The 288,358-nt window shown below is 41.4% G+C and overlaps 4 protein-coding genes, 1 non-coding gene and 1 pseudogene across 5 annotated transcripts; 4 read left to right on the forward strand and 2 right to left on the reverse strand.

Moving 5' to 3' along the window:
• Positions 1 to 83,024: 83,024 nt before the first annotated feature.
• Positions 83,025 to 109,737, reverse strand: LOC126210618 (V-type proton ATPase subunit D 1). Its single transcript, XM_049939911.1, has 6 exons — positions 109,590 to 109,737; positions 109,257 to 109,374; positions 109,020 to 109,167; positions 107,568 to 107,783; positions 88,770 to 88,848; positions 83,025 to 83,956 (listed from the first exon to the last, which is right to left on the reverse strand). The coding sequence occupies exons 1-6, from the start codon at positions 109,628 to 109,630 to the stop codon at positions 83,806 to 83,808; spliced, it is 753 nt and encodes a 250-aa protein (XP_049795868.1). The 5' UTR covers positions 109,631 to 109,737; the 3' UTR covers positions 83,025 to 83,805.
• A 2-nt stretch (positions 109,738 to 109,739) lies between these two features.
• Positions 109,740 to 127,687, forward strand: LOC126210617 (proteasome subunit alpha type-3). The gene is made up of 6 exons (XM_049939910.1): positions 109,740 to 109,877; positions 110,214 to 110,296; positions 110,373 to 110,496; positions 111,651 to 111,899; positions 114,314 to 114,426; positions 127,416 to 127,687. The coding sequence occupies exons 1-6, from the start codon at positions 109,857 to 109,859 to the stop codon at positions 127,591 to 127,593; spliced, it is 768 nt and encodes a 255-aa protein (XP_049795867.1). The 5' UTR covers positions 109,740 to 109,856; the 3' UTR covers positions 127,594 to 127,687.
• An 8,042-nt stretch (positions 127,688 to 135,729) lies between these two features.
• On the forward strand, positions 135,730 to 204,215 carry LOC126210616 (Golgi resident protein GCP60-like). The gene is made up of 9 exons (XM_049939909.1): positions 135,730 to 136,269; positions 153,824 to 153,965; positions 157,816 to 157,956; positions 165,624 to 165,728; positions 185,816 to 185,903; positions 188,146 to 188,362; positions 190,423 to 190,547; positions 196,332 to 196,515; positions 203,352 to 204,215. Exons 1-9 carry the CDS (start codon positions 136,086 to 136,088, stop codon positions 203,594 to 203,596), a joined length of 1,431 nt encoding a protein of 476 aa, XP_049795866.1. The 5' UTR covers positions 135,730 to 136,085; the 3' UTR covers positions 203,597 to 204,215.
• A 23,257-nt stretch (positions 204,216 to 227,472) lies between these two features.
• Positions 227,473 to 229,780, forward strand: LOC126209809 (uncharacterized; annotated as a pseudogene).
• Positions 229,781 to 250,118: 20,338 nt separating this feature from the next.
• On the reverse strand, positions 250,119 to 250,273 carry LOC126210755 (5.8S ribosomal RNA). Its single transcript, XR_007540737.1, has one exon. It is a non-coding gene; the product is annotated as a 5.8S ribosomal RNA (ribosomal RNA).
• Positions 250,274 to 261,244: 10,971 nt separating this feature from the next.
• LOC126210615 (uncharacterized) lies at positions 261,245 to 269,679 on the forward strand. The gene is made up of 2 exons (XM_049939908.1): positions 261,245 to 261,802; positions 266,416 to 269,679. The coding sequence occupies exon 2, from the start codon at positions 266,418 to 266,420 to the stop codon at positions 268,407 to 268,409; it is 1,992 nt and encodes a 663-aa protein (XP_049795865.1). The 5' UTR covers positions 261,245 to 261,802; positions 266,416 to 266,417; the 3' UTR covers positions 268,410 to 269,679.
• The last annotated feature ends 18,679 nt before the right edge of the window (positions 269,680 to 288,358 follow it).

Raw genomic sequence — 288,358 nt, forward strand, 5'->3', positions numbered from 1 at the left:
GAAAAGGGGATGATTATTGTATCTATTTTTAAGAAGAGTAAAAAAGGCGCTCAGTGAGAACTACCGAGAAATAGCGCTACTGTGCCACGACGAGGATTTTATGAAAAAATAGTTCCACATACCATGAGGCACAAGGTAGAACCACAATTAAAAGAAGAACAGCGAGTATTTCGATCTGGAAGGTCAACTATAGATGCCATATTTACAGGCAGACAGGTTATTGAAAAGAAATGGGAATTTGGGGAAAATATCGTACATGCATTCATAGATATAAAATGAGGGTCATCACACTGTTAGAAAGGAACAAGGGTGGCAGTATGCCAAGGTCTGGATAGATTGGAACTGTCAAAAGAAATGTAACTCAGAATGTAGGACATGGACAAGGGAACATTTAAGGAGAATAGAAGCAACAGAGATGCAGTTTCTACGAGGAATCGTCGTTAAGACGAGAAAGAATAGGATGGGGAATGAAATAATACGAAACACCCTGCAGATCACACCCTAAAAGAGACTGTGTAGAGTAATGGGCTTAAATATTTGGCCACGTTAAAATGAGTGGGACAAGAAAGACTTTCAAGAAGAGCCCCAGAATGGGCAGAATCTTGAAGGAGACCAACTGGAAGACCACGAACAAGATGGAGAGAACACGTGAAGGATGGTGTCAAGCTAAGTAGACTGCAGTGCGAGGAAAGCTTAACGACAGGCCGTGGGAGGAAAGAGAAACTTGGACAGGCCCTATGGCTAAAATGGTTCAAATGGCTCTGAGCACTATGGGACTTAACAGCTATGGTCATCAGTCCCCTAGAACTTAGAACTACTTAAACCTAACTAACCTAAGGACATCACACAACACCCAGCCATCACGAGGCAGAGAAAATCCCTGACCCCGCCGGGAATCGAACCCGGGAACCCGGGCGTGGGAAGCGAGAACGCTACCGCACAACCACGAGATGCGGGCGCCACACATTTTAGTTTTTGTACTGAAAGATATCGCAGTGTAATCATAAAATCAAGAAGTATTTATAATGAGTTAGATAATAAAAAAGAAAGACGTTCGATTTTGCTGATGCGCTTTGTTTGTGGAGAAACGAAACTGTCCCATTCACCGGGTGGGGTGAACCTGAATATAAATTTTCGTGATGTGGGTGACAAATTTTCCGTTACCACTTCTCACAAATTAAAATAAAAGCATGAAAAATAAATATTTATAACAGATTCTTCCTCCTTGCGGTGCATTTAACTGCATAGTCGCATTACGTTTTTATTAGCCTTCAAGAGCCAAAAAAGAAGTTTTCGCTCAAAGACATATTGATCGGCTTCGAAAGCAGTCAGCCCGGAGCTATTGATCCAATACGAAAGCTGAAACTGCAGTCAATACGAAAACTGGAAGCACTGGAGTCCGTTTTAAATTACGTGATAACTGCCACTTCACGGGCTGGAGCTGGTTTCGTCCAACGAGAGCGCTCAGCGTCACGCCCGAAACGTTCGCCGTTGCCGAACTGCCACCAGAAATGGTCAGCTGGCGCTCACTGTATTCCGTTACCATCGCTGTGAATGTGGCTTCTCACGTCTGATGACATCCGAAAGAACAAGGGCAGACCCAGGATCCGGGATGTAAGCACATCAGAAAAGAATGCCAGGAAAGGAATTGAGTTTAAAGGACAATCGCGACAATACTTTGAGAGGGAGGCAGAAAATCCTTCCTCCTTACCGGTTTCCACAGCACTCGCGGTTAAGGTTAGCGAACCGACCGCACTTCGTGTTAGTAAAGAGAAATACGCGAACGAAAGAAGCGAAGTGGGGTCCTCTTGTCTTCATACGCCGGGCAAGTAAAGTGTGCAGAAACGCGTAAGAAATCTGGATGCTTTCGCACAAGACGCGATCCGGGGTCACATACGCAATTATCATCATAAAAGAGATTGGCCTACATCAAATAAGCTTCGAACAACATTGTGTGAGAGCGAACTTTCTGAAGGTAGTAGATCGTCGTTACGACTGGTTCTGCAGAGTTTCGGCGCTAAATGCAAAAATATTTCAGGCTGTTAAAACGTTGATGGAACGAGAAGACATAGCCACACGCCGATGCAGATTTTTGCGTGAAATGAAAAATATTGGTTTCGGAGACATTGTTTGGGTCGATGAAACGTGGGTGAAAGTTTGGAATGACGACAAAGGAGAAGCTAAGGCACTCCCCACTGAAGAAAGTGGTGGAAGTATTGTTTTTCGTACTGGTACCTACCACGGCTTTATTCCCAGCAGTCAACTGCTATTCAGATCCAAGAAAACAGCAGAGTACCACGAGGAACGTAATCATGAAACATGTTTATACTGGTTCGAAAACATGTTTGTACCAAATTTAGAAAATTCGTCAATAATTATTATCGACAATGCCTCATACCATCCAGTTTTAAAGGATAACACTCAAACCCTGTCCTCTCGAAAAGAAGACATTATTCAGTGGTTACGACAACATAGAGTTACTGCGGATGATTAATTGAAGAAAGCAGAATTAATAGAACTCGTGTCACTTCACAAGCCACAGTTTCCTACCTATCTTATAGACGAGGTAGCTTATAAATATGGACATAGATTCATAAGACCTTATTACTACTACTTTAACGCTACTAAAGTTACTAGGGCGCAAGTGAAAGGATATGTTGCTCGCGAAAATAAAATAATTACTGTGAGTGATATTGAGTAATTGACTATTCAGGGCCTGGAAAATGTCACCGAAATGGACTGGAGGATTGCTGTGATCCATACGAAGAGTGGAATAATGTTCATCTTGAAGATAATGTTACGGAAGTTCTTATTACTTCCAGCTGCTCATCCTCTTTGGAAAGTTCCAGGTACTCCGACGTGAGTGGTAGCCACCCTCTTCTGAAGAGCGCAGCTGCCTTGTACCTAGGAATCGGTGAAGGTATGTGCACAAAAAAGTTTCCTTACTTTTAAACAGAGTACATTATTTCTATGTGGCGTGCCCGTGTGGCCTATAACGTGTAACGTGTCATCTCCTGAAGCCAATATGAGGACAGTTCCATGTAACCAATGAAAGCGAGAAATTACAGTTTGCTTTTGGAACTGATTTCTCCCTTGAGTATGCTCGCAGATGTTACCTTTAATCGCTGTGAACAAAGCGAGCGTGATGAATAACTCTGCCCCGAGTTGTTGACCGCCATTTCATCGGATACATTGGGTATCGGGAGGTCGTGGTTATGTTAGCAATTCAGTCACTCAGCTGCAGCCAGAGCATCTCGATTTCCCATCATACCTCAAAACGGCCACTGCCAACATTGCTTCGCATTACGCGTAAGAAAAGGGGCCCTCACACGTTCAATAATACTGTCAATCCGTCATTGTACTGACCGCCTGAGGGCACGAATTGGCGTATTGTCAACACCAAAAATATTGACGAGCAGTACTGAAGGCACCAAAAAACATTCTCAATGGGTACTGAGCAAGTGGGTCGAGCAGTCGACAGTCTGATGTTATTCGCCACTCAGGTGTTGACAGAGCTTCAGGAACTAGCCACACAGCGCTGATGTGCACGCTTCATGTTATAACTTCATCTTTGAGCATACCATCTCTCAGATTCAATTTTTGTAGTAGTCTTTTTACAGAAAACTGCTTTAAAAGGAAAATGCAGTTGTGATATTTATCCCTTTACAGTAATCAAAAGAGCATTCTCTACGGCATTGTTTTCTTCTTTAATGTGGAAACACAGTAATCCTCGACATGTACTGTACATGCAATGGCTACGAAATACTTATCATCATCACATTATTTACGTTAATTACCTGAAAGTGTCATTGCAATACATATATAATTACTTCACACGTTTCAACAACATTTTTGCTAGTTGTGTTTGATGATTACTACAGTATTAAATTTCAACGATTCGAATGACCTGCCTTTTGCCAGAAATCTCATTTAGACGTAATCTCGTCGACTGCGATTGCCGCTCCCGTTGACGAATTTTGCTTTTCTGTTTTATGTCATATCGATATTAATAATTTGTCGTAGAATAAAGGACTCATACGAAAATGGTTTGATTACTTTTGTTTCCGTGGCTAAGATGTTAGTCAGTAAATTAACATACGATAAGTAGCTTCCTTTTCCATCATTCTGGGACGTACTGCCCATTTTCGTTTTTTACTATTGTTTACCAGCTACAGCTAAAATACTTGTGGCACAATTTCTTTTGTGTGTTCAATATTTGAACATTGTAAAATGATGCAAGTAACAAAATTCAGAATGCCACCATCGCTTTAGCAGAGCATTATATTCAGGTTGTGCAACATAATTTGCCGAAACCAGTAATCTGAATAAAGGCCATACTAAAGAGATCGTGGCAGTTTAAAGTTTGTTACTTTATCTTCATATCGATATAGATCGCAGCAGAATGGAATAATGTCAAGTATATATAACCCTGCAAAATCGCGTTGCCCACTGACAATGTTATTGATGGTGTGATGTTAGCTGTAATATTTGAAAGGTATGAAAAACTAATATTATCAATAAATATTGAAGTGTACAGGCCAGTTAACAGCACTCGTGTGTCATCTGTAACAGAGCTGCAGCCGATGTGGCAACACTGTCGTTGCAAGTGGCGCACGTCAAGTATCAAGTAATTTTAACCCGGCTGTAGGGCTGCTAACACAAACTTTAATTCCAGACAAAAGCACCCTAAGCAACACCAAAATTGGCTTCCCTCCGTGAGGGAAATGTTCCTGACTGCAATGGAACATCGATTTTTTTCTCAGTACCACAGTCGATACAAACGTAATTAGATGACTGTATTCCCACCACCAAAATTAGACTAATGCCGGGGAGGAGAAGCACGCGGCATTCAAGAACAGAGCACGCAACAGTTCAGTATTCCACCAAATCGTTCTACGAAAGAATGTATTCCTGCGCATGCAAGAGAGGGCGTTTTCAGTGGGTGAAGGGGCGCCTCTCTGTACGTGTGGCCACCGAAGGACGGCGACGACGAGAACTAAGCTCATACTGATTACGTGATAGGTGAGGACTCAGGCTGCTACATACACATGGCAAGTATCAACAAGTACACGATTTAAAACTTCGCATAGTAAAAAGCGCTCTGAAAAGTAACGCGTCCGAATTTTTAATAGGAAAAAAAAACTGTAACGGTATTAACATTCAACGTCCTTATTCTTCACGTCTACGCAGGGTACGATGGGGCTTTCTGAATCATGGAACTTTTTGGATAGAAAGAAGAAAATATTCTGTAACACCTACTTTCGACCCATTTTGTATCTGTATCGATATTTCTATCTCAGTTTTTAGTGTTGCTTATGTAGACTGTTGTATATATCATGGAAATTCTTCGACTGTGTTTACATATTTCAGTTATGTGAACTTTTGAACAATGTTGTCTAAACTGTGCTTAGGGATTTAAATAACTATTGGAATGATTGTTATAAAATGTACTGTAAATGACTTGGTTCATAGTTAGGGAACGTAGGGTTGAATGTAAAAGACGTGGACAAGCCCCGGAAGTAGCCTGGCGGAATGGAAAAGGTGTGGCTGGCGCGCCAAGTGGCAACTCGTCTATTGTGAAGGGTAGGGAGTGTGGGCTGAGCAGTGGTGTGGCTAACACCTCGCTAGCAGTAGCAGATCATTGTGGCTCATGTTCTCGGGAGTTTTGAGTCCAGAAGAGCTTAAGAGCAGTATTTATTGGCCTCGGATGCTGCATTTGGTGATACTACTATCGTGGCATGGTTTTTGGCCCTATAAAAATATAAATCCGACACCAACAAGATCTGTAGCAGGGCGAGGCCAACAGTACTGCTATGGCTGTATCGCCGCCAGGTTAACAGCCACTGAAAATTACGTCACCAGCACCACCAGCCTTCCACTAAACTGGTTATATTTGGCACTCTGTAAACAGACCAGGTATTTGTGAAATTTGGTTGATTTTAATAATAATCGTGGTGTTGCTAAAAACTCTTATCTTACATCCGTGATTATCCGAAATCACAAACCGAGAGAGGAATCCTATCCTAGTGAATTTAATTCCGAGCATCCTAATTTATAATGGAAGGACTTATTCGGCAGGTGTAAAAATAGTTGTAATTGTCTTTTAATGTGTGGAGTTATAGTACTTAAAGTTCAGCTATATAGTTTGAGAAATACCCCACTTCAAGTGCAATTTTTAATTAATCTGCAGTCATTTTTTAAATAATTTTCATTACTTGAAAAGCTGCCTGAAAATAGTAAAGCTGATCTGAAATGAGAAAGATTATTAATTGTTGCATTTATGCACTTTAATCAGAATTACAGAGTTTTATCAGTGTTCATTTCATGACAAAGTGTTTGAACTTAATGTTGTGTTGGCATTTGCACAGCTAACTGTATTTTGAGTAGGTCAAGAGACTGCTTATCAAAGCACATTTGTTGTTTGAAGAGTTGTTGTGCTTTACTTAATTAATAATTATTGATAAGAATACTTGCCATTTCTCATACATACTTGTGTAGTTTTGTTAGTGAGCACAGTTCTTCAAGCCACGAAAGTTTACGGGCACTCGTGTATTAGGCTTAGTTAATGAAACAAAAGGAAGATTCCTTCAGAGCTGGTGTAGTTAGATAGAATGGTTCAAAGGCTTCAAACCGAGTTTAAGAAAGAGATATTTACCGTGTTAGCTATTCTAATGCAAGTGGTTAATGCACAGGCATAGAGATCCTGTACTAAGCAATGGTGTTACAGAATATGCTCATTAACAGACCCCCTGATTTAAATCCGAATCATTTCATGCTCGTCCCTGTTTAGTATTGCTACTAGTTTCATCAGTATTGGTGACTGATTCCATAAACTGCTACATTTAGTTCCTTTAAGGTACGTATTGTTGAGAGGCACATGTTACTGTTTGCTATATCATTGGCCATTTGTTTGCCAGACTTCCAAGTTAGTACTACATTTATCTGCGAGGTTAGGTTACTGTGTTGTAGTGTGAACAGATACAAAGGAAACATTTAGTGTGCGTGCCAAGGAGGCTTAGGTTAGCCTTAGCACTGCCTTCTGCTTTATCATTTTGCTTGACACAAGAATGCCCAATTAGGCTGGTGAACGGTTTTAATATGTAATGTTACGACTTGCTTTTGTGCTGGGAGAACGTCTGTTGCTGATCCACCTGTTTACTGTTGGTTATACTCTGCTGGAGTGTTTCGGGAACGAATCCCAGTTTGATTGTTCTGTTCCCATTAGGCTATCTCACGGGTCAAATTTCTCAAAAATTCCTCGCAGAGCTACAACGTTAGCATCGATTGCCAGTTAAACTGGTCGGTGTTACCATTTCAATCCTACCGCTCAGCCCGTGTGCGCAGATCCGGCGCTATTACGTCACAGGATCGTTGGTTGCCAGAAAAGTACCCCACAAGCGTCAAAGAGCTTTTTTCCAAATATTTTTAATCCAGACAGCAATCATCCAGAAGGAAATAGAAGAGGTAAGACAGAATCGCTTATAACAAGCCGCCATGAATTATTAAGTCTGCTTAGAATAAGCTATACTGTTGATATACATGAATACTAGTTATAAATCCCCACGCTACCAGTTGTATAGGATCCACCACATTGGTAACATAACAACTGTTATAAATCTGAGCATCTGCTTACATTAGCAAAAAGTAATCAGGGAATGCGGCTATGTGACTCATTCTTCGTGCGTCTTTCTGAATCGGAAAGTAATACGAATTATTTCTTCCTTATTAAAGTATTCATTTAGCCTAATAATACATAATAATCCCTCAGCTCCATTGCAAAATTTGTTTTTGGTAAAATATTCGACGTCGCAAGGAGACACAGAGCTAATGCAGGAATTGCTGTAAAGGTTTTAAGTTCACGAGAATTTTCCCCTTCAATCCGAACAAAATACCATCACACAAATTCCACTCTTCGTCCACATTCCCGAATGATGAGCTCTCTTCTGTTACTACAGAACCAGAAGTAAACCTCAGCTGTGCAACTCCTCCTAATACTCCAAGAGATACGGAAAGACAGAGATGATGATGATTATGATGATGATGACGACCACCACCACCACCACCACCACCGCCACCACCACCGACAGGAAATCCTAAGAAATTTTGGTCTTATGTCAAAGCGGTAGGTGGATCAAAACAAAATGTCCAGACTCGGCTGCTACGAGTGTGAATCCTGAATCCTTCTTGGACATGCTGACAAAGTTTTATGAATTTACTTGTAAAAGTATATACAGTGGAAATTAAAATGTCCTGTGGTGCCTCCCATGCTCCAAGTGGCCCGTTTGACGTCCTACCCCCCTTAAAGAGTAGAGTGTATTATACGTGATAAATTTAGTAGAATTTAATATATCGCTCTTTGAATTTTGTTTCGAGCTTCCAGTGCTGGTCTGTTAGGTTCACTGAAATGCCTTGTACATTAGGGTTTGAGGTACCAGCTACATAATACAGGGTTACTCATTAGTACGCTCAGCGTTTCAGGAGACAACTGAGCAGAAACTGCAAGACACACGTAAAACAGAGCATCTCTGCTAGTCTAACTCACATTACGGACACCCTTTGTGACGCTGCGAAACACTTCTCATATACGTCTCAAAGCGTCATGGTCGAAATCAGCGACTGCATTAAATGTCCTTCCTTTAACTCTTCCACGTAAAGTGACAGCGGACGCAGGAACACGTGTTCTTTGACGTAACCCAATAACTTCTGTTTGCTGGAGGATCTTTGAACATATTCTCACTTCGAATATAGTAAACTTTCTTCAGACTGAGAAGCTTATGTCCACGAACCAGCACGGTTTTGGAAAGCATCGCGCGTACGAAACACAGCTTGCCCTTTTCTCAGATAATATACTGCGAAATATGCATGAAGGGCAACAGGCAGATTCCATGTTCGTACAATTCCGGAAATCATTTGACACGGTGCCCCATAGCAGGCTGTTGACGAAGGTACGAGCATACGGAATAAGTTCACTGGTATGTGAGTGGCTCGGAGACTTCTTAAAAAATGGAATCCAGTATGCTGGCCTCGAAGGGACGTGTCCTTCAGAGAAAAGGGTATCTTCAGGAGTGCCCCAGGGAAGTTGTGGTAGGACCGCTGTTGTTCTCTATATAGGCCTACGTAAATGATTTGGCGGACACGGTGGACAACAATCTGCGGTTGTTTGCTGATGATGCCATTGTGTACTGTAAGGTTCGAAGTTGTGTGTAGAAAGATACAAAACGACTTAGACCAAATTTCCAGATGGTGTGATAAATGGCACCTAGCCCTAAATGCGGAAAAATATGAGTTAATGCGGTTGAGTAGGAAGAACAAACCTGTAATGTTCGGATGTTATTGTTGTTGTTGTGGTCTTCAGTCCTGAGACTGGATACAGTATTTCTAGTGTCCTGCTTCACACTGTGAAGTCGTTTAGATATCTGGGCATTACGTTTTCATAGCGATGTGAGGTGGAACACGCATGTGAGAACTGTGGCAAGGAAGGCAAATCGTCGACTTCAATTTATTGGGAGAATTTTAGGAAAGAGTGGTTCACCTGTAAAGGAGTCTGCATACAGGGCTCATTTTTATTGCATATTCGTGTAGTACGTAAAGAAATATGAATGTTTTAGTTGTACCACTTTTTTCGCTTTCTGATAGATGGCGCTGTAATACTCACAAACATATGGCTCACAATTTTAGACGAACAGTTGGTAACAGGTAGGTTTTTTAAATTAAAATACAGAACATAGGAACGTGTGAACATTTTATTTCGATTGTTCCAGTGTGATACATGTACCTTTGTGAACGTATCATTTCTGAGAACGCATTCTGTTACAGCATGATTACCTCTAAATAAAACACATTAATGCAATAAATGCTCACAATGATGTCCGTCAACCTCAATGCATTTGGCAATACGTTTAACAACATTCCTCTCAACAGCGAGTAGTTCGCCTTCCACAATGTTCGCACATGCATTGACAATGCGCTGACGCATGTTGTCAGGCGTTGTCGGTGGATCACGATAGCAAATATCCTTCAACTTTCCCCACAGAAAGAAATCCGGGGACGTCAGACCCGGTGAACGTGCGGGCCATGGTATGGTGCTTCGACGACCAATCCACCTATCATCAAATATGCTATTCGATACCGCTTCAACCGCTCGCGAGCTATGTGCCGGACATTCATCATGTTGGAAGTACAGCCCCATTCTGTCATACAGTGAGACATCTTGTAGTAACATCGGTAGAACATTACGTAGGAAATCAGCATACATTGCACCATTTAGATTGCCATCGATAAAATTGGGGCCAATTATCCTTCCTCCCATAATGCCGCACCATACATTAACCCGCCAACGCCGCTGATGTTCCACTTGTTGCAGCCATCGTGGATTTTCCGTTGCCCAATAGTGCATATTATGCCGGTTTACATTACCGCTGTTGGTGAATGACGCTTCGTCGCTAAATAGAACGCGTGCAAAAAATCTGTCATTGTCCCGTAATTTCTCTTGTGCCCAGTGGCAGAACGGTATACGACGTTCGAAGTCGGCGCCATGCAATTACTGGTGCATAGAAATATGGTACGGGTGCAGTCAATGTTGATGTAGCATTCTCAACACCGACCTTTTTGAGATTCCCGATTCTCGCGCAATTTGTCTGCTGATGATGTGCGAATTAGCCGCGACAGCAGCTAAAACACCTACTTGGGCATCATCATTTGTTGCAGGTCGTGGTTGACGTTTCACATGGGCTGAACACTTCCTGTTTGCTTAAATAACGTAACTATCCGGCGAACGGTCCGGACACTTGGATGATGTCGTCCAGGATACCGAGCAGCATACATAGCACACGCCCGTTGGGCATTTTGATCACAATAGCCATATATCAACACGATATCGACCTTTTCCGCAGTTGGTAAACGGTCCATTTTTACACGGGTAATGTATCACGAAGCAAATACCGTCCGCACTGGCGGGATGTTACGTGATACCACATACTTATACGTTTGTGACTATTACAGCGCCATCTATCATAAAGCAAAGATAGTGGTTCAACTAAAACATTCATATCTCTTTAAGTACTACACGAATATGTAATAAAAAATCGGGGTTCCTATTTTTAAAAAAAGCAGTTAATATCCGTTTGACCTATGGCAGCGCCATCTGGTTTCCCTCTTCAAGCTAGACGAGTTTCGTTGTTTGTAGTTTTTTTCGTTTGATGCTTATTTCGTGAGATCAATGGACCACCCTGTACACACATTAAATAAGGTTGGTGACAGGCCCTGCCTGAGTACCTTGTTGACAATGATTTCTTCAGCTGTATTATTATTACCAACTTTTATTCTAATTTTTATGTCCTTGTATGGGCTTTTTATTGCCTCAATAACATGCCTAAGATATCCTAAACAAATGTAGCGTATTGCGCATAAATAGGGAGGGAAACCCACCATTGTGTGACAAGATGACTGATGAGCAATCGGTGGAAGCAGTAGGCATGCGGAGCGAGTGCATTTAGCTAGTCACAAGGAGAGGAGGGTGTCAGCCTAAGATTCACTGGACGACATCAACAAGTGTAGCCCGCCCTGAAAGTCGGTAGCTCAGCGGACTCCTTCAACGTGAACAAACAAGGGCAGCCCGCGACGCTGGGATCACAGATCTACTTCAGACTTTGTACAACTTTAGTAGGCCATCACAGGAACATAATATGCGAGGACTAAGGTACACTACTGTGACAATTTCGAGAAAATCTCAAGAAGTATTACGCCTCTATTGTGAAAGGGATGTAACAGTGCGTTAGGGACTCAGTGCCAGAATTCGTGGCGGTGAAGCGGTTAGCATCCGAGCTTCCAAGACGAATGTGTATGAGGCTTGTTCTGCTCCCTCTCACAATTTTCAACCTATATTTTTTTCATCACTGGTCATATTTAATTTATATGACATTTGAGAGGTAACATAATTTAAAATAACTACACGTATTTGCATGAAGTTTTAGTGAATTCATGTTATTTAACTACTTACTATTTTTAATTAAATTTAATTATTAGAACAGACCTTTGTAACTATCGACAAGTAAATTAAGAAACGCGTAGAGTTTTCCTGAAAGTATATGCCTGTCGTGATTGATCGACTGAGAGGAGTTATGGGACCAAACAGCCAGGTCATCAGTCCCGCGAACTCAAAGAGAGAGGGTCTGCTAAAAGTGGATGGATCAAGTCAGGGGAGTCAAACTATATTAAAAAATGAACATTAAACACACACAGTAAAAGTCATAAAAGGTGAGACCAAATCTAAAAACTGGAAAAAAGGGGACGGTCATGGGGTCACAGACCGAGAAGTCTGGAAAAGAATTCCCAACCACAACCAACCTGCACCTGCTCCAAGACTGAAGTCGAACCTTATATCTGGAAATAAAAACCACATTCAAGGAAGAAACTGAGGACCAATTCAACCATCTGTGGATCATCTGATAATATTAAATCTAAGGAATCGGGATGGCTATACTTAACACGAAGGGCCGAAAGAAGGGTACATTCCACCAATACGTTGGATGTTGTCAGTCTGGCTCCACAACCACATTGTGGGGGTGGGTCATTGCGTAGGAGGAATCAATGGATGAGCGTAAATGGTATAAAACAGTGGTCTCCTTTCGAGAGGAACAGAAGGAAGAGCGCCAAACTGCAGTAGACTCCTTAATTGAGCGGAGTTTATTACTATGAGCAGTAGCACTCCAGATTGCATTCCACTTTTGGGCAAAGAGAAATTAGACGTAGATCTGCATATCCGCAGCTAGAATCATGAAACGAAATGGGGGGGGGGGGTAAGTATCTGATTCTCTAGCCAAACGGTCAGCCAGTTCATTCCCTGGGATGCCCACATGACTTGGGACCCAGAGAAAGACAACTGAACAGGTGGCACCCTCAAGGGCAGATAGAAGATCATGGATAGCGGAGACCAAAGGGCGACGAGAGTAGCATCAATCGATTGTCTGCAAGCTGCTCATTGAGTCTGAACAAATTAAAACACTGTGGAGGGAGAGCTGAGAAACAAAAAGGAAGGCACTGTGAATGGCCAGAAGCTCTGATGTGAACACATTACATGATCCCGGCAATAAATGGTGTTCAAAGCCAGTAGGAGATGTGAAAGCGTATCCCACGTTATTGATTGTCTGAGAACCATCAGTGTAAACGATGGTGGCACCCTGGAACTCTGCAAGGATGGCACATACAAGACGCTGGAAAACCATAGGAGCAACAAAGATCTTAGGACCCTGGAATACATCGGTCCTAATTCATGGTCTAGGCACCATCCAAGGGGAGGGGGGGGGGGAGGAAACACAGGGGGTGCAGTCCAGAGAGTGGAGATGGAGATCCTGACAGAGGGAAGTGAGACGCATGCCGACTGTCAATCCAACCTGTGGGCAGGTGTCGGGAGGGAGACATTCCTCGTTGGCAAAGAGCAATGGGTACACAGGATGGTCAGGGACTTGGCAAATGGCGATTGCATAAGAAACAAGGAGTTGGCTCCATCGTGTGTGTAGAGGGAAATCCCCACTTCTGTGAGGAGACTGTCAACGGGACTAGTCGAAAGGCACCAACAGCCAGACACGCCCCACAATGATGGACAGGATCAAGTAGTTTCAAAGTGAAAGGAGTTGCTGAGTCATGAACCTGACTTCCATGATCTAGCTGGACAAGACCAGAGCATGGTAAAGATGGAGAAGAGTGGAACGGTCTGCATCCCAAGATGTGTGGGCCAGGAGATGGAGAATGTTTTCTGCATACATGTAGTCTTTAGGTGGCGAATGTGAGGCAGCCATCTCAGTTTATTATCAAAAATAAAGCCCAAGAAATGGGACTGTGCTACAACATTGAGGAGGTGGTCACTTGAAAGTTTTGGATTGGGTTGTACTGTAGGTCGACGACAAAAATACGTAACTCGCGTTTTCGAGGGAGAAAACTGGAAGCCATTGGAGGTGGCCCATGCAGAGGGCTGTCGGATGGCACTTCGGGGCTGGCACTCAGCAGATGCTACCGAGTGAGAGCTGCACTAGATGCAAAAATTGTCGACAAATAACGCAGTGGTAACCAGAGGCCCAAAAGAGGTCACAAGCCCATTGATGGCAATGAGAAAGTGTGTGACACTTAGGAGTTCTGTGGGATACTGTTCTCCCGAGTCTGAGGGCTCTGAGTGAAGTGCCAACTCGAACCTGGAAGAGCCAGTGAGATAAAAAGGCACGCACAAAAATTGGAAGGGGATCATGGAAGCCCCAGTAATGGAGGGTAACTGAAATTTGATGGCGCCAAGCCATGTCATACGCCTTATGTAGGTCAAGGAAGACTGCAGCAAGGTGCTGGCAGTGACTAAAAGCATGTAGGATGGCAGATTCCAATATGATTAAATGGTCAGTTGGAGAGTATTCTGTCTGGAAGCCACACTGCTATGGGGACAAAAGGCCCCAAGATTCGAGTACCCAACATAATCTGAAGCTGGCCATCCTCTTGAGCAGTTTACAAAGTACATTCAGGCTATTTGCATGGTAGCTGTCAAGAGACATTAAGTTCTTCCTGGGGTTAAGGACAGGATAACTATATTGTCTCTCCATTGTGATGGAAAATCACGAGCCAAATGCAGTTGAAGATACTGAGGAGATTTTTCCTCTGAGGTATGTCCAAACGTCGTTTCATCTGGCTGTCAATGGAATCCGAGCCTGGGGCAGTGTCTCAGGAAGAGGTAAGAACCAGCAAGAATTCCCATTCAGTGAAGGGTGCATTATAGGGTTCAGTATGGTGTGGCCGGCCGAAGTGGCCGTGCGGTTCTAGGCGCTGCAATCTGGAACCGCGAGACCGCTAAGGTCGCAGGTTCGAATTCTGCCTCGGGCATGGATGTGTGTGATGTCCTTAGGTTAGTTAGGTTTAACTAGTTCTAAGTTCTAGGGGACTAATGACCTCAGAAGTTGATTCCCATAGTGCTCAGAGCCATTTGAACCATCAGTATGGTGTGGGATGAACCAGTCTGTTCAACTCTGTGTTTCTGCCGGAGGAAGTTAGTAGGGTTGCAAGAGGTGTGTGTCATGAGGTGTTCCATGAGCACCAATGGATCAGTGCACATAGCACCTTAGAAGTTAAGACCCTGAACACCTGACTGTTGCTGGTGGCCCAGATGGCTACAGAGCTTGGACCAAACCTCCCAAGGGAGGAAACATAGTGCTCCCAGCAAACCCTTTTTTACTCTGCTTAATAAGGTAATGAGCCTTAACATGAAGACGCTTAAGAGTGAGGTTGGTTTGTGAAGGGTGCAGCTGCAGCGGTGGACAGCGACGGTGACATCCGTGGTCCACCACAGTACCAGTCGATGACGAGAGGGACCTGTGGATAGGGGGACAGCAGTGCCAGCAGCATGAAAAATAGTAGCAGAGACGTTTTGCGCTACTACAACAATGGAATTCAAGAGGGGGTGTAAAAGCTCACAGCAGACGTATACAAAGGTGAACTGGCTCTGGAGAATGCGTAACGTGAGGGCCTGTCTGCCTGGTGGCAGCAGGGGAACGATAGAATCACTGGAAAGTGGTCACTGTCACAAAGGTCATCGTGGGATGACAAAGCCACAAGGGCAAGGGAGAAGGTCGTGAGATCAGAGAAGGTGCCATGAGCAGCACTGAAGTCAGCAGGGGAACCATCACTGAGGAGACACAAATCGAAGTCCGTGATAAGTTGGTCAATTAGGATACCCCTACCCATTGAAGTGACATTCTCCACAGTGGATGGTGTGCATTGAAGTCCCCAAGGAGGAGAAATGGGAGCCGGAGTTGTTGGATTATGGTAGACAGTGCAACATAAGGAAGTGGCCTATCTGGAGGGAGGTAGACATTGCAAATGGTGATTGCCAGATTGCACTTGAACTGCTATCGCTTCCAAGTTGGTATGTAGTGAGATCCAGTCACTAATGACGTCGGTGCGAACCAAAGTGCAGACCCCACCAGATGCTACCCCATGGCTGGCACAGTTCCAACAGAATGCCCGACAACGATGGAATGTTGGAGAAAGGGCATCGCGGAAATGCGTTTCTTGAAGAACAAGACAGAATGCAGAATAGGAGGAGACAAGCCGGTGGATTTACGGTAGGTGACGATCGTATCCGTTGCAGTTCCACTGGATGATCGTGTGGCAAGAGTCAAAGTCAGACTTAAAGAAGCCGAGAGAAGGTCATGTCACTCAGTCAGTAATCGTCACTGACAAGGATGGGCCGACATCCATAAGTAAAATGTCAGACTCAGGTTGCGAGGGGAGAGATGCCACCTCTAGGGGCAGTAGGAGTGTCTTGTCTTGGAATTTATGTTTCTTCTTGTTCTCTTTCAGAGGTGGAAGAGGCCAGGGCACAGAGGGAGTACAGGTGTCTGCAAGATCTGGAACCAAAAGAAAGCGAGCGACCTTGTGGCGCACAGATGGTGTGTCTCATGGTCGAGTGGTGGTAGGAGTCTTCTAGCCTGACAGACGCTGGGGAGAGGGGTCCAAGGAGAGAGCCCAATCACTACTGTCAGGTGCCGAAGAAGGGGGGGGGGGACTACTGCGGCCGGGGCTGGGGAGTGGCTCTCGGATAGCAGGTCATGGGAACTGCAGGGGAGAGGGAGGGGAGATGGGAGAATGGGACATGTCTGGGGTAAGGAAGAGTTATGTGGAGGAAATTAAGTAAAAGAGGCAAAAGTTGAAGATTGTGACACTGCATGGAGTCTATCATACTTCTGGCGAGCCCCAGCATAAGACCGAGCAAGCCAGTAAGCGAGGGGGTGGTGGTCAGCACAACTGACGGAACACAGGGGCTTTCCTCACGGAGTTGGTGTCTACAGTCACCACACAGACGGTCCGCCGTACAGCGAGAAGACATATGTCCAAAATGGAAGCACCAACTAGGTGGAGGGATGTACGGCTTCACGTCACATCTGTAGCACATAACCTTGACCTCCCCTGGGAGGGTATCCTCATCGAAAGCCAGAATGAAGGTGCCAGTATCGGTGCAGTTGTCTTGGCGACACATCGAACAAAATGAATGCCATGCTTCTCCAGATTAGCCCAGAGTTACTTATCAGTTTGCAGGACGAGCTCCCTATGAAAAACCTCTCCCTGGACTATATTCAGAGATTGGTGAGGAGTAATAGACACTGGGACATTGCCAAGACAATCACAGGCACGAAGAGTTGCGGATTGGGTGTCGGGAGAAGCTTTGATCAACAGTGAGCCCAACCGCATCTTACTAAGAGACTCCACTTCACCAAACTTGTCCTTGACATTTTCCACAACATTGTTTTTCTTTCTTGGTCATTTGTTAAAACAGCATTTACACCTATGCAATCACAATAATTAAATGCAAGGCTCAAGTCATTATTATTAAAGTAAATGTGGCTAAGAACTGTCCTGTAATTTATGTCACAAACGAAAATGCTAGGCTCAGAACCTGTTTTATTAGCTAATTTCCAAACAATACTTCTATTTATTCAAGATACCATAAAAGCATTTAATTACAAAAAACAATTTTCAAACACTAGACAGCACATGCTCGCTAGCTCTAGCCTGAAAGTATTGTTTTTCTTTTTAAATTTTCTTCCTACTGTCATGTGTACATGTACGTCATGGTGAAAATTCATATATGGAACCTCTAAGAAGAGAAAGTGTATCGAAGTTTTACACAACGAAGGTCTGAACAACACTGATATTGCAAAAAGAATAAAACGTGCAAGGAAGGCTGTAGGTGGAAGTAAATCTGCTGATGGTCAAAGGAAATGTGGAAAATTTGCCACGAAATGGGCACCCACACATTTCTTCGGCCTGGGAGGACAGACTAGTTGGTCGAGTAAGCCAGAAAAACAGCAATGCTGATTCTGTTGAACTGGCAAAAACGTGGCAAGAGGCAATGGGAGTTGATTCCAGCTCATCAGTTGTCAGGAAAGGAGTGTATTCAATCGGAGTGAAGGCCAGAGTGGCCAAAGAGAAGCCATTTTTAACTGCTGCAGTAATGAAACATAGGCTGACATAGGCCAGACTGCACATAAGCTGGACAAAAGAACGGTGGAGAACTGTGCTATTTTCAGAGGAAAACCGATTTACCACGATGAGTAGCAGACCACAGCTCGTCTGGCATGAACCCAGTGAAGGGGTGGATGCCGACTCCCTTGTGCAAACCATCAGCAATGGTGTGGGGAGCAATGACATACCAGGCTGCTGGAAGACTGTACTTTGTTCAGGGAACAATAAACGGTGATCAATACAGGTTGGGATTCGGCTTCCTCTGACATTCACTGTACGTTATGCTTTCCCGGATTTGTAGCGGATTTTCCGACAGGGTCCAGTTCCATGCCAGACACAAAATATGAGAGTCTGGCTCTTTTGTATTTGTGATACAATTTCCAAGGTTACTGCTATTACATACAGTTCAAATCTAACATAGATCACTCATTTTGTTATGAGTGAATAGGGCATCAGAGAACTTTCGTGGCCGGGAAATTCACCAGACCTTAATCCAGCTGAGAAGTTGTGGAATCTGGTTGGCAAAAGGGTTCAGAGGAAGAAGTCTGCAACAAAACAGGAGCTGTTGGATGTGACAAAGTATGACACTGTGAAATTGACATTAGTACCATTAGAAAATTGATCGTCTCCATGTCTGACAGAGTGAAGGCTCCTGTGAGGGCCAACTGGTTCAACAAAATACTAAGATCATTCAACGTATGACTACTGAGTAATGCTCTAATGGTACACATTATTTTAAACTATGACCACATTAAATGGAAATTTGATCAAAATATTTAATTTTGATATCATCAGATACATACAGATATGTACGTACTGTTGAGAAATTTCCTTGAATTAAAATATTGGAAGCAATCTTGTTCTTAAGTTGAGTACCGAAATTCTCAAAATTCTACAGGGACGTGTAATACTTTAGAACAGCAGTGTACATAGGTCTCGACATTTTATTGCTACACGAACACACGACATGATCATCAGTGGACTTCCCCCACTTACACATTGCCTAATATGCCACCACCCATTGGTAGTCAATAGCCGAAATATGCTCCCCAAGTCACATAGGGCACATACCGGTTCATTATTAATCGCAGCATACACGGAAGGCAACTATCATCCCACTAGCCCTTATCGCACAGATTAATTTATCGTCTCCTTGTGGTAACTCTTGCACCTGACCTTTCTTTATGCAGTCGTAACTTTTAGGACCGTGCCCACCACACTTCCTACATGCCACCTTTGATGCCATTCCATTCCGTTTTAGTAAGTATGGCCTGCTTTGCTGCAGTCTACTGCAATATAGTTGCCCTTCCCATTTCCCTCCTATCTGTCTAATATCCACTGCAACTGCTTTTATGTTATGTTCCCCATACCGAGGCTATATTTGCCTTATTACTTTGTCCAGCTGAGCAAATGCCCCAGTACTATGAGAAAATGTAGCCTTTTATCTATTTTCTGTGTTCTGCCCACCTACAATATGCCTCACGATTTGCTCATCAGTGTTTGCCAACTCAGATTCTACCATACTTCGCTTAATTCACCCTACATATTCTCATTCTCTATCTAGTACACAGTTGGCGGCAATATTGTTGATGATGATGGTTTGTCGTGTGCTCAAAATCGTGGTCATCAGCACCTGTACAAGTTCCAATCTTTCCATTTCCAGACTCGCCACTTCCCAAATGATGATGAGATGATGATCACACAAACATTCGCCCCTTGATGGCCACGCGGTTCTAGACGCTGCAGTCCGGAACCGCGCGACTGCTACGGTCGCAGGTTCGAATCCTGCCTCGGGCATGGATGTGTGTGATGTCTTTAGGTTAATTAGGTTTAAGTGGTTCTAAGTTCTAGGGGACTGATGACCTCAGATGTTAAGTCCCATAGTGCTCAGAACCATTTGAACCATTTTTTTTACACAACACCCAGTCCCCAGGCAGAGAAAATTCCTGGCCTGGCCGGGATCGAACCTGGGAGCTCGTGATCCAGAGGCAGCAATGCTAGCCAGTAGGCAACGACGTGCAGACAGCAATATAGATTGTAGATCACTTCTTGCGTGGTCCTCGGTGGGACTAATTCACAGATTCTCCACTGAAATTGCTGCCATGTAGACTTCTTTCGTAATAAATAGATTAGATATACTCTTCATTCCAATTGAACTGTAGTGAGGAGATCCTCCAGGATGTGGTACACACAAGAAAACATATTAAATATTTACAATGAAAAACAAACAAGTATGAAAAGGTACCTTCCACAGATACCAAGCAGAATGATGTTCATGGATGTGGAGTAAATCAAAAAAGTTTCATATGTTTTCATTTATGACTAGTAAACACCGAATAGAAAAATCATTTCACAACACTTATTTACAATGATTGCATTACTGCACTGTATTTATGCAGAAATTAAATTGTACTAATATTCGCATTATTTTATATTATTAGTAACACACACACACACACACAAGTTGTTTCTATTAAAATATTCATCAATGGAATAGGAGGAGTTGTCCATCAATAAATGATTTAGACGCCTCGTCAGCTGACTTTAGTGGTAGTTAAACTTTTTATGGTTGCTGACAAGTTATTCAAAACGTGTGTTCCTGAATAGTGGACACCATTTTGGACCAAAGTAAGTGACTTTAAATCTTTGTGAAGATTATTCTCATTCCTAGGTCAGATTCAATGAACAGAGCTGTTGGTTTGAAAAAGCGATATTTTAATGACAACTTTAACTAAGGAATAAATATATTGAGAAGCAGTAGTTAATATCCCTAGTTCCCCAAAATGTCCTCTGTGATGTTCTTGAATACACACTACAAATAATTCTTATTACACATTTTTGGACGTCGAGAACTTTATCTTGGCTTGATGAGTTACCCCCAAAAATAATCCCATATGAAATTATGGAATGAAAGTAAGCATAGTATGTCAGCTTTTTTATTGTTATATTCATTCTGTCTTACAACACTCGCATTGCAAACAGTTTTGTTGAGATCTGTGGTGTGCTCCGCCCATTTGAATTTATTATTAAGCTGTGATCTCGTGAATTTAACACTGTCCACTTGTTGTATCTGTTTATATTTTAGGCTTATATTGGTGGGACACCTCTTTGAAGTTCTGAACTGCATGTAGTGTGTTTTTCAATGTTTAATGACAAACACTTGGCTAGGAACCATTTATTAATGTCCATGAAATTATTAACCAATCTTTTTAAGACTACGCTTGATTTCCTGTTTATTGCAATGCTTGTATCATCTACAAAACAAAACAAACTTGGCATTTGGCTACTGATGAAAGGTCATTAATATAAACAAGAGAAAGCAAGGGCCCAGAGATGCAACCTTGTGGGACGCAACATGCAATTAGTTCCCAATTGGATGATGTCCAAAAACCTTAATTCATGTCCCTTTCCTAATGACACCCATTAATTTCTGTCAAAGATACAGAAATTGAAACATTTTGCAGCGTCTCCTGACACCGTAATGCCCATAATACTTCCTCCTGTAAGTTGACTTTCAAAAACACCGCAATTAAACTAAGTAGCCTACTTCTAGAGCACTCGTTTTCCAATGCTTGTGTTTTATTCTGAAATTCCATCGTAATGGCCAGACATTCAACTATATGGATGACTGAGTAATGACAACTTACAACTTTAAACATCTTACAATGGATTTGGCAACTTTGCGAAAAAACTGCCCCCTTCATGTTGTTAGCACGGTCTGATTGATTTCCTCAACGATTTCGCTTGCCCTACCATCCCGAATAATAATATTGGAAAGCAACTGCTTCGTCTGCTGCTGTCCACAAGTGGCAGTTGATTCAGCCTACCCAGGTACTGACTGAAGCGCCTGCAATCAACGCAGCTGGGTAGGAGTACTAGTGCGGTTGCGCACCATTTCCACCACCACCTCAACTGTCGTAATGGTAATGGCGGCAGCGAAACTCACCTCATCGGAGTCCATTGCCTTTCGCGCGGACAAATGACTGTTTTGACGCATTTGTTCGACCAACTCACGAACGGTTCCCTTTGGCTCTATCTTCAGTTCCCTTAATTCATACTCCGACTCACTTCTCAAATAAGCCAGATCCTTTACATCAAGCATTCTGAAAGAAGTGAAGAGGAAGTCCAACAGCTACAAAAGACACGTTATACGTATTTTTAATCAATCAATCGAGTTCGCTGTACAACCACAAATGTTACAGGTGGTTGGGCAACAGTGGGAAACGGCGCAGCGGTTGTCCGAGACTGGAATACTTTTGCAATTTTTTAAAAAAATTATTAAAGACCAAATTTGCTTAAATCTTCAGTGGCTGATGACCGCACTAACATTGCGCCTTAGATATGTCTGCAATTACTGTAGCAGTATAAAACATTGAAACTACTGTTAGAAGCAAATATTTAAAAAGAATGCGTAAGTTCTGAAACGAACTTCGGAAAGGAATCGACAACCTTTCAATTAAATCGATATACTTCACAATTTAATAAAACAACCATATTTCAACGGTGTTTTCTCTACGCACATAGTCAAGAACTGCTTCTCTCACACTGACTTACGAGGCCCACATAAACGTAGCAAAGGATAAGAATGCAAGTCGGCAACGAACAAAACCTTCCACACTTCCGAAAACAATCAATAGCACTAGATGTTTATGTTCATGAGTAGCTGAGCACAGCTTCACTTTTTAACCCTCAATGCAAACAGAGGGGTGAATCATCATCATCATCATCATCATCATCATCATCATCATCATCATCATTCAGTTGCCGTTTTGACGTATTGCAGTTGATACATGTTGTATCATTACTATAGGTATTTTTAGGTCTTATGTACTAAGTGAAGCGGATTTTCAACCTCTCGTAACATGCTCAGTTGGGAGTACTCAAAAATTGCATATATAATTACAAATTAATATATAATTACAAATTAATACTATTATACAGACTAATAGTCATACATGTTAAAATCACACAGGTTTATAATCATGTTAGTCTACAATCATAAAAGTATAAGGGTGTTGTTTGTATTGCTACCCCCAGATGATAATTAGACAAAATATTTGTCGGGATTTGCAAGTGGTGGGTCCTTGAGATACAGCAATACGCGAACACCGAGAAGTAAGTTTAAACAGTTTTATTAACAAAGGCTGATTATAAAACACGCACGCTAAGTGCACCCATCATCACTGTGTCCGACATCCTCATTACGGTCGTATCGAAAGGCTCCACGGTGAGCTAGCAAAAAGAGAGACATTCGCGCCCTAGTTAATACCGCCCGCTGCGAACGGCGGCCAGTCGCTTACTCCCTGCGTCGCACTGCGGCTGGACACACGTGTACTAACCAAGAAAATTGTCAGTATTCCAGATACGTCGACTGGCGAGCGCGTGTTACGTACCGTACAGCTGCGTGCAACCTGCAGACCCTTACAAAAGGTTATAGCCATTCGTTCATTTATAAACTTTTATGATTATAGACCAACATGATTATAGTGGTGGTGATTAGTGTTTAACGTCCCGTCGACAACGAGGTCATTAGAGACGGAGTGCAAGCTCGGGTTAGGGAAGGATTGGAAAGCAAATCGGCCGTGCCCTTTCAAAGGAACCATCCCGGCATTTGCCTGAAACGATTTAGGGAAATCACGGAAAACCTAAATCAGGAAGGCCGGAGACGGGATTGAACCGTCGTCCTCCCGAATGCGTGTCCAGTGTGCTAACCACTGCGCCACCTCGCTCGGTACATGATTATAAACCTGTGATTTTAACATGTATGATTATTAATCTGTATAACAGTATTAATTCGTAACTATCCGTTTAACCTGTGTATCTGCCTGTGGCATCGTACTCCCAAACGAAAAGTCCGATTTCAAGTAGGTTTTTTTTAAAAAAAAAAAAAAAAAAAAAGAAATTTGAAAGCTGGTTTAATCAGGATGGTTCTTAGCTGTGTTCCATGAGTGTCTGTTCAGCCGTTTAAATTTTATCAGCTAAATCAAGGAAAAACGTTTTCCGCCATGCTACGTGATACATAATAATAGCTACAGCAACTTACGTAGTACCAGATAGTAAATCTCAAAAATATCTAAATAAAAGCCCTCGAGAACATATGCTTATCTTTTACGGTTGACCAACAACGATGACTTTAGCGCCTTGTAGTCGCCCATTTCAGCACCTAAAAAGTGGGAAAAGGGTGATTGCGGCTCAACTGTAAATTATAAACGTACGCTCTATCAGACTCTTGTTCTTTTTCAGGTCTACAAGTTAGTGCTAAATCAAAAGATTTTGCCCCAATAGTTTAGGCTGCCTCTTGCAGGAGAACGTAATGGCAGCCCACTTTCTTTCGACTTGACTTAGAATTATCACCACTGCCTATTACTTATATTGCCTAAATTAGCTAAATATGTACTGTAACATAGTCAATGACTATATGTGTGAATTAAGAAAAACTCGTAAATCGCACAAGTGAACAAAATACCAAAGAAAAGAAAAATGTCGGAATAATTTCAGGTTGAAACTCTCAAGCACACGTGCGGTAGATACTGCATTGCTAAAATCTTGCAACTGCGGTAACGTTTATGAAAATATGTCTTGTCAGAATGCGCAGATTTCGGCGAGGCAAGATCTCGCGTTGCTATTTAGTGATTCTTCCCAGAAAGTATTTCTGTGAATGTCTACTAGAAAAATACGATGTTTAAAAAGCATGAAATAAAAGTAAATTTAAAAAAGACACAAAAAAGTAACATGTATTGCCCCTTTAAGTATAATGTAAGTCTTAATATTTTGATCCAAGCGTCGTCCCGTCGGGTGCCGCTAAGAAAAATAGAATAAGCTACATATAAAATTGATAAAATGTGAAACTTAAGTACAAGTCAGTTACCTAGGCAACGTAGGTAAATATGAAAAGAACAGATAATCGTTGAGGTTAAGTCTTAATTTACTTCGAAGAATTCGCAATATAGACAACGTCTGCCCGTTCGCGGTTTGATAAAGCTTGAATTGTACACTATCATCGTCCTCTTAAGATAGATTAATGCCTGAAACAAAGTTCGTACATAATTGTGTAAAATTATGACATAAAATAAATAGGTAACACTTATTTTTAACAATGTTTTGCTAATTAAATTTTATACAATAAGTACCTAATTATAACTTCACTAGCTATTTTGAGGTGTGAATGCGGGACACGCAGGACTACAAGAGATAACGCCAAACAGAAGGGGCTCATACCCACCAATAACGAAAGTCTGCTGTCTTAGAAAGGATAGCTGTTGTTACCTTTTTGTGTTCATATATATTAATTTACTTTGAGGTCTCCCCGGTGCGACGACGCTTGAATGAAAATACTTATATTACAGGGGCAATGCATATTTTTTTACTTCTGAGAGACTGGTGTCAGGTCTTTTGAAGCTTTTAATTTATGTTTTATTTATAAACAGCTGGTCGTGCTCCAGCGTCAGTTTATGTCAATCCACAGAAATAAAATACAATACCGGCTCTTACGCATTGAACAGTTCAGTATTAGACAACTGCATAAACAATCTCCATGAACCCACTAACACAGTTATCGTTTCGACTTTAATCCTTGTAGCCAGTGCCTTTGCCTAATACCAGCGTATTAATAACTGTTTCAACAAGTGGACCTGAACTAGTTGTTTACATAGTGCCATTTTCATTACACAATAGCATTTAGCATATATGTTATGGCCAGTCTAAAATAAAGCTAAACTATGACAGTAACAAGAAATGTATGCATCATCTATCATTTTAGCGCTAAAAAATGATGATAATATAGCCGAATGACAATACCTGTAGCAAATGTTCCATCAACACAACAGCTACATTTCACTTCATGCGTCTGCCCTCCACATAAACATTACGTGCAAGACACTGCGTTTCCCATACACACCGTGCGAGCCGCTAAGGGCGTTGTCCAGCTTCACCTCCCGTAATCAAACAGAGGCGCTCCAAACCTGCGCCCCTTTCTACAGCGTCCGTCGACAAAACGGTTGCATCCCCTCTCTACACACGCACCAATTTATCGGCCTGTCGGCCGGCCGACCAACCGATCGACCAACCAACCAGCCAACCAACTTGGTGTCAGCCTATACACTTCCCGACCGACTGCACTCTACGATTTCTGCGCCGCCCTGCGTTGAGATTTGTTTATCTGAAGTTCATTGCCCAGAATGAAATTTTCACGGAGTGTGCGCTGATATGAAACTTCCTGGCAGATTAAAACTGTGTGCCGGACCGAGAATCGAACTCAGGACATTTGCCTTTCACGGGCAAGTGCTCTACCAACTGAGCCACCTAAGCACAACTCGGGACCTATTCTCACAGCTTTAATTCCGCCGGTACCTCGTCTCCTACCTTCCAAACTTCGCAAAAGCTCTCCTGCATACCTTGCAGAACTAGCACTCCTGGAAGAAAGGACTTCTGCCAGAGGGATTATCTGAAAGATGCTCCGATTACAAATGGAAGCCGAACTGAAGGCATGCATTCTGCAGTGCATTCAGAACTTGACTCATAAGACACTCAGATCTGTTGTGGAACATGCTATTCCTTGATTTCAACTTGTGTCAAAAAACGGTGGTGGTTGGACTTAGCTTATTAACAGTGCCACAACTGTTGAATGTCAAACATGTGCGGTCTTGCACATTCCACGCTACCGTTCATTTAATGTGCAACACACACACACACTATAGGCCTCGTATTGTAATTCAGATCAGAAATCAGACCAGTGTCCTTGCTGTTTGGTCCCCTCCCCTGAATCGACCAACCATCAGAAATCAGGTTAGCAAAGTGCAAGGCAAATGACAATTACAACAATAAGCATAAAGCTGCTTGGAATGTTGTAAAGACTGAATTGGTGAGAAGTGATGACTCTAATTTTAATATCACACCAGATGAATTCAATGCATATTTTGTTAATGCCTGTAACGTAAGTTCATCTTTTGCAACTGAATCAAATAACGAATATGAACAGGTCCTAAAAGATGCTATATCTTTTCTACTACATTCTGGACACATTTCTTGTACATGTGGATGAAAGAAGTTCTGTTAAGTGATGCCATGAAATCAACTGCAAAATTTAGTAGCTCAAAAGCAGAAGACATTTATGGTTTATCTAATAAAAAAAAAAATAGGAGAATAATAGCATACCCACTCTGCTTACTTGTAAATTGGATATTTACTAGTGGTTGTTTCACAGTATGTTTACAAATGACAGTGGTCACACCACTACACAATAAAGGAGATAAATCATGTCCAAGTAATTATCAACCAATTTCTCTAATACCAATTCTATCAAAAGTAATAGAGCACTACATGGAACTCCAAACCCATAAGCATCTATCTGCCAACAACGTTATGTGTGATTCTCAATATCAGTTCAGATCTGGCTTATCAACTGTGAAAGCAGTGGAAAATAATATTTCTTTCACTTTGTCTGCATTCAAATCCAAACTTTCTGTAAATGCCATGCTTGTAGACCTGAGTAAATCTTTTGAATCTGTCAGACAAAGATTTCTATTAGAAAAGGTCTACTCTTATGGTTTTAAAGGCCTCTGGTTACATCTTATCTGAGTGAGAGAAGACTAATTGTACATATTAACAAAAACAAATGAGAGACACTTTGTGTAATAAGATGTGTTCCACAAGGTTCCATGCTTGAACCCTTGGTTTTAATAATTTAAATAAATTATTTGTCGAATATGATGCCTTGTAAGTTCATAGTATATGCAGGTAACACCAACTTTGTGTTGCAGTTGATAGAACCTTGGACACACTCAAGCAGAAAACTGCAGAACAACTCAGAATATCCAGTAATTGGTTCAGAGCAAATGAATTACAAATCAACCACTCTTAAATTGTAATCATTCTTTTCTGTCTATGCAACAATGGCGGTGGTGCCAGCAACAACTGTAGTGCCTTAGTTAAGATTCTTGGCATTTATCTTGATCCAAAATTAACTTATGAAACTCGCACTAATAATGTATGCGAAAAGTTAGCCTAAGTAAAGTGTGAAGACTAACTACTACTGAACTCTTTATTATCTATTACGCCTTTTTCACTGCCACCTCACATATGCAGTGGAGCCAGGGAGCAACTCCCCTAGAGCAAAAAAGAATTTTTATTTGGCAGAAAAAGGGCATTAGGTGGCAGAAAAGGGCATTAGGTGTGCTGCTGGAGTAAGAGACCTTGTATCGTGTAAAGAATGCTTTAAAGGGCTAAAATTATTGACAGTTGCATCACTGATTATTCTCAGCTGCTTGGTATCAAGCTTGATATCAAGGAAAACAAAGTCAGCCATAAACTGTGAGACTCTATTACAACCATTACACACATCAAAGGCAAATGATGAACACTTTATTTACTAGACTTACAAAAACAAAATAGTTACATATGCATGGCGAATCATTATTTAATATGTTAACACCTACAGAACACTGTATGTCACTGAATGTCTTCAGAATTATTACAAAAAAGTGGCTTGAGCAAAAAGCCTCCTGTACGACAGAAGAATTTTAAATACGTCATAAAAATGATGTAATCTACTAAAGTTGCTGTATTATATTACCTGAGCTTTTCCGAAAATGTTATTGTCATACTTTCGTTTTATTTTCATAATGCATTTATATGTGATGATTAACATATATCAAGCATATCTCACTCATAGTTGTTAAAATATTTTTTTTTTTTTTTTTTTTTTTTTTCAGCATATGTATTGTGTTACGCATACTGTTTCTCCTTCTGTCATTGTGCATGATGCATTTATATTTAATGATTACTGAATATGTCCACCATAAACCATACGTATTTCTTAAAAATGTTAAAAATATGACTTCTTATGTAACTATACAATGTATGTAAAATAATGACATCAATTGTATGGAAAATCCTTAAAGATGGACGAATTACATTACATTACATTACATTTTTTTTTACAATAAATCAAATCAAATTATCTGTAATTTGTAGCTGAATCAATTTATGCCACATGCACATGCTTGCAGTGTCATCCAGTTGGAAATTTTTTATTAAATTATTTTTGTTTCTACAATGTTTTCCCTATTTGATAATATTCTGTTCAAATTTGATTTTATTCTGAGCAACAGTTTGTTGTTTACAGAGTTCTGAAACTGGAATTTCAGTTACAATCACCCTGTGTATTACAGTAGGAAAAATGTGAGACTAAATCCATACATAACTTTAAGATATAAAGGGTGCAAAATCCAGTGCTCAGAGCTGCCACGTCTGGCAGCTGCAACGGCTCTAATCCAAACGGGTGTGGAGTCTAGCTCAGTTCGGATGACAGGTACAGGTACGTAATTTCAGGCTGCTTCATCTCTGTGAGAGAGTTTATCAGTCATAGTGGGCGACAAGTGGTGTGGCACGCCAGTCTCGGGCAACTTGTGACCGGATGTTTCCGGCGGCCGAGAGACACAAATGGTACGACAGACAGGACGACGGTCGAGCACCCTGCGTGTCGAGGTACGTGGTCTAGTGCGGTCCTGTCGAAAGGTGACATCGTGAGGACCTCAGAGGTACGGCACGCCCACCGGTCTGAATATGTCAGAAATGTAATACCTTGTGTCCAAATTAGTGGCTATGTGAAGCAGAGGTAATGGGGTTGTATACGAAATGGTACCCCGTACAATCACACCAGGTGACGTTCGTCCTCCACAGGTCCTCTTCACAGCAACACGTCCACCGTGGTGCTGTACGCAGAAGTGGCACTCGTCTGGAAAGATTGGTGCCACTCCGGCACTGTCATTGTAGCGCCACTGTCAGCTTGTGTGTCTTTGCTGCCACAACATTGGAAGCCGTGACAGTGCCCATTGAGGAGCTACAAATATTGTCACACCACCCTGTTCAAAAGATTGAAGCAGATGCACCTCCTCTGTTACAATATAACAGCCCCCACCATTATTACACAGACAAGCTGATGAAATTGGAATGTCCCAGAATGAAAAGTGGGTATTTCTTTTTTCATTAAATGCCATACTGCTGTGCTGTACTAATATATTTTAAATTTTATACTAATATACTGTGCTCTATATTCATATATACCAATCCATGGGCAGCATTTGAGTTGTTCTTGTATCTAGACTAGCGAACCTGCCAATGCTTCACAATTGATAAATATGTGTAGAAATTGTCTACAAGTCCTAATCTCCTTCCCCCCCCCCCCCTCTTCCGGTCTTTCTCCATCTCCTGCTTCCCCTCTCTCTGTCCATTTGCTCCCCCTTCCCCCGCTCTCCACCTCCTCTTCCATTATCTCTGACCTCAAGTCTTCTTTATTGTTACTGCAAACGAAACCTCTATTGGGAAATGAAATCACTTAAAATGAATGTGTTGGGATCATTAACACAAGAGGTACTGTACAGGAGAGACCTGTCCAGCTGCTGGGTCTGTAAGGACAGCAGCTTCAGTAACAGTATTTCTCATAGTTTTAATCTGTGAATGGGTAAGATTGTAAAGTTTCATAAGTTTCAGATTCCATGATCAATAAGCAATAAATACAACATTCCTCTGTGAAAAACATCATGAGGCTTCCTACAGCACTCTGATTCTGGTCCTGGGATGTTTCCATACAGCCAATACAGAACAAGCTTCACAATATGACAAACACTAGAGGCTACATTGCCTATGCAGAAGTTCAACTAATTATAGTGTCTGCTGGCTAAATTAGAGCAAAGTTCTCAAAACACTTAGCAACTGGTGCATACAAAATAAATAGATGATAGTAGTACACAAAACAGTTTATATGTTACTAGAAGGAACATTACTGTGGTTAAGAAACCTCACAATCAGAATAAATAACCAGCCTGCCCGTAAACATCGACAAAAATCGAAACTTCCGTGCACGTGAAAAAAATCGCTCGTCAGAATGACACTAACATCCTGGACAAATTGGCATCAGATTGCCAAAGAAACTTTTGACTGTCTCTAACTGCAAAAAGAATGTACCACATTGCAATCTTAATTTCTGTTGTAGGCTGCAGGTCAAACATTTGGGCTCACAGAGCATCCACAGAGAAGTGTACTCCTGTTGCTGACAGGCACCATTGGACTTAGCCAGTAGAGAGAGAGGCGCAAACTTTGGTCCGAAGAGGGTAAACGTGGTGAGATAAAGAAGATACTAGGCACAAGACCGACACTGTAAAGGGAAATAAAAGCGTGCATTTAAAGAAAGTTGTGAGAAATAAGGGACACGTCAGGGGCAGGGCAGAAACTGGGAGGGGAACCTACCAGTGCCTTCCTAACATAAAACAAAGATCTATAATGTCATATGTCTCCCTGACCGTGTAAATAATACATTACCTGTCAGGACATGATCCGTATCCCAATAGCTTACTGAAAATGTGCCAATGCACCGTAGACATTTGTGAATGTGGAGCAATCCACATCCCAGAAGATATAGTGTGGGTGTCTGCTAACTGACAACATGTTATAGACCAAAATTACACACATTCAACTACAACAATCTTCCAGAAGCGGCAAGAACATGAGACTCGGGCAGGAATAGCAGGAATTTCCTGAGAACCTAAAAGCCATCCCCTGGTCTATAAACCTTAAGTAGTATGACAGCACAACCCTTGCGAATCCACAGTTGTGCCTCAGACTGCCAGGGGCGAACAATCCTGACAAAATGAGTAAATCAAGTTGTGCTTTTAATATCAAGTACAGTAGCCCAATACTACATAGTGTAATGTTGAATTGTGTATTATAGTCTAGAATTAAGAATTATAAAGTACAAAATCTGTAATGTGCAGACAGCAGGTTCAGTAACAGTATTTCTCATAGTTTTAATCTGTGAATGGGTTGAATTGTAAAGTTTCAGATTCCGTGGTAGTATTCTAATCATAAGTCAATAAGTAATAAATACAACATTCCTCTTTCCTCTTAAAACTGGCTGTGATTAGGAAAGCAAAAGACATAAAACAGACTGTGACAAGGAAAGCAAAATATTATTAGCCTTTCTGCATCTGCATCTGCATCTACATCTACATTTATACTCTGAAATCACTGTAAAATTCCTGGCACAACTATTTTTGTTTGAACTTATACATAAGGAGAAAGAACATATGTGGAAGAAGCAATTTGTCCAATGGTATAAATGCCCTGATATCTAAGCTAAAACTGACTGTAAGATAGAAACAAAACTACACATTTTCCGCAGCACAGCATTTTTTTCTTGCAGTCAGTTTTAACAGAATAACTGTACAGTTATTTTAAAAAATATATAGATTACATCCGTCTGAATGTTTGAACAATATCGGTAACAATTCAAAACGAAACGGTCAAAAAGTTTTCAAGATTTTTGATAGTAAAGTTTCTCCTTCATATATTAAATGTATATTTGTATATTTTTTATATTAAAAAGCTACAGACAGCGCCTGTCCTGATCTTTGTTAGAGCATTGTGTACCAATCTGAAATGAATTAGTCAAGAACTTTTTGTGATTTTTGCTGACATTTCCCCTTTATGTATTATCTATTTTTTTATTGACCATATATATAAAAAATATGTAGTGCATATCTGTACAAAAGTTTATGAGATATTGTGAAAATATTTTAAGTAAACTGGTCAAGAAAATTCAAGGTTTTTGCTAAAAACCTTTTTTTAGCAAAAATCTTGTGAAGTTATTGACCAATCTGCTTCAAATTCTTATATGATACTCTAATAAACGTTCTGAGAGACGTAGGCTACACATCTTTCAAATATAAATGGTATACAAACATATATTTCTTTTTAAAAACCAATTGTCTTGTTTAAATTTGTTAGCAAAAAGTTTTTGATTGACTTGCTTCAATTTCTTACACGAATCTCTAATAAACTTTTGGATGGACATAGACTGTACATTAATCTGTGTCTGCCTGAACATTTATTGGAGTATCATGCAAAAATTTGAAGTTAATTGGCCAAGAATTGTTTGAGATTTTTGGTAACTATGTTAAATGTTAAGCAGAAGTAGAGATATAGATGAGAGACTAAAAGAAAATAACAAGTAAATAAATAAAATAAAAATGTCCATGTGGATACTTGTCTGGCTACAAACAAGCCCATGTTCAATTTCAAGATACATAATGCGGCTGTGTGAGCCTGTATGGCCAAGTACGCAGCATGTCTGTCCTGTCGGGTGCTAATTGCCTGGGACCACTGATTTCCTGCATGGAGCTGAGTGTGGCTCTCCTGATGCCTATGCTTTCATATTCACAAACCAGTCATGGGTCAATGCAAGCAGCAGGATTGTGGAATGGTAAAATCCAGTCTTGATATGCTACAATCATGCTACATTCAAATTTCAACACTTTATGTCCCTATAAACTGTTACTCTGTGATGCCATAGATCAAGAAACACTATGGTGAAATGGTTGATACCAGGACTGGAATGAAAATTTCACTCTGCAATGCAGTTTTGCTGTTATGAAGCGTTTTGGCAGATTAAAACTGTGTGCTGGACCGAGCTCGAACTTGAGACCTTTTCCTTTCACAGGAAAGTTCTCTACTGACTGACCTATCCAAGCACGACTCATGAATCATCCTCACAGCTTTAATTCACCTGCACCTCATCTCTTACCTTCCACCTTCACAAAACTCTCCTTAAAAACTTGCAAGGCAAGCACTTCTGGAAGACACAACATTGCAGAGACAAGGCTTAGGCACAGCCTGGGGAATGTTTCCAGAATGAAATTTGTCCTCTACAGTGGAATGTCAGATCGCTTAATCGGGCAGGTAGGTTAGAAAATTTAAAAAGGAAATGGATAGGTTAAACTTAGATATGGTGGGAATTAGTGAAGTTCGGTGGCAAGAGGAACAAGACGTTTGGTCAGGTGAATACAGGGTTATAAATACAAAAGCAAATAGGGGTAATGCAGGTGTAGGTTTAATAATGAATAAAAAAAAATAGAAGTACAGGTAAGCTACTACAAACAGCATAGTGAACACATTATTGTGGCCAAGATATACACAAAGCCCATGCCTACTACAGTAGTACAAGTTTATATGCCAACTAGCTCTGCAGATGATGAAGTAATTGATGAAATGTATGATGATATAAAAGAATTTATTCAGGTAGTGAAGGGAGACGAAAATTTAATAGTCATGGGTGACTGGAATTCGTCAGTAGGAAAAGGGAGAGGAGGGAACATAGTAGGTGAATATGGATTGGGGCTAAGAAATGAAAGAGGAAGCCATCTGGTAGAATTTTGCACAGAGCATAACTTAATCATAGCTAACACTTGGTTCAAGAATCATAAAAGAAGGTTGCATACATGGAAGAACCCTGGAGATACTGAAAGGTATCAGATAGATTATATAATGGTAAGACAGAGATTTGGGAACCAGGTTTTAAATTGTAAGACATTTCCAGGGGCAGATGTGGACTCTGACCACAATCTATTGGTTATGAACTGTAGATTAAAACTGAAGAAACTGCAAAAAGGTGGGAATTTAAGGAGATGGGACCTGGATAAACTGAAAGAACCAGAGGTTGTAGAGAGTTTCAGGGAGAGCATAAGGGAACAATTGACAGAAATGGGGGAAAGAAATACAGTAGAAGAAGAATGGGTAGCTTTGAGGGATGAAATAGTGAAGGCAGCAGAGGATCAAATAGGTAAAAAGACGAGGGCTAGTAGAAACCCTTCAGTAACAGAAGAAATATTGAATTTAATTGATGAAAGGAGAGAATATAAAAATGCAGTAAATGAAGCAGGCAAAAAGGAATACAAACGTCTCAAAAATGAGATCGACAGGAAGTGCAAAATGGCTAAGCAGGGATGGCTAGAGGACAAATGTAAGGGTGTAGAGGCTTATCTCACTAGGGGTAAAATAGATACTGCTTACAGGAAAATTAAAGAGGCCTTTGGAGAAAGGAGAACCACTTGCATGAATATCAAGAGCTTTGATGGAAACCCAGTTCTAAGCAAAGAAGGGAAAGCAGAAAGGTGGAAGGAGTATATAGAGAGTCTACACAAGTGTGACGTACTTGAGGACAATATTATGGTAATGGAAGAGGATGTAGATGAAGATGAAATGGGAGATATGATACTGCGTAAAGAGTTTGGCAGAGCACTGAACGACCCGAGTCGAAACAAGGCCCCCGGAGTAGACAACATCGCATTAGAACTACTGACAGCCTTGGGAGAGCCAGTCCTGACAAAACTCTACCATCTGGTGAGCAAGATGTACGAGACAGGCGAAATACCCTCAGACTTCAAGAAGAATATAATAATTCCAATCCCAAAGAAAGCAGGTGTTGACAGGTGTGAAAATTACTGAACTATCAGTTTAATAAGTCACAGCTGCAAAATACTTATGCGAATTCTTTACAGATGAATGGAAAAACTGATAGAAGCCAACCTCGGGGAATATCAGTTTGGATTCCGTAGAAATGTTGGAACACGTGAGGCAATACTGACCCTACGACTTATCTTAGAAGAAAGATTAAGGAAAGGCAAACCTACGTTCCTAGCATTTGTTGACTTAGAGAAAGCTTTTGACAACGTTGATTGGAATACTCTCTTTCAAATTCTGAAGGTGGCAGGGGTGAAATACAGGGAGCGAAAGGCTATTTACAATTTGTACAGAAAGCAGATGGCAGTTATAAGAGTCGAGGGGCATGAAAGGGAAGCAGTGGTTGGGAAGGGAGTGAGACAGGGTTGTAGCCTATCCCCGATGTTATTCAATCTGTATATTGAGCAAGCAATAAAGGAAACAAAAGAAAAGTTCGGAGTAGGTATTAAAATCCACGGAGAAGAAATAAAAACTTTGAGGTTCGCCGATGACATTGTAATTCTGTCAGAGACAGCAAAGGACTTGGAAGAGCAGCTGAACGGAATGGACAGTGTCTTGAAAGGACGGTATAAGATGAACATCAACAAAAGCAAAATGAGGATAATAGAATGTAGTCGAATTAAGTCGGGTGATGCTGAGGGAATTAGATTAGGAAACGAGACACTTAAAGTAGTAAAGGAGTTTTGCTATTTGGGGAGCAAAATAACTGACGATGGTCGAAGTAGAGAGGATATAAAATGTAGACTGGCAATGGCAAGGAAAGCGTTTCTGAAGAAGAAAAATTTGTTAACATCAAGTATAGATTTAAATGTGAGGAAGTCGTTTCTGAAAGTATTTGTATGGAGTGTAGCCATGTATGGAAGTGAAACATGGACGATAAATAGTTTAGACAAGAAGAGAATAGAAGCTTTCGAAATGTGGTGCTACAGAAGAATGCTGAAGATGAGATGGGTAGATCACATAACTAATTAGGAGGTATTGAATAGAATTGGGGAGAAGAGGAACTTGTGGCACAACTTGACTAGAAGAAGGGATCGGTTGGTAGGACATGTTCTGAGACATCGAGGGATCACCAATTTAGTATTGGAGGGCAGTGTGGAAGGTAAAAATCATAGAGGGAGACCAAGAGATGAATACACTAAGCAGATTCAGAAGGATGTAGGCTGCAGTAGGTACTGGGAGATGAAGAAGCTTGCACAGGATAGAGTAGCATGGAGAGCTGCATCAAACTAGTCTCAGGACTGAAGACCACAAGAACAACTACAACAACAACAGTGGAGTGTGTGCTGATATGAAACTCTCTGGCAGATTATAACTGTGTGCTGGTCCAAGACTTGAACTGAGGAACTTCACCTTTCACGCGCAAGTGCTCTTCCGACTGAGCTACCCGAGTACAACTCATGACCCATCCTCACATCTTCTTCCTTCTAAGTGTACTAGTCTTGCAAGTTTCTCATCAGAGCTTCTGCGAAATTTGGAAGGTAGTAGATGAGGTACTGGCGGAAGTAAAGCTATGAGTACAGGTCCTGAGTCGTGTTTGTTTTTGATACCAGGACTGATTAATATTTCAGTCCATAGGTCGTGACTAGGACAAATGTTTCATAGTTTCTTTTCTTCACCAGTCAATTTTACTAGAAAATGAGTTTACAAATAAATTGAAAGAAAAACAGCCCTCAGTCACTATTTTTAACAAATTAACCTGGTTTCACACTGCTAGGAGTGTCTTCTTCAGAATTTAAAACAAAGAATGGTCTATATTCTATAATGTGGTCACAGAATAATGATTAAAAATGTATGATAGGGTATAAGTAAGGAATCATTGTAAAAGACTGACAGTACTTATGTCATTTATAAAATAATAAATATGCCGAAAGAGTATTAGTCACAAAGATATTTAAGATAAAGCAAACTGTGATGCTGAGCCACTAAGGGCTGCTCGTTACTGTTAAGAACAGTGACCGAGGGCTGTTTTTCTTTCAATTGAAACTATTCACTGTCTCTGAATGTGCAGCCATGTACAAAATTTTGAGTTTACAAATGTTATTGCATTCATAAAAGTGGCCTCACTTTAACAGCATTTTCAAACTGTATGTTTTGAAAAGAACCGTTGTAAAATTTAATCACCTAAATGAGAATGTGTGAAAATGTTAGTATTAAAAATGACAATGCAATTAAAATGTTAATTAGAATTATTCTGGGTTGATTGATTGATTGACTGATTGATTGTATTTTTTTTTGCATGGAGACACCAACTGGTGTCTTTTGCAAACGTCATAGCATTTTTTTACAAGTTTAGTACAATAAATATATATATATATATATATATATATATATATATATATATATATATATATATATATATATATATATAATAATTTAGTTTAGTTTACTATTAATATTCACTTAAAGAGTATAAACATTTGTCAATCAAGAAATGTTTCAGTTTCACTTTGAATAAGTTCCCTTTGTGGCACCTTATAGAGCTCGGTAATCTGTTGTACCATATTTGACCACTAATGCATGGACTATGGTCTGTTGTTTTTAATTTTGTTCTTTGTCTGTAGTAGCAGTCTTTATTTCTTGTATTATAGGCATGCATATCAGAGCACTTTGTTTCTTTGTTTTGATGTGTCACAAAAAATATAATTAATTTGTAAAGATACAGTGAGTAGACTGTGAGGTATTTATGATGAACAAAGATTTCCCTGCATGAATCTCTATACCCTAATCCATGGATAACTCTGATTGCTCTTTTCTGTAGGGTTAATATTCTGTTCATATGTATGTCGGCAGCACAACCCCATATCTCTATCCCGTAATTAATCTGTGGAAAAATGGTTCCATAATAAATTGTTTTTAATGTCTGACGTGGAACTACTTTTGATAACTGGCTGATTGGATGTAATGAACAGCTGATTTTATTGCATAAAAATTTGATATGGTTTACCCATCTTAGATTTTCATCTAGGTGAATACCTAGAAATCTGCAGCCTTCTGTGTCCACTACTTCAATTCCACCTATGTTACTGATAGAGGTTTGGTGTGAGTTTGTAAGTTTAAATGGCAATAACTGAGATTTACTGATATTAACTTTCAAACCTTGATCTTGGAAATAAGTAGTTATTTGCTGTAGTCCCTCAGTGGCTACCAACGTTAACTCATCATTTTGTTTACCAAGAAATAACAGTGAGGTATCGTCTGCATAGGTTACCAATTGGGAGTTGAAAGGTTGCTCTATATCATTTATGTACACTAGGAAAAGGAAAGGGCCCAAAATTGAGCCTTGGGGTACACCTTGTGTGACTGTCTCATATTTGGACTGGAAATTAATGATCTGATTATTGATTTTGTAAGTCAGCATTGTACACTGCATGCGGTTAAATAAATATGTAGCCAGCAATTGCGTGGATGCAGCATTTACATTGTATGACTCAAGTTTACTTAAAAGTAACTCATGGTTTACCGAGTCAAAGGCTTTAGTAAGGTCTAGAAATATGCCAGCTGTTTGCATTCCTTGATCAAGGGCACCATACGTTTTGTGAAGAAATTCCGTAATTGCTGTGATAGTACTATGATCTTTTCGGAATCCATGTTGTGTCTCTGTTAGGAACTTATTTTTCAAGAAATAGTCACTAAGTTGTGTCAGCAGCACAACTTCAAATACTTTGCTGAAGACAGGTATTAATGATATGGGCCTGAAATTTGAAACCTCTTCCTTGGATCCTTTTTTATGCACTGGTTTAACTGTGCTCCATTTCAATACATTTGGAAATGTATGTTCTCTGATACTGCAGTTTACCAGGTGGGTGATTATTTTAACTAATTCCTTATTACATTTTTTAATCACGATACTACTCAAACCATCCCATCCAGATGAGAACTTATTCTTTAGGTTATTTATTATCCTGCCTATTTCTTCTTCACTTACTTGTTTGAATTCAAAAGGCGGCTCTTCAAAGGGGCAGAGCTTTACCTCACTACTCACAACTGTGTTATTAATTGGACTAACAGCTGCAGATATAAAGTATTTATTGAAAACATTGCAGACTTTATTAGGATCTTTAATTGTGTTTCCTTCATGTCTTATAATTAAAATTTCAGTTTCTGGCTTCGGTGTGGCTTTGCGAAATTGATTTACAATTCTCCATGAGGTCTTGGCTATATTGTCTGATTGAGCTATTTCACTGCTGTATATCTGTTTTCTTAGATTTGAAAGCTCTTTCTTAAAGATTTTCTTGGCTTCGTTGTACTTGGCCTTAAAAACCTGCAGGTTTGTTGACTTGTGTAACACATCCAGGTCCTGGATGTTTTGCCTGAGTTTTATCATATTTGCTGGAAGTATCAGTCTGTTGGTTTTTGCACTTTGGTTATGGGTGAACACTCTTTGTATTTTCTTAACAGGGCAGCATCTGTCAAAGTGTCTTAGCATAGTATCATAGAATTTGGCCCATTTGTTTTCAGATCCTTCAGTCTGGTAAACCAGATCCCAGTCCTCTATAGCTAATTTATTTCTTAAGGCAAGGATGTTACCCTCTTTTAGGATTCTTTTATTTTCGATAACTTTTGTCATTTTTGGGATGCTTGTGTTTACATACTCTACAAACTGGCATTTGTGGTCAGAGTAGTGAAAATCCATATTCCAGCACCTAACACTGTCTTTAATATGTTTACATAGTATAACGTAATCAATTCTGCTAGATGTGGACTTTGTTACCCTGGTATCACTATTTACTACATTTACGAGATTATATGAGTTAAGAGTATCTATTAACCTCATATTACACAAACTGGAAGATTTTGCCTCAATATTCAGATCACCAAGTATAGTTAGGTCCCTGGGACCACAACGTCCCACTACTCTACTAAATATGTCTATGAAGCTAACTACATCAGCCTTTGGTGGATGGTAAATCCCAATAACTTTATGTTTTCTCATAACCTCTCTACACTCTTTGGTGTGGACTTCAATGCCTGTCACTTCAATCAAGCCTTCTTTGTTGTACTGGTCTAGATAGTTTATTTTCTTGTACTCGAGATTCTCACTAATGTAAACTGCCACACCACCACCCTTATGTTGCTGTCTACAATAACTATTTGCTAAGGAGTAGCCCTCTAGTTTACAGTAAATAATTTCATCAGATTTTAATCCATGCTCAGTTGACACTACTATATGAGGTGACTGTTCACTTACAAAAACCTGTAATATATTAAGCTTATTTCTAAGGTACTGTATGTTTAGGTGCATGAGCCTTAGTGGTATTTTTAACTGGTCACTCTGATTATCTTCCTTTAAAATGCACTGAGTTGGTTCACTTACATAAGTTCTGGATCCCGGCACTAAAAGTGTTCCTGTTCTTTGGCGATCTTGCATTTCTTGATTGTTTCAGAAAGGTATTTCATTAATTTATGTACTAAAAATGTGCCTCTACTGGGATTCTGTTTGCATAAAACAGATTAATAACCTTTGTAAAGCTGTACTTTGTATCTGAACTCTTGCAGAACTGTAAATGTTAACTGAAAGTCTGTTTTCTCAGTCATTTTAATAATGGGATAAAAATGAAACTATTGTAATGGATAAATAACTAGAAGTCTAAGACTGTGCACTCGTGTTTGCATGTTTGAAGTAAGTGCCAGTCAGAGCTGATGAAGTATTGTGAAAAAAAAAAAAAAAAACAGTCTTCAGTAGTTACTGGAGTCCATGAATGAGATACTACACTTATGAATACTCAGTTTATGTTACCTGTAGCAATGCAAGTATAATAATCATATCAGCAACAAAGGAATCAGAAGTTAAGTAACAACATCATAACTAAAGACATTTCTAATAAAGCACTGTTTCTATTCTGTCAGAGAATTTCTGAATATGTAACAAAATTAATTGTAATAGGTACCTATTTTTAATTTGCCTACTATTTTGCTAATACTGTGTATTATTGTAACTTATCTTTGACCTGTCCAATATCAATTGTACATTTTGTGCTGTATGATACAACTGGACTAATAAAAAATCAAATCAAATCAAGCTATCCGCAACAGTTTATATCGGCAACTGCAAAAAGCTTTATGGGTTACTGTGAAGCCAATTACAAGTTCGTTTTAACATCAAGTTATCATAACATTTGTACTGCGCTGTTACAATGCCCAGGTATTCGTATTAGTTGCCTTCTTCAAATTATGGATCACTGGTACTGCAATCATAGGATACTACAATTTTGTAAAGTTCCTCTGAAAGCTTATCAGGCTCTGCCTGAATGTTCATTCAGCTTTTTTCAGAATACTTCATTACAGATAAATGCAGCATCTGCAAATGTTGGAGGTTTCTTGAGGTGTCTGACAGGATATTAATATAAAAGTACAATACGGACAGCAAATGCCTCGACACACTTCCCTTGAACATACCTGAACTTTCTTCTACATCTGTCAATGACTCTCCATCCAAGATAACATGCTGTGTCCTCCCTACCAACAAATCTTCAATTCAGTCTCAAATTTCAATGAAAGTAATCCATGACTGAAACTGTAACATAACTGGATATATGAAAAATCTACTCACCAGGTGGTGGCAGGACAAAACACTTATAAAAGATATGGAAACATGAAAGCTTTCAGAGCCAGTGGCACCTTCTTCTGGCAGATGGGTTGAATGGAAAGGAAGTAGAAAAGAGAATGGTGAGGTTTAGGTAATTGAGAGAGTTATGGAAAAGGCACTCGAAACCCCGGGTCAGGGGAAACTTATTGGATTGGATGAGAAGGTAAGACTGACTGTTGGTACCAGCACTAGACGAGTTTTGAAAACCTAAGGACTCAAATGCGGAAGATAGGGCGATAAATAGACCTCGGATTTTAGGTAAAAACCCATTTTGTTCCTCATTAAATAAAGGCAATAAAAGTTGTACATACACGAATTACACCAATTTATTATCGAAAAAGATAGTTCTATAGCACCTAAAAATACCTAATTTCAGATTAGTACCCAATTGTACCTAAATTTTAAATATCCAGTTACAATTTTTTTTAAGGCTAACTTTCTCTTTTGGTCTTCCAACCTGAGAATTACACAAATATTTGATCAAAAATTGTAATTCTATAGCACTTAAAATACCTAATTTCATGTTAGAACCTGACTGTATCTAATTTTTTAAAATTCAGTCAAATAAAATTTGTATGACTGAAACTACTCTTCTGGTCTCCCCAGCTACTTAGAAAACATTAATTGAATGATATCTGGTTTGTTTGCACGTGTGAATGCCAATGGTGAGTCAGACAATGTCAGTATATGCCACGGTGTTCCAGCCCGCCCTGCTCCACAGAGCATTGTTACTCACTGTGAACCGTAAAAGGGGCTGGCAGGGCACGGAGGAGCCTTGTGATCTGCCTCCTGCACCTTCCAGTCCTGTCAGAACAGCCTGTTTAGAACACCTGCACTGCCTTCATTCAGTTGGTCAGCGTGCTGCTTGGATGTGGTGAAATACACTCCTGGAAATGGAAAAAAGAACACATTGACACCGGTGTGTCAGACCCACCATACTTGCTCCGGACACTGCGAGAGGGCTGTACAAGCAATGATCACACGCACGGCACAGCGGACACACCAGGAACCGCGGTGTTGGCCGTCGAATGGCGCTAGCTGCGCAGCATTTGTGCACCGCCACCGTCAGTGTCAGCCAGTTTGCCATGGCATACGGAGCTCCATCGCAGTCTTTAACACTGGTAGCATGCCGCGACAGCGTGGACGTGAACTGTATGTGCAGTTGACGGACTTTGAGCGAGGACGTATAGTGGGCATGCGGGAGGCCGGGTGGACGTACCGCCGAATTGCTCAACACGTGGGGCGTGAGGTCTCCACAGTACATCGATGTTGTCGCCAGTGGTCGGCGGAAGGTGCACGTGCCCGTCGACCTGGGACCGGACCGCAGCGACGCACGGATGCACGCCAAGACCGTAGGATCCTACGCAGTGCCGTAGGGGACCGCACCGCCACTTCCCAGAAAATTAGGGACACTGTTGCTCCTGGGGTATCGGCGAGGACCATTCGCAACCGTCTCCATGAAGCTGGGCTACGGTCCCGCACACCGTTAGGCCATCTTCCGCTCACGCCCCAACATCGTGCAGCCCGCCTCCAGTGGTGTCACGACAGGCGTGAATGGAGGGACGAATGGAGACGTGTCGTCTTCAGCGATGAGAGTCGCTTCTGCCTTGGTGCCAATGATGGTCGTATGCGTGTTTGGCGCCTTGCAGGTGAGCGCCACAATCAGGACTGCATACGACCGAGGCACACAGGGCCAACACCCGGCATCATGGTGTGGGGCGCGATCTCCTACACTGGCCGTACACCACTGGTGATCGTCGAGGGGACACTGAATAGTGCACGGTACATCCAAACCGTCATCGAACCCATCGTTCTACCATTCCTAGACCGGCAAGGGAACTTGCTGTTCCAACAGGACAATGCATGTCCGCATGTATCCCGTGCCACCCAATGTGCTCTAGAAGGTGTAAGTCAACTACCCTGGCCAGCAAGATCTCCGGATCTGTCCCCCATTGAGCATGTTTGGGACTGGATGAAGCGTCATCTCACGCGGTCTGCACGTCCAGCACGAACGCTGGTCCAACTGAGGTGCCAGGTGGAAATGACATGGTAAGCCGTTCCACAGGACTACATCCAGCATCTCTACGATCGTCTCCATGGGAGAATAGCAGCCTGCATTGCTGCGAAAGGTGGATATACACTGTACTAGTGCCGACATTGTGCATGCTCTGTTGCCTGTGTCTATGTGCCTGTGGTTCTGTCAGTGTGATCATGTGATGTATCTGACCCCAGGAATGTGTCAATAAAGTTTCCCCTTCCTGGGACAATGAATTCACAGTGTTCTTATTTCAATTTCCGGGAGTGTATTTTACAGTGACAGTGTATTTGTAGAAAGTAAAGCATGCCAAAAGTAGCCAGCTACAAATCATCTCTGATTTGTCAGTGGTTTTCCTGATTTCTCTACAGACAGAAGAGTTATTCACTGCAATGTGTGCAACACAGATCTAAATAAAATGTTAACCTTTTATCTGCTACGCCCACTCCCGAGTTAACTAGCACCAGACACATGTGAATGCAAAAATATTGTTTATAAACCCTTAAAGTAGGTTAATTTTGCTAAGTAGATCTCGTATGTGAATTCTTCCACAAAGTATTTCTCATTTATTTTTGTTTTTAGGTATGTTCTGAACAGAGGTCACATTTAAGTTAGCATGTTGCAGGGATTAAACACCAGGCAAATTTAAAAAATAAACTTGAAACAAACATTTGTAACTAAACCAAATGCAACAAACAAAAACAAATTCATCTTGACCTGTGTCGAGCCATTGTTGCAGCAAACATACCATTCAATGCAGTTAAAAATAGCCATTTCAGAAGTTTTCTAGAGAAATACTGTCACCGCAGCATTCCATCAGATTCCACGCTGAGAAAGAACTATTTAATACTTTATATGAAAATATATTGAGCAGGATAAGAAAAGATACAGGCAATTCATATATTTGGATCTCTGTCGATGAGACAACTGACAGACAAGGTTGATACATGGCTAATTTGATTGTTGTATAGTTAGATCCTGACACTCATTCTGTTCTCATATGATCTGCGGCAAGGAGCTAAAAAAGACTAAACAGGAAACAATTGCTCACTTTGTTAATAAATCCCTCAAATTTCTTTTCCCCAACAGTCTGCAAGTACTTCATTTTCATCCAATCTCCACTGACACAGCCACATACATGATTGCTGCTGTTGAAAGTATGAGGAAGGTGTTCGGATTGGTCGCACCAATAAGCACACCCATTTAGCAGTAGTTCATTTACTAACCTTAACACATAAAAGGATCACAAAGAACTGACTTGAACATGGTGGAACAGCCAAAGATAAGTCTTAGAGTCCAAAGATGAATGCATATCGATGTTGGTGTTGATTTCATTGGTGCCACAAGTATTTTACCCAGCATTGCTCTATATCATACGTCTTGCCCATGCCATGAATCAAGTAGCTGAGACAATATGTCTCAACTTTCCACACGTAAATAAGACAGTTTCAACCATCAAAAAGGTTTTTATTAAAGCACCTATACCAGAATCCAGTTATTTCGAAAGGAACTTCCCGACATACCACTTCCACCAGAACCCATAATTACTCGCTGGTGCACGTGGCTAGAGGCCGTGAAGTATTACAGTGAGTATTTAGAAGACATTAAGGACATTGTTCTTAAATTGTAGAAGTGACAGAAAAAACCAACTTGGTCCCAGATTCTACTGAGAAACTAAAGTCAGTGCTAAAAAAAAAAAAAAAATCATAGGTGTGTGGTCCCATTGCACTTAATACCATCATTTAAATATCCTACGGTGACATTTGTTGATTTGGAATGATCATTCTCAGCATGTAAGATGCTATTAACAGACAGGAGATGCAGTTTCTCAACAGAAAATCAGGAGAAAGTGTTAGTTATTTATTGTGACTGTAATTATGGACATGGACAATAATATAATGTAGATTTTTGCCAATCTATTTGTCTTTCTTGATAGTAAAATATCAGATTTTGGTCACCTATTTTCTAATTTTTATAACCTATTTTTGTAAGTGATAGAACCTATTTGAGGAATCTAATTTAAGATCTTTAGAACTTAAAAGTCCGAGGTCTAGTGATAAGCAGGACAGAGGACATTGAAAAAACATCATGCAAGAATCAGTGAGTGAAAGATAAGTGCATTATACATGAAAAAAGTTGAGGAAGTATGGGGAAAAAATAGATAGGTCAAAAAAACAACAGACATTGAAAAATAAAGGGAGTGAAGAAAAGGGACAGAAAGGAACAGTTACTGAGACGAATTGCTGAATAACAGAAAATGTAAATTTGAGCCTGGTGGGTGTCAAGAACCATGCACATCTTGTAACACCAGTTCCCACCTGTGGGGCTCTGAGAAAATGGGGTCAGCATAGAAAATCCAGATGATGCATGTGGTGAAACAGGCATCGGGCTCATGAGTGTCATGTTGTAGAGCATGCACTGCAACAGAATACTGTGCATTGCCAGTGTAAACCCTGAGCCTACACTCATTCATCCTGACTGATAAAATGGCTTTTCTCTGCCTTGTGATGACTGGGTGTTCTGTGATGTCCTTAGGTTAGTTAGGTTTAAGTAGTTCTAAGTTCTAGGGGACTGATGACCATAAATGTTAAGTCCCATAGTGCTCAGAGCCATTTGAACAATTTGATAAAATGGCAGTAAGCATACAAAAGTATAAGGCTTAATGGTGTTTATCATATAGATGGTACATTAAGTGTCATTTCTCAGGTAGCTCTGCCTTTGATAGTAGACATTCTGCCAGTTGCAAGGCTGCTATATGCGGTGGTAGGAAGGTGCGTAGGGCAAGTCTTACAGTAGGGACAGTCACATGGCTAGAAGCCAAGCTGTAGGGTAGGGATATGGGTGCAGAAGGAACATAGGGTCTGACAAGGATATTGCGGAGTTTTGGGTGAGCCTTGAAAAGCTATTCTATGTGTGGCAGGCAAAATGTCAGACAGAATGGACCTCATTTCACGGCGTGATTTTAGGAAGTCATAGCCTTGTTCAAGTAGCTGATTAATACATTCAAGACCAGTATAATATGGAGACTCCCCTGATACGTTTAGAGCAAGTGACAAGAGTCTCTATACAACAGCTTTCTACAGATGTCCAGTCCAGTAAAACAAAACTAAAACTGCTTTTACAGTTATGAGTACAACGGTAGTAGGCATGGGGCTGCACACTCTTTTATTGAAAAGGTGATGATTTAATTCATTTAATCATGCATTAAAAGTAACTTTCTCAAGCCACCTGTAACCACAGATAGGTTGTGTTTTATGCTTTTCGTGTACTTGTGACTTGATGCACTGCAATCCTCCATATCACCTTTGTAGTCCAAAATTGTGGACTGGATAATTCCTATCTACCTGTATCAAGACCATCTCACATTTCCATGTGTTTTGAAGAATATATCTGCTTTTCTTTCAGCTGTCTGACTGTTACTGGTTTGTAGTCTCCTCCTGTTTTCTACATTTATCAATTAATTACAACTAGTAATTGAAATCCATGTGATACATGAATAAGAATTTGATGCCTATGGTTCAGAGAGTAGCAGACATTAAGGTGAGGTTCTTCTAATCTGTTGGTAAGGAAGATGGTAACAGGCAGAACTATTAATTTATTCATTTAATTTCAGTCCCTCTGAAGCCAAACACTCTACACCGGAGTAGTACTGAGTGTTAAGATACGTATTCCTAAGCTATTTTATGAAGGGATCAACAGTACCAGGATTGGATGTGAGGGCCCAGGAAATCTACTTTTTAACTAGGCTGGTGTGATAATTACATATGGTGAAGGCTGAGGTGAAAATGCTGGTGTATTGCTGTAAGGAGTCTGTGTCAGAACAAATATGTTTGCCTCAAATGCAAAGGCTGAATGGGAAGGAAAGTTTGACATGAAAAGGATGGCAACAGTCAGAATAAAAGTACTCTAGTTTGTTTGTAGGTTTAATGTGAATGGAAGTGTGCAGTTGAACCTCAGTGAGGACGTCAGCATCAAGGAAACTGCCATGAGATTTGGAATAGGATTATATGAATTTTATATTGGGAGAATGTATTTAAAATCCGAAAAATTACAACAGGTCAGCCTCAAAATGAATCCACATCTACATCTACAAACATACTCCGTGAGTCACTGTACGTCTCATGTTGGAGAGTACCTTGTACCACTACTAGTTATTTCCGCTCCTGTTCCACTCGCAAACTGAGTGAGGGAAAAGTAACCTGCTATAAGCCACCATATGAGCCCTAATTTCTTGTATCTTATCTTTGTGGACCTTAAGCCACATGTACGTTGATGGCAGTAGAATCGTTCTGCAGTCAGCTTCAAATGCAGGTTATCTAAATTTTCTCTATAGTGTTCCTCAAAAAGAATGTTGCCTTCCCTCCAGGGATTCACATTTGAGTTCCCAAAGCATCTGCATATATTTGTGTGTTGTTTGAACACACCAGTAAGAAATCTAGCAGCCTACCTCTGAATCGCTTCAGTGTCTTCCTTTAATCCTACCTGATGTGGATCCCAAACAATCGAGCAGTGCTCAAGAATTGGTTAGTTTGTCGATTTCGGGGAGGAGTGGACCAAACAGCGAGGTCATTGGTCTCATTGTATTATGGAAGGAAGGGGAAGGAAGTCAGCTGTGCCCTTTCAGAGGAACCATCCCGGCATTTTCCTGAAGTGGTTTAGAGAAATCGAGGAAAACGTAAATCAGGGTGGCCGGACACTGTCGTCAACCCGAATGCGAGTCCAGTGTGCTAACCACTGCGTCAGCTCACTCAGTAATAGGTTATAGTGTCCAAAATGTGTCTTATTTACAGATGAACCACACTTTTCCCAAAATTCTCCCAATAAACTGAAGTTGACCAGTTGTCTTCCCTACTACAGTCCTCACATGCTTGTTCCATTTCATATTGATTTGCAGCCTTACTATATTTAAACAATGTGACTGTGTCAAGCAGCACACAACTTACGCTGTACTTGAATATTACAGGTTGTTTTTCCTACTCATCTCCATTAACTTACACTTTTCTACATTTAGATTTTAGAGCCATTCATTACAACAACTAGAAATTTTGTCTAAGTCACCCTTATACTCCTACAGTCACTTGACTTCAACAACTTCCCATATACCACAGCATCATCAGAAACAACTGCAAATTGCTGCCCGTCCTGTCTGCCAGATCATTTATGTATACAGAAAATAATAGTGGTCCTGTCATGCTTCCGTGGGGCACTCCTTGACAATACCCTTATCTCTGATGAGCACTGGTCATCGATGACATACTGGGTTCTATTACTTAAAAAATATTCAAGCCACTCACATATCTGGGAATGTATTCCATATTCTCAAACCTTCATTAACATTCTGCAGTGTGGCATCAGTCAAACACTTTCCAGAAATGTAGAAATATGGAATCTGCCTGTTCCCCTTCATCCAGAGTTTGCAGTATACATGAAAAAGGGCAAGCTGAGTTTTGCTTTCCAAAACCGTGCTGATTTGTGGACACAAGTTTCTCAGTCTCTAGGAAATTTATTATATTCGAACTCAGAATAAGTTTTAGAAGTCTGCAGTAAACCAATGTTAATGATGATGTTTGGTTTGTGGGGCACTCAACCAGCCATCAGTGCTTGTACAATAGTAATAATAATAATAATAATAATAATAATAATAATGAAATGATGAGGACAACACAAGCACCCAGTCCCCATGCAGAGAAAATCCCCAACACGGAAACCAATGTTAAGAATAGCGGTCTGTAATTTTACACATCCATTCTTTTACCCTCTCCATATACAGGAGTTACGTGCACTTTTTACATTCACTGGGGGGTTTTGCACTGGACAAGAGATTGGCGGTAAATGCAAGCTAACTAAGGAGCCAACGCTATAGAGTACCCTTTGTAAAACCAAATTGGGATTCCATCTGGACCCAGCGACATGTTTGTTTTCAACTCTTTCAGTTGGTATCCTACACTAGTGATGCTTATTACTACATTGTCCATACGAGACTGTTCAATGGTCAAATGATGGCATCTTTGTATAATTCTCCTGCAAGAATGATTACTTAAACGTGAAATGGCTTTCATTTTGCTATCTTTAACTGTCATGACCGGTCAATGAGTCAGTGGACAGAAGTCTTAGATCCACTTAGCAATTTTACGTAACTGTAGGAGCAGTATTCTCTTGCATTCTCAGCCAGATCTTTAGCTATGATATGACTGCAGTAGTAGTTGTATGCTTTGTGCACAAATATTTTCACAGATGCAAGAATATCTTCTAACCTGTCCTGTCATCACTGGTGCAGTCTCTTTTGAACCAAGAGTGCAACAGCCTGTGCTTCCTCAGCATTTCCCAAATTTTATTGTTAAACCACTGTGTCTTTTCTGTCCCTAATCCTCTTACTAGGCATATAATTCTCCAAACCATGATTTACGGTCTGTTTAAAGTTTGCACATAATTTCTCTATGTCCATCTCACTGTAACTAAGTGATGACAATTTACTGTCTATGTGAGATGCTTTCACCTGCTTATCTGCTTTTTCTAACAGAAACACTCTCCTAGTCTTCTTGAATGGTTTATCAACTTTTGTAATCATAGTTACTATGATGATATCATGATCACTAATCCCTGTCTCAATCTGATGCCATCAATAAGGTCCAGCCTGTTGGTAGCTAGCCACAAGGTCTAAGATATTTCCATAGTGTGTGGGTTGCTGAACTGGCTGCTAAAGACAATTTTCAGAAAACATTTCCAAAGCACTTTTCAGGGCTCTGACTGTGCCCCCTGCAATGAATATGTAGTTCTCCCTGCCTATACTCACTAGGTTAAAGTCGTCTCTGACTAGTATTGCACGATCTAGGTGTCTATGCACTACGGACCACAGACTTTTGTTGAATGATTCTGTAACCATTACAGGGGAATAAAGTGGCCCGTAAAAACATCTGACAGTTACCTTTGCTCCCCCTAGATCTGTTATACATGTCCAGATAACTTCCCCGTCATGCTCAACTTCGACCTCAATGGAGACAACATTTTTGTCAGCTGCAACAAACACCCCATCTACCGTGGCATCTAACCTGTCTTTCTGATCCCATGTCCGTATCACAAAGATCTCATCAGTGCATTTAAACCGAGCTGTGGGCTGAAGGCTTATGGATGACAGGAAAGCTCCTTCCAACTGACCGATGATAATGTTCGAGTAGGAAGAAGACATCCTGTTTCCCATGATCTATTTGCATGTCTGCCCCTTAAAGGTAAAGTAGTTGTTCATAAGTATAAAGTTGATTAAGGTGAGCAGGAAGGTGTTACAGATTTGCAATCAGGTGGGCACTGGCTGAGGTAATGTCCCCGATGTACATGGGGGATGTCGGTATGGAGGGAGGTGGCATTAATGGTGGCAAGCGAAGTGTGTCGTGGATGTGGAACAGGCACAGATTGCAGATAATCTAAGAAATGGGTGGTATATTTAGTATAGGAGGAAGTCTTTGTATTAATGGTTGCAAGTGTCGGTCAACCACGGGAGAGATATATTCGGTGGGTGCATTGAAGCAGCAACTGTGGGACAGCCAGGGTGACTGGGTTTGCAGGCCTCAGGAAGAAGGTAAAAGATAGGCGTGTGTGGTTTAGTTGTGGTAAGGAGTTCTAATCGCAGATGTTAGTCCTTGTGAGGGGCCAAAGTTTTTAAGGAGGGACTTGGGTCAGTTTGTACCACAGGGGTGGGATGTCAATGGCAGGTGTTGTATGCAGAAGTATCAGAAAGCTGGCTTGGACACTTGCTTATATACTCACGTTGGTCAAGTACCACAGCGGTTGGTCCATTGTCTGTTGGGAGGATAATGATAGAGTCATCAGTTTGTAGGGAACAAAGCACCTGGAATTTGCAGAGGACAGGTTATCATGATGTTGTTGGAACCTGAGAAAGGGCAGTTAAACAGTACTGCATTTCTTGCTTATTACATTTTTAAGTTCTCGCGTTTTCAAGTCTCATCCGGTGCAGGCACTGACAATCAATCCTTCCTTCCTTCTCATCCCATCCAGTAAGTATCTCCTAACCTGGGGTTCTAGATAGCTTTTCTGTAACTCTTCCCATTTCCTAAACCTTGCCAGTCCTTTTCATTCATTCCTCTTCTTTTCCCTTCAACTCGTTTTCCAGAGGAAGGACCCAATGGCTCCAAAAGCTTGTGTATTTCTATCTCCCTCAGACATGTTTTCTCCTGCTGCCGCTTGATGAGTAAATATTTTATCTGTCCAATTATATTACATTTTCAGTCACAAATTTCAACTGATACCCTTTCATAAATAAGCATTGGTGTGTTACTGTCACATAGGTTTCAGATATCAAGAAATACTGAATCCACCTTGCCGCATTGAATGTGACTTTCAGGATGTTGCATCACGGAATTGCAAGTTGAATTTCATAGGAATAATGTTTTCTGAGACTCTTCTGGTTGACAAAGAGGAGGTCTTTCTGTTTGAGATACATTACATCTGAGCTCAGAATATGTTATAAGATACTAAAATAGAGAGGTTGCAAGGACATTCAACAGCAGTTTCATGGATTACCTAAGCTGTCCTTGCAGACAGGAGTAGCGTGTGCTTCCTTCCAACCACTGGGAACAGTTTTCTATTTGAGGGGCCTACACAATACTATGGTTAAAATAAGGGCTACCTCAGTTGCATATTCGACCAACGAAACAGAAAGTCGCTAAACAACATTATAACAGGTGATGCAAGTTGGATATATTCATACAACCCATAAATTAAGTGACAAATAAACTGTGTTGATGTTCCATGATGACCTGAAAGCAACAAAACTTGTTTGTTCACAAAGCACTTCTAAAAAAATGATTGCTTCTGTGTTTTCTATTTTTTATTTTATTTCGTTTTTTTGCTTGCACCTGACATGTCATGACCACTGCTTTACAGTTTCGAATAACTGTTAATCTCACATGGTATACATCACTTCATTTGTCATAAGTCATCAATGAAATAAGAAAAACAACTGAAAAATACTGCACCATACTTTATGCTGTGACTTACTATGTCAAGCTATTCATTGTGTTCCATAGACTCTTTCTACAAGGAGAACCTACAAGGGATATAGAATAACAAAGCATTTATTAAAAAAAAGATGATGTGACTTACCGAACGAAAGTGCTGGCAGGTCGATAGACACACAAACAAACACAAACATACACACGAAATTCAAGCTTTCACAACAAACGGTTGCTTCATCAGGAAAGAGGGAAGGAGAGGGAAAGACGAAAGGATGTGGGTTTTAAGGGAGAGGGTAAGGAGTCATTCCAATCCCGGGAGCGGAAAGGCTTCACACACACACACACACACACACACACACACACACACACACACACACACACACACACACACACACACACATAAACAGACACAAGCAGACATTTGTAAAGGTGAAGAGTTTGGGCAGAGATGTCCGTCGAGGCGGACTGACATCTCTGCCCAAACTCTTTGCCTTTACAAATATATATATGTGTGTGTGTGTGTGTGTGTGTGTGTGTGTGTGTGTGGTGTGTGTGTGTGTGTGTGTGTGTGTGTGTGTGTGTGTGTGTGTGTGTGTGTGTGTGTGTGTGTGTGTCTATATATATATACCTGTCCTTTTTTCCCCTAAGGTAAGTCTTTCCGCTCCTGGGCTTGGAATGACTCCTTACCCTCTCCCTTAAAACCCACATCCTTTCGTCTTTCCCTCTCCTTCCCTCTTTCCTGATCAAGCAACCATTTGTTGCGAAAGCTTGAATTTCGTGTGTATGTTTGTGTTTGTTTGTGTGACTATCGACCTGCCAGCACTTTCGTTCGGTAAGTCACATCATCTTTGTTTTTAGATACATTTTTCCCATGTGGAATGTTTCCCTCTATTATATTAAAGCATTTATTAAAGAAGATGAAAACATCACAGAAACTTAATACACCTACTACATTAACAATAAACCCCCACTACACTACTCAATGATATTCATGGTTATGGCGGCTAAAATTAATTAAGTAAATTAGAAAGAAAGTTGCTTCTTGGGGAGAGACTGCTTCCTCACTTATACTGAAAAGCAGTTCTCTAATTTCTGTTTGTACCTTCATATTAACTACATTACATAGATAACAATGAATGACAACATGCAAAATAAGCCAACACTTGCCTCTCTCTCTCTCTCTCTCTCTCTCTCTCTCTCTCTCTCTCTCTCTCACACCAACACTGCTAGAATCACTACACATAATTTTATTTGGTATGACAACCACTGCCAAACTATGGCTTGACCATCCAGTAGCATAACATGCAACTGCACACAAAATGTGCAATTTCAATGGCTGCTTCACACCCTATGTATGTATGTATTCTTTCTTCTACCACCAGCTTTTCTGAGATATGTAGATGGGAGTTATCCTGGTCACACATCATTCACTGCTGTAACACATCATGACTCAACCTCCATTAACCCAGTGTCCCCACACCCTCCACTCAACAACTTTTTTCCACCTTATCAGCCCCCCTCCCCCAGCATCACAGGCCACTTCCCAAAGGCTCCAGCACCGTGTATCACACACCTAGCATGTGCACCTGCTGCCCTCTTTCTCTCATTCCTAGCCAATAAATGTCCTGTCATCCTCTGAGCCGCTAGTCACCACCTCCAACCCCTCTTCTGCATTACACATACTACTCCCTCTACTCAGCCCACCCAACACAACCCCCACCCCATCGGTCCACCTGCTGAACTGCAATCCCCACACTGTGTGTCCAGCTGGCACCGTGCAGAGTTGAGGAGGAGGAGGAGGAGGAGGAGGAGGAGGAGGAGGAGGAGGAGGGGGAGGGGATTTGTGTTTAACATCCTGTTGACAATGAGGTTATTAGAGACGGAGCAGAAGCTCAGATTAGGGACGGCTGGGGAAGGAAATTGGCCGTGCCCTGCCAAAGAAACCATCCCAGCATTTGGCTGAACCTACTAGTATTTAGGGAAATCACGGAAAACTAACTCGGGATGGCCGGACGTGGGTTTGAACTGTCATCCTCCTGAATGCGAGTCCAGTGTGCTAACCACTGCGTCACCTCGCTTGGTGCTGGGTAGAGTTCATCTTCCATCTGAGAGCTGCCTGGTAAGGTTTAAAGTGAAACCCTTATTACTATGCTTGTGCCATAACCAAACATTACAGTTTTTCACTGCTCTTTGAAGTCACTGGATGATCACTTTTGTAAGTGAGACCAGTACCAATCCGTGTGGCATCCCTCATGTTGTGTACCACAGTTCTGAGGATAGTTTAATGCCTTTGCAACAAAGGCCTCCATCCATGCAAAACCAATTTCACTAATCCCGTAACACTTAAGTTTTTTGTTTCACAGAATCAAAGGCTTTGCCAAGGTCTAAATATGTTCCAACAGCATAATGTTTGTTTGTTCTGTCACGACTTGACTTGTGAGGTCTTGTACTGCTTTCTCTGTGCAGAACCATTTATGAAATTCAAACAATGGAGGCAGTTAACCCATTCTGCTCAGTTAAACAACTCAGTGTTATATCGTTCAGCATGTTTTGAAACAATTCTAGAATAACCAAAATTACATACGTATGTAATTATAGATGGTTTACTGATCAATGGGTGTTAATACAGCGTATTTGTCTGATTGGTTACAAAGATAACTTACGGTTAATCCTGTCAGGATAGCACAAGATTTTAATGTTTTTTTTCCCCTTTCTAGATACAGCATCACTATTTTTCTAGATATGCCATCAGTACTTTAGAAACTTGACAACTTATGTAATCTCCTTAGGGGTTTTACTTTTTTTAACTGATTTGTGCATAATTGTACACACAAATAAATCTAATGCATCCACATTTGGTCAGTTATAAGTGAATCCATTGCTTGCTGGTACTGTGAGGGGGTAAACATTGAATTTGGTGATCAATACTTTGAAAATGTCACCGTGGCTGCCAGAGAATTTTCTGGGTGCTTAATTTTATTTGGATTACCATTTTTGTTCATTTCACATTTAATAATGTTCCAAATGGTTTTTTCCATATTCTTGGAGTGTTATTTTTTTGAACATGTTGCATGTGTTTTTGTGTTTTAATAATATAATGTGTTACAGTAATTATGGTAAGAGTGTTTTAGCTCTTGACTACAGGAATTAGGTAGAGCTTCTTGTCCCTAGCACAAGGAGTTATCTTATCCTTACATCTATTCAATTTTTACTTGTTTGTTATGATAGCAAAATAAGATTTAAAATGTTATAGAAATATTTTTAAGACTAAATTTTCCATTTACAATGCCACCTTTGTAAATTTCTCGCCAATATTCTGTATGTAGTTTCTCTTAAAACACCACAATTGATCAGATCACTGTTTGTCATACAACACTTTTGTTGTGTGATCTGTACCTAAGTCATCAGTGTGTTTTATTGTTAACATTGCTTACGATTCTCTGATACAACAATTTTGTTGTAGGGTCTGTAACAAAGCGATCAGTATATTTTACTGTTAACATTTGACCACAATGGTCAAATACACCAATGAGTGAGTGTTTTACAGCTAAATCAATGGAGGTTATTGAGTCTTAAAACAAATTTCCAGTGGCTTTTGCAATATACCTTCAGTCCTCGTATAGAATTTTGCTGGGACAGATAACTCACACCTGGACAACAACAACTCTAGGTCCCCCAGTCAGCACCATCTGACAGAAAAGCGACATCAACATATTATATACTGAAACTCATGACTGCTTTATGAGGATTAAGATAATTCCTGTTGGTGGCCTGTAAACTGATGGTCCCATAAACAGGTGTGCTTACTGGTCTGCTACAGAGGTACAGAATTCAAAAAGCTGTTCAATTCAACATTCATCAACTTGAAGGACTAGAGACTTAACTTCACTTTTTGCATCTATATCCATTCCCTCTTTTTTCTTAGTTCCATCTCTTCCTTCTTTTTACTGGCATTATTCTGCATCTTTGTGCCAGCACTGTATTCTGGATCTGGCAGTGTTAGCGGTAGAGGGTTGCTGGATGCTCTTCTTCACTCCTGCGATGAAGTTTGCATACCCTGTCTGTGTGCGTCTAGTGTTAATCTTGTATGAAAATATTTTCAAAATGTTTGTGACTTGTTTAAGTGAAGCAGGTCTCAGGTACCAGCCCTGTTCTCACGTAGTCAGATGTGGGGAAACCGCCTAAAAAGAAGTAATGCCTCCAGGATGGCTGGCACACAGGCCCCCACCATTAACCTGCCAGACGGATTCATCTGGGACCGGCATGCCTCTCAAAATCCTGGAAGCAATGTGCTAATGCTCGTTGCTATCTGGCCAGGTCACTGATGTTACATCTGTGCTTTAGGATTACTTTTAAGATATGAGATATTTATCTTTTTTACTAATGGGGTTTCTGATGTTTTGAGGGAGAACACTAAATGCATTTTTTAAAAATATCCATGGCTTTATCCAAGTTGCAGTATTTTGTTTTGTTAATAGCTGTTTCAACTATAACTATATTTATTCTGCAGCTCTGTCTTGCATGAATTTGCATTAAAAAGGCCTAGTGAACACAACGGAATGGATGTTGCTTCCTTCAGGCTGGATACTTCTGACAATTAGTCACCTAATCATCCTCTCAGGAGAAGCTGCAGATGAAAACTATGGATATGCAACAGCATAAAGGATGACACATTAGTCATACCCGTATGTTAATGTCTCCCCCCCCCAATTGATTTTCCTAGTTCTGCACTGGATTTCACAGTTACACAGAAAACTTCAATCAGGAGATCATATACTATCCAAAGAGTGATATGCATTCTCAGTGATGCGTCTGATGTCATCCTAAATTGTAAACTAAGATTACAATGAAATTTGTTACCTGCACCCCCAACAACTGTTACATGATCTTTTCAAAAAATTTCTTCTCCTAAGTAAGTAAGTAATTAAGAGGTGACATTGCTGAAACCTGCACTTGACTTAAAAGTGCTCTGGTATTTCATGGTAAGCATTTTCCAAAGAGTTCTGTTTCAGTTCTGACAATCTACAATCCCCCCCCCAACTACTACACAGTAATAAGACATTTTTGGTCCTTTTAAAACCATTGGACATTAGTGACTGGAGGTAGCAGTGGCCATGTGCATGTGAGTTACACAAGTGTACATGTTTTATTTACATCTAAGGATATGTGATCGGAGGCTTTCCTGGTGTATGTATTGTTTCCAGGGCTCTCGGGTGTCCAGCTGGATGCGATCATTGAAGTCCCACGATATTTCAGCGAATAACCTTCCCGCCATCATCAGATGGTTCTGATGGAAAGGTCGGTCTGCTCATTGTCAGTGTTATTTATGTTCGAACAGTTGAAGACCGTTGCAAAGAACACCAACGCCACACATGCCTAGGCCCGCCCACCAAATTGACACTCGTAGAACACTGCTTTGAAACTGGACACAATGCGAAATACAAAGAAACCGAGATTCTGGCCCCTACCAGTTTCTACTGGGACAGCATCTTCAAGGAGGCCATTGAAATTCGCGTAACGGACTATCTCATAAACTGAAACACAGGTTTTCAACTAAGCAAAGCATGGAAACCATCAAGGAGTCACACCACAAGCAGACGCAAGACACTTCTCCGACGTCCGCAGAGGACACTCCACGGTATTCTGCATCTTCCACCACCCAGCGTGACGCCTGGGTGGGCACGGACCTGGGTCGGTGCCCACAAACGGATTGTCGGTGGCCGCAATCTAAGTGTCGGTGCTCGCAAACGGAATGTCAGCGGCCGCAATCGGACGGTTGGTGCAGGGCATCAAAGCCCGACTGACAGACATAAATAACACTGACAATGAGCAGACAGACCATTCCATCAGAACCATCTGATGATGGCAGAAAGGTTATTCACTGAAATATCGTGGGACTTCAACGATCGCATCCAGCTGGACACCCGAGAGCTCTGGAAACAACTACATCTAAGGATTTCGTCCAATAGCTGATAGTATCCTGCAGTCTTTTTTCTTCGATTTTCATGTCTGTCACTCAATGCTTTCTCTATGTGGTCAGTAGCAATTTACGCATTTCATATTGTTGCTAATCCATCCCAGATTTTCCACTGTTCAGTACGTTGTTATGATTTACCTCGACAGTATAATGGCTGTGAACTTACAAAACTTCTGTTTCTAAGACCAGTCTGGCCTTAGCACTCATTCCTGTGGCCATGTCTGAGTTATGCGCGTGTTTTGTCTACATTACAACTTAATAGATTACATTCAGCTACAAGTTTTCCAAAACTAGTAATTGCACAAATTTACTAATTTACTGATCATTTCATAAAAATAAACACTAAAGATATAACTTTAGCGTACAGGGTTGTTGTAACTTATTTCCTTGTGATAAAAACTATTATCTCCTATGTACAGTATGCCATTGTTGTTATAGCTGTGTATGCATTAAAATAGTACACATTAAGAATGAAGTTATGAAATATATTTTTTTGTGGTGGTGGTAAGGGGGGGGGGGGGTGTCAGGGCCATAGTGAGAGGGCTGACAAAGTAGCTTGTCAAGGGTGCAAGCACAGAAGGGATACAAAAACTGATCAAAAAAAGGTTAGTGTTTAAGAATTAACTGGGAGAGGTATGCGAGTTCTCCTACCAACTGCCAACTGATGCCTATGAGAAGAAGTCTTTCCCTCAGTCCACAACCGTAAATGCATGCCGTTGCCACGGGCTCAGCCAGCTGCGGCGACTGCCTAATAAAGGATAATAGCCATACTCAGCAGGTCGGCCGTTCTTGCTACTCACAAGGGAACCTCCCCATCGCACCCCCCTCAGATTTAGTTATAAATTGACACAGTGAATAGGCCTTGAAAAACTGAACACAGATCAATCGAGAAAACAGGAAGAAGTTGTGTGGAACTATGAAAAAATAAACAAAATATAAAAACTGAGTAGTCCAAGTGTAACATATCCAGCATCTAGGACTATATAACACAAAGAGCGCCGTGGTCTCGTGGTTAGAGTGAGCAACTGCGAAACGAGAGGTCCTTGGTTCGAGTCCTCCCTCGAGCAAAAATTTTACTTACTTTATTTTCGCAAAGTTACGATCTGACCATTCATTCATTGACGTGTCTCTGTTCACTGTAATAAGTTTAGTGTCTGTGTTTTGCGACCGCACCACAAAACCGTGCGATTAGTAGACGAAAGGACGTGCCTCTCCAATAGGAACCGAAAACATTTGATCGCAAATTCATAGGTCAACCGATTCCTCCACAGGAAAACACGTCTGAAATATTCTATACGACACTGGTGACGGCATGTGCGTCACATTACAGGAATATGTTGTCGACCCACCTAACTTGCACACTTGGCGAATGGGTAAAAAGATTCTTCTACCTTGCCCGACTTAGGTTTTCTTGTGGATGTGATAATCACTCCCAAAAAAGTGATGAAAACATTGAGTTTGTTGCATAAACGGCAACAAATGAATGCAACAGTTTCACAGTCGCACAGTTTTCCCTGTGCTCTGTCAAAACAAACGTTTTTAACGTTTTCAAGTTTTTCCGTGTGTGGACCGTCAAATCCTGCATGTGTCCAAGCAAATCTGAACATGTCCTGGAATTTTGGAGAGCAAAGTTGATCATGTCTGACTGCATGAACTTTGATAATTGTCTGAAAATAAAAAATTAAAACTTTTCACTCGAGGGAGGGTTAAACCAGGGACCTTCCATTCCGTAGCTGCTCACGGTAACCACGGTGATCCTCAGTGAACAGGTACCTTCTTGTGACATATCTTGCACATGGACTACTCAGTTTGTATATTTTGCTTATTTTTTTCATAGTTCCATACAACTTCTTCCTGTTTTCTCGATTGATCTGTGTTCAGTTTTTCATGGCCTATCCCTGTGCCAACTTATAACTAAATCTGAGGGGGGTGCGATGGGGAGGTTCCCTTGTCAGGACCACGTATACATCTGAACTCATTCCTGCCTGACCATTTGACTCATTTGGCTCCTGTCCTGTCATGTTGTTACTGCAAAAAACCTACGCCACTGCTTCCAGAATGATACGAATGTAAAACGGTACAAAACTTACAGGACCAACAGAGCATTTAAATGATTAGTACAACAGAGAGTATGCACATGTGCGCTATTAACATCCGTGTGTCATTTTGTCCGACTAACATCGTAAAGAAACGACTACTGCCCAGGAGACAGATCTATTGCTAACATGATTTATGTGGTAACAGTGAACTTGGTTCACACAACTGGCACCTAAGCAGCTCACTCGTGTTCGACATTAGTGCGGTAGGATCTCAAAGTTTGCTGAGTGAATGTTGAATCAAATATGTTGTTGGACCAAAGCCTCCGATTTCTGCCAACTGAGATCTTACACGAGATGCATCGGAGGAGGAAGTGAACAAAAATGTAAATGCATTCTGCTTGTTCCGTAAGCCAGTACTTTTGTTGCTCAGAAGTGTCAATTGGTGCAATCTGCTGTATAAATAAAAAATAATAATTCAAGAATAAGTCTCCTGTAGCTAATTAGTTATACCATTATTACAGGAGTTGTTAATCATTGTGCCTACAGATAGCAGGCTCAGACGTGGTCATTGGATGTCTTTATAGGCCCCCTGGCTCAGCAGCTGTTGTGGCTGAGCACCTGAAGGATAAATTGGAAAATATTTCGAGTAGATTTCCCCACCATGTTATAGTTCTGGGTGGAGATTTTAATTTGCCGGATATACACTGGGAGACTCAAATGTTCATAATGCGTGGCAGGGAGAAAGAATCCAGTGAAATTTTTTTAAGTGCTTTATCTGAAAACTACCTTGAGCAGTTAAACAGAGAACCGACTCGTGGCGATAACATATTAGACCTACTGGTAACAAACAGACCCGAACTATTTGAAACAGTTAACGCAGAACAGGGAATCAGCGATCATAAAGCGGTTACGGCATCGATGATTTCAGCCGTAAATAGAAATATTAAAAAAGGTAGGAAGATTTTTCTGTTTAGCAAGAGTGACAAAAAGCAGATTACAGAGTACCTGACGGCTCAACACAAAAGTTTTGTCTCAAGTACAGATAGTGTTGAGGATCAGTGGACAAAGTTCAAAACCATCGTACAATATGCGTTAGATGATTATGTGCCAAGCAAGATCGTAAGAGATGGAAAAGAGCCACCCTGGTACAACAACCGAGTTAGAAAACTGCTGCGGAAGCAAAGGGAACTTCACAGCAAACATAAACATAGCCAAAGCCTTGCAGACAAACAAAAATTATGCGAAGCGAAATGTAGTGTGAGGAGGGCTATGCGAGAGGCGTTCAATGAATTCGAAAGTAAAGTTCTATGTACTGACTTGGCAGAAAATCCTAAGAAATTCTGGTCTTATGTCAAAGCGGTAGGTGGATCAAAACAAAATGTCCAGACACTCTGTGACCAAGATGGTACTGAAACAGAGGATGACAGACTAAAGGCCGAAATACTAAATGTCTTTTTCCAAAGCTGTTTCACAGAGGAAGACTGCACTGTAGTTCCTTCTCTAGATTATCGCACAGTTGACAAAATGGTAGATATCAAAATAGACGACAGAGGGATAGAGAAACAATTAAAATCGCTCTAAAGAGGAAAGGCCACTGGACCTGATGGGATACCAGTTCTATTTTACACAGAGTACGCGAAGGAACTTGGCCCCCTTCTTGCAGCGGTGTACCGTAGGTCTCTAGAAGAGCGTAGCGTTCCAAAGGATTGGAAAAGGGCACAGGTCATCCCCGTTTTCAAGAAGGGACGTCGAATAGATGTGCAGAACTATAGACCTATATCTCTAACGTCGATCAGTTGTAGAATTTTGGAACACGTATTATGTTCGAGTATAATGACTTTCCTGGAGACTAGAAATCTACTCTGTAGGAATCAGCATGGGTTTCTAAAAAGACGGTCGCGTGAAACCCAGCTCGCGCTATTCGTCCACGAGACTCAGAGGGCCATAGACACGGGTTCACAGGTAGATGCCGTGTTTCTTGACTTCTGCAAGGCGTTCGATACAGTTCCCCACAGTCGTTTAATGAACAAAGTAAGAGCATATGGACTATCAGACCAATTGTGTGATTGGATTGAGGAGTTCCTAGATAACAGAACGCAGCATGTCATTCTCAATGGAGAGAAGTCTTCCGAAGTAAGAGTGATTTCAGGTGTGCCACAGGGGAGTGTCATGGGACCGTTGCTGTTCACAATATACATAAATGACCTGGTGGATGACATCGGAAGTTCACTGAGGCTTTTTCCAGATGATGCTGTGGTGTATCGAGAGGTTGTAACAATGGAAAATTGTACTGAAATGCAGGAGGATCTGCAGCGAATTGACGCATGGTGCAGGGAATGGCAATTGAATCTCAATGTAGACAAGTGTAATGTGCTGCGAATACATAGAAAGATAGATCCCTTATCATTTAGCTACAAAATAGCAGTTCAGCAACTGGAAGAAGTTAATTCCATAAATTATCTGGGAGTACACATTAGGAGTGATTTAAAATGGAATGAGCACATAAAGTTGATTGTCGGTAAAGCAGATGCCAGACTGAGATTCATTGGAAGAATCCTAAGGAAATGCAATCCAAAAACAAAGGAAGTAGGTTACAGTACGCTTGTTCGCCCACTGCTTGAATACTGCTCAGCGGTGTGGGATCCGTACCAGATAGGGTTGATAGAAGAGATAGAGAAGATCCAACGGAGAGCAGCGCGCTTCGTTACAGGATCATTTAGTAATCACAAAAGCGTTATGGAGATGATAGATAAACTCCAGTGGAAGACTCTGCAGGAGAGACGCTCAGTAGCTCAGTACGGGCTTTTGTTAAAGTTTCGAGAACATACCTTCACCGAAGAGTCCAGCAGTATATTGCTCCCTCCTACGCATATCTCACGAAGACACCATGAGGATAAAATCAGAGAGATTAGAGCCCACACAGAAGCACACCGACAATCCTTCTTTCCACGAACAATACGAGACTGGAATAGAAGGGAGGACCGATAGAGGTACTCAGGGTACCCTCCGCCACACACTGTCAGCTGGCTTGCGGAGTATGGATGTAGATGTAGACGTAGATAGCTGTACTCTGTTCATCTAACAAGGTGAGTTGAAACTTCGTGCAAGCAAATGTATACCCTGCCATTAGTCATTGGCTGCACTGCTCAAGCATTTGGTATCTGGCAGGCTCTACTTTGTGAATGAAACTCTGACTCACACTAAAGCACAAAAGCTATAAGCTCCTTTGCAACTCACTACCCCGAGTGTTTAACACTCATAGTTCTCGCATTTTTCAGTAACATTTTATATCTATTAAACATACTTACAAAATAATAAAATCTACTAAAACTGCACCGAAAAAATTGCAGATAGTTTTAAAGAAAAGGAGAGAGGTTGCAGCTTTCGCAGTTCTGTCACGACTGCTGGATCAACTTTACAGCACTGTTTAATGCAGCTCAAGACAACAGCTGGATGGGCAGCAAAAGGGAACAACACAAGAGTAAAAATTTACTGCAATGTTTTCCATAAACCAAATAGGAGTACCAGAACTAAGCTTTTGACATATCCAAAAAGGAATGTTTACAGCAAGAGTGTATTACCAGATATGACTTACAACAGGAGACTGGACTTTGAATGTGAAAACCATTTAAAAACTGATGGTGATTCAGCAAGTTACACAGATGAAAGCTGGGCATTAGCAGGAGATAGTGGAAACCAAATGGATCAGAGGCCAGGCAGAAGTGGAAGATGTGATTACAACTGTAATGAAAATAATATGGAGGTGAAGGGGACATGTAGACCAGTGAGTTAGTGGTGAATGGACCAAGCAGGTTCTTTGCTGGATCACAAAAGAAAAGACAACACGAAGAGGGTGACCTAACGGAATGGGGTAGAAGGCCAAATGTCAGCTTTGAAATCAGTAACTTGAAGTAAGTACGATTTGCAAGTTTACAGCCATTTTTCTGACAAGTCCTTGTAAATACGATCTCACTATTATTTATACGGCAATATAACTTCAAAAGTTCAATGGAAAACATTTTCTTGAGTATGAGAAGGAAATGATTAATAGTGACAAAGATTATTTTGCCCCATAAAAAAAGATAAGTGAACTGGGGTGTGCCCAGATTATTAACTGGAGATGATCTACAGAACTGCCAGTGCCATGCATATGTTTCTGCAGTTTGCATAAACCATAAAAACTCTGAGCATCAGTTAATTGCTCAAACTGTAATGTCTGAATACAAAATAACTTTTATTTGAGCATTTGGAGGGACTTGTGGCGTCTCTGGTGCAGAGCACCCTATCTTTGTGACTTTGCATCTTTGGACTGCTTTGTTCCAGTGTTAACCTTTGGCACGTAACATGTTCAGCTTCCATATTTGTTATATACAGGTGATTAATAAATGTGTATTGAATACTTAGTGTGTGTTATCTCTCAACTAATCCTACGTGACAAGCACAGTGGTGACCCCGACACCGTTGTCATCTCATCATGAGTTATTTTGTGCTTGTTTTCATCATTTACAAACTTCGTGTGCCAGCCCACATTGTTTCTGCCACAACGCATCTACCAGTGTCTTTTGGTGCAAGTGTAACGTTCCAACCATGAGTGGAAAAGTGTACGTACTTCAAATTTGGTCAAAAGTGAACAATTATTTACTACCAGCCAACTAACCTTACCCGGATCAACATGGTCACCACCTAGCGTGGCAGCACATCAGCAGCCACAACATGGACAGTGCCTACTGCCTAATCACAACATGAATGAACTTCCAGTTAAAGACATTGTGGTTTACCCTTCATGTACATCGTTGCCTTTGGAAAGGCTTGACGTGCCGACAAAATTCCGGAGCTGTGAATCGAACATTTCTATGCATGGGGTAGCACATTCTAATCTAATATAAATGGTGTCATATCAACACCCCCCCCCCCCCCCCCCCCCCCGACTATCACACCGTGGTTGCACCACAACCGCCTTCCGCTTGCCTTCATAATGGCGCTGGCCATTCCACCCATGCCGGTTACCAGGTCAGCCGCCTCTTGGCCCCACCGCGCCCTCCCCCCTCCCCCCCGCCTGCTGTTGCAATGACACTGGCTGTTACACTTGTGCCGTGTTCTTCGTTGGAGTTGTAGATTGGACACACGGTGACGGCATATACACCCGCTCACTCCGCACCGTGTGATGCATGCGGCCACCACTCCACACAGACCTTGGGCAATGCACCGTTTACAGTTACCGCACTTCCAACGTCGGAGAAGTACTGCTCTGCCCACACTCCCCATCTGCCGGTGCTGCCTCAACATGTGTTACCTGGCAGGTTCCCTGAGCTACCTGCATTACAAAAAGAAAATCCAAAACATTAGTTCGCGTTAGTGGACCACCTACTGGACATCCACAGCATTTTGGACGATGACGTCTGTTTTGTCTGCCTGGTGAGCCAGCTACACGCACATACGGATCTCATCAGTGACTTGCTTCTCTCACCTCACGTCTCGCACAAATATTTGATGGGCAAAGCACTGCTTATTGAACACCTTTCCTGCCCCCTAGTGGAGGCTGTTCATCACACTATTCACGAGGAGCATCTCGACGACCGTACCCCTTCGCAGCTTTGGCGGCACCTACATGCATTAATCGACAATCGAGCTTTACGTCACGCCACACTTTGGATGTTGTGGATGGTGAAAATGCCTTTGGATCTGCAACTTCATCTACTGTCTCACATCACTGACCCACTCGAGGTTCGGTTACATGTGGCAGATCAGGCTTACGCTATCATTCGTCATCGCCACTGCCTGTCACGAACGTCCTAATCGTCGTCCTCAGCTGGCACACCTGCGCCTATGGTTCTGCACCCTGTGGGTAGACACCAGCGCGCTCGCCTTGGCGCCTCAGCTGCCTGTCAGGAGCTGCCACCTTGCCACCTGGCAGCCTACACGATGTACTGCCAGTGGGCTCCAGACTGTCACCGACCTCACCCGAGCTGCAACACCCTCCCGTACCGCACTGCCACGCCAACTGCCCTACCCGCTGTGCTGGTTCTACGCTACTTACGGGGATTCTGCCTGCAACTGCCGCGCACCTTGTGCCTACCCAAACTAGACCGGTGGGCACGTTTAGGGGCCATGCCCCACCATGTACTTTCACGGTGCCTATCGTCTGACACTGCACCACCTGCTTCAGAAACGCGATGCTTCTATGCCACAGACATACTGACAGGAAACCATTTTCTCGCCGACACTGGTGCCGACGTTAGCATAATCCCGGCCAAGCACACTGTCGGTGCACTATCCTCTTCTACCCTCGCATTGCTCACTGCCAATCGTTCTGATATTGCGGTCCATGGCTCCATCGAGATGTCGCTTCACCTATCACTGGTTCACACCTTCCCTTGGACCTTCTACGCTGCTGATGTGGATGAACCTGTGACCGGGGTAGATTTTCTACACCATTACGAACTTTCACCAGACCTGCAGGCCATCACACTCTGACAAACGTCTGGTTCTACAGTTCTGTGCTAACAAGAGTTCAGCACTACTTTGCTCTGCACCTCCTTGGCTACACTTTCCACGTGTGCATCCCTGGTCGAGCGCATAACAACATTGCACTCTGATCTGTCGCACGTGTGCTCACAAATCGACGAACTCCACTCCCAGAACGAGGCCTTACGCACCCGTGTCACCTCTGCCTCCACCAAATTGTCACATACACGGCATACCATACGTCGCCTATCTGCAGCCCCGCAGCCCGGCGGACCATCACACATCTTCTCAGCAATCTGCTCCTGTGTGGAGCTTTCCACCGCCTGCTGTTTTTTTCACACCACCATGGACAAATCTGCAAGATGCATCTGCATGCGCCCTTCCAGATCCTTCGCACTGCTTCGCTCCTTTCATCACCAACTACAGCCGGTGCCCCGTCTACACCCCCCAGTTCACCAAGGTCAGTGAATCGATGTTGCCTGCGGATACCTTCTTGCCGACCCTCCTACTCGATTGTCAGCCATCAGTAATGGCACTTGTCATAGGATTCGCACCATCAATGGTCCGCCTGTTCATTATTAAGTCCAGGTGCCTTAATACTTCCAAACTTCTGCACGCCAAGGAGATCGTTAAGGATCTGTTGGCTTTGGGCATCCTTCACCCCTCCGATAGCAACTGGTCTTCACCTATTCACCTTGTTCCCAAAAAGGATGGCACATTATGCATGTGTGGGGACTAAAGGTCCCTAATGCTCGCACCATTATCGATAACTACCCCATTCCACATATCCAGGATTTCACGCAATTACTTCACAGTGCTACCTTTTTCTCCATTTTAGATTGTTCAGAGGCATATCATCAGATTCCTATGCATCCACCAGCTATTCCGAAGACAGCCATCATCACAGCCTTTGGCCTTTTTGAATACCATTACATGCCTTATGGATTGAAAAATGCTGTGTAGACATGGCAGCAGGTCATTGATTCCATATTGCTTCCTCTGCCATTTGCCTATTCTGACTTAGATGATATACTTATCTTTTCCTCCTCCACTGAGGAGCGTAAAGTTCTCCTCAATGCAGTCCGTTCAGCCCTCGCTGCCAACAGCGTGGTGATCAGCTACAATAAATCTCAACTGTGTTCCACATATGTTACATTACTCAGCCATTCTGTCTCTGCCGACGGCCTCAGACCGACGAGTTCTTGTGTCGAAATCGTATTTAGCCTTCCTTTCCCCAAGGATTGTGCTCAGCTCCATTGTTTTCTGGGCATGGCAAACTTTTACTGCTGCCATATTCCTCAAGCTGCCTCCGTCCTAATGGTCCTCACTGATGCTCTCTCCAGCAATAACACCACCAGAAAACGGAAGTTGGAGTGGACCAAACCGATGCTCGACACTTTTGGTAACCTTAAAACTGCCCTCGCCAAAGCTGTCACACTCGCCCGTCCTGACCCTGAGGCCCATGTCTCGATCACAACTGATGCCAATGACTCCGCTATGTGGCTGTATTACAACAGCACACCGCTCACTCCACCCAATCCCTCTGCTTCTTTTCCAAGAAAGTGACCGAGAGCCAGTGCAAGTGGTCGGCTTTCGACCGTGTGCTCCTCACCGTGTACGAGGCGATTAAACATTTCTGTGGTGGCCGGACTACATCTGTCGGCACTTTCCCCGACTCGTGCTATATCCGGGCACAGAGAACGTTGTGGTAGACTACCTTTCCCACATCTGCTTGCTAACCACACCACTGAATCTGGAGGAGCTCGCCCACCTACAAGCCGATGACGACGGCATACAGCGAATAATATCACACGACGACTCGTCGCTTTCTGTTTAACCCCATATACTACCTGGTTCGACTGTACCTGTCCTTTGTGACGGCTCTATGGGCACACTCCGCCCTCTGGTCCCTGCCACCCTTTGTCATAGAGTCTTTACTGCCCTGCACAACTTGGCTCACCGTGGGAGGCAAGCCACGGTTACAGAGTGCTTCGCCTGGCCACGTGTGAAGCACAACTGTCGTGCTTGGAGCTCTGCGCGTGTCCCGTGCCAGCACAGCAAGGTCGGCAGGCACGCTCGACCTCCATTGTGCAAGTTTGACATTCCAAGGGGGTGTTTCCGGCACGTCCGTATCGACGTCATTGGTCCCCTCTCCCCTTCCAAGGGTTACAGATACATCTTATCAATCACTGACCACGTGACCCGCTGGATCGAGGTGGTCCCACTTACTGACATCACAGCCGAGACTGTTGCCCGCTCCATCTCGACGTGGGTTGCTCGCTTTGGCTGTCTTCTGTCTCTCACAACCGACCAGGGACGCCAGTTTGAGTCCGCTCCTTTGCACACCTCTGTGAACTCTGGCGCGACGCCAAATTTCGTACCACAGCCTACCACCCGCAGGCAAACGGCCTGGCCGAGTGGTGGCGTCGCACACTCGAAGCGGCCCTAATGTGCTGTGGAGGCCTACGGTCAGAATCCTTCTGTGGAATCTGTTGGGTATTCGCTCGGCCCATAAAGCAGATCGTAATGCATCACTCACTGAGGTTCTATACAGCGAGCCTCTTCTTCTCCCCGCTGAGTTCGTCGAGGATTCACCTTCGGCCCCTTCCTCTCCTCGCACTGGTCGAGCGAGTATGCACACGTCACACACACCTCTGCACCCCTTGCCCCACCCCCTCACCACCCCACCTGTGTTTGTCCACAAGGACCTAGCTACGTGCGACTTTGTCACGCTGCGGGACGACACTGTGTGAGCAACCCCGCAGCCACATTATTCGGGCCCTCACCGCACGGTACATCGCGGTACGGCCACGTTCGTCGTACATCTCCGTGGACGGCCACAGACAGTGTCTGTTACTCACCTGAAACCTGCATCGTCACTCACCGATCTACCTCCCGATGCAGCCGACCTACCTTCAGCTGATTCGTCTCCGCCTATGCAGCCGTTGGAACCACAGCACTGCTGCACTGTCAACACTGATGCCCCCACTTGTTGCACTGGCTGCCGGGTCGGCACAAAGATTACGAATTCCTGCAATGTGGTTTCCCTCCGCCACGATCCGTAATTCTGGGCGAGGGCTCTGTGGTGTCTCTGGTTTAGAGTGCCCTATCTTCGTGACTTTGCTTCTTTGGACTGCTTTGTTCCAGTGTTAACTTTCAGCATATAACATGCTCAACTGCCATATTTGTTGTATACAAGTGATTAATAAGTGTGTATTGAATACTTAGTTGTGTTATCTCTCAACTAATCCTACGTGATAACCACAGACTCAATCTGTGGTAAGGCTGGCTGTGCTGCTACCTTTACCATCAATCTCCTGTATGAAACTTCTTGGCAGGTTAACTGGTCACATACCATTGTCCTTTTTTTGGGGTACAAATATTTTATTTATTTCTATGCAAGCAATGAGGTTTTAGCTCTGATTATTGTAACTGAAAGATGGACTTACTGCTATAATACATGGAAACTGAAACAATTTTTCTTCAATTAGTTTGTTTTAGGAAAGGAATTAATTTGTCTATTTGCTGTCTTCACACTCAGCTACACTGTATGTTTGCTGGTGGTTCCTGTACGACTGTAGTAGTTGTACAGTACAACAATGAATTCTGATTTAGCTGTCTGGGTGTATTTGTTATGAATGTACAGATGTCCATGTAAGATTCAGTAGCCTGTATTTCAGATGTCCAGAAGCATCCCAGTAATGGGACAATGGCATGTTACATTATCAATCTTTTGTTGATGTAGCCTCTTATTGTACACACATCTTACATACAAAAATTACTATTTACATTCTTTAGATCTGCTTTCTTTATATTATATGAAATTTTCCCACCATTTAAATTTTCCCTCATTCACATTTTATGATTCCAACAGGATAATAACATGACGCATGGACTTACAGTTTAAGAAATTTTAGCAGAACTGGAGAACGATGAAGTGAGAGAAGATAAAGCTGGTGACTCAGAATTGGTGATTGTTCCACACGATGCAGATGAATAACAAATAAAGAGGACATTTGATAAAAATGCACTGAACAATGATTGTATTGTACATGTAGCAGGTACTTTAGAACTTACAACAAGCAAGGATGAAGGTAATGTTACCGATTTAACTCCAGGAGCCAAGAGAATAAAAACATTAGGAAATGGAGTGGAAAGTGGTGAAGTACCCACAAAATGTACAAATGTAAGTGGTATAAATGCGAACCAATGTACACAAATACTAATGAACAAGATAAGGAAAATGAAAATGACATTGCAGAATGTCTATTAAACAATACAGCACCCCATGTGTTTGAGGAATTTTTTTCCTGGGGAATTGTTGATTATTATTACTGAAAAAAGCAAAACGTATGCTTTCAAACATAACATAAATTTTCTTCTAACCAAAGAACAACTAAAATCCTTTATTGGCATAGTACTTCTGAGTGTCTATCAAAAGCTTCCCTATGAGAGTATGTAGTGGGAACACACTTCACATGTTGGTGTTCCTTTAGTCTTCAACTGCATGCCACGAAATAAGTTTTTGGAAATAAGATGATCTATCCATCTGAATGACAACTCCAAAATAGACAGATGTGACAAGATGTACAATCTCAGGTTGTACTTTGAAATACTGAAAAAGGAATTTGGTACATTTACTCTACTTAGTTCAAAGCTCTCTCTCTTGATGAAATAGTGGTACATTATTATGGCAAACATTCAGCTAAGATATTTCTGGAGGGAAAGCCTGTCAGATTTGGACATAAAATATGGTGTCTTACAAGATTCAGTGACTTTCTTTATGGTTTTTCACCATACAATGGCAAGACTTACAATAAACAGAATCCTTTGGGTTCAAGGGTAATAAAGGAACTAATCAGCATGATTTCAGAATTAGGGTATCCAAATCACAAGTTTTTCTTTGACAACTTTTTCACCAATGTTGAGTCTGTCATCACCCTGGGAAAGAGGAAAATGAAAGCTGCTGGAATAATAAGAGATGTGAGCTAATGCATGTCCCTTTGTTGACACAAGAAAAACAGCAAAAGAAAATGAATGAGGATTCTATGACTACATGTTTGACAAAAAGAACTATATCCAGGAAACCACTTCACTGGGCCAAGTAAAACACAGAAGAGATTTGTGTACCACAATAGAAAAAAATAAATAAATAAATAAAAAATAAAACCTGACAAAACTGTGCAATAGGTGCAATGTTGGTGTGCATGACACGTGTTTTGTTTCATTTCCTACTGAACAGACAATCAATATCATTACAGTGCTTTTATTTTTTTCTCGTTTCTTACAGTTTTATGCATTGACAATATTGCTGAGCATTTTGATAGCTCATTTTTCCAATGTCACAAAAATGGAACAGTCTGCAATTTTTTTTCTAACACATTGGAATTTTATTTTAAACCACTATTTCTTTCATTTGTCACACGAGGCATATTACTATAACAAGGCTTCAAAAAGTAAACTAACAAAATTAGGCAAGTAATGGGTTAAAACTGTGTGCCAGACTGGGACATGAAAGTGGGACCTCTGTACTTCGTGGTCTGGAGCTCACCTGTCTCTCAGCTTTTTTTCTGCCAGTACCTCTTCTGCTACCTTCAAACTACTGAAAGTGCTTCCGAGCAGACACACAATTTTAACCTGCCGAGAAGTTTCAAATCAACCCACACTCTGATGCAGAGTTGGCTGTGGTTAAATCACATCTCCGCAATATCCTTTCTTCCAGGAGTGCTAGTCATGCAGGGTTGCAAGAGAACTCCTTTCGAAGGCAAGAGATGAAGTACTAGCAAACGTGAACTGTCGCCAAAATTCATAAATTGTGCTTGACTTGCTCAGTTGGTAGAGCACTTGCCCACAAATGGCAAGGGTCCCAGGTTTCTGTCCCTTCTGGTGGTGGTTGCTGTCATGGTCTTCAGTCCGAAGACTGGTTTGATGCAGCTCTCCATGCTATTCTAACCCATGCAAGTCTCTTCCTCTGAATGACTACTGCAACCTATATCCATCTCTTGGTCTCCTTCAAAAATTTTTATCCCTGATACTTCTCTCCAGTATCAAGTCAGTAATCTGTTGACGTCTCAGAATGTGTTCTATCAACCGGTACCTCCTCTTAGTCAAGCTGTGCCACAGATTACTTTTCTCCTCAGTTGTATTCAGTACCTCTTCATTAGTTATGCTATATACCCACCTAATTTTCAGCATTCTTCTGCAGAACAATTGAAAAACTATTTTTCTTCTAGTCTAAACTGTTTTTGTCAATGATTCACTTTCATACATGGCTACACGACAGCAAATACCTTCAGAAAAGATTTTCTAACACTTAAATTTACATTTGATGTTAACAAATTCTTCTTCCTCGGAAACATTTTTCTTACCATTGCCTCTCTTCATTTCATGTCCTTTCTATTTTGGCCATTATTAGTCATTTGTTTCTTAATCTAATTCCCTCAGCATCAATTGATTTAATTCAACTACATTTGACTATCCGTGTTTTGCTGTTGCTGATGTTCAGTTTATATTCTCCTTTAAAGACATCTTCCACTCCATTCTACTGCTCTTCGAAGTCCTTTGCTGTCTCTGACAGAGTACAGTGTCATCGACAAACTTCAAGGTTTTTATGTTTTCTCCCTGAACTTTAGTTCTTTCTGAACAAATTTTTCTTTTGTTTCCTTTACTGCTTGCTCAGTGAATAGATTGAATAACACTGGGGATAGGCCACAACCCTGTCTCTCTCTCTCTCTTCCCAACCATTGCTTCCCTTTCATGGCCCTTGACTCTTACAACTGCTGTCGTGTTACTGTACAAGTAGTAAACAGCCTTTTGCTCCTTAAATTTTACCCATGCTACCTTCAGAATTTCAAAGAGAGTATTCCAGTCAACATTGTGAAAAGCTTTCTCTACGTCTACAGGCACTATAAACTTAGGTTTGCCTTTCCTTAACTATTCTTCTTAAATAAGCTGTAGAGTCAGTATTGTCTTGCAAGTTCCTACATTTTTCAGGAATCCAAACTGATCTTACTCAAAGTCAGCTTCTACCAGTTCTTCCATTCTTGTTTAAAGAATTTATGTTAATATTTTGCCAACGAATTTTTAAACTGGCAGTTTGGTAATTTTCACACCTGTCACCAACTGCTTTCTTTGGAACTGGAATTATTACATTCTTCCTGAAGTCTGAGGATATTTCACTTGTTTCATACATCTTGCACACCATATGGAAAAGTTTTGTCACGAGTGCCTCTCCCACAGATACCACCACTTCTGATGGAATGTTGTCTACTCCTGGGGCCTTGTTTCGATATAGATCTTTCAGTGCTCTGTCAAATTCTTCTTGCAGTATTGTACATCTCATCTTCATCTATGTCCTCTTACCATTCTATAATACTGCCTTCAAGTTCATCTCTCTTGTGTAGCCCTTTACACACTCCTGTCTTTTAGCTTTCCCTTTTTTGCTTAGTACTGGTTTTCCATCTGAACTTTTGATATTCATTCAGCTGCTTGTCTTTTCTTCAAAGGCCTCTTTAATTTTCCTGTAGGTGGTACCTATCTTTCCCCTAGTGATATATGCTTCTAAATCTTTACATTCATTCTCTAGTGATTCCAGCTTATTCATTCTGCACTTCCTATCAATCTCATTTTTTTTAGACATTTGAATTTCCTTTTGCCTGCTTCATTTTTATATTTCCTCTTTTCATCAATTACATTCAGTACCTCCGATCACATTCATTATCCATGGATGGAATGTAACCATACTAGTGATGAAAGCTGCTACTCACCATATAGCGGAGATGCTGAGTTGCGACAGGCACAACAAAAAGATTCACACAATTATAGCTTTCGGCCATAAAAGCCTTTGTCAGCAGTAGACACTTCATAACCAATTAATCGTGGTCAGAGTCCAAATCTGCCCCTGGAAATGTCTTACAATTTAAAATCTGATTCCGAAATCTCTGTCTTTCAATCACATAATCAGTCTGAAACCTTCTGGTGTCTCCAGGTCTCTTCCTCGCATACAACCTTTCTTCTGTGGTTTTTAAACCAAATGTTAGCTATAATTAAATTATGCTCTAAGCAAAATTCTACCAAGTGACTTCCTCTGTCATTCCTTTTCCTCGGTCCATATTCGCCTACTATTTTTCCTTCTCTTTGTTTTGCCAATATTGAATTCCAGTTCCCCATCACAGTTAAAATTTGTTTCCCTTACCCAGCTGAATCACTTCTTTTATCCCAACGTGCATTTCTTTGATCTCTTCAACATCTGCGAAGCTTGTTGACATAGAAATTTGTACTCATGTGGAGGGTGTGGGCTTAACGCCTATCTTGGTTACAACAATGTGTTTACTATGCTGCTCATAGCAGCTTTGCCGCATTCCTATTTACTTTTTCATTATTGGAACTACTCTTGCATTATCCCTGGTGATGATGTATTTATAACCCTTCACTCATCTGGCCAGAAGTTATGTTACTGTACTTCACTAGTCCCCCACTATAACTTGAACCTATTTATTTTCCTTTTTAAATTTTCTAACTTTACTGCCTGGCTAAGGACTCTTAACATTACACACTCCAACCTGCAGAACACCTTTTTTCTCTCCTGATGACGAAATCTGATGGCTAATGTTACAAGGCCAGATCAGTCAGTCATCCAGACTGTCGCTCCTTCAACTACTGAAAATGCTTCTGCCCCTCCGCTCCTGTTCAGGAACCACACTTATGCTTACTTACCTGAAAATGCTAAAAAAAATCTTATAATATATATTAATATTTGTAAATCTGGTAATGAAAAAAATGATTTTCATAGTGGTACAGTGAAACAGGTCTTAGCATCATCTTATGGTCTGTTGTAGACTGTGATCTACCCTACAGCTCATTAATTTCAATACACCCTGCTATTTCAGATTTAAAACACAAATCAAATGTTATTTCTCACAAAATATAATTACATTGAATTACACACACACACACACACACACACACAGAAAGTGCTGGCAGGTCGATAGACACACAAACAAACACAAACATACACACAAAATTCAAGCTTTCGCAACCAACGGTTGCTTCATCAGGAAAGAGGCGAGGAGAGGGGAAAGACGAAAGGATGTGGGTTTTAAGGGAGAGGGCGAGCGCGCGCGCGCGCCCACACACACACACACACACACACACACACACACACACACACACACACACACACACACACATCCATCCGCACATACACAGACACAAGCAGACATTTGTAAAGGCCAAGAGTTTGGGCAGAGTTGGAAAAAATGGAGCACATTGCTTTTCCAAGGACTCACTATGTAGCATAAATCATCAAATAATACACAGTAATTTAATTGGGGTCTCCAACACTGATCAACAGCTTCTAGAAGTCTGAAAACGAAGACAAATATACATGATAAAATCTATACACTAAAGTATCCCCAAATTGAAATCAGCATCAAATAAACCATCCTTCAAAAAGAGTTCCAAGACTTACAGTATTCTTCATTTGTACGTGATGTGCATGTAGTAACTATGGTGGGCTAGAACTAACAACTGTAAACAACAGACTTGCATTTGACCATTCAGATGCGTGCAGGGAGTGTTAAGTAGTGGGAGTGTATACCTGTCCTTTTTTCCCCCTAAGGTAAGTCTTTCCGCTCCCGGGATTGGAGTGACTCCTTGCCCTCTCCCTAAAAACCCACATCCTTTCGTCTTTCCCTCTCCTTCTCTCTTTCCTGATGAGGCAGCAGTTTGTTGCGAAAGCTTGAATTTCGTGTGTATGTTTGTGTGTCTGTCGACCTGCCAGCACTTTCATTTGGTAAGTCACATCATCTTTGTTTTATATATATATATATATATATATATATATATATATATATATATATATATATATATATATATACGAAAGCGCTGGCACGTCGATAGATACACAAAATTCAAGCTTTCGCAACAAACTGTTGCCTCATCAGGAAAGAGGGAAAGATGAAAGGATGTGGGTTTTAAGGGAGAGGGTAAGAAGTCATTCCAATCCCGGGAGCGGAAAGACTTACCTTAGCGGGAAAAAAGGACGGGTATACACTCGCGCACACACACACATATCCATCCACACAGATACAGACACAAGCAGACATATTTAAAGACAAAGAGTTTGGGCAGAGATGTCAGCCGAGGCGGAAGTGAAGAGGCAAAGGTGATGTTGAATGACAGGTGAGGTATGAGTGGCGGCAACTTGAAATTAGCGGAGATTGAGGCCTGGTGGGTAACGGGAAGAGAGGATATATTGAAGAGCAAGTTCCCATCTCCGGAGTTCGGATAGGTTGGTGTTGGTGGGAAGTATCAGGATAACCCGGACGGTGTAACACTGTGCCAAGATGTGCTGGCCGTGCACCAAGGCATGTTTAGCCACAGGGTGATCCTCATTACCAACAAACACTGTCTGCCTGTGTCCATTCATGCGAATGGACAGTTTGTTGCTGGTCATTCCCACATACAATGCGTCACAGTGTAGGCAGGTCAGTTGGTAAATCACGTGGGTGCTTTCACATGTGGCTCTGCCTTTGATCGTGTACACCTTCCGGGTTACGGGACTGGTGTAGGTGGTGGTGGGAGGGTGCATGGGACAGGTTTTACACCGGGGGCGGTTACAAGGATAGGAGCCAGAGGGTAGGGAAGGTGGTTTGGGGATTTCATAGGGATGAACTAAGAGGTTACAAAGGTTAGGTGGACGGCGGAAAGACACTCTTGGTGGAGTGGGGAGGATTTCATGAAGGATGGATCTCATTTCAGGGCAGGATTTGAGGAAGTCGTATCCCTGCTGGAGAGCCACATTCAGAGTCTGATCCAGTCCCGGAAAGTATCCTGTCACAAGTGGGGCACTTTTGTGTTTCTTCTGTGGGAGGTTCTGGGTTTGAGAGGATGAGGAAGTGGCTCTGTTTATTTGCTTCTGTACCAGGTCGGGAGGGTAGTTGCGGGATGCGAAAGCTGTTGTCAGGTTGTTAGTGTAATGGTTCAGGGATTCCGGACTGGAGCAGATTCGTTTGCCATGAAGACCTAAGCTGTAGGGAAGGGACCGTTTGATGTGGAATGGGTGGCAGCTGTCGTAATGGAGGTACTGTTGCTTGTTGGTGGGTTTGATGTGGACGGACGTGTGAAGCTGGCCATTGGACAGGTGGAGGTCAACATCAAGGAAAGTGGCATGGGATTTGGAGTAGGACCAGGTGAATCTGATGGAACCAAAGGAGTTGAGGTTGGAGAGGAAATTCTGGAGTTCTTCTTCACTGTGAGTCCAGATCATGAAGATGTCATCAATAAATCTGTACCAAACTTTGGGTTGGCAGGCCTGGGTAACCAAGAAGGCTTCCTCTAAGCGACCCATGAATAGGTTGGCATACGAGGGGGCCATCCTGGTACCCATGGCTGTTCCCTTTAATTGTTGGTATGTCTGGCCTTCAAAAGTGAAGAAGTTGTGGGTCAGGATGAAGATGGCTAAGGTAATGAGGAAAGAGGTTTTAGGTAGGGTGGCAGGTGATCGGCGTGAAAGGAAGTGCTCCATCGCAGCGAGGCCCTGGACGTGCGGAATATTTGTGTATAAGGAAGTGGCATCAATGGTTACAAGGATGGTTCTGGGGGTAACGGATTGGGTAGGGATTCCAGGCGTTCGAGAAAGTGGTTGGTGTCTTTGATGAAGGATGGGAGACTGCATGTAATGGGTTTAAGGTGTTGATCTATGTAGGCAGGTTGAAGGTGTTGATCTACGTAGGCATTACATACCTGACCCACAACTTCTTCACTTTTGAAGACCAGACATACCAACAACTAAAGGGAACAGCCATGGGTACCAGGATGGCCCCTTCGTATGCCAACCTATTCATGGGTCGCTTAGAGGAAGCATTCTTGGTTACCCAGGCCTGCCAACCCAAAGTTTGGTACAGATTTATTGATGACATCTTCATGATCTGGACTCACAGTGAAGAAGAACTCCAGAATTTCCTCTCCAACCTCAACTCCTTTGGTTCCATCAGATTCACCTGGTCCTACTCCAAATCCCATGCCACTTTCCTTTATGTTGACCTCCACCTGTCCAATGGCCAGCTTCACACGTCCGTCCACATCAAACCCACCAACAAGCAACAGTACCTCCATTACGACAGCTGCCACCCATTCCACATCAAACGGTCCCTTCCCTACAGCTTACGTCTTCGTGGCAAACGAATCTGCTCCAGTCCGGAATCCCTGAAGCATTACACGAACAACCTGACAACAGCTTTCGCATCCCGCAACTACCCTCCCGACCTGGTACAGAAGCAAATAACCAGAGCCACTTCCTCGTCCTCTCAAACCCAGAACCTCCCACAGAACCACAAAAGTGCCCCACTTGTGACAGGATACTTTCCGGGACTGGATCAGACTCTGAATGTGGCTCTCCAGCAGGGATACGACTTCCTCAAATCCTGCCCTGAAATTAGATCCATCCTTCATGAAATCCTCCCCACTCCACCAAGAGTGTCTTTCCGCCGTCCACCTAACCTTTGTAACCTTTTAGCTCATCCCTATGAAATCCCCAAACCACCTTCCCTACCCTCTGGCTCCTACCCTTGTAACCGCCCCTGGTGTAAAACCTGTTCCATGCACCCTCCCACCACCACCTACACCAGTCCTGTAACCCGGAAGGTGTACACGATCAAAGGCAGAGCCACATGTGAAAGCACCCACGTGATCTACCAACTGACCTGCCTACACTCTGATGCATTCTATGTGGGAATGACCAGCAACAAACTGTCCATTCGCATGAATGGACACAGGCAGACAGTGTTTGTTGGTAATGAGGATCACCCTGTGGCTAAACATGCCTTGGTGCACGGCCAGCACATCTTGGCACAGTGTTACACCGTCCGGGTTATCCTGATACTTCCCACTAACACCAACCTATCCAAACTCCGGAGATGGGAACTTGCTCTTCAATATATCCTCTCTTCCCGTTATCCACCAGGCCTCAATCTCCGCTAATTTCAAGTTGCCGCCACTCATACCTCACCTGTCATTCAACAACATCTTTGCCTCTGCACTTCCGCCTCGACTGACATCTCTGCCCAAACTCTTTGTCTTCAAATATGTCTGCTTGTTTCTGTATATGTGTGGATGGATATGTGTGTGTGTGTGCGCGAGTGTATACCCGTCCTTTTTTCCCCCTAAGGTAAGTCTTTCCGCTCCCGGGATTGGAATGACTCTTTACCCTCTCCCTTAAAACCCACATCCTTTCTTCTTTCCCTCTCCTTCCCTCTTTCCTGATGAGGCAACAGTTTGTTGCGAAAGCTTGAATTTTGTGTGTATGTTTGTGTGTATCGACGTGCCAGTGCTTTCGTTTGGTAAGTCACATCATCTTTGTTTTAGATATATTTTTTCCCACGTGGAATGTTTCCTTCTATTATATATCCCCCAGATCATTGCTAACATTCGGTGGATTATGGAAAAAGCGAGAGAATTACAGAAAGATGTGTACCTCTGCTTTATTGACTACGCCAAAGCCTTTGACTGCGTTGATCACAACAAATTATGGAACGTACCGAAAAACATGGGTGTACCAGATCACCTCATTCATCTGATACAGAGTTTATACCTTGACCGAGAAGCCACGGTGAGAACTATGTACGGAACAATGAAATGGATAAAGATTCAGAAAGGGGTCCGGCAAGGCTGCATACTGTCACCGTACTTATTCAATTTGTATGCAGAACATGTTATGAGGAATACGAGGCTAGATGAAGGAGGAACAGGAATTAAAATAGCTGGAATAAATGTAAACAACCTCAGGTACGCGGATGATGCGATCCTGTTGGCAGAAAGTGAAGAAGAATTGACAAGACTCTTACTGAAGGTGAAAGATGAAAGTGAAAAGGCCGGTCTTATGCTGAATGTGAAGAAAACGAAAATTATGGCAACTACACCTACCAATTCATGGGATATAGCAGGGGAAACCATGGAGGTAGTGACCACATTCAGTTATCTCGGTTCACAGATCTCTGCTGATGGCGACTGCAGCCATGAAATCCGGAGACGCCTGTTGCTCGGTAGACAGGCGATGTCAAACCTTGACAAAGTTATAAGGTCCAGAGATATAACACTAGCAACAAAGATCCGTATTGTGAGGGCTACAGTCTTCCCAGTTGTGATGTATGGATGTGAGACCTGGAACATTAGAAAGGCTGAACGGCGAAGAATTGACTCCTTCGAATTGTGGTGTTGGAGGAAACTTCTTAGAGTTCCATGGACTGCAAAGAGAACCAACAGATCAATATTGGAGCAAATAAAACCAGATTTCTCCCTGGGAGGTCTAATGTTAAAACAAAAGCTGACCTACTTTGGACACACAATGCGAAGGCATGCCTCGCTGGAAAAAACATTAATGCTGGGGAAGATTGAAGGAACTAGAAGAAGAGGACGTCAGAGGATGAGATGGATCGATGGCATCACAGAAGCAATGTGTTCCAACCTGGAAGGTCTACGGGAGAAAGTGCAAGACGGGAGAAAGTGCAAGACAGGAAAAAGTGGCGTGATTTGGTTCATGGGGTCACAAAGAGTCGGAACCGACTAAACGAATATATATATAAAAACAAAGATGATGTGACTTACCATACGAAAGCGCTGGCAGGTCGATAGACACACAAACAAACACAATCATACACACAAAATTCTAGTTTTCGCAACCAACGGTTGCTTCGTCAGGAAAGAGGGAAGGAGAGGGAAAGACGAAAGGATGTGGGTTTTAAGGGAGAGGGTAAGGAGTCATTCCAATCCTGGTAGCGGAAAGACTTACCTTAGGGGGAAAAAAGACAGGTGTACACTCGCACGCGTACACACACACACACACACACACACACACACACACACACACACACACACACACACACACACACATCCAACCGCACATACACAGACACAAGCAGACATGAAATGTGTATGTTTGTTTGTCTGTGTGTCTATTGACCTGCCATCGCTTTTGTTTGGTGAGTCACATCATCTTTGTTTTTAGATATATATCCCAATGTGTGCGTGAAGAAGAACAAAACTTTTAAGATGGTGGTATGGTGTGCAACTTCTTGTTAATTTTCTAATTGATCACTCAACAGTTCCTAGCAGTGTTAGTGGTTGCTTTTGCTCATTCCACTATTTATTACGTGAACCCTTCAACTAACATGATACTTCCTGGCAGATTAAAACTGTTGCTGAACCGCGATTCGAACCCACACAGTTTTAATCTTCCAGAAAGTTCTTAAAACCAGCACATGCTATGCTGCAGAGTAGATGAATCATCCTGGAAACAACTGAAGACATAATTTAGAAAGAAATCTACTTACCATGCAGTAGCAGACACGCAAAAATACCAAATATGATAAATAAAGATAAATTTTAGAAATACATGCTTGTGTTGATTGTTGAGTCTGTCTTTTTATATACTTTGGTGTCTCCATTTCAGATTCTGTCCTGACTGACTCTTGCTTTAATTAAGAAGCCCATTTTCCAGAGGATGTAAATTTCAATTCATACAACTACTGATTTTAGCATCTATCCACTATGATGAAGCAGCCACCTTGTAAATAATGTTTTTTCTTTGGTTTTTTATTGCAGCTTTTTGTGAAACTGCTTATGCTTCTGAAATGTCTTCTATTTTGGAAACACAGAATGCAGATTTGACATTAAGATAATTTATCTTGCAACAAGCTATTTAAACTCATTATATACAGTGTTCACATTGATGGAATGTTACAATTAGACCACATTTCATATTTACAATGGACACAATGAGATGTTTGTTGAAATTTTTCCACCAAAATGAATATTTACATAAGATACAGTCTGCATACAGACTTTGGAATTGTCCTGTGTTGTAAGAGAGTAACAGCCATCTGCCAAACTGCTAGAAGTTGCACATACGCACACACAACAAAAGACTAAAATATTACATGGCAGTAGAATCCAACTTTCAAACAGAAAAATGCTCTCAGCACTGTTTAAATCTTTAAGGACTACAACTTTACACTTATACTTTAGCCACTGAAACAAAAATTTCAGTTTACATGTTATCACTTCAACAGTTCATCAATTCAGCTACAGGTTTATTTTAATACTGTTCTACAAAACTTCCTTCTAACCATTTTACCTACACTTCCACCTTCAAAGATCCCCGAGTAAAGTCAATGAACAGGTATCACTTTAATGAATGTCAGTATTGAATATATAAGTAGACATACGGAATGGATAAATGAAAGCAACCGATCAATTTTGCTGTCTGCTAACGGGACATTAAATATATTTTACATTGTTTTGTACCCATATTACTGATGTCAACATATGAAAGCCTAAAGCCTACTGACAAAGAACTTTTTCTTTTACATTAAAATGTAAGATACAGTAGCAAATATTTACACAGGTAAGAAATGCACCTAAAACCACCACATGGTACCTAACACTTAGAACAGGATATCTTCATCTCCTTCATCCAGTAGACTCGGAGTGTAGGTGACATCTTGGCCCGCCTTCAGTAACGCCTGTTTCTGTGCTTCTGCTTTAGCTTCAGCCTTGGCTCTGGCAATGCGTTTCTTGTCTTGAATCTTCTTCAACCTACAACATTAAACAGTCACTGGAACACAAGGAAAAATACTTAACATAATCCCATTAAAAATATAGACAGTGCACAGGTTTTGACTATAATTAGTACATAAATTTATTTTGAGTAATTAGTTGTCTCATTCATCCATATATCTACATTGATACTCTGTAAATCACATTTAAGTGCCTGACAGAGGGTTCATCGAACCACCTTCACAATTCTCTATTATTCCAATCTCGTATAGTGCATGGAAAGAACGAACACCTATACCTTTCCATACGAGTTATGATTTCCCTTATTTTATCGTGGTGATCGTTTCTCCCTATGTACGTCGGTATCAACAAACTATTTTTGCATTCGGAGGAGAAAGTTGGTGATTGGATTTCGTGAGAAGATTCTGTCGCAATGAAAAACACCTTTCTTTTAATGATGTCCAGCCCAAATACTGTATCAATTCTGTGACACTCTCTCCCATATTTCGCGGTAATACAAAACGTGCTGCCTTTCTTTGAACTTTTTCGATGTACTCCGTCAGTCCTAACTGGTAAGGATCCCACACCGCGCAGCAGTATTCTAAAAGAGGACGGACAAGTGTAGTGTAGGCAGTCTCCTTAGTAGGTCTGTTGCACTTTCTAAATGTCCTGCCAATAAAACGCAGTCTCTGGTTAGCCTTCCCCACATGTGCTATGTGTTCCAATTTAAGTTGTTCGTTATTGTAATACCTAGGTATTTAGTTGAATTGGTTTTTAGATTAGACTGATTTATCGTATAACGAGTTCCTTTTAGCACTCATGTGGATGACCTGACACTTTTCGTTATTTTGGGTCAACTGCCAATTTTCGCACCATTTAGATATCTTTCTAAATCGTTTTGCAATGTGTTTTGATCTTCTGATGACTTTATTAGTCGATAAACGACAGTGTCATCTGCAAACAACCTAAGACGGCTGTTCAGATTGCCTCCCAAATCGTTTATATAGATAAGGAACAGCAAAGGGCCTATAAAACTACCTTGGGGAATGCCAGAAATACTTCTGTTTTACTCGATGACTTTCTGTCAATTACTATGAACTGTGACCTCTCTGACAGGAAATCACACATCCAGTCACATAACTGAGACGATATTCCATAATGTGCATCTTCATATTTTCGCGGCACAAATAATGATTCATAAAATTTTGGGCGTGCAGCTGCATATATTTGACTACTACTTCTAATATTTCTGCTGAATACCGTCCAGCCATCTTCAGATGTGGCTGCACACCTGAAATTTATGTGGCTGCACACCTGAAATTTTATGGATCAATATTCCATAAGCACGCACTTTCACTACAAGCGGCTTGTGTGGTACAGTGTCAAAAGCCTTCTGGAAATCCAGAAATACGGAATCGATCTGAAATCCCTTGTCAATAGCACTCAACTCTTCATATGAATAAGGGGCTAGTTGTGTTTCAGAGTAACGGTGTTTGTAAACCCATGTTGACTGTGTGTCAAATAGACCGTTTCCTTCGAGGTAATTCATAATGTTCGAACACAATATATATTTCAAAATCCTAATGTATATCGACGTTAACGACATGGGCCTGTAATTTAGTGGATTACTCCTACTACCTTTCTTGAATATTGGTGTGACCTGTGCAGCTTTCCAGTTTTTGGGTACGGATCTTTCGTCGAGCGAACGGTTGTATATGATTGTTAAGTATGGAGCTAATGCATCAGCGTACTCCGAAAGGAACCTAATTGGTATACAGTCTGGACCAGAAGACTTGCTTTTATTAAGTGATTTAAGTTGCTTCACTACTCCGAGGGTATTTACTTCTACGTTACTCATGTTGGCAGCTGTTCTCGGTTCGAATTCTGGAATATTTACTTCGTCTTCTTTTGTGAAGGCATTTTGGAAGGCTGTGTTTAGTAACTCTGTTTTGGCAGTACTGTCTTCGATAGTATCTCCATTGCTATCGTGCCGAGAAGGCATTGATTGTTTCTTGCCGCTAACATACTTCACATATGACCAGAATCACTTTGGATTTTCTGCCAAGTTTCGAGACAAAGTTTTTTTTGTGGAAACTGTTATAGGAATCTCGCATTGAATGCTGCACAAAATTTCGAGTTTCTGTAAAAGATCACCAATCTTGGGATTTTGCACCTATTTAAACTTGGCATGTTTGTTTTGTTGTTTCTGCAACAGTATTCTATCCAATTTTGTGTAACAAGGAGGATCAGCTCTGTCATTTGTTAATTTATTTGGTATAAATCTCTCAATTGCTGCCGATAATATTTATTTCAATTCAAGCCACTTGTGGTCTACATTTATATTATTAATTTGGAATTTGTGGAGATTGTCTCTCAGGAAGGCGTCAAGTGAATTTTTATCTGCTTTTTTGAATAGGTATATTTTTTGCTTATTTTTGGAGGATTTGGGGGGTTACAATATTCAATCTCACTATGACAACCCTGTGTTCACTAATCCCTGTATCAGTTTTGATGCTCGTTATTAACTCAGGATTATTTGTTGCTAAGAGGTCAAGCGTGTTTTCACAACCGTTTACTATTCGTGTGGGCTCATGAACTAACTGCTCGAAATAATTTTCAGAGAATGCGTTTGGCCCGATTTCGGATGGTATTTTAGGTGTACCTCCGGAATTAAACATGTATTTTCGCCAACATATCGAGGGTAAATTAAAGTCACCACCAACTATTATCGTATGAGTCGGGTACGTGTTTGAAATCAAACTCAAATTTTCTTTGAAACTTTCAGCAACTGTATCATCTGAATTTGGAGGTCGGTAAAAGGATCCAATTATTATTTTATACCAGTTGCCAACAATGATCTCTGCCCATATTAACTCTCAGGAAGTATCTACTTCAATTTTGCGACAAGTTGAACTACTTCTAACAGCAACAAACACGCCACCGCCAACCGTGTTTAGCCTATCCTTTCGGAACACCATTAGGTTCTTTGCAAAAGTATCAGCTGAGCTTATATCCGTCTTCAGCCAACTTTCAGTGCCTATAACGATTTGAGCATCAGTGCTTTCTATTAGCGCTTGGAGCTCTGGTACTTTCCCAACACAGCTACGACAATTTACAACTGTTATACCAGTGGTTCCTGTATCTATGTTCTTCCTGTGTTCGGCCTGCAGCCTTTGTGACTGAAGCCCTTCTTGTGTTTTCCCAAGACCCTCTACCCTAAAAAACCGCCCAATCCATGCCACACAGCCCCTGCTACCCATGTAGTTGCCTCCTGCGTGTAGTGGACACCTGACCTATTCAGCGGAACCCAAAACCCAACCACCCTTTGGCGCAAGTCGAGGGCGGCCTACAAGGTTGCAGAGCCGTCTGAGCCTCTGATTCAGACCCTCCACTCGGCTCTGTACCAGAGCTCCGCAATCGGTCTTGTCGACTATGCTGCAAATGGTCAGCTCTGCTTTCATCTTGTAAGCAAGACTGGCAGCCTTTACCTTCTGTTAGCCGCTCAAAACCAGAGAGAATCTATTCTGATTCAAAGTGACACACATCATTGGTACGACGTGAGCAACCACCTGCAGTTGGCTGCACTCTGTACTCTTCATCACATCCGGGAGGACACTTTCCACATCTGGAATGACTCCAACCGGTATGCACACAGAGTGCACATTGGTTTTCTTTCTCTTCATGTCAGCCAAGTCCCTAAGGGGCCCCACAATGTGCCTAACGTTGGAGCTCCCAACTAACAATAATCCCACCCTCTGTGACTGCCCGGATCTTGCAGGCTGAGTGGTTTCCTCTGAAACAGGACAGGCCGTGAAAGAGAATCTTCAGAGAGTGGAATTGGCCACGGTGCAGAAATAACAAAAAAGAAGCTCCCATTGCAGACAGCATTCTGACTCATTCAACTCTCTGAAGGTTATACTATCTAGGGAACACGGTGAATGGAGGTACTGCTTCTGCTTAGACTGACTAACTTAACTTTGAAGCAACTCCAATACACTGAAAAAAGCTGATAGGTCCTCAGTAATAAAACAGACAATGTTTAGCTACTTCTTGCAGAGTGGTATATACACGACACTCCTGACGTCAATAAAAGAACAACAGTTAACTACATCTGAAACAACAGGCAACCCATGTACAATGAACACTGCTACTTGCCATGTAGCTATCAAGTGACTATGACCATGAAACTAGCTAATCTAACTTGTAGGAGACATGGCTATTAAGGTATGCTTCAGTTTTTGTGGAGATTATTATGCGTGTAATTGTGTAAATGACATTTCCTGTGAATTCATTGTTACTGTTCATAATAAAATATATCATTAAGAAACAGCTGGGAACTGAGTGTGACAATCCCAATAACTTTTAAGACACATCTGAAAGATGGGCAACTATATCACATACAATGCTCTTATTGCCTACATTTCACTTTAGCTGTAGTGCCTCCTAAACAAGATTCTAGAAGAGAAAAGAATGGAGAACACACATTAAAAAAAGCTTACAACTTTATTCTTAAGTCAACACCATCAGTGGCACTGATCTGAGCTACTCAAATAACTTGCCCATGTGTCCACTCTGTTATAACTTGTTATTTACCTGGGCAACAACCAATCATCCAAGTACTGTTACATTATACATGTTTTATGATGTCTATTTCTGGTATCAACACATTTTTTTTGTTCCTTAGAAATAATGCAATGTAATCAAATGTGAGATTCAGACATTTACAATGAAAATAATTATTTCTATTTGTAAATACTTGCTCCCAAACAAAATTAAGTTTTTCCAGGAATCTTTGATAATTTCAGTTTACAGACAAATGCACCGTATACAGAGAATACAATAATTTGCTTACCGATAAAACTCCTCTCTCTCCAATTCATCCAGCTCAGATATTATATAGGCAAGTGTACGTTCAATGCGTGGAATAATTACTGAAAGATTAATATTAATCATTAGTGGATTAACACATCAAAGAATACACCAAAAATAGAATAAATAAATAATGCTAGTCCCTATTTAAGTCAATGTTTTTGTCTACGATGAACAACAAAATAAGTTTTTTTATTAACCAAAGCATTCAGAGGACACGAACTACATGCAGAAATTGCTGAGAAAGTTTAATTATTTTAAAAAAAATATTTGAACATCTACATACATATTCTCCACAGCACTGCTAAGTGCATGGCAGAGGGTACTTCCAATTGTACCACTGAGCAGCACTTCTTTCTGTTCCATTTGCTAATGAGGTACAGGATGAACAATTAGATAAATTACTCTGGGTATGCTATAATTGGCCTAATTGTGTCTTTGTTGTCCCTATGTGAGCAATACATAATTTGGGGGTGGTGATATTGTTGCATATTCCTCACTTAACGCTGGTACTTCATAAGTAGACTTCTTCAGTAAAGTCAGACTATCTTCAAGTGTCTGCCTGTTCAGTGATTCATGGATCAAACAAATATGTGACCTTACGCACTGTCTTCTTTTGTATATAGTCTATATTCCACGATAGCCCTACTGGTAACAGTCCCATACAGTTGAAGATACATTGCATAAATTTTTTTTAAATCTAATTTGTAAGCTGATTGCATTTTCCCAGTATCCTACCAGTGAATCAAAGTCTGCCAAATCATTTACCTAGGATGAATCTATGTCATAATTCCATTTCATATCCCCAAAAACTGTTACACCCAGATATGTGAGTGAGTTAACTGATACCAGTTTTAACTTAGTGATATTCTACGAAGGCTGTTCAAAAAGTAAGGTGACTTTTCAAATCACATGTGCAATGTAAATTCAATTATCAATCTTTTTTTCTTTTTGTTATATTGGTACACATGTCCCAAACATATGTTCACAGTTTCAGGTGTACCGCATACCTTGTTTGCTTTTGACAGATAGTAAGGTTAGACCCGTTTCAGTGTGCTTGGTGATTTTTGATTATTATAAAAAATGGAGCAAAGAATTTATGTCAAATTGTGTGTGAAAAATGGAATCAAGTGCTCTAAAACACTTGAAATTTTGACAGAGGCATACAGTGAGTCTGCTCTAAAATAAAAAAAAAGTTTACAAGTGGAACAAGCTCTTCCAAGATGGTTGAGAAGATGCCAATAACGAACCTCCCTCTCAACGCCCCAGCACACGAACGACAGACGATAACGTCGAAGCTGTGAACAAAAATTGTTTCGGAAAATTGTCGATTTACCGTAAGAGAAGTTGCTAAGGATGCTGGCGTATTGGTCGGTTTGTGTCATGCAATTTTTCTGGACATTTTGGGCATGAGATGTGTGTCAGCGAAGTTTGTTCCAACACATCTCAATTTTGACCAGATAACCATCACATGAGCATCACTCAGTAGCTCTTGAATGATGTCAATGATTATCCTGATTTGCTCAAAAGGGTCATAAGTGGTGACGAAACATGGGTTTATGGTTATGATGTTGAAACGAAAACCCAGTCATCCCAATGGAAACTTCCCGGAGAACCAAGATAAAAAAAGCATGCCAAGTTTGATCAAATGTCAAAGTTTTGTTCACTTTTTTAATTTCTCCCCCCCCCCCCCCCCATTACCGTGGTGTAGTGTATCATAAATTTTTGCCTCAAGGTCTTACGGTCAATAAGGAGTGTGATCTTGATGTTATGCACCATTATGAGAAGCAATACACAAAAAAAAATGTCCAGAATTGTGGAAAAACAATTCATGGCTTTCGCATTACCTGCTCATTCATCATTGCTTGTTAGAGATTTTTTTGCCAAAAACAACACAACAATCATGCCACAGCCACTATATTCACCAGGTTTGGCCCCCTGCGACCTTTTCCTATTCCTGAAACTGAAGAGACCTATGAAAGAACGAAGATTTTCAACGATTAAGGAAATAAAAACTGCGTCACTGGAAGAACTCATGGCTGTACCAAAAAGTGCTTATGAGAAGTGCTTCGAGGATTGAAGAAGCATTGGCACATGTGTATTGTATCTCAGGGGGATTACTTTGAAGGGGACAACAGGAATACTGATGAATTAATAAATATTTTTTCATAAAAATATAAAGTCACCTTACTTTTTGAACACACCTCGTAGTTATAAAATAATACATTTCTCATGTTCATTCTTGATATTTAAAATAAGTTGTCAATGTTTGTGCAACTTTGAAATCTTACCAACGTTTGATTGAAAATTTTCAGATATACTTCAGTATGTATAACTGCATCTGCAAGATGTCTGAGATTACTATTAATGTTTTATGCCAGACCACAGATGTACGACATGAACAGCAAGTGCCTCAACACAGTTTTCTAGGGCAAGTCTGAAGTCACTTTCATATCTGTCAAATGATTCTCCATCCAAGATAACAAGCGGCACTCACTGTAGCAAGAAATCCTTAACCCAGTCACAAAATTCATTCGATACTCCATAAGACTGTACTTTCCATAATAAGTGTTGTTGCGGTACTGAGTGCTGTGGGACATGTTAACATGGGTCTTCAGAGGCTGCCAATGACTGCTGACTTGGCACACTTTGTAAGGATGCCAGTTGAGGGCATCAATAGGTCTAGCTATAGGATACACAGCCTACACCTGAGAAGGGGTGGGTGGATTTGGGCTCTCTCGAGGCCAAATTCCTCCGATAATGCACAGAAGTCAGATATGTTGTACACCTTCTTGGGAAATGCTCCTTTAATGCTGCAAGACAGTTCAGTAAATGGGGAGTGCATATCAGAAGACTCAGTAAAATTATTTCACTAAAATATTAAGGGAATTAGAGGTCAAGTAGATGAACTGCTAATAGATATTGACTCTGACATGATTTGTATCTCTGATCATCATTTATATAGAAAAAATATACTGATGCATTCTTTGGAGGGGTACACCTTATTTCAAGATGAGAAGTTTGTAGCAGAAGGGAGGAGTGGCCATTTATGGCAATGTAATGTTTCATTCAAAAGAGTTGATGTATCAAAACTTTGTGAGGACCAAATATTTGAAGATTGTACAGCAAGGAAGTCTAAATTTTCAAGGAAAAATTATTTAGATGTAGGCCTCTACAGATCTGCCAGTTCAGAGTCAGAGTTGGTGTTGTGCCAGGCTCAGTTCTTAAGAAAAGTGTGTGAAGTTAACTGGCATGGGAATTTCTGCATAAACTTTGTGGCTGATTCTCCAGAGGAAAGGACATTAACAATTTTATTTGAATCTTACAAAATGGTACATGCAGTATGGTTTCCAACTACAGTTCAGGTAAACAGTAGCACAATTACAGACAGTAACTTAATAGATATAGCATCACACTCCAAATCAGTAAACAAATTATTTAGAGACCACTGTAGAGATTTACAGCCAATATTGGAGGGTAAAGGCAAGAAGTCTACAATAAAGAGAAATTAAATGCCAAACAGAACATATTTCTGCTAAACCTTTATCACTTTCTCTGAGAACCTTTTTCCACTAAAAATTGCAGGTGGAGCAGCTGCTGTATTAAGTAACCATTTTGGATAACTAATGACAGTAAAATTCCGCGCAGGAGGAAATGGGAGCAGCATCATAATAGACACGACAGTCACAGCCCAGCAACAGAATTTTATTTCACAGTAGACTGTGTGCTGAAGAATGTCATCAGACAGGCTAAAATAAATCATTACTCCAAGAGAATAGATAGGTCTCGGAACAAAATTAAAACTATATGGCCAATTGCGAAAGAGGTATGTGGGCAGAATGTGGATGCTCAACATATTACACCTCTCTTGTGAGAATGAAACTGTTCAGTTAAAGCAAAATTTTATTCGTACAGGTAATTATACAGCATTCTAAAAATTTGGTGTTCCTGGATAATTATATCACATGCAGCTACACAAAATAAGATGAAACAATCAATTATTAAATCACTAAAGAGTAAAGACACCCATTGATATGATTAACTTTTAAGTAGGATAATGAAGATTAATGTAGTCAGCCCCTTACAATGTCCCCCAGGTGTGGTCAACTTCCTGAGGGATTCAAATACCTTTTAGTGAAACTGGTTTACAAATGGGAGAAAGAGGAACCAAATTTAGATAGTTACTGGACAGTTTCTTTGCTATCAGTGATTTCAAAAGCTTTTGAGAAAGCAATGTATAAGGAAGTACTGGAACATCTCAGTACATACATTTTGTAGCGAGACACAGTGTGAATGCACGAGAGGAGTATCCTCAGAAAATGGTTCAAATGGTTCTGAGCACTATGGGACTTAACATCTGAGGTCATCAGTCCCCTAGAACTTAGAACTACTTAAACCTAGCTAACCTAAGGACATCACACACATCCATGCCCGAGGTAGGATTCGAACCTGCGACTGTGGCGGTCGCACGGTTCCAGACTGAAGCACATAGAACCGCTCGGCCACTTCGGTCGGCTCAGAAAATGGTATTATTCTTTTGTGTTAGAGGCACTAACAGGCATAAACAATATGCTGAGGACATTTGATATTTGCTTTTATTTAACAGATATATCTGATTGTGTGGACTTTCAAACACTTTTGAATAAGGTGGAACATTATGGGATTAAGGAACCAGCTCAACAACAGTTCATTTCATATCTGAAGGTTGTATTCCTGTGTCCACAAACAGGGAAGATATTATCTGAAACTACTGGGGTCATGTGAATCTGTGGGATGAAATGGCAAGAGGTGGGGGTGAGGGCGCTGATCTGGGCCTATTCGTTTTCTCGATATACGTCAATGATCTGTCACTAAACATGGCAGATGATTCAAATTTATTTATTTATTTTTTCTTTTTGCAAATGATCAAAGTGTTATTGTTAAAGATGAGATATGTAATTTAAATGATGTACCCAATAGGATAGTTAGTAATAGCAGCATGTGGCTTTCAGAGACCAGATTAACGCTTACTCATAACAAAACATGACGAATACAGTTTATGATACTGAAATCTTGTAGAACCCTAGTTTTACTGTCTAAAGATCGTCAGATAGTCAGTGAAGTTGACTGTTTTAAATTCTCAGGGCTGAAGGTGGACGAGATACTTTCCCGAAAAAATCACATTCGCGATCTTATGGAGAAACTGAATGTTGCTATCTCACTGTAAGAATGATCTCCATTGTCTCTGACACTGAAATTCAAAGGTTTGTTTGTATTGTTTACATTCACTCTGTTACTCTGTACGGTGTTACACACCACTGAGGAAAAAAAATCGCAACACCGAGAAATCGTCAACGCAGAGCAATGAAATTTTGGGAACCCATTTGTCTAGCTAACATATGGAAGTGAGTAACACTGCAAGATATGTCACCGCAAATGTGGAATTTTGGTACATTAATAACCAGTGTAGCCACCAGAATGTTGAATGCAAACACGCATGTACATGTGTTGTACAAGTGCCAGATGTCAGTTTACGGGTAGGAGTTCCACGCGTATTCCACTCGGTCAGTCAATAGAGGGATGATTACGGTGGTTGTGACGGCACTGGAGCTGTATACGAAATTGAACCCCAGGTCGTAACTTCAGGTGTAAGTCCAGTTTGTCTAGTAAGGCAGACGGATGGGTTGCAGGCTCTCAACTGGCCGCCTCCTAACTAACGCACACCCGTCACTGGCACTGAGGCGGAAACAGCTTTCATCAGAAAATACAACTGACTTCTGCCTTGCCCCCCAATGAGCACTCGCTTAAGCAGTGGTTTGGGGTCAGTGGAATGCATGCCACAGGGTGTCTGGCTCGCAACTGATCTGGAAGTAATCAATGTGTAACACATCTTTGTGTCACTATGACGCCAACTTCTTCTCAAATTGCTGTTGCAGATCAGACAATGCACCAGAGCCATATGCTGAACACAGTGGTCTTCCCTCGGTAGTGCCACGTGGCCATCCGGAGCTCCGTCTTCTCGTGCCGGTATCTCCCCGTGACCATTGCTGTCAGCGATCGTGTACAGTGGCCACATTCCTGCCGAGTCTTTCTGCAATATCGCAGAAGGGACATTCGGCTGCTCGTAGCCCTATTACACGACCTCGTACAAACACAGTGAGGTGTCAATAATGGCATCTTTGTCATCTTAAAGGCATTTCTGACAAACTTCAATTCACCACGTCCACTTTCAGAGGTAACTAATGCTCATGACTGTTACAGCATGTACTTAAAGCAAACCTGATTTAAATCCTCATACTGGTGCTTCTAGTGCCACACTTACACGACTAGATGTGAAATTTGAAAAGATATCATCTTTCAGATGTAGAAATGTGCTTATCCAGCTTTGTTTACATCTCACAACTCCTTGGTGTTGCAAATTTTTTTTCCATCTGTGTATTTTAGTGCAACTTTGTGTACTCAAAAAGAATATTTTCAGCTTCTTAGTCCACAAACGGACAATGGGAGTAATCTGTGGTGTCAGTTCACAAACTTCATGTAGGCAGTTTTTGAGGTGTCTCAGAATCCAAACTCTTCCGCCCCTGTACATATGCCGCATCAGGTGATTAATTGCAGACTTTACTGATCGATTCTGAAGAAACTGCAATAGTCAACCTTTATGGAAAGATAACTTGGACATGGACAACAGTGCCTTAAGCAATAGAGAGAGACATGTGGACTATTCAGCAGGTTTCTTTTTCAATAGGCTTCTGGCAGGACTGAGAAAACTAAGTGATGAAACTCCTGTTCTTCAGATCTAAGTTGGAAGCTGTACTTGTGGCACACAACTCCTATTATGAACAAAAGTTACTCACAGTAGCCGAGAACATTTTCTGTAATGCCTTATTTGTTCTATGGCCTCTCAGTTTCTTTTCTTTTTCTTTTTCTTTTTCTGTTTTTCCTTTTTTCTTTTTCTTTTTTTTAATACTTTATCCATTCTTTTGCCTACATGCTGACTCATTCCATGACCAAGTAGCTTTGGATTGAGCAGTCCATAGAACCTGAAGCGAACGGCTGGGTCAGCTGTCAAAATACAGTGCATAAAATGAAAATGACGACTCGACAGAACACCAGGAAACTCACTATTACACAGTATTATTCTTCAGTCATTCAGTTTTTTCCTCGTATTGTGAAAAACTGATATTAAATTTTAGGAGTATGTACAATTATACGCATTCATTAATTTATAAACAAATTTGAACTGAAACCCCACCAAATAGCTGGCACTCAGTCCTTCCTTGCTGATACTCTCCATGTGGAGCAATGCGTGGAGGGGAACTTCCTTTCCCATACAACAGAATAAAATCAGTCACAAAAATGTGTGTCTGTGAAATACATGTGAGAGAGTACCTCCCATATCACCACGTATAAGGCTTTCTTCTGTTCCATTCACATATGGAGCACAACATGAATGACTGCGTAAATGCCAACTTGACATTCACAGCACTATAGACAACAGCACTCAGGTTGATGACACATTCCTCGACTTCAGAAAGGCATCTGATACAATCATGTACTGTCATTTAAGGAAAAAAAAAAAAAAAAAAAAAAAAAAAAAAAAAAAAAAAAAAAAAGGAGTTTACCAAGTATTGGGCCTCACTTTCGACTGGATTCAAGCCTTCCTTTCAAACAGAACTCAACACATCATTCTTAACCGAATAAAATTGACAAATGTAAAGGTAATTTTTGAATTACCCCAAGAAAGTTTGACAGGACTATTAGTTTTTACATTGTATACAAATGATCTAGTGGAATCCATCAGAAGCTCTTTAAGACAATTCACCTACAATATCATTGTCTATCAAAAAGAAGCAATACCAGGAGACAATATATATTTGCAAAATAATCTGAAGAGAATTGGTGAATGGCGTAGGCTCCGACGGTTGAGCCTGAACATAAATAAATGTAACATACTGTGCATACATATGAGAAGAAATCCATTAGTATACAACTAAACTATTTATGACAAATTGCTGGAAACAGTACATACCACAGAATATCTAGGAGTGACTATCCAGATCAAACTTACGTGGAACGAGCACATAAAACATATTTTAGGAAAAGCAGATGCCAGACAGATTCATAGGAAAACTCTTAAGGAAATGTAACTCATCCATGAAAGAAGTGGCTTACAAGGCACTTGTTCAACTGATTCTTGAGTACTGTTCTTCAATGTGGAATTCTTACCATGCACGGCGGATACAAGACTTAGACAAGATCCAATGAAGAGCAGCATGTTTCATCATGAGATCATTTAGTTGGCAGAAGTGTGTTACAGAGATGCTTAACAAAATCCAGTGGCTGATGTTACAAGAGAAGCATTATGCATCATGGAGAGGTTTACTATTGAAATTCTGAGAGTACTATCTAGGAAGAATCAGACAACATACACTATGTGATCAAAAGTATCTGGACACTCCCAAAAACATACACTTTTCATATTAGTTGCATTGTGCTGCCACCTATTGCCAGGTACTCCATATCAGTGACCTCAGTAGTCATTAGACATCGTGAGAGAGCAGAATGTGGCGCTCCACGGATTTCACGGACTTCGAACGTGGTCTGGTGATTGGTTGTCGCTTGTGTCATACGTCTGTACGCGAGATTTCCACACTCCCAAACATCCCTAGGTCCACTGTTCCCAATGTGACAGTTAAGTGGAAACATGAAGGGACACGTACACAGCACAAAAGTGTACAGGCTGACCATGTCTGTTGACTGACAGAGACTGCCAACAGTTGAAGAGGGTCGTAATATGTAGTAAGGCAGACATCCATCCAGACCAGCACACAGGAATTCCAAACTGCATCAGGATCCACTGCAAGTACTATAACAGGTGGGTGGGAGGTGAGAAAAGTTTGATTTCATAATCGAGCAGCTATTCATAAGCCATACATCATGCCGGTAAATGCCAAACGAAACCTTGTTTGGTGTAAGTAGTGTAAACTTTGGATGATTGAACAGTGGAAAAAACATTGTGTGGGAGTGACGAATCGTGGTACACAATGTGGAAATCCGATGGCACTATCACAGCACAGGCCTGCATTGATGTTTTAAGCACCTTCTTGCTTCCCACTGTTGAAGAGCAATTCGGGGATGGCGATTGCATCTTTCAACACGATCGAGCACCTGTGCATAATGCACGACCTGCGGTGAAGTGGTTACATGACAATAACATCCCTGTAATGGACTGGCCTGCACACAGTCCTGACCTGAATCCTACAGAACACCTTTGGGATGTTTTGGAACACCGAATTTTTGCCAGGCCTCACCGACCGACATCAATACCTCTCCTCAGTGCAGCACTCCATGAAGAATGGACTGCCATTTCCCAAGAAATCTTCCAGCACCTGATTGAATGTATGCATGCGAGAGTGGAAGCTGTCATCGAGGCTAAGGGTACGCGAACACCATATTGAATTCCAGCATTACCAACGGAGAGCGCCACAAACCTGTAAGTCATTTTCAGCCAGGTGTCTGGATCCTTTTGAGCACATAGTGTATTACTTCCTCGAAATATATATCTCACAAAATGACCACAACGAGAAAATTCAAGAAATTAGAGCTAATATGGAGGTCTACGAACAATCATTCTTCCTGTGCAACATCTGTGAACGGAATAGGGAAGTGGGGATCAGATACTGGTACCCAAAGTACCCTTCACCATACACAATTAGGTTGCTTGGTACCTTGTAATTAACCTAATCTTTTCTTTGTGATTCCAAAGGAATAATACATACCAGCATGAAGAATATATCTGGATTCTTCACTTAATGCTTGCTGTTTCAATTTTGTAAGCAGGCTTTCACAGAGTTAATTTGTGCCATCTTCACGAGTTTGCCAAGTCACGATTTTTAGTATTTCTGTGATGCTCTCCCACAGTAAGGAAGGACCTCAAGATGAGTGTTTAGCAATTAGTTGACAACGAGATGGTAGACACAGAGCACATATTCAAATTGGGGAAGCATGTGGAAGGCAGTTGCCTGTGCCCTTTCAAAGGAATCAGCCCATCGTTTGCTTTAATCAATGTAGAGAAATCACAGAAACATAACTCTAGGTGGATGGACTGATGTATTCCCAAATACAAGTCCAGTGTCTTACCACTGTGACACATTGCTCATTCTCGTGTGGAGCAGCGAACTAGTGCATTCAGGCTGTGCTTCTTTATTTACATTCAATATTTCCAGTCATTCGTAACTCATATGGTTCGATCATTCTTCAGTTATATTCTAGGATGAGTCGCACAGGTGTTTTGTAAAGCTATACCCTTTGTAGACTGACAATATTTTCACAGTACCCTACAAATGGCCCAAAGTCTGCTACCAGCTTCACCTACGATGATTGCACCTATGTTATTATTCACATAATACCAGGTACAAAAATCCTGGTAAAACCCAAAACCGACGGCAATGAGGTTTTCGGAGTAATTCTAGGTGTGTATTGAAAACGTATGCTTATGGGAAATGAAGATGGTCTATTTGTCACACTGCTCAAGAAACTCAAATCTACCAAGACAGAAGCTGAAGCAGCATACTAGGTTGAGTGGGCAGCATTCAATATCACTGCCGAGACTTAACTGAAAACTTCAGAGAAAACACCAACTCTTTGGTAGAAATGTTACTCAGTCACAGTCTCATCGGAGGATACTTCAATCATCAACAATTGACTGGGATAATTACAGTTTTGTAAATATTGGATATGAAAAGACATCCTGCAAAACAATATTAACTACTTTCTCTGGAAACTGCTTATAATTGATAGTTTGGATGCTCACTAGTTATTGAAGTATATTAGAGTTAATGGGAACAAAGGAATCTAACCTCTTTGAGGATGTGCACACTGAAATTTTTATCAGTGATGATGAAGCAGTTGTAACTACAATGATTACCAAAGCATAAAGGGCAAATAAAACAAGCAAAAGATTTCTGTTCAGTCAAGTAGATAAAGAGGCAGTAGCATCATATGTCAAGAAAGAACTTCTATTCTTCAGCTCTGGGAGTGAGCATACAGAGGAACTGCAGGTCAGGTTAAAAAAATATTATTGAGCAAGAGCTGGATTGATATGTACCCAATACAACAGTTCAAGTTGGGAGGGACCCTCCATATGGAACACACTCTTTGTAAAGAACCTTCTAAATAAACAGTGTCTTCTGAAGAACAGATGTAAAAGCTTAAGGTTACACACAAAAGGATGCTGAATTAAACCCATTTGTGTGTCACAAGGAGAATGCACAAAGCCTTCAATGATCTTATCAAAAGTCCTCTCACAAAACCAAAAGCAGTTCTGGCCATACATAAAGGCTGTCAGTGGAAACACATTTAGTGTCTGGACACTCTGGGATGACACAGGAAATGAAACTGAGGGTAGCATGCTGAATTCAGTTTTCAAATATTTCTTTACATGGGAAGATCCACAAATATACTGCCTTAGTTCAGTTCTCACAACACTACAATAATGAGTCAAACAGATATCAGTGTCTATGGCACTGAGAAACAGCTCGAATTGCTAAAATTGAAAAGGGACTGATGGACCAATGGGATCCACATCAGACTAGATAAAAGAGGAATTTTTCCATACTAGTCATAGGTGTTGACCAGTGACAGGAAACATGTCACAAATGTCATAAGCAACATGGCGAATATAACATCATTCCAGTGGCTATGTTTTCAAAGTGATTAAGCTAAAGATCAGTCTGTCACCAAAACCAGATTTTTGATTTCACATTTGTTGACTTAGCCAACTAATGACAAAACTATGAAAATACACACCAAAAGATGACGTCACAGTAGGCATTAACATTACATCACTGGTGAAAGCTGACGTCTACTATCAAATATTCCTCTTCACCAGCCAGATTCTGTGCAGAATTTGCAAATGAATTTTAACTGTATTAGCTGTCTTGTAGATGTAGTTGTAGGAAACATGCAGCAGCCCTCAGCAGTTAGGAGGCCTGAATCAGTTGCAAAGATTATCAGAAAGATGAAGGTTTTGTTGCTAGGTCGTTCACACAGTGGAGGTTTGGGCCAGCAGTTGCAGGAAGTACCTTGTCACAAGCATTGTGAAGCCTAATGCAGGGTTGGCTTATGTGACTGACAGCATAGGGGAGTTATGAAAGAATTTTACGAAAGAGGATCAGGTGGTGATTGTGGGTGGGACAGGGAATAGTATTGATATGGACAGGGAATATGATGTAGGTGGTGACTTGGTAAAGATAGCTACTCAAACTGATGGCACTACTGTGCATTTCAAGCAACTGTTTCAGCATCATGATCGGCTTCATCCAACTGCAGTGTTAGGCATATTAAAACGGGGCTGAAGAAGGCACTGATGGCAGAGGGCATGGGTCACATTGCAGTGGTGTCAGTTCAGTCTATCAGTAGATCGGGTTTCACGAGACATGGCCTGCACTTCAATAGGTTTGGGAAGGGGAGGCTGGCCCACAGTGTAGTGGGTGGTGGCAGGACCACTCATGGAAAAACTCCTTAGTAGTTGGTGTTAGAGCTGCAACTATGTGAGACTGAAGTCAGCTGATAGGTATACCTGTTTAAAGGAAGTCCCTCTAATTAAGGAATCATGTTGAGAGGTGGTCAGGTATCCAAGTAAGGAAGGAATTAGTATATTTCATCAAAATAGAAGAGGTATTAAAGACAAAGTTGGTGAACTGCTTATACATGTTGACTCTGACATTATTGGTATATCAGAGCACCACTTAAATAATTTGACAATTCAGAGGCTTCCTTTACCAGGATACAGATTAGCTGGCTGTTTTTCAAGAAGTTCCTTACAGAGTGGGGGAGTGGCCATGTACGTAAAAAACAGTATTCCATTTGAATCCACAGACGTATCATGGCACTGCACTGAACAGATATTTGATTGCTGTGCAGGGGCAGTTGAATTTAGTGAAACTAAACTTCTAATTGTTGTCATTCATAGGTACCCTGACTCTAATTTCAGATCATTTCTGCTCAAGCTAGAGAATGTTAATGGTTCATTTTATAGGAAGCACCAAAAACTAGTTATATGAGGTGACTTCAATATAGCATATGATTGTGCAAGAAGAAGGATGTTGGTAGATCTCTCAAACTCGTATGATCTGATGCAGACTGTGTTTTTTCTTTCCAACTAGGGTGCAGGTGAACAGTAGCACAGCCATAGACAGTATTTTTATTCATTCTTCATTACTAGATGAGCATTCTGTTAGAAAAAAAGGGTGAATGGCTTTTCAGACCATGATGCACAAATTGTAACACTAAAAGGCTTTTGTACTCAAACGAATGTCACATACAAAGGGCGTTCAAAAAGTTTTGCACAGTCGTCACAATTTTTTTTTTTTTATTTTTTTGCAGGAGGAGAATGAAATTTGTGAACATACTTGGAACATTTAGCTATAAGTTGGTATATAAAAGTATTTTCTTTTATTTACAGGTGAGCCATAATGGACCGTGAAGTAGATGTCAAGTTGTGACAACTGTCGATGATGGAGATCCTCTCTGATGACTCTGCCACATCGATTCACAGGAAGTTGCTCCCTGTTTATGGGGAAGACACAGTGGATCACAGCAGTATCCAGAGGTGGTTGCAGAGGTTTAAAGAAGGTAATTTCTCTCTACTGGACAATCCACGATGCGGTAGACCATTGACGGCAGCGAGTGATGTGAATAAGGAGACCATTGATCAAATCATCCAAAATGACAGATGTGTAACAACACAACAGCTTGCTGAAATGATTAGTTTGTCATTAGGTAGTGTGGTATCACTGGTACAGTCACTATGGTACAGAAAAATCTGTGCAAGTTGGGTGCCCAGATTATTGACAAGAAAAATGAAAACGGTGAGGAAGAATGTGTGTCAGCGTCTACTGAAGAGTGGAAACAGTGTTTTGACTGTGTAATTGTCCAGGATGAAACATGGTTGCTGTGTCCGAACCTGAGAGCAAAACCCAATCCATGGAGAGGTGTCATCCGGGTTCCCCTCAGAACAAGAAACCAAGACTTTCACGAACAGCAGGCTGAAAGGTGAAGGCCTCCTCCTTCTGGGATCAGTGTGGTGTCATTTTCGTTGACTTTTTGGAACCTGGCTCCACAATTAACCAGGACCATTACTGTTTGTCATTGGACAAGCTGCGGCGTGTTATCAAGACCCACACACCACAGCTTCAGGATGAGCTCATCAGACTACACCATGACAATTCCAAACCCCATACAGCCCTTACGATGCAGGAGAAAATCAGCAAAATGGGTTAGAAAATTGTTCCTCATCCTCCCTACAGTCTGGACTTGGCTCCATCCTATTTTTACCTCTTTGGTTGTCTGAAGGCCCACCTGCATGGTACAACATTTGATAGTGAGAAAGGCCTCATTTCTTGTTTCAAGCGATGGAGTAAAAGTCAATCCCCAGAATTTTACCAAAGTGCATTTACATCATGGAAAGAACCTTGGGCCAGATGTGTCACAGCTGGTGGAGGCTACAGTGAGTAGGCTCAATGTATAACTACATGTTTCAAGTATGTTCACAAAAAAATTCATTCTCCTGCTGCAAAACATAAAAAAATTAGAGACAACTGCGCAAAACTTTAACGCCATTTATATAATTACAAACTATGTAGGAAAGCTAATTAATGGCAATAGAGAGTTTATTTTAACCTTATTAAGGAACAAGAGTGGCAGGATGTCTATAGTGGTGATAACATAGATGACAAATATAATGCTTTCCTTAGCACATTCTCATGCTCTTTGAGAGTTTCTTTCCATTAGAACATTCTACATTGGGTACTGGCAGTAAAAGGCAGCCAGAGTGGCTGACTAGTGGCATAAGGATATAATGTAGAACAAAGCAGGAATTATATCACAATGTTAGAAGTAGCCACGATGAAGCTACAGCAGCCCGTTACAAAAAGTATTGTAAGGTGCTCAAAAATGTTGTTAGGAAGGCAAAGAGTATGTGGTGCACAAATAGAATAGGTATTTCACAGGATAAAGTTAAAACCATATGGTCAGTTGTGAAGGAAGTGTCGGGTCAACAGCACAAGGTCGACGATATAAAGTCAGTTCGTGCTAAAAATATTTCTGATACTGATCAATCAGATATATGTACAGTATTTAACAATCATTTTCTGAGCATTGCTGGAGAATTAAATAAAAATGTAGTTTCTACAGGGAATCATATAACTCTCTTGGCAAATGCCTTTCCAATGTTGATGTCTGAAGTACTCATCTGGAACATAGACAATGTGGAGATTGGGTCAATAATTAAATCACTGAAGACTAAGGAGTCTCTTGGATATGATGAAGTGTCTACCAGAATATTAAAGTACTGTACTGCACATGTTGGCCCTGCACTTAGTCATATTTATAATTTTTCCTTTAAGAATAGTCAGTTTCGTGGACAATTAAAGTACTCAGTAGTAAAGCTGCTCAATAAAAAAGTAGAAAGGGATAATTTTAGACCTATTTCTCTGCCAAAAGTGTTTGCTAAAGTTATTGAAAACGTTGTGTATGCAAGGATAATTGATCATTTTGTATCACAATTTGCTATCAAATGTACAGTTTGGCTTTAGAAGCTGTTTAACAACTGAAAATGATATATCATCTTTTATCTGTGAAGTACTAGATGGGTTAAACAAAAGGTTTCAAACACTAGGAATATTTTTTGATTTAACTAAGGTGCTTGTTTGTGTTGTTCACAAAATATTGCTCCAGAAGTTGGACCATTGTGGAATTCGGGGAGTAACTAACAACTGGTTCACCTCTTACTTTAACAACAGACAGTGAAAGGTCATTATTCACAGTGTTGCAAATGGCTGTGATGTGGGGTCTGAGTGAGGTACAGTCAAAGAGTCAAAAAGGGGGGGGGGGGGAGCACAGGGATCAGCGTTGAGGCCACTCCTGTTCCTTATTTATATAAATGATATTTCTGTTTGCTGATGACACGAGATTGGTAGTAAAAGATGTGCACAACACCTAGCTCTGTTTCAAATAGTGCAGTTCATGGCTTGTAGAAAATAAACTAATGCTAAATCACAAAAAGACTCAGTTTTGACAGTTTCTAACACACAGTTCAACAAAATCTGGTGTTTTAATTTCACAGAATAGTCATATGATTAGTGAAACTGAACAGTTCAAACTTTTAGGTGTTCACAGATAGTAAACCGTAGTAGAAAGCCCACATTCAAGATCTTGTTCGAAGACTTAATGCTGCCATTTTTACTATTCAAATGTTATCTGAAGTAAGTGACTGTTCGACATGAAAATTAGTCTACTTTGGTTATTTTGATTCGCTTATGTGATATGGTATTATATTTTGGGGTAACTCTTCCCATTCTAAAAGGTTATTTTTGGCTCATAAATGGGCAATAATTGGTGTAAGTTCGTGAACCTCTTGACATTAGTCTGGGTATTCTGACATTGGTCTTTCAATATGTATATTCTTTACTGTCATTTCTTTACTGATATTGTTATCAGCTTATTCCAAGTAGCAGCAGCTTTCACTCATTTAATACCCGGCAGAAATCCAATCTGCATCAGGATCGCACTTCATTAACTACTGTGCAGAAAGGTGTGCTGTATACTGCCGCATCCATTTTCAATAAGCTACCGCACAAATTCAAAAATCTTACGAGTAATCCACGTGCTTCCAAATCGTAACTGAAGAGTTTCCTCATGGGTCAATCCTTCTGGTCTGCTGAGGAAGTCCTTGAAAAATTAAGCTGATTCTTATGTTATATTGTTGATTGCGTTTACTTAAACTTGTGGCTTGACTTTTTTTGGGTTCATAAACATTTTATTTTATCTGTTATCATTTTTTTGTTGTAGTTTCATGTACTGACACATACCATGACCTTGGAGATTCGCTCCTCAATTTGGTTCTACGAAACTAGACGTGTAAATAAAATAAAATAAACTATATGAGGGGCGTTTGAAAAGTCCGTGCAAAAATAATAACTACTTATGAGTTTGGGGTAAACCTTTTTTATTTTTCGACATAGTCTCCTTTCAGACTTATACAATTTGTCCAATGGTTCAAATGGCTCTGAGCACTATGGGACTCAACATCTTAGGTCATCAGTCCCCTAGAACTTAGAACTACTTAAACCTAACTAACCTAAGGACAGCACACACACCCATGCCCGAGGCAGGATTCGAACCTGCGACCGTAGCAGTCCCGCGGTTCTGGACTGCAGCGCCAGAACCGCTAGACCACCGCGGCCGGCATTTGTCCAATGCTGTTCTAATTTGTTGATCCCTTCCGAATAATAGGAATTGTCCAGGTCTGCAAAATAGCTATTAGCTGCTGCAATCACCACCTCATTTGAATAAAATCTTAGCCCTGCCAGCCATTTCTTCACATTGGGGAACAAATATTAGTCCGAGGGAGCCAAGTCTGGAGAATAGGGGGGGGGGGGATGTGAAACGAGTTGTAATCCTATTTCGAATAATTTTGCAACCACAACTGGTGAGATGTGTGCTGGTGCATCGTCGTGATGGAAAAGGACATTTTTGCAGTCCAATCGCCGGTGTTTTTCTTGCAGCTCAGTTTTCAAACGGTCCAATAACGATGAATAACATGCACCTGTAATAGTTTTACCCTTTTCCAGCTAGTTGATGAGGCTTATCCCATGCAAATCCCAAAAGAGTCGCCATAACCTTTCTGACCAAAGGAATGGTCTTCGCCTTTTTTTGTGCAGATTCTCCATTGGTAACCCATTATTTAGATTGTTGTTTGGTCTCAGGAGTACAGTAATGTATCCATGTTTCATCCACGTGACAAAATGATGCTTAAAGTCCTGCAGATTCTTACTGAACAGCTGAAAACCATCCTTGCAACACTTCACACGATTCCATTTTTGGTCAAGCGTGAGCAATCGCAGAACCCATCTTGCGGATAGCTTTCTCAAGTCAAAATGTTTATGCAAAATATTATGTACACATTCACTGGAGATACCGACAGCACTAGCAATCTCACGCACCTTAACTCTTCCGCCATCTATCACCATATCATGGATTTCTGGAGTCGTAACCTCCACAGGGCATCCAGAACGCTCAGCATCACTTGTGCTCATATGACCACTCCAAAAATTTTGAAACCACTTATAAACTGTTATAATGGAAGGTGCAGAGTTACCAGTCTCCTGAGGCATTCTGCCTCTCATAAAATAATGTTTAAGCACCACACAAAATTCTTTTTCATCCATTTTTTGACAGTCACTCGACTTCCTCGATTCACAAGAATGCCAAATACAAAGAAGTAGACCAATATTGCTGAAACTTGGTGTGCGTTCTTTCCAAAGATGCTACTAACTAAACATGACCTCGATACATGCCGGTGGTGCTATCTCTCGGACTTTGCACGGACTTTTCAAATGCCCCTCGTAAATCTTATTGCCCAAAAAGTGAATACAGCACAGGTTATAACAGCCTACAAGGACAGCAGAACTGATCACCAAAACTATTGTACAGTATCATTGACATTCTTCTGTTCTAGAACTTTAGAATGTATTCTGAGTTCAAACACAATGAGGTAGCTCAAATAGAATTACTTCCTCCAGACCAACAGCACAGATTCCAAAAACATCATAGGAAATCCAGCTTGTGCTTCTCTTTTTGTCTCTGACAAACTATTCTTCACTGTTAATTATCTTTCACACTCTCTTCTGTACCCTCTCAGTCATTGAGGACAAATCTGTAGACAACTAAGGTGTTCATACCATTCCATTTAGCCCATACAATAGTCCCCTCACTAATATATATTGATTATGTCACTTACCATGCTCAATAGCATTAACTCTTCTATTGGTTATTTTGATGACCTCATCAAGAGTAACAAAAGATGTCTGCAGTGAAGCTAATTCAACCAACAGCTTCACTGCACTCTGGTAGTTCTTTTTGAGTTTGGCAAGTTGCTGTCCACCCCTTGCCAGACCTGCCAGTTCGTAAGTGTCTGTACCATCTTGATAACTTTCAAATACAGGTAACATAACACCTGCAACAAAATTAAGTATGGTATAACTATGTACAAGACTTATCTACTATGAAGCTTATCCTAAACAATTTTCTACCACTGATGAATTCATTATTTTCTACAGAGAGTAACAAAAAGGCATGGCTAAACCTTCAGGTAACATTCCTCACATGCCAAGAAAGAAAACATTTTATATGGCCATTGGTCCAGAAGCAGCTCAGTTTATGCAATTCTTCAACACAATTACGGACAAATTCTGCTCTGTCCTTGTTCTTCTGGGCCTTCCCCACTGGTGAGTAGTTGGGTTACACATTCCATGCAGCCATGATCAATTGCTTCAAAAGTTCTCCTGTTGAGGCATCATCACTCTGGGAATCTATCCCAATCAAAATGTTGAGTGGCATGACTATTACCATCCGCTAATCTGTTCAACAAATGAGCATCTGCCATCTCAGAATTTGAGTACACTTCCATTACACTGTACTGGAAACTAAATCAATCATGAACTCTAAAACAATTTACGGTACATGTCTGCACAGTCTGTGGTGACCACTGAACACTTGATGCTACATGCTAGATGCTGGTACAGAAATGTATTTTGTCACATGTCAGCTAAAATAATGAATTGAGTTACATGTCAACATTACCTTCATTCAACTGTGACAACAAACACAGCAAGTGAACCTTACTGTACATTCTAATTAAAAGTAACCAAGAGAGCACTTTGAACATGCCATGTAAGAAAACTTTTCATGTAATGTGGTACATTCTCTCTGTATGTGTTTTCCACGATTAATGTGATTACGAAGAAAAGTAGAAAATGAAACATAACATGGAAATAAAGTGTTCCAGGGAACATGTCCCTTTAATAATTTCTTCCTCTAAGTGTGTGAAATATTTTCTGTCTGTCTGACCACACACTTTTGTTACACCCTGGATCCAAAAGAAATATTGCAACGTCAGTTCAAACTGTATTCAAATACAAGATCTTTTTCCAATAATATCTGAAAACAAATAGGATTAAAATTAGCCATGATCATATTTTGAAACATATAATCAACTTTTGACATATTATGGCGTCACCAGGTAACCCATAATCTGGCACGTGTGCAATTTACACATTACCTCAATCCCACAACTCTTGGAAACCACATTTTCTTTCATTTATGTCATTTACACTGATGGTATTCTTTGTCTCTTCGAACAATCTGAAAATGGTCCGAACTATAGCTACAACATAAAAAAAAAATGTCCTACCTGCAACATTGTCCTTCTTTGTGCGAATCTTTACTTGAGCCCTATTTACGTTCTGCAGGACAACTTGGTTGAAATCTCCCGTAGTAAATTTTGCTTCAGCTAATGAAAAGGCAGCTTCTTTCATCACTTCTCCCATCAGCGTCTTAGTCTAAAAATAAATCCACATAAAATATCAGATCAGTACATATAATAATTACAACTTTCGTTATTATTTGTGGTATAAGCAGAACACATTACCTCAATAATTTTCCCCAGGATCTGCCGAAATCGCATCTGCAAAGCATCTGCCTTTTTCTTCAGTAAACTGTGGCCTTTCTGTGCTCCTTTTAGTCTAGCTTTCATTAACATCTGCGCTCTGTAAAATTCGAATTATTATAAGGGCCGTCTATTTGCTACCCATTTAGAAGATTTGAAACTGTTAAAGAACACTCTAATGGTAACCCAATTCTATAAAGGGACACTCCCCCCATGTGGAAACTAATTTTTCCGACACATTTTGAATGAATAGCCCAAAGTTCTTTACAGTGTAGCTACAAAATCTATTAACAAAAATTTTGTCTGTATACATACCCTCGCGAGGGAAATATTGGAATTCTATCTTTTCCAGACATTTTTGCTTCTCGACACAAACCAACTATCTTCGAAGTCAGCTGACAGCAGCAGAGAATTTAGAAGGGAAGGCATTACTTTCGATTTGTGCATATCTTCGATATTCAAAACTTTGAATCCACAGACAGTCTGTTGTTTCACGAAAAACAATTTGCCGTATCACCGTGTGTTGTGGACGACGAATTGTAGTTTTGTTATCGTTTGAGGAAAAAGAAGAACATAATTAACATGAGCTCTATAGGAACGGGTGTAAGTAGCTACATTCAAAGTAAGGAATGATTTTCTTGTGAAAGCTTTTTACAGGTACTGTACACTGAAATACTGACAATTGGTTTGCTCTCAACTAGTTCCAAATTTTTGGTGGGAATAGATATTCACTCTGCACTTATGTTAAAACGGAGTGTCAGTTCAGCGTTAATTATTTAACATTATTTCAAAAATAGTTGCTAACCATTTCTCCAGAAACTCCAATTTACAGAAGGCGTAATGCAACATTGTGTGGAAAATGTCACCAAACCACTGTGTTTACAATTATTATGTATTTTGTTTCAACCGTACACATCGTCTTTCACTATTTTGTTTCAGTATGATCTCTCAGCATCGCAGTTCTCGCCAGATGGTCGTGTTTTTCAGGTGGAATATGCACAGAAAGCAGTGGATAACAGTGGGTAAGAAACTGTTGCACGCACATTGTTTCGTCGTACCAATGTTAAAGTCAATTAATGTTTTTGAATATTTTCACAGTACTGTAATAGGCCTGAGGGGAAAAGATGGCGTTGTATTTGCCGTCGAAAAACTTGTCACTTCAAAATTGTATGAGCCAGGTGCGAACCAAAGAATATTCAATATCGACAAACATGTTGGAATGGTAAGTAAAAAATTGGTAAAATAGAAGAACTAGTATGTAATTTAGAATGAGATTTTCACTCTGCAGCGGAGTGTGCGCTGATATGAAACTTCCTGGCAGATTAAAACTGTGTGCCCGACCGAGACTCGAACTCGGGACCTTTGCCTTTCGCGGGCAAGTGCTCTACCAAGTTTGGAAGGTAGGAGACGAGGTACTGGCAGAAGTAAAGCTGTGAGGACGGGGCGTGAGTCGTGCGTGGGTAGCTCAGTTGGTAGAGCACTTGCCCGTGAAAGGCAAAGGTCCCGAGTTTGAGTCTCGGTCCGGCACACAGTTTTAGTCTGCCAGGAAGTTTCAGTATCTAATTTACTTGCCATTATATGATAAGGGTGTTGCAACTGTTGTGAGGGCTCACTTGGTAAAGCTGTCGTACCTTCAGATGCATGAAAGCTGCATTTTTACTTGTGTGTCAAATAGTTGGCTCTAATAGCCATGCCAGTGTTGAAAATATAGTTTAAAACTTGATCCCTGTTAAATTGTAATGGAAAAAACGTTATTAAGGACACAGTCATAGGAGTTAGTGTCATTTTTGATGTACATAAGATGGCCATACAACAGTAACTGCCTTGAATTTTCTGTTTCTGTATTGAAAGTCTTCACAGAAAGACAGTGTTTGTTATAAAGTAATGTATGACAAAGGTAGCATTCACATGATGAAAAGACCTTCTTGGGCTCAAAAGACTTTTATAAAAGGTGCGCTTCATCATATAAAGATTGAAGGTTAGACACACAGTTTAGTAGGCCCTATATTAATTTAGTAGTTAGAAATTTTAGAGACTGCTATGGCAGGAGAGAAAAGTTTGACTAGAAGTAGCTTTACTAATATATTAAATTATTGATCAAAGGCAGTGCGTAAACATTTATTCCTGTTGATGGCATGGCTACATACTAATGTTGCAGTGGAACTATTGTTGTGCATGAAAATAAGGTGTAATGAAGGGGGAGGGGGTGACTTGGGATGGAGTGGAAGTGTGAAGAGGAGAGGCAAGAAGGAAATGTTGGATTGAACTAGAAGAGGACAATGCATGGCAGAAGTACAAAATTAGAATAGGCAGTCTCGCCCAATTTTTGATACTGTTGCTTTGAAACAAACTAAATGATTTTTCTGATATTTCCAGGCTGTGGCTGGTTTGATATCAGATGCACGCCAGATTGTGGAGACTGCCCGGACAGAAGCAGCCAATTACCGCGCCCAGTATGGAGATGGAATCCCACTGCGTCACTTAGTGGACAGGGTTGCGGGCTACATGCACGCTTACACTTTGTACAGTGCTGTGCGTCCATTCGGATGTAGTGTGGTTCTTAGCAGCTACGAACCTGTTGATGGGCCTGCTATGTTCATGATTGATCCTTCAGGAGTTTCCTATGTGAGTAAGAAATATGCACACACTCTCCTCTCTCTCTCTCTCTCTCTCTCTCTCTCTCTCTCTCTCTCTCTCTCTCACACACACACACACACACATGCATGCGCATGTCCACTTGCATAAGCAGTATTGTGCAGAGCAGAGAGAGTGTGTGTGTGTGTTTGTGTGTGTGTGTTACTCAAGTATAAGACGAGATTTTTTCTGAAATTTGTCATTTGAAAAATAGAAGATTGTCTTAATATTTCCAGATTTAACTACTGTTCCTGAAGTTACAATTTTTACATTGTGTAATTGCTTAATATAGTGGTCATCTTACATATACTGATCCTTTGGCAGTTCAGGTCATGCACAGGTATAATGTGTAGGAACTGGAATGGTGAGAGAGTGGACAGTGGCACTAGCTCGGTGGAGCACTAGGGCAAATGTCAGGAGGGAAGTGACTAGCAGGCAGCAAATTTTGTTGTGTTGCTAACCATGGGAATGTATATCATATATCCTGGCTCTCTGTGAATGTCTGCCATGCCTAGATGCAGTTCACATGAATCCAGTTGTAGTTGGAACTGAAATGACTTCAAAATTGGACAAATACTCAACAGTATCATATGTTTCTACAAGAGACTTAACACTAGAGAACACTTGAAACACTTGAGTTTCAACAGCAGCATTAAAGTTGCTACTGCTCTACAGAACTGTTGATTTTCAGGGTTGGCTACAGTGCGAATCCAAAGTGGCACGATTTCTGCTGGTTCAGCTGTAAGCAGCTGAGAGGACAACATGGTGTTGTCATTGACTTTGCTTATGTTGTCAGTGCTGTAAGAAAAATAAACTGTAGCAAATGATATTAGATGCAAATAACAGCTGTAAAACGTGGGTCTGAGAGTTTGAGGTTTGTAATTAGTTCATGGAGACAATACACGATAATTTCAACTTAACTGTGATTCATAAAGGCCACAGACAGTTGTGAAGCAGGAAGAAAATTAAGGTGACAATATCTATTATAGAAAATGAGCATACGGAAATGGTCTTCACTTCATCATACACAGCTTTGTTCTGTTAACAAGTATTACACATCAACTTCTCTGGCCAGAAGTTATTGGCATAAATTCTCTACTTACTATTTCTCTTTACCAAAATATCCTACATGATAAATAGTTTGCATATAGGGTATTAACAGACATTTTTAAACATAAACTGTGAATGTAAATATAAATTTGTAGTTCTAAAACTAGGATCTGTGGAATATATCACATGAAATACATACTTTCCTCATTTCTTCCAACCACTCATAGTGTTGTGATCTTCTCTGCATCTGAATGTCATAACCAGAGGTGAGGTTAGTGTACTTGCATCAGTGATAATCTAATAAAATTTGCACATTTTTATTCATTAAGCGCTGTCTGATGCACCTATGTATAAAGTACACCAACTGCAAATAACATTGTCTTGCACCATTCCATTGTTGTTTTACAATTGTGAGCCCATACCTGTTCCTTCATCATTGCTTCAGCTAACACAGTAATAAGTTGTGTTGTTATATGTCAGCCTGGGCAGCAGTAATATAAAGGAGGCAGCGAGATAAGTGAGAAAAAACTCTACAGTCTGTGCAAGAAAATGACCCGATTCAAAGCTGGCAGGACAATCCCACAATGAGGCAGTTGTCTACGAGATAATTAGGAATCAAATAAGCATTTGACAGGGATGTGATGCAACTGGGCTGGTTAATGCTCCAAAAGGGTGATTACTGTGGGGTAACACTTATATGGAGCAGCAAAGTGATACAATGAAAGTTTATTTTATTATTGCTTAATTAAACAGTGATTTAGCTCACATAAACTAAGATTATACTATGATTTTGCTCAGACATGTTTTTACCTGGGTAACATAGAGAGCTACTTTACATGTATACAAAGTACACTGCATGCCGGCTTGAGGTGGTGGTGGTGGTGGTTAAAAAATAGCGATACCACAGATGATTGATTTAGATAATAAGTAAATAAAGATGTGAAGCTAAAAAATAATGTAAACCATTTATTTTTGTTTATTGTGTTTCTCCTTGTACTATCAGAATGTAGACAATCAGTAAATGGCATAAGTTTAGAATAGGTATAATGCTAATTTTTTAATGCAGATACTTCGTATCATTAAAATAGCTTGCAGTTTTGATTAATATGAATATGTTAAAAATAAAATTTTCCCAAGTAGGCTCTTAATAAAAGGCACATCTTACATTCAGGCTTGACTTATTGTTTATTGTTAAACTTGGGTAAGTATGGTATGTTTGAGGCTTGGAAGTAATATTTTAGACTCTGAAGTATTTTATATAGGAGCTGCTGTTTTTTAACTGCTCTTTTCTCCAACTTGCTCCAGTTTGGAAGATGTCTATTTATTCCATATTATAACAATGTAACGCATTTCAGGGCTACTATGGCTGTGCTGTTGGTAAAGCAAAACAGGCTGCAAAAACAGAGATTGAAAAGCTGAAGCTGAGTTCCATCAGTATCAAGGATCTGGTGAAGGATGCTGCAAAAATGTAAGTGGTGGAGTTCTCTACTCACTTGTGACAATACATGAACCGAATAAGTGAGTCTGCCCTGCAGCTCTTTCACATTTTTAAATATAGATGAATTTCTAATAGAGTTTTCCCTCTTTAGTATGGAACTTATTGCGTGTTTCCCATGTCAGAGTTTACACTTGCTGTTATTTTTGGAGTTGCCTGTTGTTTAGTATGGCAATCCATTTGTTCTCTTGCATGCTTTAAAGTTTGTATGAAAACATTGGTTTTACCATTTGCATGTACCACCAGGGAGCTCGCTGCTCTTTGGTGGGTTCGTGCTTGGCTACCATGGGGCCCCAACCTTTGCAGCATCTTTTCCCTTCCGTGCTGCATGTCTGTCCTCTTGCTATTCTTTTTCCCTATCTTGCAGAACATCTGGGATTATCAGTGGCTGACGTCAGAACAGTCTCACCATTTTTTACCATTCCTTTTTTTCTTTCTTTGCTCACCTTCTCTTATACTTCCTCCACTTCAGCGTATGGGGTTCCTCTTTTTGTTCTTCCTCCCTGTGCGCTTCTGAAGGCCAGCCCACGCATCCGACGCATAACCGGTGACTGGTTACCGCATACTCCACGCCCCCCCCCCCCCCCCCCCCTGCGGGTTCGGGGGCTAGAATAGGCCCGCGGTATTCCTGCCTGTCGTAAGAGGCGACTAAAAAAGGAGTCTCAAATGTTTCGGCCTTATGTGATGGTCCCCTCTCGGGTTTGACCTCCATCTTTCTAAATTGTTCCGAAGAGCGAGCCAATTGGGGAAGGGCGCCTTACATGGTGCACTGTATCTGTCGTGCATTGAGACCTTTAGCCGGCTTTCTCGTCGTTGCAATGGTGTCCAGCTCGTTTTCCATCTCTTGGGCGAGGATACGTCCATGGGTGCGATTTCCACGCTGCACTGTGCAGTGTTGTTTTTCGCTGCGACGACGACCTCATACATTTTTGCACCTAAGATCCAGCACGGTAGCCAATCCGTTGTGGTGGGGCCGCCATGTACCCTGTTGGTTGCAGCCCCCTGACAACACAGGGATTGCTCTACTGATGCCTGCGCCGTTTACTCCCCATGTATGCCAAGGAGTAGATGCCCATCTCCCTGGGGCATCAGGACTCCCGGCAATGGCCATCCTGCCAGGTGGCCCTTGCTGTGGCTGGGTGGCGCCCATGGGGAGGGCCCTTGGTCGGAGTAGGTGGCATCAGGGTGGATGACACGCAATGAAGTGTGGCACATCATCTCTTGCTGGTGGCCAGCCACCAGCAGTCTCTAAGCGTTCGAGGGCTCATTTTAAAGGTAACGTTTATGACCCCAAATCGTTCCCATCCCTGGCCACACCATGGGAGGAACAAAAGGCAATGAATGACAGTGACACGTATTCGCCCCGGTATCTCGTCTGTACTAGAGCTGATGGGGAATCCTTTGTATCTGCGAAGCCTCAGTTCTTTGTAGAGCATTTAGAGGACAAGTTTGGGGAGGTGGAGGGCTTGTCCAAAATGCGCTCTGGGTCAGTTTTGATAAAAACGGCATCCTCCGCCCAGTCACGCAGGTTACTTGCTTGTGACAAGTTGGGGGATGTTAATGTTACCATCACACCACATAAGAGTTTAAATATGGTCCAGGGTGTTATTTTCCATAGGGACCTACTTTTGCAGACTGATGACGAGCTGCGCGCCAACTTAGAGCGTAGAGGTGTTCATTTTGTCCGGCGCGTTCATCGGGGTCCGAGGGACAATCAGATTGCTACCGGTGCCTTCATCTTGGCCTTCGAGAGTGATACATTACCGGAGAAGGTCAAGGTGATGGTCTACCGTTGTGACGTCAAGCCCTATATCCTTCCCCCGATGCGGTGCTTTAAGTGCTGGAAGTTCGGCCATATGTCTTCCCGCTGCACTTCCAGCCTCACATGTCGAGATTGCGGAAGCCCATCTCATCCCGATACTCCATGTGCTCCACCTCCCATCTGTGTCAACTGTGCAGAGCCTCATTCACCTTGCTCGCCAGATTGCAGGATCTTACAGAAAGAACGCAAAATCATGGAGTATAAGACCCTGGACCGACTGACTTACACTGAGGCTAAGCGGAAATTTGAACGGCTACATCCCGTGCGCATGATGGCATCTTATGCCTCAACTGTCACTCTTGTTCCAGCTCCTTGAGCTGCACCACAAACGGTCAGCTCTCAGAGTCAGAGGACCTCACCTGCCCCCTTGACGATGGGGGCCCCTTCTCTCGCTGTTGCTCCCACACCATCTACCTCGGGAGCAGCACTCACTAAACCACCGGGGACACCAGTCCCCACTTCTAAGCCAGAGAAGCGTAAGTCTTCTTCGGCTTCTCTCGCTCGGAAGGGATCCCTCGGGTCACTCCCTTCCCAGGTTCCTACCAGCGGCACAGCAGACACCAACCAGTGGCTGAAGAAGTCGCTGGTCGTCGAGCTTCGCGATCATCTTCGGTCCCGGAGACTGACTCCAATAAGCCCTCTCAACAACGAAAACCAAAGGAACAGCGAGAGAAAACGACATTGAAGACCCGTAAGACCAAGACACCTGCGGTGGCACCTACTCCACCGCTACCTACAAGCTCTGCGTCTGAGGATGCGGTGGACATGCTTGCGTCCGCTGAGGACCTCGATCTCGCCGGTCCCTCAGACGCAATGGTTAGCACTTGCACGGGTGCTCCATCGGAGGCAGCAGGTGACCCAGAGGCGTAATCTGCGTTCCCAGTCCGGTCACGCCTTTCTCAGCCATGGAAAATTCCATCCTCCAGTGCAACTGCAGCGGTTTCTTCCACCATCTAGCTGAGCTCCGACAACTTGATCAGCCTTAACCCTTTCTTCTGCATTACTCTTCAGGAAACTTGGTTTCCAGCAATGCGAACCCCTGCCCTCCATGGCTATCAGGGTTATTATAAGAACCGGGCAGCTTATGAAAGGGTGTCTGGTGGCGTCTGCATATATGTCCTTAACTCTCTTCACAGCGAGTCTATCCCTCGACAAACAGCTTTAGAGGCTGTCGCTGTTTGGGTGTGGACGCCACAGGCTGTTACCGTCTGCAGTCTTTACCTTCCATCGGATGGTGATGTCGCGCAGCATGTCCTGGCTGCGCTGATAGCCCAATTGCCGCCACCTTTCTTATTATTGGGCGACTTCAACGCCCATAACCCTCTGTGGGGTGGGTCAGTGGCGACAGGTCAAGGTGCCACCATTGAGCATTTATTGGCACAGCTCGATCTTTCGCTGTTAAATGATGGTTCCTTCACACACTTCAGTGTGGCGCATGGCACGTACTCCGCCATTGACCTTTCGATCTGCAGCCCTAGCCTCTTACCATCTGTCCAATGGAGAGTGCATGACAACCTGTGTGGTAGTGACCACTTTCCGATCTTTCTGTCACTGCCACAGCGTCAGTCTTCTGGGCACCCTTGCAGGTGGGCAATGAATAAGGCTGACTGGGACTTGTTTTCCTCCATTGCCGCTATTGAGCCTCTCTCTAATGATGACATTGATGCGGTGGTTCAATCGGTCACCATGGGCATCGTTACTGCCGCCGAATCTTCCATACCCCGTTCCTTTGGGTCCCCTCGGCGGCGGACTGTGCCTTGGTGGTCGCCTGAGATCGCTGAAGCGATTAAAGATCACCGGCGGGTGCTCCAGCGTCACAAGCGACATCCCTGCAAGCAGGAGTGCTGGGAGCGGTATGTGTCCACCATTGGCCTCCATGTCTCTCCATCACAGGTCTGGGCCAAGATCCGACGCCTCTATGGCTATCGGACCCCTGTCAGCGTCCCTGCGCTCTCACAGTTTGTACAGACTCCGACGAAATTGCCAACTGCTTGGCAGAGCATTTTGCTCTGAGTTCCGCTTCTTCCAATTACCCCCTGGCCTTCCGCTCCATTAAAGAGCGGATGGAACGTCAGAGCCTTTCTTTTCGCACCCACCATTCTGAATCCTACAATGCTCCATTCAGTGAGTGGGAATTTCACAGTGCCCTTGCCGCTTGCCCTGATACTGCTCCTGGGCCAGATCGCATCCACTGTCAGATGCTGAAACACCTTTCAGTGGACTGCAAGCGACGCCTCCTCGACCTTAACAACCGTCTCTGGGTCGAGGGTGCGTTTCCGTCGCAATGGCGAGAAAGCATTGTCATCCCTGTTTTGAAACCGGGCAAGAGCCCTTTGGAGGTGGACAGCTACCGCCCCATTAGCCTCACCAACGTTCTTTGCAAGCTTCTTGAACGGATGGTGAGCCGGCGCTTGAATTGGGTACTGGAGTCTCGGGGCCTTCTGGCTCCGTCTCAGGGTGGGTTCCGTAAAGGCCGCTCCGCCACCGACAATCTGATGAGTCTGGAGTTGGCCATCCGTACTGCCTTTGCCCGCCGTCAGCACCTGGTCGCTGTCTTTTTCGACATGCGGAAGGCGTACGATACGACATGGCGTCATCACTTACTTTCTACGCTTCATGGATGGGGTCTTCGGGGCCCTCTGCCGATCTTTATCCGAAATTTTCTGTCGTATCGTACCTTCCGCGTGCAAGTCGCGGCCTCCCATAGTTCCTCCCGAGTCCAGGAGAACGGGGTACCACAGGGATCTGTCCTCAGTGTCTGCCTGTTTTTAATTGCAATAAACGGGCTCGCTGCGGCGGTGGGAAATTCTGTCTCCACTTCCCTGTATGCTGACGACTTCTGCCTTTACTACCGCTCTACTGGCATTGCAGCTGTTGAACGTCAGCTACAGGGCGCTATCCGCAAGGCGCAGTCTTGGGCTGTAGCGCATGGTTTTCAGTTTTCGGCTGCCAAGACCCGCGTTATGCATTTCTGCCGGCGCCGAACAGTCCATCCTGAGCAGCGGCTTTATCTTGCCGGCGAACTCCTTGCTGTGGTGGAGACCCACAGGTTTTTGGGTGTAGTTTTTGATGCCCAGCTGACTTGGCTGCCTCATATTCGGCAGCTTAAACAGGCGTGTTGGCAGCATCTAAATGCTCTGAGATGCTTGAGCCACACCCGCTGGGCCGCCGACCGATCTACCCTGTTACGGCTCTACCAGGCGTTAATCCAGTCTCGTCTGGATTATGGGAGCCTGGCTTATGGCTCAGCATCCCCATCTGCGCTGCGGGTACTGGACCCAATCCTACACAGCGGGATATGCCTTGCCAGTTGTGCTTTCCGGACCTGCCCAGTGGACAGCATACTTGCGGAGGTAGGTGTCCCTCCATTGTGGTTCAGGTGCCAAAATTTACAGGCCGCTTATGCTGCCCATGTTTTTAGCTTGTCCGGGCATCCAAACTATCGTCTCCTGTTCCCGCGATCGGTCGTCCATCTGCCAGAACGTCGGCCCCGGTCAGGTTGTACGATCGCGGTCCGCGTCAAAGAGCTTCTCTCCGGGCTTAGGGTTTTCACTGTTCCACCTCCTTTTCGGGCCACTTTGCGTACACCCCCATGGTGTGTTCCTCGCCCTTGCCTTCGGCTCGACTTGGCACAGGGCCCGAAGGACTCAGTCCCTCCAGAGGCCTTCCGCCACCGCTTTTATTCCATCCTGGCCACGTATCAGGGTTCTGACGTTGTTTACACTGACGGTTCGATGGTTGCTGGTCGTGTCGGTTATGCGCTAACTCTAGGGGACCATTCCGAACAACGTTCCTTGCCGGCTGGCTGCAGCGTTTACACTGCTGAGCTGGTCACCATCTTTCGAGCCCTAGAGTATATCCGCTCCAGCTCAGGTGAGTTCTTCGTGATCTGTAGCGATTCCCTGAGCGGTTTACGAGCTCTCGACCAGTATTTCCCTCGTTCTCGTCTGGTGATGGCTATCCAGGAGTCCCTGCATACTCTTGCCCGTTGCGGCCGCTCTGTGGTCTTTGTGTGGACCCCCGGTCATGTCGGTATCCCGGGCAATGAACGAGTTGACCGCCTGGCGAAAGAGGCCACCAGGCAACTATCTCTGGATGTTGGCCTCCCAGAGACTGATTTGCGAGCGGTCCTCCGCCGAAAAGTTTTTGCGCTTCGGGACGCTGAATGGCGCGATCGGATCACGCCCAATAAACTCCGTGCCATTAAGGAGACAACGACTGTGTGGCGGTCATCCATGTGAGCCAACCGCAGGGACTCAGTCGTCCTTTGTCGGCTCCGCATTGGCTACTCCCGGGTGACACACAGTTACTTACTGCGTCGGGAGGACCCCCCTCTGTGTCGCTGCTGGGTGGCTTTGACAGTGGCCCACATTTTGGTGGCCTGTCCCCTTTTAGCTGTGGTCAGGCGGACATTTGCGCTGCCTGATACGCTCCCTGCCCTTTTAACTGATGACCCTGCTATGGCTGGCTTAGTTTTACGTTTTATTCGGGCAGGGGTTTTTTATCATTTAATATGAGTGTTTATGTTTTATTTTATTGTTTTGTATTGATTCTGGCCTTTGGCCTACGGTTTTAAACTGAGTTTTTAATGTGTTCTCGGTGGTTGGCTTTTCCCTTTTTATTCTATGGTCAGCCAACCACTGCCACACTCCGTGTGATTTTAATTTGTTATGTCTGTTCTTTGAGTTTTTCTTGTCCTGTGTTGTCTGTTGTCTCTATTATCCGTTTTTTACTCTGTGTGGTAGTTTTTAAGTTTTGGAGGCCGGCCGAAGTGGCCGTGCGGTTAAAGGCGCTGCAGTCTGGAACCGCAAGACCGCTACGGTCGCAGGTTCGAATCCTGCCTCGGGCATGGATGTTTGTGATGTCCTTAGGTTAGTTAGGTTTAACTAGTTCTAAGTTCTATGGGACTAATGACCTCAGCAGTTGAGTCCCATAGTGCTCAGAGCCATTTTTTAAGTTTTGGAACAAGGGACCGATGACCATTGCAGTCTGGTGTCCCTTTAATCCCACAAACCAACCAACCGCATACTTCCCAGACACAGGTAGACAGTTAGACTTCACACGTACCCCCTGATACAGGCTGGCCCAGGGAGGGGTGATTGCCGGAGCTCCTACCTTCCCAAATTGCTGATTGGTCTCTGTCAGGTATTTGGGAGGTGTGACCTTAGGTGTGAACAATCACCTAAGGCATGTGAGCCCCACACTCTGAGGAGGGGGGGGGGGGCAGTTGGAAGGAGCGCGCCATCGGAGACACTGGCAATCGTGGGTGATTTTCTCGCAGTGAACCAGTCATCATCTTCGCAGTCCATGTCTGACGTGTAAATGGAATGAAGCTCCCAATTCAAAGACCCTCCCAGCTGCACCACAGTTCCTTGTGGTTTCACGTACTGAAACCAGTCTGTCCTTTCTTATTCAGAAAGGAGTTGATGCAATTGCCAGGCCTGGTCAAATCCTGCTCTCGATTATGCAGTGGCACTTTGCTTTTGGAGACTACTTCTGATTCTCAAGCACAGCAACTGCTTGCCGCTTCACTTCTCCACAACTATCCTGTTCATGTTGAGGCCCATAGAACTCTGAATTTTTCCATGGTGCTATTTAAACTAGGCTTCTCAACGGTCTCACTGAGGCAGAAATCCAAACATACTTCTCTGATCAAGGTGTCATTGCCATCCATCGGGCGATGAAAAAGTTAGATGTGTCCTTAGTGCCCACACACACTCTTTTTGTCACCTTTGATAGAGTGGTGCTTCTGTCCAAGATCAAAGCAGACTGTGGAGTTCCCACAGTCTGACCAATGCGCTGCTACTGTTGTCATCGTTTCAGCCACTCTCAAATGTCTCGTCAACACCCGGCCAAATGTGTAACCTTTGGTAGGGATGCTTACAAGGGCGATTGTCTGCCACCTCCTCCCCGCTGTATCGACTGCAACGGTGACTGTGCCGCCTCCTCTCAAAATTGTACTGTGTATCCCAATGAGTGGGCTGTTCAGGAGATCCGGGTAAAGGAAAAAGTGCCTTACCCTGTCACTCACAAGTTATTTGCTAGCCCAAAACCCTGCGTTCTAGCATCGGGCATTTACAGTACTGTTCTCGCAGCATCTCGCTCTGTGAAGGAGCATGGCCACGGGGACATGCGGCCTCAAATTCAACACTGCGGTTGTGAAATCGCCCAATGTCATGGTAGCATCACTGTCTCCTCATCCAAGCTGTACAACAGGCCGCCAGACATTTGCCTCCTGGGGTGAAGTCACCTGCTACACAACCGGCAGGCAAAAAAGGGCAGAAGGAATATTCCCGTGAAGACTTCCTTCCTCCCTCCAGCCAACAAACATCTGAATCTTCCTCTGCCAACTGGAAAGGCTCGAAGAAGTCAAACAAAGGCAAACGGTCTTCTCCTTTGCTGTTTCGGAGATCCTCTTTGACGGAGTCACCATTTGATACCCTCACCCGGCGGACCTCTGTGTCTCCGGTGCACACTGCCAACTGTTTTTGTGTCCTGCACTCTGTAGACAGACAGACAGAGAGAGAGATTGCCAACACCTCTGTAGATCTTGTGGAGCAGTATCCTCCGGCCTCTGTACCTGTAGAAGAGTGTCATTGAAGGCTTGCACTCTATGGCCGCCAAGATGACAGCCTTTCATTTTTTCCCTCCTCCCCTTTCCTCATTATGACTCTCCTTCAGTGGAACATTCGTGACCTTTGGTCAAACGAAGATGATTTATGATTGCGGTTAGAATTATAGCGTCCGCTTGTTCTGTGCCTCCAGCAAACAAAATTGCACACTCACAACTGCTTTGAGCTCTTGCATTTCTTCGTGGTCCATTTTGACCTTCCCTTTTGAGGATGGCATTCCATCTGTTGGGGGAGTCATGCTGCTCATACGGGATGACGTTCATATTCAACGCATCTCTCCAACTACCTATCTTCAGGCTGTTGCAGGTCGCCTTTCCCTTCCTCACATGACTTTTTCCATTTGTACTGTTTATATCCCTCCATCATTCACTGTCACCAGGACAGACATCCTCCAGCTTATTGGGCAGCTACATCACTCCTTTCTGTTGCTTGGTGACTTTAATGTGCACCATCGCCTTTGGGGTTCTCCCAGAAGCTGTCCGAAAAGTGTCCTCTTGGCGACCTCAATCAACTTAACCACCTTTGCCTTAACACAGGGGCACCCATGTTCCGTTCAGACTCCTGGCATCTATTCCCATTTGCATCTACTCTTTTGCGCTGTCCCGCTTGTCCATCATCTCGAGTGGTCCATTCTCTCTGACACGTACTCGAGCGACCATTTCCCACATGCTATCTGTTTGCTGACTCCTACCCTGAGTATGTGCACACCCAAATGGCAGCTTACTAAGGCCGACTGGAGGCTCTGCTCTTCCCTGGTGACCTTCGACAGACAACATTTCCCAGGTTGTGATGACTTAAGTACAATAGCTTGCTAATGTTACCCTTACCGCTGCAGAATGATCCATTCATCGCACTTCCTCTTTTATCATGCTGTGTCTCAGTCCCTTGGTGGACTGAGAGGTGCTGCAACATAATTCGCACGCGGAGATGTGCTCTCCGCACTTTGACCGTCGTCCTGCTGTGGCAAACTGCATTCATTATAAACGGTTGCATGCACAGTGTCATTGCGTTCTTCAGGATAGCAGAAAGCTAGCTGGATTTCATTCACTAGTTACTTTAACAGCTCAGCTCCTCCTTCCGTTTCGTGGACCTACCTCTGACTGCCCTCTGGGACCGAGACACATTCCCAAATTTCCACCCTGGCAGTGGCAGATGGTGTCATCTGGACCCTATTGCTATCTCCAACGCTACGGGCCCCAATTTTGCGGAGATTTGGAGCTCACCTCACTATCGCCCTGCCTTTCTCCATCGCAAACAAGCAGAGGAGTCTTGTGTGATACCCTTCTCTTCTGAGAATCGAGAGTGCTACAATGCCGGCTTTAATATGAGGGAGCTAGATCGTGCTCTCACTTCATCCCGATCCTCTGCCCCCGGGCCAGACAGTGTTAACATTCAAATGTTGCAGCATCTTGCTCTTGTGGACGAGCACTTCCTGCTTCATACATACAACTGCATCTGGGCAGAATGCACGTTTCCCAGTCTCTGGTGTGAAGCCACTGTTACACCCATACCTAAGCCTGGTAAGGACAAACACCTTCCTTCTAGTTACCACCCCATTTCTCTCACCAGCTGTGTTTGCAAGTTGATGGAACATACGATTCATGCACGGATGGTACGGTAACTCGAGTCTCGCACTTTACTAACCGCTGCACAGTGTGGATTTTGAGCACGCCTTTCTGCAGTTGACAATCTCGTCACTTTGTTCACCCGTGTCATGAATGGTTTTCTGCAGAAATCCCAGACTATGGCCGTGTTTTTCGATATGGAGAAAGACTAAGACACCTGGTGGAGGACTGATATCCTCAGCACTTGCTACATGTGGGAGCTTCCACGGCCACATGCCTTGTTTCCTTCAGGAATTTGTAAAAGGCCAAGTTTTCAAGGAATGTGTAGGCTGTGCCTTGTCGGACACCTTTATCGAGGATAACAGTTTGCCTAAGGCTTCCGTCCTCCACGTCATCCTCTTTGCTATCGCCATTAACCCTATAATGGCCTGTCTCCTGCCGGGCATCCCAGGCTCCCGTTTTGTTGACGATTTTGCCATCTGTTGCAGTTCTCCACAGACTTGTCTCACTGAGCGGCATCCTCAGCGATGTCTCAGCCGTCTTCACTCGTGGAGCATCGACAGTGGCTTTCATTTGTCCACTGATAAAACTGTTTGTATGAATTTCTGGTGGCACAATTGGTTTCTTCCACCATCTTTACAACTTGGGCCTGTTGCTCTTCCATTCATTGAAACTTCAAAATTCCTGGGGTTCGTGCTTGATAGGAAACTGTCTTGTCTTCCCATGTGTCTTACCTGGGAGCCTACTGTATGCAATCCCTCTTGTCCTGTGTGTCCTCAGTGATACTTCCTGGGGAGCAGGTGGAATCCCCTCCTCCATTTGTACCGGTCCCTTGTCTATTCGAAACTAGACTATGAGTGTTTTGTTTATGCATCTGCACGTCCATCTCACTTATGCCGTCTCATTACTATCCACCATTGTGGCATCCATTTGACCACAGGCACCTTTTACACTAGCCCGGTTGAGAGTCTGTATCCACGAGCTGCCAAACTATCGCTGTCATTCTGCCGTGACTTTCTCCTCAGCAGATATATATACTGTTTGTCTGCCACGCGTGGCCACCCATCCTACGCTACCTTCTTTGATGACCCCTTTGATTACCAGTATGGGCTGCGTCCCTCTTCTCTGTTACCTCCTGGAGTTCACTTTCGGCTTCTTCTCCAGCAGCTTAACTTCACGCTACGTGCTACTTTCCCAGTGGGTGTGAACCCTTCATCACCTTGGCTTCTTGTGACAACCCATGTTCACCTTGGCCTTCATTCGCTTTCTAAGAACACTACTCCGTCACTTATCACTTTCAGTTTCACAACCTTCCCACGGAACTTCGCGATAGTACCTTTGTGTACACTGATGGCTCTTGGCTGACCGTGGCGGGGGTGTGCCTTTGTCATTGACACCAACGTTTTTCAGTATCGGCTTCCGAAACACTGCTCAGTATTTATAGCAGAGCTTTTCGCCCTCTATCAGACGAAGCAGTAGATCCGGCAACAGAGGCTTTTCAATTGCGTCATATATTCTGACTCTGTGCCCTTCAAAGCCTCTATGTGCTACACACTGTCCATCCCTTAGTGCAACGGGTCCAGGAAAACTGTAACTTGCTCACTTCTGATGGAGCCACTGTGATGTTTATGTGGGTTCCTGGTCATGTCAATCTGACAGGAAACGAGGTCTCTGACGCTGTTGCCAAGACTGCAGTCCTCGTATCTCAGCTCACTGGTTCTTACATTCTCTTCGATGATATCTTCATTGCTGTCTGTCAGCAGGTGTTGTCACTTTGGCATCATCACTTGTCCTCCCTTCACGGGAACAAGCTCCGCGTTATTAAGCCTCTTCCAAGAGCTTGGACGACCGCCACCTGGCCCTCTCGCCGTGAGATCATTTTAGCTAGGTTGCGTACTAGGCACTGTCTTTTTAGCCACTGCCTGTACAGTTCCACTGAACTGAGAGCCATTGCCTGTACAGTTGTAATGAACTGAGAGTGATTTCAGAATTCAGGACTACAACTTTCCAGCCCTTTTCATAATTCCTGGTGGAGTTGAAACTGATGTAAAGTCGTGGTACAGCAGAAATAAGTGGCCTCACATAATAAGAAAAATTAATTTGTGTAGGCTATATGAAAATTAAATAGATGACGTGTAAGTTTTATTGCAAAAAACAGTGCACAAGTCAGTGTGGCACATAGACAGTGGAACTGCCACACTCAATGACAATGTATGACATACTACAGAATGTTTTGCATACATGTCAGATTTTGTGATTTGGAAACATCCTCATAATTATTCTAATGACTAATAGTGTACCATCATAACTTGAACTGATGTATATGGTCCTAAATTTTGCACTCCAGTCCAGAACCAATTCCATAAAGAAAATGTTGTACATTCTAAAAGCATGTTGTGTTGGCATTTAGCACACTCCTACGGACACTGTTTGCCAAACACACTATTGTTACAAATTCAGAGCTATATTCATAAGAAATTTCAGGCATAAGCACTTAACTATGGCCAGCTGTCAGTTTCGGACCTGTGTATTCTGCTCAAATAATTTGCAAATGTAGGCCCATACATTCTCTCTAACATTCTCTGTGACACTTATGCATTCACCACTTCACCAAACAAAAAAATAATTGATAGGGAATCTTTTCTGATGAGTTAAGAATTAGTGAAAGGCACAGACCACTTTGACCACCCTACCTAAGAGCAGTTACCTACAACTCGGTCAACACACACGTAAGTAATATACAGTAATTTTTGAAACAGGTAAATACTGGAAGTCATTAAAGTGAAACTACAAAAGGCTTGGAATTATTGTAATTGTAAAATGAACATTATCTTTTTGAAATTAATATGCCATATTGGGTTTATGAAAGTGTAATACTTTATCCAAATCTGGACTAATGTTGGAGTTTAACCACAGTGCTACAGTACCTTTATTTTCTTACAGAATCTACCTTGTCCATGATGAGCTGAAGGACAAGCAGTTTGAACTTGAATTGAGCTGGGTAGGAAATGTAACCAAAGGTCTGCACGAGCGTGTGCCCGCACCTGTCTTCGCAGAAGCAGAGAAGGCAGCCAAAGCTGCGATGGAGGACGACTCTGACTCAGACACGATAGACACGTGATTGTCTTCTGCGAAGACTCATTTTGTGCCTGTCCAACTTTAATGTGCTCATTCATTATTTTAATAGTTTCTGGAATAAAATGCTGGAAGCCTCATTCTGTTTTTGGTTATCTACTATGTAAACCTCTTGCTCCCTTGTAAGTTTTCCCACACTTTTTTTCTTCCTTTTCTTGTATCTTAATTAACAATGTTCCTTTGTTGGCTCCTTTATTTATAAGTTGGATGTGACAGGTGTGTTAGAGTATTGTTAACTACTTTGTTGTCCTACGAGAGAAACATAATGGAGGCAAGTCTTAGAACAGTTCATTGATGCCAGACTAATCATCTAATAATTTCCACTGAAATGTTTAATCCCCAAAAATGTGGATTTAAATATGATGGTGCACCATTATACTGTAACATTCGTAGATACCTAATATGGGTCTTTCATAATAGAAGTGATGGATTTAGCTCTTTCTGTTTGATGTAATGAAGAAGAAACTCTAGATACACTGGTCCACATTCACATTATGGACTCTGAGCTTAGTAAAAGTTCTAAAAATCTGAATTGCCCAGTTTTAATGGGTTAGACTTCAGTCCTAAATGTAATGTATTTTTAAATAAATTTCCAACCATCTTTTAGTACACAATTCCTAGTGGAAAACTGGAGAACATGGCACCAATGTAGCATTAATGAAACCAAGACAAATATGTTGTAAGAAAAGGTAACTACATGAAATGCATGTGAATTCCCACAGAAAGTAGAAAGAGCAACCATCCGCTGTTAAACTAGCTTAAAAGTCATATTTTTACATGCAGTAAGAATCCATTTATTTTTTTATCCGGCCATGGGCTCATTGTGACACTGTGCACACAAGCTAGAACACTAATATTATGAAAAGGATAGATTAACAAAGTAAGGAAAAGATAGCTTGCTACTTACTGTAAAGGTGACTCATTAAGTTGCAGACAGGGATGATTAAGACACACACATTATCTTCTGGCCACAGCCTTCGCCAGAAAAACAGGGAAACAGATGTACATGCATTCACGCACACGCACGCACCCGCCATCTCCAGCAGATTGGGCCAGAATGCAACTGTCGTGGAATGGAAGGAGCAATCTGGAGGGGGCAGGGAAGGGGAAGAAAAGGGACAGCAGTGTATTTTTGAGATGAGCTCTGTTTTGTGGAGTGTGCAGGACTAGACTGCCAACATATGCAGCACAGGGAGGCTGTGGGGTGGGGAGGGGGTGAACCGGACTAGGGGTGTGGTGTTTTGGGAGGCTAGGGAAGTCTCCTCATGAAGTGGTTGGCATAGGAAGGTGCCATTCAGGTGCCCATGGCTGTGCTGCAGATTTGTTTGTATACATTTGCTTCAAAGGAGAAGTAGTTGTGGGTTAGGATGAAGTTGGTAATGTGTATGAGGAATGGGGTAGTGGATTTGGATTCTAAAGGAAGTTGGGAAAGGTAGTGGTCAATAGCGGTAAGACCGTGAGCAAGAGGGATGTCGGTGTATAGACTGGTGGCGTCAGCTGTGACGAGTGGAGATACAGGGGTGGAGGTTGTAGAGAGTCAGCAAAAAAGTCGTCGGTATCTTTGGCGTGGGAGGCTAGATTACGAACAACTGGTTGGAGGTGTTGGTCAATGATGATAGATTGGTACTCACCATATATAGGAGGCATTGAGTAACAGACAATCACTGCAAAGAGACTGCTATACATTTTAGCCTTGGCCAAAAGGCCTTCATCCGGATTAGCAAACACACACACGCACAGCCCAGTGGTGCGGGTGTGGAGTAAGCATGGGCCAAGCCGGGGTTGGGGGAAGGTGTAATGCCACTTCTGGGGAGCATGTGGGTCAGGGTGGTGCTTCAGGGTGCAGCCAGGAGCAGGAGGTTGGGGAAGCGAGTGGAGGAGGAGAAAAGGACTAATGGATGTGTTCGTAGAATAGAAAGCTGTGTTTTGTTGCGGTGGGAGCAGGGAAGGGGATAGATGGATGAAGAACAGGGACTAGCAAAGATTGAGGCAAGAGGGATTACAGGAACGTAGGATGTATAGCAGGGAGAGTTCACACCTGTGCATTTAAGAAAATCTGGTGTCGGTAGGAAGAATCTAGATGATGCGCGCTGTGAACCAGTGATTGAAGTGAAGTATGTTGTGTTGGGCAGTATGTTCTGTAACTGGGTGTTCCAGCTGTCTCTTGACCACAATTTGCCTGTGACCATTCGTGTGGACAGACAGCTTGCTAGTCATCATGCCCATGTAGAAAGCAGTACAGTGGTCGGAGTTTAGTTTGTAAATCACATGACTACTTTCACAGACAGCCCTGCCATTGATGGGGTTCAAGGTGCCTATGACCACGTTTGATGGCAGTGGAAGGACCTATGGGATAGCGGTCGTGTGTGTGTGTGTGTGTGTGTGTGTGTGTGTGTGTGTGTGTGTGTGTGTGTGTGTTTTCTACTTCAGAAAGTGATCTTTTGGTTGATAACTAAATGTTTGAAATTTTCTTTCTGCACCTAACAGTGATGCACAACATTGCTGTTGGGTATTTGTATATAGGACATTTTGATTATATGAAATTTGGTCAAATTTTGACCATATATGAGCAGGATAGCACAGTTTTAGTCTGGCAGGAAGTTTGAACATTGAGACTTGTTAACTATGTAGTAGAATGAAATTATTGCTAATGTAAATGTAGACAGCTGCCTCTTAAACTTACTTCACTATTAATCCAGCATGTTTTTAGGATATAATTCTCCTTCTGAAAAGTAACTTGAAAGAGTAAATAATGTTACAAAGAAAAAAAAATCTTGAAAGCTTATTTTAATACAGATGATGCACCCAGCCACGTAAGTAACAAACAATTTTCACACAGTCTTAGTCTGTATATGTAATGTGTCTGGACAGTTTGGTAGAGCATGTAATTATTGCAAAACCTCGCAGAACTATGCTCTCAGTAGTTCCGCCAGAGGTCCGAGGTGTCCTGTACCTTGGAGCACGGGATCAACATGATCACTCTGCATGCTGATCACATTCCAGTAGAGCCCTCTGGTCTCCAGTCATGATTGCCGTTTGAGAGCCAACCAGTCAGTGCCATCATTATCATTGTGTAAGTCTAGTTTCCTGGGCACTGTCATTGAGCCTCTTCCACGTCCTTCTGTCCATATATAACCCGTCACGGAAAACGTAATCCGTTGTCCTTCATATGGCAGTAAGATCGTCTCGATGGTATTCATTCCATGGGTTTGGCGTGTTCTTGCAGGATGTTTTCCAGTCACCTATCTTTCCAAATTTATTTGGGCTGCTCTTGTTGGCTTCAACCTTAGTACATCGCTATATCACGTAAAAGGGATGTCTTGTCTTAATTCCGGCTTCCTTCCTCATTCCTTAACTTCTCCGTCTTGGACTTCAAGATGGTGAATCTAAGGAATTTTGTTTCTGATGCCTGGAGTCTTGATGACTGTATTTGCAAAGGTACATGCTTTGATACCATAGATCAGTATTGGTATGAAGTAGCTATTAAACATCACTAATTTTGCTTTTTCTGGAATAATTTTATCCCATAAAATGGTCATTCCATGCCAAGTGGTCTAATTTTGTAAAAAGTTCCTAAGTGACTATCACAGATATTAATGAAATTTTGTGTGAGCACTCATACATGTTCCCAGTGAATATTGCCACATTTTTACTTTCACCAGTGTAATACTTACAGAGATAATAGTTATTTGTTGGACTCTGCAATATTTTTTGAAAGAAACAGAGCTGTTCCATTTTGTACAACTTTTGTGCGCTCTCTTACAAGGAATAATACAAAAAGTTATCATGAATGATATGAATTTAGATAATTTGAAATGAATGTGGCCAAAGAAATAGCTACTTGAAAAAGAATGTGAAATTGAGCTTTTTGTATCTCTTGAAGTAATTGTGGGATAAATCTGAAACTGTGCATGTAATAACTTACCAACACAAGGTCATAGAATATAAATTTGAGTTCTCTTACAAATTTCCAGTAGTTTACAAATTGGGGCCAAAAATTGATTAATGTTGTGAAAATGCCAAAAATGGGCACTTTCAGCCCTCTCTTGTGTAAAAATAATTTTCTGCAAATTATTCTAAAGCACCGTCTTCCAAACCATATAAAAAAACTAAGATTTGGTTTTGTAATGCGGGCACATAGGGCCCCATGTAGATCCAGGAGATCTGAGAGAACATAAAGAATTTAATAATCATAGTGTTCTCATTTTTTATATGTCTAGTAATTTGAGATAATCACTTTAGCTTCTAAGCATGGCAGTCTGAAATCAGGAATTTAAAGAATCACTATGAAAAGTGTCCTAGACCAAAAGCATAGCTTCTGCAGTTGCTAGCTGTTTCATACCACATGGCAATGGACTCATACTAATGGGGGACAAGGCCAAAAGCAGGGAATCAATAATGAAGTAGAAACAAAAGCTTGGAGTCAGTTCTGCCATCATTACATAGCTAAATATCAAAGTTTGCATCTCAAGGATATTTAATTTGGTCTAGCAGTTAATAGAAAGAACAAGCTTGTGACAGCCGATTAATAGGTAGATTATTATGCCTACAGATCTGTTTCAATTCTGCACTAAGTTCATTAATGGCATTAAATTTGCTTTCATCAGCAAAGGAGAAATTGTACAAACAGAAGTGTCAGAAGAAGAAAATAGGTGTACTCTAGCAGGAACTAGAGAAAATCGTTTTTTGCCAGCTGATGGAACACAGTTCAGGTCAGCAGAATTTGATATGACACATCACCTTTTCTGGCCAAAATAGAAACATTTACAGGAACTATGAATGTGGTTCTCTTAGCAGAGAGGATAGCGTACACTGGAAATTACTTTTCTTTTTAAATTACAGAACTAAAGTTTTGCCTGAAGCAATTGAAAATCAGCTTGCCATACAAGGACTTCAGTTGTGTAAATTATAAAATATAGTTATGGAGGACTATAGTCTAAGAGTATCATGTAGGACTTTACAAATTTTAAATCTTCCTTGATTAATAGCAAACTCTGTAAGATGTATAAAAGTAAATTAGCAATATGAAGCTTGATAATGATTCATATACTGAGAAAGGTAACAACAAAATGAAGTCAACTTGGGAGATAATAAATAAAAATATAGGTAGACACAAAAGAAAAGATAGCAGCTTTGTCATTAAAAGTGGGGGTAAAACTGTTAAGGACCCACTTCAGATTGCCAACATATTTAACAAACATTTCACAAATATAGCCATAAAATTAATTAAAACTAAATGCAATTCCAATAGCAAGGTAAAAATCCCCATGAATGACATGACAATGTTACTTTATCCAGTAACTGAATCAGAGGTACTAAATGCTATAAATAAGTTAAAAAATAAAATGTCATGTGGGTGTGATGGGATTCCTGACAAAATCATTAAGCAAAGTGCAAGAAACCTAGCCTCACATCTCACTGAAATTATAAAGGAATCTTTTAAGACAGGGGTTTTTCCATCAAAACTTAAAATGTCAACTATAAAGCCACTTTACAAGAACGGTGGTAAATATGAAGTTAGTAACTTTAGGCCTTTATCAATGTTGTCAGGTTTCTCAAAAATAATAGAAAGGATAATGTATCATAGACTACACTAATTTCTTATTGAGAACAGAATATTGGTTAATGCGCAAAATGGTTTCCGTAAAAGTAAATCAACTGAAACAGCCATCTTCAATCTTTTTGCAACTTGTTCTAAATTCCATAAATAGAAAGGAATTAAATTGTGGATTGTTTTTAGACTTATCAAAGGCCTTTGATGTCATCGACCATAAGTTACTGCTTAGGAAGTTATACACCTATGGGATACGTGGAGTTGCCCACAAATGGTTTGAATCATATCTGTTGGACAGGTATCAGAAGGTGGAGATAAGCCATGCAGATAGGACATATTCATCAAGATTCGAGAGAGTTTTGTACGGAGTACCCCAGGGATCTGTGTTAGGGCCATTACTGTTTTTAATATTTATCAGTGACCTACCAAGTCAACTATCTGAAGAAGAGGCAGTACTGTTTGCTGACGATGCAAGTTTGTTTGTTAAAGCAAATAGTGAAGCTGACTTAGAGGAAAAAGTCACATTAGCAACAGACGAAGCACACAGATGGTTTAATGAAAACAGACTCACTGTGAATGCCAAAAAAACAACGTGGATCAACTTAAGACATATTACAAATAAAATAAAAACTAACCTTACAGTAGAACTGGGTAAGTGTAAGACTGAACAAGCATCATACACTAAATTGTTGGGAGTATGGTTTGATGAACACTTAAGATGGGAAAAGCATGTAATATCATTGAACAAAAAATTAAGTCAAAAATTTTATATACTTAGAATGCTTAAAAGCTCATGTAATATTAAAACAGTGTTATGTGTTTATTTCTCATTCATGCACAGTTTATTAAGATACGGTGTACAGTCTAACAAAACATTCATTTAGACTACAAAAGAAGGCAGTCAGAATAATAAAAGGTGTAGGATATAGAGACTCTTGTAGGCATGCTTTCAAAGAATTAAAAATCATGACACAACCATCTTTATACATATATGAAAGCATATGTTTCTTACAAGAGCACGAGGAATTTTCTAGATTAGGAAGCAGAAATAATTTACACAGAGAAATTCATAAAACAGCTATGTATCACAAAAGTGTACTATACCAACCGAAAATCCTCTACAGTGCTCTCACCAAAGAACTAAAAATAATACCAAAACTGCACATATTTAAAAGAGAATTAAGAAATATGTTACTGAGCAATAGTTTTTACAGTATTGAAGAGTTTATGAATCATTGACAATAAAAGCGCAATTAATATTTCCCTGACATAATAAATATGTGTAATTGCTCACATTTAAATACTTGCTGTTTCTGTGAAAGTGTGAAAGAGTGTTAATGTAAGAATGGAAATACTCTTTGATGTGAGAATCACTAGCTTTTTTTTTGTATGTTGTTATCCTACTTGTATATTTTTATGTTAATGTTTTATAGTTCTATTAAAATTGTAATGTCTATGTGACAAGTAAATTCAATTATAAATTTTCATGTACATGTATTTTAAATTGTAATGTTTATTGACAAGTTCTATGTCATTTTGATGATGTGCTACAAGGACGCTAATAAATTGAATTGAATTTGGTGACCCTCTACACGTGAATACTATTTAATTGTATTTTGCAACGTATGACAATAATCCGGAAATACTGTCTGTAATATGTTTTGTGATCATATCCTATCGTAAATCGAAGTATAAAAATTAAAAACAATGTTTTAGCTCTTTTCCAAATAATAATTATGAATCCTGGTATAGTTATTTTCACCGATTGCCGGAAATGCAACTCCCGTTTTACCTAGTAGTGTTGTTTACTTTTCTGCCCAGTGTTAACAGCTGATGAAAATAATCCGTGAAGTTTCCTTACGTTAGGAATGTGGAGTGTACTCAACGACAGTGATATGACTTTAAAAATGACAGAGCTCTGCAATCAGTCTCCTTTTCTTTCAGGCTTTATTAGAGCTAATCTAGATTTCGGCTGTATCTTATCCAGTATCATGGCTCGGAACTAGCCGAAATCTAGATTTAGCTTTAAAGAAGGGACGACCGATTGCTCCCTCATTTTAAAAATAATCCGTCTAAAATCTGGCTAATAATCTGCTCTCATCAGTGGCTTTCTTTGTTTTCTTTCTTTCTTAAACTCAGCTGCTTAAAACTCAACTTCGACATAGAAGAACGTGGAGTGCAGGGATGACGTTTCTGAACGCGAAGAATTTCCAAACAATGTTCAAAGTAATTGGGGGAAAAAAAAACTACGCGAATGATACATAGCCGCTTGATTTGGCCACGAGGCTGGCTAGAAGTATTTGTGTACTTTAAATTAGATTTTGTGACAACTAAAACAGTCAGAAAAAGGAATCTGTGCCGAAAGACGGACGTTTGTAGCTGATCATATCCAAATACAAAGATTCAACAATTTGTGGTTGCACAGTCGGAATGCAAAAAACCCATTGTCATTTCCGCATATACGAGTATTGTAATTTTGCTGATACTACTACTGCTCGCTAATTAACATAAATGTACACCAAGTAATGTGTAAAATGTTGACGTCTGCGTAGCTACTGTTTGTCGACAGACTGAACAGCGAAAGAACATCGCTGGCGGGTCGTCGTGATGTACGGTGGAGTTGGAGTATTGTGCGTTGGCAAGAGAGGAAAATGAACAGTGTTTATTAAGCTGAACTTGCACATTCTTTAAGAGGATGAAAACTAATAGGAGGTAACGAGGTGCTTGAAGATGTGTTGAAGGAATTAGATGTAACTGGTACTGAGAAAGGCATCTAGTGTGCTACTGCGAAATAACAATACGAATTCCAAGAGAGAAAAACTGGGGCGTCGATTTGTGCAACCAAAAACTGTTATGCTCATAGTAATAAACAGACTCTTACAACATAATTCGGTACCTATAAGTCCAAGGGGCTTATAGATGCAATGGCGACGAATGGCGAAAGCAGTCATCTTGACAGCCAGCTAGACCGGCTAAGTATAGGATCGGAGGAAAGCATAACACGTTCACACATTGATGGAGAGCTAAGTAAGGAGGATGAGGAAGCCTTGGAGAAATGGGGATTCCAATTGAAAGATCTATATCGGCTTGCCCTTAGGTTTTATAAAGGTAAGAATGTCATCTTTTAAAAAAGAAAATATAGTATAGCATTTGCATTGCTGAAGGAAAATAGTTTAGAACTTGACATTGGAAGTACCATCTGTCCTGTGAACAAGGTGCTGATGTTTAAGTATTTCTACCAGTAAGTCTAGTGATTGTTATTGGTTTTTCTGAAAGCAGGTGTTCCAGTCCCAAACAGTATTATATTTATAGTTTGTCACATTCTATAGGCCTAATGCATTCTAGATTTGAATAAAGTTTCCTTTGATGTGTACTTGGTTTTATCCCTTGACACCAGGAAAAATAGGAATGACATCTTTTCATATTTGTATTCTTTCTTTCAATAAATTTCTATGATATGATAAAGGCCACATTAATAACATAACAAAAATAACTCCATTTAGAAACCAACATTTACATCTACATGAATACTCTGCAAACAACTAAAGTGCATGGCAGAGGGGTACTGACCCTGCTACCACATGTTAGGCTTTCTTCCCATTCCAATCATATGTAGATTATATTTAAATTTCTCCATGTATGCTGTAAAACATCAGGTGTAATATTTGCAAGTACAGTGAATAATTGCTGCCTTAATCATATTGCATTTTGAAATACATTTGCAGTCGTAGTTAATCTCTGATGTCATTAGTCAAAGCAGATGGGTAGAAGCAAAAGCCATTGGTTTTCCTTACCTTTTTTCAAGTTTTTGACTTTCCAGTTCTAAACAGGTTAAAGTTTGAAGTCTTTGGGCTGCTAGTGTGTAGTTTCTGATCAATTCACACTTTATGATTAAACAATACTGTATGTAGTAACACTTTCAGTGTGTGTTTTCATACTATTTTTCAGAACTTCTGTTGAATTTGTAGCAGTTAGGAACACCATTGAGCATGTAAGAAAAAAACTTTTATTTTCATCTACAGAAAACAGCTGTGTATTACTTTCATTTGCCAGTAAGAACATACCAGTTGTCATGTGCCTTTACAGTAGTACCACAATCGCCATCAGTTGCCCAACAGTTAGGATTATTTTGTTGCATGGTATTGTTGGGGATAGTCAAACAGATCTCGACCATGATTCTGTAAGGGAATGATGCAACATTATATCCAACACTACTCTGAACACTGCCACTGAACTCCCTCATTGTGTAGGCTCATGAGAAACGATGGATAGTTGATACATGATATTGGTAACTATGATTTAGAATAACTCGTTTGCAAGGTTTGAAGTGGAGGACTTGGAATTTTTCATGGACACAATTGTAATCAGAGTTGAAAAATAGTTTTAAAATTCCTAGCACCTGGAGTCAAATGCTACTCCATGTATTTGTAGTTCCACATCTAGTGTGACTTTAATTTTAAAGTACTCATCAATTCCCACCGAATATGGTGCTTGAAGGTCTCTCAGGCATGCAGCTGGATTGATTGATCGTTGTAGAATTAATTTTCGACCATGGAAGGTAACACTGACCTAAAGCAACCCACTAATCAGAAACTGGTGAACATTGCATTGAAACCAACCACAAAATGAAACGAAAAGGTACAAAAAGTGTGCACAACACATCCCACTATTGAGACTGTGTATACAAGCAAGCTATTGAAATCTGGCTACATGGGAACCTAATCAACAACAACAATGTATTTCAATTTAGTCACGTGTGGGCTCCAGCACTGAAAATTCTCCAAACACAGTGAAAGCGGAACACTGCGCACGCCAAAGGTGGAGCGCAGACTGAGGACCGCACTCGAATCGTGAGCGCGAGCTACCACCACCACTGTGGCATCACATAGTGTGGTCCATACATGGGTTCAGTTGATGGGGAGACTATATATATGACCCACAGGTCCAGGATGTCAATGAGCAGGGGTAACCTGATGATGGCATTTTATGCCATCAAAAAATCTTTTAACAATGGTCAATCAACCTGTTTGCAAGCCTGAGAGACTATCAAGCTGATAAACTTTGATGAGATCGCTGCAAACGTGGTACTGTTTGTAACTGGTTGCTTCTTTGTATTTTGTGAATAATTGCAGTAATTCTTTAAAATTATTTTTAAATGATAAAATGTTGCCGTTGCAATCAACATATTATTTTAGGTGCTACAATTTTATGTTGGACATTACTCAGCATATATGTGGTCTGATTTATAATTAATAAAAATAATGTAGAAAATGTAGGGTAAAAGTGCATTTACGGTGTACCACAGCTTTCCCACTACATGCTGCTGTTTGTAGTTGTCGACACGATGAATTGTGGGAAGTTAACTAAACAAATCTCGAGTTGGTTGTTGGTAGCCAATCAGAGTGCTTGTTCATAATTTGCTGTGTTTCGTAAATAAAATTAGCTGAGTATTAACAACATTGTCGAAATTTTCTGTGAAATCGGAAATAAGACATAAAAGGAGCGTATTGTGATAACGAACATGTGTTTCTGGCTATATTACACATCAATCTATCACGGCACTTGTATTTTCATGTTGAGTTTTGTTGGCTACGTCAACTTGTAACCAAATTGTCACATTCCATTGTAACAAAGGCCTTGGGCTTTGCTACTTGTTAGTTGGTCAGCACATTAAATTTTCTTCCATTCACATTCACTCATAACAAAATTGTCACATTTGAACCTAATCTAGGCCCCGGGCTGTGCCACACGTTACTATGTCAGCATATCTAATTTCTTTTACTTTCGCATGTGTAGGCTTTGCAAAATTGCAACCAAATTGCCACACTCCAATGTAACCTAGGCCTCGGGCTACACTACAGTTGATTCAGTTAGCAAATCCAGTTTTCTTCCCTTTCTGCATATCAGAAACAAATTTTCTTATTCTTTGGAAAGAAGTAATTAAACTCAGCTATTCTCAGATATGTGAACCGATTGGCTACGACTGACGAAAACAAATTGCCAACAACAGCAAGTGGCGGAAGAGCCTGGTTCACTGAATAGCACTTCAGTCAGGGTTAGTGTCGGTTTCTGTGTCCTGTTACTTAACTAGTAACCAAACCAGGGTGTCATTGCATCAACCACACACAGATAAATTATAATGAGTATTCCACAATACTAAGTCTTAGGCCACTACTATTCTTGCTGTGTGTTAATGCTATGCCATTTCATTTGGGTCATTTAAACCTACTGGTACTGGAGGTCAGTGTATCCTGTGAGATAATGATGCTGTGGCATGTGATGTTGGACATGCACAAAGAGGAAGAGAACCAAACATTGACAATTACCTTTTTTGTGTTTGTGTGTTATTTTGTATAATGTAGATTGACAGATTAATCTGTAGTGTAGTCTGAGGTATAGATTAGGATGAAAGGTGACAGTTTGGTAGTGAATGTCTTAGGTTAGGTTGAAAGGCAACAATGTGGATATGAAGTAGCAAGGTAGTATCAAAGCTTCTGCTTATTCTTTTATTTACACTAGTAGGCAGAGTTAGTCCTTTTTGCTGGGTGCACCAGTAATTAATGCCAAGTGCAAAGGCATCAGCAGAGAAAATAGTGAACATTTTTGTAGAGCATGCTAAATGGTATAGCACAAATTGGCTAGCATTAATATTTGGGGCAGGTTCTTTTTGGGGTAGGGGAGAGGGGAGGGTAGACAGTTTATCCACTTGTGTACTGTCAAGAGTGCTCCATCCCAGTTAATTTACTGAACCAGCAATGTATAATAAATTGAGCAGGCTACATATTTTGAAGGTTTTTGGGTTAACTTGAACTGCAAGTGTGCAGTAGAGTTGCTAAAATGTTTTGATACATCTACTTCTAGCATAAAACTAATTTGTTCATGTTTGCTTACTTGGTGGAGGGTGCCCAAGAGCTCATTAAATTTGACTGTTAATAATATCAGTTGATGCTAACTCAAATTTTGTTTTATCTACTTCTATACTCTGCAAGCCACCTTATGGTGTGTGGCAGATGGTACGTCTGGTACCTGTGAATCCCACGCACTTGAGCAATATTCTAGAACTGATTGTACGAGTGATTTGTAAGCAGTCTTCTTTGTAGACTGTTTGCACTTCCCCAGTGTTCCACCAGTAAACAAAGTCTCCCACCTGCTTTACCCATGACTGAGCCTATGTGATCATTCCACCCCAGGGTATGAGGGCATGCCCTCGTCTCACTCACTTTCGTGCATATGCACCAGTCTGTGTGGATTGGGAACTTCTTGCGCCCTGGCTGCTGCCCCTGGCACTGCCACAGACGTCTCTTCAGTCACAGCATCATTACCATTAACTTTTCCAGCCATTCCTGTTTTGTTCATGAAGGGTGGATGGGAAATATGATAGCTTATTTTCTCAAAGTGATCATTTCGCAAGATGTGTGTTAGGAAATATGATGTTCCTCGACTCCCCTTGTACATAGAGGATCTGAGAATGTCAGCAGTAACCTCCGTGATGCACAGAGCCTTCCTTGTACTGTCTGCCACTGGAGTTTGTTGAATGTATCTCCAACACTCCCACACTTGCTCTACAGTCCTGTGAACAAGCGTTCCATGCTTCATTGGACCTTCTCTTAGTTAAATCTTTTAATACTGCTTATCCTGTGAAGAAACACTCCACACTTCGTGAGACCTTCTCTTAGTTAAATCTTTTAATACTGCTTGCTAGGCATCCCAGGCTGATGAACATTATTCAAGAATATCTCGAAAAAGCATTTTGTAAACCACTTCTTTTGTTTATGAATTTTACTATGAGCCTCAGTTTGCTATATACACTAATGCTCATAAATTAAGGATAATGCTGACACATGGTGAAACAACACTCTGGTGGGCAGTTTGAGGTTTTAAATCACCTCAGGCTATGACCATGTGGCGCATTTGACTTGTGGTCATCGCACGGTGGCACTCACAGCAGTCCACATATCCAGATGTGTGTTGGTGCATGTCAGAGTGCGGTGCAGCGAGTAAGTGTGCAGACTTTTTTAGACGTGCTAATGGTGACTGTGTGTTGGAAATGGCTCAAAGAACACACATTGATGATGTTATGAGGGGTAGAATACTAGGGCGACTGGAAGCTGGTCGTAGCACGGGTCCTCCGTGTGCCACAAAGTGTGATCTCACAATTATGGCAACGATTCCATCAGACAGGAAACGTGTCCAGGCGCTACAGTACGGGACGTCCACAGTTTATAACACCACAAGAAGACTGATACCTGACTAGCAGTGTCCGCAGGCGGTAACGAAGTACTGCAGGTAGCCTTGTTCGGGACCTTACTGTGGCCAGTGGAACAGTTGTCTCCAGACACACAGTATACAGACGACTGAACGCACATTGTTTATTCACCTGGAGACCTCCAAAGTGCATTCCACTGACCTCTGGCCACAGGAGAGCTCGTGAAGCCTGGTGTCAAGAACACAGTACATGGTCATTGGAACAGTGGTCCCAGGTTATGTTCACGGACGAGTCAGGTATAGTCCGAACAGTGATTCTCGCCAGATTTTCATCTGGCGTGAACCAGGAACCAGATCAGATGTCCTTGAAAGAGACCTGTGTGGAGGTTGTGGTTTGATGAGTGGTGTGGGATTATGATTGGTGCATGTACACCCCTGCATGTCTTTGACAGAGGAACTGTAACAGGCCACGTGTATTGGGACGTCATTTTGCACCAGTATGTCCGCCTTTTCAGGGGTGCAGTGGGTCCCACCTTCCTCCTGATGGATGATAACACATTGCCCCACTGAGCTGCCATCATGGATGAGTACCTTGAAATGGAAGATATCAGGCGAATGAAATGGCCTGCCTGTTCTCCAGACCTAAACCCTACCGAGCATGTCCAGGATGCTCTCAGTCGACGTGTCGCTGCACGTCTTCAACCTCCTACGACTCTTCAGGAGCTCCGACAGGCACTGGTGCAAGAGTGGGAGGTTATACCCCAGGAGCTGCTCAACCACCTGATACAGAGTATGCCAACCCATTGTGCGGCCTGTGTGCGTGGTGATCATATCCCATATTGATGTCGGGGTACATGCACAGGAAACAGTGGCTATTTGTAACACATGTGTTTCGGGATAGTTTTCTGAACTTATCACCAGTACCATGGACTTACAGATCTGTATTGTGTGTGTTCCCTACGGGGTCTATGCTATTAGTGCCAGTTTTGTGTAGTGCCACGTTGTGTGGCACCACATTCTGCAATTATCCTTAATTTATGAACATGAGTGTACATTACCTGCTATTTGTTTTATTGGTCAATCCACTTTAGGTCGCTGTGGACAGCTAATCTGAGAGGTATTTTACAGTTGTTATGGTATCCAGTGATTTCTCACCAATGGTGTAATTGAGCAGTAATGGATGTCTCCACCTATTTACTCTCAATCTTACGTTATTTACCTTTAGGGTAAACTGCCAGTCCCTGCACCAAGCTTTCGATCCTCTGCAGGTCCTCTTGCAGTTCACTACAGTCTTTGCAACCTTCCTGTAGACAACAGCATCATGGAGCTTCCAACATTATCCACTTGATCAGCAATATAAGTTGTAAATATTAGTACATCTATAACACTCCTTTATGTTACCCCCAAAATTACCTTTTCGTTTATCAATTTTCATCCACTGAGAATGTTGTGTTGTGTTGTGTTGTGTTGTGTTGTGTTGTGTTGTAACTTCAAGGAAAGCTCTATCCAATCTCATATATTATCCATTATTCACTAACTTGAAGTTTGTTCTCTGTAAGGCAGTGCAGAAGTGTATTGGATTCCTCCCAAAAACCAAGGAACATGACGTCAAATGTAGCTATATTGGCTCTACTAGTTTCAACTATTTAGTAATTTTCAGTAGCTCATAATACTTCACAGTGTCCAATGGCTGTGTCAAAATGTGTTATGACTGAGAAGGTATCTCCTCAAGCCCCTGATAGAAGACTCTACAGAGATCTTCTGTTCTTCGACAAGAGTTGTTCAGGAAGTTGGCAGTTCGTTTTTGTCTCACATGACCAACTTGCAATAACCTCCTGTTTTTATCAGTCTCCCCGATGTGTGGTGTGTCATCTTTGCTATTATTCAGCATTTATTAACACAGCAGCCCTGTTCTTTTGATAAATATAACAGTAGTAATGGACAAGTAGCCCAGCATTGTCTCCCCTGCTGCCCACTGCGAGGCAGAATGCTGCCTGGTGGCACTGTGGACATGTGATCCGGGAAGGAAAGCATGTAAATGGAGCAGAGATGAATGAGGATCGTTCTAGCAATAAGGGCTGCAAGTGGGTAAATCCACTGACATGAGCAACTTGGACAAAGTGCAGATTGTCATTGCCTGGCACCTGGGAGCGAGCATCTCAGAACTGGTGATGCTGGTTAGCTGTTCAGGTTCTACAATCATGAGCATCTAGTGAAAATGCTCGAAGGATAGTGCCATCAGTATTTGACAAGGTGTCTGATGACCATGTCTCATTTCAGAATGTGGGGTTGGAGGCTTGCCTGCTCTGTGAACTAGGATAGGCGTCTATCTGTGTCAGAGCTGACAGAGTATAGTGTTTATTTTTTCCCTTTTTCCCAATATCTCTTTACAGCCTTTCAGTAGTGTCCCTGCTTCTCTATGACTGATCCCAACATCTTGGAAGCTCTGTTATTCCATCCAAGACACCACTTCTGTTCATCTGTCAAATGTCTTGGATAATGGTGGCAGATAGCTCTTCCAGACAAAGACGAAGATGTCCACGCTTAGGTTTTTTTCAACTTCGGCAACAAGTTGAAGCCTGGTGGACTCTTGTCTGGACCGCAAGGAGGATGTGGCAACACTTGCCATCTGTATTATTTGCTCAGTTTTTGGGCTACAACATTGCTGATATGTGGATGAGCATTGCTATGGACAATGAGTGGCACAGCCTCCAACAGCTGAGATCGGATTTTGAGCATTTTTCTACGCAGAGTTTGTTTGAAGTTATGATAATACACTGCTGTGTCACTTGTTCCACGTGGGACTTTATCCGTTACGATGATTCCTTGGTAATCGTAAGCAAAAATCATCATTTGCTTGAGCTTTGATTGTGTGGGTCGAAATTTTTTTGAATGTGGAGAATCTGAAGTTCTCCACATTGGACCTTGATTTCAACTTCAGTTCAAAGTCAGTTATCTACATTTCACCAAGAGTGACAATTCGACACAAGAATCCTTGAGCTTCACGGTTGAATCGTTGTTTGAGCAAGGGTGCAGCGTTCAGGTGTTTTTGTGCTGTTCCTCAGCAGTTAAACAGTGTGGGGCCCTTGTTGCAGAAATGTTTCTCTTTTTCAAATTGTTTGTCAGAAAATGGAATACTGATGCTGGGGGAATTCCCATGACTTGAGAGAGTTCCTCAGAAGTTGCATTACAGTCTTCTTCAAGAGAATTTTTTCCACAAATTTCACACGTCGTTCATCTGTTCCGTGTCTTGGATTATCGTGCATTGCCATAGTACCATCACAAAAATGATTAACACAATGTGAAACTGCACTATGGTCCATTCTGAACTCACCACAAACTTCACTTAACATGCTATGGATTGCTGTCGGGTTTTGCCGTGTAAAGTTTTGATCTTGATGTACAACCTCTGACCTTCAACAGTCACAATACCCAACACCCCTGAAGGGTCCATTTCTATGTCATGCCAATTTTATGTTAAGAATACACAGCAAAATAGTCAAAAACATGTGCTTCTTCCTTAAGCTTCCAATCCACAGGAATACCAACCTGTGCATTATTAATGAAATGTCCCTCATATATCAGATTGTTGTGTCAGACTGATCTTAAGTGTAGGACTTGGTTATTTTGGAAGCTGATAATTTGGTTGCTAATTGGGGAATCCAATGAATGTGTCACTGGTGGTAGACTTTTCTGTGCACAGCCCGAAATATGAGGGGGTACTAAAAAAAAACTGGAATTGGTTTTTAAAAGCTGTATAGCTTCAAATTGTCTACGAAACAACCTTGTCCCTTTTGACGTATGCTCCATTACAACTAATACCTTTTTCCCACCCGTGCTTGCACTGTTTGAAACATTTTTTGTAGTCATCTGTAGAAATGGCGGACAGCTCCTTGCCCCCCACCCCCAGTTTGACTTCTTCAGTGTTGTCAATTCTGTGCCTTTTCGTGCCCCTTTTCATGCGTGGAAATAAGAAAAAGTCGCACGGAGCCAGGTCAGGCAGCGGAACCATTTTATTTTTAGCCAGAAACTGTCTGACAGAGCTGGTTGAGTGTGCCGAGACGTTGTCATGGTGGAAGAAGCAGTCTCCTTTGTGCCCAAATCTTACGTTAAAATGTGCTGAACTCAGCTCCAAGGTAACCCACTGATCTCTATCAGTTGTCTGTTGATGGTCTGTGAGCACAGGTTCTTGGAATGTTTTCCAATATTTTCGTCGATTCAGACAGTTAATGGAAATCCAGAACGAGGTTCGTCATCATTCGACATGTTGCCATTTTTAAATCGAGCAAACCAATCGTACACTTGAGTTTTTCCCATAGCATCATCTTAGTAATCTGTTTTCAATATTAAAACAGTTTCAGCAGTATTTTTACTGAGTAGAAAACAAAATTTCACAGCTGTGCATTGTTCACTTGAACTTTCCATCATAAAAATGAAACAAGAACAAAATAGTGCCAGCAAAACCAGTCACTGCAGATGAACAGAACAAGCCAGGTTGACAACATGGGTGGTACTGAACTGGCAAGGAGTTGCTCTATACAGGCCTATTGGCAGAAATGCGTACTACACAAGCTCTGCCCACGGCAATGTTACTCTAGTCTTTTTTTGTGTACCCCCTTGTATTGATTAGGTTGAAAGGTCATAGTTTGGTTGTGAGTTGATGAGGTCAATTATTTGTTGTAACAAATTTATTTTATACGCAACTCTTGACAAGAATGTATTAGATCAAATGCCAACAAATAGATATCGACTTCTTTGAGGTGTGTATATTGGGTTGGTATCACTGACTGTGAGATAGTCATTGCAACAGTGATTACCAGAGTAGAAATGGCAATTGAAACAAGTATAGCTATGTAAACGTTCAGTGAATTATGTAGAGAGTCAGTAGTGGCATATCTCAAGGAGGAAGCTGAAAATTAATCTCTGGGTAGGAGATGTAGAGCAGGGCCAGGCATGACGTGCCAAACAGCACACGATCTGGGTGTGCAGGCCAAGGCTCCGCCTATCTTTGCTTTGCTCGATCCTTCACAGAAGTACTCGGTACAGTGTGATGTTTCATTTGGTATTGTGGCATGGCATTTTTTGGTCATCTCAACACACTACAGTGTGGCAGAATTGTGGTGTCAGCACTGTATACCCTTATCAGCTTTTTGTGGTCTGAAGGATATTCAGAGGTCCCCTGGCTGTATGCACAAAAAGAGGCAGTCTAGTGATCTGTCATCACAAGCCTTGAAAACTGAATGGGACTGACAGAAGAGAGGGACGAGACTTCTCAGTATCTATTACGTGACGTGTAATTGACAGGTACTGCAAATTTGCTATGAAACAATATTAAAGTACCATGCAGAAAGAATTTGAAGATTTAGTTAGCAGTGAAAGAGCAAAAAATCACAACAATCACTAGACAGGATTCATTGTTCCGTACATCGAGAAGCACTTTATACTAACTTTCAGCGATGGAGCACACGAGGACATTGGTGATATAAATGGTAAAATTTCTGAAGTCACATGCATTATTTCAGTGTCAGTTGCAACAATTTTGCATAGATGCATTTGAAAAGAAAATTGCATAGTGGAAGTGACAAATTCTGCCAAAAAACACTGTCCATTTCCCTAAGCATTGTAAAGACAAATCCTTTTATGTTAAAATTGTCCAGGATGTTCACATTGTTTTCTTCAAGTAGAGTTTCCACATTTCCATTATGAGGTTATAAAAATGTTTCAGTATTTCAATTATGAAACCAAGACACAATTGCTTGGCAACCTGAGTGCGAAAATCTGTGGAAATGTTCACTTCTGTCCTTATCTGACACTTTATACCAGATAAAAATTATATTAAGTTTTTAGTGCGCCAAAAATAATTAAATAATACTGAAAATTTGTTTTGTTTGTAATCTATGTTGTTGAGAAATGTGAAATATAAAGCAAAGTCGTTTGCAGTGTGACTGCATTGACATTTAAATGCGACATGTTTGCAGTTTCTCCCTCCTCACGCTCAGACGTTGTGCCGTGGTGGCAGGGGAAATGTGCAAGTAGGCTGAGCGCTAAGGCACTCGTGCCAGGGCTCGACTCGTGAGCTGAATTCTTGGCCGCCCCTGGTGAGAGGAACTGTGTAGAAGAATAGTTGACCAAGTAATATGGGGAACCTTCCATGGTGCACACTACAGAGTCAGTATCAAAAAAACTTTCAACGGAATGGCAGCTACTGCACAATAGATCTAAAATGAAGCAATGGGTTTTAGACATAGAGATGCTAAATGAAATACGTCAAGAGCGCAATGCGTGAAGCCGTCAGTGACTTACGTATCAGAATCTTATTGAAAGATCTCTCACAATACGTAAAGAAATTCTGGTCGTATGTTTAAGACTGCTAGTAGTGGCAACAAAGTTAGAGTTCAGACACTCGTGGATGACAAAAGAACTGAAATGGAGGATAGCAAAGCAAAAACAAAAACACTGTATGCTGTACTTAGTTGACAGGTTCATTTTCAAAGGAGGGTCCAGAACTGCTACTTAAGTTTCATTCGTGAACCACTTCAAAAATAAGTGTAATGATGTCAGTGGCACTGAGAAACAACTGTCATTGCTAGACTGGAATCCAGGACCTGATGGAGTCCCTGCCAGCTGCTATTTAGAATTTGTGGCCCAGTTACCCTTTATTTAAACATAATAAACCATAGATCACTCAAAACTAACTGGCCAGCAACAGAAGCTTTCCGCAATATAATCGTCCTGTAACACTAATATCCATCTGCTGAGTAATTTTATAACTTAAAAGTCATCATGGACAGAATTAACTCTTATTTGGAAACCAACATGGGCTCTATGTAATCTATTTTGCAAAAACACAACTTGCAGTATTCTCATTTGACATCCTGAAATCTGTGGGTTGAGGCAATCAGATGCAGTATTTCTCGAGTTTCGAAAAACGTTTCACTCAGTACTACATGAATCCTTATTAATGTAAGTATGTTCATGCTGAGTAACAAATGAAATTTGTTACTAGTTTGATGATTTCTTGGTAGGAAAGACTCAGCATGATATATTTGACAGAAAGTCAACACCAGATGTGGAAATAACTTCAGGTGTGCCATGATGAGGTGTGTTGGGTCGCTTGCTGTTCTTGTCTATATTTTAACAACCTGTCAGACAGTATTAATGGTAACCGGGCTTTTTGCAGTGGATGAATAATGTGGGGTCCTGTCTTAGGAAAGCTACACAAACATTCAGTCAGACCTTAATAAGATTTCAGAGTGGTGCAAAGTTCGACAATTTGCTTTAAATGTTTAGAGATGCGAAATTGTGAATAGCACAAAATACAAAAATGGAGTATCATATAACAAGATTGATAAGCTACAGTTGGAACCAGTCAACTCATACAAATACCTATGTGTAACAATGTATGTGAATATGATGTATAATTGTAGTGTCTGTTGTAGGTGAAGCAGGTAGATGACTTCGTTAGCAAGATACTGTCAAAATTCAATCAGTTTACAAACAAGGTTATTTACAAAACACTTTTGTGACCCATCTTAGAATATTGCTTAAGGCTCATATGTGTAGGACTAATAGGTGATATTGAATGCGCACAAAGCAGGAGAGCATAAATGATAACATGCATATTTGACCCACAGAGAGCTTCACAGAAATGCTGAAAACCATGAATTGGAAGACACTTAAACTTAATGTAAGTTATCCTCTAAAATCTATTTCCAGTGTTTCAAGAACCAGTATGGAGTGAAATGTGTAGACGTATACGACAGCTCCCTCAAATGTCACTGTTGTAATTTCCAGGAAGACAAGATTGGACTAATAACAGTTCGTACAGAGGTTTTTAAACAGTCATTCTTACTGCACTCCATACGTGGTACAATGGGAAGTACCCTCTGCCGTGCACTATACAGTGGTTTGTAAACTATAGATGTAAATGTAGAATTATAAATATGTCCCCAATTAATATCCATTTTTTTCCCCTTTGTGTTCTGTTATGTTTGAAGGTGATACTAACAAGACGTGTTCACGAAATGTATTTGTAGTTGCGAACATGGGCAACTGTCAGCTGTATAATGGAATGGTGACAATGAAAATTTCTGTCGGACCGGGACCCGAACACGGATTTCTTGCTTATTGTGAGTGGTCGCCTTACTAGGTTATCGGAGCACGACACATGGCCAGACCCAGACTTCCATATCGTCAACCGTGTGTTTACAACCTGTGCTTGTACATTATTATGTATATTCCTGTACAGGGGAGATAATTTAATTGGAAGCCATTTGCCCGGTGTGGTGGATAAATAATATTGTAGTGCCTGAGTTGTTCAGCAGTATGGTGCAAAGTTCCTTCAGACATGCATCCATGTCTGAAGGAACAGGCACTGCTGTGACTACAGCCATTATGAAATATGAAATGTATTCACAGTTGCAAATATGGATAACCCTCATTTGTGTGAGTCCCGGTCCAGCACAAAGGTTTGTTGTCATGCCATTATACATCTGAGGGATGTCCATGTTCACAACTGCAAATACGTTTCATGTGTTTCATAACAGCTGTAGTCACCTCAGTGCCTGTTCAATTGGATGTAGATGCATGTCCAAAGGAACTTTGCATCATACTTCCAAACAACACGGGCACTGCAATATCATAACATGTGTCCAACCAAAACACACACATGCCCCTGGAGTCTGGAGTCATTCGTAGTTAAAATATGTGGGACTGTATGTTGACATTCTGGAGTATCTCCTCACCGTGCATCAGTTGGAATGAAATGTACATCTAATTTAATGTACCCTAATCTAATCAGTCACAATGTTTTTCAAAACTCTTGCGCCACCCTCTTTAACTCAGAATAACGTTTGCACCCTATGTCCACAATTATTTGTTGGGTGTGTTCCAATCTCTGTCTCCCCCTGCAGTTTTTACTTTCTATAGTTCCATCTAGTACTGTGTAAGCTATTCCCTGATGTCTTAACACACAGCCTGTCATACTGTCCCCTCTTCTTGTCAATGTTTTTCGTATATTTCTTTCTTCTCCAATTCTGTGGAGAATCTCCTTGGTCTTTATCTTAGTGGTCCACTCAATTTTCAACATTCTTCTGTAGCGCCACATATCAGACGCCTCAGTTCTCTTCTTTACAGGTTTTCCCGGAGTTTAGGATTTATTACCATACAGTGCTGTGCTCCAGATATACATTCTCGTAAATTTCTTCCTCAAATTGAAACCTGTGTGTGACACTAGTAAACTTCCCTGTGCTGGGAATGCCCTCTTTGCCTGTACTCATCTGCTTTTTATGTCATCCTTCCTTCGTCTGTCGTATTATATTGCTTCAAAGGTAGCAGAATTCCTTCAGCTGGTCATGTATTATTGTGCTTCTGAGGTAACAGAACTGCTTCATTTCAGCTACTTTGTGATTCCCAAATTTCTCACAGTTCTCATTTCTGCTGCTTCTCATTACTTTTGTCTTTCTTTGGTTTACTCTCAGCCCATGTCCTGTACTCATTAGGCTGATCATTCCATTGAAAAGGCCCTGGAAAGCACTTTCACTAAGGATAGCAGTGCCCTCTGTTAATTGTATCATTGATATCATTTCACCCTGATTTTTAATCTCACTCATAAAGCTCATCTTTTATTTTCATCATTGCTTCTTTGATGTCCAGATTGAACAGTAGGGACAAAAGACTGCATCCCTGTGTTACACCCTTTTTAATTCAGTTGCTTCATTCTTAGTCCCCTATTCTTATTCTTTCCCTCTTAATTCATTTATATATTGCATATTGCCCATATTTCCCTGTAGCTTACTCCAATTTTTCTCAGAATTTTGAACATCCTGAACCATTTTGTATTGTTGAACCCTTTTTCTACGTCAACAGATCCCATGAACATGTCTTGGTTTTTCTTAAGTCTTGCTTCCATTATCACCTGCAACGTCAGAACTACTTCTCCGATACTTTCACCTTTCGTAAAGCCAAACTGACTGTCACCTAACTGCTCCCCATTATTATTTTCCATTCTTCTGTCTGCTATTCTTGGCAGCATCTTGCATGCATGGGTGTTAAGCTGATTGTGCGGTAGTTCTAACATTTATCTTTTCTTACTTTCTTTGTGATTGTGTGGATGATTTTTTTAAAGTCTGATGCTATGTCTCAAGGCTTACAAATTCAACACATCAGTTCGAATAGTCATTTGGTTGCCACTTCCTCCATTGATTTTAGAAGTTCCGATGGAGTGTTATCTATCCCTTCTGCCTTATTTGATCACAAGCCTTCCAAAGCTCTGTTAAACTGACTCTAATACTGGGTCCCTTTTGTCTTCCATATTGAATCCCTTTCTTCATCTGTCATGTCAGAGTAGACTTCCCCCTCACGTATTCTCTCTCTCATTTGCATTTAACAGGGGTATTCCCAATGCACTGTTAATGTTGATGCCCTTGCTGTGAATTTCTTTTGTGTTTGTTGAAAATGGTCCTTCAGATGACCATTTCTTTCCCAGTTTCTTTACGTTTTTCCTGCAGCTGTTTTGCCTTAGCTTCCCTGCGTGCACCCCTTGTTTATTAAATTCTTTAGTGACCTATACTGATGCATTCATGTATTTCCGTGAATATTTTTGTACTTCCTCCTTTTTGGATCAGTTGAAGTATTTCTTCTGTTACCATTGTTCCTCCGCACCTTTGTTATACCTATGATTGTCTAACTTCTGTGATTGCCCTTTTTAGAGATGTAGATTCCTTTTCAACTGAACTGCCTATTGTGGTATTTGTTATTGTAGCATCTACAGCTGTAGAGAACTCCAAACACATCTCATCATTCCTCGTTACTTCAGTATGCACTTCTTTCCACATTGATTCTTTGGACAAGTCTCTCAAACTTTGGTCTACTCTTTATCATTACTAAATTGTGATCTCAGTCTCTCTCTGCTCCTGGGGGTGCCTTACAATCCAATGTCTGATTTTGAAATTTCTGTCTGCCCATCCTGAGGTCCAGCTTGAATCTTCCTGTGTCTGTTGACCCTTACTTAATACACCTCGCCCTCTTGGGATTACTGAATTGAGTATTTGCTATTAATAACTGAAGTCTATTGCAAAACTCAATTAGTCTCTCTCCTCTCTCATTCCTGCTACCAAGACCATATTCTCCCATAACTCTATTCCTTCTCCTAATACTGAATTCCAATCCCTCATGATTATTAGATTATCATCTCCTATTACATACCAAATTGTGTGTTCAGTGTCCTTGTACTTTATCTCTCTCTTAATCTTTGTCTTGTGACATCAGCATGTGTGCTGTTGGCCTTTATTATTGATGTTGGCCTAGGTTCCTTGTTGATTCTCATGTGAACAAACCTGAACTGTTGGCAATAATTCATTCTCTCCGTTACCTTCGTATTCATAATGAATCATACTCCAGCTATACTATTTCTGCTGCTGTTATTACGCTATATTCGTCTGACCAGAAATCGTTATCTTCCTTTCCGTGTCACTTCACTGGCCCCCACTACATGGAGTTTGAGCCTTTCCATTTCTCTTTTCAGACTTTTTAGCCTCCCTCCCACATTCAGGCTCCAGACATGTCACCCTACAGCTCTTAGAATGCTACCCTTTTGTTCGTTAGTCTCTTCTTTTCCCCCATAGTTATCTCTCCCTTAGCAGTCCCTTGCCAGGGATCTGATGGGGCAAGTAATCCAGAATGTTTTGCCAAAGCAGAGATCATCATCTTACAGACCACATATCTCATGATACACATTGTGTGTGTCCTTAATGCAGCGTTTTCCATTACCTTCTGCATGCTCAGGCTGTTGATCATTGCTCATTCTACCCACTTGTAGGGGCAGTTTCCTATTCCAAGGTGGTTAGCCCACTGGACATGCATTCAGGATGACAATGGATCAAACCCACATCCAGCCATCTTGATTTAGGTTTTCTGTGATTTTCCTAAATCACTTGAGGCAAATGCCTGGATGGTTCCTTTGAAAGGGCACACCCAACTTTCTTCCCCATTCCTTCCTAATCTAATGGGACCGATGACCTCGCTGTTTGGTCCCCTCCTCGAAATTGACCAACCAACCAACCATCCAACCATTCCAAAGGTAAGAGTAAGCCTTGAAGTTCTTCCCACTCCTCCACACTCTCTGACAAAACTGATGCAGAACGGGGTGTGTACTTATGCTGAAAATCTTCGGCCGTACTGATTTATGTCATCAGAGATCAAAGCTGACTGCTATCGTATTCTTCACTACTTCCACCTTCATTCATGTCCTTCCATATACGTTCACCATCATACTTAAGACAAATAATCGGTCGTCAGCTTGTAGTACAGATGCACATTTCGTATATCAGTTCTTATTTCATTCAAATGACTGTTAGTGTTCGAGTAGCCATATTGTGCGTCTTTTAATGTTTCCATTTAACAGTGCAAAATATCAGTGCAATGATTTCCATTTGATCATTCGTGTTTTTATTTTCAGAGAAAGAGGGCAAGGCAGTTCAGTTATCATACGAAGCAAAATGTGGTTTAGTAGCATTGACATGCCAAGCGAGGCATGGGCGTTACAACCCAGGAACTCTCCCACCTCTAGGTGTGCTGGATGTTATTGGCAGGGATCGCAGGTAATGTAAATCATGAATGGAATGAAAATAGTGAAATGAAATAAGACAGCTGCTTGTGTCGAGTAGGCAACGCCCACTTAAACAAGACTGGGAAAAAAATAATAACCGCTTGCACACACTATATAAAATTAATAGCAAAAAGAAAATCTACCAGACTTGATTGATGTACTGGTACTCAACACAAAATGCACATTATTTTGGTTTGGACTCCATAAACAAACTAGGTTGTTAGTTACAGTTTTCAGAACCAGTAACACATTTTTCTACAATTGGCACTTCATATCTCAATTTGAACATCACACTTATCACTCCATGTGTTGTACCTTTTTCAAATATGCTTCCCCTTCCACAGTATTCATGTTTTTTTTTCCTTTGGGCAACCCTTCTCAACTACTGCTTCCCTTTCATGTCTGAGTCTTCTCTGCAGTCCCGTTTCTGTAAAAGTTATAGATAACATTGTTTCAAAGCTGTATTGGAATCAACAAATGCTAATAATTTAAGTTTGCCATTCTTCAACTATCTTTTAAGATATGTCAAAGAGTCAGTATTGTCTCACATGTTCCTACCTTTTTCTGAAGCCCAAACTGATCTTCCCCAAGGTCAGCTTCTTCCGGTTTTTACATTCTTCTGTAAATAATTTGTGTAAGTATTTTGCAACCATGATTTAATCTGTCAATACTTGCCCTTTTAGGAAATTGAATTATTACATTCTTTTTGGAGTATTGAGGGTAGTACGCCCATTTCGTGTACATCTTGCACACCAGGTGGAATAGTTTTGTCGTGGTTGGCTCTCCCAAGTATCTCCAAAGATTTTTTTATATAGATTTGTGTATGTGGGATATACTTTTGCCATAGCCTTGCATTGTTTTTATATATTTGTATTTCTCCTCTACCCATTTCTTCTTGGGCACTTTCTGTCAATACCATTGTATGCCCTTTTACCTCTTTAATTTGTCGAATTTTTAATTTCTCGTTTCATCAAATAAATTCAGTATCTTGTTTGTTTTTTCCCTTTTTGCCCTCTGCTATCTTCCCTGTTTCATCTCTCAAAGCTACTCATTTGTCTTCTATTGTACTTCTTTCCCCTGTTACAGTCCAACATGGCCTTATGTTTTCTTTTAAACTCTAAACAACCTGTGGTATGTTCAGTTTATCCAGATTCTTTTTCCTTGAATTCCAGCCTTTTTTGCTATTTTGTCAGTTGTAATGTGCTGTTCATAACCAATAAATTATGGTCAAAGCCCACGTTTTTGACAGGAAGTGTATTTTGGCTTAAAAATTGTTTTTTTTTTTTTTTTTTTTTTTAAAGTTTCTCATAATGTTATATAACCTGTCTGAAACTTTCCGGTGTCTCCACACCTCTACCACATATACAACCTTCTTTCATGTTCTTAAACCAAGTGTTAGTAATGATTAAATTGTACTCTGTAATCTTAGTGATCCAGTAGAATTAAATTTTCACCTTCCTTAAACCTTCAACTGCTCTGGATGTGTTAACGCATTCGCCTTTGTACCTGTCCCTGTGTGTTCTGAACGTGTTTACACACGTCACCAGTCCTACCTGGCACTCTGAATGTGTCTACACTTAGACACATTCAGAGTACCAGATAGAAGGACTGGTGACGTGTGTAAACACGTTCAGAACACACAGGGACAGGTACAAAGGTGCACGCATTAACATGTCCAGAGTAGTTAAAAGGGTTAATGAACTGTTGTCGAATCAAAGTAAGATGATCCCTGACAGCTGGTAGCACTGTTGCCAGCTTTCAACTGCGAAGTGCAAGTGATTGTAGGTGAAAACAATAGATGTGTATAGAACTCTGGTAACACTCAGGTGTTGCCATAGAGACATTTACAAAATTGCTTAATGTGACTGGTTGCAGTAGTGGCACCAAGCTGTGGCACCCAGCCCACTGCAACTGTCAGGGATCTCTTTAAAGTGACTTGTCTGTAAATAATTTATTTTGTCCCATCAGACATTTCTTAAATCTCCAACATGATTGGTGGCAGTTGGCATATACACTTGTCTTGGTGTGGTGGCTCCATTTTTATGCTGTTTGTAGCAGTTCATTCTGATTCCTATTTCTGGTATTAATTATAAGTCTTGCTTCTGCTTTACACTTATTTGATTTTGTGCCAATAATCTTTTACTCTCCTTGCACCTCACTAATCCCCACTATATCTAACTTCAACCTATCCATTTCTATTTTCAAGTACTGTAGCCTGCTCACCTAATTAAGGGGTCTACCATTCCTTGGTCTACCTTAGAATGCCAGATTTGCTTTTCTCCAGACAGCATCCTCCTGAAAGCAGTCCACATCTGGAAATCTGACTGGAGAACAATTCAGTTTTTGGAATATTTTACCCAAGATGACGCAGTCATCATTAAGCTATACAGTACAGCTGTATGCCCTCATGAAATGTAATAACTGTAGTTTCCCTCTTGATTTCTGCTTTTCACAGCTGTTGGATTGCCTTGTTTCTGTTATTTTATAACTTTCCAAGTTTTTATTGTTCCACCATTGTACTGGGTATAGATACTGAGAAAGTATTGATAATAGATCAATCTCAACAGTGCGAAACTGTCCGTAAAAACATGGTTCTGCACATTCTGTGGAAAATATCAGAGAAATCCACAAGAACAACTAGTATGTAAAGGAAAGACTGCAAATTAGTATCTCATTTGTTCAGTACCATCACAATTTTTATCAGCTTGGAAGATTTTCCACTATTCAGGATCATCTAAGGCTATACATTACATGAAGAAAGCATAATTTTTTAAGCTGAGGATCATTAGATTGAGATGTGCATGTGTCATGGGTAAACATCTCAATCTAATGATCCTCATGGGTAGATTATGAAAATGTGCACATTGAACACAGTCTTATTTAAGTATGGATTAATTTCCACAAAAATTATTCACCATAGACATTTCAAATGACAACATGTAAGTAGTGAATAATCTTAATCTCTTATTTTTATTACTATAATTTATGTTTGTGGCATACGATGTTTTTGTTGAATGATGTAATGCAATTTTGGGGATATATGTTTTGGTGTTCAGGATTGCTGACATTTTCAAGCCTTTAAGTGTAGGCTGTAGCAGCTATCTTTGGCAGTACATTTATTAATGTATATTCAAAGATTTTTAATATTTATATGTTTGATCTGTGCATTTTGGACATCTGGCAAGTGTTTTAATATGCAGGTGAATGTTGTGCTACCCGTAACAGCTTTTCCTGTAATGTAGAGGAATTAATGAGTAGAAACAAGTAGCTAGTTGGAAATGTGCGAATGTGCAGCATGTGGCCTTATAAACAAGTGTGTATTTTTAATTGTTTCTGCTAGCTGTTGTTCAGTACACACATTACCCTTCATAATATTTATCATAAATATGATCTGTGGAATGTGGAACTGACTAACTAAATACTATAATATTTACGGTGTAGGAAAAGATAGATTCCTACTTACTGCAAAGAAGAAATGGCAAGTTGCAGAAAGGCATGATTGAAACAATCACACATATAGCTTTCGGCCACAGCCTTCATCAGTAAAGAGATAGGCGCGCGCGCGCACACACACACACACACACACACACACACACACACACACACACACACAAAGCAAGCACAGCTCATGTGCACACGACTGCCAACTCCAGCATCTTGTGCCTGTTTGCAACTTGACATGTCTTCTTTACTGTAAGTAGCAGTCTATCTTTTCCTACATTGTTGATATTCCTACCTGGAGTTTCCATAGTTTGATACTATAATATTTAACTAGAGCATATGTGCTAGTGTACCCAGTTAGAATTTATGGCACTATGGGAATAACATTTTCACTTTATCAGGTTGGCGTGGCAGCAGTTGGGTACCATGTCTCCTGAGGAGGCAATGTGTAACTTTGTGGAGAGGCTAGATAATCTGTGTCCATCCTTCGCTCCATTTATTGAAGCTCATAAACGAGATGTTGAAGAGAAGGAGAGGCTAGCGTAAGTAATTTATGGAATCTTTCATTGTGCTCTGTGTTGTTTGACCAAACACATAAAAAAACCTGCAGAATACAGAAGGGCATGGGGAAATTTTAATTTAGCATGCAATTTTTTTTGAATGGCATTGCCCTAGGATGGGCTGTGTCATGTGTCAGTGGTAAATCTTGGGAAACATCATTTCTTCTTTAATCCTTTATGTGGCACATCTTTTAAAATTTAAACAGTGTTGTGTAAATGGGGCTTCCTAGATTTAATGAAGTATTTATTGTATGTACATTTATTTTAAAAGAATATAAGATATTGCTCCTAGGCAGTTAAGCCCTTCCAGTGCCTAAAATATTACTCTATTTTTTGTAAATCCGTTGCACGAATATCTTCCCTCCTTTTGTGATTTTGAAAGGGGGGGAAAAAAAAAGGAAAAACATCCATTTGTCATCAGGCAGCCCATACTTCTGATGCAAAAAGCTTTTTATGTGTAAAGTGATGAGAAAGTGCAATGCTGCAGAGATAGATGCCGGCAGCTGTGGGTAGCAAATGGATGATTGGGAACAGCACTGACATATCTGATATGCACCACGACTCGTGGATACAGGAATCAGTGAGGCTTGGAAGCGACACCATCAGTCACAGTGTTTAAATGGACCCTTTCCTATTCCTAAAATATGTTTCACACTTTGAAGAAATTGAGTATAAAATGTTATATTAGGTGAAAAAAAAACAAGGCAAATAAATGCATGTATTTTTTACGAATGCGGCTACAGGACTGCTTTGTCAGCTATGCAGACATTGTTCAAGGAAACCACCTCCATTAATTTTTAAATATAATTTCATGTTTATTGTGACACTTTCAGGAACCACTGACAATTTTCTCTGTTGCAACTTCCTGGCAGATTAAAACTGTGTGCCCGACCGAGACTCGAACTCGGGACCCTTGCCTTTCGCGGGCAAGTGCTCTACCACTGAGCTACCGAAGCACGACTCACGCCCGGTCCTCACAGCTTTACTTCTGCCAGTATCTCGTCTCCTACCTTCCAAACTTTACAGAAGCTCTCCTGCGAACCTTGCAGAACTAGCACTCCTGAAAGAAGTCCAGGCTATCAGTGCTTGCACTGCCATATTCTCTGAGGTGCCAAAACGTACAGATTACAGATATGCCTGGTATGAGCTGAAATGTCATTATACAAGTTATCAGTTTTGGAAAGAGAAACGTTTGAGTTGTAACAAGATGTCTGTGATTGATAAAATTCTTTCTAAGATGATTTGTTGTCCAGCACAACTGCATAAAATTTCCTCTGGTAATTACTGGTTTCAACAGCCATAATTTTATGATGATAAGAGGGAGCAATATTTCATTCACAAGCACATGGAGATTGACATTGTGGTTTTATCAACGTACTTGTTATTGAACTGCTGCTTTTCTTATGACACATTGACTGAAATTGGCAACTGTAATTTGAAATTTTGTGTGATTGTGCCAGACAATAAACCAGTTTAAAAAGAATCCAGTTTACCAGAGACCAATTATTCTGTTCCAAATTGAACCAATTATCATGCTGGTGCTTCAGTCTGGCAGTGAGGAGCACAGGTGGCAGTTGCGTTCACATTTCCACTTTGATCGCTCTCCAGTGACTGAGACTGGTGTAATACTCATCTTAGATGGGAGTGGACTAGCACACATCGTCTCCCTGCAGTCTTATGAACTTACTACTGAGCTTCTGCTTGAGTTAGCTTGTCTCAGTGTTATGGATGGTGGAATTTCCACAAAAATTCATGTATTCAGAGGGAAAAAGTAAAAAACTGACAGGTTTGCAGACCCTTAATAAAGCAGAGGGGCGTTTTTCCTCACAAGTGGAAGAATATCAAGTAGGCATTAGGAAGGGACCCTTTCGTGCTGAGCAGCTCATCAACCCTAAATTTGTACTTTTGTATCTGAAGTTCAGGAACGAGACGTTTGTTGTTTGAAATCCACTATTCCAAGTGTTGGAAAAAAATGAACATACACAGCAAAACAAGAAGACTCATCCAACGACCTGGACTGAAGCCATTTGTAAAGTGAAAATTGGTGGGAAGTTTTAAGCTGCCTTCGAGATTAGGATCGGTTTTGTGCAGTGACAAGCAATCGAGGTTCCTTTTCAACTGTGTGCAGGAAAAATGCATTGATGAATGGTTCAAGGAACTGTGTAATAAATGGGTCAATGCTGGTGACAGAATGGGTTGTGGAAACAGACCTGAGAATCGATTGCTGTGAGTGAGGCTCCAGATCTCTTTGAAGAAATTGGATTTCGTAACTAATGTCAAGGGGCTAAATGTAGAAGAGGGACAAAAAAAGTACCTGAGAGTTTGGATAGATGCGAACACTGCTGAAAGAGAACCCTTCACATCTAGGATCAGCAAGAAGGAAATGATATATCAGCTAATTGGAGGTGTTTCCAATAAATGAATTATGTCATTCAATGTCAAGCTTAGGTGTTGTTGCAATATTATGAGAAGGAAAGTTGCTACTCACCATATAGCAGAGATGATGAGTCGCAGATAGGCACAACAAAAAGATTTTCACATTTAAAGCTTTCGGCCAATTGCCTTTGTCAACAATAGATACACATGGGCGCGCGTGCACACACATGACTGCAGTCCCAGGCAACTGTTGTTCTTTCATTCAGCAAGAGGCTTTGTGTGCAACAGAATGTCTCATTGTGAATAGGAGAGGTCTGGGTAAGAAATTAGAATCTAAGATGTTAAAGGAGACCTTAGGTCCTGAAAAAGAGAATGACTGGTACAGAAGACGGTATTTTAGCAAGCTTTACTTGCATGTAGAGAAAGGGGACAGATATGGAGCAATAAAGGATTGCATTCTTTGTAAGAATTACACAATAAGCCCAAATACACAGACCAAACAGAATTTTACCTGTTTTCGGAACAAAAAAGTCTTTCTTTTTTTGAAGTTCAACAGGATCGTAAACCTTTAAGTATCACAAAGACAATTAGGAATGTGACCTTTTCAAAAAGAAACTGGAACACACCAGTGTTTTGAGGTTGAAAATTGGCATGACATAAGCTATAGAAAGAAGAGAGGCTCATAGAGTTGGTTGTAGGTTGTAGATCAAGGAAAGGGCCAGCTGAAATAATGTGGCCCACTGCAAACTGACTCAAAAGAAAAAGAAATATTGTCAAGTTGCTAAGGAGTAAACTGAGGAAAAGCCTGAGCTCGACTGTGGTGTAATTGAACCCAGAGGGTTGGAAGAAGAATATAAGGTAAAAGGAAGCAGAAAGTGGGCCAAACCTAGACCATAAGGATCTGTTACTGGCCATTCATAATATTTGTTGGATGCAAGCAGACTACAGTATATGCAGAATTTTGAGGTTAATAATCACTAGTAAGATCCTAATATTTCTTGACGCAGAATGCAGCCCGCTCAAATGATGTTTAAACAAGATAAGGTGATGCTTGCTGTAAGTGGATGTAGCCTCCTTATCTGTTGTTTTTTCTTCCCCTGTGGTGTTGGTACAAAGATCACTCAAGCTGTGTACTCTAAAAAGCACAAGCATTTTTTCTCAGTTGAAGAGGCACGCCAGTGAAGTCACATTGGCCATAATAACATTCTGAAATGAGTGATTAGCAAGAAAATCTGGCAAGCATTGTTACATAGGTGTGTAATATGGTCTCTGTACTCTTGATGTTTAATGAATGGTTCAAGGTATCGAAATCTATGGTTTATCCAAATTATGGTATAAAGTGAGATCAATATTTTGTTGTATAGTTAAATATTTATAACTTTTTGTATCTATCAGGATATTGAAGTAAAAATAACTTTATGGACATGGAACCCAATACCCTTTATAATGACAGTCGAGAGTGCTCAAAAATGATACGTTTGTTGTTAGTGTTGCAGGTAGATTTTCCACAAAAAGTGATGAGGTGCTAAGTATGCAAGAACCTCATTTATCTGGTACTCATCAGTCCAGATTTCTGATTTATCGGGATTCATGTTTTTTTTATGTGAAAGTATGGGTTGTACATTGGTACTGTACTGTATATGTACAGTTGTTACAGTGGTGCCTCAGGTTGCATAGAGATTGGCACAGTAGAATACAGAACAAAAAACAACAGCGGTACAGCTTCATAACTGTGTAGAACTGTTTCCTACACAGTTACGAAGCTGTACCGCTGTTGTTCTTTTGTTGTGTATTTTGAGTGCACATCATTGAAATGGCTTCAGAGTGAAAGAAAGTCCTTTTTTCAAAGGGCAGAGAGTTGGAAGCACTAAACTAGACAAAGAAAAATTGTGGAAAAACATACCTGCAGAATGTGGTGTAGGGACAGTGACTGTCTCGGACTGGAACTGGAAAGAAATTGAAGGCTTGTGCTTCAAAATGATGGCTAAATACAGTTTGCAGAACCGGTGTGCAATAAGGAAAGCAAGAAATGAACACTGGATGAAGCATTATTTGTTTGGTTCTGTGAGGAAAGAGTGCTTGGTGTTCAGATGTCCTGCCATGCGCTGCAGGAAAAAGTGTTAAAATTAAATGACGAACTAACCGACGACGAGCCTAACTTCTTACCTAGCCGAGGTCAGTTGGAAAGATGGAACGCTCGTCATGGCATATTCTAGCTTTCAGTGACAGGTGAAAGTGTTTTTGGACGGAACAGTGCTGCAGAAAACTTCACAAACTAATTTGAAGAAGTTATTTCCTCTGAAAACTGAACTCGACATCAGATTTATAATGCAGATAAATTTGGGCATTCTTATCGCATCCTACCCATTAAAAGACTCTGGCTTCCAAATTATGCCCCCCCCCCTTTTTTTTTTTTTTTTTTAAAGCAGTGGCACAGCTGGAAAAATTGACTGTTTATCTAGAACGTCAGCAAGAAACAAATCCATCTGAGCTGATGTTAGGGAAACTTCTATTGTTTTCGTGCTGCTCTTGAACACCACACAAGTTTGTCACAAAAGAAATTTGCACACTACTTCAGTAAATAAATGTGAGTAGACTACAGTAACTATAAATATGATCAAAAAGGGGGTTTCTTGTTCGTGCCAAAATAAAGGATTTGTATATTGTAGTGGCTATAAGAGCTTCACATTTAGTAGAATATTTTCATATTATCCTAATTTTTCAGTAATCCGGATTACATATGGCCCACTCAGTCCAGATAAATGAGGTTCTTCAGTGTGAAAGTTGAGACTGCCGGAAAAGCCCTGTTTCACCTTGTTTGCCTAACAGTGCAGAAACTGCAATGTTTGCTGCTATCAAAGTTCACATTTAGCACATTTGTCACCTTTTGTGAACATTTTCTCACAACTGTTAAAGGCTGGTTTACACGGGAGCAAATGGAAATGGACATAAGCGAATGAGCTTTCATTGATAATTCGCCAGTGTTTGCTACCATTACACTGAAAGGATTGGATGAAATTAGAAGAGAACAAGTGTGAGGTGACAACCTTAACAAAATCCACAGTCTTGTTTTTTTGTCACTTATAATTATCACATGTGTTTCAATTGATAACATTACCACTTATAACCACAGCACAAAGCTTTGATATTCAGATTGGATTAGTTTTGCATGGTGAGTGCATTGTTTTTGATGAAGTAAACAAATTAGGTAAGGAGGAGAAGAATGTAGGTGCCTGAACTTGTACGCAAGCATTAAGGTAGCACACCTGCAGCTCCTGCCTTCCTTAGCGTTGTTCCAAAACTTCAGACTTGTGTCAGATGGTGCTTCTTGCTGGCTTTTCACTAGAAGTTAGGAGAAAATTTGAAAACGGCACACTAATTGCTAGCGATCAACGTAACTTGGAGAAAGGCTGATGTTTACACTGTGGTTATTAGAAAGTGCTTTGTATTTCAGTAGCTGTTGTACATTCACTTCAACTACATATAATGAAGGTAAATGTCAATAAAATATGATAAATGAAATGTGAAATATTCATTCAACCTATTAAGTAGGCTATTTAATAAAATCTGCTGTATAGTTTGTTAGAAAGGAGGTAGTGTAATTATGGGAAATCATCTTTATTTATTCTGATTAGAAACCTTTACAATAACAGTGATCATCGGGCATACAATTACTTCTACCAGTGTAAGCAACCTGACTGATCGGGTCTTCATACATAATGGATGCATATTTGTACCTGTTAACTTTCAAGGAAGTTCATTGTGCTGTTCAGTTTTAAAAAAAAAAAAAGAAATACAAAGCTCCCGCTGATTAATTACGTTTCCACCTGATGGAAGGATCAAATGAATTTATCACCTTTGTCAGATCTCCAGTTGGACCTCTGAGTGCTTCAGCAATTTTCTGTACCCTGATTAAAATTACTTTGTCATTGTCATTTCAAGGCTTTGAGTGGTAGGGGCCAGCCAATTGTAGTTGTTTCTCCAGCACCGTGTGCTTTGCAGTGTTGCTCGTTTTGTGGGTACGTGCAGCGCCTCGTGGACTGCGGGTGGCTGCTCACTGGCAATACTGCAATCTGTCAGTCACAAAGTAATTTAGTTGGAGTATACCAATTGTATTAGTTTCACTTTGGCATTTGTGCTGTGGATCTCTGACCCCACAAGCACCTATGTCATGTACACTCTTCTCTCGCCAACATTGCATTCTCTTCAGACCACTGTGTCACTCGTGCAGCTCTCTCCAAAAACAGAAGTCTGTGGTAAGGATAGAAGCTGAAGTAATGAATTAAATTTTGTGCCTAGGCTGGGACTTGAGAGCTTACTAGGCACATATGTTATCCGCATTGCGGCTAACACATCTGGATGGATTACCCTCGTCCAGTGCCCTCCCTAACACAAATTTCACACCCCAGCCCGTCTCGATTTCCCCCTTCTGAAATCGTCAATACTGTAGAGGCTATCCAACGTTGGAATGGCACCTCAGCTTTGTGTGTACCGGGAAATCCTGCCTGTACCTCAGGTAAATATGATCTAGTGATCTGAAGGAATTGGCTCAAATTTTAATTCATTACTTCAGCTTCTATCCTTACTGAAGATAAAATTGAGACTCAATACGTCTCCAGCAAAATGTAATTCCATCAGACCAAAAAACAAAAGTAGTTTGTAAATGCGAAAACAGACAAATTCTCTTTATACTGCTAGTGCCGAAACAGAGAAAACGTGAACTTTCACAGTTACTTAAAAAACCGACAACTGGAGGGACACGAGGGAGCACCAGCTGATGTGAACCGAACGTGGCCGAGTGCCGTTGTCTTGTTCTCACTTACTGTTGCACCAGACAGAATTCTTGTTCAGTGATGCCTGTTCGCCGGTGCGTGCCCCAGTGTAAAGTGGGCATAGTGAGAAATGTATAACCGTACTCCTGTTGTGCAGATGCACTGAAATGTCACTCACTGGGAAACATAGTGTAAAAAAAAAAAAGAATAAATACACAACCAGTTGCTCACGTTTTCCTATTTATCACCATCCGAAAATGTAATTGACGTGTACTGAGCCTTTTGTGAAATACTATATGGCGCCCACCATCTTGTATAGCTGTAGAGTGTTTTCATTCTGTGTTTTTTCTTTAAACTATAATGTTTGCATTGTTTATAACAGTGTAGTGACTTGTGAAGTTCTCCTGGGAGACTGCTTCACAATTCTTGCCCGTTAAGATTTTTGTACAAACTCCCCTTCTTTTCCCGTATATAATATGTTGCTTTCATGCATCTGTCCAGCCGAGAAGAGGAGGAGAGGCAAAGAGAGGAGGATGAAAGGAGAAGGTTAGAGGAGGCGGCTCGGCAGCAGGAGGAGGAGGAGAGGGCAAAGCAGGAGCTGCAGAGGTGAGTCACTGCCATGCCAGGCAGAAGCTAGTGTAGCCGATTGGTCCCTCATCCCATTGTTTATGTGTACAGTGACCTATTTCTTATTGCCACAACACCTATTGACCAAACCGTTAAGTTGTCCTGTCTCTAACAATCTGTTAATCTTCCTTTTTTTTTCATGAAATTGTCACCACAGCTGTGCCGCAAGAGTGGTCGGGCACAGATTACTGGACATTTTGGCAGGCATTTGCAATCTCGTTTTTGCAATTTGTAGAAGGTGTCAGGTCAGACAAATACTGCTCAACATGTGTGTCGTTCTGTGCTCAGTGTCGGCAGATAATGACGGATTGGGAAACGGTCAAAAGATGCAGGAATGTTAAGTGACATGAGTCCACCCTCAGCCAAAGAATTTCACAAAGTTTTTTAACACGAACAGTTTACATAAGGCACTTGAGGGTAACGTGAGCGCATTTAATTATTCGGTTAAGCTCTTGTAAAACAGCTGTTAAATTGTGGGGAGTTGTCAACAAGTACTTTAAAGGCTATAAATATTGAAGTAGTTTAAAGGTGTCAGTAAGGTCACCTCAACAATGTTATTTGAAACTGCAAGTGAATAGTCAACATAGTTTGAGACACCTACAAAATACATCAAAATTTTACTTAAAAGCATAAAAAAAACAATAAAATAGTTAAGGGTGCAGATCACCACTCAGTAAACTTAACAAATGATGCACTTCAAATAACAAGATTAAATCATTGAAGCACATTTTCTTTACAATACCAAAATTCAGGCCAGTAGCAGGTGAGCATTGTCAAAACCTCATCCTGAAAAACTTCCTTCAGAAGCTTGTATGTACATAGTTACATACGGCACAGGTTCCGACGAGCTGACCCCCCCTCCCTCCACCCCCGATACAGGGACTGTAAAACAACTAGTCTTTGGAGCTCATTAACTTCCATTGTACAGTGATAATGACTGCCACAACAGTCACACAGTGAGTATACCTCGGTGAGTACCTTTGTGGCAGAATGAAAATCTGCATGGAAATGTGCCAAACTGGCAGTGCAGATGCCATAAAGGTAATGACAACTTTATATAGGTATCTCCCCATCATGCAGCCTCATCGAAACAAGAAAACCTGCTACTTTTCCAAGTTAACACTTGTAACTGCCCTGGGCAATCTTGGCGTGTTCCACTGCCAGCAGGCTGCCCGTGCTCTGTACTGCTCGAGGCCCTCTTTCCGTGCTACACTCTCGTGTCGTCTCAGTACTGGTATTTCCGGAAGTCACATCCTCTTGCAGCATCACTACTTTGGCAAAATATCTATAAAAATGTATCAGATTGTTTTTCGGTACAAAAAACATGTTTTGAAAGTGCTTTTTCCAATAGAGTGGTCCCAAATTAGTCTAGTGTTATATTTGTTTTATGGAAATGTCTTGTCAGTAACAGCAAAACAGGAAGAGTAACCGATTCTGCAGCAGCAACTGAGTAATGCTGTTTGTGGCAGTACAAAACAGACGCTGAGGTGCAGATCAGTGCACGAGGTGAGAAGCAGAGAGTTGGGGAAGGCGGTGGCTGAAGTACTGACTACATTAGATACTGATAGAGAACAAGCCAATAACTGTAATACTAATACAGTGTGGAATATTTTTACTTAGTGTAAAAGTTTGCAGAACAACCTAATTTTTCATTTCTCACATTCCTACGTGATAATATCAGCTGAGTTTTCATAGGCTTTGGAAGTCAGGGAGATGGAGAAAATGACATTCTGCTCCAGTGTCTCCAGCACTTGTCGTGTTGATGTATGTTTGTTTCTAACATTTTCCTCAGCCAACATGCCACATCGCATGTGTGTATCGACCATTTGTAATCGGTACTTTCCCTGAGTGTATTGATTTACTTTAATTTACAAAAATTAATTGCAAATAATAAAATGCATTGTTCATTGTTGCAATTGTTCTTCCTTCAAAAAATTCAAGCTACACTTTCGTTTTAAAAATCCTGTAATGCTTTTTTTCCTCACTGAAAGTTCAGGTATGCTGTAGGTGCAAATGATTAAACAGAAGATAATCTCAAGATGGGTAAAATTTCATCCTTGTTGTAACAAAATGCACACTTCAACACATCTACATCCCATCAGCACTGCTCATCAGCTGAGTCCGATTCAAGTCTTGTGCCCAGCGCACGCACATAACAAATGACAGTGACAATTCGTTAAACTTTGTCAGCAGACAAAGATAATTTTACTGCTAGATAAAGTTTAACCAGCTGTAACTGCACAACTGTTGATACTTCATGGGTCAGTATGCAGCCACACTAAAGAATGGGTTTAAAAATGCCAAAAAAACTGTAAATAATATGATGTGTGAGGATATAGGAACCTCACACGTTGCCACGCTGCCTTTTTGCTACTATTGAGTTGCAGCGCTATTCAAATGCCTATAGAGTTTGGGTTACACTGTGTGTTTTGCTATCCCTATTAACACCCATCATTAAAAAGACTGTTGAACTAGACTTAGTTCAAACCATTCTATCAAATAGGAATATGAAGTTTCACATTTAAAAAACAGTTTGTACCAAGGAACAAATAGATAGTTGATTTCTGTTGACTCTGTGTCACGTAAAGTACATGATGGGCAGTATTTGTTTGCACTGACTCCAACTGTACATAGCAAAAATGAAACTGCAAATATCTGTGGTGGAACATCAGAGAAAATGCTCCTGATGATCCTGAGGAGACATGCTCTGTGTGTGTGTGTGTGTGTGTGTGTGTGTGTGTGTGTGTGTGTGTGTGTGTGTGTGTGTGTGTAGGGGGGGGGGGGGGCAAAAGTGAACAGTAGGATTATTGTGCGAAGTAGATGACCACACGTATTTGGGGATGCATTTATAGAGACCTTGAGGTTGTAAATCACTTCCCCATACATTTACTCCTTCATGGTGGTTTGCTATTAACAGAATAGTTGCATTGTTGTTTACACAACTGCAATAGAAAGACAGAATAAATAATTTCCATATCGACTTTGCATTCTTGAGAGATTGAACTCCCACCTGATATAAAACATGAAATTGGGAATCCGTATATAGAAAATTAACACATCTTATTAGCCGCCACTCTTGCAGATGATCTTATTAAACAATGGAAAATCAAGGATGACATAATGACAATACTATGAAAAGAACAGATTGCTACTCACCATGCAGTGAAAACACTGAGTTTGCAGACAGGTGCAACAAAAAGACTACTAAACACATAAGCCTTTCGGCCAGAAGGCCTCCTGCTGAAATGGACAACGTACATAGACTCATTCATGCAGACACAGCTCACACACACATGACCACTGTCTCGGGCTGCTGGGGCCAGACTGTGAACATCACTTTTTGTTGCCCCTGTCTGTGACTCGTCTCTGCTGTGTAATGAGTAGCAATCTGTCCTTTTTGTAAGGTGATCTGGTTATACAGATTTAATGTCAGAGGATGGGATTGATGAGAAATAATAATGTTCATTAACTGAGGAAACATTAGGTATTTGCAAAGTAGGAGCTTGCCAACAGCTTTTAGCATGAGGCTTTCACATACTGTAGTGGAATGTGGTTGATCCATTTGTCTAAGAAAAAAGAAATTCCTTCATGCTGCTGCTACTTGCATCCACTTCCAAAGCACTGTAGAATCATTTTAAAAAAATAAAAATAAAAAATGTAAAAAGAATCATTTGTCTCTTAATTAGAATGGTAAACATGTCATCTCATAGAAATGTTCCACTGACAAACGTGAAATAGTAAAAGTACTCTTGAAAAATGGCAAAGGATGTTTGCTTATGCATACATGAATATTCACAGATGCACAATCATGAACTTCAATGAGACACATTAAAACACACGTGAACATCAAAACAGTATCCTATTTTTTTTAACTGCTCATGTCTGTGACCAGACCCCTCTATTTTTGGTTTAAGTGAAAACAGGAAGCTCTTATGAGAGTTATTTCAACACTTATTGACTGTGCCATTATCATTCTTATCACACTGTTGATTTTATTTATTAATGTTTACAGACATCTGAACTAAAGATTGCATTTAATTCCACTGTTATCTATGACGACACAGTGTTACCTACTTGACATCAGTTTGCAAAAACTTCTTTTCAATTATTGTAAATGACTATCATTGTATTCAGAAATGTTTCTTGTTTGTAACACTTTGGAAAGATTTTGTTGATTTTCTATTTCATCTTTATTTTAGTATTTATCTATATTTTCTGTATATTGAGGTTTACAGCGTGCATACAATCAAACAGCATCGCTTTTCCTTTTTTTGACTGTAATTATTTAACAGAAGTTTGTGTATCTCACTCTGCTAGCTGCTTCCAGCCTTTGCAGCTGTTTCCAATTGAACAATACTTACAGTTAAATCAGAAAAATGCACAATCTTTCCAAATTAAACTTCAGTCTGTACACAAAATATGTTTCAGCTGCCTACACATCTTCTGAATGTGATTCAAGGGGAAATACAACTTTCCCTACTCATTCATTTACACGCAAATGTTGATGAGGCAAATATTTTAACATGTTGTTACCAACATGTGCGTGGTTTCCTTCACTGTTTGTTCAGTTTAGATATTGAATGATGTGAAGGCTAGGCTGCAACCTTGTCCTGCTCTCTTCAGAAATACTGACTCCCCTACATCATCTTCAGCAGGTTTGTATTGGTTGATATAACCAAAACAATAATGTGATAGTGTAAGACAAAATCTTGCATACAAAAATGATTGAATGTAGTACATTTTTCCCAAAAGGAACAGTTCAGCTTTCTTCAAATGTCCCTTTCGTTTTTCCATGTAATGTTTTTTTTAAAACACTTGTGGTACAAGTAGGTGTGTGCTCCTATTTGAGTGATATCACTCCTTACATCACAACTTTGACCCCTCCCCTTACACGTAGTGGTTTCCTGCAGCATTCTTGTGTTTGCTTGCTGCTGCCCGACTGTGGGTCAATAGTTCTCTCTCTCTCCTCTCTGACTCTGTGTTTCGCATTATCTATTTGTTTGTATTAACTTTACAATCTTAGACAGTGTTATTTTTTGTACATTCACATCAATAATGTAACACAAATACAGGGTGTTTTGAAAAGGACTTTACAACTTTGAAAATTAATATAAATTAATTCATAGTAACTACAGAGGTGATTGTAGTGTTAATTTGTAGGGAAATAAAGTTTTGTCTCACTTAGTTTGCTAGTTCTGAACCGCAACATAAGGAGCGCTAGTGGCAGTTTTGTTCAAGGTGGCTGGCTTCACTGGACCCGAGTGTGCTAGCTGTGTGTTTTGATTTGAAGAATTGAAGTCAGCGACAACAGTTCAGAGTAATTTCTGTACCAAGTATGCTGAAGATCCTCCTAATCGGACTACATTGCAACATGTTCGTGATTGCCCTAAACTGAACATTTTTTGTGCATTAAGCAAGAACAAAGTGTACGGCCCCTGTTTTTTCCACGAGAGAACCATCAACGGGATAATGTACCTGTATAAGTTACAACAATTTTTGATACTACAGATTGATGAGGATGGCCAAACACAGAATGTTTACTTCATGCAAGATGGTGCACCACCCCACTACCTGGCTGACGTCCAGGATTTTCTCAGTGACCACTTTCCAGGTCAATGGATTGGCCATGATGTGCGAATTGCATGGTCCCCACGTACCCCAGACGTGACTCCACTTTGTGTGTGTGTGTGTGTGTGTGTGTGTGTGTGTGTGTGTGTGTGTGTGTGTGTGTGTGTGAGGGTGGGGGGGGGGGGGGTGATTCATCAAGGATATCTTATTTGTACCCCCTGTGTCGGCTTCTCTACCTGAACGTAGAGCAAGAATTTATGCCGCCACTGAGTAAGCTACACCTACAATTCTACCGTGAGTTTGGGAAGAAATTACTTCCAATGGGATGTGTGTAGGATAACCAACGGAAGCCACATACAACATTTTTAGTTTAAGATAAAAAAACTTGATATGTTTCCCTACAAAGTAACACTAAACCCAGCTCTATACCTTCTTTCAATAAAGTTACATGAATTTTTAATGTTGTAAAGTCCTTTTTGAAAAACCGTATATATTAAATAAAAATAACAACAATGTAGGAAGAGACAGATTGCTATTTACTGTAAAGAAGACGTGTTAAGTTGCAGACAAGCACAATTAAGACACGTGCATTCTGGCCTGAGATGCTGGCGTTAGCAGTATAGTGTGCATGAGGTTTGCTTACTTGTGTGTATTAGTGGAGTGTGTTTCTCTTTTACTGATGAAGGCTGTGGTGAAAAGCTTTACGTAAGCATCTTCTGATTGTGCCTGTCTGCAACTTAATGTGTTGTCGCTACTGTGAGTAGCAATGTCTTTTTCCTTCATGGTTGATATTCCTACCTGGAGTTATCATTCTTTAATTGATAAGAATAATACATTAGACACTACAGTTTAGAATCTTTTACTAAATATTCACCACCAATAATAATATACTATATCTACACACACACACACACACACACACACAAAATAGTGCCTCAATCACAGAGTTCAGAAATATGTGTGTGATTATAAACCACTTTTAATTGATACGGATTTCTGCGCATTTCCTTTACATCACTTGACAAAGTTGCAAAGAAATATCTTCCAGCAGCAAGTGATCTGTAGCTACTTTATTACTCACAATCTTTTGATAATCATCTGTCTTTTACTTAATGCAACAATGAATGTTGCTATATCATTATGCTACTCACTAAGTGTTTTAATAGCATATACTGAGTGTCCAGAATAAATCATACTTGATGATATGATCCCTACTGGACTAGAGTTTATTTGTACTAGCAAAGATAGGAAGTGCTCTCTTGTGGAGCCTGAATACTCCAACCGTGCAGGCTGCAGCTGCCCCATGCCAAATTTCATTCTCATATTCTGACAGTGAGTGGATTAATCTGTTGTAAATAATCATGATGCTCTTTTAAACCAACAAAAGTATTCATGAGGAGAACAAATTGATTTATCATTGAGTAAAGTACTAGTCAAAGAAAATGTTTTGATTTACTACAGCATCTTCGTGGTGTTGTAGCTGCTCATCAGTATTTCTGCAGTGCAGTGTGTACATTGCTGTCCACCATCACTGGGAACCATAAAGATTTTTGTTCCGTGTGTGTGGCTCATTGTGTATTCGTGGCAGTGTGTCAGCAGTTTGGTGGGTGTGACTTGACTACATGTGATGCCCTCTTAGCCTTGCTTGTCTGCATTTGGCTTCTGATTAGTTTAGATGCTTTTATAAGCTGTTACTGTCAATGGAAAATAAGACATCAGGTATGATGTTCTCATTTATTTTTGCGACGAATATTCTTAAAATGGGGTATGCCTGAGAACCCTATTAGTGTGAAGTAATTACCAATTTCTTGTGCTGTAGTCTTATTTATTTTGAAAACTTGTTCAGAGTGCTAAGTTCAACATCCTGCCTTAAGCTGTGTCATTGTTTACATAATGGAATTTGGTATTTGTGGTGATTGTGTGCCACTCTTATGAAGCACTTTACTACCACCTAACATTTGTGACCTCATACTGGAGCTCATCGCATAACAGGTGTAAAATCTTTGGTGGTAAGTTATCATTATTAACTTTTGCCCAGCAGCAGCCATACTGAGAAAGATTGTTGCGCATGTAACTGCACAATTAATGTAGGTGGGATATAATGTAGTGATAACAACTGGGACTTATTTTTTGTTGACAATGGGGGTATTGCATATGCCAGATGCTCACTTGCAAAGAATGTTCATGTATTAAAAGGAGGTGACATTTTCCACTTTTGTTGTATCAGTTGTATTTGTTCCCAACTCGTTTCAGCCTTCTATCGTATTCTCAAATGATTTTGTGGTTCTGTGTAAAAATTGAGTATATTATATTATGTCCATGAATAGAAATGTAATGAGGTGAATGTAAATACATTTTCAATAAATTTACCTGCAACAGAAAACTATGCATTATTATTTAAAAGACAGCATCTTTAAATTTGTATCTTCAGTTTGTTTTGGTTAATGATATTGACAAAGAATTAGCAATATTAGAAAATTGAGCCAAAATAAATAATTTCAAGCCATAAATAATTAAAGAAAAGTATAGACAGAAACTGAAAGTTAAGCAAAAATCAGGTGCAAATCAAATTACTCCAGAAAAAGAGGAAACCAAATGAAAAAACTAAATTTGTAGTTATGCCCTATTATGGAATCATTTATAATAAAATAGGCAAATCTTTTAAAAATACAAATATCAAATAGGGTTCTGTACTGAAAAAAGTATTGCTGATGTTATAAGATACACAGCCAGTACACAGAGACGCATTTGTAAGACAGGGATCTACAAAATTGGTTGTGAAGATAGTGACAAAGTATACATTGGGCAAGCCGGTAGAAACTTTCGGATACGTTTTAAAGACCACATAAAATCCAGCGATAACAGCAAAAATGTCTTTGCACTGCATCTCTTAAACAATGAATCCAAACCTGTTAATGAAAAGCTCCAAATTTTGCATTATGCTAAGAAATGGAAGTAAACGAATATTTCAACTGGAAATTTAAATTTTCATTCATTTTAAAATTCAGTCTGATAGACTTCGTAATGAGTAAACAGATCTTCAGAACAAAAAATTCCTCGGTAACTTCAGTCACATTCTTCTAATGACCCGTCAGAAATCTTCTACAGTGTACAGTAAACTGAAACTTAAAATTCAATGTCGCCTTATTGTATATTTTAATACTTACTTTTATTTTGTTTTCCATACTGTTTTATTTCTTATTATTTTTTAACTTTCTGCAATCATGCACACAAATATACAGCCATAGTATTTGAAATTATTCAGTTTATTTTGGCCTTAGTTAGCTTTACCCTTTGATCACTATAATACTTTCGTAAATGTCAAGCTGTCTATCCAGTACACAGCATTTCTGAATCAAAATGAACAGAAAACAAAAATTTGAAAACACTGTCATTTCACTATGTAAGGCATAGTTTTACGTTGCAAGTAAATTTATTTAAAATATTTTTCCATACACATCATTACATTTCTGTTTGTGCAGGTAAATATATTCTAATTTTTACAGTATCACAAAATCACTTGAGAAGAACCTAGAAGGCTGAAACTAATTTGGAACAAATAAAATGAATAGAGCAAAAGTGGAAATTGCCACTTTATTTAATAAATTCATTGCTGCAGTACCCGCTGTGGAAAAAAAAAGTTCACGTAGTTGGTGGATTGTGTCACTGCTGCTTGATTGAACAATTTCATATTTCTCAGTGACAATACAAAGTGTGGATTATTTATGTTTCTTGAGAACTAGTTTTCAGCTTACAAGGCCATCACTAGACAATAGATATCATCATTGTATATATCAGCAAGCTACTGAACAACTTTGGGGAAGATATTACTTATGAGAGATGTACTACAGAGCTCATAGAATAAAAAAGTGATCTTTGACATGGGAGAAAGCTTGAATCAATATGTTTGCGAACTTTCTGAAGTTCTTGTAAACATTTTCAAATTGTACAAATTCATATTTTCACTTTAGATTAGCAGTAGTGTGCACAAGATTATATTCAGGTGTAAATATACTGTCAAGTCTCTGACACCAAGTGGCATATATTAGAAAATCAGGAAGCTCTTGGGAAAATTATATGTTGGTCAGGCAGGCAGAGCTGTGGCAGTTTGGTTGCTTGAACGTGAGAGAAATTGCTGATTACATCAAACAAGTGTTTTCAAACAGAAACCATCCATTTGATGTACATTGTGACATTTTTCATGTAATAAAGGATTGAAGAAACTTGTCATTGCTGGTGGAAATGCAAGGAAGAAGTAACCATTATGACACAGAAAGCTACCTCGGTTTAAAATGAACTGTTTCCTTTAATTTATGAGTATGTGAGAGAACTAGGTAATTGCACATAAACCCGTTTTAGATGCTAACAATTTGTTTTTGTTTGAAACCTGTACTTAATATCAGAACCAAAATATTAATCGTTATTACAACCTATAACACTTCCGCCCATTCCATATAACCTTGTCTGCAGTTGTATCAATCATTGTCACCCAGCAGTTGCCCAAGAAGCCGAAAACTGGCTTTTAAATGAAGAAATAAATAATAGTTACACGGCATCAAGAAAGTGTTTTTTCTTATTACAAATTTTCATATGAAGGTAATCCCAAAAGTAAGGTCTCCTATTTTTTTATAAGTACATAGACCTGTTTATTTCTACAATGGTTTACGTCAGTTTACAGCTTGAACATTTAGCTATTTTTCGACATAATCACCATTTCTGTTGATGAATTTTTGTAGACGCTGTGGTATTTTGTATGCCCATGTCATACCGGCTTGCCACCATGCTGTTCAGAAAGTTATGAACCTCTTCTTTCACCTCGTCATCGGAGCTGAATCGCTGGGACTACAATTAATGCTGACAGGTACTGTGAGATTCTGAAAATACTCAAACGTGCAATTCAGGAACGGAGAAGAGGAATGTTGAGCAAGGCTGTACACTTTCTCCATGACAATGTTCATCCATTGCTTGGCAAACCATTGCTCTCCTGCAACAGTTTCAGTGGAACATTATCACCCACCCACCCTATAGTCCTGACTTGGCGCAGTGGCTATCACCTGTTCCCTAAGTTAAAAGAACATTTGGCTGGAAAGCAATTCAGCTCCGACGACGAGGTGAAAGAAGAGGTTCATAACTTTCTGAACAGCATGGCAGCAAGCTGGTATGACATGGGCATACAAAAACTGCCACAGCGTCTACAAAAATGCATCGACAGAAATGGTGATTATGTTGAAAAAATAGCTAAATGTTCAAGCTGTAAACTGATGTAAACCATTGTAGAAATAAACAGGTCTATGTACTTATAAAAAAAATAGGAGACCTTACTTTTGGGATTACCCACGTAAATAGATCTAATGCAGACAAGGAAGGATGTTGCACAAAGGTGAGACAAGTTAATAGTAGGCTCAGATTCTGTTACAATTAAATCTTCAGTAATTTTAGGCTTGTCGAGGAATAGCAACAATTGATTATAGCTTGAATAAAATAACTTTATGATTGACAGATAGCAATTATGGGGCCATTGTTGCAGATGTTCTACTAGCCACACTTAACAAAGCTCAGTTTGTACCTATAAAACTGATGAAACAGTGAGTACATAATGTGCAAGGAAGAAAAGCAATTGGCTGGGATCTGGTTCCTAATATTTGTCTTGGTGAGACATCAGTCATAAAGTTTTTTTAATCAAAGTTTATTGAAACTGATCCTACAAGCAGATGAAATGAGAATATATTTTTGATATTAATACTTGCATGTTCTTCAGTTACATTATGTTCAAAATATTGCTTAATTAAATAGATTTACACTTTGTTTTTCATTATTTTAGTTCTGATCCAAGAATGGCTTCTGAATATTCCTGTCACTTGTCCATGTGTGATATCAGTACATTTGGAATTGGTGCATGGTAACAGCAGTGACTGATTATCAAAATTGATTTTAAAACAGTCTTGTGCCAGTTTATTTGTAACATTAATGGTAGAAAATTTTTTGAGTGACAACTAACATAAGGAAAACAAAGAGATCAAAGTATGTTTTAATAAGTAATGTCTTGGACATAATATGATTACAGAATATGCACCAATCATCACTCTTCTTAAGTATTGGATTATGCTTGCTGCAGTATTGGTGGTTTTCAAACTAGCTTCTCATCATGTTGATATTAATGATTAATGGTTTTGATGGCTCCTCACAATTTAGAAGCTCTTCAAAATATTTGGATAGCAACTTGCAGTTGGCTACGTTGTTTGTAATCAGTCTCTTTGTGGAAGCTTTGAGGTGAAGCTTCATTGGTTTGAACACTTTCACCTCTTCTCTAAAGATTTTGGAAAAGTGCCAAGTTCTGTTCTTTTTTAAATCAGTATTGTGTTCCTCTAATATTTACTAGTTGTCTCGGTTTCACTAGCATGATTTTGGAAGTCTCTTTTCCAATCTTTGTGAAAGTGCTCAAATCTCTTTCTATTTTATGATAAATCAGTTATATTGTACATTTATTTACTTGTTTAATAAGTCTGGTATTTACGGACCAAGATAAGCTTACAACTGTCATGACAACTCTTAGCCAGAAGTTTTTAAGTTTTTCATAAACTCACTTGTTTAGCACAGCATTCCTTTTGACAACAGTAGAGCATTTCTATTCTCGGAAAGTTACATATTTTTTTACGATTGTATGCTAGGGTTTTCTCACGTCTGTTTATGACGTGAAGGTGTTGAAGATGCATTTCAGCCATTATTTATATGCGGCCATAAAACAAAACTCCATGTTTGTGCATTGTTTCTGTAATTTTTTTCATTCAGCATGTATTTCATGTTTCAATTTTTTATGTTGATCCCATTTATAAGATTTTGGACCTGGTATAATTTGTAAGCTTGTTCTCCCTTTTTGGTCTAATTCTGCTTATAAATATCTCACTGAGAGGATAAGGCTATTTGATAAATACAGACATTTTGCTTTATGATGAGAGTTGTAGTGATGAATTTTGGTGTTACAGAAAAGCAGTTTTTGTTGTAAATGTATCATGTGGTGTGGAATGCTATTTAAGTTTTTCTGTTTTTCCAGCTCTTGCTTTTCAAGGCTTTTAATGTAGACAGTTTGCTGTAATCTATTATTATTATTATTGTTATTATTATTGTAGTAGTGGTTGTTATGTCTTACATTCTTAGAATTCAGCGAACTCCTCATTTTAATGTTCAGAAGAGTTAGTATCTTTGTTTTCTAATCAAAAGTGCCATGTCTCAAAATAAATGGTACAGCCAGAAATGTTCAAATCTGTGGCTTAATCTGTGGACGTATTCTAAGCTGTTGTATTCTATTCAAACTGATGTGAAACTACATGACACTCGGTCACCTTGCACGGCAGGTAATGTTTTTGGGATCTAGCACACAGACTCAGTACAGATAGCAGGTGCAGCCTTCCCAGTGCTCTTCTGTTGTAAAGTGGCGTACCTTAGGATGCTTTTAATGAATGTGGGTGGGTGTGGGCTGCCAAATTGCCCTGGTAGCTGTTATCTGTGTCCCCACAACGGCTTATCTTGTATCAGTGACACTACTGGCAAACACCAGCTGTTTGATCAGAAAGCAAGTTTACACACCAGTCGGTAACCATGGCACAGGTATAGGTATCGGTGTTATACTTTTCAAATATTTTATTGCTGCACATTTATGGTAAATCTTGCCATGTTAATACATTAATATTTTTTACTGGCAAAGTACTTTGTTTCTGTGGGCAGACTGCTGTTTTATTATTTCTGCCCACAGCAGCCTATTGTGTATACTGTCACACATTTTGACCAATTCAGATATGATTCTCTCTCTCTCTCTCTCTCTCTCTCTCTCTCTCTCTCAAACACACACACACACACACACACACACACACACACACACTCCTGTGTGCTCTCATTTAACCAGTCACAATCTTTAATCTTTTACTGATGAGAATAGTTCCTTACGTCTCTGTTAATTTGTCAATATTAAAGTGGTTTTTTTTTCTCTTCAAAATACATGTTGTAATTGGTGACTACTCTTTTGCGAAAAGTGTCAATCGTAATCTAATAGTTATCATCCAGTTTTTCTTTTTCAGATGAAGACCCATTATTTAGTATCTCTCTGTCATGAATATAAATACAGATTCAACTATCATTGTCATATGTTTCTCTCCTTTGTTGTGCATTTGGGATGCATTATGATATGAAGTGAGACACTTCATCAGTTGTAATTTTGAAGAAAAGAAATGGAAAAATAGTTTGAATGAGGATGAGGTTTTTGGTTTTGCAGAGTTTGGATTTTGAAACGCACACTCTGATGAATAGTTGCCCCTCTGTTACTCCAACAAATGTGTATTGAAAAGTGAAGAAAATGAAATATGAAATTCAGCTTCTACTAACTTCATGTTTGGTGAATTAGCAGATTTCGTTGTAGAGATGTGTTCTGTTGTAGCAGTGCGAGTCCATTTGCGTGACAGTGCGCATAAGTTTGTCAGTCTTCTTTTTGTGACTTAGAATGTATAATGAAAAACGCTCTCTCTCTCCCTCTCCTCCTTCAATTACTTCCAGTGATAATATTTTCCAAAAACGGACATGGGAAATGATGATACTTGATACTTTTATTGTACATGATATGCAATTTTGAAATGTAATTAAGATTTTAAACTATGTGTACATTAAATGTATTTCAGTAAGAATTGGAGTTAACTTTCCCCCCTAAGATTCCTCATTTGATTTTTTAAATTCTTTTCCTACCTGAAAGATACTCTACATACTGTGCACTTAACATATTTGTGTAACTGGTAATATTTCATTTCAGCAAAATAAAAGATACGATCTTCAGAAACTATTTATTAAGTCATGGCGTGACAGCGCATGTACAGTATGGTTTAGAGAACATACACAAGACTGCCAACTGAAGCTGTTAAATAGTTATGTAATAAGCATTGGTCCACCAGGGGCTGCTTAGTATTGGCTGCAGGCGATAGAGGTGCCAGACCTGTGTTTGCGGCCTCTTGTGGGGGCCCGGAGCACTACTAAAATGTGCGCAATTATTTACACATGCCAGGGTAGTGGTGGCGAAGGTGTAGTAATATGCGATTTACTATGGTCCTATACTTTATATTTTGGATTTCAGTGCTATGATACAGAATAGTTTTCATCTGATAGTTCGGAAATTAATAATTCTGTAAAGGGCTAAAATGTTTCAAAAATGATATGTCCAAGTTTTGTTTTGGTCACATTCACGAGAGGCTCCCAAGACTGTTCGTGATTATCACTTCAAAGAATGACAGATCTGTCAAGTGAGCTGTTTATTTAACCATAATTAGTTTTGGGTATAAGCATGTCTTCAGTGGCACACATAGACAACAAATGTTTGTCACTAGCTGAAGGTTGGCTTAGGTCTTAAACTGCTCACAGTTAAATAATTAATTTAGCTAACTTGTGGCAGATAGCTATATTCTTCCCATTTGTATGTTGCATTTGGTGGTGTATAATTCTGGGAAGTCTCAGAAATGTAGGCCCCTTCGTTTGGATAGAAAACAGAGAGATTCGGACTTAAAGGCACGAAGATAACCGAGAAGGTGACTATGCTACAATATCTAAGTTCTGGAACAAGGGAATACCACAAAATGTGAGTAAAAGAAAATCAAATTTGTGATGTACCTGACACTGTAAGCCTGAACAGTGATAGTGAAAAATTTCTTCCTCTTATATATATAATAGAGGGAAACATTCCACGTGGGAAAAATTATATATAAAAACAAAGATGAGGTGGCTTACCGGACGAAAGCGCTGGCAGGTCGATAGACACACAAACAAACACAAACATACACACAAAATTCAAGCTTTCGCAACCAACGGTTGCCTCATCAGGAAAGAGGGAAGGAGAGGGAAAGATGAAAGGATGTGGGTTTTAAGGGAGAGGGTAAAGAGTCATTCCAATCCCGGGAGCGGAAAGACTTACCTTAGGGGGAAAAAAGGACAGGTATACACTCGCACACACACACATATCCATCCACACATACAGACACAAGCAGACATATTTAAAGACAAAGAGTTTGGGCAGAGATGTCAGTCGATGTGGATGTGTAGAGGCAAAGAAGTTGTTGAAAGACAGGTGAGGTATGAGTGGCGGCAACTTGAAATTAGAAATTAGAAATTAGCGGAGATTGAGGCCTGGCGGATAACGAGAAGAGAGGATATACTGAAGGGCAAGTTCCCATCTCCGGAGTTCGGATAGGTTGGTGTTGGTGGGAAGTATCCAGATAACCCGGACGGTGTAACACTGTGCCAAGATGTGCTGGCTGTGCACCAAGGCATGTTTAGCCACCGGGTGATCCTCATTACCAACAAACACTGTCTGCCTGTGTCCATTCATGCGAATGGACAGTTTGTTGCTGGTCATTCCCACATAGAATGCATCACAGTGTAGGCAGGTCAGTTGGTAAATCACGTGGGTGCTTTCACACGTGGCTCTGCCTTTGATCGTGTACACCTTCCGGGTTACAGGACTGGAGTAGGTGGTGGTGGGAGGGTGCATGGGACAGGTTTTGCACCGGGGGCGGTTACAAGGGTAGGAGCCAGAGGGTAGGGAAGGTGGTTTGGGGATTTCATAGGGATGAACTAACAGGCCAGACACGTTTGGAACGCCTGTTCCTCCTCGTACAATGGCCACAGTTAGCCATCCGTTGCCGTGAGAGAATGTGTCGTTGAGATCAATGCTGAAGTTCAGTCTACATCCACAGAATACGGCAGGTCCATCTAGAAGGGCGTGTGCAGCGACAGATTTAATAGTGTTCTTCTTCTTGTCAGCTGCTGAAGTTGTCATTTCGACGTCTTCAATGGTTTTGTAGATTGTTTGTCTTGCACGTCGCCTTTGTCGTCGGTAGCACACAAACATACACACAAGCTTTCGCAACAAACTGTTGCCTCATCAGGAAAGAGGGAAGGAGAGGGAAAGATGAAAGGATGTGGGTTTTAAGGGAGAGGGTAAGGAGTCATTCCAATCCCGGGAGCGGAAAGACTTACCTTAGGGGGAAAAAGGGACAGGTATACACTCGCACACACACACATATCCATCCACACATCTGCTTGATGTTCCCCATCAGTATTTATGAATATGATTACAATTAAAATTACCTTCAATAATGTTACACTAAAAATGTCAACCAACAGCTCACAACTGTTGCAGTACTACAGACAAGCCCTTTGCATTTTGTTCTGAGGCTGCTTGTGTGTATGTTTGTGTTTGTTTGTGTGTCTATCGACCTGCCAGCGCTTTCGTTCGGTAAGTCACCTCATCTTTGTTTTTATATATAATTTTTCCCACGTGTAATGTTTCCCTATATATATATATATATATATATATATATATATATATATATATATATATATATATATATATATATATATATATATATATACAAAGATGGTGACTTACCGGACGAAAGCGCTGGCAGGTCGATAGACACACAAACAAACACAAACATACACACAAAATTCTAGCTTTCGCAACCAACGGTTGCCTCGTCAAAACGAGGTTTTCTGCAAACAATAGTATGCAGTGAGGCCCATATGTTGTGTAATAAAGACTCGAATCTTTTTTATGCACCGAGATATGGAAGTAACTCGTCCATGGCAGTGAGGGGTCGGCTGCTCAAAACACATTCAAACGTCCGTAGCAGTGTGGTAAACTCCATGTGGCATGCCTATACACATCCACACCTGGGGAACGGTATAGCAGGATGTGTGTACGTGCCCACAGCAGCAAAAGGGTTGAATTTTCTCTATTTGGCAATCCTCATTAAGGTTTTTGTGGTTTCCTTAAATCATTTCAGACGAATGCTGGGGGGGGGGTTCCTTCAGCAAGACCACGGTTGATAACCTGTCCTATCCTTATCAACTCATACTTTCGTATACTGTGCGTCCATATTTTGAGCTGTTTATTTCCATTTCAGTATTATGACAAATCCTTTGTAATTGTGATGTTATCCCTGGGTGAATAAATTAAATCAAATGTGTCTATAAAATTTGCTTTTATGCTCCTTCCAGTTTTGGTACCCTTAGTCATTGTTTCATATAATCTCCCTTCTTATAGCAAATTTATTTCCATATTTGCTATTTCTAGACCTGCTTCATTCAGAATTTAATCTGCATGCTCAAATCTTTCTGTAGCTTCACATTTCAAAAGTTGTCTTAAGAAAAATTGTAGAAACTACTTAATAGTTGACATAATATTTATCACCTTCTTCCAAAAAAGGACAGTTTTGGATTCTCACAGTTGCTGTGTCTACACTTCTTGTTTTGGTGCATGCAATAAATTTTTCGTTTTAAAAATTACCTAACAAATTGTATGTTTTGCTGCTTCGAAGAATTTTTCATTTTGGTAATGATGCTGTTTCGATTTTACAGTTCAGTGTACTTGTGGGGCGGCGAGTGGAAAAATTTTATATTGTTGCCATTCTCAACACAGGCTCTCTAACTACAATGTTGGCAACCAGAAAGTGATTAGCAAAAATGTGATGCCTGTAATTAAAGTTCACTGTGCCCACTTTGATGGAGAAATAAAGTTATTGATCATTGAAGTTCATTACACTGAGGAGTTAGGATGATGTCTGGGATTAATAGAAAATGTAGTTTACTTTAACAATATTCACTATATTCTGTAAACGATAAAGCACAAAATTCCAAGCAATGCTACTATCAGCTCTTGTATTATCAGAGCTGTTCAGAGCCTATGGCGCGGATCCTATTATCCCTACATAACGAAACTGTTCCATAATCGTTATCGATGTAAATGTTCAAAGTGAATACTCGCCAAAATTTGATGTTAATACTCATCAAACACCACGCTAGTAGCGATAGAAGGTCTGTCCTGTGGCGACACGTGAAAATAGGACATACGCAAACTGAGAATAAATCACTGAAGTCGTTCCGCAATTAACACTTTACCCCAATGTGAACTCACTATTACGTGCATACTGAGTTACGTAATACAGCATCCAAAGCTGTTCCTTGCAACTGCACAGATGCGACACGGCTTCCGACATGGAGTGTGCTCTTAATACAAATCTAGAAGAGAACTGGGGCCTGAATCCAGCTCACAGCGCTCTTATTTATATAGCCACGGTGTGGACTGCTGAAAGCGCAGCCGACAAAATTTGCCATCCTGACTAGCAGCTGGGGCTAGTAGAGCACCACTTCAAGTTACTAAATAATTAATTGCTTCTTTTGCTGAAGGCCTATGAAACTCTAAATTTAATTGTGCAATCAGCACACAGGTAAGTATCTATAACAAAATTCTGATGTGGCTAGATTAAATACTTTTGGCGATAGAATCATTTTAGTTGTACTGCACGCAGTAGATGAGTTCTGAACTTGACCTTTGGAGAGATGCTACAGCTGTAGTTTTATAGCTACCTTTTGGAAACTTCTCACATCTTTGTTATTATAGCTTATCTCCATTCTTCTTAAATCTAAACATCCTAGCTTTATCTAATCACTTACTTAATCTATCTTGCTTCCGTACTTTTAGGACACAAAAGCGGAAGATCATGAGTTTCAACCAAAATATTTCTTTGTGAGATCCAGCATGCTGCTTCCATTAAATTACAATGAAAAAGGAATCCGAATATAAATTTTGATGTTTCTAGCTCCTTCCTGTTGCACCGATGATTGTTACATAAAACGTCCAAATTTTGAAAACTGGTAAAGTTACTAAACTGAAGCTTAACACATTATCATTTTAGCATCACTCCTGACATGCTATTAACTTTACAGATTATGTACTTTAATTTTAAAGTATTGCGCAACATTCGTGACATCATAGCTAGTTTCAGCAGACTAGGCTGGCACACAATGGAAAGCATATGAATTGTATATGGCGTGAGTAGGCTGCTTCCCTACATACTGTTTACAAAACTTCTTCAAAATTTGGATGTGTAGTGCTTAAGATTTCACAGTTCTAGAAATGTGGGAAATTTGTTGCAGATACTTATTTGCACACTTGCTTGTTATTTTGATCCTCAGTTTGATGCAGCTCTCCATGCCAATCCATACCGTGCAGGTCTCTTTGTATCTGTATAACAGACTACATCAGTTTGGATGAGCTTACTGTGTTTATACATTAGTCTCCTTGTACAGTTTTTACTCCCACCACTCCAAAAATCCCCTTCCCCACATACAATCACTTACCTGTGTTACCAAAATGGTGATTTGTTGATGCTTCAGGACATGTCCTATCAACCAATTCCTTCTGTTTGTCTGTGCCATGCATTTCTTGTCTCCCCGATTTCAATTCGGAAGCTGTTCACCTACCTAATCTTCAGTGTTCCTTGGTAGCGTGGCATCTCCTAAGTTTGTGTTCTCTTCGTGTCTAAACTGTTTATCATCCGTGTCTAACTCTTGTACAAGTGTACACTACTGTCAAATACATTTGGAGAAAGCTTCCAAACACTTACATGTATATTCAATGTTATCATATTTGTCTTATGCAGGAAGGCTTTCCTTACTTGTTACAGACGCCAAATCCAGGAAGCTCTGAACCAGCAGACATTCCACCAGTTCAAAGCATATGCTGAGCAGCAGTATCCTGGAAACCCGGAACAGGTGAGCTGGTTTGATGTGTAATGTCCGACAGAAGCAAGGACCATTGCACTGTACTTACTGTCATAGACTGACACCAATATTTCTTGTCTTCAGTTGCTACTGAGGTGTGAAACTGAACACTCTTTTTATTCTGTTTTGTTACTTGCCTCATTCCAAGAATTGTTCCCTGATAGAAGCTGTTCCTCAATCCAGCAGGTTCCACTAACTTTTTCTGTGACTGCTTTATTTTGTTCTAAGGTCTGAACATGTTGCAAGGTTCATTCTGTATGTGTACATAAAAGTGTGTAGTCATGAGTTTCATATTAGTGCACAAATGTAAAAAAAGGCCCACATGGATCTGAACTCTGAGGGTTTATAGAAGATTATATGCTTCGATAAACGTATCTTTGTGGTCTTTTAATGTTTCAAGTGGAAGGGGTCAGGTGTCAGCCAACTGCTTTTCAGTTCTGGGCTTATTCTAACCTCGGTTTTGTATGTATATGAGATAGAGAGGGGACCACCAGCAATACCTCTACTTAGCAGCTTCCACCCATTCCACACCAAGAAGACCCTTCCATACAGCCTAGTCCCCCTCGGGAGTCGCATCTGTAATGGCGAGCAGTCCCCCTCGAAATACACTGAGGGTCTCACAGAGGCCTTCACAGATTGTAATTATTCTCCCAAGCTTGTACAGAATCAGATTTCCATGGCTTATCCTGCTAGTCCCCCCATACCTTCCAAAGTCCTGCAGAGGAGCATCGCCTTAATGACTAAGTACCACCCAGGACCAGAACAATTGAATCACATTCTCCGGCCTCGTATGCCAGTCCAGTCAGAAGCATCGGGTATGCCATCAGAGGCAGGGCTACCAGTGAAACTGGTCGTGTGATTTACGAGCCAAGCTGCAACCTCTGTGCTGTGTTCTATGTGGCCGTGACAAGCGACAAGCTGGCCGTTCACACGAACAGCCATTGACAGACTGTGACCGAGCAATGGCTGGACCACCCAGTTGCTGAGCATGTTGTCCGACACAACATTCTTCATTTTAGTGACTGCTTCACATCCTGTGCACCACACCAGCATTTCTGGAATGCACAGGTTGAAACTCTCCCTGCGGTATAAATCTCCAGGTCTCAGCCTTCGTTAGTCATTATCTTTTACCCACCTATCCCCTTCCCTGTTCCCACTACAGCACTACGCAGCCCTCTGTTCCACCGACACACCCACAGTCATTTTACTTCTCTCCTTTCCCGCTGTCCCACTCCCCACACACCCCTTGCCTTCTGTCTAACCTCCTGACTGCACCTAGCTGCCCTACCCTCTCTCCACCTTGTCCATGTGTGTTCCCCTAAGCAGCACTTTACTGTCCCCCACCCCTATCCTGCTATTGCTATCCCTCCCTCTCCCCACCTCAGCCTCCTCCTTAGGCTCACCACCCAGATTACTTCTCCTATCATGCTGTGCTGTTTGCGGTCTGGAGTCGCCAGCCAGAGACTATGGCCACGTGTGTGAGCTGCAGTTGTGTTTGCGCGCATGCTCCTTTGTGTGTGTTTGTTTGTTGTCTAATTCCGATGAAGGCCTTTTTGGCCGAAAGCTTACGTGTTTCACAGTCTTTTTGTTGGCCCCGTCTGTGACTCAACATCGCCACTATGTGGTGAGTAGCAATTTATCCTTTCCGCAACATTCCTGAAGTTAGTATTTTTGCGAATGCTTTACTTTATGTATAAAAAATTAAAGACGATAATTTAAAGATTTATTCTTTCCTTATTTAAGCAGTGTGTATCGTGCAATTATAAGGAAATTCTTTGACTAGTAAAAATTGATTCTTTTGCATCTTGTAGCCTCGTGTCAAAACTTGGTAATTAACTTATCTCATCTTTATTGTCAGTAAGTGTTATGATGGTTCAGAATTAAGAAATCTACTGCATTTCAGTCAGAAAGTTTGCAGTGAAAAATGTAATTGCTGGATTTTTTACATTTGCTGCACAAAATGTAGCCAACATATGCAAATTGTTTTTAAATCTTGGAGAGTCATGTCCCAGTCCAAACTGGAGTTAATATATTTTATATACCACTACAAGTTGTACTTGTTATGCTGTCAGTCCCGTTTGATCACGTACATCAAATTTAATACAAAATTGAGTTGTAATTGCGACATATTCTATTCTCTGAGGTGCCGGACAGGTGCCGGACTATCTTTCCCGTACAGACCGCAGTAGCTCAGTAAAATCCAAATCCAGGAAAGATATGTCGTGACTTGCAGCAAGCAGTGCTGGTGAGGCAGCTGCAGGAGCAGCACTACCACCAGTACATGCAGCAGCTCTACATCCAGCAGCAGCAGCAGCAGCAGCAAGGGAGGGCCGTGCCCGGCGCCATGGATGGTGACACAGATGAGCAGGCCAGGCTGCTCCAGCACCTCGGCTCCAACGGCACGCTGTCACCCCGGGGCGAGGACAGTGACGACGAGGACGAAAATGGAGGTGCGCCACAAATTCTGCTAGGCTCGTTTCCCTGTTATCCGCATCAAGAAAAACTCGCCGAGAAGGGCATCTTGGCACTTTTCTTCGCATACCGGCAAAATAAAAATTTCTGTTATTTTTAGGCGATGATGATTTACGGCGTTTTAATATTTTTGATAACTCGTGATTTGGCTCGATGGTAGACGTCAGTGACGGGGGACCTTCTGAAGGTGCTCTCTTTGGTTACAGAGCATTCCAGAGATGTTCTCTATGGTCACAGTGGATGTTTGAAATGACTTCTATAATCAGTGACGCTGTTTTTCAAATAAGAGAGAATGCCACTTCAGCTTGGCTTCGTGCTTCACCCTGTTAACATATTTTTATATAATTATTTCGTATTAACTCATCAGGAAGATTCTATGGATTTTCTTAATTACACTTATACAGGTATACAGTAATATTTTACATTAAAAATTACAGATTAGATTTGGATTTTATATTAAAATACACAAGTTAGATTTTTGAATATCATGTTGTTGTTGTTGTTGCTGCTGCTGCTGCTGCTGCTGCTTTTTATGTTGTTATCTTCAGCCCAAAGACTGATTTGATCCAGCATTCCATACTAGTGTGTCCCGTGCAAGTCTCTTCAGCTCTGTACAACTACAACAACCTACATTTATTTGAAACTGTTTACTGAATTCATCCCTTGGTCTCCCTCTGCAGTTTTAACTCCCACACTTCCCTCCATTACCAAATTGATAATTTCTACATGCCTCAGTACTTGCTCTTTTAACCAGTTCCTGTTACTTAAGATTTTCAAAGAGTGCATTCCAATCAGTGTTGCAAATGCCTTCTGTAAACCTACAAATGCTATAAATATAGATTTACTTATATTTAACCTATCTTCCGAGATAATTGTAGGATCGGTAACGCCTCACGTGTTCCTACATTTTGCCAAAACCCGAACTAAAAGTTCTCTGAAGTAATTGCAACCATTCACCAAACTGATCTTCCTGAAGGTCGGTTGCTACCAGTTTTTCCATTCTTCTGTAAATAATTTGTGACAATGTTTGGCATTTGTGGCTTACTAAACTGGTGGTTCAGTCAGCAACACCCTTCTATGTAATTGGTATTATTGCATTCTTCTTTAGGTCCGATGGTATTTCGCCTGTGTCTATGTCTTGCACACTAGGTGGTGGAATACTTTTTTCATGTTTGACTCTTTTGAGGATCCCAATAATTCAGAGGAAATGTCTGCTCCGGTGTATGACTTTCACATAGAGCCTTCAGTACTCTGTCAAGTTCTGTCCTATCTCCCATCTCATTTTCTCCTACCTCATCTTTTCTTTCTATAATACTATAATATTGTCCTCCAGTTTCTGTCCCTAATATGGACGCACTACAAATTCATTACAGCTTTCAGCTTTCCATCTCTGCTTAGTGCGAGCTTGTCGTCTGTGCTCTTGACATTCGTACTCCTGCTTCTCGTTTCCCCAAAAGTGTCTACTATTTCTGTAGGCAACACCTGACTTACCTCTAGTTATTCATACTTCTGCAGCCTTCCATTTGTCTTCTAGTTTTTCCTGCTAAGCTATATTGCACTTTCTATGAATCTCACTTTTTGGTGTGTGTTTGTGTTGCCTTTAGCCTGCTTCATTTGCTTCGTTTGCTGCATTTTTGTGTTTTCTCCCTTCATCAGTAAAATTCAGTATTTCTTGCATTGTCGAAAGATCACTACTGGGCCAGGTCTTTTTGCCAGTTCGATCTGGTACCCCAACTATTTCATCTACAAAAGATACCCTCTAATCTTCTGCTGTATTCTTTTCTCCTGTTTCACTCGATATTTGCCTATTACTCCTCTTGAAATTCTCAACAGCCTCTGCTTCGTTTAATTTATCTGTGTCTGCTAGAGATGCTGAGAGGTTCCTGAACTCAAAATTTTTCAGACCTTTCAAAAAGTGTGCTAATGTGTAGTCTTGTAGAAATATCGTTTAAATGGTTTAATAAAAAATTGTGTGGCTTGTCTCTCTTGGAGTGATACGAACTACTTTAGTGATTATTGGAAAGTGTTTAAATTTCAGGTGGTCTGCCAACTCCATCGGCTGCTTCGATGTGGACTCGAAAGGACATACGCGAATTCAAGGAAGCTATCCGAAGGGAGTCGGGAGATGCCATCATAAAGGTTGGCCATGGAGAAACAGTAACGGTGAGATCATCATACACGTGTGCATCAGTTCAGTGTTGTGCGCTGCTGCTTCTCAGCTAAGTCCTAACTTTTCTGCAACCAGTACAAACCAGTCCATAAGGCAGGAGTAATTGTTGAGAAATTGCAAATAATTCCTTAATTGAGAGTGCCTTGAGTGGGTCACCAGATTCCTGTTCTGGGACTCTCACAACATTGATTTTGCCTGGAGGGCTAGAAGCCATTTTTCAGATTCTTCGCAAGCTTCAGTGCTGTTCTGTTATTTTATTTCCTGTCTCACAAATACCAGATGTGTGTGTATCAGACTGGTACGATACTTAAGAAAGATCTATTATTCATCTTGTTTGCATTAGTTTTTTTAAAATGACCGGTTTCAGTTCATCTTGAACCTTCCTCAGATCTGTAGATGACAGAATGTACCCCAGAATGTACCTGATTGTATTGGTTAGAAGGGTAACCTCTCCAACTGTCAGCAAAAATATACATGCTCTGTTACATAATAAAATAATGGTTTAGTAGAATCCACATTATTAATATAACTCACAAGGCTACTGCCAATAGGTGGATTGTTGTTGTTGTTATTATTATTATTATTATTATTATTATTATTATTATTTTCCGGTCATTCTTCTGAGTGGTTTGATGCAGCTCGCCACAAATTCCTCTCCTGTGCCAACCTCTTCATCTCAGAGTAGCAGTTGCAACATACATCCTCAATTATTTGCTGGATGTATTCTGGTCTCTGTCTTCCTCTACAGTTTTTACCATCTACAGCTCCCTCTAGTACCATGGGAGTTATTCCTTAATGTCTTAACAGATGTCCTATCACCCTGTCCCTTCTTCTTGTCATTGTATTCCACATATTATATATCTAAAAACAAAGATGATGTGACTTACCAAACGAAAGCGCTGGCACGTCGATAGACACAAAAACAAACACAAACATACACACACAATTCTAGCTTTCGCAACCAACGGTTGCTTCGTCAGCAAAGCTAGAATTTTGTGTGTATGTTTGTGTTTGTTTGTGTGTCTATCGACGTGCCAGCGCTTTCGTTTGGTAAGTCACATCATCTTTGTTTTTAGATATATTTTTCCCACGTGGAATGTTTCCCTCTATTATATTCCACATATTCCTTTTCTCTGCAATCCTGCTCAGAACCTCCTCATTCCTTACTTTATCAGTCCACCTAATTTTCAACATTTGTCTGTAGCACCACATCTAAAATGCTTCGAATCTCTTCTGTTCTGGTTTTCCCATAGTCCATGTTTCACTACCGTACAGTGCTGCACTCAAAATGTACATTCTCAGAAATTACTTCCTCAAATTAAGGCCGGTGTTTGATACTAGTAGACTTCTCTTGGCCAGGAATGCCCTTTCTGCCAGTGATAGACTGCTTTAGATGTCCTCCTTGCTCCATTCGTCATTGGGTTATTTTGCTACCTAGGTAGTACAATTCCTGAACATCATTTACTTCATGACCAGCAATCCTGACATTAAGTTTCTCGTTGTTCTCATTTCTGCTACTTCTCATTACTTTACTCTTTCTTTGATTTACTCTCTACCTGTATTATGTACTCATTAGACTGTTCAATCCATCCAGAAGATCATGTAATTTTTCTTCACTTTCTCTGCAGATAGCAATATCGTCAGCAATTTGTATCATTGATGTCCTTTCACCTCGGATTTAAATTCCACCTCTGAACCCTTCTTTTATGTCCATCATTGCTTCGTCGATTTATAGATTGAACAGTAGGGGTGAAAGACTACATCCCTGTCCTACACCATTTTTAATCTGACCAGTCCGTTCTTCGCTTTCCAGTCTTATTATTCCCTCTAGGCTCCTGTACATGTTGTACATGACCTGTCCCTCCCAATAACTTAACCAACCTCAGAATTTTTAACATCTTGCACCATTTGACATTATTGAACGCTTTTTCCAGGTCAACAAATCCTATGAATGTGTCTTGATTTTTCTTTTGTTTTGCTTCCATTATCAACTGCAACATCAGAATTGCCTCTCTGGTGGATTTATCTTTCCTAAAGCCAAACTAATCATCATCTAACAGATTCTCAATTTTCATTTCCATTCTTCTGTATATTATTCTTCTCAGCAACTTGGATGCACGAGCTGTTAAGCTGATTGTACGATAATTCTCTCACTTGTCAGCTCTTACAGTTTTTGGAATTGTGTGGATGATATTTTTCTGAACGTCAGATGGTAAATTGCTGGACTCGTACATTCTACACACATATGTGAATAGTCATTTTGTTGTCACTTTCACCAGTGATTTTAGAAATTCCTTCTGCCTTATTTGATCTTAAGTCCTCCAAAGCTCTCTTAAATTATGATCCTGATAGTGAATCCCCTATCTCTTCAAAATCTACTCTTATCTCTTCTTTTATCTTCCCTCATTGAGGCCTTCAGTGTACTCTCTCCACCTATCTGCTCTTCCCTCTGCATTTAACAGTGGAATACCCATTGCCCTCTTAACACTTTGCTGTCCAAACATCTCGTACAAATTGATTCTCTTGGCACCGGGAGTGCTAATTCAGATTGTCGCCGGCCATTCTTGACATTATTGGGAGATTATAAATTGTTAAGTTTTACTAATGTCATCGTTAGTTCTCATAAGTTCACAGCCCTGTTCCCCTACTTCAGGGGAGACAATACAGAAATACAAGTTCCTCAGAATGTTACTACATCTTTATTAGATTGTGGCATGTATGCCAACCACCATAACATACACTGAACACAATAAGATAAGGCAAATGGATGCAAGCAGCAATAACATGATAAGTGGGGCTTGCTGGGCTATATCGTGGCACACTCTCACGGATGACAACACGCTGCTAATGTGCATGGCTTTCAAATGTGAACACATTACTTCATTCCACTTCTCTTGAGGAACAGCTCGGATTTGCGAGATGTCCGCGGTGTCTTCCTCTGCGAGGCATGTTAACGACCGAGAGCCGTTGAGAGCCAGCATCAGTGGGAAGCAGCAAATACGCATTGGAGAGGTTGATCTTGGAAAAATACTGACCACCGGTGACCTTAGCAAAAAGTTCGTCAGGGCTTGGCAAGAGGTACGTGTCAATGATAGAAGAGCACTGGCAGAAACTTTGAAATCTCTGCAAAGGCATAACCATCCCGATGGGCTCTCGACAATCACTGAGGGTGGTAGCCCATTCACGGGATGCGATGAGTTGCATCACCCCGGAGGCTGTGAGGTGGTCGAGCCTCGCCTTGAAGTGGTCACAGAGTGCCATCGGTACTGGGCGAGCCCGAAAGAAAGGCCAAAGGTTTCACGGCTACATGGGCTGTGGAATTACTAGCACCACGCAAATCCACAAAAAACTGCGGAAAATTCAGAGCATAAAGAGATGAATTGTGTATAAGGCACTTGATCGTGGACGAGATTAACTTCATCGAAAACAGTAAGCCCAAAAAGCTTACAGCCATCCATTTCAAAAAAATTTTGGCGTGTGCACTGTTCACGATCAGAAAAGTGAGCAGATGAACCACATTTTTATACATGACTGGGGCCGAGAAACTGCCTAATATCTGAATGCTTTGTTTACTGTAGGTGACTAATGTACATGACAGTGGCACTAAAGGGGGAGAACCCAAGCCTATGTACGTTTGCAAATTGAGTAATGACACGGCAGCACCAGTGTCGACTTACATGTGCAAAACCTTCTACTAAACCTTGACCTCAATAAAAAGCTTACTAGTAGCAACGGAGATTGCCAATATACGATTGACATCCGTGTCAGCATCTGCAGTAGGCTGTTGGAATTTTGCATTACAAGCAGGAGCAATGTGGCCAGTTTTGTTACACTGGCGGCAAATGGCCCACCGCTTAGGACAATCCGGCGTATCGTGAGTTATAAAACACAACGGACAAGAGGGAAGCATGTGGAGCAGTCACGTTGTTGTCATTACTGGGCTTGCTGCTGCTGCTGTTGCTGTGGCCATGGCTGGCATACTGAGGTGGGCCAGCCGCCAAGATGTTTTTCTCACATGTGGATTTTCACCACCGTATTGTCCCATTGTCAACCGTCCCACAAATGGCGGGGGGGGGGGGGGGAAGTGGGTTGAACTTCTGCAACCTCACACCATGATATAGTTTGAGTACCTGCAGCCCTCAAAACCTCAAATGATTGTGCAATAGTGCAGATGTCGAAGAGGGAGGGGTTTTCATATTGAAGGCCCTGCTCACGAACCTCACGATCAGGGACCAATCGAATGATTGCATCGTGAGCCGTTTGGTCAGGATATGACTCCTTATTTTCATCACTGATAAAGTGACAATGATGGCTTCAACAGTGAAGCTCAGTTGCCCATGTCTTATAGGAATCTTCCGGTTTCTTGCGACACCGATAGAACACAACTCGAGTGGCAATGACGAGTGTTCGTTTACAGTAGACTTCGAAAGAAGGTCGCACGTGTTATAGAAAGAGAATGAAGACAGATCCTGTAGGGGGTCCAGCTGGCAAAGGAGTTGATACGTGCAACGCGATAAAACTGTGAATGGGGGTGATTCATGTCCATCTGCTGTGCAAGCAAGCATGATGGACATCCACTGTTTTTCATCCCCTGATGTAAGAACACACGTCTTTCTTTCCTTTGGCGTCAACCGTATAATTTGACGGCATGTCAAATTGTATGGGAGTTGGTCAGCATTTCCTATCTGACCAAGAAGTTATTGCTTTTCTGTGCGCCGCCTAATTATGAAGCGCCGAAATTCCACTAGTTTTTCTTAATAATTTTTCGGCAGCTTCTGTGCAGCTGAAGTTCGCCTTCGAAGTGAAAAATCCCAGTGCTTCATAAACAGATCAATCCAGTTCCGTCTAGCCTTAAAATTTTCAATTTTTTGCTCTCTAGCAATTTCATGTGCCTTAATTTTTAAAATTTCGGCATTCGCAGGCAGGAATTTCTGACACTGTTCCTTAACAAATTCATTTAAAACCACTTCTAGTGCATGATATCGGCCACACTTTGGCCCACTAAATGCTTTCCTGCTACTTGAACATTCAAATAATTTCTCTGTCAGCAGTCACCATCGCCTGACGTTACTCTCATCAATCCCGTATCGCAGACCTGCAGCACGATTAGAACTTCTTTTCGCAAAAGAAATAACTCCCCTCTTGAATTTGGCACTATAATGAAAGCACTTCATTATGGTTCACTAACACCAACAAGCACTTTACAAAATTCCACGAAGCAATAGGTGCCGCTACGTGAAATCTTAATGAGCCCCAGCTTATCAACTCATGCAACAGTCCTAAAGCCTTGTGCATTGTTGGTATTTTAGTGTAACAAAATTTATTTTTGTTGCTACGAATATTGGAAAGGCTGCTACATTTGACGATGAACAATACGGAATTTCTATTTACTTTGTTGGATAATGTATGAAAAAGTGGTGGTCGAAACTTGGGGTGAGAAAAAAAGCTCGTCTTCTACCATTTCTTTTAATTTATTTACTGACGCAGAGGTTTTGGCGCCAGTATTTATCTTTGTGCCTGCAAAGCATGCCTGTCTAGCACTACATATATTCAATGGAAGAAGTTAGTTGTGGCGGCACCTACCAACATTTTTCAGAACTTCCACTTACTTTGCACTCGATTCTAAGCCGCAATCGATTTTTTGGATTACAAAAAGCGGAAAAAAAGTGCGACTCAGATTCGAGTAAATACGGTAATTGTTTTACAGATATGTGAAGTAAGTTGGCATTAACAGGTTTTTGTTTGTAAATGATTTTGTTGATGTGTTCTCTTTGTAGGTACGAGTTCCAACACATGAAGATGGCACATGCCTCTTTTGGGAGTTTGCAACAGATAACTACGACATTGGTTTCGGAGTATATTTTGAATGGGCGAAACCGACCACCAGTCAAGTTTCTGTTCACATCGCAGAGAGCGAAGAAGAAGATGAAGAGGAATTTGACGACGACGAGGACAATGACGGTATGAATTACGTTTGGGACATATGCTGTATACAAATACATCCGCAAAGTGTCTCTGCAGTGGCGAGCTCCGCGTGTCTTGCCTCGAGGGTTGTGTAAGGTTGGAAAAACATTCATTTCACTGTATAAGCTAGGGGCCGGGATTCACTGCTAGTGGCCACAGTTATGTTGGGAGATGGGAGTCAACATTATTACAGTGAAAAAAAAAATCATATTAATCACAATTAAACACTTTATACTCACTAAAATCACTGTAGGTGCTGGAAATGTTTTCCTTGTTTTTGAAGGCATAGTTCAATATGTTTACATTTGTTTGCGAACACCTTTACCAATGTTCCACGTGTAATCTAATGCAGATAATCAGTTGTTGCAGTCTTCAGTTCATCTAATATCTTTGGGTTATTTTGATACACAAATGTTGTAGCCACACCTGAAAGGAAATAGTCGGGCAGATGTAACCTCCCCCTCACTTATCGACCTTAATGACAGTGAAAAATTAAACCGCGTGTACCTAATGGAAATTTGGGAAAAGCAATCGTCACCGAAGTTAATCTGTCGGTAAAGAGGGAGGAAAGGGTTACATCTAAATGAAAGGAAAAATGCAAATGAAACTGGTGGAAATTAATTTTGAAATGGGGTAAAGTTAATAAAGAAAGTAAATGTGCGGCCGTTACGTTAACAATTAACTAGCGGTAATTAGATATTTGAGATTTGGGGAAAATTAAGGTCGCCAGTCCTATGGACAATTACTATAATAACTGAAAAAGAAAGGTTATTGCACATATAATTAGCACTAAAAGCGTGGCAACTGAAGGTTGACACGTGTTGTGTGAAAACTGAATGTTTGTCTGAAGTAATAAATTTCGCTACACCCTGACTTAATTTAGCAAAAGAATTACTAAAACTGGAAAATTGAAAGTTAGTTTAGTGACTGAAATTAATAGTGAACTTTGTTTCTGAAGCATATCGAAATTCAGTAAAATACAGTTAGTCTTGGGCTACCTCAACAATCATTTCAAAAGCTACTTGAATCTACCCAATTTAGAAATAAGAGATTTAACTTCGAACTTGAATTAAATGATTCTGAACAATTAACAGTAGTAAAATTTAGTACGTACCAAGCTGAGCTGCAGTCACAGGTAAGCTAAAATATGCTAACAAAACTCGCACTCTTAATTTGTGCTCGTGTAATCTAAATATTGTAGCCAGCTATGAATACTTTAACTGAACTTTGAAACTAAGGCAGTGAAATTGAATTATATTATTTTAATGCTGGCGTTTGAATTTCAACGACACTCGGGTTCATTTCGGAAAAGGAAGGGACCCTGCTTGGCAATGCAGTTGGGACAATGAGCAACAAAGGTTCATGCTAAGTTGCTGTAATTTTGTGATGCAACAATTTTAAAAGCTGAGGTCTGCCATACAGTTCTGAAACTTTACGTGCTTTTAGTCTTCCTTGTTGGTTGATTGAAGGTTTGAAGTCATCGATCGAGGAGGTGGCGACAGTCACTCATTGTCGGCCGTCGCTGTTGCAGAAGCGGGATGCTGGCGCGCCTTCTTCTCGACACAGTCACCAGGCGAAACGGGCTCTTGATGTGTGCCAGCTAATGCTTATCGTCCGCGACACCGTGCTAGAAACTATTATAGCCAGTCGAGCGCAATTACATGCTGTCCAACCCCGAACGCGCGGCAACTCGCGGGAGCGTCACACAACACCCTGCTCCACTGCACTACTCCAGCCAAACTCTTTCTGCCCAGCCCGCGCTCCACGCGGCAGAGTTAACACTACCAAAGATCCTAAACACTTTCGTTCTCCACACGACCTATCGATGTATTCGTTCGATAGCATAGTTTTCCCTAGGCCAGACCCAGCGTATAAATACAAATAATATTCACAAAACAAACCAATTATACATCAACATAAATGCATATATATATACAAATAGTAAAACAACTACAATATACAAAGACACAGGTAACAAAATAAGGAAAAATTTTATAGTACAATAGATGTAAATAGGAGGATATGCATTTCCGGCGTTACACAGAGGCAGATCCGGTGAGTGTAGGGGCCAGAGACCTTTCATAATTACTCTGCCTCCACAGATGTCATCTAAAAGTCGTATGGACTGGTGTGCCGTATGAGTAGTAGTGTTGTCTTGTTGGAAAAATAAATAATTGAAGTCATTTTCATTTAGCAGGGGAATAAATGGTTAAATTATCTGGGAATAATAGACATTGAAAATTACGTTAATATCGGAAAAGATCAGCCTATGATTCATGTTCACATTATTTCACCCACATTCTTATTTTCTCTGTGTGCAATGGCATTCTCATAAGGCATGTGGATTTTCTGATGACCAAATTCTTGAATTTTGGAATTAATGTCGCGACACAGGTGGAACCAAACCTTTTCAGTGAAAAAGGTTAAAACTAAAACATTAACTGTATGTCAGTTACCAAATCGCTGAAACCATTCACAGTACACTATTACATGGTCTATACCAGGGCTTCGCAACGTGTGGTCCGCGGACCCCTTAGGGGTCCGCCGGCCCTTTGTAGGGGGTTTGCGGCCACCCTTCACCAAAACGTGTAAAATAATGAGTAAAATTATTGAATAAAAATGTTAAAATCAAATTCATCACAATTTTTTTTTTTTCATGTGAAAAACGTGTACTTTTACTTCAGGTCGCATTCCCGAGCAGCCTTTGCGGTTCCTAAGTGAGAACGCATACACAGTTTAGTGCCAGAGAATGCGGCTTCTCTGATCGACTGTTTCGCAACAATAGGGGGGTCGTTTGTGCGCCGGCTCGCAGCGGTAGATGCGCTGAAACCTTTTATGCATGCGCGGAGCGAGCTTTGTCGACCAATCACAGCGCTCGCTGGCACGTATGCGGCCCCAGGGATCATTAAATGTTAAACATGCCTTGTCAGTGCACTACCTATTTTATAAGTTGATTTTTGACCTTCAAGTTGTTTTCATTCATCTCTAAACCAAAGACTATTGATACTTCAGGGGGGGGGGGGGTGCACGGAACTTGCATTAAGAAGCTTTCAGTTCCCATGGGTTTCACTCTGAAATTTAAAGTTACTGTGCTCTTGACTGACTAGGGTTCCGTGATGGATTTTCGACTGAAGAAGGGGTCCACCAGCTGAAAAGGTTGGGAAGCCCTGGTCTACACAATGTAATTGTTGCAAAGCAGTAATTTTTTATGGATACGGCCCCAGGTTTTTGGTTGCGGCCTTGCGTGCTATCATACGAGACACACTCCTCACTGATTTTGTTGGACTCTGCAGCATGATGTCCAAAGTGTCATCAAGCTTATGATAGCCAAAGTGTCATCAAGCTTCCGTTCTATGGGCTTCCCAGTTCGTGCTGCATCTTGAACTGCACGTGCTGTGTGGAATTTGCAAGTTAAATCCTATACAGAGTCATGGTGTGGGCACCTTGAAGCAGGAAAGCGTAAACTAAATTGCCGCCTCACATGGCCCAAAGAGTTTCCTTCTGCACAGAAAACCTCTTCCACTAAAAATGCTCCCTCTGCAACATTTCTTTATTTATTTGTTCTTGGTAATTACAGCCTATTATCTGAAAAGCTAAAATAGGCCATACAAATCACATTTCCTTGGATAGTAATAAATTACGTATTAACTATTTATTTCTGACAATTTTTAAAATACTGGAACTACTTCTACAAAACTACAATAAGACCCTTAACCAGTTACCCAACTGCTGATACTCTCTGCAATAGTAAGCATTCTCCCAACACACAGTTTACACAAGAATTGGGCGATAACACGCCTAAAAGCTGCAACACACATGCAACACTGCTGTTCCTCGCCCTACCACTGCAGATCCATGGAACACGTGCAGGCGAGACTTGAATGTGCTGCCAATTTTACACATGCTGCAAGGGGAGACATGTGAGGCTCACTGCCGCAGAGAGACTTTGCCGACGCACGGTAATTTATATTAGAATATTGACAGAGAGCTGAAATTCAGCAGTGCCCTTTTGTTTTTGCAAATTTTTGAGGTACTAAAAGTTTCCTGCAGTTTATGTTGACGTCTTACAACTTTGCAATCTGATTTTTAAAATTAGATACCCTGCTACGTACAGTATTTTCCCTTTACTCTATGGGCATCTAATGACATGTAGGACCTGCTTAAGTTACTATCATAAGGATAAGTTTTCTTGGAAGGCTTTTACTAAGTTTTGGTATAGTTAAGATCGAATTTGATTCTTTTATCCATGAAACAGCTCTCTCCAAAAATTAATCTGCCCTCCAACTAATGTTCAGTTCGTACAGATGATGGTCAAAGGGGCTCAGGAATAGTCTCGAAGCAATAGCCATCTGATTGTCATTGACATGTCATGCAGTGTTGTTTTTTTTTGGCTTTGTGAAGATTATGTATTTATTTACGCGCCAAGTTCCTTAGGAGCAAATTGGGGACCAAATCTCCAGGGTCATGGAAAGTGTCAGTACATGAAATTAAGACATAAAAGTAATGGCAGATAAAAATAAAATGTTTATGAACCCGAAAGACCCAATCCATAAGTCTAAATTAACACAATCAACAAAACAACAAGAATCAGCTTAATTTTTCAAGGCACTCCTCGACAGAATAGGAGGAGTGACCCATGAGGAAACTCTTCAGTTTCAATTTGAAAGCGCATGGATTACTGCTAAGATTTTTGAATTCTTGTGGTAGCTTATTGAAAATGCATGCAGCAGCATACTGCACACCTTTTTGCACAAGAGTTAAGGAAGTCCGATCCAAATGCAGGTTTGATTTCTGCTGAGTATTAACTGAGTGAAAGCTGCTTATTCTTGGGAATAAGCTAATATTGTTAACAAGAAATGATAGTAAGGAATATATGTATTGAGAGGCCAATGTCAAAATACCCAGAATAGTGAACAAGGGTCAACATGAGTTTCGTGAACTTTCATCACTTATTACCCAAACTGTCCATTTCTGAGCCAAAAAATATCCTTTTAGAATGGGAAGAGCTACCCCGAAATATAATACCATATGACATAAGCAAATGAAAATAACCAAAGTAGACTAATTTTCGTGTCGAACGATCACTCACTTCACATACTGTTCGAATAGTAAAAATGGCAGCATTAAGTCTTTGAACAAGATCCTGAATGTGGGCTTTCCATGACAGTTTACTATCTATCTGAACACCTAGAAATATGAATTGTTCAGTTTCACTAATCATATGCCCAGTCTGTGAAATTAAAACGTCAGGTTTCGTTGCATTGTGTGTTAGAAACTGTAAAAACTGAGTCTTCCTGTGATTTAGCGTTAGTTTATTTTCTACAGGTCATGAATTGAACTGCACTATTTGAAACCAAGCCCATGTTGCACACAACATCCTTTACTCAGCAAACAGAAATATTTTATTAGAGTTACCCATAATACTAGAGGACATATCATTAATGTAAATAGGGAACAGGAGTGGCCCTAACACTGATCCGTGGGGCACCCCCCACTTGACTGTACCCCACATCACAGCCATTCTCATCATTGTGAATAATGACCGTTTGCTGTCTGTTGCTAAAGTAAGAGGTGAACCAATTGTGAGCTACTCCCAGTGGTGAACCAATTGTGAGCTACTCCCAGTATTCTGTAATGGTCCAACTTCTGGAGCAATATTTTGTGATCGACACAATCAAATGACTTAGTTAAATCAAAAAATATGCCAAGCATTTGAAACCTTTTGTTTAATCCATCCAGTACCTCGCAGAGAAAATAGAATATAGCATTTTAAGTTGTTAATCGACTTCTGAAGCCTGTACATTTGATAGCAAATCGTGTAATACAAACTGATCAATTATCCTTACATACACAGCCTTTTCAATAACTTTATCACACACTGATGGCATAGTAATAGGTCTAAAATTATCTACATTATCCCTTTCTCCCCTTTTATAAAGCGGCTTTACTACCGAGTACTTGAATCGTTCAGGAAACTGACCATTCCTAAAGGAAAAACAACAAATCTGGCTAAATACAGGGCTAACATGTACAGCACACATAACCATGAGATTCCTTAGTCTTCTGTGATTTCAGAATGAGATTTTCACTCTGCAGCGGAGTGTGCGCTGATATGAAACTTTCTGGCAGATTAAAACTGTGTGCCACACCGAGACTCGAACTCTGGACCTTTGCCTTTTGCAGGCAAGTGCTCTACCAACTGAGCTACCCAAGCACGACTTACGCCCCGTCCACACAGCTTTACTTCTGCCAGTACCTCGTCTCCTACCTTCCAAACTTTACAGAAGCTCTCCTGCGAACCTCGCAGAACTAGCACTCCTGAAAGAAAGGGTATTGCGGATACATGGCTTAGCCACAGCCTGGGGATTGCTCAGGAAACTGAAGTGCGGATACTTGAACATAGACGTACGCTGTCCCAAGAAAGCCTGCTTAGAAAGCTTTAAGAACCAGCTGTAATTGACAAATCTAAGAATACACTACAGACCCCTACATATTGCTCCTATAGGGATTGCAAGGGCAAGATTAGACTAATTACAGGGTATGTAGAGGCATTTAAACTGTAATTTTTCCCTCACACTCTACGTGAATGGTTTGGGAAGAAGCCATTATAATTGGTGACAGTAGGAAGTACCTGCCACCATGCACTTCACAGTGCTTTTCCGAATATGGATGTAGGTCTGGGGGTGTAGATGTAGATATTTAAAAATAAAATTGGAAAAATCTGGAACATCGAGGTCCAAAAGTTAACAAAAACTCTTGCTTTTATATTGACTAACCCAGCACAATTGTAAGTATCTGCACACCACCTCATTTCACCCGTTGTTCACTCCCAGACCTCGGACTGGGCGAGGACGTCGAGCGAGGGGGCGGTGTCGCGAGCCTGCGGGCGGCAGCGACCGACACGAGCCGGCCGCCACTGTCGGTGATCGTGCCGGTGTTCCGGCGCGAGTGCCAGCTGGAGGTGTATGCCGGCAGCCACGTGTACCCGGGCCAGGGCGTCTACCTGCTCAAGTTCGACAACTCGTACAGCCTGTGGCGCTCCAAGACTCTCTACTACCGCGTCTACTACACGCGGTGAGTGTCCAGCGGGGGATGTGCGGGCCGCTCGTGGCGGCGTAAGTGAGGGCGATCGAGCACTGTTCTCCTTTCTTATTTTGATTTGTCGTGATGTTGAATGCTGCGAGTAAATGTTTGAAACATGAGTGCAGATATCTGCTGTTTACTAAATTTTCTGATTTAACACCTCTCTGAATGTGCAATAAATTAGGCGGTGAAGCGTTGAAATATGTGTCGCAGTAGTATCTTGTGAGAGACTTTGATCTGTACTACTGGCTGTGGTTTTCTGTTATCTGATATGTTTACTGCCTAAATATGTTCATTTCAGGGAACAATAATTTCGGTCCTGTACTTTTTAACCCGTTTGTTTTGTAGGAAACCACTATCCCCATTCTCGTCTGCCTTAGTGATCTCTTATGCTCAAAATGGAGTATACTTAACTTTTAAACTATCATTTTTGTTTCATATGTGCTTAAATTTGTGCATGTCGATCAAACTGAGATATAAAATTCTTTCCTAGCAATTTTAACACATGAATTGCTTTGTAAATGTGGGCATGTGTAAGTTGATACAAAAGTTGCAGAATGTGTACAAGTAGATTCAATATGTAAATGGAAAAATTGGTGGTGTCATTCAGAAAGATTGGAATATTTGTGTATGGATTTGTGTTATGAATTCTGTGTATGAATGCTTTATTATTATTATTATTATTATTATTATTATTATTATAAATATGATAATGGAAAGTCTCAAGTGAAACAACACCTTTTGTCCTTCCATTGTTGTTGTTATTATATTTTATTATTGAACATTATTCTAGCCCCGGTGATATTTATAGTATACCCATAGGCTGCCAATAACAGGTAGATAGTAATCTATGCTGTGGTATAATCTGTCGAGCAGGAATAATATATATATACATTTCTGTTATTTTTTCACCTGTCTGAATTGACTTGCTCTGCCTCTCGTACAATATCGCTTACTTTTTGTATGTTTTGTCTGGTTACATGTGTGGACAGTTGATTATACGTGCAGTCTTCCTTGAACCAAAATTCTGTAAGAGGTTTTAAATGAGCAGAAAAAGCTTGCAGGAAAAATTCAAAACTCATTCATGGGTAACGGAGAACTATATTACATTTTGCTTGTGGCAGTTAAGCATTGTATTTGATTTGGAAGTGGCCCTACGAAAAGACCCATCTTCTATGTCAATGTAGACGAATAACTAGGCACTGTGAACTGAAGCTGCAGTCAGTTTCTTCTTCTTCTTCCTCTTCTTCAGTCATGTATTAGGCAAATTGCGTGGTGCAGTACTCCATGTCTTGTATTGCCTTCCTGCATTCCTTCTTCCAGTGCATTAGTAATTCAGAGACTTTACATGGAATGTTTCCCCACCCAAACAGTCTACATGTTCCATCCGTTTTATTTTATTTTTTTGGTTTAGCTTATCTATTCCTAAATCTTTCTTTATACCCTCATTTCATTTACCATCTTCTTTTGTACATCCTTCCACTTGTCCTACAAACCCGATTTATTGAGCTGGCATTCAACCCCCTTCCCTGTCAGTGTCTTTTAGAATTAGGTTACTGAGGAAAATGTAATGTCTGTTAAAACAGTGTCTCTCTTCACAGTTGACCTGATGACAAATGAAAAAAGTGTGTTCGGAAGCTTTTGCACCTGGAGTCAAATTCAATAGAATTCTTCTGGGTTGTAGACTGTGTCATGTCATAAAATGTACCAATATTTTGGCCACTGTAGCAAGCAGCCTTCTTCAGGGCATATAATATGTGTTATACAGTATGACTCCATCTTCAATCCAGGAAATTCCAGAAACTGAGGAAAGTGTTAAGCAACACAAGAATGACGTGCAGCTATTTGGATAATTCCAGCAATAGCAGTGGCATCTAATAGCAATCTATCATTCTGTTATAACCTGTTATTGCTGATTGGTTTGATCATGTTCACAAATATGCATGTGGCAACCTTAATACTTGGACTTCCAGGTTACACCTATAACAGCCACATTGTTTCTGATATGCAGCAATATGTGAATACAATGTCTGAATTTATTGGTGGAATTGAGAAACTTTGTAACAGGAGTGAGATTTACATTGGTATATGTCATAAGTTGTTGTTTGGGATACCACAATATGTTTTGTTACAGATTGATTGCTTATCTCTCATTCTTGGGTCTTATTTTTCTGCTTGTCTAAAAGTTGAGAGACATGTCACAGAAGCACTGTCTGTTGGTAAATATTTGCAACTAATGTCTATTTTGTTGTTTTTGGTGCTATACTCTGAATTAATAACACGTTTTTCCTATGGATAGAATTGGGTGAGAGGCTGTTCTAAAGTGTCGCATATATTAATTTTACTGAGAAAAAAATAGTGTAAGTGTTATACAGACATTTAATATCATACTTCTATACACTGGTACCTACTGATGTGTAGTAGCATATATTTTTTTGCTGACAGTATGAAAGGTTATGCTCTATGTATAATACTACCATGCTCTTTCACTACAAATTCTTATAATCATCAGATGGCTGTACTGTTAAAAAGTTGTGAGTACTCACTTAAATTTGTGGTATGCCCACATTACATTAGTGTGTGTATAGGTCAGTGGTATTGTAGTGTCTTAAATAGATCTTTTTTCCCCAATAATAGGTCATAAGGTGTCCTTCTCATCACAAGTACTCTCAGATATGTTTTACGTTCTCAAGTATTTGTTTCAGATGCTAATATTTAAAGCTTTACCATATTTATTTGAATTTACTTTCAATTTGAACTTTGTCCTTGTAACACACTTTTATATCCCAAGTTTAAGTAGGGAAAAAGGAAATCCTCAGTTAAAATCCTCCAATTTTACTTGTCTAAGTGGAAACTGACATTTCTGTTGAAACAGTTTGTTTTCAAGAGGAAATAAACTTCTTAAGAAAATGATGTATACTTGTGTAGTCAACATTTGGTCAGATATTTAGAAGATACTTCACCTGTCAATCGACTTGAATACTATACACTTAAAAACATTTTTGGTTTGACCAAGGAAATGAGAACTAAGAGATTTTTTATTTTTCAAAGTAGTCATCTTCGAGACAATAATCCAGTTACTTTCCAACTTTATAATGTTCTCTAAAAAGTGATAAAATTGAGAGCAGTCTCAATGCCAACAAGTTCTCTTATCTTCACCTGGATGTTGCTAATTGGAGCATTATGAATTTTTGTCACAATATACTCAAACATACTATGAAAAGCATGTATTGTTACTCACCATATAGCAGTGTGTTGAGCCGCAGACAGGCACAACAAAAATACTACTGAACGTGTAAACTTCTGGCCCCAGCACCCAGAGATGGTCATCATGTGTGTGTGAGCTGTTTTGTGTGTATGTGTATGTTGTTTATTTCAGAAGGCCTTCTGGCCGAAAGCTTACATTTTTGGTAGTCTTTTTGTTGTGCCTGTCTGCGATTCAACATTTCGGCTATGTGGTGAGTAGCAATCTATCCTTTTCATAATATTGTCATTATTCCATTCTGGATTTCCCAATGCTTGAACATAGGTTTGTGATATCACCTTCAATGAATCCTTCTTTAATGTCAAATCCTACCCTTCTTTTAAATTTGTTCAGGTTAAATCTTAAGATCAGTCATTTTTTCCCAACCGATAATTCAATTTTTCCATTTTTTAGAAAAAAAAAAGACATGGAATTGTTTAAATGATTATGAAATACAGGCAACTAAAACTTCACTGTGTGTATTCTAATGACCCTTATTTTTCCAAGACCATAGTAATTTGGTCACATTTGTGCTGTCTGAGAACTTCAAGAGAGTACCCCTCCTAATGTGACACTTGTTAGAGGCAAGGATCTTAATGTGGGAAATTGATCACCATTTTTAAAAGTATTAAGTATTGATCAGCACAGTTGGAGAGAGCATTCCCAAATTGATTTGAAGCTTATTTTACATTTCTCATACTTCCATAGCTCCCTGAACTTTAATGTGCATCAAAAACAGATTATTGTGAAGGAAATATAGATTTAATTTTTTTCCAACATTTTTAAGTTTTCTGTACTTTTGTTGCTGATTTTATTATGCAACACAAGCAAGTTACAAAGTTGGAGCCTCGAATTATTCCCTATTGTTTTTATTGACAATGTTTTCATATGAATAAAACCACATTAAATTTGTGCTCAATCCTCTTGGTATGACCACATGGGTCAGACTCCTTTACTCCTACAGTCCTGGAGTCTGACTTAGTAACCCAATGTCTTTTAGTAAGGCAAGGTGTAAATTCTTTTAGGGAAGAAATATCAGCCCGAAGAGAGAGAGAGAGAGAGAGAGAGAGAGAGAGAGAGAGAGAGAGAGAGAGAAGACAAAAAAATAACTGACTGCCAAGCTCACCCATTTTCACTTTACTTTGAAAGTCACAGAATGTTATAGTGAGTAAACCATGACACTGTGCTCCATTTTGCAACCATCCACTTCCACTTGAATAAAAACACTTCTAAAAACTTTAGCCATGCATAAAACGGTTGAAATTTTTTTTAACACAACCTAAGAAAATCTGTTGCCATTTGGCAGTTGCCGCAGCAGAGGGGGGGATAAAAGCGACATTCAGAAAAAGTTGATGGCATGTGCTCTCTCACACTAGTTGTACGGTGCACCTGAGTATCAGACATGCTTAAATCTTTAAAAATGAGAGTTTGTACTGCAGATATCTGATATGCATAATTTTCATTTATGACCAGAAATGAAAATGTCAGGGTTTCCATTGAGATACCCAAGTGTTGTGCAGATGCTCAGAATGGATGAAATATGCACTTTTGATTCTCACAGTGTGTGTTGTTTGCTACAACCATTGGACAGTATTGTACAGATTATTTGTTTGTGTTACTGGTGCTCAGTTTTACATTTCTCTTTTTAATGAGTGATGTTGATGCTTTATAATGTATAAAATGTGCCTTTGTGTCTCTTGAGTTTTGAATTCCAGGAATTGCATGAAAAAATATTGGCCATACATTCTAAGAACCAAAAGTAAGGAGATAATCCTTAAGTTTTTGCTCCCATCGTATCAAACAACTATCGATGCCTCTGCAATCCCTAGCTTGTTTGAAGCAGATATGAAACAGAAAAGTGTGGCCACTGCTTCACTGTGATTATTGAATCAATTTATAATCTACCCCTCAGTCAATATGTGAATTTGTGAATAATGTAATTATTAGATGAAATTACCCTGTAGATTTAGCAAAATTATTATGAATGTGTTTGAATACAGCACTTGCTACATGTACAAGCTTATTTAGTGATGTTTTCATTGAGATTATTGGAGCACACACTTCTCTCTGTGAAACCATTGCTGATATGTGAGAGACTGATATTGTGGCTGCTCATTCTTTAGCGCTGTAGTTTTTGGCACATACATTTTTCTGAAAGCACCTCAGATTGTGTTGAGTAGAGTATGTTGCTCATTACATTATCATGCCAAAAGAAAGTATTAATAGTATCAGTTGTTTCTTCTGTGTGATTCATGTTGTTTTCTAATAGTCTGGATTAGCATCTTGTATACAACCTCGCCATATTTATATATGTTTATTGTAAAGAACAACAAATAATAATTCTGTGTTGAGTAATTTAATCTGATGTAAGGGGACTCTCCGTGCACTTGCATTTTATTCATTCGAACATATTTAGATTTTTTGTAAAAATATATTTTTGTTCATATCTGTTACAATGAGTGTTCTGTGTGTGTGTGCTTTATTAGAGGAAATAAATATATACTTGTTGAAATAATAAAATGTTTGAAAAGGCTGAGATTGTACTCAAATCTCTTTCTTTGCACCTATCAAACTCTCCTGACTATATTAGCAGGTTTCTTTTCTTTCTGTGGAGGAAGAAATATTGAACAGGTACTGATAGTTATTTCATCTCAGCACATTCCATCATTCATTCACGTTTTGTGAGTCCTATTATGCAGGAAAGCATTGAGATTCGCAACAAGTCAACAGAAGAGCAGCTGTTTGGAACTGAAGCTCTACGTGTTATTAATGGTAAACTGTTATTATATTGCTGTCCAGTCATTCACTGAGTTGCATAGATCTCATAAGGAATAACGTGGAAAAAGTAAAGGCACACATTAACGAAGGATGAAGCAAATCATAGAAACTTAATAGCTGTACACAGTAACAGTGCAAAGAGAATAATAATTGTTCTTATCAGATAAATGTAACCTTGTAAATTAACAGTAAAGAAGCTTCCTCAAATTTATTAAATAGATCCTGTGTATATCCTATTACCAGCTAAATATTTACTAGATCACATTGGTATTTTATTAAAAGAAAAACCTACACGTGTAACAACAGAACATTTACAGTATGCCACTACTTGTAATGTAGCTCTACAGTGGGCTCTTCACTGACAGGAGTTTTCAGTCCTTGAATCTAGATGATTGAAAGACTGGCTAAGTACGTATACATTTTACTTCTCTTCAATCCGCAGAGATTCCATTTCGTGCTTTTGTTATATAGTGGGAGCTTGTTGAACACTTTCGCATTAGTGTACATAACTGAATTCTGTACTTTAAACGAAGAGACAAAATCTGGATCTGTGTATAAGTCACAGTTCGTATCAAACTGCTTTTGATTATCTGCAGCAAGAACCATCAAGAAGTTAATGTACTGGAAGTTGTAACGATACATATTAAAGGCTTTACTTTAATGAAGTATGCGATCCCTTCCAAATTCAACCAGTTTAATGAGTATTTATGATTATAGAAAAGTTATTGTGTATGTTAACAATGATTGCACAACATGTCTCCATAAACAGTCAACCCATTAAATTATACTGAATAACTGACCCACACAAAAGTTTATATCACTTGTTCACTGATACAGCAAATGTCATCATGAAAAACACTAAGTTCATCTTAAATAATTAATATGAAGTACGAGAAATAGTGGCCAACTTACGTATTTTGGATCTCCTTAAATAAAAATCGCCCAGTGAAACCTATTTGTTCACTAGGAGCGTTTTCACTCAGTATTAACGTAATCAATCCTATTTTAGACGAAAACCTATGTAATTCTTCATAATTCACGTTACGTACTTATTTATGCAAATTAGAGAAGTCAGTTGACAAACTTCTAAAAAACGACCTTTTTGTAACAAAGAATTATTCTGTTAAGTCAACAAATCTGTCTGTCATTTTAATAACATGTTAAATTATGTCACTTGTTGCAAATTAATAACTTTTCTGCACAAATTATGATAACAGATGTACATGTGACTCATAAACTGTATCTCTTTTTAGTAGTTCTTTGACAATGTTATAAATACAAGCAGCGAGAAGGGTCGGGAAGCAGTCTAAAACAGTTGGGGGCAGTCGGAATGTCACTTTGGTGAAGTGTGTTTCTGTGTTATTGTTTGGCAAAACAAGTCAAAGAACATGTAAAGGAAGTATTACTTTGTGTTGTGTTATGGTCTTTGGTGGACAGTGGAATTAATATGGCCACTAAAGTAATAAATATTTGATGTTTACATACGTGTTGGTTTCGCTCATTCTTTATCATCAAAAGCACATGAAAAACACGGTACCTCATGTGTTTACCCTAGACAACCAGATTTAGAGCCAGCATCAGCAACGACAACGAGACACAGCAGCGATCCAGCAAGCAGCAGCGATTACTACAATACAATATTTTGTAATGGCGCCAACCTAACATCAAGTGCTAACAAGCTCCGTAAATGGGAGTGAAATAGCGCGATAACAGCAATTAGCAAAAGATATATCTACTACGACGACTTTCAAGGCGTTGGCCATTTACAAAGTGAGTGCAAGAATCCCTCTATTCTTAAATATGCCTCTGCAGGTTTGCAGTTATCTACTTCACACACTTTTCTTGCTACTCATTTCTGTCAAATAAATTCTTGCTGTCTAGATGCATTACCTGCACCTTCGTAAGATAACAGGAATAAAAGATACGCAGAATTAGTAAACTTCCTTTTCTGTAGCTGAACACGGTGAGACTATTTCTAACAGCAATACGTGCTGAACTGATTCTTGAGGGTATTTTTGATCTGTCGTTGCAACTACGAAAATGTGCAATTTTTTTTTTTCACCAGACGCGTTTCGCTTTATTGAGGTAAAGCATTGTCAGTGGTCTGTAATTAATTTATTTAAATTTTGATTTGCTTTTAGATCGAAAAGTAGTTAGTTAAGAATAGGTTGATGTACTTAAGGTGATTTTTCAGCTAATTTCTCGCTTACATTGGGAAATGCCATCTACTAGCACATCGTTGTTTTTCTGTGTTAGACACTGATAATTAGACCAAAATTAACACAGAAAACCAACGATGTGCTAGTAGACGACATTTCCCGATGTAAGTGAGAAATAAGCTGAAAAATCACCTTAAGTACAAATCAACCTATTCTTAATGAACTGGTTTTCAATCTAAAAGCAAATCAGAATGTAAATAACTTAATTACAGACCACTGATGTACTTTACCTCAATAAAGTGAAATGCGTCCGGTGAAAAAATAACGCATTTTTGTAGTTGCAATGACAGAACAAAAATACCCTCAAGAATTATAAAGCAACTATGGACACTATGGCCAAGTAAATGAAGAATTTTATACTGAACTGAGCTTCTTGATTACGTTCTGTGTTATTTACACACAGTCATTCAGTGTGTGACCATTAATGTTTACTTCTAGCACTAGGAGTTCTTTATTTTTGCTTGTGTGAAATAATGTAATGTAAATCATTTAAAAAGGATGCCATTAATGATGCAGCAGTTTAGCCTGCCAAGTAGATTTTTTGCCCCACACTCTCTTTGGTGAGATCATAGAATGTATCAAGAGGATAATTTTTCTTGTTATCTCTGGCAGGACTGAGTTTGTGAAGTCTTATATTGTTTTTATGTGAATAATCTTTTGTGAAAGCCAAACTGGGAGGTAGTAACAAGTTTTGCTCAGATAAATGAGTCAGATTTTTATCATTGACACCTTCTCAAAAAAAGAGTATGGTGGGGTGAAATGAATCTGAATCTGTAACTAGAGGCTATGTCCTAAATGTAACACAAAAGTAATTAAAACTTATTGCTTTCTGAAAACTCTTCTGTTTAACAAATACTAACAAAGAGATAGAGGGGCTGGCCAGTACTTACCTCAGCTCAGTACAGCCGATAGATACACATAAAACAGAACTGAAATTTTAAGTTCCTAGCTTTCGGAACAAATGTTCCTTCATCGGGGAGGAGAGAGGGGAAAGAAAGGGAAGAAGGGAAAGGAGATTCAGTTACTCACAACCCAGGTTATGAAGCAACAGGGAAAGGAAAAAAGGGAGGGTAGCGAGGATGGAGGCATGGTTGTCAGAGGGAAACCAAAGATATTCTACTCTAAGTACTGTGCCAGCTTCAAACCAAAGAGGATGCATACAGAAGTAAAGAGATATATAGTATAAAGATAAACACAACTATGTAGGATGAAAAGATGCGTGAATAGCTAAAGAGGAAAGGGAAAGAGGAGAAGACTGAAGAGTGAATGGGAGTGAGGTTGTTTAACGTAGGTTCAGTCCAGGGGGATGGCGGGATGAAAGGATGTGTTGGAGTGCAAGTTCCCATCTCCGCAGTTCAGAGGGACTGGTGTTGGGTGGGAGAAGCCAAATGGCACGTACGGTGTAGCAGGTTCCTAGGTCCCTAGAATTATGCTGGAGGGCATGCTCCGCTACTGGGTATTGGGCATCTCCTAGGCGGACAGTTCGTCTGTGTCCGTTCATGCGCTCAGCCAGTTTAGTTGTTGTCATGCCGATGTAAAAGGCTGTGCAGTGCAGGCATGTCAGTTGATAAATGACATGTGTAGTTTCACACGTAGCCCTGCCTTGAATTGTGTATGTTTTGCCAGTAGCGGGGCTGGAGTAGGTGGTTGTGGGGGGATGCATGGGGCAGGTTTTGCAGCGGGGTCGGTTACAGGGGTAGGAACCGCTGGGTAGAGAAGGTAGTCTGGGAATATTGTAGGGTTTAACAAGGATGTTACGGAGGTTAGGGGGGCGACGAAAGGCAACTCTGGGTGGTGTGGGGAGAATTTTGTCAAGGGATGATCTCATTTCAGGGGTTGACTTGAGAAAGTCATATCCCTGGCGGAGATCATCCCTTGACAAAATTCTCCCCACACCACCCAGAGTTGCCTTTCGTCGCCCCCCTAACCTCCGTAACATCCTTGTTAAACCCTACAATATTCCCAGACTACCTTCTCTACCCAGCGGTTCCTACCCCTGTAACCGACCCCGCTGCAAAACCTGCCCCATGCATCCCCCCACAACCACCTACTCCAGCCCCGCTACTGGCAAAACATACACAATTCAAGGCAGGGCTACGTGTGAAACTACACATGTCATTTATCAACTGACATGCCTGCACTGCACAGCCTTTTACATCGGCATGACAACAACTAAACTGGCTGAGCGCATGAACGGACACAGACGAACTGTCCGCCTAGGAGATGCCCAATACCCAGTAGCGGAGCATGCCCTCCAGCATAATTCTAGGGACCTAGGAACCTGCTACACCGTACGTGCCATTTGGCTTCTCCCACCCAACACCAGTCCCTCTGAACTGCGGAGATGGGAACTTGCACTCCAACACATCCTTTCATCCCGCCATCCCCCTGGACTGAACCTACGTTAAACAACCTCACTCCCATTCACTCTTCAGTCTTCTCCTCTTTCCCTTTCCTCTTTAGCTATTCACGCATCTTTTCATCCTACATAGTTGTGTTTATCTTTATACTATATATCTCTTTACTTCTGTATGCATCCTCTTTGGTTTGAAGCTGGCACAGTACTTAGAGTAGAATATCTTTGGTTTCCCTCTGACAACCATGCCTCCATCCTCGCTACCCTCCCTTTTTTCCTTTCCCTGTTGCTTCATAACCTGGGTTGTGAGTAACTGAATCTCCTTTCCCTTCTTCCCTTTCTTTCCCCTCTCTCCTCCCCGATGAAGGAACATTTGTTCCGAAAGCTAGGAACTTAAAATTTCAGTTCTGTTTTATGTGTATCTATCGGCTGTACTGAGCTGAGGTAAGTACTGGCCAGCCCCTCTATCTCTTTGTTAGTATTTGTTTCACATCTTTATATGAGATTTTCCATTAATCATTTAACTCTTCTGTTTACTCAATTATGTAAAAAGGTGGCTGTTTCTCTCCTACTGCCAGCATAATATCAACTTGCCAACACATTTAGTTACAGAGCAATAGTCAGTTACTGATTAGATTAGATTTACTTTAATTCCAATTGATCTATAGTGAGGAGGTCCTCCAGGATGTAGAACATGTCAGAAAAACAACAATACATGACAAATATTTACAACTAAAACAAATAAGCTAATGTACCATTCCACAGGTCCCAAGTGGAATGATCATCATTTTTTAATGAACACTATATGAAAGAGTCATTTTATAAATACTAATGCACTGAATTTAAAATAAAGTTTATTTATTTATTTATAAGGTAATAAAAGGGTAATACAACTACTATAATACAATGAACATATTACTGCACTGAAATTGTGCAGAAGTTATATTAGTTGGTTTTACTGAGAAATTCATCAATGGAGTAGGAGTTGGCCACCAATAAATGCTTTAGGCTTCTCTTAAACTGAATTTCATTGGTGGGTTTTATGGCTGCTGGCAAGTTATTGAAAATGTGTGTTCGTGAATAATGCGCACCTTTTTGTACAAGACTAAGTGACTTTAAATCCTTGTGAATATTATTCTTATTTCTAGTATTGATTCCATGAATTGAGCTGTTGGTTTGAAAAAGTGATATTTTTAATGACAAATTTCATTAAGGAATAAATATATTGGGAAGCAGTAGTTAGTATCTCTAGTTCCCTAAATAGGCTTCTGCAGGATGTTCTTGAGTTCACACCACATATAACTCTTACTGCACGTTTTTGTGCCTGGAAAACTTTAGCTTGGCTTGATGAATTACCCCAAAAAATAATCCCATATGACATTGTGGAATGAAAGTAAGCATAGTATGCCAGCTTTTTCATTTTTATATCCCCCGTGTCTGACAAAATTCGCATTGCAAATAGAGATTTGTTAAGACGTTTCAGCAGTTCTGTGGTGTGCTCCTCCCAGTTGAATTTATTATGAAGCTGTAATCCCAAGAATTTAACACTGTCCACGTCTTCTATCTGCTTGTCATCGTATGTTAGGCATATACTCGTGGGACACCCCTTACAAGTTCTGAACTGCAAGTTCTGGACTGCAAAGTTTAGTGACAAAGAATTGGCTAGGAACCAGTGATTAATGTCCACAAATATTTTATTAGCTGACCTTTCTAAGACTACACTTGATTTGCTATTTATTGCAATGTTTGTATCATCGGCAAACAAAACGAACTTGGCATCTGGTAATGTTACTGATGAAAGGTCATTGACATACACAAGAAAAAGTAAGGGCCCCAAAATGGAACCTTCTGGGACCCCACATGTAATTAGTTCCCAGTTGGATGATGCCTGATAGCTTGATACATGTCTCTTTCCTAATAACACCCTTTGTTTCCTGCCAGAGATATAAGATTTGAACCATTTTGCAGCATTTCCTGTTACACTATAATATTCTAATTTATTTAAAAGGATATTGTGATTTACACAGTCAAATGCCTTTGACAGATCACAAAATATACCAGTTGGCTGCAATTTTTTGTCTAATGAATTAAGCAAATTTTCACTGTAAGTGTAGATAGCCTTCTCAATATCAGAACCCTTTAAAAATCCAAACTGTGACTTTGACAGTATCTTATTTGAGATAAGATGGTTATAAAGCCGATTGTACATTACTTTTTCTAAAATTTTTGAGAATGCTGGCAACAGTGAAATTGGACAGAAATTTGATGCTGTTTCTTTATCTCCCTTCTTAAACAGTGGCTTAACTTTAGCGTATTTCAACCATTCAGGAAATATTCCACTGATAAATGACTGGTTACACAGATAGCTTAATATGTTACTTAGTTGAGAATCACATTCTTTAATTAACTTTGTTGATATTTCATCCTATCCACTAGATGTTTTTGATTTTGAAGATTTTATGATGGACATTATTTCTGCTGTGGTAGTGAGGGTCAAATTCATATTATGGAAGTTACTTGAAATGTCTGGTCTGAGGTATTCCATAGCAGCATCTACTGAACCTGACAACCCCATCTTTTCAGTAACAGTTATAAAATGTTTGTTAAAAAGTTCTGCATCACTATACACATCTGTCACCAATGTATCATTTACTCTTAATGCTATTTGTTCCTCTTCATGTCTGGTTCTAACGGTCACCTCCTTCACTACATCCCATATTGTTTTTATTTTGTTATCTGATATATCTTTTCCTTGTAATATATTTGCTTTGATGTCCGTATTACAGTCTTTAATATTTTGCAGTATTTCTTGTAATGTACTATAGCATCAACATCGGAACTGTTTCGGACTGACAGATACAGTTTTCTTTTTGTTTTACAAGATAGCCCTATTCCTTGAGTAATCCATGGCTTCTTTGTAGACTTTGCTCTAACCTTGGTTAGTTTTGGGGGAAAACAGTGTTCGAATAAGGTAAGCACTTTATTAGCAAAAGTGTTATATTTTTCATTCATGCCATGAGCACTGTAAACATCAGTCCAGTGAATGTTTCTGAAGAGTGTCCTAAAATAATCAATTTTTGGCTTATTGATTACCCTCTTGAGCTCAGATTTAACAGATTTTATATCCTGTTCAGTATTAACATTTAACAGAAGGAACTGCATGTCATGGCCTGAGAGGCCATTGACTATTGGTTTTGTAATATAATTTTTTTCATTGGACTTTTCTATAAAAATATTATCAATGGCTGTTAGTGAGCAATTGGCTACCCTAGTGGGGAACTTTACAGTGGGAATTAAGTTGAATGATAGTGTTACTAACTCAAATAAGTTCTTATTGGGAGAGTCTTTAAGGAAATCTATATTGAAATCACCAGCAACCACTATTTCTTTGTTTTTGGTTGTTAAATTGGCCCGTGCAGCTTCAAGTTGGTTTACGAACAGATTAAAGTTACCTGCAGGTGCTCGATATACACTTACTATTATGAAGGATTTATTGTGAAATTCTACTTCTGTTGAAATTGCTTCCATATGCTGTTCTAGGCAAAATTTATGAGAACAGAGACCTGTTCAATCAACATTGCTACTTCTCACACAGCTTACAGGAGTGGTCCACTCCTTGATTTCAGATAGGTAATTTGTAGAAGTGTCTTATAAAACATGTTTTTAAGTTTCTTTTGAAGGATTGCACCAAAGTACACAACCCATCTCCAAGCCCTGGACCAGGAGGCAAAGTTTGGTAAGAAAGCATTTGAATCTGTCCGAAGAGACTTGTGCAGAGTGTGAGGTTATCTACCACATCCCCACAAGCCCTGAGCTTCAGTTTTGTGAGTAAAAAGTTTATATAGGTGGCCAGTGTGTTGTTCTGGGACACTGTAATGCACCTGTTACCTGTATCACAGAAGAACTGTGTTCGCGGGAAACCTGGAGCGTGTTCTCTGTTCCGACAGTGCGCCACTCCTGCTGTGCAATGATTTTAGTGTGGGACAATACATGTTAGCTCATCTACTAAAGTCCTTGTGTAAACAATCCATTCTGCTATTTTGTAATAGAACTGCGAAAAGTAGTTCCTTTTTTCTGTGAAAGACAGATATATTTTGCATTTAGCGCATTGCACAGATATGAAGCCCATACTATTGAACAAGTTCACTTTTTCCGGCTTTCTCAAAAATATTTAAAAAGGTTGTGTTCAAGTGTCTCCTTAAGCATCTGAATACAAATAATATATTGTCCAACTCACAGTTTGGATTTCGTAATGGTTCTGATACAAAGAAAGCTATTTACACTTACATTAAGAATGTATTCAATTCATTAGATAACAACTTAGAGGCTGCTGGCATTTTCTGTGACCTGTCAAAAGCCTTTGACTGTGTGAACCACACCATTCTCTTAAGTAAATTAGAATATTATGGTGTGACTGGCAGTGCTGCGAAATGGTTTGAGTCTTCTGTAACAGGAAACAAAGGGTGTCATTGCGAAATACCTGTGCAGTAAGCTGTCAGTCTTCATCTGATCGGAAATTAATTAGATGTAGTGTTCCTCGATGTTCCATCTTGGGTCCACTGCTTTTTCTTGTGTACATTAATGACCTCTCGTCTGTTACATAGCCAAATGCTAAGTTTGTTTTGTTTGCAGATGATACAAACATTGCAATAAGTAGCAAGTCAAGTACAGATTTAGAAATTGCTGCTAATCAAATTTCCACTGACATTAATAAATCCTATGAAGCTAATTCACTGTCATTAAACTTTGAATAGACCCACTATATGCAGTTCAGAACCTGTAAGTGATTTCCTTCCAGCATGTGTATAACATATGAAGACACGAGATTGAAGAGGTCGACAGTGTTAAATTTCTGGGATTACAACTCGAAGGGCGTACCACAGAATTGCTTAAGCACCTAAACAAGTCTGTGTTTACAGTGAGAATGATGTCAGATGTAGGAGATATAAATATAAAAAAATGCATACTTTGCTTATTTTCATTCTATTATGTCATACGGGATCATATTCTGGGGTAACTCATCAAACCGAGCAAAAATTTTTTGTGTGCAAAAGCGTGTGATAAGAATCATTTGTGGTGTAAATTCAAGAACATCATGTAGAAACCTGTTCAAGGAACTTTGTATTTTAACCACTGCTTCTCAGTATATTTATTCTTTAATGAAATTTGTTGCATGTAATATGTCTGTATTTCCAACCAATAGCTCAATACATAATATCAGTACTAGGAATAAGAACAATCTACATAAAATCACCTACCTTGATCCAAGAAGGGGTCCAATATTCAGGATTGATAGGCAACTTCTTCTACTCTATAGATGAAAATCTTAAGAGAGGCTGTTAGGCCACCTTAAGTAAAAACGTGTGTCTGATTTCAGTTTCAACAGCACTTGGTCACAACAGTCAAGATTAAGTATTTTGTGTATGATAAATTTATTAATAGTGCATAACAATGTTTCATTCTGACAGCGTGTTAATTCTATAAATATTAGCTGTTCCAGTTTACTGTATTGTATTCACATATTTTGACGATCTCCTGACAAATGATCCGGGGTACTTAGTATTATACTCAAATGGTTTTATGTTTTTTTTTTGTTATACTTACTGACATGTTCCGCATCTACAAGAATCATCCCTTTTTTGGGTGTATGGAACAAAAATTGAATCTAATCTAATCTATACATACAGGCAAAACACAACTGAAATGACTTTTCTGAGTTTTATTCATCATCTTAGGTAGATTCATGGCACACAACATCCCTGGGGTTGGTGATCCTTCAGGCTGTGGTTTACTGGGCTGTTTCCTTATTGGAAGCGCATCATCTTCACCATCATATTCCTTACCTTCTTAACACTCTTCTTCCTTTTGCATTATCTTGTGAATGTGGAAATAGAGGTGTACCCAGTGCTACATTAAAGAGAAAAAATTGCCATATTTTTGAGAGGAAAAAAATGATTTTTATTTTGTAGTGTGTGTTATATTAGCATATTGCAGCTACCATAAATACATTCTACAGTAGTTCAAAATTACTACAAACAAGCAGAAATTATCTTTTGTTCTTGAAGCTGTGCTAACACTGCGATAAAAAGCTACCAGGAGCTTACAGAAATGAAAGCACAAGATGTAAAGTACATGCTACAGTCAGGCACAGCATGTTGGAATTAAAAACAATTAAAAGTTGGATATAGTGTGTGTGCCACATGAGGAATGTTTAGGATATATAGTAGTCTTATTGCTCACTTTCAAAAAGGCAGCATGGGGTACTGGTAGCACTTTTGTCTTACAGTTTACGCAATGAGACATACATCCGAGTGAAAAATATTGTGAACTGAGCTGTTTGACCACTGTAGCCAAGTTTTGACCTTAGTTTAGCTCGGTATTGAGCTTGAACCCAAAGGAATTTTACAAACTGTGTTTCGTACATTTTATGACTGTGGGTGTCTCTTTCTGGTAACAGGTAATTTTTGTTCATCTGAAATTGCTTGTTTGAGAGATCTGTGAGGTTAAGACAAACTGTGTACTGTAGGCCATGTGTACACTTGTTCACACCCCATCCTTGCAGTCTCTAGTGGGATTCAGTTTGTCTCCTTGGTTAACATACTCCGGTTAACAATGGTTATAGTTACTGAAGAGTCCTTGAAGTAATGGAAAGGCTACTCCTGCAGATAAAGGAGGCTATGCTGAGTGCTGAATCTTGGGAGCCACAGCACCTTCCAAATTTTTGTGCAGTTCTATGCTCTTTATGGCACAATCATGGTGTCTTTGTTTGTACTATAATTACTGTCCTTGGCAAAACATAAAAAACTTGGGAACACACGTATTTCTCACATTTGTCATGCACGTACGTAACAATGTTTCTGGGTTATGAACAACTGTTGAAGAAAGGATGAATTGAGTTTAATGTCCCATTCATGACAAACCCACTAGGAACACAACCTTGAACTGGGGAAGGATATGGTGTAAAATCAGCTCTGGCATCTCAGAAGATCTTTCTTGGCTTTCACCTTAAGCAATTTTGGGAATAAATGTACAACCCAAATATGGTCATATGAGGATTTTAATCACCATCCTCCTGAATATTTGACCAGTATTTTACCATTGTGTCATCACGCTTGGTGCAGCTGTTGAAATAATCTTTAAAAATATGGCTTGCTTCTCGGATGAGTTGTGAAGGAGAACATGGTATTCAATTCTATATTGGTGGTGGCCTACATCCTGTAAATATTTAAAGAACTCCACGCTCACTAAGATATGCTGACCAAAAATTTTAATTTTCTGTCTGTTTCAGTTGCACAGGTCATTTCCAGATATCATAGAATGTCAAACCAGCATACTTTACAGACAATACTATGACGTCAAAAGTAATTTTCTTTTTTAAATTACTTTTAACTGCTGGGGAAAGGTCATATGACATCACAGCTGTGATAGTCTTAAGATATTGGCCACAAGTTGCCCCACTGATCACAATTGGTCTTTTTTTATTAATTGATGATGTGGGTACGTGCTTATATAGCGTAACATGCAGCATGTTAGCTTGTGAAAATAAGATGTGCACCAGGCCCAGATTGAATCTGCGTGGCTGATTAATGACTGTGGACTGGTTCAGTGGCCAGCCTCAGTATCATTTTGCACACTTGTTTTGTCAAATGTTGGGCTAGTCCATAAATTCTGCATTAAAGAATACAATTCACAAACAACTAAAATACCCTAATGCAGACAGATGGTGCACAAGACTTCCGTCCCTTATGTTGATTGTGGTATCAGGAAGGACATCCACCCACAGAGTCAAATAATGAAATAAAACTTCACAATCTCCTTACTAGATGGGATAAATACCAGGGAAAAGAAAGAATGCAGTTGCTGTGGGTATCCTTTTCTCTTTTATTGTTGCCAGTATTTGCTCCTTTCGGTATCTTGCATAAATAAATGCCAATGAATGAAATGCAGTGCAGAGTGGGTATTAAGAAATGTACTCTGTAGGTATGTCAAATAAGAGTCTAAATAGGAAAACAATGAAATGGTTATTGAAATTAAAAGTATATTCATCTGCGAAGGTGATATTTCCATTACCCAGTACAATCTGGCAAGCATCTTTCGTACTGAAACTTCTTGTCTAACCAAGTGTGTCCTGAACTGGTATTTGTACATAGGACTTGCCTTTCGCCAGTAGTGCCCTTCAGTGACTCGAGCTACCTTTGTGCTACTTGTGACCTGCCTTCACAGCTTTATTTCTGCCAGTGCTTCTCTCCTACCTTCCGAAGGTCACTGAAACTCTGCTATATATTTCGTGGGACAAGTACTTCTGGAAGTGCAGACTGGTGGATGCTGTGGGAGCTTGCAAGAGAATCTTAGGAATAAATACAATGTTGAAACTTACTGGTGGATTAAAATTTTCTGCTGGACTGGGATTTGAACCTGGGCTCTTTACTTTTTTGGGGATTTGCATGTAAAAGTCAAAGTGTCTCAGTTTGGAGTCCCATCTGGGCAAGCAGGTTTAATCTGCCACGCAGTGCACACCCGACTGCAGAGCAAAATCCATAATGAAAGCAATCCCCAAATCTGTGGCTAAGCTACTTCCCTGCAGCAGCCCATTTTGCAGGATTACTAGTTCCACAAAGTAGGCTAGGGGGACTGTACTGTCAGAACTACAGATGTGAACACGAGTTGCACCTAGGTAGCTCAGTTTGTTAAGAGCATGGCATGCAAAAGACAAGGTTCTGGGTTTCAAGCCCCAGTCTGGTACACAGTTTTATTGCAGCAATAAGTTTCATAACAGCATACAAGGCGATGCAGAACAGAAGGTCCATTCTGGAATGGAGGAGACTGTCAAAAAATGGTTCTTACTTAACACGTAACCATCAGACATTTGTCGTTTACAATGCCAGTGTCACACTTTGCATTTCACAGCAATGCCCGTGGTTTGTTGTACCCCAATTCCTGGCAAGTGGCACATCCTGCAATGTAAATTTAACAGCCTGGAACAGGGGCTCAGAATCTGAAGATGGATTGTCTGACACTATGATCTTACTTTAGGAGGGTGGATGCTGTTCTGTGGACAATGACACATTGATAGGGGTTTCCATAGTGCCCTTAAGAACAGTTGTGTTAGGGAATGTGGAATTTTGATTAGATTTGTGGCTACTCAGAATGTCCCCAAAAACTCTCTTCAACTCCGGTACAAATTTGACGAAACTGCTGTCCTTTGTCGTCGGGGGCCTGTATTGCCAGGCCGGTACTGGGGATGTGTGCTGTTTGGCAGCTGCTTCCTGCTCCGATGCTGCTTCCTCCAGAATGGATCGAATCGTATCCTCTAACTGTGGCAGGATTGCTACAAAGTGTTCTGTGCTGTCTGTTGGTGTCCGACGTACTGGTGATAGTGCTGGATGGCTTGTCGTACTGAGTATCTTGGCCTCACTGCCCTCCAAGATGCTGCCGAGTGCCTCCTCGAGAGTCGGAAGAATGTGTTCCAAGTCCTGTTTGGTTTCAGTTGGTAGCCCCTTCAGAGTTTGAGGCGTTCGCCTGCTATCTGTTGTTGTCGGATGTCCTGGTTGTAGTGCTGGATTGCTGGTCGTGCCAGATATTTTGCTCTCACTGTTCTTCAAGATGCTGCTCAGAGTCTCCTCAAGAGTCAGAAGAATGTGTTTCAAGTCCTTTTCGGTGTGACTCGGAGGTACCCTCGGGGTTTTCAGCAGAGGCATGTGGACAGTACTCGGTGGTTGCAGCTCTGCCGATTCGTGCTTAGTGAGGACACCTTTTAGAGCCTCTTTTAGTTGTGGGAGGAAGTCTTGGAATTTGGCTGTGTCGCTAGTCGAGTCCACAGGCGGTTTCCGTGACACGAGGTCGACACTGGGAGGCTGCCTCGGTCGCTGCGTTGTCGATTGTCTTTGGACTTCAGATTCATTCAAAATGCTTTTGAGCACCTCTGCCAGCTGCAGAACAAAAACAGGATGTAGTAAATTTTTCAGGAATGATAGTGATGAAGTCGTTCTTGATTGCAAAATAGAAGATAATATATTAGTTGGGACCAGTTTGAATCTATACAGATCGTCTTCAGACTGTAAGGCATCTCCAAAAATTTAACATAAATTTTCTTAGAAGGAAATCGGGAACTATTAAACACACAAACAATACAGAAAAGACAATATAAATGACAATAAAATAAAAATATTTATACCCTTTAGTAATCCGTGGAGGCACTGAGTGGACTCAACTGTATGCTAGAGTTATAAAGATGAAGCTTCACCTACCATCTAGCGCATGATCGCAGAAGTCTCCAGTGAGGAAATACTCGATGGTAACATAACGTACACTACCCTCCATATGTTTGGAAACATGTGTTATGTACTGCAGCAGAGCAAGATGGGAGTGATCTATTTGAGTTACTGGTTAGAACATAGAATAGTATGCTCAAGCAACGATTAATAATGCTGCAGTTTCGTACCTACACATACATAGTGATGTTGCTCAGAGTACATAGAATTAACTTCACTTGTTCTCTCAAACATGCCGTGTAACACCAGCAGATGACAGGATTCCGTAAGATACGTTATTTATATATCTGTTCAGTTATAGTTCTGTTTGTATGAAGATGCCATGAAAGAAGGTAACACATGCAGCGAAAGTAACTGAAAATGGACCCAAAGTGCCAAATTCCGTATGATTCATGGGTAAAGATCATCTATTTGCACCAAGACAGCAATTGTGTCTGACAAATATCAAAGAAATTGAAGATTTCCTACAGCAGATTTCTCAAGACCGTACACTTGCATAGAGATACAGGCTCATACAATGATCGTCCTCATTTAGGAGCACCCAGGAAAATGTCATAATGCCAGGAAAAGTATTTGGTAGTGAACAGTAAACATAGACTGCAGAATGAAACACAATGTGGGATAGACCAATGAGTGAGTCAAGAGTGGGATGGCACCCAGCAGAAAACAAACTCCAGGGTTATGTAGCAGCAGCAAACCATTGTTGCACCATGTTAACCAGAACAAAAGGCTTTTTGGAGCTATGACACACCAACATTTAACAGCAGGGGATTGGGAAAGAATCTTATTCACTGATGAATCCAATTTCGAAATATTTGGAAGTAAATGCCGGTAATTAGTATACTGTTTACCCAATGAATGCTTGAATTGTCAGTGTGTAATTATAACTTTGAAGCATGGAGGGGGTGCTGTGATGGTATAGGGCATCTTTTCGAAGAAATAAAGTTGAAGATTTGGTGAAAGTACATGGGAAAATTAACCAAAAGGATTATCTTGTCATTTTCCAGTGACGTGCCAAGACATCTGATTTGCATCTGATAGGGAAAGGGTTTGTCTTGCAGCAAGATAATGATCCAAAAAACCTGGATTTCCCTCTAAAAAAGCTTTGTTATATTTTCAGAGGTGTGATATAGTGTGAAGGTGTTGTGTATAGATTGAAACTGGCTACCACTAATCAAATTATCTTCTATTTTATTATCAAGACTGAGTTTTCATTATCATTTTATTTATATAACTCTTATTCCAAATATGTTAACAAAAATTGTTTCAGGAGTGAATTCTAATGGAATTTTATTTTGATAATCGAGTTGTTAAAACAGCGAAATGGCTGTAACGTCACACAGTTTTAGATTTTCATTGCTAATATACATCATCGCTACAAGTTCCATTAGCCCCAGCAGAGTAGGGAGAATATCAGAATTGAAACAGAAATGAGGTAGAGGAACTTTTCGTGTCCTTAAACTCAGAAAAAAAATAATGAATACATCTAAATGCATGTAAGTGAAGCACTTAGCACGTACCTCCCACGAGATTGTCGCATCTGTCCTTACCCAGCTCTTGCAGTCCAGCAAATCCTCTTCAGTCCATGTGCTATTCATTCTCTTGGCTCTATGTCCTGACCACATCATCTTTTGTGGAAGTAGTGTATATAGCTTTTCATAGTATTTATGTTGGATGTGTTTCATTCAAATGACTACACTGGGAATGTGTGTTAAAGGTATATGTGCAAAGGATTTGTTTTGCTGATGACACTACTGTTTGCATGTTGTGCAGGGGAATTTAACAAGTGGAAGAAAGTAATAAAGTGATATGTAGAACGTCTAATGAACATGTCAAATGGATAATTGCAAAAATGAACAGTGAAGTTAGTTTTAATTCTCAGCAGAAAAAGGAACCATGAATGCTACTCACACAAAAAGACTAGGAATGCAGACATCTCGCGAAAGCAAGCAAATTCATGGTTTGCTCTTTCTAGATATGGAAAAGGCTTTTGGCCGAGCACCATAGACAGTAACATGGCAAGCTCTCTGTAAACATCATGACCTGGAGTACCATACATGACTCATTACGGACATTTACAGCAGTGTCCAAACTTCTGTCATAAGTCTTGTGGTGGTGGTGGTGGGGGGGGGGGGGTGTCAAAGGAGCTCTGATTCTATTGTGGTTGTCCATCAGGGAAGTATGTATAGTCTCTTATTCTTTAGTGTTGTAATGAATTTTCTATCTGCAAGGACATTTATAACTACCATTGTGGAATCTCGGAGCTAATGGTGTAACCATTATATCTGATAACATACAGGAAATAGAACCTCAAAGACTGGAGGAAGCCACTTGCAAAAAAAATATATGAAAAACAGAATAAAAGAAAAACTGGTCAAATGTTTTATGAAATGATTTATCTAAAATTAAGGAATAAAATACGTTAGAGAAACATATATCACACCTTTGAATGATACATGAAATTATGCACAGCATGTATTTTTATTTTTTCATAAACTTGGGATGGCTACTGACTTTTAGCTTTAAGGAACAAATACAGAAAAAAAAAAGGAATTAAAGTGAAAAGGACTCATTTTATTAAATGTTATTGATAACATCAAGTGGAGACACGCATGCTGCAGTTCCACAGCACCTACACACAAGCCAGCACTGCTCAATGGTGTCCTTATGTCACTAACGAGCATTTTTGGGGATTCTTCATTTGCAGATGGCATATCAAAATGTATTTCAGAATAATAGGATGTTATCCCCCAAGGAAATGGACAAAAACTCATAGCTCCCACATTTTATGGTTCAAATGTCATGAAAAGCCAAAACAGCAGGAGTTCGAGCAAAAACAAAAGCTGTTTATAATATGCACATTTGGTTCATTGTTATGCACACCAACTTAATAATGAGAGATACAGTATTATACGAAACCCAAGAATGTGTTTCTCTAACATCCTGGTTACTTCAGTATACTTCTGAAGATAACCACAATGTGTGTCCACTCTCAAGAAGCACATGAACATCAGAATTCCCTGCACATGTTCTACAAGGTGGAACTTCGACTTGCAGAGCACAAAAAGGGTTCATGAAAATCCTCGATCTTGAAAAAAGAGCCTTACTAATATTCAATAAACATCAAATGCGGATAAAACCATTGCAGAACAATAGGAATTTTAAAGTAGGCCTACCTGGATGATGGCAGTTTCAAGTTATGGTTAGAGCTTTTTCATAAGATTATGCCTCGTTGTGAAATAATTTACAAGTAAAGGCAATCTTGAGAAATTAGTTTGTGTAAAGTTAATGAATATATCACAATATTCAAAACTGCTACTTTAGAATTAAGAAGCTCGAAGTACTGTGAGAATCCTCATAAGCCAGTCATGGTAGAATGTAAGAACCTGTGTGATTAAACATGTGTTGGCATAATTGACAGATATTCTTCCACTAAACACGTTGTAGTTGCTAGCTTTGAGAGTGAGTATCCTACACAAGAGAGAGACTAGTAACCAGTGAAGTGTACCTCACAACTGACAAACGAGAGCATGAAACTGAATTAAAAGTATATTGTAGGTCTGATATTCGTGAATATTGTTAAGTAATTGAAGTGCTCAAACTTATAGTAAACAAACAAAAAAAGGGAAATCTACACAATGTTCCTTAGTAAATTACCGTATTTACTCGAATCCAAGCCGCACTCGAATCTAAGCCGCACCTGAAAAATGAGACTCGAAATAAAGGAAAAAAAAAAAAAGTTTCCTGAATCTAAGCCGCACCTGAAATTTGCGACTCGAAATTCAAGGGGAGAGAAAAGTTTTAGGCCGCACCTCCTTATCGAAACAAAGTTGGTCCATTGTAATATGAGACACAATTTAGGTCGAATGGATGACGATACAGCTACAGTAGTTTGGTTCGAGTCGTAAGCTTAGGAGTTAAGCTTTACCAGGTAGCCATTGCTATGCGTCAGGCGCTCCGTCCGTATTTATACGAGTACCCTTCCTTTTTCACGTGCTCCGTCTGGTTTGAATCGATTGCTTATTTTGCTTTGATCTGGTAAGTGCTGTTTTCTTTGTTACAGGTGTTCACGTCACTCTAAGCTGAAAATGCATTACTGTACTGTTTCATTCATTGTTTGTCGCATTCTGATAGTGCGTGTTTACGGCCTGACGCCGCTCGCAGCACGGCTTACTTTTGTGCGCGCTACCGCCGCTTACAATTAAAAGAAGAGAGAGGAATCGTCTCATTAGCGAAACAATGGCAAGAGACTGCTATCTGTTGTTACTTACACTGCTGCTTTCTTTGATAATGATCAACAAGAACCAAATAATAGACTGCGTATGATAGAACATGTTCTGAACGAGAGTTAGGCGAAAATTTTTCTCCGTTTGAAAATCTTTGCGGCCGCTTCTTTAGTACATCAAATTCTGCACAGAAATTAGAGTCATCTTAGATTTAAAAATCTAGTCAGTTGCCGTGCTTCATTTCTGACTGTATCACTATTAGGCATAAGAATAATACGAATATAAACATGACACGAAAGAATACATGGCAAAATGTTTATATTCGTATTATTGTTATGGTGAAGAGAATACTGCATGTGATTCACATTTCATCAGGTTCCTATTAGCAACCATCTCTTCTCACAGGTAGGAAAAAATTCAGAACGTAGAGTTGGCCATATTGACAAACATCCTAAACAGTCTTGCTAGTCGGATTTTCGTAGTACATTGAAATTCTGCTACATTCGAAGATGAACAATACGGAATTTGTATTTACTTCGTTGGATAATGTATGAAAATGCAGTGGTCGAAACTCGGGGCGGAGAAAAAAAGCTCGTCTTCCACCTTTCTTTTTCTTTTTAATTTATTTACTGACGCAGAGGTTTTGGCGCCAGTATTTATCTTTGTGCCTACAAAGCATGCCTGTGTAGCGCTACATATATTCGACAGTAGAAGTTAGTTGTAGTGGCACCTACCAACATTTTTCAGAACTTCCATTTGCTTTGCAGTCGATTCTAAGCCGCAGGCGGTTTTTTGGATTACAAAAACCGGAAAAAGTGCGGCTTAGATTCGAGTAAATACGGTACAAAACTGCTAAAAATCCTCTTGACAGTTCCTAGAAATACAACGGAGGCAAATTCTGCTACCCATCACTGAAAAGAATAAAAACGTTTCTAAAAAGCACCACGAGTTCACGAAGTATAAATGCGGTTGCAGTGCTTTCAATGGAGAAAAATTTCCTCAGATGTCATCCAGAGATCATTGAGAAAATTATCGATCTTCTTGTGCCAATTAAAACAAGAAGAATGGATTTCCTTTGTAAATGAACAGATCAAGCTTGAACTGCAAAAAATTGGGTTAAAGTAAGTGCAGGATATTTGACTTTGTTCTTCTAGGATTTTATTAACATTCTGAATAAATGTAAAATCCAGGACTGAATGTAACAATATTATGAAAAGGATAGTTGCTACTCACCTTATAGCAGAGATGCTGAGTCGCAAAAAGCCACAACAAAAAGACTGTCTCCAAATAAGCTTTAAGCCAACAAGGTTTTTGTCAAAAATAAATCTCTCTCACACACACACACACACACACACACACATACACACACACGCGAAACAGCTGGGTGGGGCTACGGAGGAGGCTGGGGGGGGGGGAGGGGGAGGGATAGCAGGCTAGGGGTGGGGGTTGGTGAAGTGCTGCTGCGGTGTGTGCAGGGATGAGGTGGAGAGTGGTTAGGGCAGCTAGGTGCAGTTAGGATGTTCGACAGAACACGAGTGGGAGGGAGAGGAGGGGGGGGGGGGCAGTAGCGCAAAAGGAGAGAAGTAAAAAGACTGGGCGCGTTGATTGAATAGAGGGCTGTGTAGTGCTGGAATGGAAACAGGGACAGGGCTGGATGAGTGAGGACAATGTTTATTTCCATTTACACAGTTTTTAAATCAAGCCTCAAAATTTTCTGGAGCAGCACCCTTGTTAATATTAGCTATCGGTCCGCCACTCCAAGGAGTGAAATTCTACCAGAAAAATTTCCTCCAGTAATCCTTAAAATTCTAAGTTAAACATTGGACTTTCATTTCTCAATCATCACCTTGTTTGGTGTACAAGATTTCATTCATCGAAAGGCGCGTTATTTGTGTCTCTGACCTGTTTTATTCCTTCCACAAAATATTTGACTTTTTCAGTTTTATTTTATTTTCAAGTTTTGTTCGGAAAGCATGAAATATATAAATATTGATTGGTGTTCTATTATTATTATGAGAATATAATGAAGAGAAAGTGGAAGAGTTTCAATTTATGCTGCAATTGGATATTTTTTAATACTTTAGCTATTTCCGTTTTCCCTCAAATCAATAATTAAGTTTTTCTTTATTATGCTGATTACTTTCAAACTTTTTTGTGCAAAAATAGACCTCACTCTGGCCAGTTTGATAGGCCATATGCCCATTTCCCAATCTTCATTTTGCTGTGAAAATTCAAACAGAAATCCATTGTGTAAATTCTAGTGAGCTGTGTTTTTACTCCGCTCAAAGATTTGAAAAACATAATAGCGTGAGTGTAAGGAGTGAAATAAGAAAAGTTTTGACAATACATCAGTTAGATTCATTTTTATTGAAAAATGGTCCTTTCTTAAAAAAATATCTTCACTCCATCAAATGGGATGAGTTGACTGGTTTTGGACTTTAAGTCTAAATATTTATAAAACCAATAAAATTAATATATTGGTTTTTCTTTCAGAGCATGTGTGTTGAGCTGTAGTAATAAAACATATGGTCTTTATCACTGTTTGCTGTAACAAATTAAAAATTTAAAATACTTATTGCATCTGTGAACTTCACCAACACTGTAATTTGACTGATAATCTGTTATGTAATAATTGTTTGTGACTAGGGTGACTTTTATTGAGGCACTGAGAACAATAAGGACCCAAATCACAGAAACAAAAGTTTTGGGAAAAACATATGTTTGTGAAAATCAAATTTTGTAGACAACTGAGAAGTCTCATAGGCCTGAAATTTTTTTTAACAGACTCATCAACTACTGCGTATGAAAAAAATAATGTAACCACTTTGTTATGAAATATTAATTAATATTTAAGAATATATTTGCTATTAATGTTAATTAGCAAATTTTCCAGATATAGGCTACTGACAACAGTATCTTTTGACAGTTGCTAAGTTTGTAATTAATTCATGTGAAACTAAAATCAGAACATAAAGTACAGACAGAAAAACACTACACACACATTATGATGACCTATTCCAACCTTCATGGTCCTCACTATCATAATATTCATTAAGCACATGCTGTGGCTTGAGGTTCAGATAAAATTGCCAATATACCTCTAATTATGAAGCATTACTCTTGCTTACATGATGTAGATGCTAAATTATGTTGTCAACCATAAATAACAATTGAACAGGGCAGAACAACAACATTATGCTTTGTGCTTTGGGCCATATGGAAATGAATATCTGAGAAATTGGCGAGACAGCTTTTTTGTGGGTGTTAATATACAAAGTGTGGGATTACAGATATAGATGAAGGAGGTTCACCATAAGAGCTACAAATTCCAGGAGCATGCATACACGCTACAATCTTAAAATCAATGAAGGTCCTTATGGTTCTCAGCACCTCAGTTGTTCTGAAACTTATCAATAATTGAAAAATAAATCTGACATGATGACTAAATTTTAATACGAATTTCAGAGTAACATACAAAGAAAGGTTAAGAACAAGAAAATGCGACCACAAATTTGCTTTGTGAACATACACAAATAATGTGTTCACTTTACAATGAACCACGATGTGTTCACTTCAAAATAAAATAATCTCCCCTTCTACCAATCATTGGGCTTGAGAATTTTTTAAAATCTCAAACCATTTTAACTTTTCTGTCAGCTTAACCCCATCTGACAGTAGCTATCTGGTTCACAGTGTTAGCCAGTGTCACTCTAACGTTTCACAACTGTGCCTACTGTTTGTTTGGTGCAAATTTTGGGTATTGAGCACATCCTGCAAGATAGGTTTAACTGCCTGGAAGAGAAGCTCCTTATCTGAAGACAGACTGATTGCACTGTGGAACATGTAAGTAACTACGAGGTCATCTTGGGAGAACAGTCACTGTTCTGTGGGTTCTGACACAGAAAAGATAGGCGTCTTCGTAGAGCTCATAGCATCAGTTGTGTAAGGGAATGTGGCACTATGATTGGATTTATGGGTATGCAAAATATCCCTGAACATTCACTCCTACTCTGGCAGGAAGTTATCGAAACAGTAATCCTTTTTTTTTCACTGGTCTGTGGTGCCAGACAAATGGTGGAGAAGTTTGCTGTTGAGCAGTTGCTTCCTGCTCCAACAGAGTTTTCTCCAGAATGGGTCGGACGGTGTCCTCTGGCTGGGGCCGGACTGCTGAAAAGTGTTGTCTTTTGTCTGTTGTGGTCGGAGATAAAGGTGGTAACAATGGCCGGCTTGTCGTGGTAGGTACTTTGACCACACTGTCCTTCAAGATGGTGCCAAGTGCCTCCTCGAGAGCTGGAAGGACGTGTTTCAAGTCCTCTTCGGCACTAGTCAGCGGCACCTCTGTTGTCTGCAGCAGTCGTTTGCTGTCAGTTGTTGCCTGATGTGCTGATGGTATCACTGACTGATTGGTTGTGCTGGATATTCCAGCCTCACTATCCTTCAGGATGCTGCCAACTGCCTCCTCAAGAGCTAGAAGAATGTGTTTGAAGTCATCTTCGGCATGAGTCGGTGGCACCTTTGTCGTTTGCGGTGGTTGTTTGTTGTCTGTAATTGTTGGACTTGCCGGTGGTATCACTGACCAACTGGTTGTGGTAGGTACCTTGACGTCACTGTCTTTCAAGATGCTGCCGAGTGCCTCCTCGAGAGTCGGAAGAATGTGTTTCAAATCCTCATCAGCATCAGTCGGTGGCACCTCTGTTGTTTGCGGCAGTTGTTTGCTGTCTGTCATTGTTGTACGTGCTGGTGGTATCACTGAGTGACCGGTTGTGGTAGGTACTTTAGCCTCACTGTCCTTCAAAATGCCACCGAGTACCTCCTCGAGAGATGGAAGAATGTTTTTCAAGTCCTCTGCAGCATCGGTCAGTGGCACCTCCGTCGTGTGCGGCGGTTGCTTGCTGTCCGTCATTGTCGGATGTAATGGTGGTAGTGCCGGCCGGTTGGTCGAGGTAAATACCTCAGCCTCACTGTCTTCCAAAATACAGCCAAGTGTCTCCTCGAGAGTCGGAAGAATGTGTTTCAAGTCCTCTTCAGCGTCATTCGCAGGCACCTTTGCAGTTTGCAGCGGAGGCAGGTGGACGGTAGCATTGAGTTGCGGCTGTCGTGGTTTGAGCTTGAGGACACTCTTCAGATTGTCTTCTAGTTGTGGGCGGAACTTGTGGATTTCGGGTGGTTTGCCAGTTGACATGACGTCGACTCTGGGAGGCTGCCTCGGTTGCTGCGTCCTCGATTTTCCTCGGTCTTCGGACTCGCTCAGAATGTTTGTGAGCAGCTCTGCCAGCTGCAGAATAAAAACAGGATGTAGGAAAATTTTCAGGAGTGAATTTTGGCTGAATTTGATTTTAATAAAACATGTCACATAATTTCAGATTTTCATTGTTAGTACACATCAGTGCTACAGGTTCTATTAGACTACACCAGGATAGTGAGAAATGCAGAATTGAAAAAATGGTTCAAATGGCTCTGAGCACTATGGCACTTAACATCTGATGTCATCAGTCCCCTAGAACTTAGAACTACCTAAACCTAACTAACCTAAGGACATCACACACATCCATGCCCGAGGCAGGATTCGAACCTGTGACCGTAGCAGCAGCACGGTTCCAGACTGAAGCGCCTAGAACGCATAATTGAAAGAGAAATCAGGATGAGTTATCAGATTAGTCATTCTCAGCAGTCCTAGAGGAACTTCTCGTGTCCTTAAACTGAGAAAAAAATTATGACCATATCTTAGTCATCGTTACTGAACCACTTACCACATACCTCCCTGTCATCCTGGTCTGTACTCAGCTCTCGCAATCCAGCAAACAACTTCTTCAGTCCATGTACCAATCATTCTCTTGACAGTTATGTCCTGACCACCTCACTCTTTGTGGAAGTACTGTATTGAGCTTTTAATAGCATTTATGTTGCATCGATGCATTGGAATGTTTGTTAATGAAACGTATGTGCACCACCTTCATTTTCCTGACTATAGCGTACTGTTTGCGTTTCGTGCAGAGGAGTTAAACAACGAATGGAAGAACCTAATAAAGCAATACATAGAATGTCTAATGAACACACCGAAAAGATAATAGCAGAAATGAATGATGTAGTCAGTTTGGATTCACAGGAGGAAAGGAAACCACTGATGCTATTCGTGCAGTAAGGCAGGAATTTAGGAGCCTCGAGAAAACAAGCAAAATGTTTGGTCGTACTTTATAGATCTAGATAAGGCATAAGAACAATTATATGGCAAGTTCTACGTGCTATGAAAGATTCACTAGCAAAAGCTCCAAATGTGGGTATCGATGAATTTTTTTGCGAAATGTAACAAGGATTAGTTGTTAAAACATTTGAATAATTTTATTTTAAAAATCTCCATTTAGCACCAATACCTATTTCGGTGGAAATAGCCCTTAAAGAAATTATGCCACTCCTCCTTCAGAAACCTGGTTTTTACAATGTTCCACTGCTTCATCTGATTAAAACCTGGTTTTTACAATGTTCCACTGCTTCATCTGATTATGAAAAAGTTTTTCCAGGAATTTTGTTTTTAATTTTTGGGAACACCAATAATTACAAGGTGCTACACTATTTGATCAAAAGTATCCGGACACCCCAAAAATATACGTTTTTCATATTAGGTGCATTGTGCTGCCACCTACTGCCAGGTAACTCCATATCAGCGACCTCAGTAGTCATTAGACATCGTGAGAGAGCAGAATGGGGCGCTCCAGGGAACTCACTGACTTTGGACGTGGTCTGGTGATTGCGTGTCACTTGCATCATACTTCTGTACGCGAGATATCCACTCTCCTAAACATCCCTAGGTCCACTGCTTCCAATGTGATAGTGAAGTGGAAACGTGAAGGGACACGTTCAGCACAAAAGCATACAGGCCGACCTCGTCTGTAGACTGACAGAGAACGCAGACAATTGAAGAGGGTCGTAATGTGTAATAGGCAGGCATCTCTCCAGACCATCAAACAGGAATTCCAAGCTGCGTCAGGATCCACTGTAAGTACTATGACAGGAAGGAGGTGAGAAAACATGGACTTCATGGTCGAGCGGCTGCTCATAAGCCACACATCACGCCGATAAATGCCAAACGACGCCTTGCTTTATGTGAGGAGTGTAAACATTGTATAATCGAACAGTGGAAAAACGTTGTGTGGAGTGACGAATCACGGTAAAAATGTGGCGATCCGCTAGCTGGGTGTGGGTATGGCGAATGCTCGGTGAACGTCATCTGCCAGTGTGTGTAGTGTCAACAGTAATATTCGGGGGCGGTGGTGTTATGGTGTGGTCGTTGTGAGGGTACTGGTGTGTAGTATCTGTAAGTGGTTGTTCTTTGGATGCCCTGTGGTGCCAGGAGTCGCAAGCAGAGGCAGTTGTTGAGAGGCTGTGGAAGGTGTAGGCTGCGTGAGCCAAAGGTGGTTGCGTAGCGAAGGATTTATCTCTTTGTTTAATAGTAGTGGCATACAGTTTGAATAATAGTGTGTTTATGTTTGTGCAGTGTGATAAAGGAAATAAATTAAATTTTACCAGTTCTTAATGCGTCTCCATCAGTCAGTACCACACCATTGCATTTATCAATGAACGAAGTCTCGATATACACGGTCAACTACAACATAATAATCATTAATTAACCCATATAATCTCCAAAGACGAAGGAAGCTTATATCGTGTTTTTCGTGGTGGGGGCTTGCATCCGTTGTTGTTTTGCGTGGTACTATCGCAGCACAGGCCTACACTGATGGTTTAAACACCTTCTTGCTTCCCACTGTTGACGAGCAGTTCGGGGATGGCGGTTGCATCTTTCGACACGATTGAGCACCTGTTCATAGCGCACGGCCTGTGGCGGAGTGGTTACACGACAGTAACATCACTGTAATGGAGTGGCTTGCACAGAGTCCTGACCTGAATCCTATAGAACACCTTTGGGATGTTTTGGAACGCCGACGTCATGCCAGGCCTCACCGACCGACATAGATACCTGTCCTCAGTGCAGAACTCCATGAAGAATGGGCTGCCATTCCGCAAGAAACTTTCCAGCACCTGATTGAACGTATGCCTGTGAGAGTGTTCAAAAATGTTCAAATGTGTGTGAAATCTTATGGGACTTAACTGCTAAGGTCATCAGTCCCTAACCTTACACACTACTTAACCTAAATTATCCTAAGGACCAATATACACACCCATGTCCGAGGGAGGAGTCGAACCTCCGTCGGTACCAGCTGCACAGTCCATGACTGCAGCGCCTTAGACCACTCGGCTAATCCGGCGCGGCCTGTGAGAGTTAAAGCTGTCATCAAGTCTAAGGGTGGACCAACACCGTACTGAATTCCAGCATTACCTATGGAGGGCGCCACAAACTTGTAAGTCATTTTCGGCCAGGTGTCCGGATACTTTTGATCACATAGTGTAGGTCAGGGCTTTATGGTAGAAGGACCATGGTGCTGACCTTTAGGGCATCTAGATACTCAGCTGTCGGTTTTGCTGTATGGCACGATGCGTTGCTGTTATGGGAAGTTGTATTTCCTTGTACCCATATTGCAAAAACTTTTTTCAAAAATTTGTGATAAACCAATATGTATGCACCAATCGGCAGTAATTGTACATCTATCTTCAAATGCTGTAGTAGCATTTTAGAGAAAAAAAACTATCATCCACCTTGTTGCTAGTACTGCAGATTAGTCACATTTTTGTAACCTTAGGATCTCTTTGAAAGACCATATGAGCCTATTGACTTTTCTCTTTAGGATGATAACAATAACTAACATTCATCATAGTAGCGATATTCCAAACCAAATTTTTAATGCCGCTTTTTCTCCAGAGTTTTTCTGCATCAATCAGTGCGTCGTAGTTTTTCATCAGGAATCGGTTTACATGGAATCCGTCGACCACAATAAAGTTTACTCGCATCTAATAGTTGATGTAAAATGGTCTGGATCTGACTCATACCAATGCCCAATGTCGCCCGAATAAATTCGTGACATGTCCGTCTATTTCCGTGAAGCATTGCTCGAACAGCGACAATATTTTCGTCAGTAATAGCAGTTCTTGGGTGTTCTTCATGAAATTCACCACTAAGGAAAACCTGTCTCTTTTGAGTCTCTGTACCATTCCTAAATTTTGCCTTGGATGGGCCTCCTGTCTCTTTTGAGTCTCATTACCAATTCTAAATTTTGCCTCAGATGGGGCTTCTTCGCCAAATGCATTTTTAATCCAATATTCACATTGGTTAGGCGTTAAAATCTCAAAAAGTCAGCCCAGAAATGTTCGCTAGCCAGATTCATTTTTCGGTGCACACAAAACTTTTAAGTTAAGATGACTAATGAACTATTAGAGCAAATCGAACAAACTACACGGCAATCAGCTCGCAAAAACTTAGAAAGCAGCTGCCAAAAATAAAACATTGAAACACCAAAAATGCAAAGCATTACCATGCCTAAACCGTTGGCATTAAAAACAGCTTCTATTCGATTCAGGATGGATAAATGTAGGACCGGTGTGGTTTTCAAGGGAATCTTACACCGTTATTCGTGCAAAGTAGCTTCCTTTGAAAAATTCAGTCTTTCTGCGCTGTGAAATAAATGTGTATTCATTATATTAATGTCTACAATTGCTTTTGTTGTTCGAGTTTTAATCAGCTGCAATACACAGCTTAGAATTCGTTTACTTGTACACAAATAGAGAAAATATAGGGCAGGTTATCCATGAGGTTCCACCATCATTTCAAAAATCATTACTTGGAAACTAAAGTGACGGGAAAAAATCTAAGAAGGAGATGTGCGACACGAATGAGGGTTGGTAGGCGTGTTTCTACGTTTGAAAGATGATGTCTATAGAAATTTCGCAGCCGTGCGGGATTAGCCGAGCGGTCTAGGGCGCTGAAGTCATGGACTGTGCGGCTGGTCCCGGCGGAGGTTCGAGTCCTCCCTCGGGCATGGGTGTGTGTGTTTGCCCTTACGATAGTTTAGGTTAAGTAGTGTGTAAGGTTAGAGACTGATGACCTTAGCAGTTGAGTCCCATAAGATTTCACACACATTTGATTTTTGAAATTTCGCACCAGCCGCATAAGAATGGCGCCCGTAGCGCCGCCATGAGGATATAAATCAGGTTTACTTTAAATACACGCTGTAACGGTCGTGATGGTTAGTGACCTCTGAGGTTGGGCATGGTGAGCTGATGTTAGTTAAGAATGCCCGTAAGGCGACAAAGACGCCATTATCACGACGTCACTGAGTTCGAACGAGGTCGTGTAATACCGCTAGAAGAAGTTGGAGGTTCCTTCTGCGATATTGCAGAAAGACGTAGCAGGAACGTAGGCTCTGTACGTGATTGCTGGCAGCAGTGATTACGAGAGTTTCGGGCTCCGGACGACCACGTGGCACTGCCTGCCTCTGGCAGATGGTACTGCGCCTGCAGTTGGCACCACAGTGACACAACGAATTGTTACAAATCGGTTACTTCAAGGACAGCTCCGAGCCAAACGTCCTGTAGCGTGCATTCCACTGACCCCGAACCACCGTCATTTGCGATTTCAGTAGTATGGAGCGAGAGCTGTTTGGAGAGCAGGATGGAGGTCTGTTGTGTTTGCTGATGAAACCCGGTTCTGTGTCGGAGCCAATGATGTCCGTGTGTTGGCTAGAAGAAGGCCAGTTAAGAGGCCTGCAACTTGCTTGACACACTGGAGCCACACCTGGAGTTATGGTCTGCGGTACGATTTCATACAACAGCAGGACCACTCTCGTGGTTATCCCATGCACCCCGACTGCAAATTTGTACGTCCATCTCGCGATTCGACCTGTTGTGTTGCCACTCATGAACAGCACTCCAGGGCATGTTTTCCAACAGGATAACGCTCACCCATATTCCGCTGTTGTAGTCATGTTTCCTTGGCCTGTTCGATCACCAGGCCTGTCTCCAGTCGAGCATACATGAGACATCATCAGACTACAACTCCAGCAGCAGTAACCTGTGATAATCGACCGAGTAAAGCAGGCGTGGAACACCATCCCAAAAACTGACATCCGGCACCTGTACAACACAACACATGCACGTTCGCATGCTTGCATCCAACCTTTTGGCGGTTTACACCGGTTATTAATGTACCAGCATTTCACATTTGCAATGGCTTATCTCGCACTTAACTTTGATCTCCCAATGTTAATCACTAACATATGTTACCTAGACACAAGTGTTCTCGAAATTTCATTGCTCTGCATCAATTATTTTTTGCTGTTGCAATTTTTTCCATCAGTTTGTTAGAGACAGGCCAACGGCCTTGCCGCAGTGGTAACACCAGTTCCCACCACATCACCGAAGTTAAGCGCTGTCGGGCTGGGCTAGCACTTGGATGGGTGACCATCAGGTCTGCCGAGAGCTGTTGGCAAGCGTGGTGCTCTCAGCCCTTGTGAGGCAAACTGAGGAGGTACTTGACTGGGAAGTAGTGGCTACGGTCTCGGAAACTGACATGCGGCCGGGAGAGCGGTGTGCTGACCACATGCCCCTCCATATCCGCATCGGGTGACGCCTGTGGACTGAGGATGACATGGCGGCCGGTCGGTGCCGTTGGGCCTTCATGGCCTGTTCGGGCGGAGTTTAGTTTATTAGAGATAGAGAATGGGAGTCTGTTGGAAAAAGTTTGGCAGCTCTCAAACTTTTTCCTTTGTCCTTTCCTTCCGATTTGTCTTGGAATGCGCTAAAATGGTGACAAATCAGGAGAAGGCGCAGTGTATGACAACGGTCCTGTGAAAGTATCGACGACAGTGTGGGAGGGCACCACCAGCAAAACCAAGTACAGTGAGATGGTTGAAAAAAGACAGGCACTGTCAAATACTTTCTTCGAAGTGGACGTCCCCTTGTGTCTCAATAATGTGTTGACAGGGTGAAGCTGCATTTCAGTGCAACTCCCCAAGTAAATTCATCGTACTTCGCGCGAATTGCAGGAAGCAGGAATAACTCTCCATAAAATGCTACACAAGCGGTTACGCCTTTTTGCGTACAAAAGTGAAATTGGTCGAAACATTACAGCCACACGATCGTCCTCTGCACTATGCATTCACGCGTTCCATGCTGGTTTCCATATGGCTGACAGTGAGATGAAGCAACAGCGTTCCACATTTCTGGACATGTGGACGCCAAAACGTTAGCATTTCGAGCTCCAAAAACCCACAGAACACGCGTGAACACATCCGTGGTAGCCTGAACGGAACATAACGCGAAATGTTTACCTGTACAATGTCGAACTGTTCCTCCTACCACAGATCAAAGCGGTGCAGCCAACCACCATCTACCAGCATGACGATGCAGCGCGACATTGGAGTTTGGGCCTGCAGAATGTGCTGAACGACATATTTCTTTCCTGACGAGAACACGACAAGTGCCATCACCCGATTTCCCAGAAACTTCGCTCAGTCGAAGAGGGCTCAAAATAAGCGAACACCTGCTTCAGGTTATCCGTAGGTATTCGACCGGAATTGAGAAAACGACGGTTAAAGTTTTCGAGATACTTTATATGCCTTTCAGTGAGCAAACGGTCCAGCCAAATCAGTGCCCAGTGCCACAGTGGGTTGAGTCGCAGATTTATACTTCTGCGCCCCGTGTTCGAAACCCGATTATCATTTTTAATTTTGTTTTTCAGTTATCTACACATATGTCTGGTGAATGAGGTAAAAAAAATAAATGAATGGAAAAATTAATTGAAGTTGTTTTTCGGTGAAATTCCTCTGGTGTAACGTGATTCATAATCAACTGCAAGCGCCAGTTACCAGAAAAGTGAACCGTTATGCGTGGTTTGTCGCCAAATTGTTGCCAACGCATGAAGTCTTAAGCAATGTCAACGACGATTCCTTCCCTAGTGAGATTCATACGAAGAAATGTCACTGTGGCGAACCTGTGTTCACGCAATGCTCGTGGTGTTCGGAATTTCTATGTTTCGAATGTCTGGTCGATTGGTATCATGCAAGGGAACGCACCAAATCTTCCTGAAGAATAAACATAAGTATAAACTATAAGAATTAAGAATTGATATAAGAATGAAATATAAGAATATGAGAATTTAAGAAGATTGTAACCACAGAAAATATCATACACACACATACACTAAAGAGTCAAGGACACTGATACACCTGCCTAATATTGTGTAGGACCCCAGAGGACGCAGATGTGCCGCAACACGACGTGGCATGGACTCGACTAATGTCTGAAGCAGTGATGCAGAAAACTGACACCATGAATCCTGCAGCGCTGTCCATAAATCCGTAAGAGTACGAGGGGGTGGAGATCTGTTTTGAACATCACATTGCAACAGTTTGGTGGCCAGCGGAAGTGTTTAAACTCAGAGGAGTGTGCCTGGATCCACTCTGTAGCAACTCTGGACGTGTGGGGTGTCGCATTGTCCTGCTGGAATTTTCTACGTCCGTCGAAATGCACAATGGACATGAATAGATGCAAGTGATGCTTACGTCACCTGCCAGAGTCGTATCTAGAGGTATCAGGGGTCCCATTTTACTCTAACTGCGCAAGCCCAACACCATTACAGAGCCTCCACCAGCCTGAACAGTCCTCTGTTGACGTGCAGGGTCCATAGGTCCGTGAGGTTGTCTCCATACCCGTACACGTCCATCAGCTCGATACAATTAGAAACGAGACTCGTCCGACCAGGCAACATGCTTCCACTCATCAGTAGTCCAAAGTCGGTGTTGACGGGCTAGGCGAGGCGTAAAGCTTGGCGTCGTGCAGTCATCAAGGGTACACGAGAGGGCCTTCGGCTCCGAAAGCACATATCTATGACGTTTCGTTGAATGGTTCGCAGGCTGGCACTTGTTGATGGCCCAGCATTTAAATCTGCAGTAGTTTGTGGAAGAGTTGCACTTCTGTCACGTTCTCTTCATTCGTCGTTGGTCCCGTCCTTGCAGGATCTTTTTCCGGCCGCAGCTGTGTCGGAGATTTGATGTTTTTCCGGATTCCTGATATTTACGGTACAATCGTGAAATGGTCGTACGGGAAAATCCCCACTTCATCGCTACCTCGGAGATGCTGTGTCCCATCGCTCGAGTGGCAACTATAGCACCCCGTTCAAGATCACTTAAATCTTGATAACCTGCCATTGCAGCAGCAGTAACCGATCTAACAACTGCGGCAGACACTTGTTGTCTTATATAGGCGTTGCCGACCGCAGCGCCGTATTCTGCCTGTTTACATATCTCTGTATTTGAATACGCATGCCTCAATAACTTTCTTTGGAGCTTCAGTGTGTTATAAAACACAGTTGCAATTTCACAATTAATATAACGCCTTGTGTCCCCTAACTTTATAAGAAATATTCTTGTACCATCCTTCTATGGTCATTGGTAGATAAACGAATAAAATAAAATAAAAACACTTGCCGCCGGCCGGTGTGGCCGTGCGGTTAAAGGCGCTTCAGTCTGGAACCGCGTGACTGCTCCGGTCGCAGGTTCGAATCCTGCCTCGGGCATGGATGTGTGTGATGTCCTTAGGTTAGTTAGGTTTAAGTAGTTCTAAGTCTAGGGGACTGATGACCACAGATGTTAAATCCCATAGTGCTCAGAGCCATTTGAACCATGGCACTTGTCGGGTTTTGAACATGGGACGCAGAAGTGAGAGAACGAGACACTAGCCACTATTGAACCAGTTGCGGTCAACGTGTTGCGCGCTAGAAGCGATTTAAATATGTCGGAAACTTTTGACGCTCGTTTCCCCAGAAACGGTCGAATCTCTGCGGATAAGCCGAGATGTGTGTTCGCTTGTTTTAGCTCCTCTTCCACCGAGCGACGTTTCTGGGAAATCGGGTAATGGCACTTGCTTCTCCGGGTGAGAGGGAGATGGATCGTGATCGTCTTATCGCACGGACCGCACGCTCTTCCAGTGTCAAGCACTTAGATCTCTTTTTGTGGTGTTACGTCAAGGACGGCGGGTACACGACACAGCCGATGACGTTGCCATATTTCGTGCAGGAATCAATGAAGCAGTCGCAACTGTTGGTGCTGCAGTGCTGACCTCTACATGGGCAGAACTCAAATATCGCCTGGATGTTCCAAGAGCGACGAGTGGGGTTCACTTCGAAATAGTGACAGAACAGAAAAGAAACTCCGAGATTGACCTGCTAAACGTTTTTCAACAAATCGCGATGCTTTGACGCAAGTATTTTCCAACGTAATGGTTTTTCTAGACGATACAGGGGCTTTATGGACACCCTGTAATGATTAAGATTGATCTACCACGTTTACTAGATTTGTCCATTCTTTACTGACAAGAACAACATCAGAAACTCATTTGGATTTCATTGCAGATCATACGACTTTGTGCTACTCACGCTTGAAATGTATAGTTGTTCCTCCTCCCTCGTATTTCGATTTACATCCGTAGCAGCAGAAATTATTCGGCAGTGCTGTTACCAATGAGTAAATAGTAAAAGTAGGACAATTACGTGCATTTTTAAAGTTTGCACAAAATGTAAACAAGAGCATTATACCAAAATTCAGACGATATTTCCCGTGTGCTATATGTGACGTGCGCAGTGATATGCTACAGAAGCTTGCAACAAAGCCATTGATGTTTCCACACTGTGTTGGTTTTATCTGATTAAGAAAAAAACGATGACCGTTTGTTTTATTTTCTATTTTGAGCCCGTCGAAATTTTCGATGAGCTGTATTCTCGACTGCAGGAACACCTATTACTGGAAGGTTCCTAAATGAGAAATTGTGGCCGTGCGGTTAGAGGCGCCATGTCACTGATTGCGCGATCCCTCCCGCCGGAGGTTCGAGTCCTCCCTCGGGCATGGGTGTGTGTGTTGTTCTTAGCAAAAGTTTAAGTTAGTTTAAGTAGTGTGTAAGTCTAGGGACCGATTACCTCAGCGGTTTGGTCCCTTAGGAACTCACACACATTTGAACATTTGAGAAATTGTGCGTAGCCTTTTGAAATCCAGGCGATTACAATGAAGTGAGTAATGATACTGTCAAAACTTTAGCAATATTGTAAAATAGAGCACTTACAAAGAAAAATCGGACGCTTTCCTGTAAAAAAAGCATTGCAAGACGCTGCAGAAGCATTGCATATGGAGTCGATGGCATAGGAATTTTTTTCCCCCTACTAGAAATCATGTTGCGTTTACGGAGACGTAATCTCATGACATGTGTTTGACGATCTGGCATGTATTTTGGTTTTTGACAGACTGCATCAAAGTCACTACTTGCTTTTGGGCACAGATATCATCTTGTGGAAAGTTTTTGTACAGAACTCGCTGACAAACCCGGCATTGTTTGGGTATTCAAAAAATGGTTCAAATGGCTCTGAGCACTATGGGACTTAACGTCTGAGGTCATCAGTCCCCTAGAACTTAGAACTAATTAAACCTAACCAACCTAAGGACATCACACACACATCCATGCCCGAGGCAGGATTCGAACCTGCGACCGTAGCGGTCACGCGGTTCCAGACTGAAGCGCCTAGAACCGCACGTTGGGTATTCATTTTGCCAATTTTCTGTTAGCAACGAAAACAGAAAATGAACTGTTGAAATGGTTCAAATGGCTCTGAGCACAATGGGACTTAACTTCTCAGGTCATCAGTCCCCTAGAACTTAGAACTACTTAAACCTGAGTAAGCTAACGACATCACACACATCCATGCCCGAGGCAGGATTCGAACCTGCGACCGTAGCGGTCGCGCGGTTCCAGACTGTAGCGCCTAGAATCGCTCGGCCACTCCGGCCGGCAAAATGAGCTGTATAGCGTAATACTGAAAAAATTCGTTTCCATGGTTGGTGAAAACACTTTGAAATTATTAAGAACATTCGGTCCGAGATGATTTCGTGACCATTTCGGCTGGACCCTAGACGACTGGAGAACCGTGACCTGGTCGGATGAGTCCCGATTTCAGTTGGTAAGAGCTGATGGTAAGGGTTCGACTGTGGCGCAGTGGTCACGAAGCCATGGACCCAGGTTGTCAACAAGTCACTGTACAAGCTGTGGCGGTTCCGTGATGGTGTGGGCCGTGTTTACATGGAATGGACTGCGTTCTCTTGTCCAACTGAACTGATCATTGACCAGGAATGGTTACATTGGACTACTGCGAGGCTGCGTGCAGCGATTCATGGACTTCATGTTTGGAAACAACGATGGAATTCTTCTGGATGACAGTGCGCATTCTCACCGGGCCACAATTATGCACGATTGTTTTGAAGAACATTGCGAGCAATTGGAGCGAATGATTGGCCATCCAGACATGAATCCCACCGAAAATTTATGGGACATAATCGCATCGAACATTTATGCGGCACAATCGAGAGGCCAGTTGATGCACAATATCCTTCACCGCCAACACTGTCGCATTTATGGGACAGGTTTGGAGGCAGTACGGCTCAATATTTCCGCAGCGGACTTCCCAACGACTTGCTGAGGCCATGCCACATCGAGTTACTGCACTATGTCGGGCAAAAGCACGACCGACACGACACTAGGAGGTGTCGCATCACTTTTGTCCCTCCATGTATACTGAACTGCTGAAGTGTTTAACTTAGGTCTACTTTCCCAAGGACTTGTATATGGATTTCGACAAGGACGCTCTGTACCAATGTTGAGTATTATACAAGACTTCTCCCACCGATTGTATCTCTCATTCTTTTGATTTCTGCCTCAGAACCCACGCACCATCCCGAAGGGACATTGAACTTTTGGCGAGGAGAGACTTACTTCGTCACTCCACGATTTAGGTAACTTCGAAGCGTTTCTTTAAGCTGCCCAACCGAGGACGCACTCAACAGCGCCGCGCGGTCTAAGGTCGTCTTGTCAGAGATCGCGAGATGCTCCCCCCCCCCCCCCCCGCCGTCGGTCGGAGGTTCGAGTCCTCCCTCGGACATGGTTTTTTTTTTCTTTATTGATTTTCAATTCCCCCCGAAGGGGGCGGGCTGGCAGCAGCTTTCTACGCTGCTCTACAGCCTACAGACTTTTTTTTAAAAAAAGGAAGAAGAAAGAAACAAGAAAAAACAGGCGATAAAATGGTGATTTAAAGTGGAAAATGGCGTAAAAATGCGGAAAGTTAAAACAGAAAGCAAAAGGGGACGGCAATGTTCATAAAATACACAGGAATCAGACAAGTAACATAGTAGACACACAATTAAAAAACATGGCGACAGTCTGGTTTCTGTTCGCAAGTGATAAAAAGCACACTCAGCGACAGTATGATGGCTGTTCGCTACACTTCCCAAAAGACACAACACGGAGCACGCACTGGAAAACACACTTTAAAACACTGCACGAAAAAGGCGGCACAAAGATGGCACTCCCGAGCCAAGGCAGATGGGGGGGGGACCTGGAGTAGGGGGAAAAACAAGGAGGGAGGAGAGGAAAAACGAAAAGGGGGGGGGGAATCGGACATGGGTGTGTGTGTTGTCCTTAGCATAAGTTAGGTTAAGTAGTGTGTAAGCTCAGGGACCGCTGACCTCAGCAGTTTGGTCCTATAAGAGCTTACCTTAAATTTCCAAAATTACCTCGACAGCCTTCTCCTTCAGCAGTGTGACCTTGTATTTCGGCGGTTGTTCAGAGATGTTTTCCGAGCACTTTGGTGCAGGAGACGCCTGGCTTGCTAAAGAGTAATTGCACTTCGTTTGTTTTCCTATATTATCTTTGTATCTGTGTCGCATCGGAAATATCTGTACAGCGGTGTGCTCTCGGTGTTTTGCCCCGGAACAAACTTGTTCCGTTCGGTCGCGTTACTTGATGTCGCCGACGGGAATGCCCACCTCGTATCCTGTCGCCCTCTAGGGAGTACTGCTCGGTTCTGTTTTTCCGGCAGTTTTAGTCGTACGCAGCAGTGTGGACAGCTTTACTGTCGCGGAGCTGCCCGGCCTGCGTGGTTTCACCGAACGCAGTGGCAGACTGAAATACGAAGCTATTCTTCCCCGCAGCGGCAACAGCCACGTCACAGCACTGCGGCATCTGCCCGGGCGCTCCCTTCCTTACTCTGAGCTGTGTGTGCTGTACGTTCCGGCGAGTGCATATTACAGGATTTTCAGCGGCTCAGAACGTATTTTCATAGAAACAAAGGTAACTGTTGCAAGAAACCGAATAAACCGATCATTACATTGTTACTCTGCAACCAGCCAGCGGAGACCACGAGTGCCTGGCAACAATATCCGTGAACAACCTCCGAAAATTCGTCGCTCAAGTTGTTTCACCCTGTATTTCACCTCCAACGTAACAAAATTCGTTCACCTCTTCGTTAGTTTCTTGCACAAGTTTTAAGTGCAGCCTTCCGGCGTAATCGGCTAGTACACCGCTTAGCGTTTCTTGTCCGTTGATGCGCCTGTTATGGATCTCAGCTAGCGCGTCCTGCTTTATTGACGACCGACTCAATTTACATTCTGTCCCGGCCATCAGCGTTATGCCGTCAACACATTGAAGAGCCAAAGAGCACCTGCCTAATATCGTGTAGGGCACCCGCGATCACGCAGAAGTGCCGAAAAACGACGTGGCACGGACTCTACTAATGTCTGAAGTAGTGCTCGAGGGAACTGACACCATGAACCTTGCAGGGCTGTCCATAAATCCATAAGAGTACGACGGGGTGGAGATCTCTTCCGGCCAGCACTCAGTGCGTGCGCATGCGCGTACTAATTCCCATCATGCCCCGCGGCCAACCGTGCAATTTGATTGTCCTAACGAAAACCATTCAGACGTTACGTCATTTTATTTCATATAGTTCAATGATTGTCACCCTGTACATGCTCCCAGTGACGGTCACATATTGACGTATTGATATTCCATACTCTGAAACGGGTCTTGCCAACACCAGCACAGCATCTGGTTCAGCCGAGCAGATCATCGTTCCACTGAGCAGGAGGGCGCCTTTGGGAGTGCAGGTCGACTGTTATTTAGTGGACAGGTAGTTTCCACTTTCCAGGAATGCTGGGCGCGATTTTCACCGATTTTCGTACGAGTGTAAATTTCGATGGGTGGTTTTCATAATACGAGTATCCTGAGTGGGTGAGCCCCACGCCCTAGCGCGATATCCGACCAGGTCGGCACACACCTCCCTCGTGACAACATTTGTTTTGCGCCTTTCCTGATAACGCAGTTCGGATACGAGGGAGAAGGGACGGGCAAAGTGAGAGAGAGAGAGAGAGAGAGAGAGAGAGAGAGAGAGAGAGAGGTGGGGAGGCAGGCAGGGAGGTAGAGATAGAGATAGAGAGCTAGCTGTCAACCATGAAACAGGTCCCCACGCTCAGCTGCTGGCCAGTCACTATCGCGGCCGGGGGAAACTGATGACGCCCGCTGCGACCCTCCTACTCGTCAGGGCTTCGCGGCCGGCCGCAAGGACCGGCCATGACTGCCAGACTGACGGCCGAGTATAGGCACGACGCTTCAGCGCCATCCATTTTCAGGGCTAGTTGCTTCGGCAGGTGAGTTGTTACACACTCCTTAGCGGATTCCGACTTCCATGGCCACCGTCCTGCTGTCTTAAGCAACCAACGCCTTTCATGGTTTCCCATGAGCGTCGATTCGGGCGCCTTAACACCGGCGCTCTGCCCAACAGACGCGAACCGAGGCCCGCGGAAGGACAGGCTGCGCACCCGGGCCGTAGGCCGGCACCCAGCGGGTCGCGACGTCCTACTAGGGGAGAAGTGCGGCCCACCGCACACCGGAACGGCCCCACCCCGCGGCGAGTGGAAAGGCAACCGGACACGACCCCGCCGCGGATTGCTCCGCGCGGGCGGCCGGCCCCATCTGCCGAGGGCGGAGGCCAGTGGCCGGATGGGCGTGAATCTCACCCGTTCGACCTTTCGGACTTCTCACGTTTACCCCAGAACGGTTTCACGTCCTTTTGAACTCTCTCTTCAAAGTTCTTTTCAACTTTCCCTCACGGTACTTGTTCGCTATCGGTCTCGTGGTCATATTTAGTCTCAGATGGAGTTTACCACCCACTTGGAGCTGCACTCTCAAGCAACCCGACTCGAAGGAGAGGTCCCGCCGACGCTCGCACCGGCCGCTACGGGCCTGGCACCCTCTACGGGCCGTGGCCTCATTCAAGCTGGACTTGGGCTCGGCGCGAGGCGTCGGGGTAGTGGACCCTCCCAAACACCACATGCCACGACAGGCGGCAGCCTGCGGGGTTCGGTGCTGGACTCTTCCCTCTTCGCTCGCCGCTACTGGGGGAATCCTTGTTAGTTTCTTTTCCTCCGCTTAGTAATATGCTTAAATTCAGCGGGTAGTCTCGCCTGCTCTGAGGTCGTTGTACGAGGTGTCGCACGCCACACCGCCAGCCGGCTGTGCACGCTACCGAGACAGTACCGGTATGCGAACCGCCAGGCGACGGGCGCGCATCGCACGTTTAAGGAGACGTGGCCGGCCCCACAGGCGGCCACGACACTCCCAGGTCTCCAAAGCGGGACAAACGCCGCGCGCTTCAGTATACGTTGCCGACCCTCAGCCAGACGTGGCCCGGGAACGGAATCCATGGACCGCAATGTGCGTTCGAAACGTCGATCTTCATGTGTCCTGCAGTTCACATGTCGACGCGCAATTTGCTGCGTTCTTCATCGACCCACGAACCGAGTGATCCACCGTCCTGGGTGATCTTTTTTACAATTTCCACTGTCTCTTTCAAAACAGTCGCATAGGCGGGACTGAGGCGTTCGACGGCCCCTGTTCCAGTGTTTCGTGTCCAAAGGCCTCGCGGCCGATGGGCGTCGTACGGCTCCACACCGGAGCGGACAGGCACTCGGGCGAACGTCATTCAAAACCGGCGCGAGGCGCCAGGTGCCGCAGGCCAGCCGCTCCAGAGCTTCAGCGCTCGTACCACACAACATTTTCCGTTAGTTTTGAGAAGAACGCGTGGTTCCGCACGCGGCGCACGGCTGCTGCGAGCCGTACAGGTAGAGTGTTGCGCGACACGACACGCACATCGAAAGACATGCAGTCTAGTCGGTAATGATCCTTCCGCAGGTTCACCTACGGAAACCTTGTTACGACTTTTACTTCCTCTAAATGATCAAGTTTGTTCATCTTTCCGGTAGCATCGGCAACGACAGAGTCGATGCCGCGTACCAGTCCGAAGACCTCACTAAATCATTCAATCGGTAGTAGCGACGGGCGGTGTGTACAATCCTATCCTATCCAGGAAAACACAAGAAATGACAGAAAATGCAGGTTCAAAATTCCGCTGAAAATTCAACTCGCGAATATATGCAGCGCAACGTCGATTCCAATTTCAGCTAACGCGAAAGATGAAACAGTTGTTGTCAAAAAGTGGGACAAGGAACAAAACGCTGACAGTAGCGTCTAGAATAATTCATCCTCGAGTTAAAGTGTAATTCAGTCCGTAATTATTAAAAGAAAGATACTTATCATCTATTTATGATGATTAAAATTTACCGGCTGCTGAAGCTTTGTCAATAAAACGGAAAAGAACGTATATCGAAGATCTTTTCAACGTGCAGTGTGCTTAAGAGAGAGAGAGAGAACCCGAAATAACAACAGGTTCACCAAGCTGAGGGTTGTGCCGAAATTCAATGTATCGCATGTGCAGAAAGTTATTAATGTAGCCCATGACGCTTCAATATTAACGAAGCCTCTAGGCCACCACAATAGTGTTATGAGAATTATCGAGTTCTATTGCAGCGACATAGATGGGCAGACGGTTCTAGAATTTGCAGAGACTGTCCACATGCTGCTGAATCGTAACACCAAACTAACACAGGTGGGGAAGACCGACACATACATAAAGGACTCAGGAAATTTCATTGGGAAGCTGAAGAAACTGAGACTTGCACATCCTGGTCAGCTTTGATATTGTTTCTTTCTTTACGAAAGTTCCACTCAGTGACGTTCTGGAGCACATCGGTTCCATTTTCCCGCAAGACATCACAAAGCTCTTCCATGCGTGTCTCACCACGAACTATTTCACGTGGAATGGCGATTTAAACCTAACTAACCTAAGGACATCACACACATCCATGCCCGAGGCAGGATTCGAACTTGCGACCGTAGCAGTCACGTGGTTCCAGACCGTAGCGCCTAGAACCGCTCGGCCACTCCAGCCGGCTAGGCATTTCATTCTGGGATCGCGCGACCGCTACGGTCGCAGGTTCGAATCCTGCCTCGGGCAGGGATGTTTGTGATGTCCTTAGGTTTGTTAGGTTCAAGTAGTTCTAAGTTCTAGAGGACTGATGACCTTAGATATTAAGTCCCATACTGCACAGAGCCATTTGAACCATTTTTGAGCAGCATTGCTCAAGTGGTCTTTCGATTTGCTTGCTGTCTTTAATTAGGAAATGAGACACTTAAAGTAGTAAAGGAGTTTTGCTATTTGGGGAGCAAAATAACTGATCATGCTCGAAGTAGAGAAGATAAATTGTAGACTGGCAATGGCAAGGAAATTCAAGCGTTCGCGCAACAGAACACCCAGTCCCTGAGCGGAGAAAATCTCCGACCCAGCCGGGAATCGAACCCGGGCCCTTAGGATTGATAGTCTGTCACGCAAACCACTTTTTTTTTAAATATATAAGACAATGACTTTATAAAATAAAATTTTTCTGGGAAACGTAAATAAGTGGACTTTTTTTCTTGTTTACATAATAGTGAAAAAAATATAATAAAATATCCTGCTTCTGTCAGTACAAAACAATAACGTTCTACGTTCCTCTTTTAGGCGCGTACCTCCCTAATCCCGTCATACCTCTCGTTGGTGTCGGGTACGTCTTCACGTGTGTTTGTGGATCCTCTCCACTGTCCTGGTCCTTTCTTGTTCTGATACTTATACACAATAATTACATTCTCCTACCCGGGACACCCCAACTGGGTGGGGGATCAAGCAAGGCACTCCCTAAAAAATTTGCGTAATATGTTCGATATCTCGGATGTCTCATAAGCTGTGAGTGATGTTCCTGTAGTAAGGCCCAAAAGTCAAGCACATTCTTACTGCCGTCTCGGAAAAGATAACGCACAGTCAAACCTCGAATCCAAGTCACTGCGTTTGGGTTCGTTCGGGGATAATTTGTCCTATCTGGGAGAAGTAGTGTGCGTGGTTCTATTGTTTGCGGCCCCACCCGAAGCAGGAAGGCGATCATTTTTTTGACCAAACACCATACGTCCGCCGAAGGACCGCATATCAGGCGATGCTCCTCAGTGTCTATAACATTGCACTGCGGACACAGTGGCTCGTCGGCCATATGAATTGTATGCAACCTGGAACGAGTCACGTATTTCCCATTTACCACCTGATACCACAGTGCGCGCGTTCCCGTATCAAGGTGTGGGTGGTGCACTGTACGCCATACCACTGACCACGTAACTGTTGGTTGGCGGCGCTCTACGGCATTATTCGGCCGTCGTCGACCCAAGATGTGATACATATCACGTGCCGTTGCCGTCCTGGTAGTCGGTAGTTCCATATGAACATAACTGTGTTCCACAAAGAAGGTTCGCATATGGGCAAGCGATGGTGAGATATGAGCCACCGCTACCGGAGCCGAACGAGAAGGTGGAGCGAGTTCGTCTATCAAGCTGCCCGTCAGACAAAAAATAAAATTATGTTTTGCTAAAGGCGGACCCCACTCAGAAACATAAGTTGTTTTGTACAGGAATATAGCGCATGAGCAGTTATGTTATTAGGCTCAGATCGTCCACCTGCAGGACACAGATGTCTAAAGGTTTGCATACCTTCCGTATTCAGCCACCAAAACGAATCGGAACAAGCCAACACAACCGTTCGTTCTGAGATTTCGACGTTCTCCACTGCCAATCTGTGCTTTTCTGGATATAGGTTCCTTCATGAATACCGATTACGTTGCCTTCCAATACAACATACTAAGCGTTGTCGGGACCAAACTACTTAGGTCATCGGTCCATAAGCCTACACAAATACGTAATCCAACTTAAACTAACTTACGCTATGGACAACATACACACGCCCATGCCTGAGGGAGGACTCGAACCTCCGACGGGGGGAGCCGTACGGACCGTGACAACGCGCCTCAGATCGCGCGGCTATCCCAAGCGGCAGGTGGACTTTTTTTTTTAGGGTGGGGGGGGGGGACATCCTATATGAATAGGACTTGTATTGAAATTGGTACGAATGCTAAAATATTACATCCATTACTAAAGTGAAACTCCCACCACCTTTAGCTGTCCATATGTGAAGACTAAGATTAGAAAGCACTGGTCGGATTGTGATACGATTTTTACTAATAGACAGACTGATTCACTAGGAAGTGTTGTGCACACGTTTTATTAGCGCTATGCCAGACGAGTCATTTGGCCATTGATATTTGGTGCTAGGTGTGCAAAGCCGAGATACGTAGCTAATAAAAATCTAAATTTACTCCACTATTACTGAGTCAGCATCATATAGCTGGAAACTGTTGATACACATGTAGGTTTCTAAACGATAACGCCCATAGATTTCTTTTCACTCTACACTGAAAGACGTCAACCATGCTGAGCATAGCGTCTGGCAGCCACAGTGATTGGACCTTCCGTGTGGCATATCGTTCCCTGTCGACTCAGTTTTGGTAACGAAAATTGTTGAACAACAGAATAACATGATCAAAAGGGTAGCCCTGTGTGATAGGTCGTTCAAAAAAACGTTAACAGTCTTGAGGAAGAGGGTTCATTTATCTGCTGAAATAGCTCAGTCCAATCTGACCTTGATTTATTACAAAACGTCTGTACCAATAACATAACACGAAATTATTTAAAGGAATAACGCATAGAGCAAACCAAACTACTAATTTTTATGCATAATGGCCAATCTGAGCTTATTATTGATTTACTTGATAATTACCGGGGGAATGAAGAATAATATAGTCGTCATCTTACAAAACGTTCACAAAAGGAAACAATTATGGCACCCGCAAAGTGATAGCTCCGGCCATGCCACAGGGCGTTCGATTCTACATGCAACTACCATAACTAACTGGTCCTTAACTACCCTTGTAACACCTAATCAGAAGATTGCGACTCCGGACTCTAACTTACTTAAAATCAAATGTCTATTGAACAAGTGATAAATCTCATTCGAGGACGCCTGGCCGGCCGCGGTGGCCGTGCGGTTCTGGCGCTGCAGTCCGGAACCGCGGGACTGCTACGGTCGCAGGTTCGAATCCTGCCTCGGGCATGGGTGTGTGTGATGTCCTTGGGTTAGTTAGGTTTAAGTAGTTCTAAGTTCTAGAGGACTTATGACCTAAGATGTTGAGTCCCATAGTGCTCAGAGCCATTTGAACCATTTTTTGAGGACGCCTGTGCTTAGGTTCTTACTATGATTTAAACAGTAGGATGGCATTGTGTGGACGGCTGCTGACAGATTGGCTCTGGACGCCGTGTCATCCCACAGGAACAACCCTTTTTTCTTCTACAGGGTGTTACAAAAAGGTACGGCCAAACTTTCAGGAAAACATTCCTCACACACAAATAAAGAAAAGATGTTATGTGGACATGTGTCCGGAAACGCTTAATTTCCATGTTATAGCTCATTTTAGTTTCGTCAGTATGTACTGTACTTCCTCGATTCACGGCCAGTTGGCCCAATTGAAGGAAGGTAATATTGACTTCGGTGCGTGTGTTGACATGCGACTTATTGCTCTACAGTACTAGCATCAAGTACATCAGTACGTAGCATCAACAGGTTAGTGTTCATCACGAACGTGGTTTTGCAGTCAGTGCAATGTTTACAAATGCGGAGATGGCAGATGTCCATTTGATGTATGGATTAGCACGGGGCAATAGCCGTGGCGTGGTACGTTTGTACGGAGACAGATTTCCAGAACGAAGGTGTCCCGACAGGAAGACGTTCGAAGCAATTGATCGGCGTCTTAGGGAGCACGGAGCATTCCAGCCTATGACTCGCGACTGGGGAAGACCTAGAACGACGAGGACACCTGCAATGGACGAGGCAATTCTTCTTGCAGTTGACGATTACACTAATGTCAGCGTCAGAGAAGTTGCTGCTGTACAAGGTAACGTTGACCACGTCACTGAATGGAGAGTGCTACGGGAGAACCAGTTGTTTCCGTACCATGTACAGCGTGTGCAGGCACTATCAGCAGCTGATTGGCATCCACGGGTACACTTTTGCGAATGGTTCATCCAAAAATATGTCAATCCTCATTTCAGTGCAAATGTTCTCTTTACGGATGAGGTTTCATTCCAACGTGATCAAATTGTAAATTTTCACAATCAACATGTTTGGGGTGACGAGAATCCGCACGCAATTGTGCAATTACGTCATCTACACAGATTTTCTGTGAACGTTTGGGCAGGCATTGTTGGTGATGTCTTGATTGGGCCCCAAGTTCTTCCACCCACGCTCAATGCAGCACGTTATCACGATTTCAGACGGGATACTCTACCTGTGCTGCTAGAACATGTGCCTTTGCAAGTACGACATAACATGTGGTTCACGCACGATGGAGCTCCTGCACATTTCAGTCGAAGTGTTCGTACACTTCTTAACAACAGATTCGGTGACCGATGGATTGGTAGAGGCGGACCAATTCCATGGCCTCCACGCTCTCCTGACCTCAAGCCTCTTGACGTTCATTTATGGGGACATTTGAAAGCTCTTGTCTACGCAACCCCGGTACCAAATGTAAAGACTCTTCGTGCTCGTATTGTGGACGGCTGTGATACAATACGCCATTCTCCAGGGCTGCATCAGCGCATCAGGGATTCATTGCGACGGAGGGTGGATGCATGTATCCCGCTAACGGAGGACATTTTGAACATTTTCTGTAACAAAGTGTTTGAAGTCACGCTGGTACGTTCTGTTGCTGTGTGTTTCCATTCCATGATTAATGTGATTTGAAGAGAAGTAATAAAATAAGCTCTAACATGGAAAGTAAGCGTTTCCGGACACATGTCCACATAACATATTTTCTTTCTTTGCGTGTGAGGAATGAGTCCTGAAAGTTTGGCCGTACCTTTTTGTAACCCCCTTATAGTCAGGAAAGGAGTTCGAGAAACCGTATGCTATTTCTTCTCATAGAGCTAGCCAAGCAGACTGCCCCAGACAGAGATGAACCTCCCTGTTCTCCCTGAAGCTCACATGAACTGTCTTCTGCCAATGGCAAGACTACTTAAATTCTGGCCTGCTAAAATGTTGCTGAAAAAACTGCTAAACTCCCTTCCTAGGAAAAGTTTTATCAGCCGATCAATGGCTTTTGGCTCTGTGAGCACAGTTCCTGTAAAATACGCACAAATTCCCCACACTTCACAGATGTTTTTATTCCACCCAACCTCTCCCACTTCTGTAACACTCAGAAGGAGGTCTGCTGTATCCCACTGTCTGATAATTTTTTTAGGGTGCGGTAAATAAAGTGCGGTTGAAGAGTTCTCACGAATGTGCATATACAAATGTTCGTTAAAAATGTTAGTGCAAATTTTGGCTCTCACGTAAGTCTCAGGAGCATTAGTACACTGTTCCACACCCGCACATTAGTTATAGTTCTTCAATTAGTATTCATGAGTACTGTTTATGGTAGGGAACAAAATTAGGCGATTATTATAGCAAAATCAGTTTTCCACTACACAGTTCCATCACTATTTATTGGCGTTGTCCTTTTCTTTCACACAATGAAATTAGCACTGGTGAGACGGTTTACAGTTTTACTTTCATAATAATTTGACTCCGAGCCCCCAATAGAAGTAATGTAGGCTGCTATAAACCGAACCACAAGTCCCACTGTCCAGTTCTGGCGCGAAATCATAGATCGCCACATCTTCACTTACGCCGATGTATACCTCGCAATTCGTACTCACACAAATAATCGTAGCATTTCCAGTTCACCAAATATATGCATGCACACTTGCACTATTAAACGATGGTCTTTGTCGAAATAAATCGGCGCGAAAAACAATTCTTACTCAAACGACCACATGGGCCACCCTCAAGTAGGGCTTGCTCGCCACCCACCCTCCAGAACGACTGACCAACGACTGACCCCTGGCCAAGATGGCCGCTCGCTTATATAGGCTCGGACGTCAACCCCTTGTTATGCAAGTACCAATCTCACCATTTAAGGTTACAAATTTTGATACGTACATCCCTCGCTGACCGAGATCGACTAACGTGGTCTGCCTTAAATCCTTTTGGTCATTCACATGAGATTACAGTACCGAGGTAAATTCTAACGTTTCTTCCTTCAGTTGTTTCAAGAGAATACCTCATCGTGATGGAGTACGTAAATAATATAGAGGAAGAAGTCTTTCTAGAAAACTGTTGATTCGGTTTGTGGAGAGACTTTTTCGCTCTTCAGATGTACGTCCGCATATACCATACAGTTGTGGATTGCTTTTCAACACAAGTGAGAGCTACTGTCTCAGTATACCATTAGAAACATCGTGTTCAATACTTCGCATCCCTGCTTCAGCACCTAAAGCGCTTGTACTCTACATCATATTGAAACCATGTGCATAATTAATCATGAAGACGCCGTAGCGCAAAGTATTTCGTATTTTTAATTGTTAAGACGATGTTGGGTGCTTTTATGTTTGTCATTTCGCATTTATCTAGTTACTTCTACTATACAACAAGGAAGCACAATAATCATCTGCAATATTATTTTTACTAAGCTCTTCACAACCGACAGATTCGTTTCTTCATCCCTGCCATTATAGTTTCAGTGAATGGAGACACCAATAACATTTGACATACCACATTTCGAATATATTAGTCAGACATTTCTGATCGGGTCGCTAAGGAGCCTATAGTCACAATTTCAGAGAAGGATGTGACAAAACCGGTAAGTTTGTTTATGTGTCGGTATTAACATGATTTTATTTCTGTATGCAAACCATGTCATGTGTTAATGTTGTCCTTATAGTTGCAGTAAGAACCAAATAAATTTTCCTGTTATTTCTGATAGTGAAAAATTTAAGTTAATTGAAAACCACTAATCTGGACTAGTACTAAAAGCACTTCTGCATTGGTGGGGCAGACTGGTGGGGTCCTGGTTTACACGCTCCGTTACGAAGCGCTAGAGGCCACGGAGCCCAACCATTTTGGGATCGGCCACGTGGCAGTTTCCATCCACCAGATCTGTCAGGTGCAAGGAAGAGGACAACAGTATCCTGTGAAGGGTCGCTGGTGGTTTTCTCGCAAGTGAAGATTTCATTCTAATTGTCGTCTCTACTGATTTCAACACTTAATGGTAGACATAACAACCAAAAACATTTATATATGTGTAAGACAAAAATAAGCTAGCTGTGATGCCATAACAGTTTCCTTTATACGTAGATTATTAATACAATGACCTATTGAATGCCATAAATTGGCAACTCAAGAATTCTGCTAAAGCAATAAGCTTGCTTACTAACTTCGACCAATTGCCGTAACACTGGTCAACTAACATCGGTGATTCGTGTCCTGCTCTTATTACGTTTCCCACTATGTTTTTGTTGCCAGAAAGAAGAAAGAAAAGGCATGTAAAATATCTACAATGCTGAAGGATCTCAAACACACGAACTAATTATTTCGGTCATTCAAGGTCTTGGTCCGTAGCCTAGGAAAACTGTGGATAGTAAGCGAGCCGTATAGCAGCAAACGAATTTCTCGAAGCCATCTGTTCACAAACGGATAATAAATGTTTATTTCGTATTTTTCGATAATGACTAATAAACTAAATTTCATCTATAAGTAACATTCAGAGTTTTCATTTGCTGCGACAACCGCCTTTTGTTATGTTCTAATCGAAACCAACTTCCCACAGTTGGTAGGGCTGTTCATCTTGTTAAAATGGTATCCGAGTAGTTGTGGTTCCTGTCGTTGTTCATTTGGCTTTCCCAGAGGTGAGGAAAGACGGTATCAGAATATAGAGAAGCACTAATCACCAGAACACCATTGCCGACAGTAGCGATTCAGAGAAACAAACTTCCTTTACTTTTTAAACTGTTTTCCGTCTGCTAAAAGTATCAGTATGATAGAGTTACAAAGATAATTAACTTTACTTTCTCACCCGCCACTAACAGCGAAATCTTCCAAAAACATTTCCGCGAAAGCACTCGCGGCTGCCTCTCCGGATCAGAATGAGTTTTTACTTGACAGTTTTCTCTCGATGGAGCATATGACGGCCACCGGCTACCTGACGCCAGCCGGCGCCCGCCCAAGTGATCGCGACGCTTAGCGCCTTGTGCTTATGGCCCATAGCGCAAGTTATATAGCATTCGCACTAGCATACAATAAATTATTTCAGAATTAAATTTTCACTGCGCAGCGGAGTGTGTGCTGAGATGAAATATCCTGGCAGATTAGAACTGTGTGTCGGACCGAGATTATAATGCCGGATTTTTTATTTTCACGGGCAAGTGCTGTACCGCCTCAGCTACCCAAGCACAACTCACGACCCCTGCTCATAGGTTTACTTCCGCCAGTACCTCTCTACCACTTGCCCGCGAAAGGCAGAGGTCCCGAGTTCGAGTCTCGGCCGGCGCATTGTTTTAATTCACCTGGAAGTTTCAATAAATTATTTATTATTTTGTTTTGATTTTCTGCGATAAATATAGTCTACAACCCGAGTGAACACCCTGTAGCGCCCGCATCTCGTGGTCGTGCGGTAGCGTTCTCGCTTCCCACTGTTGTAACCGCAGGAATCAGCCAAGTCTACTTGCAGTACCTTAAAGAATAGTACGTAGGGAGAAGTTAAAACTGTAGCTTAAAACCGTAGCGCTGGACGCCAGGCGTGGCCGAAGGGTCAGCCGAGGCGGCACTCCAGCTGGGCAGCTGGGCGTGTTGATAAGAAGTAAACAGCCAGCCGATACAAACGAAGGTCTGTGCAGGGAACTCATGATAAGCATTCAATTAGGAGTATCAACAGAAAGCATTCCTGGCTAGAGAGAGAGGTCTGGGAGTGGAGAGAGAAAGAAAGAGGGCCCTTGGTGGGGACCACGCTACGTCATGAGGAGCCAATGAAGGGCTCAGGACGCAGTGTGTGACCATATACGGAGAGGCGTCTCTGCCCCTCCACTCAGCCTCTGAAGAACAATAGCAACAACAATGTTTTAACGATACCAAATAAGGACACGTTGCCTTCGACGCTACGTCATGCTAAGCGCTGGCGGGGTCGAAGGGGAAACGCTAACAAAACCCGAGAGCACGCCGCTCTGAGGTCTTGTCGTGGCGGTTCTTGTCTGGAGCGGTAGCAGAGTGAGAGTGATAGCAGCAGCCGACTTGGGCTGGGGAACGGGCTGTAGGCAGTTAGCCGGAAATAGTCGCTGGAGAGCGTTAAGGCGTAGCCGCGGGACTCTAACGTAGGGTGTTAAACATTGCAGACCTTCTAGTAGGCAGTCGGAACGGTGGAGTCAGTCACCGTCTCTGTATTAGACTTGGCCTTCCTGTGAGTGCAACCACCGTCAGATAGGGCGATTTGTATTCACTTAGAATAAACTGCAATTTGTTAAAGTTATCACGACTTTAATTTCTATCACCTTCCTAGCCTTGTGAAAACCAGGGATTTCTACATCTTAGCCAGATCAAAGTCTCCCTCTCATTTCGGTCAACCGGCTAAAATCCCACCCACGAACCGTGTCGCTCAATCCCTCGCAATACCCACGCTTGGGACGCGACATAAATAAAAACTTTTGGTGCCAGGTGTGGGGTATCGGTTAGCATAAAGGCGCAGAAGCCATTAGATTTTGCTACAGCGACTGTGGCAATTGGCAGGAAGTTGTGGCGACTCGCAACTTTCAGCACTAGTAGCAACAGTACGTCAGAGTCCAGAAAGGTAGTCCTCGCGGGTGCAGGGCAACGCAGGACAGCGGCAGCGTGACGCGGAGCGACGAGGCACAGAGGTGCCTGAGCAGCCAGAGTTCGAGTCCGAGGGCCCGGGCCGAGAAGCAGCAGAAGCGGCAGCAGCCGTAGCAGCGGCAGCCAAGGAGAGCGACGGGGTCGGCACAGCCCAGCAGAGCGGCGGCCGGCGCATCGCAGCAGCGCGGGACAGCGCGGGCACAAGGAGAGCGCAGAGACAGCGCGGAGCAGCGCGGGACAGCGCGGGCACAAGGAGAGCGCAGAGACAGCGCAGAGACAGCGCGGGACAGCGCGGGCACAAAGAGAACGCGAAGCAGCGCGGGACGACGCCGAGCAACAGAGCAGACGGCGCACCACAAGAGAAGCGGTAATTGTAAAGCTGTATTAAGAATATTGTATTTTGTTGTGTAAAGTGTTAACTTAGTTAAGATGCCCCTAACGAATGAAGTTGCGTCATCCTCCACTAGTGGTAAGATGTCAGTGAAAGAGGCCCTATGTATTGTGTCGAAAGTATTCGAAGGGAACAAGAAAGATTTAAGAGAATTTATCGAGAATGTAGATGCAGCTTTTGAATTAGTTAAGCCAGAGGAACACGAAACGTTGTTGAAGTTCGTCAAAGCAAAAATAACCGGTGAGGCCAGGTCGAGATTGCAGGTGCGTGAACGCACAGGTACGTGGCAAGAGGTGAAACGCGTGTTAGAGGAAAACTATGCCAGTAAGCGTACTATAGATTATTACGCATGTAAAATTTTCCAGGCAAGACAGGGACAAGGGGAACCAATAGCAATGTGGGCAAGCAGAATTGATGAAATGCAGAGAGACTTTCGAGAAGCAGTAATTAGAGTTACGGCCAGAGAAAACTTGAAAGGTGCAATAGAACTAGTTGATTCCTTAGGAAGAGCGTGTTTTATACAGGGTTTAAGTAATGACAGAATACAAACCATAGTGAGAAGCAGAGGCGATGAAATCACGTTGGCAGCAGCAGTGGAGTTGGCACTGCAGGAGGAGAGTGCGATATTGTCTATGAGAGAGCGGGGACTAGCTCCGAAGGTAACGTACACTCGAAATAAAGAAGCTGTAAAATTCGTGAAGGAAAGTAAAGAGTTGAAATGTTTCAATTGTGGGCTGAGAGGTCACATAGCGAGCAAGTGTAGGAAAAGCAGGCCAGAGCATAGAGTGCGAGCCATGACAGGTAGAGAATTGACAAACTTTTGCTATGGGTGTGACAAGCCGGGACACACAGACATGGAATGCAGGGTGCGGTTAAGGAAAGTTCACCCGATAGACGTAAGGGAATTCAGAGGGAATCACAGAGAAACCGATGGAGGGTTACGAGAGTGGAGATGTCCACAGTGCAACTTACCAGGGAACTGTGGAGTTCCGTGCACAAGAGTAAAAGATGTCGCGTGTTTTAAGTGTAAGCGGCAGGGCCACTACGCGAAAGATTGCCACGAAGGGCCCTGGCACGCCTGGAGAAAAGGCAGGGTGCCAGTATCGAGCAAAACAGGCAAGGTGGTACAGGGAAACTAAGAGGCGGCAAGGCCGCGCAGTCGGGCCTTGTTGCGATAGGTAAACCCACAGTGAGGGTAATCGACTGTGCAACAGAAAACGACGTGGTAATGTTGTACTGCGTAGAACTAAAGAAGTATTTAAAGTTGTTAATAGACACAGGAGCACAATTGTGTTTGTTAAAGAGGACGAGTATTCCGGTAAAGAGTATGCTGGGAATCAATGAAACAGAAAAGCTCCGGTTAAAGGGTGTAACGAGTGAAGCCGTTAGCACAATAGGCACGGTACAAATAAACTTAAGTATAGACGGATCCGAAAAGGTGAAACAGAAATTTCACGTGTACGGTAGAGGTCTAGACATTCCGTACGACGGATTAATAGGGAGAAATTTCTTAACACAGCATAGAGCCAAGCTGGACTATGCAGGCAAAGTAATAAGACTAAAAGGGCGAGATATACCCTTAGTAGTAGAGGAAGAACCAAAGGGACAAGAGATAGAAGCAGATTCAGAAATAGGCGGGGAGATAGGGCCCCGGGAAGAAAAAATAATGTTATTGAAAGTGAACGGAAAGGTACCACGGGGAATCGAGAGAGAAATGGTCATACCGAGGCAGGAGATTGCACGAGGGGTGCATGTACCTGAGTCCCTAGTTAAAGTGCGAAATGGGAAATGCATAGTAAGTGCATTGAACGTGTCAGAGGACAGAATTCGACTAGGAAGTGTCAGATTAATAACAGAAGAAGTAGAAAGATTAGCGAAAGTGCGCGAAGTAAAATGTAGCACTGAGGCAGTAGGTAAGACGGAAAGTCGTGCTAGTGTGTTGCGAAGGCAACTCCGAATGGATCATTTGAATGTCGAAGAAAAGAGCGCTCTAGCAGAGGTCTGCACGGAGTACGGAGATGTATTTCATCTACCAGGGGACAAACTGTCCTATACTTCTGCAGTGAAACATAGAATACCAATTGCGCCGGAACACGCGGGGAAGGTAGTGAACGCTAGACCGTATAGGATCCCTGAAGCGCAAAAGGAAGTGCTAAAAGAGCAAATAGAACAAATGCTGAAGGATGACATAATTGTCGAAAGCAAGAGCGCATGGAACGCACCGTTACTGTTAGTTCCGAAGAAGTTAGATGCCAGCGGCAAGCAGAAATGGAGAATAGTAGTGGACTACCGACAATTAAATGACATCACGGTAGGCGATGCATTTCCACTGCCGAATATCTCCGATATTCTGGATCAATTAGGGCAAGCCAAGTACTTCTCGACGCTTGACCTTGCAAGCGGGTACCATCAAATATTGACGGACGAGAAGGACAGAGAGAAAACGGCATTCAGCTCAAACTATCAGCATTACGAATACAAGAGGATGCCGATGGGACTGAAAGGAGCCCCAGGATGCTTTCAGAGACTGATGAACACAGTATTGGCAGGTTTACAAGGTGTTAAATGTTTTGTCTATTTAGACGACATAGTATGTTATGGGAGAAACCTGCAGGAGCATAACGAAAAACTCCGGGAAATATTTGACAGGTTGCGAGAGCACAATTTGAAGTTGCAACCAGATAAGTGCGAATTTCTGAGGAAGGAGGTAATATTCCTAGGGCATTGTATCACGGACAAGGGAATATCACCGGATATGGCAAAGGTGGAGAAGGTGAAGTTCTTCCCACAGCCGAGAACAACAAAAGAACTAAAAGGGTTTCTAGGATTGATAGGGTACTATCGACGTTTCATTGCAAATTTCAGCAAAATTGCGAAACCTCTCCATGAGCTATTAAAGAAAGGAGTAGAGTACCAATGGGGAGAACGACAGAAGAATGCGTTCGAGGAACTGAAAGAGAAATTAGTGAATCCGCCGTTACTTCAGTATCCTGATTTTACGAAACCGTTTATAATCACAACGGATGCGAGTAACGCAGCGTTGGGAGCCGTGTTATCGCAAGGGAAAAAGATTGGCGAAGATTTGCCGATTGCATACGCATCGAGAGCACTGAACAAAGCCGAACTGAACTATAGCACAACGGAAAAAGAGTTGTTGGCCATAGTGTACGCGGTAAAACAGTTTAGACCATACGTGTATGGGCGAAAATTCACAGTGGTGACAGACCATAAGCCACTAACGTGGATATTTAGTGTGAAGGATCCGAGTTCGAGGCTCCTAAAGTGGAGATTGAAGCTCGAAGAGTACGACTACGAGGTAGTATATAAGCCAGGAAGGCTAAATAGTAATGCGGACGCGTTAAGCCGGATAAGGCATGAAGGAAAGGAAGAGATAAGTTCAAAGCGAAATGTGGAGGCAGAAAGAACCTCCGTAGCACAAGCTGAGGCGGAACAGAGTTCCGTAAACGTGCGGCAAGCGCAAGTGTCAGGTGAGATAGACCAAGAGACAAATAGTAATGAGGAAATTAGCCCCGAAGAAAAGGAAAGTATATTAAAAGAAATGCACGATAATCCTTTGGGAGGGCACCAGGGAATGCATAGGACATTCGAGAGGATAAAAGCGTACAAGCAGTGGCGCGGAATGAAGCGGGACATTGAAAATTATATTAGGAAGTGTCCGTCATGTCAAAAGAACAAAAATACACAGATGAAAACAAAGATGCCTTTAGAAATTACAGACACAGCTGAAACAGTGTTTGAAAAATGTGCAATGGATATAGTGGGTCCACTAGATGTATCTAGTACAGGGAAAAGGTATATGTTAACGTTCCAAGACGATTTGAGTAAATTCACAGTAGCAGTCCCGATTGACAAACAAGACGCTGAAACTGTAGCAGAAGCATTTGTAGAAAATATAGTACTAAGGTATGGGATTCCATCAGTTTTGTTAACAGATCAAGGATCGAATTTTCTGAGTGATGTGTTTAAAAGTGTATGTAAGTTGTTGAAGGTAAAACGTATAAATACCACAGCGTACCACCCTGAGTCAAATGGTGCTCTAGAAAGGAGCCATAGAACAATTGTAGAATATCTTAGACATTTTGTAACAGGAGATCAAAGTTCATGGGACAAATGGGTGCCGTATGCAATTTTTGTGTTCAACACTACACCACACAGTAGCACAGGCTATACACCATTCGAGTTAATGTACGGAAGAAAGGTTAACATACCAGGAATACTGCAGCAAGAAACACCACAGGTAAGTTACGATTATGATTCGTATGTAAATAAGCTAAGAGCAAGAATGCAGGAAGCCCATAGAGTGGCTAGGGATTCTATTATAAGGAGTAAAGTAATCAGTAAAGGACAGTATGATTTGAAACAGAATCCAAAAGAATTTAATGTAGGAGACAAGGTATTATTACACGATGAATCAGTGAGACGTGGTAGATCTCGAAAGCTAGATTCGCAATGGAGAGGTCCATTCGAAGTGTTAAAAGTGGAAGGTCCTAACGTAGTTATAAGAGTTAAGAGAAATAGAGAAACAAAAGTACATGCCAACAGGCTGAAACAGTTCTTTTAAATTTCAGGTATGGCACTCAAGTGGCAAGTGATGCAACTCATCATAGTGGTAGCAACATACAGCTTCGTTGCATCAGAATACGAAACGAATGAATTCAAAGTAACCTCAATACCAAGTTCATCAGGACTATATTACGATCATGTAGGACAAGTAGAGATATACAGTACCACATGGAGAATAGTCACATATGTTAATTTAGATGTAATAACAGAAAGATTCCAAAAAGCAGAGAGGTACGGTAAGGCAGCGGTACAGAGGTGCCGTGACACATTGAAACAATTGAACATTGGGTTAATAGAATGTAGAGTATTGGATCAGCAAGTTACACATCATGTAGAGAAGATTACAGGGCTACAGCAACTCGTACAGCAACTCACAAAACACGAAACCAGAAGAAAGAGAGGAGTGTTCAACTTCGTCGGACAGGTAAGTAAGATACTGTTCGGAACATTGGACGAAGCAGATGCAGCATACTATAAGGAAAGAATAGATGCGATGGAAAAGAACTCTGAAGGTTTGCTGAGGTTAACCAAGGAACAGGTGGCAGTGGTAAGGGCCACATTAGCAGGAGTAAACAGAACAGTGTATACACTAGAATCAAACGAACACATTCTAAGGACAGGCATGCAGAGACTAGAAAGGTTCATGAAGGATTACGTAAAGGAAACATATATAGGTTTCAAACGAGTAGCAACTTTTGCCACTGTAACGGAACAAGTATTGCAATTATCGGCAGTGTTTGGCCAAATCGAAGAAGAGTACGAGCAAATAATAAATGCCATTGTGAATGCTCAAAAGGGAATACTTCAGCCTCATATAATTAATCCAGTGCAAATTGTGAAGTATCTAAGTTTAATCCGGGACGAATTAAAGGACGTGAAGTTTCCTGTTCCTCTCGCAGAGTCATCAGGCTACCTATTGTTAAGAATAATAGATCTAGATGTTTTCATTTCTGGTAGCATATTAGGATACGTAATTAATATCCCTCTAATAGACAATAATAATTTCAATTTGTACAGAGTTCTTCCATTACCAAAGGAGATCCCAAATATGAAAGGGAGGTACATATACATACAGCCAGAGAAAGAATTTCTACTGATAGATGAATCCAAAAGGCAGTACGCGAAACTTTCTGCGGATGATTTAAAATGTAAAGAGTTGAGTAAGAACAGAAGACTGTGCAGACAGTCATTCGCATTGCTATCGACATTCGACCATGAGGAATGCGAAGCCAAGTTATTACAACCGGTAAGAGAAATTCCGGAAGATTGCGTGCGAAAAATAGTCGCACTAAATCAGAGCCTTTGGACCCATCTAAACAGTAACGAATGGCTATATGTAGCGCCTAAGGAAGAAGGACTGACAGTATTATGTGGAAAGGAAGCCCCGAAGGATTTATTAATGAAAGGGGTAGGGAAGATAAGTTTTTATAGCAAATGTAAAGGGTATGGAACAAGAGTGTTCATACAAACAGATAGAGTAATACATAGTAACGTAACTAAAAAGGATATAATACCTCAAATTAACTTAGAATTTGACTGTTGTGAGGTAAACAAAGAAAAGAAGAATGTCTCAATGCTAAATTTAGATTTACCATTGGAGCAGGTTGTAACACAATTAGACGACTTGAAAGTCGCTGGGAAAAGGTTGGACGATGTCCAGCGGATGGTCGAAAGGCAGGAGGAGGAACTAAAATACTCCAGATACTTTACCCATTACTCAGTAACTACATACATAGCTATAGCAATAGTCATTTGTATTGTAATAACATGTTGTTGTAAAAATTGTAAATGCTGTAAAGAATGTTTCAAAAGTTTATGGAAGTACTTTGACGATAGTAATTGTTGTGGAAAAGTATGTATAAGAAACACTATAGTAAATCAATATCCAGAGACTAGCTTAAGTAGAAGACAAGCTAATAAAGACACTGAAGAGGTAGTAATATACGAAAGATGTGGGAAAAACCAAGAAGATTCAGTTCTGTTCAGAAACAGGCGTTAAGTCAAATCAAAAGGTAAAAGATATTAGAAGTGTCTTATGAAGAGGTGTAATCTATTTTAGTGTTTTGTCCCATTTTGAAACTGTACGTATTTGTTGAATGAAAATGGTATTTTGTATCAATACTTTTGAAAAAATGTACCTTGACTGTAATGGTATCAATGATTTGAAAAAGAGAAGAAAAGTGTACCTTGATAAATGTATGTTTGATAAATAATTGTTGTAGCAATGAGTTGAAAAAGAGAAAAGAAAAGTGTATCTTGATAAAATGTATGTATAAAATGATTGTGTCTCACAAAGAACTTAATGGAATTAAGTGTATATGAAAGAAAAAGAAACACATGAAGTATTGATGTAACAAAAGAAAAATGTAACCAAATAAAATGAGAGAACCTCAATTGACGCTACTCTGAGGAGTAACGCCAATTTCCCGGGCGGGGGAGGTGTTGTAACCGCAGGAATCAGCCAAGTCTACTTGCAGTACCTTAAAGAATAGTACGTAGGGAGAAGTTAAAACTGTAGCTTAAAACCGTAGCGCTGGACGCCAGGCGTGGCCGAAGGGTCAGCCGAGGCGGCACTCCAGCTGGGCAGCTGGGCGTGTTGATAAGAAGTAAACAGCCAGCCGATACAAACGAAGGTCTGTGCAGGGAACTCATGATAAGCATTCAATTAGGAGTATCAACAGAAAGCATTCCTGGCTAGAGAGAGAGGTCTGGGAGTGGAGAGAGAAAGAAAGAGGGCCCTTGGTGGGGACCACGCTACGTCATGAGGAGCCAATGAAGGGCTCAGGACGCAGTGTGTGACCATATACGGAGAGGCGTCTCTGCCCCTCCACTCAGCCTCTGAAGAACAATAGCAACAACAATGTTTTAACGATACCAAATAAGGACACGTTGCCTTCGACGCTACGTCATGCTAAGCGCTGGCGGGGTCGAAGGGGAAACGCTAACAAAACCCGAGAGCACGCCGCTCTGAGGTCTTGTCGTGGCGGTTCTTGTCTGGAGCGGTAGCAGAGTGAGAGTGCTAGCAGCAGCCGACTTGGGCTGGGGAACGGGCTGTAGGCAGTTAGCCGGAAATAGTCGCTGGAGAGCGTTAAGGCGTAGCCGCGGGACTCTAACGTAGGGTGTTAAACATTGCAGACCTTCTAGTAGGCAGTCGGAACGGTGGAGTCAGTCACCGTCTCTGTATTAGACTTGGCCTTCCTGTGAGTGCAACCACCGTCAGATAGGGCGATTTGTATTCACTTAGAATAAACTGCAATTTGTTAAAGTTATCACGACTTTAATTTCTATCACCTTCCTAGCCTTGTGAAAACCAGGGATTTCTACATCTTAGCCAGATCAAAGTCTCCCTCTCATTTCGGTCAACCGGCTAAAATCCCACCCACGAACCGTGTCGCTCAATCCCTCGCAATACCCACGCTTGGGACGCGACACCACGCCCGGGTTCCCGGGTTCGATTCCCGGCGGGGTCAGGGATTTTCTCTGCCTCGTGATGGCTGGGTGTTGTGTGTTGTTCTTAGGTTAGTTAGGTTTAAGTAGTTCTAAGTTCTAGGGGACTGATGACCATAGATATTAAGTCCCATAGTGCTCAGAGCCATTTGAACCATTTGAACCACCCTGTAGCTTCAGCAGCTGTGTGGCACCTGCTCATGCAGTGGATGACACGAGGAGCATTGAAGTGTGTAACCTACCATTAACGCCAAAGCTTACATGAAATAAAGAAGTTGGTGGCGTTTTTGGTCGCCGTGTTGTAACACAAATGTAATTTTTTTATTTAAAGGTGTAGCTTTCTTCTTGTGGTGATATACTGGATGTTGCACAGTTGGAGGCTATGAAGAGTGTTTCTCGTTTAAGCGAAAAAAGTGATTGCCAAACGGAAAAAGGCTAACATTTGCGACATTTTGTTCGGTTTTTGTAATTGATGGGACGGCGAGGGGAGGAGTTGGGTATAGAATACGGATACTGCTCGTAACATTAGTGCCGTTTCAAATAATTTCGTTTTGACGTGTATTATTCACCATATTCAGTTAACAGGACTCAAAAAGATGAAAAGAAAGGAAGGTATGAAGATTTGCCTTTAATTTCCCGTGGACAACGAGGTTTAACCCAGCGTGTGGAGTGACCGTATATGCATGTTTGATTGTCAGACGTCTCATTGAGCAGATCTATCGAATATCTTTACTGGTGACAAAGTACGGTACCATTACGTTAATCGAATTAAAAAAAATGGGTTGAGGCCTAAGAAATCTCTGGCAGTGGCCTGTGTGAGGCCACCACGACAGTATTATGCATCTCGTAGCACAAAGAATACTTCGTCTACTATGAGCTGCCTCCAGAGGTATGTCCTCGGTGCTGCCATTTGTTGTCTGCCACTGAGACTGCATCACGTATTGCTACTGCACTCTGCTTCTGATCTTGTATCCTCAAATGTTTACCTTTTGCAATTCTTATCGAGCAACCGACAGGAGAATGGGCTTCGGACTTAGTTTGGCGACGTCTTGAACTCTTAACTAATAAGTTTCTACAGCACAACATTATCAAGCAGAAATTATCAAGCATTGTCAAACTATTTTAGATAATGTGGGAGAATATATTATACATGATGACCCGCACTTTTTGCCTCGATATGGTTCGTGTGTATGTGGAGTTCACAGTCTTACACAAGGCATTCCACGAAAGTATGGAAATGTTAAAGTAGAAGTAGACGCATGACGCAACCCATTTGGCAGTTTAGTTAACAAGGCTGTGTATTCACGAAAAACGAAAATTTGTCTCGGCAGAAGGATAAAAAACAGGCTTAACAGTTGTCCAGTTCTGCAAGTTTTTGGCCTTTAGATAGACAACTCGTCGCAGAATAGGTAAAAAATATCATCTCTAGCGATATTAGGATTTTCATTCTGAAGGCAAAACAACGTTGTCTCTATGTTAGTGAACATCTGCGACTTCTAGCACTCCGTCATTGCTCCAGTGACGGATGAAGTGGCTAATTCTCAGTGTAATATAGGGAGAAACGTTTATCGTAATAAAATAACAGAAATCAGCACGTTTTTCCCACGTGCTATTAAGATCTAACCGTAGAGAATGAGTCTCAAAGTGTTTCGACGAACACTCTGCCAAACACGTAAAAGTGAATCGCGGAGCATTGATGTAGATATAGATCATGTAAAATTATATGTAATAAATATCATGATTTGGAATCGATTAGTATTTACATTTTGATTTCATTTATATCAACAAAAGTTTCCTGATTTCTTTAGTATAAGACAACCACTCGATGTACAGGATGTACCAAGAGACCAGGAGAAATGGTGAGTATTCAGGCATTCGAAGCAAAGTAGACTAGTAAACATGGGCTCCAAAATGCGTACCTTAAGAGCTATGGAAGATGAAGCAGCTTGCACAGGGTAGAGTAGCATGGAGAACAGCATCAAACCAGTCTCAGGACTGAAGACCACAACAACAACAACAAGAGCTATGAGCACTTGCTCATCTTCGCTATTGTCTAACATCTCTCTTGTACTGAACAAGTGCTCAGCTCTCAAGGTATGCGGTTTTAGGGCCCATGTTCATTAGACTTTTTTGCCTCGAATAATCGTTCCTGGTATATCCCTGAAAACTAACTATTCCTCCTGGAACACTTTGTGTATTGACACCCGCGTGGGAGTAGGTTGTTCCTGCAACGGCTTAGAGTCCAACCGTAGCGCTGTCGGTGAACAGTGCTAGTGTCCACTTACATATGATGCTATTTGATAACAACAGGAACAGCGTGAACCTGAAAATGTACTTGGAGATTCGCAAAAATGTAATTTCAGAAGGGCGGAAAATAGTCATATCAGGTCTAAGGTGATTACCGAGCGTGCTAGTTTTTAGTAACTGCATTTGTATTAAATCATGATACTGCACACATTTCCTAAAATGATATCCTTTCGATGTACATAATATGCGGTAGTTATGCCACGTCAGTGAAAATATATTTTTTTTTATCGGCCAAAAAATAATATTTAAATAGAAAAGCAAATATCCTCGTCCTGCCCTGTAGCCGTGAAAGGAAAAGTCCGGCTGGCATAGACTCTGAAATGGTGACGAAGCGGAAGGGGGAGCCCCAACAATATTATGATTTTTTGTATTGAGTTACTAACTAGACTGAAAGCGTCTCCTAGCTCAGCCGGGAGGAGGGCAGTGCACTCCGGAACATTATGTCAATCCAAAAATAGACGGCAGCTGAATTCTTCTGCAGCAGTAAACGCTCGCTGCATGGCTGTTCAGTGTGGCCAGGCAGGTGCGAGCTCTGTGTTGTGGTGGTTTGAAATATTGCCAAGGTCTAATTAGACCTGTCTGTTAAATTATTTTCGGTGGTTCCATATTTTTCCGGAAGGTGGAATGGAATTCCATTCTGCTAATAACACCGCTTGTATTTCACACGGTATACTCAGAGGATGCACTGGATTACGACACTTTAACGCCCATGCGCAACAACACTTGGCTCATTTGGTTGAAATATTTTCTGTTGAAGTTTTTCCTTTGGGATCTGGAAGCGTACAGCGTTGTAAAAGAAAACAGACAATAAATCTTAATCCAGCAGAAATAATTCGCAGTTACGTCTTTGGCTGGTGTATTTTATTTTGTGAGAAAGAAATTGTTTTACTGAAATGTGAATATCTTGCGATATTTACGCAGTCACTAAACATGGCTGGCTCTGAGCACGATGAGACTTAACATCTGAGGTCATCAGTCCCCTAGAACTTAGAACTACTTAAACCTAACTAACCTAGGGACATCACACACGCCCATGCCCGAGGCAGGATTCGAACCTGCGACCGTAGCGATCGCGCGTTTCCGGACTAGAGTGCCTAGAACCGCTCGGCCACCACGGTCGGCCACTAAACATGTTTAGCTTCTTTAACGTTCTGGACTTTCTCTTATCTTTGTGCGAGGGAATATCTTCCCGAGTATCTCGACTGTGTGGTTGGAAAAGACCAGGTACCGTTGTGAAAGTCATTTGGTTGTACTTTTTCGTCTCCCTCTCTTTCGTAGGAAGCTATGATTAGTGAAGTCCAGTCGGTTTACTTGTCTGTGCACTAAAATGATGGTAACTGATACACTCTGCCAATCCATAGAGATAGGGATGCTGTACGTACAGCTATACTTACTATTGTGATGTATAGCTGCAACACAAAAAATAAAAATTCCTTGTGATAATTGTCCACATTTTCCCAATACGCCGTCCCCTGGCCCGCGTGCCATAACGCACAGTCTGGCTGCACACTTCCCTCACTGACACGCCATGTGGTCTGAGCGATCGGAGGGGGGAAGAGGTGGGGAACTGCAGACGTGCCGTATTTAGATGGCAATGTAGTTGCACTGCATAGGACTTTGTTTCACATTTATCAACAACTTAGATCAAAAGTGAAGCAAATTTGAATATTATTTAATTATTTTTGGCGCACTGAGGTGATCAGTACCCTAGACGTAGAACTACTGAAACCTAACTAACCTAAAGCCATCACACACATCCATGCCCGAGGCAGGTTTCGAACCTGCGACCGTAGCGGTCGCGCGATTCCAGACTGAAGCGCCTAGAACCGCTCGGCCACACCGGCCAGATGCAAACGTCCTCGACAGTTCTAACGTAAAAGGACTTGTATTTAAAACAGGACTTAAGTTGCAAATCACTCAATTAAATCTGCACGTGCACAGGGGCATTTTCAACTGAAACGACGAATAGTCTTGAAAACAGATACACTCCTGGTAATTGAAATAAGAACACCGTGAATTCATTGTCCCAGGAAGGGGAAACTTTATTGACACATTCCTGGGGTCAGATACATCACATGATCACACTGACAGAACCACAGGCACATAGACACAGGCAACAGAGCATGCACAATGTCGGCACTAGTACAGTGTATATCCACCTTTCGCAGCAATGCAGGCTGCTATTCTCCCATGGAGACGATCGTAGAGATGCTGGATGTAGTCCTGTGGAACGGCTTGCCATGCCATTTCCACCTGGCGCCTCAGTTGGACCAGCGTTCGTGCTGGACGTGCAGACCGCGTGAGACGACGCTTCATCCAGTCCCAAACATGCTCAATGGGGGACAGATCCGGAGATCTTGCTGGCCAGGGTAGTTGACTTACACCTTCTAGAGCACGTTGGGTGGCACGGGATAGATGCGGACGTGCATTGTCCTGTTGGAACAGCAAGTTCCCTTGCCGGTCTAGGAATGGTAGAACGATGGGTTCGATGACGGTTTGGATGTACCGTGCACTATTCAGTGTCCCCTCGACGATCACCAGTGGTGTACGGCCAGTGTAGGAGATCGCTCCCCACACCATGATGCCGGGTGTTGGCCCTGTGTGCCTCGGTCGTATGCAGTCCTGATTGTGGCGCTCACCTGCACGGCGCCAAACACGCATACGACCATCATTGGCACCAAGGCAGAAGCGACTCTCATCGCAGAAGACGACACGTCTCCATTCGTCCCTCCATTCACGCCTGTCGCGACACCACTGGAGGCGGGCTGCACGATGTTGGGGCGTGAGCGGAAGACGGCCTAACGGTGTGCGGGACCGTAGCCCAGCTTCATGGAGACTGTTGCTCCTGGGGTATCGGCGAGGACCATTCGCAACCGTGTCCCTAATTTGCTGGGAAGTGGCGGTGCGGTCCCCTACGGCACTGCGTAGGATCCTACGGTCTTGGCGTGCATCCGTGCGTCGCTGCGGTCCGGTCCCAGGTCGACGGGCACGTGCACCTTCCGCCGACCACTGGCGACAACATCGATGTACTGTGGAGACCTCACGCCCCACGTGTTGAGCAATTCGGCGGTACGTCCACCCGGTCTCCCGCATGCCCACTATACGCCCTCGCTCAAAGTCCGTCAACTGCACATACGGTTCACGTCGACGCTGTCGCGGCATGCTACCAGTGTTAAAGACTGCGATGGAGCTCCGTATGCCACGGCAAACTGGCTGACACTGACGGCGGCGGTGCACAAATGCTGCGCAGCTAGCGCCATTCGACGGCCAACACCGCGGTTCCTTGTGTGTCCGCTGTGCCGTGCGTGTGATCATTGCTTGTACAGCCCTCTCGCAGTGTCCGGAGCAAGTATGGTGGGTCTGACACACCGGTGTCAATGTGTTCTTTTTTCCATTTCCAGGAGTGTATAAGACTGGAAATGTCCTCAAAACGTTTAGAAAACTATCGCTGCAGGCCACAATGAATTCTTCAAACATTGCGTTTTCTTAATTCTTCAAACGTTGCATTTTCTTTAACGGATGTGAGCATGGAGAACAGAACTGTGTTTGTCGGAATTTGTTCCTTCTACAATGAGAATTTTTTTTTTTTTTAATTCAGCCCCTTAAATTAGAAATACTGTACCGGATACTTCCGGGAATAACTGAGCATAGCTGAGACAGGCGGAGCCTCGGCTCACACATCCGGCTTGTGTGCGGTTTGACTCGCTGTGTCCGGCCCTGCCGCAGCAGATTTAACACTGTTGTCATACGTGCATCAGCAAATTGGATTCTGATCATTTGCCCTGTTTTGAAGGTCTGTACTGTCCGAGATGACAGAAGACCCACAAAAACTTCTAGGGATGTTGTCGTGTTACTGCGAAACGAAGTACAACGTCGGTGCATTAGAAGTAAATAAGAAGGAATCCCTGGAAACGATATGTTTGTACCTATAATTACTTGGCGTATCTGGAAAGATGAGATGTCGGACTCGATCATTAGAACTAATGAGTTTCCTTTGATCATTCGGCAGTGGATTATTTGCTGATGAGCGAATAGAATTTCTATTCGGTGTGATGAATGGCAGATTGCTCTAAACGTAGGAAAATGTAAGCTAATGTAGATGACTAGGAAAAACAGTGCGGCAATTATCGAATAGTCCGCAGCTCGTGGTCTTGCGGTCGCATTCTCGCTTCCCGAGCACGGGGTCCCGGGTTCGATTCCCGGCAGGGTCAGGGATTCTCACCTGCCTCGAGATGACTTGGTGTTTGTGTTGTCCTCATCATTTCATCATCATTCATGCAAGTGGCAAAATTGGACTGAGAAAAGTTGGGAATTTGTACGGGCACTGATAACCGCGCAGTTGAGCACCCCACAATCCAATCATCATCATCATTAATTATCGAATACAGTATAACTGTTGTGTTGCTTGTTATAGTTATGATGATTAAATGTCAAGGCGTAAGGCTGCAAAACGACAAAATGCGGAAGACGAATGACCGACTTTGGTATATTCGGAGAATTCTAAGGAAGTGCAGTTCATCCATAGAAGAGACTGCATACACAACACTTCTGCGACCCATTCTTGAGTACTGCTCGAGTTTTTGGAATCCCCAGCCAGTTAGAATTAAAGGAAGACATCGAACTAATTCAGAGGTGTGCTGTTAGATTTGTTACCGATTAAATTCGATCAGCACGCAAGTATTACGGAGACGCTCCGTGAACTCAACGGGAATTCCTGTAGCGAAGACGTTCCTTTCGCGAATCATCATTGAAAAAGTTTAGAGAACCAGCGTTTGCGACAGACTGCAATACGATCGTACTGGTACAAACATATGTCTCGCGAATGGATTGCGACGACAAGATAAGAGAAGTCAGGCAAGTATGTAAGCGTATAGACGGTCGTTCTTCCTTCGCTTCATTTGCCAGTACTAGTACAATATTCTCTCCGCCATGCACCGTGTAATTAATTGTGGGGCATCGTGGAATATTCCCACTTCAGTCACTATAGTTCCATGACGTTTCGATATGTGGTACCGCTATATGCAGCCTTCTAAATGGCGTCTATAACGGAGGTGCGTCCCAAGAAGAGAGCTGTCGTTGAGTTTGTTTTGGCGGAAAACCAGAGCGTCGCTGTCATTCATAGGCGCTTGCGTAATGTCTACAGACACCCGGCAGTGAACAAAAGCACGGTGAGTTGTTGGGCGAGGCTATGTAACCATCGCAACAAGGTCGCGCAACTCTATCCGATCTGTGTTGTGCTACGCTCAGGAAAGTGAAGAAACGACTTTTCCTTCTCCATGACAACACAAGGCCTCACGTATGTCTGCGCAACCGAGAGCAGCTCGTAAAACTTCATTGTACTGTTCTTTCTCATCCACCCTACAGCCCGGACCTCGCACCTTCCGACTTCCAGCTGTTTGGCCCAAAGAAGGACGCACTTCGCGGGAAGCAGTAAGTGGATGATGAGGAGATTACTGATGGAGCAAGACTTTGGCCCCGACGTCGACCACTAGAGTGGTACGACGCGGGAAATCAGGCACTTCCAGTAAGGTTGCGTAAGCCTGTCGCATTGAACGGAGAATATTTTGAAAAATAGGGTTCTGTAGCCAAAGGGGTTGAGATTAATGTGGTGTATTAGAATCCTAAAAAGAAAACAACCTACTTTCAGCAAAAAAGTTTTGCATTGCGTATTGAACGCCCTGTGTACAATGCAGTGTCTGTGCTCTCTTACACCATGTCCCTCGAGGTGAATGAGTGATTATGAGACTTACAGATAAGTCCGGCAGAAAAACATGTGAGAGGAACGATACTCTTCAGTATAGTATGTATGTGCAGAACTGTTCTAAATCGTTGAATTGTAAGTTACTGGATTCTAACGTTCGTTCACTAGATTTTTAGTTTCTGTGACATCAATTCGTCATTGCAATTGTTGCGTGAGTTAGCGAGGCGGCCAGATTCCCGATGCCAGTTTTTGCTCCCGTCTGCACGACGAGGCACTGAAATTTCATCGCACCGTTCCGGCGTAAAAACCTATCAGCAGAGCAATCGGGCTGCGTGCAACAAATTCACCAGAGGAAGGACGGGCTCTACTGATTAAACGCGCGTTATGCACACACCATTTGTAAACACGTTGCGGCACAAAATTGTAAACTGTGAAATCTGTTCTTCCTCATAGTATCAGGTCTAAAGAGGAACAGCCAATCTTGAAGCAAAGCTATCTGCTTCTAAACTGTTAGGGAAAAACATTCATTCCGGTTTTTGTGATGGACTTAGTCATTGCAGTTCGTACCAGTTTTCTCTTCGGGGTTTATTGGACATTTCAGAACTCGGATTTCGCGTGAACGGTAAATGAGTGTATATTGATTTGGCATCAGTTTTGTGTATCCAGCGTAACTGCGAGAGTGAAGAAAAATGCAAAGCGTTGCCCCTGCATTTCAGTACGTATCACAACGTGGATTTCCTTCGTTGAATGTACTGAAGATAACATGTAAACCCGTTGTCAAAACTGTTGTGTACGAGAACAAGAAGTCAATATATCACATGGATAGTAGCTACACATTCTGTAGTATGACATCGATACCCCCTAATACTGTTGCTGGCGCTTGAGTCCGAAGGCTGGTTTGATGCATCTAAACACTCTAGTCTATCCTGTGCAACCGCTCTTCATCTATGTATAACTACTGCTACCTACACTCATCCAACCTGCTTACTGTATTCAAGCCTTGGTCTTCCTCTGCAGTTTTCATCCCGCACAGATCCATCCATTACCAAACTGACAATGTTTTGATGCCTTAGTATGTGTCCTATCTACCGAGTCCTTCTTCTAGTCAAGTTGTGCCATAAATTTCTTTTCGTTCGATCGATTCAGTATCTCCTCATTTGTGATTCGATCTATCCGTCTGATTGTTGCTGAAAAAACTGCTAAACTCCCTTCCTAGGAAAAGTTTTATCAGCCGATCAATGGCTTTTGGCTCTGTGAGCACAGTTCCTGTAAAATACGCACAAATTCCCCACACTTCACAGATGTTTTTATTCCACCCAACCTCTCCCACTTCTGTAACACTCAGAAGGAGGTCTGCTGTATCCCACTGTCTGATAATTTTTTTAGGGTGCGGTAAATAAAGTGCGGTTGAAGAGTTCTCACGAATGTGCATATACAAATGTTCGTTAAAAATGTTAGTGCAAATTTTGGCTCTCACGTAAGTCTCAGGAGCATTAGTACACTGTTCCACACCCGCACATTAGTTATAGTTCTTCAATTAGTATTCATGAGTACTGTTTATGGTAGGGAACAAAATTAGGCGATTATTATAGCAAAATCAGTTTTCCACTACACAGTTCCATCACTATTTATTGGCGTTGTCCTTTTCTTTCACACAATGAAATTAGCACTGGTGAGACGGTTTACAGTTTTACTTTCATAATAATTTGACTCCGAGCCCCCAATAGAAGTAATGTAGGCTGCTATAAACCGAACCACAAGTCCCACTGTCCAGTTCTGGCGCGAAATCATAGATCGCCACATCTTCACTTACGCCGATGTATACCTCGCAATTCGTACTCACACAAATAATCGTAGCATTTCCAGTTCACCAAATATATGCATGCACACTTACACTATTAAACGATGGTCTTTGTCGAAATAAATCGGCGCGAAAAACAATTCTTACTCAAACGACCACATGGGCCACCCTCAAGTAGGGCTTGCTCGCCACCCACCCTCCAGAACGACTGACCAACGACTGACCCCTGGCCAAGATGGCCGCTCGCTTATATAGGCTCGGACGTCAACCCCTTGTTATGCAAGTACCAATCTCACCATTTAAGGTTACAAATTTTGATACGTACATCCCTCGACAGAAATAAGTACACCATCGGAACCGCGCTAAAAAGTACATCTTATTCACTATTTACATTAATTTCTAGGATTATTCTCTCGCCCGTAAATCAAGCTTTACTTTTTGCAAAATTTCGCCACTTAACGCAAATTTGTTTGTTTACATCTGTGCTGCAAAGTTTTAACATATAACTGTATATAGCACCGTTTTTAGACGTAATCTATAGCGATGTATACATTGCGTTGCTCAATATCTTCATATCTGTAATAATTAATTGATTATGGGCGATAAATGTTAATAATAATTTGTAAACAATGAAAGCTATTGGAAGCTAAGTGTATAGTACAACTTAACTAGCTTAAAATACATGTGATGCCACCCAACATTTTATATGGTGCCGTTCTTTACGTCATAAATTTCCTATTGAATTTTATAAACATTTCCATCAAACTTTGTTTACTCCTCATTACGGGCTTAATTATTTATGAATCTTAACATATGAGTACGGCTCTCGATCCGCTATGACGAAACGTATTTTATGAGTTCTCGCTCATCCCTGCAAGTTGTTATTTACTATTTTTATTAATCTTTAAGTGTTCGCGATATTAACCGACGTTGAGGTTAGTATAACTTCTGCGTTTCGTGACTTGAAATTTAGATCGTTCTTTCAGAAGGTGCATATTGCTGACCACAATCCACTGCCGCATCGCTCTTAACCGTAAGTTACATATTTTTCGTGTAATGGGCGAAAAACCAAACAATGCCCCAAGCTGCGGGCCACGTGCCCGCCAGGCGGCGGAGACATCAACACCGACCGTTGCAAGTCTCGCGCGGGCGCGCCACGCACTTCCGCGAATCGCGCACCATGTCGCGCGCTCGCTCTCCACAAAGGAATCCTGGCATACTAGACCTGTTCATCTAGTAACGGGGATTTGTACCGTCACAAGGGCCAGCTAATGGAGTTGGCATTATTGTGAGCATTCAAAACCGGTTGTACTTCTTCTCTAATTTCTTTCTTTGATTCATCTTTCATGTTTTTGAAACATGTCCCTATTCGTGAGCCTAACTGTGTTTCCATTGTTCCCATATCAGTTTCTAATCCAGATCGTAACTGTGATCCCACTGCTTTCATCTCGGTTTTAATTGTTCCTATTTGTGAGCATAACCGTGTTGTCATTGCTTTCATTTGTGATCCCAGTGAGTCTAACCGTGTTTCCAATGTGCCCCTATCAGTTTTTAATTCAGATCGTATCTGCTCCATTGTTCCCATCTGTGAGTCTAACCGAGATCCCAAATTTAATATTGCACTCATCAACTGCTCCATGTTAACTGTTTCAAAATTCTTTTCGCCCCTAACATTTCCCGCAAAACCAATTTCCTTCGTCATAGCTGTAAAGCTATCTGTGTTCGATACTACTCTAGAATCTTCTGTCATTAATCTCGTATTCTGAAAATTTTTTGAGTGTGAAAAATTTTGAAATGGTTCCGGACTACTTTCCCGACTTATTAAATTATTTTCAACTTCATTATTCATCATATTGTTCTCCTGTGTTGGCGAGTTCGCCATGTCAACAATTTCGTCATTCTCACTATCCATCATTTTCGCCTTTTTCATTGATCGCGTAATCATTTACAAAATATACAAAACTCGTCACTATATGAAAATTACACACAATGCCTCCTTATTTCCAACAATACCATTCACACGAAATGTTTCCCTCAAACACGATTAACGAACAATTGAAATCTTCCTAACTGCACGAAATTGTCAAACCCGTATACAAGATAACAAAATTAAATTCTGCAAAAAAATACCATTAGAAGACTGACAATTACCAAATCTACACATGCAATATAGACTACAATTACTAACTACAATTTACTACAACAATCCTACTGTCTACTATTTCTACAATCAGAAGAATTCCAAGGGACGATCCTAAGCAGCGGTCGCCACGTGCATGAGGGCTTAATTAAAATAAAATGAAAATAATTTTTAAATTTTTTCAGTCGCTGTATGTCCGTTTACGAAGTCTCGTAAACGGTTGGCCCTGACTAGTATTTGTACGCAATCTGACTGCATAGAACAACAACAAAGAATGAAATGAAATTTCCGTTAACACAATTAATTAATTAAGTCCCCAGCAACTATAAAACCTACGAAACCGAAGCACAAGTATAACTGTTCTGTGTGTGGAAGTGTGATTCAACGTACGCATCTGGCACGGTTTTTCTTCAATAACACAAGAAATTTTAAATATCATTTATACTGAAGTAATTAAAGAAAATAGAAATACCATAATTACGCAAGAAAACCAGAATTACACTCTAATCCAAGAACACAAGCCAGATGCTTTGTTGACTGAACCTGTAATGACGCATTATTCAGGACATTGAAATAATGAGAAAAAAAGAATAAGAGTTTTGTTACCTTCATATATATTGACTAAAAGCACTCTAATCATTACAATATGTCCATTGGAACAACATCTGCTCTCGACAAGCACTGCCCACTACGACATCTCAGCAAGCACTCCCTCCGCTACTTCTCAATAATCACTGCCCACTACGACTTCTCAACAAGAACTCACTACTGCCACATCTCGACAAGCACTGACTACTACCACATCTCGACCAGAACTGCCAGTGGAGGCGGCGGAACAATACTCCCTAGCGCGATCTCTGGCGCTGTGGCTCAGTGTAGCCACCTTTCAACAGCTCAAATGGAAAACATGTCCTAAGCAAAAAAGGAAAGCATAAATGTGGAAGGAGTGTAGAGAAGGTTTATAAAAGGGAGATGTAGTTGTGGGCAATATTATGGAAATGGAAGAGGACATAGATGAAGATGAGAAAGGAGATATGATGTGGCGTGAAGAATTGGACAAAGCACTGAAGGCCTTAACTCGAAAGAAGGCCCCGGGAGTAGGCAGCATTCCGTTAGTGTTACTGACAGCCTTGGGAGAGCCAGCCATAACAAACTCCTACCGTCAAGTGAGCAAGACGTATGAGATAGGCGAAATACCGTCGACTTCAAGAAGAATATAATAATCCCAATTCCAAAGAAAGCAGGTGCTGGCAGGTGTGAAAATTACCGAACTATCAGTTTAATAATTCAGGATTGCAAAATACTATCTCGAATCCTTTACAGAAGAACGGAAAAACCGGTAGAAATCGACCTTGGAGAATATCAGTTTGGATTCGGGAGAAATGTAGGAATACGCGAGGCAATACTGACCCTAGGACTTCTCATACAAGATAAGTTAAGGAAAGGCAAATCCACGTTTATGGCATTTGTAGACTTAGAGAAAACTTTTGACAATGTTGACTGAAACATTCTCTTTCAAATCCTAAAGATGGCAGGGGTAAAATACAGGGAGCGAAAGGCTATTAACAATTTGTGTAGAAACCAGATGGCATGAAAGCGCATTAAAGGGAAGCAATGGCTGAGAAGTAAGTGAGACAGCGCTGTAGTCTGTCCCCGATGTTATTCAATTTGTAAATTGAGCAAGTAGTAAAGGAAAAAAAAAATTGGAGTATCAATTAAAGACGAGGTAGAAGAAATAAAAACTTTGAGGTTTGCCGATGACATTGCCATTCTGTCAATGACAACAAAGAACTTGGAAGAGCAGTTGAGCGGAATCGACAAGCGGAATGGACAGTCACGAAAGGAGGATATAAGGTGAACATCAATAAAAGCAAAACGAGGATAATGGAATGTAGTCGAATTAAATCATGTGATGCTGAGGGAATTAGATTATGAAATGAGACGCTTAAAGTAATAGATGAGTTTCGCTATTTGGGAAGCAAAATAATTGATGATGGTCGAAGTAGGGAGGATATAAAAAGTAGACTAGAAATGACAAGAAAAGCATTTCTGAAGAAGAGATATTTGTTAACGTCGGATGCAGATGCAAGTGTCAAAATGTCGTTTCTGAAAGTATTCGTATGGAATGTAGCATATGCGGAAGTAAAACATAGACGATAAACTGTTTAGACAAGAAGAGAACAGGAGCTTTTGAAATGTGGTGCCGTAGAAGAATGCTCAAGATTAGATAGGTAGATCACATAATTAATGAGGAAGTACTGAATAGAATTGGGGAGAAGAGAAATTTATGGCACAACCTAGCTAGAGAACGGGATCCGTTGGTAGGACACACTCTGAGACATCAATGGATTACCCATTTAGTACTGGAGGGAAGTGGGGGTAAATATCGTAGAAGGAGACCAAGAGATGAATCTAGAAGCAGATCAGAAGGATATAGGTAGATGAAAACGCTTGCACAGGATAGAGTAACATGGAGAGCTGCATCAAACCAGTCTTTGGACTGAAGACCACACAACACTTAAGCAGTCTCTGTTTCTTAAAAAAACTACATTGTACTAACCAAAAACAGGCTATTCATGAACACCTCTTTTCACCACATTTTCTGAAAACAGCAGTGCCACAAAGAAATTATAAGCGCACATACAGTATGTGATCAAAAATATCTGGACACCTGGCTGAAAATGACTTACAAGTTCGTGTCGCCCTCCATCGGTAATGCTGGAATTCAGTATGGTGTTGGCCCGCCCTTAGCCTTGATGACAGCTTCCATTCACGCAGGCATGCGTTCAGTCAGGTGCCGGAAGATTTCTTGGGGAACGGCAACACATTGTTCATGGATTGCTGCACGGAGGAAAGGTATCGATATCGGTCGGTGAGGCCTGGCACGAAATCGGCGTTCCAAAATATACCAAAGGTGTTCTATAGGATTCAGGTCAGGACCCTGTGGAGGCCAGTCCATTGCAGGAATGTTATTATCGTGTAACCACTCCCCCACAGACCGTGCGTTACGAACAGCTGCTCGAACGTGTTGAAAGATGGAATCGCCATCCCCGAATTGCTCTTCAACAGTGGGAAGCAAGAAGGTGCTTAAAACTTCAATGTAGGCCTGTGCTGTGATAGTACCACGCAAAACAACAAGGGGTGCAAGCCCCCTCCATGAAAAACACGACCAACCCATAAGACCACCGCCTTCGAATTTTACTGATGGCACAACACAAGCTGGCGGATGACGTTCACCGGGCATTCGCCAAACCCACACCCTGCCATCGGATCGCCATATTATGTACTGTGATTCGTCACTCCACACAACGTTTTTCCACTGTTCAATCGTCCAATGTTTACGCTCCTTGCACCAAACAAGCCGTCGTTTAGTGTTTACTGGTGTGATGTGTGGCTTATGAGCAGCCGCTCGACCATGAAATCCAAGTTTTTTCATCTCTCGCCTAACTGTCGTAGTACTTACAGTGGATTCTGATGCAGTTTGGAATTTCTTTTAATGGTCTGGATAGATGTCTGCCTGTTACATACTACGACCCTCTTCAATTGTCGGCGGTCTCTGTAGTCAACAGAAGAGTTCGGCCTGTACGCTTTTGTGCTGTACGTGTCCTCTCACGTTTCCACTTCATTATCACATCGGAAACAATGGATCTAGGGATATTTATGAGTGTGGAAATCTCGCGTACAGAGATATGACACAAGTGACACCAAATCACCTGACCACGTTCGAAGTCCTTTTGGGTTCTGCGGAGCGCCCCATTCTGCTCTCTCATGATGTCTAATGACTGCTGAAGTCGCTGATATGGAGTACCTGGCAGTAGGTGGCAGAACAATGCACCTAATATGATAAACGTATGTTTCTGGGGGCGTCAAGATACTTTTGATCACATAGTGTACCTAAATAAATAATTGCACTGTTTAGGTAGTTTCATTAGAGATAATCTAATCAAATGGTTCAACTGGCTCTGAGCACTATGGGACTTAACATCTATGGTCATCAGTCCCCTAGAACTTAGAACTACTTAACCCTAACTAACCTAAGGACATCACACACATCCAGGCCCGAGGCAGGATTCGAACCTGCGACCGTAGCGATCACGCGGTTCCAGACTGAAGCGCCTAGAACCGCACGGCCACATCGGCCGGCTAGAGATAATCTAATGCAAACCATTGATCTGGTACAGTTCTTGCTGAACAATACGCGTTTCAGGGTAAAAGGGTGTAAGACAAGGACGTAGTCTTTTCCCCCTGGTTTTCTGTGTATCGAAGAATCACTTAAGGAAATAAAAGAAAGGTTCACGACTGCGACTAAAATTCAGGGTTAAAGATATCAATTACAAGATTCACTGATACCACTGCTTTCCTCGGTGAAAGTGAGGAAAAACGACAGGATATGTTGAATTAAGAATCTAATGATCACCGAGTATGGGATGAGCGTGAAGCAAAGAAAAACTACTATTATGAGGAGTATCATAAATCGGATTAGGGATGAAATTAATACCAAACTGAGGACCACATAGGAGATGAAGTGAATTAAATCTGCTACTTTATTAGCAAAAAAGCACAAGATGGACTAAGCAAGAAGGATATAAGAAGCAAGCTACTTCAGTGAAGAATGTATCAACCATGCGCTTTAATTTGACGAAGAATTTTCTGAGGTTCTTCGTGTGGAGCATGGCACTGGGTGGAAGATAATCATCGACTGTGGGAAGACAGAACAAGTGGAGAATCGAAGCGTCTGGCATATGATGAAAATTATGTGGATAGGTAAGATAATAAATGAGGTCCTCCGCAAAATCAGCTTGGAATCGAATTTCCGGAAAACACTAACTGGAAGAAGATTCAATGTGATATGACGTATGTTAAGACACCAGGAAATAACTTCCAAGGTGTTACAAGGGGCCGTAGAAGACAAATGCTGTACAGGAAGACAGAGATAGAAATTAAGCAAATAATCGAGGACACTGGATGTGGGTGCTACTTTGTGATGATGAGATACGAAATGCAGTGGAAGTCGTGGCGGACCACATTAAACCAGTCAGGAAAAGGACTATAATAATAATAATAATAAGTCGCTCCACTAAAGAAACAGAAGAAACATGAGTGGTGGACAAGTACCTGCGACCAAGTGGTCGCAAAGAGACAAGCAGCCTGACTAAGATGGAGCTTACAGAAGTCCGAATCAAATAAGGAGAAGTTCATAGAACAGCGCCGGGTAACTCCCAAAACCATCAGGCAGGTTAAACGTCAGTACACTCAGGACCAATTGACTGAATCAGATGAAGATTTCAGGAAGAATAACACTAGAAACTTTTGTCAAACTTTCAAGCGAAACGTTAGAAGCTATGTCCTATCCAGATTACACTTCAGAGGACCGGATGGAAACATAGCCTATAATGACAAAGACAACTGCCGCATATTGGCCAAATATTTTGAGAATCTCCTCAACTGTGAGTCCCCTAAAACCTCATTCATCTATCAACACAGTCCCAGACAACCAAACTCTCAGCCTCCAACAAAAGAAGAAATGAAAAACATCATTCGGTTCCTGAAGAATAACAAAGCACCAGGAAAAGACGCTATAGTTGAAGAGCTGTGGAAGCAGGCTGGAGACAAAGCAATCAACAAGTTGATCGAGATCCTACAGAACATTTGGGAAACTGAGAAGTTACCAGATGACTGGACATCTGCTCTGATCCACACCTTACACAAGAAGGGTGATTTGATTGACATCAACAATTATAGAGGGATCTCATTGATACCAGTCTCCTATAAGATATTATCTAAGGCATTATTGAACAGAACCGAACCCCAATTGGACCCAAAACTTGGAGATTGTGCTGAACAGATCCATAACTTGAAGTCAGTATTAAGTCAAATTAAACCAGTGAATAAACAGTACGTAGCTACTTTCGTTGACTTCAAGAAATCATACGATTAAATCGACAGACATACTCTTATGAGAATTTTGCAGAAAATGGTCTGGACCAGAAAACCCACACCCTTATCCAAAAGACCCTGAGTAACACTAAATCACGAGTAAAGTTCAGGGGAACACTTTTAGAAAGCTTTGAGATAAAGACAAGAGTCTTCTCTTCAACTGTGCACTGGATAAGGTGACCAGAGACTGGCGAAAAGAAATGGAAGTACAAAATATACTGAAGGGTATTTACCTGGGACACAAAGGGAAGGGACTAGTAGTAGACTGTTTAGCTTTCGCAGATGATCTGGCACTTATAGCAAGCTCAGTGGGAGTAACAGAAAAGCAGCTCAATATGATCAAACTCCAGGCTGCCAAGGCAGGACTTCAATTGTCACTAGAAAAGACAAAATACCTCACCAACATCAGTGATACTCCCAGTGAACTACAGTTGGAACAAGGTCAAATTGAGAAAGCTGACAGATTCAGGTATCTAGGAGAATGGTTGGAGCATAATCTATCAGAAGGAACAGCACTAACAACTTGGATTAATAACTTACAATTAGCATATCGATTAACCGAGAACATTTATAATAAGAAATGCCTATCTCACAATTCCAAAGTAAAATACTACC

The sequence above is a fragment of the Schistocerca nitens genome, chromosome 10, assembly GCF_023898315.1.
Source record: "Schistocerca nitens isolate TAMUIC-IGC-003100 chromosome 10, iqSchNite1.1, whole genome shotgun sequence".
Classification (NCBI taxonomy): Eukaryota; Metazoa; Arthropoda; class Insecta; order Orthoptera; family Acrididae; genus Schistocerca; species Schistocerca nitens.

What these genes read in the sequence shown, in the direction of transcription:
- LOC126210618 (XM_049939911.1), bottom strand. Translation starts at nt 109,630, where the DNA reads ATGTCTGGAAAAGATAGAATTCCAATATTTCCCTCGCGAGG. An exon ending in TCCTGGGGAAAATTATTGAG is followed by an intron (nt 109,168 to 109,256) that starts GTAATGTGTTCT and finishes ATTTATTTTTAG; the next exon opens with ACTAAGACGCTGATGGGAGA. An exon ending in AGTTAATGCTATTGAGCATG is followed by an intron (nt 88,849 to 107,567) that starts GTAAGTGACATA and finishes TTAATCTTTCAG; the next exon opens with TAATTATTCCACGCATTGAA.
- LOC126210617 (XM_049939910.1), top strand. Translation starts at nt 109,857, where the DNA reads ATGAGCTCTATAGGAACGGGT. An exon ending in TGAGCTCTATAGGAACGGGT is followed by an intron (nt 109,878 to 110,213) that starts GTAAGTAGCTAC and finishes ATTTTGTTTCAG; the next exon opens with TATGATCTCTCAGCATCGCA. An exon ending in AAAGCAGTGGATAACAGTGG is followed by an intron (nt 110,297 to 110,372) that starts GTAAGAAACTGT and finishes ATATTTTCACAG; the next exon opens with TACTGTAATAGGCCTGAGGG.
- LOC126210616 (XM_049939909.1), top strand. Translation starts at nt 136,086, where the DNA reads ATGGCGACGAATGGCGAAAGCAGTCATCTTGACAGCCAGCTAGACCGG. An exon ending in GTTATTGGCAGGGATCGCAG is followed by an intron (nt 153,966 to 157,815) that starts GTAATGTAAATC and finishes TCACTTTATCAG; the next exon opens with GTTGGCGTGGCAGCAGTTGG. An exon ending in GCCATGGAGAAACAGTAACG is followed by an intron (nt 190,548 to 196,331) that starts GTGAGATCATCA and finishes TTCTCTTTGTAG; the next exon opens with GTACGAGTTCCAACACATGA.
- LOC126210615 (XM_049939908.1), top strand. Translation starts at nt 266,418, where the DNA reads ATGGCACTCAAGTGGCAAGTGATGCAACTCATCATAGTGGTAGCAACA.